The sequence below is a fragment of the Pseudophryne corroboree genome, chromosome 8 (assembly GCF_028390025.1).
Source record: "Pseudophryne corroboree isolate aPseCor3 chromosome 8, aPseCor3.hap2, whole genome shotgun sequence".
NCBI lineage: Eukaryota > Metazoa > Chordata > Amphibia > Anura > Myobatrachidae > Pseudophryne > Pseudophryne corroboree.
Window position 1 is genome coordinate 385,962,440 of NC_086451.1, and position 251,258 is coordinate 386,213,697.

General features: G+C 47.0%; 2 protein-coding genes across 3 annotated transcripts; one reads left to right on the plus strand and one right to left on the minus strand.

The window, feature by feature from the left end:
* Positions 1 to 17,027: 17,027 nt before the first annotated feature.
* MAP3K10 (mitogen-activated protein kinase kinase kinase 10) lies at positions 17,028 to 203,233 on the plus strand. 2 transcript variants are annotated; one of them, XM_063937667.1, is made up of 12 exons: positions 17,028 to 17,284; positions 62,627 to 62,959; positions 68,494 to 69,591; positions 153,471 to 153,651; positions 163,091 to 163,239; positions 165,460 to 165,635; positions 166,054 to 166,294; positions 168,367 to 168,489; positions 181,453 to 181,591; positions 182,686 to 182,798; positions 183,923 to 184,645; positions 202,272 to 203,233. In XM_063937667.1, exons 3-12 carry the CDS (start codon positions 68,850 to 68,852, stop codon positions 202,664 to 202,666), a joined length of 2,982 nt encoding a protein of 993 aa, XP_063793737.1. In that variant the 5' UTR covers positions 17,028 to 17,284; positions 62,627 to 62,959; positions 68,494 to 68,849; the 3' UTR covers positions 202,667 to 203,233. The 2 variants fall into 2 exon arrangements, with proteins under 2 accessions (XP_063793737.1, XP_063793736.1); XM_063937666.1 differs by lacking the exon at positions 17,028 to 17,284 and adding an exon at positions 60,182 to 60,299.
* Positions 203,234 to 207,455: 4,222 nt separating this feature from the next.
* Positions 207,456 to 222,904, minus strand: TTC9B (tetratricopeptide repeat domain 9B). The gene is made up of 3 exons (XM_063937668.1): positions 222,458 to 222,904; positions 217,417 to 217,599; positions 207,456 to 208,412 (listed from the first exon to the last, which is right to left on the minus strand). The coding sequence occupies exons 1-3, from the start codon at positions 222,816 to 222,818 to the stop codon at positions 208,318 to 208,320; spliced, it is 639 nt and encodes a 212-aa protein (XP_063793738.1). The 5' UTR covers positions 222,819 to 222,904; the 3' UTR covers positions 207,456 to 208,317.
* Positions 222,905 to 251,258: the final 28,354 nt, after the last annotated feature.

The following is a 251,258-nucleotide window of genomic DNA, read 5'->3' on the forward strand; positions in this document are numbered from 1 at the left end:
GTCGACGCAGCAAATTCTTTTGGCCATATCCACGTCCGAACACAGAGTCATGGATAAAATCGGCCAAGTACAGGTGGATATCACTTTAATCAGACATGACATGCAAAAGATTTGTGAACTGGTGGGGGAGGCGGAGCACCGTATCTCCGACCTAGAAGACGTCACCAATCTTCTTAAAGATACAGTTTTCAATCTCACAACTCAAATGTCGGCAGTTAAGGCGAAGCTTACTGATATTGAAGGAAGACTACGTCGTAATAACGTCCGCTTTGTGGGCCTCCCGGAGAGAGCGGAGGGCTCCTCCCCAGAATCCTTCCTGGAAACATGGCTTCTCCGATTATTTCAACGCGATGACTTTGGTCCTCAGTTTTCTGTGGAGAGGGCGCACCGATTACCTGCCAGGGCTCCTCCCCCGGGCGCACCTGCACGCACTTTCATAGCCCGTTCCCTACACTACAGGGATGCGGTCCTGCGGCTGGCCCGCACACAGGGTCCTTTGAAATTTGACAACCATGATATTTCTGTTTATCCGGACTTTGCCGTAGATGTCCAGAAGTCGCGTGCGCAGTTCCTTCAGGTCAAAAGGAAGCTTTGTGACCATCAAATTCAATATGCCATGTTGTTTCCGGCACGTTTAAGGGTGGTGTATGATGGCTCCACACACTTCTACAATACCCCTCAAGAGGCGGAGGCCTGGCTGGAGCGTAGACCTCGGGCCCCTAACTGAGGACTGTTTCTCTCTCAGGGGTCGCATTGTTTGCTGGGTTTTGTACTCCTGCTATTCATGTAGTGGGGACGATCTTTAAGTTTAGGAGCTGAATGCTAGGATATAGCCTTTTTGTAGAGGCAATACTTGCCTCTACTCTGTCTAGTTTGGGATGGATATGCAGGGAGGAGGGGGGGTTTGGGCAGTTTTGGTGGGGGGGGGGGGGGGTTTCTTGTATATGTATTGCTCCATGTGTCACTGTGTTATTTTTTTTCTTGAACTGCAATATGTCTATGTTTTTTCTTATATGTGCCTTTTGGTCTCCGGATGCTCTGCCTGCTTGCTGGAGGAGGGCCGCAGTGGTCCCTTTGCTCCTTCCTTCTCTACACTTCGGGTTCCTCTCTGTTACGTGCCCTGCTTGCCTTGGATATTCCTCTTCTTCTGCCTCTCCATATTCGCCCCTTGCTTCTTTTCTCCTTCTGTCCTTTCTTTCTTATACTCATGGCTGCAGGGGTTGATGGATTCCGCATACTCGGCTAGAATGTGAGGGGCCTGAATGACCGCATCAAGCAGGCTCTGGTTTTATCACAGGTGAGGAAGTATAAGGCAGATGTCATATGCCTCTCCGAAACACACTTGGTTGGTACTAGAACCTTGGCTCTCAGGAAGCCCTTGGTTGGTCTCTCCTATCATTCCACCTTTTCTGCTAATTCCAGGGGGGTTTCAGTTTTGGTACGGAAGTCGGTTAATTTCCATTTAGTTCATAGTCAAATTGACCAATATGACAGGTATGTATTCCTTAGGGCCTATGTTAACCGTACACTTTTGCATATACTTGCTGTTTATATCCCCCCCCCCCCCCCCCCCTACAATAATGAAGTACTCCGACAGGCAATGTCGTTTATTGCTACTTCTCCCTCAGCACCGGTCCTTTGCATCGTAGATTTCAATAATGTTTTAGATAAAGTTTTAGATCGGTGGGCTGAGCTTCCCCCTTCTCTACCCTCTACTTCCCCGTCCCCCACACCGTTTGCGAGGCTGGTTGTCGAGCTTGGGCTCCTGGATGTTTGGAGGCTGAGACACCACAAACAACTACAATACTCTTGCCACTCGGCCAGTTTTCACACGTTCTCGAGAATAGATTTGGCCCTCGTTTCCCCTGATCTCACTACAAGAATACTAGATGTCCAGTACCTACAGAGGGGAATCTCGGACCACTCACCCTTGCTGGTGGCCCTAGATTCTGTGCCTGTCTGTGGGGCTAAACTTTGGAAATTGAATCCCTTTTGGTTGACCTTGTTGACTGATCATGAGGCCTTGGTTCGTGAATGGAGTGATTTTGAGGTTCATAATGCGTCGTGTTCTGATCAACTGGTTAAACATGATGCATTTAAGGCTTCGCTACGGGGCTCCTTCATACGACAAATAGCTAGTGTCAAAAAATCTAGTAGGGAGGAGGAGGTGCGCCTGGAGCTTGCCTGTTCCCAATCTGAGTCTATTTACCTTTCTACTAAGACCCTTAGTGACCGAGTGAGGTGGGATTTGGCCAGGAAAGCCTGGTCTCACCACTTACTTGATAAATCAAGGCGCAAATTACTTTTCTCCCAGCATACCCTCTATTCACAATCGGACACGGGGGGTAGTTACTTGGCTTTTCTAGCTCGGGGGGAGAGAACTGGAGGTTCCATTCAGCAGATCTGTGATGCCCAGGGCGAAATGGTCTATGCCACTCCTGAAATAGCCCAGGTTTTCCAGTCCTTTTATTCCTCGTTGTATGCCTCTAAAGTCACTTATACCTCCAGTCAACTACAGCAATATCTTTCATGTATTGTCCTACCGCAGTTGTCCCAACAATCTAAGGATTTTTTAGATGCTAATATCACTCCAGAGTAAGTTGAGGCAGCTATTGCCTCCTTCCCTAATAAAAAGGCCCCGGGTAGCGACGGTATACCGGTTGAAGTCTATAGACAATATCGTGCATACTTTGTCCCCTATCTTTTGACTCTCTTTAATGCCTTGCTAGAGGGTGCTCGTTTGCCTCCCTCTATGTCAGAAGCTATTATTGTGGTGATCCTCAAACCAGGTAAGGACCCTACGGCCCCAGAATCCTACCGCCCAATCTCATTGCTACCTACTGATGTCAAGATTTTGGCCAAAATTCTGGCACTTAGACTCAATAGTGTTATCACTTCAATCATTCATGATGATCAGACAGGATTTATGCCAGGCAAGTCTACTCTCCAAAATTTGAGGCGACTGTTTTGTCACCTGCAGATGGGGGATCAGCCCGAGCCGGGGGCTGTGGTGGTTTCCCTGGATGCTGCCAAGGCCTTCGACTCTGTGGAATGGGAGTATTTGTGGGAAGTCCTTAGACGATTTGCTTTTGGCCCCAAATTCATACGCTGGGTACAATTACTCTATTCCTCCCCCGTGGCTCGAATATCTGTCAATGGCTATGTAACATCCCCATTTGCTTTGTCTCGTGGTACTAGACAGGGCTGCCCACAGTCCCCTGCCCTTTTTGCCCTGGCTGTGGAACCATTGGCGTGTTTCATCAGAGCGTCACCTGATGTTAGGGGCATTACTATTGACGGACATGAGGATGTTATTGCATTATATGCCGATGACATGCTTTTGTTTCTCAGAGACCCTGATGCTTCCCTGACCTACCTTCTAAGTATTATTGATACATTTGGCCTCTATTCCGGCCTGACTATCAACTGGAATAAATCTAATGTCTTTCCCATATCTGGTATTCTTCCTGACCCATTGCCTATTGTGTCCTCCTTGAACTGGACCCTTCGCTTTCAGTATCTTGGTGTCTGGATCACTCCTAATGTTAAGTCTTTTGTACATCAAAACATTGACCAGGTCACGGTGGATCTGAAGCGACGGATCCATGTATGGAAGAAGCTTCCCCTTACTGTCACGGGTCGCATTAACTTGATCAAGATGGTGATACAACCAAAATATCTTTATCTATTGCAGCACTCTCCTACTTATATCCCCAAGAAAATTTTCACTAGCATTGATAGTGTGCTTTCCTCTTTTGTTTGGGGCAACAAAACGCCTAGGGTTGCCCTGAGAGCTCTGGTTAGGGCTAAATTGGATGGAGGTTTGGGTTTTCCCAATCTCCGGGCCTATTATCTAGCTGCTCAACTTGCACATTTGTCTAATTGGATTCTCAGTAGGGATAGTCCCACGTTTGAGAGATTCTTTGCCGCGTATGTGGGGTCTCACTTCTCCCCTGTCCAGTTCCTTCTCTCTGCCTCTTCTACTGCTGGTCTTCCTCCTGATAAAGCTAAATATTTATCTTATTTAAAACCCTTTATGAGGTCTAAGAACACTGTACGCTATTGACGTATGGAGTACCGTAAGGGTACGCACGTTGCGTAGCAATCGCTTAGCCGAGGTCGAGACGCTCAAGCGTCACGTTCGCTCACGGCCAAGAGATCACAGGCAGGCACACTATTGGCTGCCGACTAACGTAATGATTTGCTATAGCGATGCGAACGCTCGAGACCACGAGGAGATCACCAGCGGCGCAGACGCTCACAATGTTAAACCTTTGTAACTATACCATAAAACAGTGTATTATACAGTAAACCTTGGTGCAGAGATTGAGTGTAGATGCAACACCGTGTAACCTTATTAACTTAAAAGCTGTTCGAGCGTCACCGACGCTCTGAGAATACTTAACACTATAAGAAATACACAAATACCGTGCTTAGGGTCTAACGCCTAATATGAATGTTATACTTGAAAAAGAATAATACAATTACAAGTCATACACTACAATATAACATAGACTAACTAACCAGATAACTACACAGTAAATACAATACAATACTATTACGTTTAAGAGAATACTAGGGAAAGAGAAGAGAGAGAGAGAGAGAGATATGGCCCATAATAACAAGAAAGACAATATGATTGCGGAGAAAACTTACGCACAAGGGGAACGATCGCATGCGCCTCTGGACATCCAGCTCCCGATTTTCAGCAATGAGAACCGTTGAAGAGTGAGCTGGATGTGATCGGCTTGTCTATTTATGCCCCACACACAATACAATTCAATGGTCCCTACAATCTCATTGTTCATTGGACACAGGAATTCCTCCTCGCATCATAACAAAAGGTCATAGGTTGATTCATACAGGTGGGCTGTGACGATTTCCAACTGCTCAGGTGGGTGGGAAACTGGGTTTCCCGCCGCATGAATAAGTAAGTGCAAATAATAGTAAATGGACATAAACTTCTTATGTCCATAACTATTCGCACGAGCGATTAATCCGCTTCAAACCAACACCGGGATATTGCTAATTAAATACTCTTCCGATGGATACTAAACACCACAGTATTACTCCTGTCTGACCCTTCATATCAAACAAAGAGGGATTTCTCTGTCCATGAACATGCTACATTAACCAAACTTTCAGAATCTATCAAAGGGACCATGATCTACAAAATACATTATATAGTGGAAATATGTAACGAAAGAGTCGCCCGCTAGACGCATACAATCTCTACCGTAAATGCGCATACCGTGCTCCTGCGGGTGCCCGCAACAGCGAGTATGCGCACGCACGGGAGAGCGCACGCATGCGCAGCAGGGACACATATGAGGTGCAAATATGGCAGTGTGCATCGTGATATTTTTCTGACTTTGACAGTCCACCCTTTGGCAGTCAACAATAACTGCCACTTCCTAAAACATTTCAAAACGAGAAAAATATATGTCAGGGGTTAATACATTTCCATGGTTGGGTAGGGGAGGAGAGGAGAAGGTAGGAAAAGGGTATGACCTAGTGAGATAGCAGAAGCATGTGTGTATGAATCCGTGTTTGGGGGTCATGTATCATCGTGCCGTACGTGTTTTAAATCAAGCTTCGAGGCATTGCGAAGTATACATTTGAATTCCTTCTTATCCCGTGGTACGGGTCTGTGGATGGGCTGTCAAACTTTACCGAGCTCTTTTCTGCTGTGGTTGTAACAAATGGGGAGCACATTTTAGTTGATGATACATGAATGGGGGAATATGTGATTGCTGATATCTGTGCCTGTATTCCCTATCGACTATGTGTGTAATTACCTGAAGGTTGTAGAGATGAAGAAAAGACATAATTACGGTAAATGCAGTGGTATTCTATGTCAGGTAAATGAACATTTGTCGGTTGAAGTCTTGTTCGGTGTCTGTTGAATGCAGTCTTCTTTGTGCTTTTGCCAAAAGGCGTGTGGGCAAAAAGCTTTGTCAATGTCCATAGATTTACAAAAGTGTTGGGCTAGCGTAATTTTAAAATTTCTAGGGAAACTGGGGATCTATGGCAAAGTTCATCAAATATCTGTGTATAAGGTTGTCAAAACTTCTTCTTTAATCCATCAGTTGTCTGTATACAGGATCATCAAATTCCTCGTCCAAGTGGGTCTTTTTACCTTGGAGAAAACGGAAAAACAGGTGAAAGAAACGGACCGTAGAAATCGCATTTTCATCACATCATTGTTTCTACATTTGGGTCATAAATCAAATCCATTGGAATTACAATTTCCTCACTCCTTAAACTCATCACCCTGGTACTTCGTTTACACTTCGTTAAAGCCTGACCGCATCTAAATATCAAGCCAATCGTTATGATAACACCTAAGATACATAGGAGAAACTTCCCAACATCCATTATGACTCCTTGAGCCCATTCTCCTAAACCAGTGAACCAATTTCGCGGGTTCAACCATGACACCCAACCAGTCAGCTCATTACCTACAGCAGCAAGAGTGAGATTGTGTCTCCTGCGAAATTCCCACTTCAGTTGGAGAATATCGTCCATCTTTTGGTCTATGACCTCGACCGGGTCCTCGGTACTATTTGTAATATATGTGCAACATTTCACGCCGTACTGCGTTGCCAGTGTGACACAATATCCACCTGTCACTGCCGTGAGATAATTGAGAATCATTCTATGCTGAACCAGTTCTGTTTTATAAGCTTGAAGTTCTCTTCCAGTATACCTAAACGTGTCATCATACATTTCTGTGATATTGTCTAACAAATTTGCGAGCGCAGATATGTATTTATAATTCAACACTCCTCTGGCGGTGCGAGTGATGTCTAACGCGATTAGAAACTGAATCCCGGTGGATTCATGGATCATGTCAGAGGCCGGATGCTCTGTTCTTTCTATCAGGTGCCGTTTAACTACGTGCTCGTAATGGGTGTGAGTATAAGGAGCTTGGGCAACACGGTGTATATCTTTCATTTTGGCATGTGATACAGTCATTACTTCAGGCAGTACTTTTCCAATATAACACAATCCTTCAGAGTTTGGGGCAAGCCACTTATACGCCTTCCTCCCGCATATGAAATATGCATCATCGGGGAGAACATATGGGACGGAGTAGGACATAACCATATTACACATCTTCCATGTGAAATCTCCTAACCCTAATTCTCCCATCTGTCTAGTACACGTATCAGCTTGTACGATATGTGCACAGTATCCTGGTGATACCTCTCCAACTCTCGTCATCCTATTTCCTAGGGTATACCTATATCGGAAAGATTTTCCTCTACTGGCTATGTGGCGTATAAGCTCTGTATCTGTCGGCATTCTATCTGCTCTATATGAAAAGGTCATGGTTTGGTTACTCCATGACACTTCCCAATTTCCCGGCTTTCGGGGATTGGAAATGTTAAAGCATATGAGGGATCTATCCACATGATATTGGTGGAGCTTCAAACTAGGAGGACTGGAGATATTAAACCTCTTGTCCACCGGCCTCCCACCACTTAGCTCAAGTACCTCCCCTATCGTTAAAGGAAATGGTACTAGTCCTGATTTGCTATGACCTTGAGGTACTTGAGAGCATACCCAACAATCTGTTTGATTTAACACACTACCCACTAAGGAGTGATAGTCACTCAAGGGATGCCGGTCCATGTGGATATTAAAACTGGATTGGCATTTCTTGATGCATCCATCCTCAACTACATTGTCACAGAGCCTACAGATACAGTTTTCTTCAGCTAACAATCCTTCACAATTCCTTCTATGGTCAATGCTATCGGATCATTTTCTGATACTCGCCTTTGCTTGTTGATTATGTTGTTCTCGGAAAACTACGCCTCCATCTCTGTCATCAGAACCCATTCCAGAACCTCTCTCGACCTCCATGGTACTCTCGCCGGAACAGACTGCTCTGGTCAACATCATGGTCAACAGGAAAATCCGGATCACAGTCTCTTGGGGCAAGTCCATCTTATAGGAGGAAACGAAGAAGAATGAGAAGGGGGAAAAATAATTTGAGGGAGGGGGGATGGGAAGTGGAGAAAAACAATAAAATGGAACAGGGAATTGACAACTGCTTTTGATCTTGTGATTCTCAATGCTCAGGTGCCGCCTCAGTCCTCCTGGAACAGACACTCCAGTGATACAACTTCCTCTACCGTCTGTTCCTTATCACGGGACCTCTCTGGATCAGCAACCTTCTAACAATGGGACGAATGAACCCAAGTCTCTCTCTCGGCAACTTTCAATGCTGTAGTGCTAGTCAATAAGACTTGGTATGGTCCTTCCCATCTGTCAATAAGGCAACCTGAGCGTAGAAAATTCCGTATCATTACATAATCCCCAGGTTCAATGTCATGACAATTACTATCTGGTAAATCAGGAATCACCAACTTCAAATTATCATTTTGATTCCTTAGCTGTTTACTCATGTTAATCAAGTACTTTACAGTCACTTCATTGTTACACTTCAAATCATCCTGAGGGTTAATCATAACATGCGGTTGTCGACCAAACAAGATTTCAAAGGGAGATAGATTAAGAGGGGACCTGGGAGTGGTTCTGATGCTGTACAGTACAATGGGTAAAGCTTCTGGCCATGTCAATCCTGTCTCTGCCATAACTTTGCTCAGTTTATTTTTAATAGTGCTGTTCACTCTTTCCACCTTCGCACTCGCCTGTGGACGGTATGGAGTGTGCAGCTTGCTATCAATTCCCATCAACTTACACATTCCTTGAAAGACATCACCTGTAAAATGGGTACCCCTATCACTTTCAATTATTCTAGGGATACCATATCTACATACAAATTCCTGCACAATTTTCTTAGCAGTAAACATGGCGGTATTTGTGGCCGCAGGAAATGCTTCGACCCAATTTGAGAATACATCTATACAAACAAGTACATATTTCAAATTTCGACAAGGGGGTAATTGAATAAAGTCAATCTGTATTACCTGAAAAGGACCGCCTGTAGGTGGGATATGAGATGGTTCTGTTGGTATTGCCTTTCCGATATTCTTTCTCAAGCATGTAAGGCATGACATTGCTCTCTTACTTGCATGAGATGAAAATCCTGGGGCGCACCAATATGCTCTTACCAACTTGCACATCCCTTCCTTGCCCAGATGAGTCAGCCCGTGAGCTGCCTCAGCTAAACATGGGAGATATGCTCTGGGGGCCACCGGTTTACCTTGTCCATCCGTCCAGAGTCCTGAGGACTCCTGGCCATATCCCTTTGCCTTCCAGACTGCCTTTTCCTGTGTGGAACACAAATTTTGCATCTCACACAACTTCTGTGTGTTGATGGTATTAAATACCATCAGTTGTGTGGTGTCTGTCTGTCTGGGGGTCCCAGCTGCTAACTTAGCTGCTTCGTCTGCTCGGCTGTTACCAAGTGATACTGGGTTTTGGCTATATGTGTGTGCTTTACACTTGATAACAGCCACTCTGTCGGGTTCCTGTATCACTGTTAGAAGCCTTTTGATGTGAGCTGCATGCGCTACCGGTGTACCAGCTGCCGTCATGAAATTTCTGAGGCGCCATAGGGCTCCGAAATCATGGACTACCCCGAATGCGTATCTAGAATCGGTGTAGATATTGGCTGATTTGCCCTTAGCCAATTCACATGCTCTGGTTAGGGCGACCAGTTCAGCAACCTGGGCTGAGTGAGGTGGGCCTAGCGGTTCCGCTTCTATGGTGCCTTGGTCATCTACGACTGCGTATCCAGTACACAAGTCTCCCGAGTCTGACTGTCTGTGACAACTACCGTCCGTGTAGAAAGTTAGATCTACATCTTCCAGTGGGTTGTCACTGATGTCAGGCCTTGCGGTAAAATTTTGGGTCAAATATTCCATACAATCATGTGTGTCCTCCTTTGTATTAAATTCTCCTTCCCCACCACTCTCATCCTCCACCCTTTGTGCCTGTCCAGGCACACCTGGGAGATATGTTGCAGAATTTAATGCATTGCATCTACTTATGGTGATGTTTATGGGGGCCATTAGTGCCAATTCCCATCTTGTAAACCGCGCTGATGAGACGTGCCTGGTTTGGGCAGAATTTAGCAAGGCTGACACTGCATGTGGTGTATGAATTGTAAGGTTGTGACCTAGCACTACATCTTCGCTTTTCGTTACTAGCAATGCTATCGCAGCAACGCTTCGCAAGCATGTGGGGAGGGATCGCGCTACCGTGTCTAGCTGAGCGCTGTAGTATGCTACTGGCCTGCTGGCATCACCGTGCTTTTGGGTTAAGACGCCTGCCGCGCAACCAGCACTTTCTGTTCCGTACAGCTCAAAGGGTTTCCCATAGTCTGGCATACCTAATGCTGGTGCCTGCGTTAGGCACTGTTTAAGTCTCTCAAATGCCATCTCGGACTCGTCTGTATGCGAAATCCGGTCAGGTTTGTTTGAGGAAACCATCTCCTGCAAAGGTAACGCTAGAATGGAAAACCCTGGGATCCAGTTACGGCAATACCCACACATTCCTAAAAATGTTCTGATCTGTTGCTGGGTTTGTGGCAGAGTCATGTCTCTAATTGCTTGAATTCTATCAGCGGTCAGGTGTCTCAGTCCTTGTGTTAGACAGTGTCCCAAATATTTTACCTTAGCTTGGCATAATTGCAACTTGTCTTTGGAAACCTTGTGTCCTGTGTCTGAAAGATGAAACAGGAGCTGTTTCGTATCCTTCAGGGATGCTTCCAATGAATCAGAACACAGTAGTAGATCATCCACGTACTGTATTAATACTGATCCACTCTGGTTGGAGAGACTGTAAACAATCGTGCAAAGCCTGGGAAAATATACTTGGACTGTCTATGAAACCTTGTGGTAATCGAGTCCATGTGTATTGGACTCCTCTGTATGTGAATGCAAACAAATATTGGCTGTCAGGGTGCAGAGGTACCAAAAAGAAAGCGGAGCAGAGGTCAATAACAGTGAAAAATTTCGCAGTGGGAGGGATTTGCATAAGGATGACAGCTGGATTTGGCACTACGGGGAACTGACTCTCAACTATTTTGTTAATCCCCCTTAGATCCTGCACTAGCCGGTAACCCCTCCCCCCACTCTTTTTAACAGGGAAGATGGGACTATTGGCAGTGCTGGATGTTCTTACCAGAATGCCCTGTTGTAGCAAGCGCTCTATTACGGGATAAACTCCTAACTCCACCTCTGGCTTCAGAGGGTACTGTGGGATTTTTGGAGCTATCCTACCATCTTTTACTTGTACAATTACTGGAGCAACGTTTGCCATCAATCCAGTGTCTTGTCCGTCTTTAGTCCAAAGTGACTCTGGTATCTGGGATGTCATTTCTTCTACTTGGGATGGAGTCCTATTTGTCATAATGGTATGTGACATTAATTTTGATGGGGAGTCTAACATGTCTTGCACTTCCTGAGCGTGATTCTCAGGTATGTCCAAGAATACACCTTCAGGAGTACAATAGATGACGCACCCCATTTTACACAATAAGTCTCTTCCCAGGAGATTAGTTGGTGCCGATGCAGCCAGCAAAAAGGAATGCTTGGTATGTAAAGGCCCTACTGTAATCTCGGCTGGTTTGCTAACAGGGTAGTGCTGGACTACTCCCGTTACCCCTATGGCTGGAATTGTCTTACCAGTGGTTCTCATGCCCACTTTCGAATTTATCACTGATTTGGCCGCCCCTGTATCTACAAGAAAGTTTAATGATTTACCAGCTACATTGATTGCAATTTCGGGTTCACTTCCAAGATTTGCAATCAATTTTACTGGCTGCAGATTCCAGGTATGGCCACACCCCTATTGGGTATGGTGACCTCCCTGAATCCCGCTGGCAGCAACTACTTGTGAAGGGGTTAAATGGGAACTGCCAGGAGTTTGCCAGTCTCTGTTCGGGGGGTATCTTTTTGTTTCCCCTGCATGTGGCTCATAACTCCGTTTCTGCGGACCCTGCTCCCAATGTCGTGTGTCGTGTCGTTGTCTAGGGGGTTGATATGAGTTTTGTGAATTTTTCACTCTACAGTCTCGTGCCATGTGTCCCTGTCTATGACATGAAAAACAAGTTACCACATTTGACTTACCCACAGGGTTTGGTGATTTATACAAAGGCTGCCTTGTGGTCAGGGCCTGTATACTTACGGCCATTAACTTATCACCTTGTGACTCCCTGTGTCGGGTGATATTCCGGTCGTGATCAATAGCAGCCTCTCTCAAAGTAGCCACCGATAGACCTCGCCAACATGGTTGCGTGGTCTGTACCCTTGTCTTTAATGTCTCTTTTAAACCGTCCATTAGTACAGATACTGCTACTTCTCGATGGTTTATGTTTGTTTTAATGTCTTCTATACCTGTGTATTTTGCCATTTCTAGTAATGCCCTGTGAAAATATTCTGCAGCAGTTTCTGACTCTTTCTGTCTAATGGAGAAAATCTTGTTCCACTTAACTACCGCTGGAAAATACTCCTTTAACTGTAAACTTATTCTTTTTACGTTATCTTTGTTGTACACATCTGTAAGAGGTACATCCTGATCTAATCCACAGTCAGCTAAAAATTGAGCTGCGTCGACATTGGAGGGTAAACATGCCCTCAGCAATACCTGCCAGTCTTTGTTATTGGGCTCTAAAGTGTTCCCTAGGTCTCTGATGTATTTCTGGCTAGCAACTAAGTCTTTTCTAGGATCAGGGAATTCGGACACTATGGTTCTTAATTCCATTCGGGAAAATGGTCTGTACATGGCAATGTTCGTAACAGGTGTGATTCCTGTCGTGTCAGTTTTCCCATTTGGCACTGCTATTACCCTAACAGGATTAAGTCTACTAACATCACTCTGTGTAGGTTCTACAGCCTGTGGTGAAATGGTTTCAGCATAGTGTATGGTGCCGTACTTACCTGTAGATACGACCTCACCTATCCCTCCGCTAGGGGCTTTTGTTACTAATCTCGTGGGTGGAGCCGTGCCTACTGTTGTCTCTGCTATGGTGGCTGCTAGAGAGAGCGCTGATATTGTTGCCGATTCGTCCTCTTGATCACACTCCTGGGGAAAGTTCAAAACAGGATACAACTTGCACGGGTTAATACTTGCATTAGTTAACTTATTAACATTTACACAGTTGCTAAGTGTTTGTTTGTTACACCCTAATGCGTCATTCTCCGCAACCAATTTCTCTCCTGATATGTATGGTGGCGGCGGGGCCGTCGCTATCAATTTCTTGATAGGATTAGATCCCGCCGCCAGAGCCAATCCTCTCTGTATTTCACCCTCCTGTTGCCATAACTGCAAATAATCATAATGTTGGATTCGTCTCTTTGTTGATTTAATGAGACATATCCTCCTCCTTAAATTTTGCAACACTTCTGGGCTAAAGCCACCTACTCTTGGGAATTTCTCCCCGTCATGCACTGTCATTCTCTCCCATTCATCACATAAAACCTCTGTATGTGAACCATATTTTTCACACATTACGTACCTTGCCGACCCGACTGGTCGGTTTACTGAATCAACCCGAACCGAGGTTGATCGCCCCCTTCCTGAACAATTGGCCCCCATAACTTGCAGGCGTTGCTTTCACCACCTCTGACCTTCAATCAGGGTCTTCAGCGAACCCTTACAAAAACCAAAATGTTCACGATAGGCTGACGGTGGCGGTTTACCGAGTACCCTACTCACTCGCCCACGCCGACCAATACGACCCACACACTGCCTTAGCGCTGGCGTACTCGACCCAGGGCCCCTATGAACCTCTATTTACTGGAACATGCGAGGGATATCCGCAGAACACTTACTCTTTCCAGTAACTATTGGTTGTTGGACAATTCCTGAGTGACCAGCGAACTTCCCTTCAGAAAATAAAAAATTACACAAATCACATCAGAGTGTACAAATAGTTTTATGACCGGGTTCGTACACAAATGGTACTGGTCAGATTAACTAATGTACACAATTACGTGCGGTACAATCGTTCAGCACATAAGCAACTAATCTTATGTGCTGAGCGACCAGTGGAATCGAAAATTTCGGCTGCGAATTCCTTCAGCCAGAGCTTTATTGGCCTATATGGGTTTTGCACCAACCCCCTGGGTTGTGCCCTTTTCTCTTATTTATGGCAGACTTCTTAGTCTGCTGTACCTGGACCTCCTGGTCTGTACCTCCTGGTCTGTAGTATGACCTCCTGGTCTACTATACTCTACTGCTCAAATTTTATATTTAACAAGGGATGCCTCCCTCGCCACCATGTACGACACTTACATGCATGTACCTCTGCGAGAACTCGACTTCTTGTGGTTCAACCTGGAAAATTGTATAAACTTATATATACAAAACACTCACTCACCACATGTACACTTTTGTTTCTATTTCTATTTCTGCGCAGAAATTTTCTTTAGACCAGATGTGTTGTGAATTTGGAGAAGGATCTGTTAATCTAAATTTCGGACACTAAAATAGACTTGCGCTACTTACCACGTTGCCACCTTTCCGCCTGTTGCAATAACACTATCGCGTGATTTTGAGTTACGTGGGCGTACCCGGACGCTCCGTTGCGTAATTTACGCTGCGTGCGTCGGCCTTTGAGTTGCGTACGCGAGTCTCACCCTTTGTTAGAGACACGTGTACGCAAAGCAAATATCCACCGTAACACAACTAACACGTTTTATCAATGTAGATGATCCTCGATCGTCTACCGCGCAACACACCAATCTCTCCTTATACCTTAGGTAGAGTTGCGTGTGGGTTTTACACTTTATCCCTTTATATATTACATTTACACTTTAACTATGAAATAGCGACAAATCTCTCTTAGCACGTTTTATCAATTATAAAATGGCAAACAGGAGAGTGATATATGAAAATACACGAATGAAAAGAAATGCAGATATGTGCGTGCGTACGCAAGATAGAAATAAACAGTTTTAAAAGACACTAGCGTTTTGTTCTTACCTCCGGTTCCGGATTCCTTCAGCACCCTTTACTAAGCGAAGCAGACGCTTATCCAAACAGCACTACGAGGAATATGACCTCCCGCCCTTTGCTGCTGGATAATGTCTGCTGAAATTACCTAGCAGAGATATGTGAAGGACAGGACGAGCCGCCAATTGATAAAGCTAAATATTTATCTTATTTAAAACCCTTTATGAGGTCTAAGAACACTGTACGCTATTGACGTATGGAGTACCGTAAGGGTACGCACGTTGCGTAGCAATCGCTTAGCCGAGGTCGAGACGCTCAAGCGTCACGTTCGCTCACGGCCAAGAGATCACAGGCAGGCACACTATTGGCTGCCGACTAACGTAATGAATTGCTATAGCGATGCGAACGCTCGAGACCACGAGGAGATCACCAGCGGCGCAGACGCTCACAATGTTAAACCTTTGTAACTATACCATAAAACAGTGTATTATACAGTAAACCTTGGTGCAGAGATTGAGTGTAGATGCAACACCGTGTAACCTTATTAACTTAAAAGCTGGTCGAGCGTCACCGACGCTCTGAGAATACTTAACACTATAAGAAATACACAAATACCGTGCTTAGGGTCTAACGCCTAATATGAATGTTATACTTGAAAAAGAATAATACAATTACAAGTCATACACTACAATATAACATAGACTAACTAACCAGATAACTACACAGTAAATACAATACAATACTATTACGTTTAAGAGAATACTAGAGAAAGAGAAGAGAGAGAGAGAGAGATATGGCCTATAATAACAAGAAAGACAATATGATTGCGGAGAAAACTTACGCACAAGGGGAACGATCGCATGCGCCTCTGGACATCCAGCTCCCGATTTTCAGCAATGAGAACCGTTGAAGAGTGAGCTGGATGTGATCGGCTTGTCTATTTATGCCCCACACACAATACAATTCAATGGTCCCTACAATCTCATTGTTCATTGGACACAGGAATTCCTCCTCGCATCATAACAAAAGGTCATAGGTTGATTCATACAGGTGGGCTGTGACGATTTCCAACTGCTCAGGTGGGTGGGAAACTGGGTTTCCCGCCGCATGAATAAGTAAGTGCAAATAATAGTAAATGGACATAAACTTCTTATGTCCATAACTATTCGCACGAGCGATTAATCCGCTTCAAACCAACACCGGGATATTGCTAATTAAATACTCTTCCGATGGATACTAAACACCACAGTATTACTCCTGTCTGACCCTTCGTATCAAACAAAGAGGGATTTCTCTGTTCATGAACATGCTACATTAACCAAACTTTCAGAATCTATCAAAGGGACCATGATCTACAAAATACATTATATAGTGGAAATATGTAACGAAAGAGTCGCCCGCTAGACGCATACAATCTCTACCGTAAATGCGCATACCGTGCGCCTGCGGGTGCCCGCAACAGCAAGTATGCGCACGCACGGGAGAGCGCACGCATGCGCAGCAGGGACACATATGAGGTGCAAATATGGCAGTGTGCATCGTGATATTTTTCTGACTTTGACACTCCTTTACTCCGTCAGTCGCTACTTGTATGGCGTCAAACTCACTCCTACTATGCATGGCGAGGTACAGATTCTGACACGCCACTTTGGTTCAACCCAGCGTATAGGGAATTATTGCAGCTCTCACAGGACAATATATGAATTGGGGCGGGCCTTACCACAGTTTCACAACTGTATGATAACGGTGTTTCAAATCTTTCACACAACTGCAGGAGGAGCTTGTGTATGTTTGCGCTAGACTTAGAGGAATCCTACTGCCCGGCATTATACAAATATGTTCTTTGCCTGACTACCTTAGCTAAGGTGATTATAGCGCGTAATTGGTTTGCTACTTCTTCCCCTAATGTGTACAATTGGCGAGCTCTAGTGAACGAGGTGTCAGGACATGAGAGGTTTACACATAAGTCTAGAGTAGGGGTGGGCAACATACGGCCCGCGGGCCGGATGCGGCCCGCAAACCGATCCTGCCCGGCCCGCTACCTCCCACCAGCGCGCAATCACAAGTGGCCCGACAGGCTGAGCTGTTTGTGATTGCGCTGCAGCACCTCCAAACCTGCTGCCGGCTCCGCTGAGGAAATCCTGGGCGCGGGTCTCGCGGTCGAGTCACGTGATGCCTCACGTCAGCCGGTCTGAGGCTGACGGCAGCATCCAGCAGCAATGCCTCCTATTGCAGAGAGGCTGGCTGAACGTACAGTAGGGGGAGCTAGCTGCAGAAGCAGCATGCAGCTCCTCCCAGGCAGATCTCCCAGTGGTGCTTTGCAAGAGAGCTGGCCGGACCATGTGCCGGTGAACAAATGTCCGTGGTGTGTGTCAGGTGCGGGTGGCTTTCTTTTCCTGCTGGCCAGGTGAGGCTCTGTGCTAATGCTGTTTGTTTAACTGTGTGTGTGTGTGTGTGTGTGTGTGTGTGTGTGTGTGTGTGTGTGTGTGTGAAATGTCTAACGCAGGGGAGGATGGTGTGTGTTTGTGTTTCACTGGGGGTCATCTATGTCATGTTTCACTGGGGGAAGGAGTGTGTGTGTTTTACTGGGGGTCTGTCTTGTTTCACAAGTGGGGAGGGAGTGTGTGTGTGTCACTCGTGGGGAGGGGGTCTGTCATGTTTCACTGGGGGTGTGTGTGTTTTACTCGGGGTCTGTCATGTTTCACTGGTGGGGAGGGTGTGTGTGTTTCATGGGGGGGTTACTGAGGGTCTGTCGTGTTTCATTGGTAGAGGGGGGGTGTATGTTTCACTGGGGTCTGTGTCATGTCTCACTGGCGGGGAGTGGGGTGTCATGTTTCACATGGGGGTCTGTGTTTGTCATGTTTTACTGGGTGGGGGGAGAGTGTGTCATGTTTCACTGGGAATCTGCGTGTATCGTTTAACTGTGGGGGGAGGGTGTGCGTCTGTCCTGGTTCACAGGGGGGGGGGGGGGGGGTGTCTATGTTTCCCTGGGGGTCTGCTTCATGTTTCACTTACTTTGGGGGTGGGGTGGTGTGTGTTTGTGTCATGTTCCACTGGGTGTGTGTGTTCGTTTTTTTGACATGTTCCACTGAGAAAGGGAAGCACGGATATCTTTTATTTACCACACTATGGGGTAAATGTATGAAACTACGATATGGCGGAGGTAGTGGTATTCACGCACGTTATGTCCGGGTCACTCGACCCGGACTATTCCAACTCAACCCTTTTACACCAGCCAGCAACACGGGTTATGCGCGCTCATGTGCAATAACCCGTGTTACTAGCTGGTGGTGTAAAAGTGGTATAAGTATTTGGAAACCCCCCTTTCAAAATCCTGCGTTTGCCACTGAGGTTGTGTCTGCCGCGGTTGAGGCAGCTGCGTAGTCCTAACGTGAGAGTGGGAGACTGGCTGCTGGGCTGGCTGCCTGTAGCTTCTGCAGCTCCTGAGGTAATTCTCGCATGGGGTTTTAATGGAGCCGGACGAGGTGCAAGGGTAGCGCCAAAGGAGAATAGGCTGAACCAGTGACTGGCTGTCTCCGGTGCTCTCACTGACTGCAGTAGTAGTCAGTTCTGTGCCTCACAAATCGGGGAGACTCGGTCGACGGGTGGGGGAGAGGGGAGGTAATTTATAATAAATTAAGATGGCTGGGTGTGGCACATACTGCCCCTATCATGCTGCTAATATTATCAATAACAGCATAATACTGGGTGATGTCTTTTTTTTCAGCACTGTTTTGTTTTCTGTTGGGATTTTTTTAAATACTGGCTTATAGTGGTTTTTATACATTGTATGTTTATTTGTGGCTGCGGGGAAAGGGGGGGGGGGGGGAGCGGCCCTCCGATATTCATTAGAAACTGTTCGGTGGCCCCCCAGCTTAAATAATTGCCCACCCCTGGTCTAGAGGGACCCTGCCCCATTACTTTAGCAAGTGGGATAGATGGAATACCTCCTGTCTGGCTGCAGCTGGAGCACTATTCTCTACTGATTGAGGCTTAGTATGTGAATTTACGAGATTGTCGTGACACTTATTATCTTTATCTGTGTGACACTGTGACACAGATTGCATTATTTGCTGTATTTTTCCTGTACCTTTTTCTTTGTTTTGTTTGATGTTTTAGTTTTGTTCTGTATTTAATGTTTTTTTGTTTTTCCCTGAAAAACTTCAATAAAAAAACTACACAAGTAAAAAAAAAAAAAAATCTGAAAAGGGTGATCTGTCCATCCAGGGGCTCCGCCCTAGTGTAAAATTAAAATAATAAAAGCTAAAAAAAAAAAGCTATTGCGGGCCACGCCTCCAATTTTAGTCATAGTGGGAGCATGGACAGCACTCTGTGAGCTGCTGGCCACGCCCCCAGTCCCTCTGCCTCCCAGGAACAGACGCTGTGCACATGCGCACAGCGTCTATTCAGCACTGCTCTGCACTAAGCAGAGCAGAGAGTGACAGGAGCCTCCTAAGTGCCCCCCACACACACACAGTGGGACACTGTGGCCCATGGGAGGGGCAGTGGGACAGTCCCAAAAAAACGGAACTGTCCCACGGAAATCGGGACAGTTGGGAGGTATGATAAAACTGATATCCTGTCTGCCACTGCAGTGCCACTTCTAGATGGGCCAGGTGTTTGTGCCGCCCACTTCTGTTGCTTAGCTTAGTCATCCAGCGTCCTCGGTGCAACCTTTTGGCCTAAACTGGATGAAAACAATATTGTGAGCTGTGAGGTGTTCAAAATAGACTGAAAATTACCGGAAATTAATGTGATTGAGGTTAATAATACTGTAGGAACAAAAACACCCCCAAACTTAGTTATTTTTCAAAAACATCCAGATCCAAAACCAAAAACCTGCAAGGGCGGTTTTGGCAAAACCAATACAGATCTAAAACACGAAAGAGATACAGACCCAAAACCAAAACACAAAACCCGAAAAAACGGCCTGACGCTCACCCCTAACTATTACACACCACAAGTGTCACTAAATGAACAGGTATTTCCACCTTCACCTTGTTCTTTAGATACACTGGGGTATATTTACTAAGCTCCCGATTTTGGCCGAGATGACGTTTTTTCTTCAAAGTGTCATTTCGGGAATTTACTAAGCAAAAATCTCGGCAGTGATGAGGGCATTCGTAATATTTTGGAAGTCCTAGGAAAAAATCACGAATCAATACACCATCGATCAAATACGCCTGCAATTTGGTAGAAATTGGTAATTTACTAAAAAGTGCAAATCACAAACACTGCCGACAATAGCCAAACACTGCCGTGCAGAAATACAATTCGTGAAAAAGTGCTAAAAAAAAACAGACCTGCTTTTTTATCCCGTGTTTGGATAGGCATGCACGGATCCATGAGATCCGTGCATGTTTATCAGTGGGAAGGGGATGGGAAAGTGTTATTTTTATGAAAAAAAAAATGCGTGGGGTTCCCCCTCCTAAGCAAAACCAGCCTCGGGCTCTTTGAGACGGTCCTGGTTGCAAAAATATGGGGGGGGGGGGGAATGATAGGGGTTCCCCCATATTTAAACAACCAGCACCGGGCTCTGCACCTGGTCCTGGTTCCAAAAATACGGGGGACAAAAAGCGTAGGCGTCCCCCGTATTTCTGAAACCAGCACCGGGCTCCACTAGCCAGATACATAATGCCACAGCCGGGGGACACTTTTATATAGGTCCCGTCGGCCCTGGCATTACATAACCAACTAGTCACTTCTGGCCGGGGTACCCTGGAGGAGTGGGGACCCCTACAATCAAGGGGTCCCCCCCCTCCAGCCACCCAAGGACCAGGGGTGAAGCCCGAGGCTGTCCCCCCCATCCAAGGGCTGCGGATGGGAGGTTGATAGCCGTTTTGTAAAAAAATGAATATTGTTTTTAGTAGCAGTACTACAAGTCCCAGCAAGCCTCCCCCGCAAGCTGGTACTTGGAGAACCACAAGTACCAGCATGCGGAGGAAAACCGGGCCCGCTGGTACCTGTAGTACTACTACTAAAAAAATACCCCAATAAAAACATAAGACACACACCTTGAAAGTATAACTTTAATGCATACATCCACACCTCCATATACACATACTTACCTATGTTCACACGAGGGTCGGTCCTCTTCTCCATGTAGAATCCATGGTGTACCTGTGGAAAAAATTATACTCACAAAATTCAGTGTAGATGGCTCCTCTTGTAATCCATTTGTAATCCAGGTACTTTGCAAAATAAAAAAACGGACACCCGACCTCGCACTGAAAGGGGCCCCATGTTTTCACATGGGACCCCTTTCCCCGAATGCCAGAAACCCCCTCTGACTTATGTCTAAGAGGGTTCCATCAGCCAATCAGGGAGCACCACATTGTGGCACCCTCCTGATTGGCTGTGTGCTCCTGTACTGTATGACAGGCAGCACACGGCAGTGTTACAATGTAGCGCCTATGCGCTCCATTGTAACCAATGGTGGGAACTTTGTGGTCAGCGGTTGACCGAAAGTAACCTCACCGCTGACCGCCAACGTCAGGACGCCGTGCGCGCTGAGCCGCCGGGTCCCTGGCAACACTGGGACGCTGTGCGCGCGTAGCCGCCGGACCCTTAGCAACGGGGACGCCACAGACGAACCGCGTTCCCTGTTGCTTCCTATCCATCAATACACCTGTTAGCTCTGGTCGTGCAGCAGGGCAGCTGCACGACATTACTAATTAAGCTTCGCTGCAGCTATTGGAGGGCTCCCTGTTATATTCTCCCTCACTACCTGGCACAGACGCCGGTGATAGCTTCCTGTATGCTGTTCCTGCCTTGTAACGTCTGTTCCTGGTCAGCTGTATCTGGTCGATCCTGCTCCCTGTGCTCCTGAGTCCTGGAGTTCTGAAGCCGGTCCTGGGAATCCTTCCTGTTCAAGTGAACCTGTTGCAGTCATCTGGGGGTTCTCGTTTGTTGGGGTTCTCTCCCGGTTTCGTGAGTAGCGGCTTCTGCCGCGTGTTGCGGCCTAGGCCGCTTAGTCCTTTTGGTACTTTTTGTATTGGTGGTTTTTGCGAAGGTTTCCGCTTTTCACTGTCCTCACCGGAACTCTGCGGTGCCATGTGGGGGAGTGGACAGTGATATATTTTGTTGTTCTTTTCCTTTGGCGGCGTGCCGCACATATATTTAGTTTTAGGGTAGTTAGTAGCCCCTAGCTTCTGTTTGCTTTAGTTAGAGGTCCCCTTGTTATTATCCTGTCTCGGTTCACGCTTTGTCTCACTCTAAGACCTGGGGGCATCGGAGTTGGGCAGACCTAATCCGCCCTTAAAACGCGGCTGCCGTGGGCCCAAGAAACCATAGTCACTCAGGCGTGAACTGACCACACGGGTAAAACAACGGAGGTAGGGTGCTAGGGGCTATTCCCGTTCCCTCCCTATTTCAGCGTCACGTCCTGGTGCTCTGGACTCACTTCGCAACATCTTTCTAGTTCTGAGCATCAGGAACATAACATTATCACCGGCCCAAAAACACACAAAAAAAAAAGTTATTTGTATTTGGTGGGCTTTGAAATTCGGCCTCATGAATCCGGCAGTTTTAGGACCGAATCCCAGCCAGCTTTTGGCCAACCAGATTCAGGAACTAACTCAGATGGTTCAGGATCTTACTCTTCGGGTGAGATCGCAGGAAGATCTTTTGCAAGCCTCCCCGAGTATGATTCCAGAACCAAAGATGCATCTACCTGACCGTTTTTCGGGTAACCGAAAGGTTTTTTTTTTTAATTTCAAGGAAGCTTGTAAGCTTTATTTTCGTTTAAGGCCCCGATCCTCTGGTACTGTGTCTCAACGGGTCGGGATTGTGATGTCATTACTATAAGGCGATCCACAAACCTGGGCTTTTGGGCTAAAAGCTGATGATGTTGCCTTGCTATCTGTAGATGCCTTTTTAAGTCCTTAGGCCTTTTGTATGATGACCCTGATAGAGAAGCGTTGGCTGAGAGCCACCTGCGTGCACTTAAGCAAGGGAAAAATCCAGCAGAGGCGTATTGTACCGAGTTTCGCCGTTGGTCGAACGACTGTGGCTGGAATGACCCGGCCCTGCGCAGTCAGTTTCGCCTCGGTTTGTCTGAAGTTATTAAAGACAGTCTCCTTCAGTACCCCGCTCCAGAGACTCTAGACAAACTTATGGAGCTTGCTATTAAAATTGATTGTCGTCTCTGGGAGCGGAGAGCTGAAAGAGGAGCTAGTTTCAGGCCTAGTCCATGTGGGTACACTTTCCCTGAGGACGTCGAGGAGCCCATGCAAATGGGTCTCTCCCGGCTGTCCCCAGAGGAAAGAACCAGAAGGCTAAATTCTGGTCTTTGCTTGTATTGTGGTGGCAAGGGACATATCGCACGTAATTGCCCGAATAAGCAGGGAAACGCTCTGACCAAGTGAATAGTGAGGGGGTTCACTTGGGTCTGCAGTTAATCTCCTCTAATTCCTTATTAGTTCCTGTAAACATTTCCTTTGGTAGCCTTAGTTCGTTGGTGTCGGCCTTCGTCGACAGTGGAGCTGCGGGAAATTTCATGGATCTTGGTTGGGCTCAGGCTTTGGGCGTTCCACAGATACCTATGGATAAACGTATCACCATGCACGGCTTGGATGGTGGTCCGTTTTCTAACGGGGTAAATCACTCACCGCACACTTCCAGTACAACTGACAGTGGGGGCCCTACATTCAGAGAAAATCGAATTTTACCTTACCCATTGTCCAGCTGTCCCCGTAGTTCTGGGTCACCCCTGGCTTGCCTTTCATAATCCCACCATAGATTGGCAGTCTGGGGAGATTTCCCGATGGGGTCCCTTTTGTGCTAAGGAATGTATTTCCCGTCCAGTCCGGGTTGCGGCAGTCACCCCAGAACTTATTCCTTTGGAATATCAGGACTTTGCCGACGTTTTCTCCAAGGGTAATGCGGATATTCTGCCTCCTCATCGGTCCTATGACTGCGCTATTTACTTAATTCCCGGTGCCTCTTTACCTAAGGGGAGACTATATGCCCTGTCTGGGCCGGAAACTACGGCAATGAATGATTATGTACAGGAGAGCCTAAAAAAAGGCTTCATTAGGCCCTCGAAATCTCCATTGAGTGCAGGGTTCTTTTTTGTTGAGAAGAAAGATGGGTCGCTCAGACCATGTATTGATTTTCGGGCTTTGAATAAAATCTCTGTTAAAAACACCTACCCCTTGCCACTGATTTCAGTACTATTTGATCAGCTCCGGACTGCCGTTATCTTTTTTAAGATCGATCTTAGAGGGGCTTACAATCTCATCCGAATTAAATCTGGGGATGAGTGGAAGACGGCTTTCAGCACACAGTTGGGACATTATGAATACCTGGTGATGCCGTTTGGGCTGTCAAATGCTCCTGCTGTTTTTCAAGATCTCATTCACGACGTCCTTCGCGACTTTCTAGGAAAGTTCGTGGTCGTTTATTTAGACGACATTTTGATTTACTCCGAGTCTTTAGAACAACATATTACCCATGTGCGACTGGTCCTTCAGAAGTCACGGGAAAATCATTTATACGCCAAACTGGAGAAATGTGATTTCCACATCACAGAAGTGTCCTTCCTGGGGTATATTATTTCTCCTAAGGGGTTTTTCATGGAACCAAAAAAACTCCAGGCCATCCTAAATTGGGCACAACCCACGAACTTAAAAGCAATTCAGCGCTTTTTAGGGTTTGCAAATTACTATAGGCGTTTTATTCATACCTTCTCTGATTTGGTTGCTCCTATAGTAGCATTGACTAAAAAAGGAGCGGACCCTTCCAATTGGTCGCCTGAAGCCAAGTCTGCCTTTCTGGCCTTAAAGCAGGCCTTTGTCTCAGCTCCAGTGCTCAGACACCCTAACCCGGAGCTCCCCTTTATTGTCGAGGTAGATGCCTCAGAGGTTGGAGTGGGGGCTTTCCTTTCTCAGGAAGACCCGGAGTCTCAGGAATTACACCCATGTGCCTTCATGTCCAGGAAATTCTCCTCCGCAGAATCCAACTATGATGTTGGTAATCGAGAATTGTTGGCAGTTAAATGGGCTTTCGAGGAGTGGAGGCATTGGCTGGAAGGAGCTAGGCATACCATTACGGTGTTTACTGACCACAAGAACCTGCAGTATATTGAGTCAGCTAACCGGCTTAATGCTCGACAGGCACGTTGGGCGTTGTTTTTTTACTAGTTTCAGGTTTATTATCACCTTCAGGCCCGGTTCCAAGAATACAAAAACCGATGCCCTGTCACGTTGTTTTCTTCCGGTTCACAACAACCACCCGGCTACTACCCCCATAGTTCCATCGTCTGTCATCCGGGCTGGCCTCACACAGGATTTATTTACACAGCTAGTCCAGCTTCAGCAGCAGGCTCCCAAAGTCACTCCTGCAGATCGTCTCTTCGTCCCTGAATTTCTGAGAGGCACTGTTCTAGCTGAGTTTTATGATAATAAGGTTTCTGGTCATCCGGGTATCACTAAGACCTTGGAGTTAATCTCTCGCTCAGTGTGGTGGCCTAATCTTTCTAAAGATGTAAAGGAATTTGTCCATTCCTGTCAGGTTTGTGCTCAGTACAAGGTATCTCGATCGTTGCCGGTCGGGCAACTCATACCTTTAGCCATTCCTCTCAGGCCATGGTCACATATATCCATGGATTTCGTGGTGGACCTTCCTCTTTCAGCTGGATTTCGAGTCATTTGGGTGGTAGTAGACCGTTTTAGTAAGATGGCCCATTTCATTGCTCTCCCCCGATTACCCTCTGCTCAAGGGTTGGCAGTTTTATTTCTCCGCCATGTGTTCAGGCTCCATGGTTTACCCAGGGATATTGTCTCTGAACGGGGATTCATCGCCCGTTTCTGGAAACGTTTTTGTGCCTCATTAAATATGAAACTCTCTTTAACATCTGGGTACCATCCACAGTCTAACGGACAAACTGAACGTGTTAATCAGTCGTTAAAACAGTATTTACGATTAAATTACTCTCACCTAAAATAGTAGACTCTCTAACAGCCTTTTTTAACTCTATTTTTTCCAAACTTGCTATCCCACACTATTTTAACTCGGCCCTGATCCGGGTTATACCCAAACCTGGCAAGGACCCGCTTCTCCCGTCTTCTTACCGCCCTATCTCCTTACTTAATGTGGACTACAAATTATTCACTAAACTGTTAGCAGACCGACTAAAATTTATCCTGCCTGAAATAATCCACAGTGATCAAACCGGTTTTATCTCAGGCAGGCACTCGGTGACCAATATCCGTAAAGTCCTAACAGTCCTACAATCCCTGAGGTGGGTAGAGGGGGGTGGCCCCGCTTTCCTATTATCATTGGATGTGGAAAAGGCATTTGACCTGGTGACGTGGGACCACCTATTTGAGACACTCCGACGTTTCGGATTTTCCGACCAATTTGTGACCATTATACACACCATATACCGTAATGCATCTACACAAGTCTTCACAAATCAACATTTATCTCAACCCTTAACGATTCACAGGGGGACCAGGCAGGGCTGTCCCTTATCCCCTTTACTTTTTGCGGCAGCATTAGAACCCCTGGCGGTAGCACTGAGACAATTATCAGCCTTTTCGGGAATATCAGTAGGTAGAAAAGAAGTTAAACTTGGACTATTTGCAGATGATATGATCTTATTTGTCTCTAACCCCCGCACTTCGATACCTGCTATTTTTGGCACCATACATTGTTTTAGTACCTTTGCTGGTTATCGCATAAATACCCATAAATCTGAATTACTCCCTCTGACTGACATAGCAGACCCTCTTCTCTATTCCGAATTCTCTTCCCAATTCACGCTGACCCCTACTAAACTGAAATACTTAGGTATTTATATTCCCTCGGAACTCTCCCAGCTATATCTCTTTAATTATGCACCTATTATTCAACAAATTAAAACACGATTAGAATCCTGGAAAGATCTTAAACTTTCTCTGTTGGGCAGGATAGTGGTGATAAAGGCTATTATCTTCCCAAAGCTGGCGTATCTGCTTCAAATGCTCCCTATTACGATCACTAAGCAAGACGCCCTACTCTGCTCACAAATATTTTCAAAGTTTATCTGGAAAAATTCAAAACCACGTATGCCCAAAGCCCGAACTTATGTTAATAAACGAAAAGGCGGACTGAGTATGCCCAATGTAACGATGTTTGCTAGATCAGCACTATTTAAGTTCGCCTCAGATTGGCTACTACGGTCAGACATATTCACGAACCTAGAATTGGAAGAAGCACTGTTCTCTCCTTACTCCCCTGCAGCATTACTTCACACGCCGAGACCTGGACTACCCCAAGAAGTTAAGACTAATATCTTATTCTGGGATACCTATAGGGCCTGGACCTCCATCCATAAACTATTTCGTACTGACCAGGGGCGGATTGGGTTGGAAAACCAGCCCGGGAAGAGTCTGCTGAGGGGAGGAGTCTGTTGAGGGGCGGGGCCTGGTGACAAGGCAGGATGATCTCTTCTCAGAAGCAAAAGCTTTGTCAAAAGTGAAACTTCCATTGTTTGTTTTCCTGGAATCTGATGGTATACATGTGTTCCCCCATGTAGGGTGCATCAGTGGTACAAACTGTACACAATAATCTTTATCAATAGCTATTCTGATCTACATCAACACTATATTTCTTATAATTATTGCCCAGACATGGATATCAGATAAAATAATTTATTTGCATGTAGGTTAAACATAACACATAACAATATATAAATAACAGTTGGTAATTACTGAAAACGCGCTGTGCATAGTAATAAAAAACAAACATTTCAAACTTCAAAACAGCAATATTAAAATACCAATAAAGTGCTGAAAAATGTAAACACTGTGCATAGTAACTAAAATCAACAAAAAATTACTGTTTTAAACCTCAAAACAGCAATATTTTTAATAAAAAAAAGTGCAGAAAAATGAAAACCCAACCCATTTTCATCCTTTTAGTAGCAAATTAAAGAAACAAGTCTTACCTAGGGGTATATTTACTATGCGTCGCTTTTGGCTTTAGGCAATTTATTTGTGTGATTGCATGCCATAGATTTAATGAAACCCAAAATGACTGAAAAATGTGGCGTATCCCGGCATTAGAATACAATTGAACATCGGCTAACCAGCAATGTTTCAGAATTGTAACCCTGTATTTACTAAGCAGCAGATTTAGAAACCAATGAAGAACAGCCAACAAAAATATATACCTCCTGGTCTCCATTAGCTCAATCCAAAAACAATTCTTTTCGTAATAATGAACTCTGGGAAGCCAATTTGTCAATGACAGTTTCACTGTCCACATTGTTCATCAAAACATCTCTCTCAACAGCCATCAGCATAAAAGCTTCCAAATTTGTTGCTCCAAGAGTGGACCGTAGCCTGTTTTTAACTACTTTTAATGTTGAAAAAGATCTCTCACAAGCTACCTGTGTTGCCGAGAGTGTTAGCAAGTACTTATAAGCTAGGCCTATATTCTTGTAGGCCAGTGAATATAAACTGTAGCGTTTCAGAGTGTCATATACACATATAGCACAGTTTAGGCATCTCCTGCAATTTACCTGTTGCTGATCAGAAGTCACTTCAGATCTATGTGTGGATGACAGTTCTTCAATTTCATCTACCTCCTCATCAAGCCTGGTAAGACAATACTCTTCTGGTAGCGTAAGTTTTAACCGATCCCAGTTTTTAGCTAAACTAACTAATTCTAACTGCAGATTGGCTTTGGTTGCTTCCTCATCATATTGTGTCAGAATATCTCCCAGTTTCTCCAAGGCATCGGCTGGCAAATGCACTTTCACCTCATCAAACTGTGTAGGAGATAAACAAGCTAGATCTCTGTAAATTGCACTATTCTTCGCAAACCTGCTTTTCAGGCTTTCAATTGCTGCATCTAAGACCCTGTTGTAAATGCAAACCTCAAAATCCTTCAGAGGATCAGTAATGACATCATCTGGAATCTGTTCTCCAGGCATCATTTTTTTCTTTCGGATTCTCTTCTCAGGGAAATCCTCCTGGACTTCTATTATGTTTTCAGGTAATCGTCTAACTAGTTCTTCTTTTACGTGTGTGATAAAGTTGTCAACAACAAGTTTGATATTAGCAAGGTCTCGCTGAATCACTACCAGTTGCTCTAGAGAAGAGGTAACCATTTGTTGAGCCTTCAACAAATCAAGGCCACTTGTTTGCAAATACTTAGATAAGGGTGTTGTAATTTGAAATATTCGTAAATACATAAATGCAGTCATGATGGTTTCATATTTTAATAGGGCTTCTTTTTGTGCTTTGGCTTTGGCACGTAGCTCAGGTGAAAATTTCTCTGACTCCTCAACATTGGTCAAAGCTAGTATGACATCCACAAAGAGTGCTTTTTCTATGTTTTTATAGGAACCAAAAATTTTGGATAAAGCTGCATCTTTAGCCCACCATCGTGTCTGGCCTATGGTCTGTAATCGCATTTGGTTTCCACTTTTATCAGTCATGAAGCTTTCTAGTATGTCCATACGGAGATAGGATTCCCTAAAAAAGGCACCAACTGCATTAAGCAAGGAGAAGAATGATGCAGCAGCTAAGGGGGAACGAGTTGCATCACCAATAACTAGGTTTAAAACATGACTGTAACACCAAATGTGAACTTGATTTGGTGACTCTTTGCCTAGCCAAGCTGAAAACCCCTTGTATGTGCCCTGCATATTTGCTGCACCATCTGTCGCATTTGCCACACACTTCGTAATATCTAATCCATTTTCTCCAAGGACTTTTTTAAACAATTCCAAAAATCCCTTCCCAGAAGAATCTGTGCAGCTGACTAAAGACAGAAGTCGCTCATGTACTTGATCAGTGACGTAACGAATAATCACAGAGCACTGGTCCTTCACAGAAATGTCCTGGGTAGTGTCTAACTGTACAGAATACATTCCAGCTTCTTGAACTTCATTAGAGATAAACTGTTTGATTAAAGTTGAAACAGTAACTATGATCTGGTTCACTGTGGTCTTTGATAGAAATGTCACAAGATTTCCTCTGCCTTTGCTGCCTGCAGCACGTGCCTTTTGACTGCTTTTAATAACCTTATCTAGATGGGTTTTCAGCAGTGGGTCACACTTGCTAAGCAGAATAATTAGCTCTAGAAAGTTACCATGATCTAAAACAGGATCATCTAAGGTATACGCGGCTTCTGCAGTCTTACCACGGTAGCTCAAACCTCGTTTACCTATAAGCTTAATGACATCAATCACTCGTTCCACAACTTGTCTGTTACCTATGACCTCTTCTCTATGTTTCTTTTTCTGTACAGAGAATACCAGCTCTCCAACATCTTTGTGCATTACAGTATACATATGGGCCTCAGCACATTTATTGTGATGCTTAGAGTTTTCATGTTCATCAATTCTTTGATAAACATGTGTCCAAGACTTCATACCTAGAATGAACGCATTGCTTTCTGTATCTTTGCTATATGCTAAACATACAGAACAATACAGAGCATTTGAAGTTTTGTCATAGGTAACCCAAAAACGTTGTGAGCCATCTTTTATTTTAAACACTTTTTTAGCTGCAAATGGCAAATCAGAGCTGTCAAATGGTTGAATAGGATGTTTTTCAAAAAAGAATGGCCTCTCACCTACCCGTGGTCTTGCAAAAAGATTACAGACAGCCTCAACATCTTCCACACTACCTACACATTCTACTGCCATGGCAGAACTTTTAACTTTCTCCCCGCTCCCCATTACAGGCTCAGCAGAGCCTACAGATAACATAATATCACTATGAACTGTTGAGTGGCCAGGTTTATCAGGATGCACATAGATATCTAACAGAGATGCGGAGCTACTTGGTGTTTCAGATTCAGAATGTTCAAGCAATGAAGCAGCAACAGGGCCAGTTGACGGCTGTAGCTCGCCTGGCTGTACACATTCCACTTCTACTGACGGAACAGACTGAGTAGCGCTAGGTTGTTTTACAGTAAAACGATCCAACTTAACACACTGACTAGCAGCTTCTAGCAACTTCCTTCTTTTTTTTTCTCGTTCTTTTTCTGCACCCCCTTTAACTTTCTTTGATTCCTTTGAAGAAATGTTTTAAATATTTTTTTTATACAATGAACATTCAATATACAATAATTTACTATAAGGTGTATACTGTCCTATAAGTGTGTGTAAATAAAACAGCAGATTAATTTTGGCAAAAGGTCAAGGTAGCTACAATAGGCCATCTAAAATGCTGTCATTGTAAAGGGCCCCATACACTACAACGATATGTCTGAGGCTGAAGTCTGATGTCATTTCCTTTGAACTCCCCCGGGACCTTCCCCGGAGTGATTCCATACAATTTGGTACTTTTGCACTATTTTTGCATAAGAATATCGCATGCGATTGATGAAGCCGCTATATACTGCATGCAATATATCATACGGCATACAATTGTAACATGAGATATATCTAATGGGCTGGATAGAGGGCTACGGGGGCTGGGAGTGTCCTGAGAATGCCGGTCACACTTCCCTGTGATACATTGTTTTAAACTAATAGTTTAATAATGGCTGGGTACTTTTTATAGCTCCACCTAATTGAAAGACAACTATTATATAAATATAACAAAGGGGGTCCCAGGGTACAGTATGCCCCGCATCCCTCCTTAATCTGGCTATGTTTGTGCATATGGCTGCCTTCACATATCTTACGGACAGGATGAACATAGATGTTAAAGAGATGTAGTTTTGAGACATCTATGTTCGTGTTACATGTACAGTACAAAACTGTGTGCAGAACCATGTGCACAGCAATTTTTTCTGAAAAAAGTAAATATTCAGCAGACTCACCATTGCCACTGAATCGCTGACACTTCACGGTCAGTTTAGTTGGCAACTGTATAAAGGAAAAAAGGCAACACTGAATTCTAAAACAAGCCCAAGTAATTAATAGCCAATTAATTATTTATATGAAAATACCTTTACTGGCTGAGAAGGAAGGAAATATTATAATAGGCCTTGTTCTCCAGCAAGAGATTTGTTTGTTCTACTCCTGGCCTGCTGACTTTGCTCTGTGCCTGCCGGTAATCGCTTAGCTACTCACTTGGAGTCTACACAATTTGGAGTAGCGTCCTCCTGCACTCCAAAAAACAGTTTAGTATGTTAATTTGAGGTTGACTACATTTTACTTTTGTACATGTGTTACAGTACGTGGGAATTTAGACTTTAAACCAACTTAAAAAGAGCATTTCATAAAACATTTATTCTTCCAGCAAATCTGATATTGCTTTGCAGAAAATAGGATTTTGGTTACCAACCGGTAAATCCTTTTCTCGTAGTCCGTAGAGGATGCTGGGGTCCATATTAGTACCATGGGGTATAGACGGGTCCACCAAAAGCAATTGGCACTTTAATGAGTTTAGTGTGGGCTGGCTCCTCCCTCTATGACCCTCCTACCAGACTCAGTCTAGAAACTGTGCCTGAGGAGTCAACATACTTCGAGAGAAGGAAATACACAGATAGTGGCGAGATTCATACCAGATCACACATACAAGGCAAACCCCGGCTAACAAGCCGTAAAACTCAACAGCTGAAACAGTACTGAAACCCAACCCCTAAACAAATCATAAACCCCCAGAGTCAGACTTCCATTAAGATGTACTATATTACTGTAACATGTCAGCACACAGACATCAGTGGGGTTGCTTAAAAAAAGCTTTCAAACTACAGTCTGAAATAAAGTTTCTCTACATCAGAGCTTCATGGGCCCTTAACAGAGACAGATTTAGATAAAGTTAGGTTCTACTATCTGTTTTTGAAGATATTGGATGATTCATGGTCCATATTAACTAGAATATGTCAATGCATGTATATTATAAAAAAAAGTGTGCTATTAACATTCTTTAGAGTTTAACAGAGGCCTAAACAATGCACCCAAACAATGGACAAAATGAAAATGCAATGTGTCCTTTGGACTGAAAATATTTGTATGCCAATGGACTGACTAAATAGAAGCAACCCCACACAGTCAGGATCATCAGGCTGAAAAAACAGAGTTCCTGCACAACAGGTGAGGTCAGAGACCCACTAGCAAAATGTAGCCTAATACAGTCATTACTACAATGTATATCTGACACAGACTGCACAACAATTTATGATAGTACTTTGTAGCCAAGAAGAGGGTTTGATAACAGTTATTTACTCTATGCCGTCTCATACCAGCTTTCCTTCATGGCAATTCTGTAGCTGAATAACCAGTAAGTATAAAAGCAGTATGAAAACATATCTGTAAATTCATTAAAACTTTAAGCAATCACAGACAGACATCTAAATGTATAGGTCACAGATTAAATGTAAAAATAAATAAATAAGATTTTACTCACCGGTAAATCTATTTCTCGTAGTCCGTAGTGGATGCTGGGGACTCCGTAAGGACCATGGGGAATAGACGGGCTCCGCAGGAGACTGGGCACTCTTAAAGAAAGATTAGGTACTATATCTGGTGTGCACTGGCTCCTCCCTCTATGCCCCTCCTCCACACCTCAGTTAAGGAAACTGTGCCCGGAAGAGCTAACATTACAAGGAAAGGATTTGAACCCCAGGGTAAGACTCAAACCAGCCACACCAATCACACCGTACAACTTGTGATAACCTTACCCAGTTAACAGTATGAATATAATGGAGCCTCACACAACGGATGGCTCATAACAAAAAAACCTGTAATTAGCAATAACTATATACAAGCATTGCAGAAACAGTCCGCACTTGGGACGGGCGCCCAGCATCCACTACGGACTACGAGAAATAGATTTACCGGTGAGTAAAATCTTATTTTCTCTGACGTCCTAGTGGATGCTGGGGACTCCGTAAGGACCATGGGGATTATATCAAAGCTCCCAAACGGGCGGGAGAGTGGGGATGACTCTGCAGCACCGAATGGGCAAACTCAAGGTCCTCCTTAGCCAGGGTATCAAACTTGTAGAATTTTGCAAACGTGTTTGACCCCGACCAAGTAGCTGCTCGGCAAAGTTGCAGTGCCGAGACCCCTCGGGCAGCCGCCCAAGAAGAGCCCACCTTCCTTGTGGAATGGGCCTTTACTGATTTAGGATGCAGCAATCCCGCCGCAGAATGAGCCTGCTGAATTGTGTTACATATCCAGCGAGCAATTGTCTGCTTTGAAGCAGGTGCTCCCAACTTGTTGGGTGCATACAGTATAAACAGCGATTCAGTCTTCCTGACTGCAGCCGTTCTGGAAACATAAATCTTCAAAGCCCGGACTACGTCCAGTAACTTGGAGTCCTCCAAATCACGAGTAGCCGCAGGCACCACAATAGGTTGGTTCAGATGAAAAGATGACACCACCTTTGGCAGAAAATGTGGACGGGTCCGCAACTCTGCCCTGTCCATATGGAAAACCAGTTCCGTCATTCATTATATTATATAAATATTTACCTGCAGTAGTGTTATATTTTTTTTGTTCATCTCTATCATCTCTATATTAGCAGACGCAGTACGGTAGTCCACGGCTGTGGCTACCTCTGTGTCGTCACGTCAGTGCTCGTCCATAATTGTATACCTACCTGTGGTGGGGTTTTTTTTTCTATCTTCTTCATACTAGTAGTTCAGCAGTCTGCTGACAGTGTCCAGCAGGTCCCTCATTATATTATATATATACCTGCAGTAGTGATATATATATCTTTTTTATATCATTGTCATCTCTATACTAGCAGACGCAGTACGGTAGTCCACGGCTGTAGCTACCTCTGTGTCGTCAGTGCTCGTCCATAATTGTATACCTACCAGTGGTGGGGTTTTTTTTTCTATCTTCTTCATACTAGTAGTTCACACGGAGTGGCAAGGAACGGCTGAGGCCCTGGCCTATGTTCATGGCTAGTGGTTCAGCTTCATATGAGGATGGAAGCACTCAGCCTCTCGCTAGAAAAATGAAAATACTTAGGGGTATATGCAATTCACGGCGAATCGCGGCAAATTATCGCCGTTTTTTAATTCGACACAATTCGACAGGTGAATTCCGGCTCAATGAAAAACGGATTCGACATTCCCGCGGGCGAAAAACGGGCGATTTGCCGGATTTTGCCGCGATTTAAAAAAACGGGAAAAAACGGCGTGGTGTCCCCCCTCCAAAGCATAACCAGCCTCGGGCTCTTCGAGCTGGTCCTGGTTCTAAAAATGCGGGGGAAAAATTGACAGGGGATCCCCCGTATTTTTAAAACCAGCACCGGGCTCTGCGCCTGGTGCTGGTGCAAAAAATACGGGGGACAAAACGAGTAGGGGTCCCCCGTATTTTTCACACCAGCATCGGGCTCCACTAGCTGGACAGATAATGCCACAGCCGGGGGTCACTTTTATACAGTGCCCTGCGGCCGTGGCATTAAATATCCAACTAGTCACCCCTGGCCGGGGTACCCTGGGGAAGTGGGGACCCCTTCAATCAAAGGGTCCCCCCCCCCCAGCCACCCAAGGGCCAGGGGTGAAGCCCGAGGCTGTCCCCCCCATCCAATGGGCTGCGGATGGGAGGCTGATAGCCTGGAGTAAAATGTCTGAATATTGTTTTTTACAGTAGTACTACAAGTCCCAGCAAGCCTCCCCCGCAAGCTGGTACTTGGAGAACAACAAGTACCAGCATGCGGGAGAAAAACGGGCCCGCTGGTACCTGTAGTACTACTGGAAAAAAAATACCCAAATAAAAACAGGACACACACACCGTGACAGTAAAACTTTAATTCATACGTCGACACACACATACTTACCTATGTTCACACGCCGACATCGGTCCTCTTCTCCATGTAGAATCCACGGATACCTGAAAAGAAAAGATCAATATACTCACTGTTTGTCGCTGTTTGGGGAGTATTTTTTGGAAGGGCCATCCTGCGTGACACTGCAGTGCCACTCCTAGATGGGCCAGGTGTTTGTGTTGGCCACTAGGGTCGCTTAGCTTACTCACACAGCTACCTCATTGCGCCTCTTTTTTTTCTTCTTTGCGTCATGTGCTGTTTGGGGAGTATTTTTTGGAAGGGCCATCCTGCGTGACACTGCAGTGCCACTCCTAGATGGGCCAGGTGTTTGTGTCGGCCACTTGGGTCGCTGAGCTTAGTCATCCAGCGACCTTGGTGCAAATTATATGACTAAAAATAATATTGTGAGGTGTGAGTGGAAATTATGGTTATTGAGGTTAATAATACTTTGGGATCAAAATGACCCCCAAATTCTATGATTTAAGCTGTTTTTTAGGGTTTTTTGAAAAAAACACCCGAATCCAAAACACACCCGAATCCGACAAAAAAAATTCGGTGAGGTTTTGCCAAAACGCGTTCGAACCCAAAACACGGCCGCGGAACCGAACCCAAAACCAAAACACAAAACCCGAAAAATTTCTGGTGCACATCTCTAGTTTCCTCTGAAATGTGCAAAACATCCTTCATTGCAATTATCATGTAACGTATGGCCTTAACCATTTTAGGCTGTAATCTCGCCTCCTCCTCGTCGACACTGGAGTCAGACTCCGTGTCGGCATCTGTGTCGACTAACTGGGATAGCGGCCGCTTGTGAGCGCCTGAAGGTCCCTGAGCTGTGGGATCAGGCACCGTTTGAGACCCTGACTGTCCCAAGGATTCAGCTTTGTCTAACCTCTTATGCCAGGGCAAACCGGTCCTCGAGATCTACCGACAGTTCATGTTTTCCAGGCCTCCTGGAGATCTGTAGAATTGTCAGTTAGGAATGAATGCAGCACATCTTAATTAGTAATGACTACACCTGTGCACCAGCTAGGTGGTCTGGAAAATGTGAACCGTTGGTAGATCTCGAGGACCGGTTTGGCCAGCCCTGTCTTATGCAAAGAGTTAACATTCTCACTTAACACCTTCCACATATCCATCCAGTCCGGTGTCGACACCGTTGTCAGCGACACCACATCCATCTGCACTTGCTCCGCCTCCACGTATCCCTCCTCATCAAACATGTTGACTGACGTACCGACACACCGCAAACACACAGGGAATGCTCTAATTGAGGACAGGACCCCACAAGGGCTTTTGGGGAGACAGAGAGAGAGAGAGTATGCCAGCACACACCACAGCACTAATTAACCCAGGGATTTACACGATAACTGTGTTTTTCCCCTTAGCTGCTGATACTGTAAATATGCGCCTAAATTTAAGTGCCCCCCCCCTCTCTTTTTTCCCTTGTTGTACCTTGTATACTGCAGGGGAGAGCCTGTGGAGCCTCTTCCAGCAGAGCTGTGAAGAAAAAATGGCGCTGGTTAGTGCTGAGGAAGAAGCTCCGCCCACTCAGCGGCGGGCTTCTGTCCCGCTCTCAGATATTGAAAATGGCGGGGGTTTTACATATATACAGTCTAGGACTGTATATATGTTATATTTTTGCCCAAAGGTAATGTAATTGCTGCCCAGGGCGCTCCCCCCCCCAGCGCCCTGCACCCTACAGTGACCGGAGTGTGTGGTGTGTGGTGGGAGCAATGGCGCACAGCTGCGGTGCTGTGCGCTACCTTAAAATGAAGACAGGGTCTTCTTGCCGTCGATTTTGATCTTCTATCCTGGACTTCAATGCTTCTGGCTCTGCGAGGGGGACGGCGGCGTGGCTCCGGGAACGGACGACCGAGGACAGGTGCCTGTGTTTGATCCCTCTGGAGCTAATGGTGTCCAGTAGCCTAAGAAGCGCAACCTAGCTGCAAGCAGGTACGTTGGCTTCTCTCCCCTCAGTCCCTCGTAGCAGTGAGTCTGTTGCCAGCAGATCTCACTGAAAATAAAAAACCTAACAAATACTTTCTTTTCTAGCAGGCTCAGGAGAGCCCACTAGGTGCCTCCAGCTCTGGCCGGGCACAGATTCTAACTGAGATCTGGAGGAGGGGCATAGAGGGAGGAGCCAGTGCACACCAGATATAGTACCTAATCTTTCTTTAAGAGTGCCCAGTCTCCTGCGGAGCCCGTCTATTCCCCATGGTCCTTACGGAGTCCCCAGCATCCACTAGGACGTCAGAGAAATATATATATATATATATATATATATATATAAAATTGTGTAGTCATGTAAGCAATATGAATTTCCTATAGTGCTGGAGTTTACTGCAATTAGCGGGCAGCTCAAAACCAGGGACGTGCAGTCAGGGGAGGCAGTGCCTCCCCTGTCATAATGTTTAAAATAATAAAAAGAAGATATTTATGACACAGCGTCTGTTATAAATATCTTCTATTATTTTAACCATTGTCCACTGTCACTGTGCTGCATCCTTGGGTTGAGGCAGCGGGAGAGGTGCCTCCCGCTGATACCATTACAGTCCGGGCAGCGGGGGGCGGGCAGGGCGCAGCAATGGGCTGTGAAAGCCCATTGAAGATGTATGGGGAAGCGGCACCTTTACTGGTGCCGCAATGACAGGGGTGTGCATTCAGCCCCGATGAATGCACGCCCCTGTCAGTCCCCCAGATGTGATTGGACCAGCGGATCCAGTGCTGGATCCGCTGTCCAATCACTAGCGATCCCCCTTCCTGGCTGTAGCAGGCGCCGTGGGCTGTGTGGGCGCCCACTGCAGCCAACGCCGCTGACTGACACTAGAGGTCATAATTGACCCCTGGTGTCTGAGCGGCGCTACAGTGGGAGAGACATCATGAGTCATGACGTCTCACCCATAGTAGAGAGGAGCCGGCGGACGGAGATGGAGGACAGCGCTGCAGGAGCGGTAAGTATGTGTGTGTGTTTTTGTTTTTTTTAATGTGTTTGGGCTTTGGGGCACAGCCACAAGGGGTACTGCTACAAGGGGCACAGTGACTTGGGGCACAACTACAGGGGGCACAGCGACTGGGGGATAACTACAGGGGGCACAGCGACTGGGGGATAACTACAAGGGGCACAGTGACTTGGGGCACAACTACAGGGGGCACAGCGACTTGGGGCACAACTACAAGGGGCACAGCGACTGGGGGATAACTACAAGGGGCACAGTGACTTGGGGCACAACTACAGGGGGCACAGTGACTTGGGGCACAACTACAGGGGGCACAGCGACTTGGGGCACAACTACAAGGGGCACAGCGACTGGGGGATAACTACAAGGGGCACAGTGACTGGGGGCAGAGCTACAAGGGGCACAGTGTCTGGGGGCACAACTACAGGGGGCATAGATCTCTCTCACCAGTACCAGCAAGTGCTGCATGCTACACCTGGCAGCAGGATGACCCCATCAGGGTACCCTACATGTGCAAATCCGATACAATATACACACATAGCACCCTCCACCCCAGCTGTAAGGCACACTGGCACATACTACATATACATAATTATAATGAGGAGGATTAATTTACACACAATCCCTAAATGCAGTCAGCGTACACATACAGTCTATGACATTGGGGTCACTCTCTAGGAGCTGACTATATTTCAGTGCTGTCACTGTGTACTGCTCTGCTACTGCCTGTAGCTAATAATAGCTTACTTTGTAATGTAAAGCACCCGCCTGACACCGCCGCGCCGCCCATCCAGTTTTCCCGGCTAAACAGCACAGGAGAGATTAGAGGCAGAGGCGGAGGCGGAGCCGTGAGACGTCACTCACGACGAGCTCCGCAAAGGCCCTTGGGAGGAGCTGCTGCGGGCGCGCATGCGCAGCAGCACTCCCGCGGCCATTTTGACGAAGGGCATAACACCCGTTTGCGCATGCGCACAAGCCGCTGCTGCCGCTGAAGGCGCGTTCGCGGTAGCGGCGGGCGGCGGCCCCAGGAGCACTGTGAGCGGCCTTGTTCTGGCCCAAATGTGCCGGCCGCCCGGGACCTTGCCCGGTCTCCCGCCATACCAATCCGCCCCTGGTACTGACCCATTTGAGTCACCATACATACCTTTATGGGGTAACCCCAATTTCCCATCCTCTCTGGATAATTATCACTTTTACACATGGAAATGTAAGGATGTCTTTGATCCTGGTGGACAGATGCTCTCCTTTATGCAATTACGTGACAAATTCTCTTTACCCCACTCCAACTTTTTCATGTTTCTCCAAGCGCGCCATTATGTCAACTCTCTCCGTGACCCCTTAGGCAAAGGGGCCTCTACTCGAACAATTCTCAACACTCTCACGTTTTGCAGACAAAATCCCTTCAAAATTCGATATCTTTACAATGACCTGATTGAGGTGTCAGCCCCCTCTTGGTCCCCTCTCTCTGATTCCTGGCGGAGGGAACTCCCAGGGGCACCCGAGATGGGCGGGGTCTCTACGAACACTGATCTAGTCCTTAAGGCTCTAAAATCCACCACATTACAAGAAATATATTTAAGGACAGTAAATAGGATGTATATATCCCCCTCCCAAAGACAACACTTCCGCCCGGGTGAGTCGGGCATTTGCCCTAAATGTGGAGCAAGTGGAGCATCCCTTGCACACAATCTCTGGTTATGTGGGAAAATTAAATGATTTTGGTGTAAGATTCTCCAATATTTATCCCGACTACTCAAATTAACTCTTCCTGGAGTAGTGGGCCCGCTGCTGTTCGCTGACTTCTCGCCCTGGCTGGTACGATTTGATCTCACCCCGGTGATCCCTCTGCTGACCGTGATGGTTACGGTGGCAAAGCAGGTGATACTGAGACACTGGATATATAAAACTGCATCGGTAGGAGAATGGGAATCTGCTTTATTAGACGTACTATTTTGTGAGAGACGAATGGCCACTTTCCAAATTGAAAATGGAGTTATACTTTTCCATAAAAAGTGGGGAATTTATATAGAGAGTTTACCTATGGATAGACGTGAATGTATTTGGAGGGTATTCAGGGACACAACGTGGTACTGGACTAGTCGGATAGCGGGCATTATTACCTTATTTTCTGTACTATAAAGGACAGGGTCCATGAGTTGACTCCACTTATAACATCGACTCTCCAAAGTTATGGTACTGCACACTACAGTGTTCTCCCCAAAACCACGATTCCATCTCCTCATCCAGATTATATTTCAGACTAACTCCCCCCCCCCCCCCCCCCCCCCCCCCGGCAAAATATACACCACCTATCTATAGTATCTCTGTAATATTTATTTCTCATTACTTTCTATCTCTGTCCTTTCCTTTCCTGTCTCTCCTTCTCTCTCACAGCTGTGATATTTAGTTTACATATTACGTATGTTGCTTACTGTTGGGGATAGTGGTACACCCCGGTGAATCATACCCCCTACTATTGTTGCCAGACGGCTGCGTTGATATTACTCTATGTGAAATGTTCTTATCTTTCTTTCTCTTCTACTACAAAAAACAAAAAAGCCGTACAGCCTTCAATTTTCTGTATTTTATTCATTATTGAATTTGATTATTTGTCACTGCTGAATACTCCTGCAAATTGATTCCTGGTAACTTATGTTGTGACTCTATAGCTGTCTAATAAAGAAATTTATTAAAAAAAAAAAAAAAACAGTATTTACGGCTATATTCGGCCAAACTTCAGAATGATTGGTCTGAATTTCTTCCTTTGGCCGAGTTTGCCTATAATAACTCTTGTCATTCTTCCACCAAGGAGTCCCCATTCTTTTCGGTCTTGGGCTTTCATCCTAGAGCCAATTCTTTTTACCCTCATTTTCCAGTCTCCTCGTTGACCTTAACTTCCCGTCTCAGAATGATTTGGAAAAAGGTGCACCTTGCCCTTAAGAAGGCTGCCTTCCGAGAAAAAAAAATTTCTGATAGGTTCCGACGCCCATGCACTTTTAAGGTGGGAGATAAGGTGTGGTTGTCAACCCGCAACATCAAGCTCCGACAACCCTCGGCTATATTGGGACCCAAATTTATTGGACCGTTCCTTATCATTAAGAAGATCAACCCAGTTGCTTTTAGGCTACGCTTTCCTAAATCACTCAAAATTGGCAATACTTTTCACTGTTCCCTTCTGAAGCAGTATTTTTCTTCCAGGAGATTCCCTCGGAAGACTTCCCAGGGTAGACCTCCGGTGGATGTTCAGGGGCAACAAGAGTTCTTGGTGGAGAAGGTTTTAGATTCCAAAGTTTCTCGGGGACGGCTTTATTTTTTGGTTCACTGGAAAGGCTATGGCCCGGAAGAAAGGTCTTGGGTCCTGGATAAGGATCTACGTGCCCCTAAATTTAAGAGATTATTCTTTCAGGAATATCCTCAGAAACCCGGCTTTAGGGGTTCTTTAACCCCTCCTCAAGGGGGGGGGGGGGGGTACTGTTAGGTGCCGCGGTCTGCGGCGCCGCTCGGTCTGCTTCCGAGCGATGCTCACGGCCGCCGCACCTCCCTTCCTGCCCGCCCGGCACCTAGCAACGCCAGGACGCCGTGCGCGCTGAGCCGCCGGGTCCCTGGCAACGCCAGGACGCCGTGCGCGCTGAGCCACCGGGTCCCTGGCAACGCTGGGACGCCGTGCGCGCGTAGCCGCCGGACCCTTAGCAACGGGGACGCCACAGACGAACCGCGTTCCCCGTTGCTTCCTATCAATCAATACACCTGTTAGCTCTGGTCGTGCAGCAGGGCAGCTGCACGACTTTACTAATTAAGCTTCGCTGCAGCTATTGGAGGGCTCCCTGTTATTTTCTCCCTCACTACCTGGCACAGACGCCGGTGATAGCTTCCTGTATTCTGTTCCTGCCTTGTAACGTCTGTTCCTGGTCAGCTGTATCTGGTCAATCCTGCTCCCTGTGCTCCTGAGTCCTGGAGTTCTGAAGCCGGTCCTGGGAATCCTTCCTGTTCAAGTGAACCTGTTGCAGTCATCTGGGGGTTCTCGTTTGTTGGGGTTCTCTCCCGGTTTCGTGAGTAGCGGCTTCTGCCGCGTGTTGCGGCCTAGGCCGCTTAGTCCTTTTGGTACTTTTTAGTATTGGTGGTTTTTGCGGAGGTTTCCGCTTTTCACTGTCCTCCCCGGAACTCGGCGGTGCCGTGTGGGGGAGTGGACAGTGATATCTTTTGTTGTTCTTTTCCTTTGGCGGCGTGCCGCACATATATTTAGTTTTAGGGTAGTTAGTAGCCCCTAGCTTCTGTTTGCTTTAGTTAGAGGTCCCCTTGTTATTATCCTGTCTTGGTTCACGCTTTGTCTCACTCTAAGACCTGGGGGCATCGGAGTTGGGCAGACCTAATCTGCCCTTAAAACGCGGCTGCCGTGGGCCCAAGAAACCATAGTCACTCAGGCTTGAACTGACCACACGGGTAAAACAACGGAGGTAGGGTGCTAGGGGCTATTCCCGTTCCCTCCCTATTTCAGCGTCACGTCCTGGTGCTCTGGACTCACTTCGCAACATCTTTCTAGTTCTGAGCATCAGGAACGTAACACCATGGGTGTTTCAGTCGGTGTATGTATTCCCTCCACTTCCTCTCATTCCAAAGATTCTAAAGATCATAAGAAGAACAAAGGTTCAAGCGATCCTCATTGTCCCAGACTGGCCAAGGAGGGCTTGGTATCCAGATCTTCAGGAATTACTCATAGGAGATCCCTGGCCCCTTCCTCTACGCGAGGCCCTGTTGCAGCAGGGGCCGTGCATGTATCAAGACTTACCGCGGCTACGTTTGACGGCATGGCGGTTGAACGCCAAATCCTAGCCCGAAAGGGTATTCCCAGTGAAGTCATTCCCACACTTATTCAGGCCAGGAAGGGAGTAACGTCTAAACATTACCACCGTATTTGGAGAAAATATGTTTCTTGGTGTGAATCCAAGAAGGCTCCTACGGAGGAATTTCAGCTAGTACGTTTTCTCCATTTTCTACAAACAGGTGTGGATGCGGGCCTAAAGTTGGGCTCAATTAAGGTACAGATTTCAGCCTTATCGATTTTCTTTCAGAAACCATTGGCCTCCCTTCCAGAAGTTCAGACTTTCGTGAAAGGCGTGTTGCACATCCAACCTCCATTTGTGCCTCCAGTGGCACCATGGGATCTGAATGTGGTGTTGCAATTCCTCCAATCACATTGGTTTGAACCTTTACAGGAGGTGAAGTTGAAGTTCCTCACTTGGAAAGTGGTCATCCTACTGGCCTTGGCATCTGCAAGACGGGTGTCTGAATTAGCGGCCTTGTCTCACAAGAGCCCTTATTTGATCTTCCATGAAGATAGAGCTGAATTGAGGACATGTCAGCAATTTCTACCGAAAGTGGTTTCCTCTTTTCACATGATCCAACCTATTGTGGTACCTGTGGCTACTGACACCTTCGCTGAGTCAAAGTCTCTAGATGTGGTCAGAGCTTTGAAGATTTATGTTGCCAGAATGACTCAGATTAGGAAAATAGAGGCTTTGTTTGTCCTACATGCTCCCAACAAGATTGGGTGTCCTGCTTCCAAGCAGACCACTGCGCGCTGGATCTGTGGTACGATCCAGCGTGCTCATTCCACGGCAGGATTGCCGTTACCGAAATCGGTGAAAGCCCACTCTACTAGAAAGGTGGGTTCATCTTGGGCGGCTACCCGGGGGGTCTCGGCATTACAGCTTTGCCGAGCAGCTACTTGGTCGGGATCAAACACTTTTGCTAAGTTTTACAAGTTTGATACCTTGGCCGATGATGACCTCAAGTTTAGTCAATCGGTGCTGCAGAGTCATCCGCACTCTCCTGCCCGTTCGACAGCTTTGGTATAATCCCATGGTTCTAATGTGACCCCAGCATCCTCTAGGATGTATGAGAAAATAGGATTTTAATATCTATCGGTAAATCCTTTTCTCTTAGTCCGTAGAGGATGCTGGGCGCCCGTCCCAGTGCGTACTGTATCTGCAGTTATTATTTGTGGTTACACACATGTTGTGTTACGTTTATAGTCAGCCCGTTGCTGAAATTGTTCATGCCATTGGCCTGTGTTCTGTTGAATGCCATGTTGTGCGGCATGCTTGAGGTGTGAGCTGGTATGAATCTCACCTTAGTTTAACATTAAATCCTTTTCTCGAAATGTCCGTCTCCCTGGGCACAGTTCCTATAACTGGAGTCTGGAGGAGGGGCATAGAGGGAGAAGCCAGTTTACACCCTTTCAAAGTCTTAAAGTGCCCATGTCTCCTGCAGATCCCATCTATACCCCATGGTTCTAATGTGACCCCAGCATCCTCTACGGACACAGGGGTACATTTACTAAGCAGTGATAAGAGCGGAGAAGTGAGCCAGTGGAGAAGTTTCCCCATCAACCAATCAGCAGCTGTGTATAATTTTATAGTATGCAAATTATAGATGTTACTTCAGTGCTGATTGGTTGCCATGGGCACTTCTCCACTGGCTCACTTCTCCGCTTTTATCACTGCTTAGTAAATGTACCCCTAAGAGAAAAGGATTTACCGGTAGGTATTAAAATCCTATTTTTACAGTGTGCAAATTTTAAATGTTACGTCAATGCTGATTGGTTGCCATGGGCAACTTCTCCACTGGCTCACTTCTCCACACTTTTCACTGCTTCATGAATAGACCCCTTAGTCAGTAAGGATGTGCGTACCCCACTCACAGTGATATAAACTGCCACTTTCACATCAAGGTTTCTTTGTACCGGAGACAGGAGAAAAAACCAATACAGGATTCCATGTCCACAGAAAAGGGGATTACAATTTATTAGAAGTTCACAAAAGTTAAAAAGCAATCACAAAAAATTAAAACATAGAGGGCATGTACTCAGCTCAAAAATGACCAAAGGGGTATAAAAGGTGGGTGGGAAAAAGGGATGGGGGGGTCGTGTCGGGCGTTCCAGTCTGTCCACTCACCAAACACCTAGATGAATCGGATGTGGGGTCATTAAGAGGTGCTCCTTAGTACAGATGGTCCCCTCTGTATTTTCCAACGCATTTGAATTCTGTTGGATCCTTCCTCAGGGCACAGACACCAGTTGTGGCGGTGGCAGGGGCAGCAGCAAAAGTATCACAATTCCAAAAAGCTGATTCAGCAAAAAGAGCAGCTTTTCAGAAGTGATACTTTACGCCAGGGATGGGGAACCTTCGGCCCTCCAGCTGTTGTTGAACTACACATGCCTTGCTACAGTTTTGCTATTTGGCCATGCTAAAACTGTTGCAGGGCATGCTGGGATGTATAGTTCAACATCAGCTGGAGGGCCGAAGGTTCCCCATCCCTGCTTTACGCCTCAAAAGGCTGTTTCAACTTGCAGCATGTTTAAAACATAATTATCATAATTATGTCATGACGAATGGATCTCTTAATGGCCTGTAAAGGTGGGTACACACGTAACGATTAAAGCCACGATGTGGGCATTCCCGAGCAAACGGAACGACACATCGTATACATTGTTCAGTGTGTATGAACGACACTAATAGCGATGCGCGCACCTGCGGGTCGCTAGCGACAGCCCCAGATCTTTTGAACATGTAAGAAGATCTGGGGCTGTCATTTGCGATACCATGCTGCCGAATGCAGCATGGCCCCCGCTCCCGCCCCCCCCGAGCTCCTGAAAAGGGGGCGTGGCCACCAAAAGGGGGCGTGGCCTTCAGTGTAGTTTACCACACCATACACCCCTTATACGCATTATGCACCACAATAGTAGGACCGCTTATACTATCTAGTACTGGTGCCTCTTTCACATTATACCACACAGTATGAGCCAAAATTCACATTATAGCACCCGGTATGAGCCGAAATTTACATTATATGCCCCCAATAGTGCAGTGCCAGATCCACAATTGCCCCCACAGTGCCAGGTATACAAATGCCCCACAGTGCCAGGTATACAAATGCCCCTACAGTGCCAGGTATACAAATGCCCCACAGTGCCAGGTATACAAATGCCCCCACAGTGCCAGATCCACAAATGCCCCCACAGTGCCAGATCCACAAATGCCCCCACGGTGCCAGATCCACAAATGCCCCCACAGTGCCAGATCCACAAATGCCCCCACAGTGCCAGATCCACAAATGCCCCCACAGTGCCAGATCCACAAATGCCCCCACAGTGCCAGGTATACAAATGCCCCCACAGTGCCAGATCCACAAATGCCCCCACAGTGCCAGGTATACAAATGCCCCCACAGTGCCAGATCCACAAATGCCCCCACAGTGCCAGGTAAACAATTGCCCCCACAGTGCCAGGTATACAAATGCCCCACAGTGCCAGCCAATTGCCCCCACAGTGCCAGCCAGGTATACAATTGCCCCCACAGCAGCCAGTGCTGCAGCTGCTTACTGCTGCTGCACTGCTGCTGCTGCTGCTGCTCCTCCTCCGGGCTCCGGCTGTGAGGGACGGGTGAGTCAGGAGAGGTAGCGCCCGCCAGCGCGGCTGTGTCTGGCGCGGCGGCGTATAGCGGACTTCGTTCAAACCAGCCGCCGGTTCGTGAGCCAATCAGAGCTTGCGGACCGGCGGCTTCTGATTGGCTGCCGGTCCGCAAGCTCTGATTGGCTCGCGAACCGGCGGCTGGTTTGAAGTCCGCTATACGCCGCCGCGCCAGACACAGCCGCGCTGGCGGGCGCTCTCCTCTCCTGACAGCTGAGACATGCTGCCGCCGGACTGAGCGGCAGCGTGTCTCAGTCAGCGCTGGACCGGCCCACGTGGCCATCGGCCCTTCTGGCATTTGCCAGAAGTGCCAGATGGTCAGTCCGGCCCTGATGTGTAATGTAGGAAATCGCAAGATCCAAATGCAAAATGGATTGGCATGCAACTCTGTTCTGCCTGTGTAAATACCTGTTTGGTAACACAATTGTAGGCCAGATTTGTTTCTAAATATAGCAGACAGCACAGAAGCTAATTAAATCTGACAGGTAGGGCGAACGGTGTCTGTCCGCTGTCACATTAATGTGTGACCAGGACTGGGTTAATGGTACACAGACTTGTTTGCGTGTAGCTGTGGTGACCTGAATATTGGAATGCAGCGGAACCTGTTCTCCCAGCTGGCAATAGAGCAACTCGTGTTCCAGTCTGACCGAAACTAGGTCCGTTTAAAATGGAAATAAGCCTAAAGAAAATATTTTTAGTGTGTGTAGAAGATGAAGGTCAGTACTGCTGTCACTTTATGAGAATGTCAGACCAATCCAGTTAATCCAGAAAACTAATTAGTAGCTGCTTACCGATTAATGGGCGTTTCTGTGCCCTGACAGCAGTGGCTCAGGAACAAGGTGTCCAAGGTCATCTTTGAAATTGAGCTCTTGTGTTCCATGCGAAGTTGGTAATGTCCAGTATAAACTGATGTTTGAACTGTTAATAGGCATGGGCCTGATTACTAAACACAATTAAACGGAGATCTGCTAAATGCATAAAACAGTGTGAAAAAATATGTAATGCTTCTACTACGCATTTCACTTGTTTTTTTGTAAACTGAGTAGTACTCCATTCACTGAAATGAGTAGGGTGGTATAAGTGCCCTGCTCTACCATTACAGTCCTTTCAGATTCTTGAATATAGAGATAGGATTGAGACTTCATTATTATAGAGATTGCATATAGAGATAGAGATATATATTGCATATAGAGATTGCATATAGAGATAGGATTGAGACTTCATTATTATAGCTGCCAATTAGCAAAATCAATATTTTACTGTTGTTCTATATATTGTTAATTTATAATTTTTAAAGGTATTGATAGATACAGTAGGCATATTCACCAGTTACTACACTACTGAGGTGTATTTAATCACAAACATCAGACACAACATAAAATGATATACACTTTACAATTTCCTTATTTGATGAGTTTGGGCTAAGCCATACTTGCTTACTCTTCTGGAAGTTGCAAGAGACTCCCAATTTTTGGGCCAGTCCCCCTGCACCTCCCAGAAGAGTAGGCAAAGCTCAAGCATCCCAAGCACTTCCTAGCAAAGTGGGCAGTATGAGGAGATAATATGGGTAAACTCTGCACCATGGGGAGGGGACGGAGATAAAATGGTGCAAATCGTGTCATTTTTAACCCAGACTGCAAACCCACAAATCGCTGCATTTTGCTGCAACAGGACAGGGCCTAATTACGCGAAGAGCCAGCCCTGCCCTCAAATCTGTCAGTAGCATCTCCTCTTCAGGCTTCTCCTGGAGACGAGATGAATGAAGTAGGGAAATAAGGGCTAAGCTATCATCCTTATTAACAAATTCCTGGGACACTTTAGAAGTGGGGTCTATACACATTGTGTGCAAAATCTTCTACACAGACAAAAGATGTGATCATACAGTTCTATTACACTGTATACAGACATAGGACACTACATCCCCCACCATCACCTGACCACTGCATATGATCATAATACAATTCTGTAACACTCTATGCAGATATAGGGCCTAATTCAGACCTGTTCGCACCTCTGCGATCGGATAGTTGCCGCCCGGCCAGAGTGAGTAACCGCCCCGCGCAAGTCTGCGTAAGGCGAGCGAAAAGCTGTGCAAACACCAGTCAGCTGTAAATCCGTTCGCAACACACTCACAATCGAATGATTTTTCCAGTCTGTGCAGTCCGTGCTAGCCCAGGACATACTCATACAGTGCGATAGAAACAGGCTGATCGGGGCCATAGTGACATCACACACCATTCCTGAAAACAATTGGGAACGCCTGCATTTTCCCTGACACTCCCAGAAAACAGCCAGTTACCACCTCCAAATGTCCCGCTTCCTGTCAATCAGCCTGCGTTCGCCTAGCGATCAAAAAAGACACAGGATTTTTTAGCAGTTTGGCCTCGCGTCTGCGCATTATGATCCGTACGCATGCGTAGTCATTCCATAATCTTTGCACAACAGCGATCAGGTCTGAATTAAGCCAATAGGACACTGCGCCCCCAACATGACCTGACCACTGGACATGATCATAATACACTTCTATTATACTCTAGTCTATACAGACATAAAGCACTACACCCCCATCATGACCGAACTACTGGATGTGATCATAATACAACTGTCATGTTTATAGAAGTACATGTATTCATAAATGCATCAAGCATCCAAAAAAAGAAAAAGATACAGTATGAAACAGAAACCCAACAAACCCTAGGGGTATCAGGGAGACTTGTTACATCTTGGTTATAGTATACTGTAGATATATAAATATATTAATTCCGACGTTCAATGGTCCTACACCATAAGCAATTCCATACCTCCCAACATGACCCTCTCCAGGAGGGAAAGAATGCTCTGTTCCTGGACTTTCCTGGTAATGTATGATTGCCATCACTTGTGCTGAGACACCTTTTTCATCAAGTAACTAGTTCAACACAGGTGAGGGCAATCCTACATTAAGAGGGAAGCCCAGGAACAGAGCATTCTGTCCCTCCTGGAGAGGGTCATGTTGGGAGGTATGCAATTCTAGTTCAGTGAATAGACTGAAAGTAAGCCGTAAACCTCTAGAGTCTAAAAATACTCCATGTTTTGCTATTTAAAGCATGCCCTTTTATATTTTGGGCTTAAGTGTGCTAAAAAGCAGCAGCTTTTACAGGCTGATGGTTAGTAAAAAAAGCCCCTGTGGCACAGGCTGACAAAAATGGAGGAGAAAGCGTAATGTCACGGGGCTTCCTTTGCAGCATCCTGAGTCAGCAACATGCAGAGTATGAATGACTCCCTGAACTAAAAGGGCTACCACAGCATTTTGCAGCGCCTCGCAATACCCTATACCAGGCATTCCCAACCACGGTCCTCAAGGCATACTAACAGTGCAGGTTTTAGTGATAACCAGGCTTGAGCACAGGTGACTTAATTAGCACCTCAGTTATTTTGATGTAACCATCTGTGCTGAAGCCTGGATATCACTAAAACCTGCACTGTTAGTATGTCTTGATGACATACTTACAGTTGGTTAGTATGCCTGCCCTATAGTCTAATACTAGTTTGTCAAAGGGTCATCCTACAGCAAGATAATAACCCAAAATATACCTCAATGTAAGGCAAAGCTACCTTTGAGGAAAAGAACAAGTTTGTAGGCTTCAAATCAAGGCATGGCCAGCACAGTCTCAAGACTTTATCAAATAATATTTGCGGCAAACACCCGTTTTCGGGGGTTAGTCGCAAATAATGTATAAAGAAGGGATCACAGCAGATATCACTGATACCTGCTGCGATCCCTCCATTTCCGCCCGCAGCCACATCCCCCATAGGTTTCTATGGGGGATACGATCAAGCAAAGCATTCTCGATGTTGTTCCTCGCAGCTACCAAAATCTTTTGATTGCGGTAGCCCATTGTAGCCTATGGGCTACTGATTGCAGAAAAAAGTTCCAGCTGGGTTCTCCAGAACGCTCTGCCGGAAATGGCCTCAGTGCATCACGGTCATGTGTGACTGCACATGCGCAGGACCACCAGCAGCCCGCAGAGCACATTGCAGATACGGGCTCGTTTCGGACACCCTCTCCCTACGGGTGCCGGGTGATACATTAACTCGAAGGGATCGCATATTGCGATGCTGGGCGGTAAGATCCCACCCAGATCGTATTCAATATGCGATCCGTGATAATGGGCCTCTTAAATCTGATTTGGGAAGAACTGGGAAGAAGAGTAATGCTGGCCATACACTTGTGCGATGCCCCGCTACGCAACATCGCGGGTCATCGCACCTGAACTGCCAAAGTGATTACCATGCGATCATGCGATAGATCGCATGGTAATCACGTGATGGGCACGTCACCGCCGAGTGGGAGCGGCTTCTGGCGGGTGCACATCGCAGTGCAATATATAGCATGTGTTTTTAAAAACACATGCGATCGCACTGCGATTTGATAAATATTAAGTGCAGCACATAATATCTTGAGACGCGAGATTCGACCGGCGTGCCCGCGCTAGAGATGAGCACCTGAAATTTTTCGGGTTTTGTGTTTTGGTTTTGGGTTCGGTTCCGCGGCCGTGTTTTGGGTTCGAACGCGTTTTGGCAAAACCTCACCGAATTTTTTTTGTCGGATTCGGGTGTGTTTTGGATTCGGGTGTTTTTTTAAAAAAACACTAAAAAACAGCTTAAATCATAGAATTTGGGGGTCATTTTGATCCCAAAGTATTATTAACCTCAAAAACCATAATTTACACTCATTTTCAGTCTATTCTGAATACCTCACACCTCACAATATTATTTTTAGTCCTAAAATTTGCACCGAGGTCGCTGTGTGAGTAAGATAAGCGACCCTAGTGGCCGACACAAACACCGGGCCCATCTAGGAGTGGCACTGCAGTGTCACGCAGGATGTCCCTTCCAAAAAACCCTCCCCAAACAGCACATGACGCAAAGAAAAAAAGAGGCGCAATGAGGTAGCTGTGTGAGTAAGATTAGCGACCCTAGTGGCCGACACAAACACCGGGCCCATCTAGGAGTGGCACTGCAGTGTCACGCAGGATGGCCCTTCCAAAAAACCCTCCCCAAACAGCACATGACGCAAAGAAAAAAAGAGGCGCAATGAGGTAGCTGTGTGAGTAAGATTAGCGACCCTAGTGGCCGACACAAACACCGGGCCCATCTAGGAGTGGCACTGCAGTGTCACGCAGGATGTCCCTTCCAAAAAACCCTCCCCAAACAGCACATGACGCAAAGAAAAAAAGAGGCGCAATGAGGTAGCTGTGTGAGTAAGATTAGCGACCCTAGTGGCCGACACAAACACCGGGCCCATCTAGGAGTGGCACTGCAGTGTCACGCAGGATGTCCCTTCCAAAAAACCCTCCCCAAACAGCACATGACGCAAAGAAAAAAAGAGGCGCAATGAGGTAGCTGACTGTGTGAGTAAGATTAGCGACCCTAGTGGCCGACACAAACACCGGGCCCATCTAGGAGTGGCACTGCAGTGTCACGCAGGATGTCCCTTCCAAAAAACCCGCCCCAATCAGCACATGATGCAAAGAAAAAGAAAAGAAAAAAGAGGTGCAAGATGGAATTGTCCTTGGGCCCTCCCACCCACCCTTATGTTGTATAAACAAAACAGGACATGCACACTTTAACCAACCCATCATTTCAGTGACAGGGTCTGCCACACGACTGTGACTGATATGACGGGTTGGTTTGGACCCCCCCCAAAAAAGAAGCAATTAATCTCTCCTTGCACAAACTGGCTCTACAGAGGCAAGATGTCCACCTCATCTTCACCCTCCGATATATCACCGTGTACATCCCCCTCCTCACAGATTATCAATTCGTCCCCACTGGAATCCACCATCTCAGCTCCCTGTGTACTTTGTGGAGGCAATTGCTGCTGGTCAATGTCTCCGCGGAGGAATTGATTATAATTCATTTTAATGAACATCATCTTCTCCACATTTTCTGGATGTAACCTCGTACGCCGATTGCTGACAAGGTGAGCGGCGGCACTAAACACTCTTTCGGAGTACACACTTGTGGGAGGGCAACTTAGGTAGAATAAAGCCAGTTTGTGCAAGGGCCTCCAAATTGCCTCTTTTTCCTGCCAGTATAAGTACGGACTGTGTGACGTGCCTACTTGGATGCGGTCACTCATATAATCCTCCACCATTCTATCAATGTTGAGAGAATCATATGCAGTGACAGTAGACGACATGTCCGTAATCGTTGTCAGGTCCTTCAGTCCGGACCAGATGTCAGCATCAGCAGTCGCTCCAGACTGCCCTGCATCACCGCCAGCGGGTGGGCTCGGAATTCTGAGCCTTTTCCTCGCACCCCCAGTTGCGGGAGAATGTGAAGGAGGAGATGTTGACAGGTCGCGTTCCGCTTGACTTGACAATTTTGTCACCAGCAGGTCTTTCAACCCCAGCAGACTTGTGTCTGCCGGAAAGAGAGATCCAAGGTAGGCTTTAAATCTAGGATCGAGCACGGTGGCCAAAATGTAGTGCTCTGATTTCAACAGATTGACCACCCGTGAATCCTTGTTAAGCGAATTAAGGGCTGCATCCACAAGTCCCACATGCCTAGCGGAATCGCTCCCTTTTAGCTCCTTCTTCAATGCCTCCAGCTTCTTCTGCAAAAGCCTGATGAGGGGAATGACCTGACTCAGGCTGGCAGTGTCTGAACTGACTTCACGTGTGGCAAGTTCAAAGGGCATCAGAACCTTGCACAACGTTGAAATCATTCTCCACTGCACTTGAGACAGGTGCATTCCACCTCCTATATCGTGCTCAATTGTATAGGCTTGAATGGCCTTTTGCTGCTCCTCCAACCTCTGAAGCATATAGAGGGTTGAATTCCACCTCGTTACCACTTCTTGCTTCAGATGATGGCAGGGCAGGTTCAGTAGTTTTTGGTGGTGCTCCAGTCTTCTGTACGTGGTGCCTGTACGCCGAAAGTGTCCCGCAATTCTTCTGGCCACCGACAGCATCTCTTGCACGCCCCTGTCGTTTTTTAAAAAATTCTGCACCACCAAATTCAAGGTATGTGCAAAACATGGGACGTGCTGGAATTTGCCCATATTTAATGCACACACAATATTGCTGGCGTTGTCCGATGCCACAAATCCACAGGAGAGTCCAATTGGGGTAAGCCATTCCGCGATGATCTTCCTCAGTTGCCGTAAGAGGTTTTCAGCTGTGTGCGTATTCTGGAAAGCGGTGATACAAAGCGTAGCCTGCCTAGGAAAGAGTTGGCGTTTGCGAGATGCTGCTACTGGTGCCGCCGCTGCTGTTCTTGCGGCGGGAGTCCATACATCTACCCAGTGGGCTGTCACAGTCATATAGTCCTGACCCTGCCCTGCTCCACTTGTCCACATGTCCGTGGTTAAGTGGACATTGGGTACAACTGCATTTTTTAGGACACTGGTGAGTCTTTTTCTGACGTCCGTGTACATTCTCGGTATCGCCTGCCTAGAGAAGTGGAACCTAGATGGTATTTGGTAACGGGGGCACACTGCCTCAATAAATTGTCTAGTTCCCTGTGAACTAACGGCGGATACCGGACGCACGTCTAACACCAACATAGTTGTCAAGGCCTCAGTTATCCGCTTTGCAGTAGGATGACTGCTGTGATATTTCATCTTCCTCGCAAAGGACTGTTGAACAGTCAATTGCTTACTGGAAGTAGTACAAGTGGGCTTACGACTTCCCCTCTGGGATGACCATCGACTCCCAGCGGCAACAACAGCAGCGCCAGCAGCAGTAGGCGTTACACGCAAGGATGCATCGGAGGAATCCCAGGCAGGAGAGGACTCGTCAGAATTGCCAGTGACATGGCCTGCAGGACTATTGGCATTCCTGGGGAAGGAGGAAATTGACACTGAGGGAGTTGGTGGGGTGGTTTGCGTGAGCTTGGTTACAAGAGGAAGGGATTTACTGGTCAGTGGACTGCTTCCGCTGTCACCCAAAGTTTTTGAACTTGTCACTGACTTATTATGAATGCGCTGCAGGTGACGTATAAGGGAGGATGTTCCGAGGTGGTTAACGTCCTTACCCCTACTTATTACAGCTTGACAAAGGGAACACACGGCTTGACACCTGTTGTCCGCATTTCTGGTGAAATACCTCCACACCGAAGAGCTGATTTTTTTGGTATTTTCACCTGGCATGTCAACGGCCATATTCCTCCCACGGACAACAGGTGTCTCCCCGGGTGCCTGACTTAAACAAACCACCTCACCATCAGAATCCTCCTGGTCAATTTCCTCCCCAGCGCCAGCAACACCCATATCCTCCTCATCCTGGTGTACTTCAACACTGACATCTTCAATCTGACTATCAGGAACTGGACTGCGGGTGCTCCTTCCAGCACTTGCAGGGGGCGTGCAAATGGTGGAAGGCGCATGCTCTTCACGTCCAGTGTTGGGAAGGTCAGGCATCGCAACCGACACAATTGGACTCTCCTTGTGGATTTGGGATTTCGAAGAATGCACAGTTCTTTGCTGTGCTGCTTTTGCCAGCTTGAGTCTTTTCATTTTTCTAGCGAGAGGCTGAGTGCTTCCATCCTCATGTGAAGCTGAACCACTAGCCATGAACATAGGCCAGGGCCTCAGCCGTTCCTTGCCACTCCGTGTGGTAAATGGCATATTGGCAAGTTTACGCTTCTCCTCCGACAATTTTATTTTAGGTTTTGGAGTCCTTTTTTTTCTGATATTTGGTGTTTTGGATTTGACATGCTCTGTACTATGACATTGGGCATCGGCCTTGGCAGACGACGTTGCTGGCATTTCATCGTCTCGGCCATGACTAGTGGCAGCAGCTTCAGCACGAGGTGGAAGTGGATCTTGATCTTTCCCTAATTTTGGAACCTCAACATTTTTGTTCTCCATATTTTAATAGGCACAACTAAAAGGCACCTCAGGTAAACAATGGAGATGGATACTAGTATACAATTATGGACTGCCTGCCGACTGCAGACACAGAGGTAGCCACAGCCGTGAACTACCGTACTGTACTGTGTCTGCAGCTAATATAGACTGGTTGATAAAGAGAAGATGTCTATGTAACTATGTATGTATAAAGAAGACTGAAAAAAATCCACGGTTAGGTGGTATACAATTATGGACGGACTGCCTGCCGAGTGCAGACACAGAGGTAGCCACAGCCGTGAACTACCTTACTGTACTGTGTCTGCAGCTAATATAGACTGGTTGATAAAGAGAAGATGTCTATGTAACTATGTATGTATAAAGAAGAATGAAAAAAAACCACGGTTAGGTGGTATACAATTATGGACGGACTGCCTGCCGAGTGCAGACACAGAGGTAGCCACAGCCGTGAACTACCGTACTGTACTGTGTCTGCAGCTAATATAGACTGGTTGATAAAGAGAAGATGTCTATGTAACTATGTATGTATAAAGAAGAATGAAAAAAATCCACGGTTAGGTGGTATTACAATTATGGACGGACTGCCTGCCGAGTGCAGAGACACAGAGGTAGCCACAGCCGTGAACTACCGTACTGTGTCTGCTGCGACTGGATGATAAATGATATAAAAAATATATATATATCACTACTGCAGCCGGACAGGTATATATTATATATTATATAATGACGGACCTGCTGGACACTGTCTGTCAGCAGAATGAGTTTTATTTTTATAGAATAAAAAAAAAAAAAACACACAAGTGAAGTCACACGACGAGTGTTTAACTTTTTCAGGCAATCACAATATAAGTATACTACTAACTATACTGGTGGTCAGTGTGGTCAGGTCACTGGTCAGTCACACTGGCAGTGGCACTCCTGCAGCAAAAGTGTGCACTGTTTAATTTTAATATAATATGTACTCCTGGCTCCTGCTATAACCTATAACTGGCACTGCAGTAGTGCTCCCCAGTCTCCCCCACAATTATAAGCTGTGTGAGCTGAGCAGTCAGACAGATATATAATATATATAGATGATGCAGCACACTGGCCTGAGCCTGAGCAGTGCACACAGATATGGTATGTGACTGACTGAGTCACTGTGTGTATCGCTTTTTTCAGGCAGAGAACGGATATATTAAATAAACTGCACTGTGTGTCTGGTGGTCACTCACTATATAATATATTATGTACTCCTGGCTCCTGCTATAACCTATAACTGGCACTGCAGTAGTGCTCCCCAGTCTCCCCCACAATTATAAGCTGTGTGAGCTGAGCAGTCAGACAGATATATATAATATTATATATAGATAATAGATGATGCAGCACACTGGCCTGAGCCTGAGCAGTGCACACAGATATGGTATGTGACTGACTGAGTCACTGTGTGTATCGCTTTTTTCAGGCAGAGAACGGATATATTAAATAAACTGCACTGTGTGTCTGGTGGTCACTCACTATATAATATATTATGTACTCCTGGCTCCTGCTATAACCTATAACTGGCACTGCAGTAGTGCTCCCCAGTCTCCCCCACAATTATAAGCTGTGTGAGCTGAGCAGTCAGACAGATATATATAATATTATATATAGATAATAGATGATGCAGCACACTGGCCTGAGCCTGAGCAGTGCACACAGATATGGTATGTGACTGACTGAGTCACTGTGTGTATCGCTTTTTTCAGGCAGAGAACGGATATATTAAATAAACTGCACTGTGTGTCTGGTGGTCACTCACTATATAATATATTATGTACTCCTGGCTCCTGCTATAACCTATAACTGGCACTGCAGTAGTGCTCCCCAGTCTCCCCCACAATTATAAGCTGTGTGAGCTGAGCAGTCAGACAGATATATATATAATATTATATATAGATAATAGATGATGCAGCACACTGGCCTGAGCCTGAGCAGTGCACACAGATATGGTATGTGACTGAGTCACTGTGTGCTGTGTATCGCTTTTTTCAGGCAGAGAACGGATTATAAAGTAAACTGCACTGTCCTCACTAGTAAACTCTCTCCACTCAGTCTCTACACTTCTACAGTAACAGTACTCCTCCTAGTCAGCTCCAGTAAATCTCTCTCAGTCTCTTATAATCTAAATGGAGAGGACGCCAGCCACGTCCTCTCCCTATCAATCTCAATGCACGTGTGAAAATGGCGGCGACGCGCGGCTCCTTATATAGAATCCGAGTCTCGCGATAGAATCCGAGCCTCGCGAGAATCCGACAGCGTCATGATGACGTTCGGGCGCGCTCGGGTTAACCGAGCAAGGCGGGAAGATCCGAGTCGCTCGGACCCGTGAAAAAAAACATGAAGTTCTGGCGGGTTCGGATTCAGAGAAACCGAACCCGCTCATCTCTAGCCCGCGCATCGCGTCGAAAGGTACCTAAAATGTGCATACAATCCCCTGATTTCTCTCACAGATCCAGTCGAAATTGAAGGCTAGTACCAATAATCTCACAAGTGTATGGGCACCATAAAAGATAAACACCCTGCATATATAACACATTTGTGAGAACTGCTGCTACAGTGTTGGGGAGAATGTCTCAAACATTGTTTGATTTCTACTGTAGAACGAATGCCACACGTATGTTATATCTGGAAAAGGTGGCTACTTCGATAAGTCAAAATTTTAGATTAAATCTTTTTAAACAAAATTATTCTATGATCTATTTTCTATCTCCAGTAGTTTACTTGTTATATGCTATCATTTTTAAGTAGATTGAGACACTAAGGGGCCCTACTCATTTGACGATGCGCCGCCGAGGTGCCCGACGGCCGACGGGCGACCCGGCGGCGGGGGGGCAGTGACGGGGGGAGTGAAGTTTCTTCACTCCCCCCGTCACGCGGCTGCATTGAAGTGCAGGCAAATATGGACGAGATCGTCCATATTGGCCTGCATGCACAGCCGACGGGAGACCAGCGGTGAACGAGCGCGGGGCCGCGCATCGTTCATCGCTGGAGTCTCCACACTGAAAGATATGAACGAGTTCTCGTTCATTTATGAACGAGATCGTTCATATCTTTCAGAAAATCGGCCAGTGTGTAGGGCCTATAAGGGGGAAATCCAATTAGCCGCAGGAATTAACCACGACTAATTGGTTCGGCGGGGGCTATCCAATTAGGCCCAATGTGGCGCGCTCCTCCATCGATGCCAACAATTTTTTGGGATTTTGGAGGCGCGCAAAGCATAATCCGCGCTAAGGGCCCCCTAGACCCACGATAAGTGCCGCGAATATACATAGGTCTGCGGCTTTTCGCTGGACCTATGTACTTTTGCTGGACCTAATTGGATAGTGCAGGCATTCCCAACCTCGATCCTCAAGGCACACTAAAGGGCCCTACACACTTGGGGATATCTTTGAGAGATATGAATGACATCGTTCATAAATGAACGATAAATCGTTTATATCTTTCAGTGTGTATGCTACAACGATAAACAATGTGCATGCCCACAATCGTTCATCGTTAAAACATGAATGTCAATTTGGACGATATCGATGTCTGTACTCTCAGATCGTCCAAATTGGCCATCGATATCATCCAATGTGTAGGTTATAAATCGTCTAAAAGAAAATATTGACCATCGATAATATTGATGGTTGATAATATCGCTAACATCGCACAGTGTGTAGTGCCCTTAAACAGTCCAGCTTTTAGTGATATCCATGCTTGAGCACAGGTGACTTAATTAGTACCTCAGTTATTTTGATTTAACCATCTGCGCTGCAGCCTGGATACCACTAAAACGTGCCCTTTTAGTGTGCCTTGAGGACCGAAGTTGGGAAGCAACCGAACACCCGTTTTTCGCTCCGGAGGCACTATCGCGGGTAATTGGATACCCCCTTAAAGTGCATAAACTTCAAGAAAAAAATTAAATGGGGCGTGTTGTAAACAAGTGTGTGTGTACACATACACAAAGTAAACAGGTTGTGCCACCTGTGTGAAAGCAAACAAACCATAATGTGTTTGAGGGTGAAATGTGCAATAACTGGAGGCTAAATACTTAAACGTGGTCATTACTTTTTATAGAATAATCTTTTTTGAATTTCTCTTTTAAATAATCCCCTTCATAATATCGCCTTTCTCTATTAAAATCTTTGCCATCTTCACCTTCCTCTGAGAATCGTTCAGCAGCACTTTGGTTCATTGCACTTTTCCTATGTGTCACTAGAGGGAGCTCCTCCAGCAGCCTGTGTGCTGAGACACCTGTGCAATGCACACCCAACTAAAGCATCACACCATTGTGAGTGAGCATTCACCTGCCATGAATAGACACTGGATGGTGCTGCCTAGAGTTTCAGGCCTGCCCATCACCACCCACTGCACAGCTCAATCAGAGCCAAGACTACGCATCCCAGAACCCCCTGCTCTGTAAGGGGAGTGGTCTGCTCACTGACTGTTCCTGAGCAAAGGTTGTTACACAGGGAAGGGAAACAGGTTTATGTTGTGTATAACCCGAGTTACACATTAAAGCAGTTATAGCATGTACAGATATATGGTTGGGTGTCTTGTTACCCAGATTCTTTACTGTCACAGGTCTTAGTTCAGCTGTTTTTCACTAAGGGTCAGGTTTAATTGCAAATTTCAATGAGAATTTACTAACACTTTATATCTGTGACATGTAGGTTATTGCAGCAGCTTTTATGCAATGTACAGGTGAGCAAGTGTTGCACACTGTCAAATGTAAAAATCTCCAGCAAGGCAATCATCTGTTTGGGTCTTTTAATTGTATCCTCTGAGCATATTGTAGGTTTTTGTTGTTGTGGAACTACAATACTCCGCATGCCCTGCTAGTTTTAAGCCAAACAGTCTAAACCAGGGATTCTGAATCTCAGTCCTCAAGGCATGCAACAGTCCAGGTTTTAAGGATATCTATGCTTGTGCTTAGCTATAATCAAACTGATTAAGGTACCAATAAAGTTACATATTCTTAAAACCAGAACAGATAGATCCTTGAGGGCTGAGTCTGGCCACCATTTGTCTAATCTGTGACCTAACAGAGGACTTCTAGAGGTTGCTCCTTGCATGCAGTATAATTTGAGTGAATGTATGTATATGATTAGTTTGTCGGGAATGGATCAAAGGATCATTAGTTACATATTATTTGCCAATAGTTTCAGTCCCTTGCATCTGTCATACACATTAGGAATTACCTTGTTAGCAAAAATGTGCCAGAAATTCTATTTGATAGTTAATCAACAAGCACTGTATACAAACATAGGCTATAATTCCAGAAATGATCATATCTATCACACAACTATTAAGGTAAATCTGATGAATATGCTAAGGCTCTACGGGTCAATTAAATTCCGCGCGATATGAATAGTGCCAGGCAGGATGTCCGGGAGCTATTGAATTGAGCGCAATGTTATCCCTGACCAGAAGATTTCTTCTTGCACCCTTCCTGGTTTGCGTGTAGTAATCCGGCTAACCTTTTAACGTGACGCAAGCAGCTTAGTGGTCTATTTACTAAGCCATAGGTCGAGATAAAGGGGGTCATTTCGACCCAATCGCTTGCTGCAGTTTGTCACAGAGCAGCGATCGGGTCTGATCTGTGCATGCGCTGGCGCCGCAGTGCGCCGGCGCATGGCAGCCGTCGTTGCCTAGTGATCGCCTCTGAGACAGAGGCGGGAGGGGGCTGGACGGCGGCGTTAAGCCGCCGTTTAGGGAGCGCGGTCCGGCCAACGCAGGCGTGGCCGGACCGTTGGGGGGGGGGCAAACGCGGCGGCTGCGTGACGTCACACGCAGCCGTTGCGGGCCCGGAAGCAACGAGTAGCTCCCGGCCAGCACGCTAAAGCTGCGCTGCTCTGGAGCTACTCTGGAAGTGCAAAGGCATCGCCGCTGTGCGATGCCTTTGCACTTCTGGGGGGGGGACCGGCACTGACATGCGGGGCGGACTAGCCCTGTGCTGGGCGTCCCCCCGTATGTCAGTGTGAATGATCGTAGCTGTGCTAAATTTAGCACAGCTACGATCAACTCGGAATGACCCCCAAAGTACCAACCATCCAGCTCCTGTCATTTTTCAAACACAGCCCGTAACATGACAGGTAGGAGCTGATTGGCTGGTACTCTGTCTCCGTCCACTTTATCTTTCTCCAAGGCTTAGTTAATAGACACCTTAAGTCAGTGAATGCCCATTCTCATGACTAAACATCTGGTTTAAGGAGCGAGAACTGACATTCTCCGACATAACAGTGTGGTCAATAGAATAGCTCCAGGACCTCCTTCCCGGCGCTATTCATATTACGCTTAATTGAATCGGGCCCTATGACTACACAAGAGTAGTAATAATAATAATTTTATTTATATAGCGCTCTTTCTCCAACAGGACTCAAGGCGCAAATAGTAACAATTTATATGTTGTAATGCCAACACAGGTGATATGAGACTTGCGTTAATACTGAATATATATCTGGGTCTAGGTGAAATACGTTTGCCCTTTTCTTATATATAACTCGAGCCTAAAGCCTCAAGAAAACTGGTTATATTCTGTAGGTACATAAATGAAAGAGGTGTAATCGGCAGGAGTATACAGATTGTGATTAAGCAAGAATACGCTATAGGTATTCACAGTTTATAAATATACAGGTGTTTTCTCTAGGCACGCACAATATGAAAATACACAAGAGTGCACAGGACAATGGGACATTGCCTGATTTAGTGGTCACTTCCTGAGTGTACAGGGTTTACATGGCACAACCTGCTGGTGACACTCTGCAATTGTCTCTTTGCACCACAGAGAAAACTACAACTCCCACAATGCAGCAAGACAGAAACAGGGAGGTGAGGGGGGTGGCTGTGTATCTGCTCTGCCTGGAACAGCTGACAGCCTGTGTAAGGTGAATGGAAACCATTACCCAAGAGAGAGGGGCTGAAGCTGAATTCCTGCAGGTGATGGGAGAGAGCTATCCCATCCGCACCTTGTCATGGTGGGAGGCCAGAGGATGATGCTGGAGGGGAGATGATGGGATGACTGTGATGATGTGTGCATTGTCTCCTTACCGGCTGCTTTCAGGTTTCCACGCTTAAGAGATGATCTATCTATGGTACTCTGTGCTGTGGGACCTCATAGGTGAGTAACCCACATTATCAATATGTTTTATATCTATTTTATAGTAAACACTGATCCTGATAATAATTACAACCCATATGGAAACCTGGTCCTGTCTGATCCCATCCTGATAATAATGACTGGTGAGGAGATCTCTCTATATCTGATACAGATACCCAGCGCTGTCTAATCCTGTCCTGATAATAATGACCAGTCAGGAGATCTCTCTATATCTGATACAGAGACTCGGCGCTGTCTGAACCATTCCTGATTATAATGACCAGTCAGGAGATCTCTCTATATTAGATACAGAGTCCCAGGGCTGTCTGATCCCGTCCTGATAATAATGACCAGTCAGGAGATCTCTCTATATCTGATACAGAGACTCGGCGCTGCCTGAACCATTCCTGATTATAATGACCAGTCAGGAGATCTCTCTATATTAGATACAGAGTCCCAGGGCTGTCTGATCCCGTCCTGATAATAATGACTGGTGAGGAGATCTCTCTATATCACAGGTTCTCAAACTCGGTCCTCAGGACCCCGCATGGTTCATGTTTTGCAGGTCACCTGTAGATTTTAAAAATGTGACAGTTGGTGATAGACAGTGCAGCTGCCGGGTGACATGGAAAACGTGAACCGTGTAGGATCCTGAGGACCGAGTATGAGAACCACTGCCCTATGGGGGTCATTCTGAGTTGATCGCTAGCTGCATTTGTTCGCAGCGCAGCAATCAGGCTAAAAAGCGGCAGTTATTCGTATGCGGCACAACGAAGTAGTTTCACACAGGGTCTAGCGAAGCATTTCAGTCGCACTGCTGGCCACAGTGTGATTGACATGAAGTGGGCGTTTCTGGTTGTCAACTGACCGTTTTCAGGGAGTGTTCGGAAAAACGCAGGTGTGCCTGGAAATACGCAGGCGTGGCTGGGCGAACGCTGGGCGGCTTTGTCACGTCAAACCAGGAACTGAACAGTCTGAAGTGATCGCAAGCGCTGAGCTACTCTGAAACTGCACAAAAAAACTTTGTAGCCGATCTGCGATACATTCGTTCACACTTCTGCCAAGATACACTCCCGGTGGGCCGCGGCAGCATAGCGTTTGCACGGCTGCTAAAAACTGCCAGCGAGCGATCAACTCTGATACAGAGTCCCAGGGCTGTCTGATCCCGTCCTGATAATAATGACTGGTGAGGAGATCTCTCTATATTAGATACAGAGACCCAGCGCTGTCTAATCCTGTCCTGATAATAATGACCAGTCAGGAGATCTCTCTATATTAGATACAGAGACCCAGTGCTGTCTAATCCCGTCCTGATAATAATGATCAGTCAGGAGATCTCTCTATATTAGATACAAAGACCAGCACTGTCTGATCCCATCTTGATAATAATGACCAGTCAGGAGATCTCTCTATATTAGATACAGAGACCCAGCACTGTCTGATCCCGTCCTGATAATAATGACCAGTCAGGAGATCTCTTTATATTAGAAACAGAGACCCAGCTCTGTCTGATCAAGTCCTGATAATAATGACCAGTCAGGAGATCTCTTTATATTAGATACAGAGACCAGGGCTGTCTGATCGCGTCCTGATAATAATGACCAGTCAGTAGATCTCTCTATATTAGAAACAGAGACCCAGCTCTGTCTGATCAAGTCCTGATAATAATGACCAGTCAGGAGATCTCTTTATATTAGATACAGAGACCCAGCGCTGTCTGATCCCGTCCTGATAATAATGTGCAGTCAGGAGATCTCTCTATATTAGATATAGAGACCCAGCGCTGTCTGATCCCGTCCTGATAATAATGACCAGTCAGGAGATCTCTCTATATTAGATACAGAGACCAGCACTGTCTGATCCCGTCCTGATAATAATGACCAGTCAGGAGATCTCTCTATATTAGATACAGAGACCCAGCACTGTCTGATCCCGTCCTGATAATAATGACCAGTCAGGAGATTTCTCTATATTAGATACAGAGACCAGCGCTGTCTGATCCAGTCCTGATAATAATGTGCAGTCAGGAGATCTCTCTATATTAGATACAGAGACCAGCGCTGTCTGATCCCGTCCTGATAATGTGCAGTCAGGAGATCTCTCTATATTAGATACAGAGACCCAGCTCTGTCTGATCCCATCCTGATAATAATGACCAGTCAGGAGATCTCTCTATATTAGATACAGAGACCCAGTGCTGTCTGATCCCGTCCTGATAATAATGTGCAGTCAGGAGATCTCTCTATATTAGATACAGATACCCAGCGCTGTCTGATCCCATCCTGATAATAATGACCAGTCAGGAGATCTCTCTATATTAGATACAGAGACACAGCGCTGTCTGATCCCGTCCTGATGATAATGACCAGTCAGGAGATCTCTCTATATTAGATACAGAGACCCAGGGCTGTCTGATCCCATCCTGATAATAATGACCAGTCAGGAGATCTCTTTATATTAGATACAGAGACCAGCACTGTCTGATCCCGTCCTGATAATAATGACTGGTGAGATCTCTCTATATTAGATATAGAGACCCAGCACTGTCTGATCCCGTCCTGATAATAATGACCAGTCAGGAGATCTCTCTATATTAGATACAGAGACCCAGCACTGTCTGACCCCGTCCTGATAATAATGACCAGTCAGGAGATCTCTCTATATTAGATATAGAGACCCAGCACTGTCTGATCCCGTCCTGATAATAATGACTGGTCAGGAGATCTCTCTATATTAGATACAGAGACCCAGCGCTGTCTGATCCTGTCCTGATAATAATGACCAGTTAGGAGATCTCTCTATATTAGATACAGAGACCCAGTGCTGTCTGATCCCGTCCTGATAATAATGACCAGACAGGAGATCTCTCTATATTAGATACAGAGACCCAGCGCTGTATGATCCCGTCCTGATACTAATGACCAGTCAGGAGATCTCTCTATATTAGATACAGAGACACAGTGCTGTCTGATCCCGTCCTGATAATAATGACCAGTCAGGAGATCTCTCTATATTAGATACAGAGACCCAGCGCTGTATGATCCCGTCCTGATACTAATGACTAGTCAGGAGATCTCTCTATATTAGATACAGAGACCCAGCGCTGTCTGATCCCGTCCTGATAATAATGACCAGTCAGTAGATCTCTCTATATTAGATACAGAGAGACAGTGCTGTCTGATCCCGTCCTGATAATAATGACCAGTCAGTAGATCTCTCTATATTAGATACAGAGACCCAGCGCTGTCTGACCCCGTCATGATAATAATGACCTCCAGTCAGGATATCTCTATATTGAGCTGGGTATACAATATACAATTATCTGCCAGATCTGGCTGGTTATAATGAAAATTCTGGTAATGGATAAGAGCAAATGAATAGTGACTATTTGCTCCCAAACACTGGAAGCTGCCATAAACTGTTGTTCATACAAATTGGTTAAATCCGTGATTTAACCAATTTTTTAGACGTCAGGTTTTGTCCATTTTCCAGTGTTTGGGAGCTAATGGTCAATTGTCATTTGCTCTCATCCATTACCAGATTTTCATTCTAACCAGCCAGATCTGGCAGATGATCTGCTAGATAATTGTATAGTAAATGCCGAGCTTTATGGTGCCCATACACTTGTGCGATTATCGGTACTAGCCTTCAATCTCGACCACATCTGTGAGAGAAATCGAAGGATTGTATGCACATTTTAGTACCTTGAGACGCGCTGCGCGGGCACGCCGGTCGAATATTGCGTCTCAAGATATTATGTGCTGCACTTAATATTTCTCGCATCGCAGTGCAATCGCATGTGGTTTTAAGCCCACATGAGATATATCGCACTGCGATGTGCGATGGGCACCCGCCGGCAGCGGCCAGAGGCCGCTCCTACTCGTCGGTGACGTGCCCATCACGTGATTACCATGCGATTTTATCGCACCTGAACTGCCGATGCGATGCCCCGCGATGCCGCGTCGTGGGGCATCGCACAAGTGTATGGCCAGCATTAGATACAGAAACTCAGCAGCGCTGTCTGATCCCATCCTGATAATGACCATTCAGAAGATTTCTCTATGGGGGTAATTCAGACCTGATCGTTGCTGTGCGTTTTCGTACAGCAGGCGATCAGATCTGAACTGCACATGCGTATGCACCGCAATGCGCAGGCGCGACGGATGGCTGCAAAGTGGATCGCCGGTCAGCGACGGGTTTGTGCAAAGGATCCATTCGCACGGGCGTTCGCAAGGAGATTGACAAGAAGAGGGCGTTTGTGGGTGGCAACTGACCGTTTTCAGGGAGTGTCTGGAAAAACGCAGGCGCAAGCATTTGCAGAGCGGGTGTCTGAGGTCAAATCCGGCCCCGATCAGCCTGATGTGATCGCAGCGGCTGAGTAAGTCCTGGGCTGTGCAGAGACTGCACAAAATCAGTTTGTACAGCTCTGCTACACATGCGTTCGCACACTTGCACAGCTGAAATACACTCCCCCTGTAGGCGGCGACTATCTGATCGCAGGGTTGCAAAAATCACTGCCTAGAGATCAGGTCTGAATTACCCCCTATATTAAATACAGAAAACCAGCAGTATCTTAATCTATCCTGATAATAATGACCAATCAGGAGTAGGATCTCTGATTACTACAGAAACCCAGTACTAATATCTAGTTAGGAGATCTCTTGAAAATAAGCTGGCCTACTGTACTAATGTCCAATTAGGCCACAGACCTATGCAAACTGGATGAGATCTGGCCATTCGTTTTTTCAGTCCAAATTGCTGGGTTGCTTCTGACATAGGCCCTCATTCCGAGTTGATCGCTCGCTAGCTGCTTTTAGCAGCAATGCAAACGCTAGGCCGCCTCCCTCTGGGAGTGTATCTTAGCTTAGCAGAAGTGCGAACGAAAGATTAGCAGAACTGCTCGTAAATCTTTTCATGCAGTTTCTGAGTAGGTCCACATCTACTCCTACCTTGCGATCACTGCAGACATTTTGGTTCCTGCCTTGATGTCACAAACACGTCCTGCGTTCGGCCAGCCACTCCCCCGTTTCCCCAGGCACGCCTGCGTTTTTACCTGACACGCCTGCGTTTTTTCGCACACTCCCGGAAAACGGCCAGTTACCTCCCAGAAACGCCCACTTCCTGTCAATCACTCACCGATCAGCAGTGCGACTGAAAAGCGTCGCTCGGCCTTGTGTAAAACTGCATAGTTTTGTGTGAAAGTACTTCGCACGTGCGCACTGCGGCCCATACGCATGCGCAGAAATGCCGCTTTTTAGCCTAATCGCCGCGCTGCCAACTAAAGCAGCTAGCGATCAACTCGGAATGAGGGCCATAGCTGGGTCCTGTTAAGAAGATGACCGCAAGGACAGGTCATGGTCATATTCCAATCACACAAGTGAACAATAATCATCCAATCCATCAGATCATTAAAGCAATACATGACTGAATATACCAGGAAAGATGTAAGTAAACATGTACATACGTGTAGTAAAACACAATGTTCACCTGCCCATTTAAAATGTCTTAATTAGTTTTAATGAGGATTTAACCTAACTTTTCTTAATCCCACACAGTTTTGGTTTGAAGCTAACTGAGGATCCAAGTACAGTACCAAAATGTATAAACTGGAGATGATCTGAATTGTCTTAAATTTAAGTACTTTCCACCCTGAAACAAATGAGATGCTTCGACAAGGAAGGGGCCTGGTGTTTCCTTTTCACTAAAGTAGTTTAAGAGAATGTTCTTATTGGACGATGAACAGGAAAATGAGTAATGGAGGTGAGGTTTGGTTTAGTCAGGGGCTTTTTCAGGTACAGCAGGACCTGGACGTCTTTAAATACCTTCATTATGGAAAAAAACACATTTTACATGTCAGCGCTTGGGATTAACATGGACTAAAATGATTACTCAACCACCTTGAGCTGCAGGTATGGATGGTTTTGCAAAACCTGAGCCCATCTTGTGGCAAAACTCTACAGACACAAAGGAAAATGGAATGTGGCATGATACGCAGGATTATGGGGTCTCCAACCCTCTGTGGACTGCTGTTTTTGATTATGAAGCTACAGCAGAGGAGGAGCTGACATTACGGAGAGGGGACTTGGTGGAGATCCTATCCAAGGACTCTACAGTCTCTGGTGATGAAGGTTGGTGGACTGGAAAAGTGAGAGACAAAGTAGGCATCTTTCCCAGCAACTATGTGGTCAGTGATCTTAAGTACACCACCTTAAGGGCTGCCCCAAAGGATTTCCCCCATCCGTTGCAGATCAAGTTTGAGGAGCTAGATTTGGAGGAAATCATTGGGGTGGGCGGTTTCGGGAAGGTCTACAGGGGAATATGGAGAGAAGAAGAGGTAGCAGTAAAGGCAGTACGGCATGACCCAGATGAAGATATCAACGTAACGGCAGAAAATGTCAGACAAGAAGCCAAGTTGTTTTGCATGTTACATCACCCTAATATTATAGCCCTGAAAGGAGTATGCGCGACACCTCCGCATCTTTGTCTGGTCATGGAGTATGCCAGAGGTGGACCTTTACACCGTGCCCTGGCTGGCAAAAAGGTCCCAGCTCATGTACTAGTTAACTGGGCTGTGCAGATTGCACGAGGCATGAAGTATCTTCATGATGAAGCTATTGTTCCCATTATCCACAGGGACCTGAAATCCAGCAATGGTAAGTGATTACAAGGAGAGCTACTGTACTAGCTGTTTCTGTACATATCATGGATGGTGATGTTGGGTGGGGTAAGCAAGCTGCCTCTCCCTAAACTGTTAAACGTTTTTATCTGTAGGTTAAAATGTCAGGAATTAAAAGGTAGAATATAGCCCGTGGCTCAAAATGTAATACATAATATAATTCTCAGTATTGAGCTTAGGCAAGACCATGCTTACAGGACAGGTCTATTTGTGCACAGCTTCCTTATGCAATATGGCCGAATTTTGGTATGGATAAATTACTTAGTGTAAAGTCCCCATAAAATTGAATGTATTGGCCGTTCTCCTAGAAATGTTCTTTATTCTAAATTGTGTCTCATACCCCTTTTCCACTATCTAGCACGGGTCGCAGCCAGGAGCCTGACACGGCTGCGACCCGTTCTAGAGCCCCCTTCTACACTGCGCTCACCAACCCGGCATATTGCCGGGTTGGTGACGCTGCTGGTGATGCGTGATAATGTCAAATATTACCTTAAAACATAAAGCTATATACTATTACCGGGGAGCCGCTATGGCCGCTAGACTTATTACACACACTACGGACTAAGTACGCTATTGGCGTACTGAGTACCGTACTACTACGCTATTAGCGTAGCAGACGCTGCGCCGTGGACGTGAGACACGAGCGGCACGGACGCTCACAGAATGATATACAGTAAACCTTGTTAACAAAACAATGTATGGATGTGCTTATACTCTAAACCTTAGTAGTCAAATATTGTAACGATGTAACGCCTAAAAACCTTAACAATGTGTATGCTGTTAGAGCGATTAAGACGCTAAGAAAGCCCTTTGCAGGAAAGTGAAAACACAACACCGGTTTTGCTAAAACCACAGGGCTCTAACACCGCAGTCAATTATTCAGAGAAAAAGGGGAAAACAGATACAAGTTATACACTACAAGCTAACAAGGAAATCTTACAGAATAACAGAGAATAATGATGGCTACAGAGAATATATATACGTGTGTGTTCGCAAGTGCAACCTGGATCTCAGTCCTCCGCTCGTCAAGTAGATAGCGTTCAGAGTCTTGTGTCCAACAGTGGTCTTTATATACACAACATACATTCGCAATACAATGGTCCCTGTAATCTCATTGTTCATTGGACACAGGGATGTGGCTCTACATTACAGCAAAGGTCATAGGTGGATTTGAACAGGTGGGCTGTGTCTTTCCCCAACTGCTCTGGTGGGAGGTATCCTCAGGATTCCCGCCGCATGTGTAATTTACAGCAAATACAGTTAATGTTCATAATCTACTTCTGTACATAACTATACGCAGGAGCGAGCGATCCTTTCCTAACTAACACCGGAATGTTACCCTTAAAATACCCTACAGCTGGATACTAGACACCACCTTTCATCCTTTATCTGACCCTTCCTATCATGCAAAGAGGAATCTCTCTGTCCAGGAACTGTTTAAACTAATCATACTCGCTGACATGGTCTAGGGCAGGCATTCCCAACCACGGTCCTCAAGGCACACTAACAGTGCAGGTTTTAGTGATATCCAGGCTTCAGCACAGGTGACTTAATTAGTAGCTCAGTTATTTTGATTTAACCATCTGTGCTGCAGCCTGGATATCACTAAAACCTGCACTGTTGGTGTGCCTTGAGGACCGTGGTTGGGAATGCCTGGTCTAGGGGAATAATATCTACAAAATGCACTATTTGGGTTAAATATGCTACGTTCGAGTCACACGCTACACGCTCACAAACTCCGCCGTAAATACACATCTCATGCGCAAGAGTCGCTGGAGCGTCTCTTACGCAACTTGCGGGTATGTGTACGCACGGGGGACCAGGTGCACGAGCAGCGTGCATGTGCATGAGGGGTTAGTACAAGGGATATGCATCATGATATGTTTCGACTTTGACAGTCCACCCTTTGGCAGTCAACAATAACTGCCACTATCCAAACAATTAAGCAGAAAAATATACAATACAATGAAATACCTATAAATGATTGGGTGGAGGGAGGAGAGGAGAAGGTGGGAAATGTATGGCCTAGTGGGATAGCAAAAGCATGTATGTATGAAATTCATGTCTGAGGGGTCATGTATCATCGTGCTGTACATGTTCTAGATAAGCTTCGAGGTATTGCGAAGTATACATTAAATCCTTCTTATCCCGTATTAAGGGTCTGTAAGTGGGCTAACAAACACTACCGAGCTCTCTTCGGCTTCTTGTTCCAACAAATGGGGTGCACATTAGTTGATGATACATGGAGGGGGGAAAAACATGTGAGTGCTAATATATGTACCTATATCACCTGTCGACTATGTGTGTCACTACCTGAAGATTGTAGAGATGAAGATAAGAAACATATGTTACAAATACATTCATATGATAATGTGTGTGATTGTCCTTGGGTGTCTGTTGAATTCTTGTCCGGATAGGTGTATCTTTGCTGTGGGTGATAAGCAGTCTTTCAAGTGTCCATACGAAGTCTTTAAAGTCTCTAAAGTGTCTCACAAAGTCTGTGGAAATGTCCATCAAAGGTCTGTAGAAATGTTCATCAAAGGTCTGTAGAAATGTTCATCAAAAATCTTCTTCCGAGTTGATGTCTTTTTACCTTGGAGAAAAACAAAGGAGAAACGGGTGAAAGAAACGGACCGTGGAATCACGTCTTATCACAGCATTGTCTCAATTGATGGGTCATAAATTAAACCAGTTGTTGTAACAATGCCCTCGCTCCTCAAACTCATCACTTTGGTACTGCGCTTGCACTGCATTAAAATCCGAACACATCTAAATATCAAACCAATCATTATGACAACTCCCAGGATACAAAAGAGAAATTTTCCTACATTCACGATAACATTTTGAGCCCATTCTTGTGTGGGTTCAACCATGAAACCCAGCCGGTCAGTTCATTACTCACAGCAGTAAGGGTAAGTTTGTGTCTCCTTCGGAACACCCACTTCAGTTGCAAGATATCGTCCATCTTTTGATCTATGACCTCGGTTGGGTCATCGGTGCTGTTTGTGATATATGTACAGCACTTTACACCATACTGAGTTGCTAGGGTGACACAATACCCGCCTGTCACCGCTGTGATGTAATTGAGAACCATCCTGTGCTGAATCAGTTCCGTTTTGTAAGCTTGCAATTCCCTCCCAGTATACCTGAAGGTGTCATCATACATTTCGGTGATATTGTCTATCAGGTTCGCTAGCGCATTAATATACCTAAAATTTATAATTCCTCTGGCGGTACGGGTGATATCTAACGCGAGTAGGAATTGAATCCCGGTGGATTCATGGATCAAATCAGAGGCTGCGTGCTCTGTCCTATCTATAAGGTGTCTCTTAACAATGTGTTCGTAGTGAGTGTGAGTGTAAGGAGCTTGAGCATTGCGGTGAACGTTTTTTATCTTATCATGGGTAATGGTCATTACTTCTGGCAACACTCTTCCAATGTAACACAATCCCTCTGAGTTTGGGGCAAGCCACTTATAAGCCTTCCTCCCACATATGAAATATGCATCATCGGGGAGGACATATGGGACAGAATATGACATCACCATATTGCAAACCTTCCAGGTGAAAAATCCTATCCCTAACTCTCTCATCTGTTCAGTACACGTATCAGGCTGTATGATATGCGCACATTATCCTGGTGATACTTCTCCAACCCGCATGGTCCTACTTCCTAGAGTATACCTGTACCGAAAATATCTCCCACCGTCGGCTATTTGGCATATAAGTTCTGAGTCTACGGGCATTCTATCGGCTCTGTGTGAAAATGCCATGGTTTGGTTATTCCATGTCACTTCCCAATTTCCCGGCTTTCAGGGATTGGAAATGTTAAAACATACTAAGGACCTATCCACATGATATTGGTGGAGCTTCAAACTAGGAGGCCTAGAAATATTAAATTTCTTGTCCACCGGTCTCCCACCCCTTAATTCAAGTACCTCATCTATTGTTAAAGGGTATGGTACTAGTCTTGACTTGCTCTGACCTTGAGGTACTTGTGAGCACACACAGCATTCCGTTTGGTTTAAAACCTTACCCACTAATGAGTGATAGTCACTCAATGGATGACGGTCCATGTTGATATTAAGGCTGGACTGACATCTCTGGATGCACCCGTCCTCAACTATGTTTTCACAATTCCTACAGATACAATTCTCCTCAGCTAACAATCCTTCACAATGTCTCCTAGTGTCATGACTACCAGATCGTTTTCTGATACTCGCCTTTGCTCGGTGACTGTGTTGCTCTTGGAATTCTACTAATCCGTCCTTGTCATCAGAACCCATTCCAGATCCTTTCTCGACCTCTCTGGTACTCTCACCGAAATAGACTGTTCTGGTCAACAACAGGGTCAACAGGAAAACCCGGAACGCAGTCTCTTGGGGTAAGTCCATCTTGCAGGAGGAGAAAGAAAGAGTGGTAATGGGAGGTAAAGAAAATAATAAAAGGGAAAGAAAACTGGTACGATAACCACCTCTAGTCTTGTTGTTCTTCTTGCTCAGATGCCGTCTCAACAGTGCTGCCTCTCAGTCTTCCCGGAACGGATACTCCAGTGATACGATATTCTTTCCGAATCAGCGACTTTTCTGTAGGGAGCATAAATCTTGCATTACCATTTGTTTAACTGTTGTGTGACATACCATCCGTAGAACATGAAAAAAACAAAAAGAGAGAGAGAGAATAATAGAAAAGAGAAAAATTGTCAGATTTCCGTTCACCATCAGGCTGTCACACCAACATGTCTATCGGTATCTCTGCACAGTCTCCCCCACCAGTATTTCCACTCTCCACCCTCTGTGCATGGCCAGGCACAATGATGTTGGTAAGATATACTGGGGTTGGGCAGACCTCTGAAAAGACCAAATAGACATGTGACGTTTGAGCTGTAGTTCTGCTGGTGAACGTCAGAGATGAAGAGGAAACATTTAAAGATAAATCACAGAGTTTACCTGGCCACCCCTGTATCCACAAGGAAGGACCTACCAATTACATCAACTTGGGACCCCAGGTTTACTTCCAAGGTTCGCAATTAATTTAACTGGCTGTAGACTACAGGTGTGGCCCAAAATTTTCCCTATGTGATCCCTGATTCCAATTACGTGCGTCATAACTTTGGTTGTTTTCTTGTCTAGGGGGTCGATATACCTTATGTGGGTCTTTAAAATTACAATTTCGTGCATAATGTCCTTCTCTCTGACATTTAAAACATGTTATCACATACGACTTACCAACAGGGGTCTGGGGTTTAGGCTGATGTGGCCTTGTTGTAAGGGCCTGTATACTTACTGTCATCAGCTTATCCCCCTGTGACTCCCTGTGCCTAATGATGTTCCGATCATGCTCAATAGCGGACGCTCTCAAAGCAGCCACCGAGATACCTCTCCAGCTAGGTTGAGTGGTTTGTACCCTGGTTCTCAACACTTCCTTTAACCCGTCCATTAATACAGACACCGCTACCTCCCTATGGTGCACATTATTCTTAATGTCTTCGATCCCAGTATATCTAGCCATTTCCTGCAGTGCTCGATGGAAATAGTCAGAGGCAGTTTCACCTTCTTTTTGTCTAATGGAGAAGATTTTGTTCCATTTGACAACAGTTGGGAAATATACTCCTAACTGCAGATTGATCTGTTTTACGTTCTCCTGATTGTACTCATCAGTGAGAGGTACTACTTCATCTAATCCACAGTCAGCGATGAATTTCACGGGGTCAATATTGGAAGGCAAACATGCCCTTAGCACTGTCCGCCAATCTTTGTTATTGGGTTCGGCGGCGTTACCTAGTTCTTTAATAAACTTTTGACATGCGGCTAGATCTTTCCTGGGATCGGGAAATTCAGACATAATTGTTCTCAATTCTGTCCGGGACCAGGGGCAATGCATAGCAATGTTCCTGACGGGAGTGATTCCCAGAGCGTCAGTCTTTCCATTGGGGACTGCGATCACCCTGACAGGATTCAGTTCAATTACATCACTTTGTGTTGACTCTACAATGTGAGGTGCAATTGTTTCTGCATAATGTACAGTACCGTACTTACCTGTGGACACAACCTCACCTGTCCCTCCACTAGGGGCCTTTGCTACTGCTCTTACTGGTTGGGCCGTGCCCACTTGAGTTTCTTGTATGGTGGCTGCTAGAGAGAGTGCCGATATCGTGCTGGGCTCATCTTCTGGGTCGCAGTCCTGAGAGAAGTTTAAGATGGGATACAACTTGCACGGGTTAGCATTAGCATTAACACATTTATCTACTTTACTCTTATCATTAATACATTTATTAAGTGCACTTTTATCGTATACCAGTATGCCATTCTCTGTAGCCATTTTCTCCCCTGCAATGTACGGTGGTGGTGGTGCAGTTGCTATCAGTTTCCTGCTAGGGTTGGAACCAGCTGCTTGAGCTAATCCCTGTTGTATCTCACCCTCCTGTTGCCATAACTGTAAATAATCATAATGTCTAATCCTTTGTTTCCTGGATTTTATCAGACATATCCTTCTCCTTACATTTTGCAACACCTCAAGATTAAAACTGCCTACCCTAGGGAACGGTTCCCTATCATCCACAGTCATTTGTTCCCATTCATTGCACATAATCTCTGCGTGTGATCCATATTTCTCACACATTATGTACCTTGCCGACCCTTTGGGTCGCGGAATATCAACCTGAACCCTGGTTGATCGTCCCTTACTTGAGCAACTGGCCCCCATTCTTTGCAGGTATTGCCTTCTCTGCGAATTCTTACAAAACCAAATTACTCAATATAAGGCAACGGTGAATGTCCAACGAGTGCTCTCACTCACTCTCGCCCACGTCGGCCAATACACCTACACACTGTCCGCAGTGCTGGTCGTACCCAACCTAGGGCCCCTGTGTAACCTCTATTTACTGAGAGCGTGTGGGAGTATGCTACCCCTCCCAGTAAATATTAGTTGCTGGAGATTTCCTGAGTGAACAGCAAAACTCCCTTAAAATAAAAAAAACCTGTTACACAAATCACGTTGCTTGTACAATTAGCGTCTATGACCCCGCGATTGTACGCAAATTGCGTAATGGGTATCAAGTTTAACTAACTAATGCACACAGTAACGTGCGGTACAGTCGCACTGCGTATAAGTAACTATTACTTATCCGCTGCACGACCAACGGAATCGATTGTTTAGGCTGCGAAACCTCAGCCGGAGCGTATTCTCTAAACGGGCCTATATGGGTACTACGCAAACCCCCGGGGCTGCGCTCTCACCGCTGACCTTTCTCAGGCCACGGTTTTCAGAGCTTCGCTTGACCTAGTCAGCGGATTTCTGACTTCGCCGACCTCTTGGTCTGCTGTTAAACTTGCTACCTTGCTCCTTTATACCTTATCAACGTTAACGTGAGCAAGCCAATCTCACGCCACCAAGTGTTCACTCCACTGGTGTCCTATGGGATCCCTGATCCCGAGTTCACAAAACTTTATTTGCATACACACGCTCGTTCACTCATATACACTTTGATTTTTCTGTACAGAAAATTAACTTTCATTCAGGTGAAACAGCCTAATCCCAGAGGTGATGCAATAAGAGAAGGATCTTTTAAATTAAATTTTGGACACTGATCAATTTGTGCTATTATCGCGTGGCTACCGTGTCGCCTAAACTAAAACAATGCTATCATGTGATTTGTATTAAGTGGGCGTACCTGTACGCACGTTGCGTAAAATACGCCACGTGTGTAGGCCTTTGCGTTGCGTACGCAGTCTCACACACTGTCCGAGACACGTGTACAAAGGCCGGATACGTCCGCAGTAACACAAATAACACGCTTTTATAAATGTAGGCGATATTTAACTATAATCGCTTACCAAACACCACACAGTATCTCCTGTATGAACCTTTATAACTGGGCCAGGCTGCGTGTGTGTTTTACAATTACTCCCTTAAATATTACTCTGTACTTTTAACTAAATAGCAACAAATTTTCTCAGCACATGATCAATGCTAATGGCAAACAAGAGGGTAGATATGCAAAATACACAAATAAAATACAGGTGTGTGCGTGTGTTACGTGTGTTGCGTGCGCAGTTGGCACCAAACAGAAATTAAACAGATTAAAAAAACAATAGCTTTACGTTCTTACCTTTCGGATCCCACCAGCATCCCTACAAACCATGCGGAGCAGACGCTTATCTAATCAGCACTAGTGTATCCCCGACCACAAAACTGCTAACGGGATACTACCTTCCCGCCCTTTGCTGATAGATAAAAGTCTGCCTTGTCCTGCTAGGCTGCGGATATGAGGAGAACCGGACGATACCCCAATTGATAATGTCAAATATTACCTTAAAACAAAAGCTATATACTATTACCGTGGAGCCGTTATGGCCGCTAGACTTATTACACACACTACGGACTAAGTACGCTATTGGCGTACTGAGTACCGTACTACTACGCTATTAGCGTAGCAGACGCTGCGCCGTGGACGTGAGACACGAGCGGCACGGACGCTCACAGAATGATATACAGTAAACCTTGTTAACAAAATAATGTATGGATGTGCTTATACTCTAAACCTTAGTAGTCAAATATTGTAAAGATGTACCGCCTAAAAACCTTAACAATGTGTATGCTGTTAGAGCGATTAAGACGCTAAGAAAGCCCTTTGCAGGAAAGTGAAAACACAACACCGGTTTTGCTAAAACCACAGGGCTCTAACACCGCAGTGGATTATTCAGAGAAAAAGGGGAAAACAGATACAAGTTATACACTACAAGCTAACAAGGAAATCTAACAGAATAACAGAGAATAATGATGGCTACAGAGAATATACATACGTGTGTGTTCGCAAGTGCAACCTGGATCTCAGTCCTCCGCTCATCAAGTAGATAGCGTTCAGAGTCTTGTGTCCAGCCAGGCAACAGTGGTCTTTATATACACAACATACATTCGCAATACAATGGTCCCTGTAATCTCATTGTTCATTGGACACAGGGATGTGTCTCTACATTACAGCAAAGGTCATAGGTGGATTTGAACAGGTGGGCTGTGTCTTTCCCCAACTGCTCTGGTGGGAGGTATCCTCAGGATTCCCGCCGCATGTGTAATTTACAGCAAATACAGTTAATGTTCATAATCTACTTCTGTACATAACTATACGCAGGAGCGAGCGATCCTTTCCTAACTAACACCGGAATGTTACCCTTAAAATACCCTACAGCTGGATACTAGACACCACCTTTCATCCTTTATCTGACCCTTCCTATCATGCAAAGAGGAATCTCTCTGTCCAGGGACTGTTTAAACTAATCATACTCGCTGACATGGTCTAGGGGAATAATATCTACAAAATGCACTATTTGGGTTAAATATGCTACGTTCGAGTCGCACGCTACACGCTCACAAACTCCGCCGTAAATACACATCTCATGCGCAAGAGTCGCTGGAGCGTCTCTTACGCAACTTGCGGGTATGTGTACGCACGGGGGACCAGGTGCGTAAGCAGCGTGCATGTGCATGAGGGGTTAGTACAAGGGATATGCATCATGATATTTTTCGACTTTGACACGCGGCAGGGGCAGCGCTGGGAGATCACATGATCTCCCAGCATCGCCCTTCCATAGACTGTGAACGAGAGCCATGTCGCATTGAAATGGCTTCCGTTTACACTACACAGCTTACCGGGTTGAACACGTGTTAAACCCGGCAATCTACCCAGGTAAGATTCCCGGATCACTTGATCCGGAAATTTGCAGGGGGGGCCATTTCCACTAGAAAAAACAAACAAACTAGAGCTAGTGGAAAAGGGGTATCAGTTATGAGTGATTCTGTGTAATGTAGCATTGGTGTTCTGTATATTTCTTCAAGTGGACAGATATGGCCTGATCCTCTCCTGCTGCTCGACCCGAGAATCGAGTGACGTAGTCGTTGTTCACTTTGCAACACTTCTCATATTGGAGTCCATGGCTGAGCACCTGGCTCACAAGTGGCCTGCTAATGCGGTTGGAACACAGTAGCCAATAACAAATGTTTTCTGATCAGATATTCCCCCATGCCTGTTGGTGATTATCTTGGATTTGCGTGCACCCCTTTCCTGCGCACAGACTTACTTACAGACAGAACAAACAATGATGAGAATGCAGTACACACTGGCACCAGTGGCAAACGCAGGATTTCTAGAGGGGGGGTTTCCAAATTCAATCCACAATCTCCCACTCTGCGGAACATTGGAGCAGGTGTGGTCTTTTTAAACATTGGATACTGTATGGAATACAGTATTAATAGTTAACACTATAGATGGCCTATAGTATAGGCTGTATCAAACATTTAAATACAATAAATAAGATAAGTGGTCAGGAAAAGGTTAAACATACCATAATAAATACACAAACCTAATAGAACCAGTACTTCACTTTCTAAGCACAGATTCTCCCACCTCATAGTAAAGCTACTGTCTCTTCTTCCTGTTAGAAACTCTCATGTCCAGTGTGCTGATTGATGACTCAGATCCATATACACAGCAAACTTGGTCAAAGAAACGGCTACCACTGGGCATGTGCAGCATCTCTGCTCTGTCCCTTTAAACTGCATGATGTGGTGGCAGCTCTAGTGATCATATTACACACCACTGCTATTGTTATAATTTGAGACACTTTGCAAGATGAGGGGGGTTTCCGGGCAACCAGAAACCCCCTCTGCGTTTGCCTATGACTGCCTATCGAGCAAAATCGCAGACTTTCCAGGAGACCTAGCATGTATGTATTTATGTAATAATGTAGTGTGTGTAGCACCTGCTTCACTCTTTAGAGAGCAGCCCGTGGAACATGGGAGGCTAGAGCAACGAGAGGCTTAATGCTGGATCACCGGGTACCTTCTTAAAATTTCCACTGGGGCCTGATAATGCACTGGTCAGCCATTGTTCTCCCACTTAGTGTTTATATGGGATGCGTTCAGCATCCCGATGGACTGGGTACCGATGGTCATGTGACTGACGCCGGAATCCTGACACCACTCGGGAGACCTGCGCCGGAAGTCTGACTATCGACATCCCAAAGGTAAGTGGGGTGGAGACTGTTAGAGTTAGGCATTAGGGGGAGGGGGATTAGCTGTAGCCACCGCCCCCTGGAGGGTTAGAGTAGGGGGTGTCTAAAATACTTACCCCCTCCGACTTGGGAATCTTCAATGTTGGGATGCCAGTGTCGGTCATGTGACCGCCAGCATCCGGAGGACCGGGATAACATACCGAACCCATTTATATAGTGTTTCATTGTTATCACTGATTTATTTTGAAAAATACTGGTTTATCCTATAAAAATGGGCGCCTCCGCAGTGTGTATTTGTAAAGTACTCCTGACGGTAGGTAATGTTCCTAAATCCAGGGGGGGGGGGGGAGACAAATAGTTGTTGTGTTTGGATAATAATTACATAAACTCTATTTTTAAATGGGTAGGTCATTACATAATTGTGTTCTAAAAGATCGGTAATTAGCACTAAGCATGTACAGTACATAGCTAATTTGCATAGGAAGTATGCATCCTATGGTGCAGCGGTTGTCCAGTATAACCTGCCATCAGCATGTTTCTTCACATTCATGCTCAGTATCAATTACACTTCTGTTTCATTTTAATATTCATGTGAATCACTTGATTATTAAGGAAGTTAGGTCATAAGTTCTCATGTTGACGTGTTAGGTCGACATGAGAATGTCAGCATGGACTGAGGGGTTGATGCGAACAGGCTGATTGGGGCTGGAGCTGCCGTCAGACACCCTTGATGAAAACGCTTGGGAACTCCTGCGTTTTTCCGGACACTCCCAGTAAATAGTCAGTTGCCATCCACAAACGGCCTCTTCCTGTCGATCACCTTGCATACACCCGTGCAAATGAAATTTTTGCACCATCCTGTCGTTGACCGGCGATGCCCGTTGTTGTTGACCGACGCGCATGCGCAGTTTATTGCTGATCGCCCGCTGTGCGAAAAACGCACAGCAGCGATCAGGTCTGCATCACCCTGAGTCTGTGTCTCCAGCACATCACTGTACAAGTACTGTGTCGATGATGGAACTTTACAACCCCCATATATGTTATGTTTACTCTTTTTTTAATAAATATTCACTTATAAAGCCTATGACATACATTATAACAGCTATACAAATTGTAACCCTCAATAGGATTGCCATTTATGGCTTTCGATAGGGTTGTGCCTATGTTCCCTTCATGATCAGGACCAGGAAGTGATATAACGAGAGGGCAGTAGATAACTTCTGCCCTTACAGCACCTAAAAGTTTTGTCCTGTCTCCGTTCGTTTGAGGTTATTTTGTTTTATCTCTGCACCATTGTGCGCTTGCCACGCTTCGAGCTCGGTGTCTCGCTCCGCTCCGCTTTGCTCGCCACAGGTTACTATTCCAAATAGTTTGTGACATGGACCCAGAGGCTTATGGGAAAGGTCCTCTCCACGAAGGGTAACTAGACGCTACCCTTTCGATAGTGGATGGCTTTAAACCATCGACTAGAAACCATTGGTTTGCTGAGCCATCAACAGTTTAATTTTGTCAGTTTAATCTGTCACTGATATTCACCATTGATGGTGAAACTAGGCACTGTTGCTAGCCACTGGTTGTTAACCATTGATGTCTGATGGACAACGCTACCCCTGTCACTGTGTAGTTGGTATGAAGGTCATATGTAGACAGCTCACATCTTCACCCATGCATTGGTAACTTATTATTATTATTATTATTATTATTACTAGCTATTTATACAGTGCACACATATTCTACAGTACTTTACAGAGAATATTTGGGCATTCATGTCAGTCCCTCCCCTAGTGGAGCTTACAGTCTATTATTCCCTATCACATGTACATGTACACATTCACACTAGCAGAGCCGGCCATAGGCATAGGCAAACTAGGCAATTGCCTAGGGCATTTGATATGCCTAGGGGCATCAGCAGCTTCTGCTGATTAAAATGATATGCGGCATGCCTATATTCTGTATGTAGCATTTCATATGCAGATACAGCCACAGTCTCACAAAGTATATAGGCATGCTGCATATAATTTTAATCAGCAGAAGCTGCTTGTGCATCCTAGCCACATAGCAATGCAAATAAGATGCATTTTCATTAAAAAAAAGGTGCCCGACGTTAGCATTGATGCAAGATTTATGAGGACACATCTGTATCCAAGCAGAGGTCACAGGTCACAGTGTTAGTGGCAGTGTGAGTGCTGTGTGCATGTGAGTAGGTTGGTTGTGTAGTATGTAAAAATGCTTTGATAATGTGCAACATATGTGTAAAGGGCCACTATGTCATTATGTGTATAAGGGCATTAATAATGTGCGGCATATGTGTAACAGGGTACTACTGTATGTGTGTCATTATGTGTATAGGGGCACTAATAATGTGCAGCAAATGTGTAGGGGGCACTATGTGTGTCATTGTGTATAAGGGCATTAATAATGTGCGGCATAAGTGTAAGGGACATTATGTGTAAAAGGGCATTAATAAATGTTGTCATAATGTGTAAGGTGCATTATGTTTATAAGGACATTAATGTGTCTCATATGTGTAAGGGGCATTACTGTGTGGAATTGTGTATAAATACATTACTAATGTGTGGCATTATGTGTATAAGGTGCTCTACTATGTGGCGTAGCGTATAGAAAGGGCACTACTGTGTCGTCTAGTGTGAATAAAGAGCAATAAGGTGTGGTGTAATGTGAATAAGGAGCAATTCAGTGTGATGTAATGTGAATAAGGGGCTCTACTGTGAGGAGTAACGTTTATAAGGTAAAGTGATACTACTGTGGGATGTAATATGAATTATGGACACTATCGCAAGATAAAATGTGAATAAAGTTGCAGTACTGTGTGGCGTAATTGGAATTAGGGTTACTATTGTGTGGCCATGCCCCTTCCCAGCAAGAAGATGCCCCTTTTTGGGCTGTGCGTCAAACGTGCGAACTGTTCCTATTTAAAATATAGGGGGTACAAGGACTGCTATGGGTGAGGGGTGATGGTGCTGGGAAAGAGGTGCAAGGTCAGAGGCAGAACCAGCGGTGGTGCTAGGGGGCACCAGCAAAAATCTTGCCTAGGGCATCATATTGGTTAGGGCCAGCTCTGCACACTAGGGTTAATTTTTGTTGGGATCCAATTAACCTACCAGTATATTTTTGGATTGTGGAAGGAAACCTACCAAAGCACAGGGAGAATATACAAACTCCATACTGTTAGGGCCATGGGGGAAATCAAACCCATAACCTCAGTGCTGTGAGGCAGTAATGCTAACCAATTTACACCATCCGGACTTAGGGGTCCTTGCACATGACAGTTTTTGTCATTCTAAACATACTGTACTCCCCTTCATTATCACTCTCACTGAGTTACAGTGCATCCGGAAAGTATTCACAGTGCTTCACTTTTTCCACATTTTGTTAAGTTACAGCCTTATTCCAAAATGGAATAAATTTATTTCTCTGACGTCCTAGTGGATGCTGGGAACTCCGTAAGGACCATGGGGAATAGCGGGCTCCGAAGGAGGCTGGGCACTCTAGAAAGATTTATGACTACCTGGTGTGCACTGGCTCCTCCCACTATGACCCTCCTCCAAGCCTCAGTTAGATTTTGTGCCCGGCCGAGGTTGGATGCACACTAGGGGCTCTCCTGAGCCTTTAGAAAGAAAGTATAGAAATTAGGTTTTTTATTTTCAGTGAGACCTGCTGGCAACAGGCTCACTGCAGCGAGGGACTAAGGGGAGAAGAAGCAAACCTGCCTGCTTGCAGCCAGCTTGGGCTTCTTAGGCTACTGGACACCATTAGCTCCAGAGGGATCGACCGCAGGCCCAGCCTTGGTGTTCGGTCCCGGAGCCGCGCCGCCGTCCCCCTTACAGAGCCAGAAGCAAGAAGAGGTCCGGAAAATCGGTGGCAGAAGACATCAGTCTTCACCAAGGTAGCGCACAGCACTGCAGCTGTGCGCCATTGCTCCTCACACACACTTCACACTCCGGTCACTGAGGGTGCAGGGCGCTGGGGGGGGGGGCGCCCTGAGAAGCAATAATAACACCTTGGCTGGCAAAAATACCACAATATATAGCCCCAGAGGCTATATATGTGGAAAATACCCCTGCCAGAATATAAGAAAAAGCGGGAGAATAGTCCGCGGAAAAGGGGCGGAGCTATCTCCTTCAGCACACTGGCGCCATTTTTCCCTCACAGCTCCGCTGGAAGGAAGCTCCCTGGCTCTCCCCTGCAGTCTACACTACAGAAAAGGGTAAAAAAGAGAGGGGGGGCACTAAATTTAGGCGCAGTATACATTTATATAGAAAAAGCAGCTATAGGTGACATAACTCAGTTAGTCCCTGCATTATATAGCGCTCTGGTGTGTGCTGGCATACTCTCACTCTGTCCCCCCAAAGGGCTTTTGTGGGTCCTGTCCTCTGTTGGAGCATTCCCTGTGTGTGTGCGGTGTGTCGATACGGCTGTGTCGACATGTTTGATGAGGATAATGATGTGGAGACGGAGCAGATGCCTTTAGAAGGGATGTCACCCCCTGCGGGGCAGACACCTGAGTGGATGAGCTTATGGAAAGAAATGAGTGCACGTATAGACTCCTTACATAAGAAATTTGACGACATGCCAAATGTGGGACAGCCGACTTCTCAGCTCGTGCCTGTCCAGGCGTCTCAAAGGTCATCAGGGGCTCTGAAACGCCCGCTACCTCAGACCGCAGACCCAGATGTCGACACTGATACTGACACCAGTGTCGACGACGATGAGTCTAACCTGATGCCCACTAAGGCCATTCACTGCATGATTGAGGCAATGAAAGAGGTGTTACACATTTCTGATATAACTACAGGTACCACTAAAAAGGGTATTATGTTTGGGGAAAAAAAACTACCCGTAGTTTTTCCCCCATCAGATGAATTAAATGAAGTGTGTGAAGAAGCGTGGGCCTTCCCTGATAAAAAATTGGTAATTCCTAAGAAGGTACTAATGGCGTTCCCTTTCCCGCCAGAGGATAGGTCACGTTGGGAAATACCTCCTAGGGTGGATAAAGCGCTCACACGTTTGTCTAAAAAGGTGGCACTACCGTCTCCGGATACGGCCGCCCTCAAGGAACCTGCTGATAGAAAGCAGGAGGCGATCCTGAAGTCTGTATATACACACTCAGGCATTATACTTAGACCAGCTATTGCGTCAGCATGGATGTGCAGTGCTGCCGCCGCGTGGTCAGATAAACTGTCAGAAAATATTGACACACTAGACAGAGACACGATCCTGCTAACCATAGACCATATCAAAGACTCAGTCTTATATATGAGAGATGCACAGAGGGAAATCTGCCGGCTGGCATCTAAAGTAAGTGCATTGTCCATTTCTGCTAGGAGAGGCTTATGGACTCGCCAGTGGACAGGAGATGCAGATTCTAAAAGGCACACGGAAACAGCAGGTTCCCAGGAGCAAAAGTCCTCCCCCTCTTCTTCTTCCAAGTCCGCCGCATGACGGTGGGGCTCCACAGGCGGAGCCAGGTACGGTGGGGGGCCGCCTCAAGAATTTCAGCGATCAGTGGGCTCGCTCACAGGTGGATCCCTGGATCCTTCAAATAGTATCTCGGGGGTACAAACTGGAATTCGAGGCGTCTCCACCCCACCGGTTCCTAAAATCTGCCTTGCCGATTGCTCCCTCAGACAGGGAGGCGGTGCTAGCGGCAATTCACAAGCTGTATTCCCAGCAGGTGATAATCAAGGTACCCCTACTTCAACAAGGCCGGGGTTACTATTCCACACTATTTGTGGTGCCGAAACCGGACGGTTCGGTGAGACTAGAGATGTGCACTTGAAATTTTTCGGGTTTTGTGTTTTGGTTTTGGGTTCGGTTCCGCGGCCGTGTTTTGGGTTCGACCGCGTTTTGGCAAAACCTCACCGAATTTTTTTTGTCAGATTCGGGTGTGTTTTGGATTCGGGTGTTTTTTTCAAAAAACACTAAAAAGATAGAATTTGGGGGTCATTTTGATCCCAAAGTATTATTAACCTCAAAAACCATAATTTCCACTCATTTTCAGTCTATTCTGAACACCTCACACCTCACAATATTATTTTTAGTCCTAAAATTTGCACCGAGGTCGCTGGATGACTAAGCTAAGCGACCCTAGTGGCCGACACAAACACCTGGCCCATCTAGGAGTGGCACTGCAGTGTCACGCAGGATGGCCCTTCCAAAAAACACTCCCCAAACAGCACATGACGCAAAGAAAAAAAGAGGCGCAATGAGGTAGCTGTGTGAGTAAGATAAGCGACCCTAGTGGCCGACACAAACACCTGGCCCATCTAGGAGTGGCACTGCAGTGTCACGCAGGATGGCCCTTCAAAAAAATACTCCCCAAACAGCACATGACGCAAAGAAAAATGAATGTCTGCTGCTAATATAATGCTAAAATGATAAAATATGATGCTAAAATGTCTGCTGCTAATATAGACTGGATGATAATGAGATAAAATTAAAATATATATATATATCACACTAGTACTGCAGCCGGACAGGTATATATTATGTAATGACGGACCTGCTGGACACTGTCTGTCAGACTCAGCACTGCAGACTCCTAAAGTAAGCTACTAGTATCAAGAAGATAGAAAGAAAAAAAAACCACGGGTAGGTGGTATACAATTATGGATGGACGAGCGACTGCCGACACAGAGGTAGCTACAGCCGTGGACTACCGTACTGTGTCTGCTGCTAATATAGACTGGATGATAATGAGATAAAATTAAAATATATATACCGTATTTTTCGGACCATAAGACGCACCTGACCATAAGACGCACCTAGTTTTTAGAGGAGGAAAACAGGAAAAAAAATATTCTGAACCAAATAGTGTAATATAATATTTAATAAACTGAGGGGGGGGGGGGAGTCACTTTATTATGGCAAATATTTAAGCGTAAACCTTGGCATTTGCTGAAATTGTGGTAGATCTTTACACACACACACACACACACACACACACACACACACACACACACACACACACACACACACACACTGTAAACACAGGTTCCCCGCGTCCAGCCTGCGTTAACCACTCTGAGAAAGGAAGAGGTGAGGGGGGGAGAGCGGGGGGACTCACTTTATTGCCTGTCACAGCCTGTCAGTTTACGCTGCCCAAAGCACTCTACTCTGAGGAAGGAATCGGAGGAGGTGAGGGGAGGGAGCGGGGGAGTCAAGTGATGCCGGCGCTCTGCTGCCGCGCTCTCAGATGCCGGGCTCTGAGATGACGGCAAAGCAGCAGCAGCAGACAGGACCCGCCGCTACCCGCACCCGATAACTGCTGCCTCTCCCACCCAGTGCGCTCCCACCCAGCGCATTGAGAGCGCTCCATAAGGTTTTTATTGCTCTGCATATGTATTATTCGGACCATAAGACGCATGTACTTTTCCCCCCACATTTTTGGGGAGAAAAAGTGCGTCTTATGGTCCGAAAAATACAGTATATATCACACTAGTACTGCAGCCGGACAGGTATATATTATGTAATGACGGACCTGCTGGACACTGTCTGTCAGCACTGCAGACTCCTAAAGTAAGCTACTAGTATCAAGAAGATAGAAAAAAAAAAAAAACACGGGTAGGTGGTATACAATTATGGATGGATGAGCGACTGCCGACACAGAGGTAGCTACAGCCGTGGACTACCGTACTGTGTCTGCTGCTAATATAGACTGGATGATAATGAGATAAAATTAAAATATATATATATATCACACTAGTACTGCAGCCGGACAGGTATATATTATGTAATGACGGACCTGCTGGACACTGTCTGTCAGACTCAGCACTGCAGACTCCTAAAGTAAGCTACTAGTATCAAGAAGATAGAAAAAAAAAAAAGCACGGGTAGGTGGTATACAATTATGGATGGACGAGCGACTGCCGACACAGAGGTAGCTACAGCCGTGGACTACCGTACTGTGTCTGCTGCTAATATAGACTGGATGATAATGAGATAAAATTAAAATATATATATATCACACTAGTACTGCAGCCGGACAGGTATATATATTATGTAATGACGGACCTGCTGGACACTGTCTGCAGAATGCGTTTATAAAAACACCACACGACGAGTGTTTAACTTTTTCAGGCAGACAATCACAATATACTGGTGGTCAGCAGACAATCACAATACTGGTGGTCAGTGGTCACTGGTCAGTCACACTGGCAGTGGCACTCTGGCAGCAAAAGTGTGCACTGTACCTAAAATATGTACTCCTGCTATAACTGCTCCCCAGTCTCCCCCACAATTAAGCTGTGTGAGCAGTGAGCACTCAGCACAGTCAGATAATGATATACAGTATTACATATGATGCAGCACACTGGGCTGAGCACAGATATGGTATGTGACTGTGTCACACTGTGTATCGTTTTTTTTCAGGCAGAGAACGGATTAATTAAACTGGTGGTCACTGGTCACACTATCAGCAGCAAGTAGTACTCCTCCTAATAATATGCTCCCCAAAATTTGTGTCTCTCTCTAGTACTCTAGTCTAAACGGAGAGGACGCCAGCCACGTCCTCTCCCTATCAATCTCAATGCACGTGTGAAAATGGCTGCGACGCGCGGCTCCTTATATAGAATCCGAGTCTCGCGATAGAATACGAGCCTCGCGAGAATCCGACAGCGGGATGATGACGTTCGGGCGCGCTCGGGTTAACCGAGCAAGGCGGGAAGATCCGAGACCCATTTTAAATTTGAAATCCTTGAACACATACATAAAAAAATTCAAGTTCAAGATGGAATCGCTCAGGGCGGTTATTGCAAGCCTGGACGAGGGGGATTACATGGTATCCCTGGACATCAAGGATGCTTACTTGCATGTCCCCATTTACCATCCTCACCAGGAGTACCTCAGATTTGTGGTACAGGATTGCCATTACCAATTCCAGACGCTGCCGTTTGGACTGTCCATGGCACCGAGGGTATTTACCAAGGTTATGGCGGAAATGATGATACTCCTTCGAAAAAAGGGAGTTTTAATTATCCCGTACTTGGACGATCTCCTAATAAAGGCGAGATCCAAGGAACAGTTGTTGGTGGGAGTAGCACTATCTCAGGAAGTGCTGCACCAGCACGGCTGGATTCTGAATATCCCAAAGTCACAGCTGGTTCCGACGACACGGCTACTGTTCCTGGGTATGATTCTGGATACAGTCCAGAAAAAAGTGTTTCTCCCGGAGGAGAAAGCCAGGGAGTTGTCATCTCTAGTCAGAGACCTCCTGAAACCAAAACAGGTATCGGTGCATCACTGCACGCGGGTCCTGGGAAAGATGGTAGCTTCTTACGAAGCAATTCCCTTCGGCAGGTTCCATGCCAGAATCTTTCAGTGGGACCTATTGGACAAATGGTCCGGATCGCATCTTCAGATGCATCGCTTAATAACCCTGTCTCCAAGAACCAGGGTGTCTCTACTGTGGTGGCTGCAGAGTGCCCATCTTCTAGAGGGCCGCAGGTTCGGCATACAGGACTGGGTCCTGGTGACCACGGATGCCAGCCTTCGAGGCTGGGGGGCAGTCACACGGGGAAGAAACTTCCAAGGACTATGGTCGAGTCAGGAGACTTCCCTTCACATAAATATTCTGGAACTAAGGGCCATTTACAATGCCCTAAGTCAAGCAAAATCCCTGCTCCTACACCAGCCGGTGCTGATCCAGTCAGACAACATCACGGCAGTCGCCCATGTAAATCGACAGGGAGGCACAAGAAGCAGGATGGCAATGGCAGAAGCCACAAGAATTCTCCGATGGGCAGAGAATCATGTACTAGCACTGTCAGCAGTGTTCATTCCGGGAGTGGACAACTGGGAAGCAGACTTCCTCAGCAGACACGACCTCCACCCGGGAGAGTGGGGACTTCATCCAGAAGTCTTCCAGATGCTGATAAACCGTTGGGAAAAACCACAGGTGGACATGATGGCGTCCCGCCTCAACAAAAAGTTAAAAAGATATTGCGCCAGGTCAAGGGACCCTCAGGAGATAGCTGTGGACGCTCTAGTGACACCGTGGGTGTACCAGTCGGTTTATGTGTTCCCTCCTCTGCCTCTCATACCAAAGGTATTGAGAATAATAAGAAAGCGAGGAGTAAACACAATTCTCGTGGTTCCGGATTGGCCAAGACGAGCGTGGTACCCGGAACTTCAAGAGATGATCTCAGAGGACCCGTGGCCTCTGCCGCTCAGACAGGACCTGCTACAGCAGGGGCCCTGTCTGTTCCAAGACTTACCGCGGCTGCGTTTGACGGCATGGCGGTTGAACGCCGGATCCTGAAGGAAAAGGGTATTCCGGAAGAAGTCATTCCTACGCTTATTAAAGCCAGGAAAGATGTTACGGCAAATCATTATCACCGCATATGGCGGAAATATGTTGCATGGTGCGAGGCCAAAAAGGCCCCAACAGAGGAATTTCAACTAGGTCGATTTCTGCATTTCCTGCAAGCAGGAGTGGATATGGGCCTAAAACTAGGCTCCATTAAAGTACAGATCTCGGCTCTGTCGATTTTCTTTCAAAAAGAACTAGCTTCAGTACCTGAAGTTCAGACATTTGTGAAAGGAGTGCTGCATATTCAGCCCCCGTTTGTGCCTCCTGTGGCACCTTGGGATCTCAACGTGGTGTTGAGTTTCTTAAAATCACATTGGTTTGAGCCACTAAAAACCGTGGATCTAAAATATCTCACGTGGAAAGTGGTCATGTTATTGGCCTTGGCTTCAGCCAGGCGAGTGTCAGAATTGGCGGCTTTATCATGTAAAAGCCCTTATCTGATTTTCCATATGGATAGGGCAGAATTGAGGACTCGTCCCCAGTTTCTCCCTAAGGTGGTGTCAGCGTTTCACCTGAACCAGCCTATTGTGGTGCCTGCGGCTACTAGGGATTTGGAGGACTCCAAGTTGCTAGACGTTGTCAGGGCCCTGAAAATATATGTTTCCAGGACGGCTGGAGTCAGAAAATCTGACTCGCTGTTTATCCTGTATGCACCCAATGAGCTGGGTGCTCCTGCTTCTAAGCAGACTATTGCTCGCTGGATTTGTAGTACAATTCAGCTTGCACATTCTGTGGCAGGCCTGCCACAGCCAAAATCTGTAAATGCCCATTCCACAAGGAAGGTGGGCTCATCTTGGGCGGCTGCCCGAGGGGTCTCGGCTTTACAACTTTGCCGAGCAGCTACTTGGTCAGGGGCAAACACGTTTGCAAAATTCTACAAATTTGATACCCTGGCTGAGGAGGACCTGGAGTTCTCTCATTCGGTGCTGCAGAGTCATCCGCACTCTCCCGCCCGTTTGGGAGCTTTGGTATAATCCCCATGGTCCTTACGGAGTTCCCAGCATCCACTAGGACGTCAGAGAAAATAAGAATTTACTCACCGGTAATTCTATTTCTCGTAGTCCGTAGTGGATGCTGGGCGCCCATCCCAAGTGTGGATTGTCTGCAATACTTGTAAATAGTTATTGCTAACTAAAGGGTTATTGTTGAGCCATCTGTTGAGAGGCTCAGTTGTTTTCATACTGTCAAACTGGATATAGTATCACGAGTTGTACGGTGTGATTGGTGTGGCTGGTATGAGTCTTACCCGGGATTCAAAATCCTTCCTTATTATGTCAGCTCGTCCGGGCACAGTGTCCTAACTGAGGCTTGGAGGAGGGTCATAGTGGGAGGAGCCAGTGCACACCAGGTAGTCATAAATCTTTCTAGAGTGCCCAGCCTCCTTCGGAGCCCGCTATTCCCCATGGTCCTTACGGAGTTCCCAGCATCCACTACGGACTACGAGAAATAGAATTACCGGTGAGTAAATTCTTATTTTTTCCCCTCAAAATTCTCACACACAATACCCCATAATGACAACGTGAAAAACGTTTTTGTTTTGTTTTTTTAGATTTTTGCAAATTTATTAAAAATAAAAAACTAAGAAATCACATGTACATAAGTATTCACAGCCTTTGCCATGAAGCTCAAAATTGAGCTCAGGTGCATCCTGTTTCAACTGATCATCCTTGAGATGTTCCTACAGCTTAATTGGAGTCCACCTGTGAGGGGAAAAAATGAATTTATTCAGTTTTCGCCCCGTTTTTAAGGCATTTTCACCAGTGCCTTTTCAGGTTTTGTTTTTTTTTAGCAAGAAGGCATTGGCGAAAAATTCCTCAAAATCGGCAAAAATGGCCCGCGGGCGCAGGTGCAAAAAAAACTGCCCCTGCTACTAAATTGGGCGAATCCCTATTCGCCCTAAAAAAAAAATAGCGAGAAGTGCCTTTCTTGTTGTCTAGGCGAAAAACGGGCCTAATTAAGTACCCCCCCCCCATTGGCTTTTATATTAGCATCTCTTTTTTTTTCCCCCTTGTTTTAATCACAACTCTTTAGAACAGCTCTGAGTCATTTGATCACTCCTCTAAAGCACTCTGTGGCTCTTCTGCGACCTCAGTTCTCCCCTCACTTAGAGCTTCATTCCCCCTATACTTCTATTATACTGTAGAGCTTCCAACTTCCTATTGATTTTAGCCGTACTGCCTCCCTTACTGGATTCTACATGTGAGCAATCTCCTCCTCTTTAGTTACAAATTGGGGCTCTTACACCTTTTCACCATAACTGGGCTTATGTCACTTGTTCAGAGGCCACTCTCTCCTCTTCTTATGTGGTCTCTTGGTCCCTGCTGTGTGTAGTATTTCCCCCTCACAACATAATTTGGGTTCACTCCCCATCTCTTCATCAATTTAAGCCTTAAATTGATGAAGAGATGGTGAGTGAACCCAAATTAGTGAGAACAGTGGGGACATCTCAAGCGGGCTCTAGGGAGGAGGTGAGGAGCTTCTGGGGTGCACCAGAATACAACGGATACATGTGGTGCACACTGGAATAACGGATACATTTCTGAACATAAAATTACATATAACTTAAATGTGCATAATTCACCCAGATCAAACTGAACCCAGGGCCGGAGCTTCCACTAGGCAGCTTTAGGCAGCTGCCTAGGGGCGCTGGGACCTGAGGGGGCGGCCTGCTACAGCTGCCTGAAAAAGGTAGCGTGGTCCTATCTTACACAGCCACTGCAATCCTCCCAGGACTCGTATCTTACAGTAGCCGTGACTGCTAAGCTCCTGTATTGCTGCCTCCAGCTCCACCTCCACCCGGCACAGGCAGTAACTTTGACAGCTCCTGGAGTCCTGGCTGGGGGTGACATGCAGCACTGCTCTTCATTCCAGGCTTTTTCACAGACTACTCAGTCCCAACTCTGCATCACAGCCTGCAGGTAGTGGCTGCACAGTGTACTCTCTGCATTTGAGTCCACTGAGGGAGGGGAGGGGGGGGGGGGGGGGAGGAGATGAGCAGCAGGCATGCACACAGTTTGGGGGGGATGAGCAGCAGCATGCATACAGATGGTGGGGGGGATAGGACCATACTTGCCGACTTCTAGGCTGCTCTCTCCGGGAGAGAGCAGCCAGGTCGGCTCAGCAGGGGGGCGGGCAGTGAGGTTACGTCCAGAGGGGGGCGGGCCAGAGGCGAGACGGGGCGTGGCGGAGGCGGGATGGGGGCGTGGCGGCGGAAATCACGTTGTGTAAGCCACGCCCCCCGCTGTGTAATGCCGCTATTACCGGCATTATACAGCAGGGGCCGTTGCTATGATGACGCGATTCAACAAGAATCGCGTCATCTCCTGCCCGGACCGCCCACTTTACTCGCTAAGTGGGCGGCTGGGCAGAGAGGACCCCTTAGATCGGGAGACCTGGCCGCTCTTCCGGGGGGCCGGGAGGGTCACCCGATTTTCGGGAGCCTCCCGGCCATTCCGGGAGAGTAGGCAAGTATGGATAGGACAGCAGACTTTTAACAGAGTGGGGGGGGGGGGGGGGGGGGAGAGTAGCAGGCACCCACACAGACTGGGGAGATGGGGAGAAGAGAGCAGCCATGCAACAAACTGGGGGTGGGGGAGAGCCGCAGCATGCCTTTCATCTGAAGGGTGGGCAGGGGGAAGGGGCAGTAGGCAGAAGTTTTGCCTAGGATGCCGAGAAACCTTGCACCGGCCCTGACTGAACCAAATATAAAGCACAATCGCTTCTGATAATCTGACTATATAAACGGTGCAGATATGTTCAATTATAACTGGGTAGACACTGGAGCAGTCTTGGCCATATATGTTATTTCCAGCCGAATCGGAATGACATATCGGCCAGATTGTTCAAGGTGCACGGCCAATCTGCGCGCGCCGACGGTCGGATGTGATATTGTCTGATCGGCCGTGCTGCACGGCCAACCGGACGATATTGCATGCGACGCCGTGCAGTGTAATGGAGTATGGAACGAGATGCCATTCCATCCTTCATTACATCATTCTGATGTGTACCGCGGATACGATATGTTGGCCCGTCGGCTGCCATATCGCCCTGGTAGACATCACTCCAGCGTGTACCCAACTTATGGGTGTGCAGGAGGTGTACAATCTAGGGGAAAGTGTGGTGATTCTGCAGGCTAAAGTCAATTGTGCATTATGGGTATATTTATAACAATCCACATCTCGGATGTGGATGGGATGTGATAAATTTGCCCAAATCTGTGTTTCAATAATTGAATACATCGCAGGGATGTATCAGATATCGCATGAAGGTACAAAACCTGTGAGAAAGCTGCGTCCCTGCGAATCCTCGTACCGCACTTCTCAGGGTACTTTTTGTGAATATACCTTGAGCATGTGATTGCACATGTGCTTCCGTCAATAGCTCATTAGTACATTCAGGTGACACTAAAATTGTGAGAAATGGATATGAGAATACCCTTTTGTCACATTATTTTTGTAAAGATAATTTTTATAAATATGCCCAGTAAAACACAGAACAGTCATGGTGTGATACAAATATTAAATGCCATCTTAGTAACCAATGGTAGAATAAACAGTGGTGCAGGTCATGCCCAGTAAATATAAAAATCTGTGTTGGTCGGGACAGATAAGTGAACGTATGTGGTGGGAATAGACTGTAATGAAAACCCTAAGATGGGGTGACGATCCATTCAATTTGCCGGCTGTCGGGATCCCAGCGGTCAAGATGCTGATGCCGGAATCCTGCCAGTGGACAATGCCGCCAGCCGGAATACCGGCGCACAGAGGCTATTTCCATTCGTGGGTGTTCACAACAAGGGGACTCGTACCGCTCACTGCGCTGCCGGCATTCTACCGGGCAGGATGCCGCTGTCGGGATATGTAATCCGTGGGGTGTACGGTGCATTGAATTATGTGTACTGCAGGGGAATGTCCTCTGGTCCATACAGGCAAAACAAGACATTTACGGGCATATTTACCAAATTATTTTAGTTTTTACACCCTTTTCGCATTATTTTAGTATTACCTGAACGTACTAATGGGCAATTGGAGGAGAATTCATAAAATTCTCCTCCAAAGCCTTAAATTCGCATTTTGTTTTAGTAACCAGATTCCATTTCCCATACTTTTAATGTAAAATGCAATCTGCCCAAATTTACAAAAATCAAAATATAAAAAAATACTGAGGGAGCCCTGTGATAATAACGCTATCTTCAGATAGCATTTATAGGGCTTCCCTCTGGTTCCCCCACTCCTGTCTGCTGGCAGTGAAGGCAGAGCTTGGATCTAGCCCCTGTGATCAGCCATGTGTGTCTGATAAACATGTAGACTGATCACTGTGTAAAGAAATTTATCTGACGTCCTAGTGGGTGCTGGGAACTCCGTAAGGACCATGGGGAATAGACGGGCTCCGCAGGAGACTGGGCACTCTAAAAGAAAGATTAGGTACTATCTGGTGTGCACTGGCTCCTCCCTCTATGCCCCTCCACCAGACCTCAGTTAGAATCTGTGCCCGGCCAGAGCTGGGTGCTCCTAGTGGGCTCTCCTGAGCTTGCTAGAAAGAAAGTATTTGTTAGGTTTTTTATTTTCAGTGAGATCTGCTGGCAACAGACTCACTGCTACGTGGGACTGAGGGGAGAGAAGCAAACCTACCTGCGTGCAGCTAGCTTGTGCTTCTTAGGCTACTGGACACCATTAGCTCCAGAGGGTTCGAACACAGGGCCTGACCTCGATCGTCCGTTCCCGGAGCCGCGCCGCCGTCCCCCTTGCAGAGCCAGAAGACAGAAGAAGGAGATGGAGTCGGCGGCAGAAGACTCCGGTCTTCATTAAGGTAGCGCACAGCACTGCAGCTGTGCGCCATTGCTTCCACTGCACACCACACACTCCGGTCACTGTAGGGTGCAGGGCGCTGGGGGGGGGCGCCCTGGGCAGCAGTAAGAATACCTTTTGGCACTAAATACACATAATACAGTCTGGGAAACTGTATATGTGTAAAAAAACCCGCCATTAAGCTATACAAAACGCGGAAGAAGCCCGCCGCTGAAGGGGCGGGGCCTTCTTCCTCAACACACCAGCGCCATTTTCTCTTCACAGCTCCGCTGGAAGGACGCTCCCCAGGCTCTCCCCTGCAGTATCCTGTACGAGAAGGGTAAAAAAGAGAGGGGGGGCACATAAATTTAGGCGCAAATAATAAGATTTTACTCACCGGTAAATCTATTTCTTGTAGTCCGTAGTGGATGCTGGGACTCCGTAAGGACCATGGGGAATAGCGGCTCCGCAGGAGACTGGGCACAACTAAAGAAAGCTTTAGGACTACCTGGTGTGCACTGGCTTCTCCCACTATGACCCTCCTCCAGACCTCAGTTAGGATACTGTGCCCGGAAGAGCTGACACAATAAGGAAGGATTTTGAATCCCGGGTAAGACTCATACCAGCCACACCAATCACACCGTATAACTCGTGATACTATACCCAGTTAACAGTATGAAATATAACTGAGCCTCTCAACAGATGGCTCAACAATAACCCTTTAGTTAGGCAATAACTATATACAAGTATTGCAGACAATCCGCACTTGGGATGGGCGCCCAGCATCCACTACGGACTACGAGAAATAGATTTACCGGTGAGTAAAATCTTATTTTCTCTGATGTCCTAAGTGGATGCTGGGACTCCGTAAGGACCATGGGGATTATACCAAAGCTCCCAAACGGGCGGGAGAGTGCGGATGACTCTGCAGCACCGAATGAGCAAACTCTAGGTCCTCCTCAGCCAGGGTATCAAACTTGTAGATTCTTGCAAAAGTGTTTGAACCCGACCAAGTAACAGCTCGGCAAATTTGTAAAGCCGAGACCCCTCGGGCAGCCGCCCAAGAAGAGCCCCTTTCCTCGTGGAATGGGCTTTTACAGATTTAGGGTGCGGCAGTCCAGCCGCAGAATGCGCCTGCTGAATTGTGCTACAAATCCAGCGAGCAATAGTCTGCTTAGAAGCAGGAGCATCCAGCTTGTTGGGTGCATACAGGATAAATAGCGAGTCAGTTTTCCTGACTCCAGCCGTCCTGGAAACATATACTTTTCAGGGCCCTGACAACGTCCAGTAACTTGGAATCCTCCAAGTCCCAAGTAGCCGCAGGCACCACAATAGGTTGGTTCACATGAAAAACTGATACCACCTTAGGAAGGAATTGGGAACGAGTCCTCAATTCCGCCTTATCCATATAAAATACAGATAAGGGCTTTTGCATGACAAAGCCGCCAATTCTGATACACGCCTGGCCGACGCCAAGGCCCACAGCATGACCACTTTCCACGTGAGGTATTGTAGCTCCACGGATTTAAGTGGCTCAACCCAATGCGACTTCAGGAAATCCAACACCATGTTGAGATCCCACGGTGCCACTGGAGGCACAAACGGGGGCTGACTATGCAGCACTCCCTTAACAAAAGTCTGAACTTCAGGCAGTGAAGCCAGTTCTATTTTGGAAGAAAATCGATAGAGCCGAAATCTGGACCTTAATGGAACCCAATTTTAGGCCCATAGTCACCTCTGACAGTAGGAAGTGCAGAAATCGACCTAGCTGAAATTCCTCCGTTGGGGCCTTCCTGGCCTCACACCAAGCAACATATTTTCGCCATATGCGGTGATAATGTCTTACGGTCACATCTTTCCTAGCTTTAATCAGCGTAGGAATGACTTCCTCCGGAATGCCCTTTTCTTTTAGGATCCGGTGTTCAACCACCATGCCGTCAAACGCAGCCGCGGTAAGTCTTGGAACAGACAGGGCACCTGCTGCAGCAGGTCCTGTCTGAGCGGCAGAGGCCATGGGTCCTCTGAGATCATTTCTTGGAGTTCTGGGTACCAAGCTCTTCTTGGCCAATCCGGAACAATGAGTATAGTTCTTACTCCTCTCCTTCTTATTATTCTCATTACCCTGGGTAAGAGAGGCAGAGATGGGAACACATACACCGACTGGTACACCCACGGTGTTACCAGAGCGTCCACAGCTATCGCCTGAGGGTCCCTTGACCTGGCGCTATATCTTTGTAGCTTTTTGTTGAGGCGGGACGCCATCATGTCCACCTGTGGCCTTTCCCAACGGTGTACAATCATTTGGAAGACTTCTGGATGAAGTCCCCACTCTCCCGGGTGGAGGTCGTGTCTGCTGAGAATGTCTGCTTCTCAATTGTCCACTCCGGGAATGAACACTGCTAACAGTGCTAACACATGATTTTCCGCCCATCGGAGAATCCTTGTGGCTTCTGCCATCGCCATCCTGCTTCTTGTGCCGCCCTGTCGGTTTACATGAGCGACCGCCGTGATGTTGTCTGACTGGATCAGCACCGGCCGGTGTTGAAGCAGGGGTCTAGCCTGACTTAAGGCATTGTAAATGGCCCTTAGTTCCAGAACATTTTTGGTGTAGGGAAGTCTCCTGACTTTTCCATAGGCCTTGGAAGTTTCTTCCCTGTGTGACTGCCCCCCAGCCTCGAAGGCTGGCTTCCGTGGTCACCAGGACCCCGTCCTGTATGCTGAATCTGCGGCCCCCTAGAAGATGAGCACTCTGCAGCCACCACAACAGCGACACCCTGGCCCTTGGAGACAGGGTTATCCGCCGATGCATCTGAAGATGCGACCCGGACCACTTGTCCCACAGATCCCACTGAAAGATCCTTGCATGGGACCTGGCGAATGGAATTTCTTCGTAAGAAGCTACCATCTTTCCCAAGGCTCGCGTGCATTGATGCACCGACACCTGTATTTGTATTAGGAGGTCTCTGTCTAGAGACGACAACTCCTTGGACTTCTCCTCCGGGAGAAACCCTTTTTATCCTGTTCTGTGTCCAGAACCATACCCAGGAACAGTAGACGCGTCGTAGGAACCAGCTGCGACGTTGGAATATTCAGAATCCAGCCGTGCTGTTGTAGCACTTCCCGAGATAGTGCTACTCCGACGAACAACTGCTCCCTGGACCTCGCCTTTATAAGGAGATCGTCCAAGTACGGGATAATTATTTCGGCCATTACCTTGGTAAATACCCTCGGTGCCGGGGACAGACCAACGGCAACGTCTGGCATTGGTAATGACAATCCTGTACCACAATTTTGAGGTACTCCTGGTGAAGAGGGTAAATAGGGACATGCAGGTAAGCATCCTTGATGTCCAGTGATACCCTGAAATTCTCCAGGCTTGCAATAATCGCCCTGAGCGATTCCATTTTGAACTTGAACCTTCGTATATAAGTGTTCAAGGATTTCAATTTTAGAATGGGTCTCACCGAACCGTCTGGTTTCGGTACCACAACATTTTGGAATAGTAACCCCGGCCTTGTTGAAGGAGGGTCACCTTGATTTCACCTGCTGGAAGTACAGCTTGTGAATTGCCGCCAGTACTACCTCCCTTTCCCTGGGAGCAGCTGGCAAGGCTGATTTGAGGTAACGGCGAGGGGGAGTCGCCTCTAACTCCAGCTTGTATCCCTGAGATACAGTGTGTACAGCCCAGAGATCCACCTGTGAGCGAACCCACTGGTTGCTGAAGTTTCGGAGACGCGCCCCCACCGCACCTGGCTCCGCCTGTGGAGCCCCAGCGTCATGCGGTGGACTTAGAGGAAGCGGGGGAGGACAGAAGAAGGTGTTTCTCCCGGTGGAGAAGGCCCAGGAATTGTCATCTCTGGTCAGGGACCTCCTGAAACCAAAACAGGTGTCGGTGCATCACTGCACGCGAGTCCTGGGAAAGATGGTGGCTTCTTACGAAGCAATTCCCTTCGGCAGGTTCCATGCGAGGATCTTTCAGTGGGATCTGTTGGACAAATGGTCCGGATCGCATCTTCAGATGCATCGGTTGATCACCCTGTCCCCAAGGGCCAGGGTGTCTCTGCTGTGGTGGCTGCAGAGTGCTCATCTTCTCGAGGGCTGCAGATTCGGCATACAGGACTGGGTCCTGGTGACCACGGATGCAAGCCTCCGAGGATGGGGAGCAGTCACTCAGGGAAGGAACTTCCAAGGACAGTGGTCAAGTCAGGAGACTTCACTACACATAAATATACTGGAACTAAGGGCCGCCAGGGTGGCACAAGAAGCAGGGTGGCGATGGCAGAAGCCACAAGGATTCTTCGATGGGCGGAGAATCACGTGCTAGCACTGTCAGCAGTGTTCATTCCGGGAGTGGACAACTGGGAAGCAGATTTCCTCAGCAGGCACGACCTCCACCCGGGAGAGTGGGGACTTCATCCAGAAGTCTTCACGCAGATTGTAAACCGTTGGGAACGGCCACAGGTGGACATGATGGCGTCCCGCCTCAACAAAAAGCTAAAAAAATATTGCGCCAGGTCAAGGGACCCTCAGGCGATAGCTGTGGACGCACTAGTGACACCGTGGGTGTACCAGTTGGTTTATGTGTTCCCTCCTCTTCCTCTCATACCCAAGGTACTGAGGATAGTAAGAAAGAGAGGAGTAAGAACTATACTCATCGTTCCGGATTGGCCAAGAAGAACTTGGTACCCAGAACTACAAGAAATGATCTCAGAGGACCCATGGCCTCTGCCTCTCAGACAGGACCTGTTACAGCAGGGGCCCTGTCTGTTCCAAGACTTACCGCGGCTGCGTTTGACGGCATGGCGGTTGAACGCCGGATCCTAACGGAAAAGGGCATTCCGGATGAAGTGATTCCTACGCTGATAAAAGCTAGGAAGGATGTGACAGCAAATCATTATCACCGCATATGGCGAAAATATGTTGCTTGGTGTGAGGCCAGGAAGGCCCCAACAGAGGAATTCCAGCTGGGGCGATTTCTGCACTTCCTACAGTCAGGAGTGACTATGGGCCTAAAATTGGGGTCCATAAAGGTCCAGATTTCGGCCCTATCTATTTTCTTTCAAAAAGAACTGGCTTCACTGCCTGAAGTTCAGACGTTTGTTAAGGGAGTGCTGCATATTCAGCCCCCTTTTGTGCCTCCAGTGGCACCTTGGGATCTTAACGTTGTGTTGGATTTCCTGAAATCCCACTGGTTTGAGCCACTTAAGACCGTGGAGCTGAAATATCTCACGTGGAAAGTGGTCATGCTATTGGCCTTAGCTTCGGCTAGGCGTGTGTCAGAATTGGCGGCTTTGTCATGTAAAAGCCCTTATCTGATCTTCCATATGGACAGGGCAGAATTGAGGACTCGTCCCTAATTTCTCTCTAAGGTGGTATCAGCGTTTCATTTGAACCAACCTATTGTGGTGCCTGCGGCTACTCGGGCCTTGGAGGACTCCAAGTTACTGGATGTAGTCAGGGCTTTGAAAATCTATGTAGCCAGGACGGCTGGAGTCAGGAAAACTGACTCGCTGTTTATCCTGCATGCACCCAACAAGCTGGGTGCTCCTGCTTCAAAGCAAACTATTGCGCGCTGGATCTGTAACACGATTCAGCAAGCTCATTCTGTGGCAGGGTTACCGCATCCTAAATCAGTAAAAGCCCATTCCACAAGGAAGGTGGGCTCTTCTTGGGCGGCTGCCCGAGGGGTCTCGGCTTTACAGCTTTGCCGAGCTGCTACTCGGTCGGGTTCAAACACATTTGCTAAGTTCTACAAGTTTGATACCCTGGCTGAGGAGGACCTTGCCTTTGCTCATTCTGTGCTGCAGAGTCATCCGCACTCTCCCGCCCGTTTGGGAGCTTTGGTATAATCCCCATGGTCCTTACGGAGTTCCCAGCATCCACTAGGACGTCAGAGAAAATAAGAATTTACTCACCGGTAATTCTATTTCTCGTAGTCCGTAGTGGATGTTGGGCGCCCGTCCCAAGTGCGGACTCTCTGCAATACATGTATATAGTTATTGCTTAACTAAAGGGTTATTGTTATGAGCCATCTGTTACTGAGGCTCAGTTGTTGTTCATACTGTTAACTGGGTATGGTTATCACAAGTTGTACGGTGTGATTGGTGTGGCTGGTATGAGTCTTACCCTGGATTCCAAATCCTTTCCTTGTTGTGTCAGCTCTTCCGGGCACAGTTTCCTTAACTGAGGTCTGGAGGAGGGGCATAGAGGGAGGAGCCAGTGCACACCAGATAGTACCTAATCTTTATTTTAGAGTGCCCAGTCTCCTGCGGAGCCCGTCTATTCCCCATGGTCCTTACGGAGTTCCCAGCATCCACTACGGACTACGAGAAATAGAATTACCGGTGAGTAAATTCTTATTTATTTATTTTTTAGAAAAACATAAATAAAAGTAATACTTACCTGCACCCACGGTGCATCCAGTGAGGGCAGCCGGTCATCTGATTGCTGTGCTCCTGCTGTGACCCCCTTCGCAGTAAAGTTAACTCAGATGCTGTAAAGCCAGCGCCTCACTATATATCACCGGGGGTAAGAGTGGAGCACGGGGTCAGATGACCGGCTTTCCTCACGGATCACCGGTCCTGCTGCAGGTAAGTGTGCTTTGGGGGATGGATACTCACAAAAAATACCCTGAGAAGTGAGGTAAGAGAGGATTCATAGGGTCAGAGCTTTCTCAGAAGTTCTGTCCCTGCATGCGATATTTGATACATCCTTGTGATGTATTCAAATATCGCATTGCAGATTTGGGCATATTTATCACATCCCACATGCGGATTGTGACAAGTATGCTCAATAGAATGGTTGTTTTTGTTTCATGTTAGAAATGTATTAAGGTCTCTTCTTCTTCAGGTACGGTTGACCTTGCTCATGTGTAGGTCATTCTAAAGCTGGGTACACAACAGAGCTGCCAATTCAAGTAAACATATACACATACCGATTGGCCGCTCGATATGTTGGCTCTCACATCCAGCTGTGACGTGAGTTCTTGCAGCAACTGTATGGGAGGTCAGCAGACCGCTTGTACACACCCCCCAATGCACCTATATATCTGCAGATATATTGGGTAACAGCGGTACAGCAGAGCCGAAGCGATGTGTTTGTGTATGACGTTGTTTGCAGGCATATTTTGTATACACCTTAAGGAGTTGGGTATGCGCGACCGGAAGTCAGGAGACTGCCGGTCAGCATTCCTCCACCGGGATCCCGGCCGCAGAATTCCCACTCTGTGGGTGTAGTGGACACCCACGAGTGGGAATAGTCCCTGCTTGTCGGCATGCCGACTGTCGGGTTTCTCAGGGGGCGGGATGTAGGGGAGGTGTTGTGACCGCCAGTCACATAACTACATCCCACCTGAAGACCCGCTCTCGATATATATCGCCCGCTGTGTACCCAGCATAAGAGAAATAACACAGTGATTGTGCATTTCTTTATAAAGCTCAGCGATTGAGTGGCTGGACAATTTTTTTTATTTATATTCCTTACATGTTGTCCCAGGATCTGTTTAGGATCCCAATGGTCAGGATCACGGCAGTCGAAATACCAATGTTGGAATCCCAACACTACTCGGAATGCTGGCGACGGGATCCCAACATTGATCACTATCCTGGCACCGGGATCCAGAGGGCTTGCTGGGCCAGCGGAGAGGTAAGCCGGGGAGGGGGGCTGTTAGGTTTAGGCTGCAGGGAGGGTTAGGGTCTGGCTGCGGAAAAGTAGACTTAGGGTTGGGGGGGTTTGGGGATTAGGGATAGAATACTTACCTACTAGGTGTCAGGATCCTGAGCAGGATCGGGATGCCGCTGTCGGTATTTTGACTGCCGGCATCCCAAGTGCCAGGATCCCGATACCATTCCGTTGTCCCAGATGTGTTTTTAGAGGATGTGTGATACAAACTACATAATAAATGGCCACACGTTCCAGGTGACACATCGCATTGCTTGAGTGGCACATTATGAAATGTTTAATATTATAGTTTTTATGATGCTCAGTAAATATGGAGCATTTATTGTTTTATGCTTTGAGTATGTAGCTTTACAGGCTGCACGTGTTCCACGCCTGTAGAGTTCCTCAGAGCTTCCTTCCTCAAGCAGAACGCTTCTAGCTAATTTGTTCTTCAAGTGTGGATCGCTTCTACAAGTTTTGGTTCTGATGGTAAGACTAATTTGAGGATTCGGTTTTTATTTAGGATACTCCAATGTGAGGACTTTTTCTATGATGGTTGTATTCCATAATAAATGCCCACTCATAGGGATTAAAGTGGTTAGTAGACTCGCCCTTCTGTGAGGATCAAAAAGTTTCCCGGTCTGTTGAAAGGACCAGATTTTTGTCTCTCTGTGTACTATTTGTGTGCAGGGTACTAATTTCATCAATTTCAGTGTTGCAGCCAATGGCTTCAGTACACTTCCACTTTTCCCTATTGAACTGACCTAACTTTATGGGGTAAATGTAATAGGGTGCGAGAAGCCGGTAGAGCGGGACTTCGTTCGAGAATGACCATATTTGTAAAGCGGCAATCCTTTTCAAGGCAAAACCAGGTTGGTTTTACCTTGTAAAGGATTACCGCTTTGAAAATACGGGCATTCTCGCACGGGGTTATCCCACACCCTATTACATTTACCCCTAAAGGGTATATTCAATAAGTGTCGGAAGCTGCCGTCTTTCCGACAAGATCTAGGTCAGAAGGGGTTTCCGACCTATTCAATGCCGGGCCTTTTTTTCCCAAAATGTCGGGAATTCCTGACTTGTCAGAAACCACGTGGATTGTCGGATTAGCCACAGATCCACATGTTCTATGGCCAAATCCGACAGGTTTTGGCCCCGGTTCCGACAATGTCAATCCGACTTTTTTTAAAGTCGGATTGACATTGTCGGAATCGGGGAGATGAGACGGGGGAGCGGGGACATGTCATCACTGCTTACCCGCTACTGATGCCATGCTCTCCTGCTGCCGGCTTCCTTGCTCTGATCCTTCCTGCTGATGAATGACCGCTGCCTCCTTGGCCTTCTCCTCCGCCCCCTTGCTGCTGTTCGTGGCTGCGTGACTGCTGTCTCTGATGTTGCCACCGGAGCTGAACACTCTCGGCGGGTTTCTGCCGCTGGTCCTGGCTGCCTGGGCCAGAGGTGGCCCGCTGGATGCTGCTGCTTGTCCTTGCTGGGGAAGTGAGGTAAGAGAGCTTCCTCCCTCCAGCCAGCTGCTATATACCCCGCTTGTCATAGTTGTCGGGAGTGGCCAAATCTGACAGTCTGATTTGGCTGCTCAAGCACCCGACAGGTATTGAATGTATGTGTGAGTTTGAAAGAATCTGTTAGTTTAGTGCAATTTCACCGATTAGGTAATCCCTATGTTCATCAAAAGGTATCTTTCAATGTACCATTCCCTTCCAGGTGGATTCATGAAGACACTTCCTCCAAACAGTATAGACCAGTATTATAAAGAGTTCTAGGCTCAATACATCTGCCCCATAATTAGGATTGTTTTGTTACTTATTCTACGGCACTACGGACACCTTTGGGCACCATATAAATTAAATGTAATACTAATAATAATGGTAGAAATACTCAAGATCATGAGGGTAATTCAGACCTAATCGTTGCTGTGCGTTTTTGCACAGCGGGCGATCAGATCTGAACTGCGCATGCTTTTGCACCACAATGCGCAGGCGCAACGGACGGCTGCAAAGTGGATCGCCAGTCAGCGACGGGTTTGTGCGAAGGATCGATTCGCACGGGCGTTCGCAAGGAGATTGACAGGATGAGGGCGTTTGTGGGTGGCAACTGACCGTTTTCAGGGAGTGTGTGGAAAAATGCAGGCGGGACCAAGGCGGGACTAAGCGTTTGAAGGGAGGGTGTTTGATGTCAAATCCGGCCCCGATCAGCCTGATGTGATCGCAGCGGCTGAGTAAGTCCTGGGCTGTGCAGATACTGCACAAAATCAGTTTGTACAGCTCTGCTACACATAGCATTGCACACTTGCACAGCTAAAATACACTCCCCCTGTAGGCGGCGACTATCTGTTTGCAGGGCTGTAAAAATTGCTGCTTGGCGATCAGGTCTGAATTACCCCCTTGTTTGATAAATCTCCATATAAACAAAATGCTGTCACTAGAACTACATTAAAAAACAAACAAAAAAACCCCACTCCATATACACAACCCCTTCCAGTCTGCCATCAACAAATTTGCATGACAAGTACATTTCTCCCCATGGTGGTACCCAATTTTTCTACATAAACTACCCATTAAAAAAAAAGTAATTCTGCAAAATCAATTTATATACCTTCAATAATGAGTTCTTTCAAATCATGTATGAAATCCAGTGTGTCCATATTATCAGTAATTGAACTGTTTTTTTGTTTTTTTTTACTTATAGATTCTATTATTGCTTTATTTATTTATTTATTCCCCGACGACAGGGAGCAATGCGCGGCCCCGCGGGTCGTTAATGACCCTCGCTGTCGGCCATGCATGCAGCTCAATTTGGACTGTCATCCAAAAAACTGCATACACGGCCCGGCTGCCATGTGACGTCACTGAGTGATATCGCTTAGTGTCTACACACTGCCGCCGACCGCCCCAGAGGGGAAACACTAGGCGACATCGGTCATAGAGCACATCGCCTAGTGTGTACCCACCTTAAGTCTAGTAGTGTTTGTATGGGGTATACATAGTGCAGTATTCTTTACATTGGATATACACAGGCTCGGACCTGCGCATATGCCGACTACGCGGCTGCGTAGAGCGCTAAATTGATGAGGGCGCCCTGCAGTCCGTGATAGTGAGTCATAGTCATTCACGCTATATCATGCCACCAGCCCTGGATACTTGGAGGTAAATTTACTAAGATGGGATTGGTTGCTATGGGCAACATCCCATCTTAAATAGAACTCCCATCTTGGTAAATTTACCCCTAAGAGGTTCCTCAAGTGCACAGAGGAGACTTGGACCTGCCTGCTCCGCCTCTGGCAGCCCTGAGCTCACAGCCTTCCCCAGATGCCTGGAAACAGGGGGCGGGAGACCGTGCAGCATCTGGTGAGCTGCCCTACGACAGACAGATGGGAAGGTATGTGCCTCTGCATGGCAGTCAGCTCCCCCTGTACAATGTGTGTGTGTGTGTGTGTGTGTGTGTGTGTGTGTGTGTGTGTGTGTGTGTGTGTGTGTGTGTGTCAGTGTGTCTCTCATACCTGTACAATGTGTGTGTCAGTATGCCCCTGGTCCATGTACAATGGGTGTGCGTGTCAGTGGGCCCCTGGTTCATGTACAATGTGTGTGTTGGTGTGCCCATATACAATCTGTTTGTGTGTCAGTGTGCATCTGGTCCCTATACAATGTGTGTGTGTCAGTGTGCTCATATACAATCTGTTTTTGTGTCCGTGTTATCCTGGTCATCCGTGTGTATGTGTCAGTGTGCCCCCTATACAATCTATGTAATATGTATAAGCGGCTCTTCTGTGGTGTAACATGTATAAGGGGCTCTACTGTGCAGTGTAATGTGAATTGATACTATTCTGTGGCCACACCCCATCCCCATGAAGCCATGCCCTTATATATTCCACTAAGGGACGCAAAAATATATTTCTCTTACGTCCTAGAGGATGCTGGGGACTCCGTAAGGACCATGGGGTATAGACGGGCTCCGCAGGAGACATGGGCACTATAAAGAACTTTAGAATGGATGTGCACTGGCTCCTCCCTCTATGCCCCTCCTCCAGACCTCAGTTAGATCCTGTGCCCAGAGGAGACTGGGTGCACTACAGGGGAGTTCTCCTGAGTTTCTCTGAAAAAGAATTTTGTTAGGTTTTTTATTTTCAGGGAGCACTGCTGGCAACAGGCTCCCTGCATCGTGGGACTGAGGAGAGAGAAGCAGACCTACTTAAATGATAGGCTCTGCTTCTTAGGCTACTGGACACCATTAGCTCCAGAGGGTCGGAACGCAGGTCTCACCATCGCCGTTCGTCCCGGAGCCGCGCCGCCGCCCTCCTCACAGAGCCGGAAGATAGAAGCCGGGTGAGTATAAGAAGAAAGAAGACTTCAAAGGCGGCTGAAGACTTCAGATCTTCTCTGAGGTAACGCGCAGCGGTAACGCTGCGCGCCATTGCTCCCACACACAACACACACAGCGGGCACTGAAGGGTGCAGGGCGCAGGGGGGGCGCCCTGGGCAGCAATTATAAACCTCTTGGGACTGGCTAATAATATATATAGAGGCTGCGGAGGCACTATATTATAGAATCCCCCGCCAGTATAGAAAATTTGAGTGGGACCGAAGCCTGCCGCTGAGGGGGCGGAGCTTGATGCTTCAGCACTAACCAGCGCCATTTTCTCCACAGCACACTGCAGAGAAGCTGGCTCCCGGACTCTCCCCTGCTGAACACGGTGACAGAGGGCAAAAAAGAGGGGGGGGGGGGGCACTTTTTATTGGCGTAGTGAGTTTATCTATATATTTATATAAAAGCGCTGTTTTTGTCTGGGAATTTGGTTTCCAGTGTCAGTTGGCGCTGGGTGTGTGCTGGCATACTCTCTCTCTGTCTCTCCAAAGGGCCTTATTGGGGAACTTTCTCCATATAGATATATCCCTGAGTGTGTGGGGGTGTCGGTATGCGTGTGTCGGCATGTCTGAAGCGGAAGGCTCATCTAAGGAGGAGGTGGAGCAGATGATTGTGGTGTCTCCGTCGGCAACGCCGACACATGATTGGATGGATATGCTGAATGTTTTAAATGCAAATGTGTCTTTATTACATCAGAGGTTGGACAAAGCAGAGTCCAGGGATTGAACAGGGAGTCAATCCATGGCTTTGGCTGTGTCACAGGGCCCTTCAGGGTCTCAGAAACGTCCCCTGTCCCAAGTAGCAGACACCGATACCGACACGGATTCTGATTCCAGTGTCGACTACGATGATGCGAGGTTACACCCAAGGGCGGCCAAAAGTATTCATTATATGATTATTGCAATAAAGGATGTTTTACATATCACTGATGACCCCTCTGTCCCTGACAAGAGGGTACACGTGTTTAAGGAAAAGAAACCTGAGGTAACCTTTCCCCCATCTCATGAGCTGAACGCGTTATTTGAAAAGGCTTGGGAAACTCCAGACAAGAAACTGCAGATTCCCAAAAGAATTCTTATGGCGTATCCTTTCCCTGCGCAGGACAGGTTACGGTGGGAATCCTCACCCAGGGTGGACAAGGCATTAACGCGCTTGTCCAAAAAGGTGGCGCTGCCGTCTCCAGACACGGCCGCCCTCCAGGATCCTGCTGATCGCAGACAGGAAACTACCTTAAAATCTATTTATACACATACGGGGGCCTTGCTCAGACCGGCAATAGCTTCGGCTTGGGTTTGTAGCGCTGTTGCGGCTTGGACGGATACCTTGTCAGCTGACATTGATGCTCTGGATAGGGATACCATTTTATTGACCTTAGGTCACATTAAAGACGCAGTCTTATATATGAGAGATGCTCAGAGAGACGTTGGTCTGCTAGGTTCGAGAGCCAACGCCATGGCGATTTCTGCTAGGCGAGCCCTGTGGACCCGCCAATGGACGGGTGATGCCGACTCAAAGAAGCATATGGAAGTTTTGCCTTACAAAGGTGAGGATTTATTTGGGGAAGGTCTCGTGGTCCTGGTTTCCACAGCTACCGTGGGCAAATCTACTTTTTTACCTTATGTTTCCCCATAGCAAAAGAAAACGCGGCAATATCAGATGCAGTCCTTTTGGTCGCATAAGTCCAGAAGAGGTCGGGGCTCTTCCTTCCTCGCCAGAGGTAAGGGAAGAGGGAAAAAGCAGCCTGCTACGGCTAGTTCCCAGGAGCAGAAGTCCTCCCCGGCTTCTACTAAATCCACCGCATGACGCTGGGGCTCCACTGAGGGAGTCTGCGCCGGTGAGGGCACGTCTTCGACTCTTCAGCCACGTCTGGGTTCAGTCAGACGTGGATCCTTGGGCAATGGAAATTGTATCCCAAGGCTAAAAGCTAGACTTCGAAGACATGCCTCCTCGCCGGTTTTTCAAATCGGCTCTACCGGCTTCTCCCCCAGAGAGGGAGATAGTTTTAGCTGCAATTCAAAAACTGTGTCAACAACAACTGGTTGTCGAGGTTCCCCTAGGTCAACAGGGGAAGGGGTACTATTCAACCCTACTTGTGGTCCCGAAACCGGATGGCTCGGTCAGACCCATTCTAAATTTGAAATCCCTAAACCTGTACTTGAAAAAGTTAAAATTCAAGATGGAATTGCTCCGGGCAGTTATCTCCAGCCTGGAGGGGGGGGGGAATTTATGGTGTAACTGGACATAAAGGACGCATACCTTCATGTCCCCATATATCCCCCTCATCAGGTGTACCTGAGATTCGCTGTACAGGACTGTCATTACCAGTTTCAGACGTTGCCGTTTGGGCTTTCCACGGCCCCGAGGATTTTCACCAAGGTAATGGCAGAAATGATGGTGCTCCTGCGCAGGCAGGGAGTCACAATTATCCTGTACTTGGACGATCTCCTGATAAAGGCGAGATCGAGAGATCAGTTGCTGAAAAGCGTGGCGCTCTCCCTGAGAGTGCTGCAGCAACATGGCTGGATTCTGAATCTACCAAAGTCACAGTTGGTTCCAACAACTCAGCTTTCGTTCTTAGGCATGATTCTGGACACGGAACAAAAGAGGGTTTTTCTCCCAATGGAAAAAGCCCAGGAACTCCAGAACATGGTCAGAGACCTGTTAAAACCGAAAAGAGTGTCAGTCCATCAATGCACTCGAGTACTGGGAAAGATGGTGGCGACCTACGAGGCCATCCCCTTCGGCAGGTTTCATGCGAGGACGTTACAGTGGGACCTTCTGGACAAGTGGTCCGGGTCCCATCTTCAAATTCATCAGAAAATAAGCCTGTCCCCCAGGGCCAGGGTGTCTCTCCTATGGTGGCTGCAGAGTGCTCACCTTGTAGAGGGTCGCAGGTTCGGCATTCAAGACTGGGTTCTGGTAACCACGGACGCGAGCCTCCGAGGATGGGGAGCAGTCACACAAGGAAGAACTTTTCAGGGGATATGGTCAAGCCAGGAGGCTTGTCTACACATCAACGTACTGGAATTGAGGGCCATATACAACGGCCTACGTCAAGCGGAGAATCTTCTTCGCGACCTACCGGTTCTGATTCAATCAGACGACGTCACAGCTGTGGCTCATGTAAACCGCCAAGGCGGAACAAGGAGCAGAGTGGCAATGGCGGAAGCCACCAGGATTCTGCGCTGGGCGGAAACTCACATAAGCGCTTTGGCAGCAGTCTTCATTCCGGGAGTGGACAACTGGGAAGCAGACTTCCTCAGCAGACACGATCTCCATCCAGGAGAGTGGGGACTTCATCAAGAAGTTTTTGCAGAGATAACAAGTCAGTGGGGACTTCCTCAAATAGACATGATGGCGTCACGTCTCAACAAGAAGCTTCCGAGGTATTGTGCCAGGTCAAGGGACCCTCAGGCAGTAGCTGTGGACGCCCTGGGGACACCGTGGGTGTTTCAGTCGGTCTATGTGTTCCCTCCTCTTCCACTCATCTCAAAGATATTGAAAATCATAAGACGGAAAAGAGTGCAGACAATACTCATTGTTCCAGATTGGCCTCGAAGGGCCTGGTATTCCGATCTTCAGGAAATGCTCACAGAAGATCTGTGGCCTCTTCCTCTCAGGGAGGACCTGTTGCAACAGGGGCCCTGCGCGTTCCAAGACTTACCGCGGTTACGTTTGACGGCATGGCGGTTGAACACCGAATCCTAACGGGGAAAGGCATTCCGGAAGAAGTTATCCCTACTCTGATGAGGGCTAGGAAGGAGGTGACGGCGAAACATTATCACCGTATCTGGAGAAAGTATGTATCTTGGTGTGAAGCCAAGAATGCTCCTACGGAAGTTTTCCATCTGGGCCGTTTTCTCCACTTTCTACAGACAGAAGTGGATATGGGCCTAAAATTAGGCTCCATTAAGGTACAAATTTCGGCCCTATCAATTTTATTTCAGAAGGAATTGGCTTCTCTCCCAGAAGTCCAGACTTTTGTAAAGGGAGTGCTGCACATACAGCCTCCTTTTGTGCCTCCAGTGGCACCATGGGACCTTAACATGGTGTTACAGTTCCTAAAATCTCACTGGTTTGAACCTCTTCAAATGGTTGAATTGAAATTTCTCACTTGGAAGGTGGTCGTGTTGTTGGCCTTGGCATCTGCAAGGCGGGTGTCTGAATTGGCGGCTTTGTCTCACAAAAGCCCCTATCTGATTTTCCATGTGGATAGAGCAGAATTAAGGACTCGTCCTAAATTTTTGCCTAAGGTGGTTTTGTCGTTTCATATGAACCAACCTATTGTGGTACCTGTGGCTATGAAGGACTTGGAGGATTCCAAGTCCCTTGATGTATTCAGGGCCTTAAAAATATATGTAGCCAGGACGGCTCGGGTTAGGAAAACAGAGGCACTGTTTGTCCTGTATGCAGCCAACAAGGTTGGAGCTCCTGCTTCTAAGCAGACTATTGCTCACTGGATCTGTAACACGATTCAGCAGGCTCATTCTACGGCTGGATTGCCGTTACCAAATTCGGTAAAGGCCCATTCCACTAGGAAGGTGGGCTCTTCTTGGGCGGCTGCCCGAGGCGTCTCGGCATTACAGCTTTGCCGAGTGGCGACTTGGTCGGGTTCAAACACTTTTGCTACATTCTACAATTTTGATACCTTGGCTGAGGAGTACCTCATGTTTGCTCAACGGTGCTGCAGAGTCATCCGCACTCTCCCGCCCAGTCTGGAGCTTTGGTATAATCCCCATGGTCCTTACGGAGTCCCCAGCATCCTCTAGGACGTAAGAGAAAATAAGATTTTAAACCTACTGGTAAATCTTTTTCTCCTAGTCCGTAGAGGATGCTGGGCGCCCATCCCAGTGCGGACTAAATTCTGCAAGACTTGTATATAGTCTTTGCTTACATAAGGGTTATGTTACAGTTTTGGTCAGTCTTGGGCTGATGCTGTTTTGTTTCATACTGTTAACTGGTTCGTATATTCCATGTTATACGGTGTGGATGGTGTGGGCTGGTATGAATCTTGCCCTTAGATTAACAAAATCCTTTCCTCGTACTGTCCGTCTCCTCTGGACACAGTTTCTCTAACTGAGGTCTGGAGGAGGGTCATATAGGGAGGAGCCAGTGCACACCCATTCTAAAGTTCTTTATAGTGCCCATGTCTCCTGCGGAGACCGTCTATACCCCATGGTACTTACGGAGTCCCCAGCATCCTCTACGGACTAGGAGAAAAAGACTTACCGGCAGGTTTAAAATCTTATTATTTGCTTACCAAAAATATTAGGCTCTTGCCGGCCCTGGGTATACATTACAGTGTAGTAGTGGTTGAATGAGGTATACAGATCAGTGTAGTAGTGTTCGGTTGTGTATACATATCAGGGTAGTAGTGTTAGGGTGGAGTATACATATCGGGGTAGTAGTGTAAGGGTGGAGTATACATATCGGGGTAGTAGTGTAAGGGTGGAGTATACATATCGGGGTAGTAGTGTAAGGGTGGAGTATAAATATTGGGGTAGTAGTGTTAGGGTAGTGTATACATATCAGGGTTGTAGTTTTAGGGCGAAGTATACATATCGGGGTAGTAGTGTTAGGGTAGTGTATACATACTGTATCGTGGTAGTAGTGTTAGGGTGGTGTAGAATACATATCCGGGTAGTAGTGTAAGGGTGGAGTATACATATCGGGGTAGTAGTATTAGGGTACTGTATACATATTGGGGTAGTAGTGTTACGGTGGTGTAGTATACATATTGGGGTGGTGGTGTAGTATATATATCGGTATAGTAGTTTTAGGGTAGTGTATACATATCGGGGTGGTAGTATTAGGGTGATGTATACATATCTGGGTAGTAGTTTAAGGGTGGTGTACATATCAGGGTAGTAGTTCTAGGGTGGTGTACATATCAGGGTAGTAGTTCTAGGGTGGTGTACATATCAGGGTAGTAGTTCTAGGGTGGTGTACATATCAGGGTAGTAGTTCTAGGGTGATGTGTATATATATATATATCAGTGTAGTACGGTTTCGAGTAGTGTTAAGCTGGGCACACACAGGACTGAGATGTCGGTGGACCTGCCATCAGGGCCGATAGAGCAGCCAATCCAAGTAAGCATATACACTACTAATCGACCACACAATATATTGACCCTGTCATCCAGCTGTGTGGGTATTTAGATTTGCCCACCCAGCTCTGGTGTCAGCCCCTGCAGCAAATGTACGGACGCATGACACCACAATCTTTCTTCATGCACCTGCCACTCACTATATATTGGCACAATTACCGTCAATGTAAAGCGGGATTGGGGCCATGATGGTGCGATTCATTCGGGAAGTGGACGGTTGCTGCGGGCCTTCTGGAGGCATACCCACGTTTCCGGGAGAACCACCAGAGATTCTGTAGTTTCCCAGACGTCGGGAGATCTAGATATGACGAGTTCCAGCAGATAGCCAACCTCTGATCAGATAAATCATGTGAGGCTGATGGTCTCCAGGGGTCAGAGGAGCATGTGCTGAGCTCCTCCAATCAGAGTTAAGACTTCTAGGAGTCATTCTGCTACCCATGGACCTGCTAGCGACAAGATGATGCAGCGCCCAATTGTTCAGCACACATGCAACCCACCGGCATGTATGCCCTGTCTGCTGGGGACTAGAATAGTAACTGGAAAAAAAATGGATCTCTGCACATGCCAGTAGCGGGTGGTGTCCTAGGCTCACTTGATCTAGACGGTCATCTGTACCGCCTTCTAGGTAATCTGGCCTTGACCTCAGGTGTGTGTCGCAGTCTTCATCTCTGCTCTGTCTAAATGCTCAATTCATGATTAGAACACTCTAGTAGAGTCTTTATAATAGATGCTACCATGTAGTACCGGTGCCTTTATGGTGTATACATGTCTCAGTGTAGCAGTGTCTTTACGTTACATTGCAGGTACAGTATGTCTATATGATGTATGCACTATAGTAATGCCTGCGTGCTGTATGTATGTGCTGGTGTATGCACTGTAGTAATGCCTGCGTGCTGTATGTATGTGCTGGTGTATGCACTGTAGTAATGCCTGCGTGCTGTATGTATGTGCTGGTGTATGCACTGTAGTAATATCTGCGTGCTGTATGTATGTGCTAGTATATGCACTGTAGTAATGCCTGCGTGTTGTATGTATGTGATAGGGTGTATGCACTGTAGTGTAGTATATGCTGATCATCTTCCCTCCCTCCCGCACAACCTCACCTCCCACAATTTCACTATCTATTGATGGCACTACTATCTCCTCTAGCCCCCAAGTGCGCTGTCTTGGCGTAATCCTTCAAACCACACATTCAGCACCTCTCACAAACCTGTCATTTTCATCTCAAAAATATTTCCAGGATCAGACCCTTTCTCATCCAGGATGCCACTAAGACCCTTATCCACTCACTGGTCATCTCCAGACTGGACTACTGTAATCTCCTCCTGACTGGTATCACTAACACATACATCTCCCCACTCCAATCTGTCCTCAATGCTGCTGCCCGGATCATCTTCCTCACCAAACGCACTACATCCACCTCCCCTCTCCTACAAGACCTTCACTGGCTTCCCTTCCCCTTCAGAATCCATTTCAAGCTTCTCACACTCGCTTACAAAGCCCTCACCCACTCCTCTCCCAGTTACATCTATGACCTTATCTCCCTTTACACTCCCGCTCATCCTCTTTGCTCTGCTAATGCCAACCGCCTCTCCTGCCTTCTGATTACCTCCTCCCACTCCTACCTCCAAGATTTTGCACGTGCTGCTCCCTTTTTCTGGAATTCTCTGCCTCTCCCCCTCAGACTCTCCACCTCTCTACAAAACCTCAAGTGGGCTCTCAAGACACACTTCTTCACCAAACCCAGCCATCTCTCATCCTAAGCCTTCTGTGGCCCACGCTCACTTTCTACCCCATCTGTGTCACCCCTGTCTGTGTGCCCCTCCCCTTTAGAATGTAAGCTCTCACGAGCAGGGTCCTCTTCCCTCGTGTGCTTTCACGTCTCTTAAGGGCCCCATACACTAGGACGATAATGCCCGATTTCATCCGATTTCGGGCGTTCGGCCCGATATATCAGGTGAAATCGGGCATTTTGGGGGTGTTTTCGATCCGATCCGATGCGTGTTCCCGTGAGCATCGGATCCTCCAGATTGACCACGCTGCACATTCAATCATGTCGCAGGCTTGCCTGGATCGCCCAAGATCCATCGTATGCAAATGGACAGCATCCGATGTATCTTGGGCGATCCAACCCCCCCAGGAGGCTGCCAGGGGTAATCGCCTGCGACATGTCAGATGGACATGTTGTGTAAGTGTATGGGGCCCTTTACTTGACTTACAGGTATCTTCTTTTCAATACTCCCTTTGATTGCACCAAATCCTTCGGTTTTCTGCCACGCTGATACTTATTTCAGTGCTGTTTACTGACGCAGCTATGTTTATATACCCTGTACTTGTCCTATATTGTATTGAGCTGTAAGTCACTGTCTTCATGTCATGTATGTCATGGTGTATGCACTGTAGTAATGCCTGCCTGCTGTAGGTATGTGCTGGTGTATGCACTGTAGTAATGCCTGCTTGCTGTATGTATGTGCTGGTGTATGCACTGTAGTAATGGTTGGTTCTATATCGGAGTGGGAGAAGGGACCTTGTGACGTACCTAGGGGAGGAGACACGTCACCAGGGGGAGGAGCTACGGCCGAACAGGGTACCCAAAAAGTACCCCCGCGGGCTCGCTTCGCTCGCCACGCTTCGGGCTCGGTGGCTCACTCCGCTCCGCTTCGCTTCGCTCGCCACCTAATTACTAAAGGTAATAGTTGGTGGCGGGGATAGTAAAGCAACTGTCACCGCTGGACTAGCTCCTCCCCCTTGTGTCGTGGCTCCTCCCCCTGACGGAAAAGGTCCCTTAGGCCACTTGGATCTAGCCTCAACCCTGTAGTAATGCCTGCCTGCTGTATGTATGTCCTGGTATATGCACTGTAGTAATGCCTGCCTGCTGTATGTATGTCCTGGTATATGCACTGTAGTAATGCCTGCCTGCTGTATGTATGTCCTGGTGTATGCACTGTAGTAATGCCTGCCTGCTGTATGTATGTCCTGGTGTATGCACTGTAGTAATGCCTGCCTGCTGTATGTATGTCCTGGTGTATGCACTGTAGTAATGCCTGCCTGCTGTATGTATGTCCTGGTGTATGCACTGTAGTAATGCCTGCCTGTTGTATGTATGTCCTGGTGTATGCACTGTAGTAATGCCTGCCTGCTGTATGTATGTCCTGGTATATGCACTGTAGTAATGCCTGCCTGCTGTATGTATGTGCTGGTGTATGCACTGTAGTAATGCCTGCCTGCTGTATGTATGTGCTGGTGTATGCACTGTAGTAATGCCTGCCTGCTGTATGTATGTCCTGGTGTATGCACTGTAGTAATGCCTGCCTGCTGTATGTATGTGCTGGTGTGTGCACTGTAGTAATGCCTGCCTGCTGTATGTATGTCCTGGTGTATGCACTGTAGTAATGCCTGCCTGCTGTATGTATGTGCTGGTGTGTGCACTGTAGTAATGCCTGCCTGCTGTATGTATGTGCTGGTGTGTGCACTGTAGTAATGCCTGCCTGCTGTATGTATGTCCTGGTGTGTGCACTGTAGTAATGCCTGCCTGCTGTATGTATGTCCTGGTGTATGCACTGTAGTAATGCCTGCCTGCTGTATGTATGTCCTGGTGTGTGCACTGTAGTAATGCCTGCCTGCCTGCCTGCCTGCTGTATGTATGTCCTGGTGTATGCACTGTAGTAATGCCTGCGTGATATAGATATGTCCCGGTGTAGTGGTGTATGTGCTGTGAATACCTGCTCAGGTGTAGTAGTATGTGAGGGGGAGGTGTGTCCTGCAGGCTGGTTTAGTATCAGTACACACTGACCTTTCACACACTCCTCTCTCCCGAAACCAGTTTGACTTTCTCCTTCTGTAGTCTGTGTCTGGATTAACCTCTGCACTGCCATGATTTTGTTAAATTGGTGCTGAACCTGGCAGCCCCACTCACCATTGCCAGCGTGCTCAAACATATTGTTAAATATTGTGCTTATTGTGTGATCAGTGTCTCAGCAGATGGGGAAAGGACAGTCACCGGCTAAGCATAGAAATAGAATTGCTGATTTGAACAGACTGTCACAAGGGGGTTAATACCTCAGTCGTCCCATCATTTGTATGTACACATCCATTATTTTGCATAAATGATCTACACTGGTCACCGGGAACACATCCATCCTTTTATTGACCTGCCACATTACAGACACAGAGCAGTGAGTGTCTGATGTGGGTGTGTATTTGTGTCTGTGTGCCTAATGCACCAGGGACAGGGGGTACAGCAAAGCTGAAAGAGGTTATTTGGGGTCCTTCGGAAGAGTCACTGATGGCCCCTGATTTTCAGGGATAGGTGTCCTGTGTGTCAGAACCTGACAATGACTTCCGAAGCATAACATTGCAAAAATATATATCCATCCTCTTACACAATGACCTGCACTGGGACCACATGCTCTATTAATTTCTTATTGAAAGGGCTACAAAACTGACATTTTTAGAGTGAAAACCAGGCCTGAGAATTTTAAATTGCTGATCAACTAAAGGTTGTTCATTTCCAATATTAGAGAAGATTTTTTTCCACACATATCCATTAAACACCCCTGAGGAAGTCACGAGAGACGAAACACGTTGAGTGATACAGTCTTGACTTAAGTGGTGCAAACGCGCTGTCTGTGAGCTCTTCCCGGCTGGAGTTGAGGCAGGTTCAGTTTTGTACTATCAGGCCCACAAGATCAAGAGGGATATGTTTATGTGTATTGTAAGATGATTTTCAGTTCAAGATGGAGGACAGGCAGTATTGTCTGCTGACTGATGGTCCCATTACAGGAAACCTAGGCTAAGTAGTAGGCTAATGCATGATAGGCAGGCAGTATAGACTGCTAAATTATATCTCAGTATGGTGCCATTGCAAGACAACGTAAACTAAGCAGTAGGCTAATGCATGATGGGCAGGCAGCAGACTTGGACTGGCCCACAGGGTTACAGGGGAAACCACCGGTGGGCCCTACTGCCTGGGGGCCCACCTCCTGCTCTAAGGATCAGGTTCCAGACTGTGCACTTGAATTATACATTATACATATGTTACCTTATACTGGACTATGGTGTATTTTCTACAGTGCATTGCTGTTATTAATCTGGTACATTATCATGCATGCAGCAGCTGAAGGGGCCCAGACGTTGCACTCTCTAATGGTTAGTCAAACCAATGAGGTGGCAGGCCACACCCCCTCTGCAGACTGGACACACCCCTAACATCGGCCCCTACCACTGCATTCCCCCGGTGGGCCCTACATGTCCCAGTCCGACACTGGCAGGCATTATTGGCTGCTGACTTCTATCCCAGTATGGTCCTATTGCAGGAGAATGTAAGCTATGTAGTAGGCTAATGCACGGCAGGCAGTATTGGCTGCTGATTGATTTCCCAGTATGGTCCCATTGCAGGACTCAATTAATTATGAAAATGACAAAATAGTTTTGTGTGGGGCTCCCCTGTGGACCAGTTTTTCCTTTTTTACTTTTGAAGCAAACCATAAGTTCTCAGTTTTTATTTTTAGAATTTTAAACTACTAATTCACCCAAGAAATACGGGCAAGTGCTGTCACTGTTTTAGTGACCTAAAATGAAGTACAGAGTGGGTTTTATGGCCCAAGAAACCTTCCAGTCATTTGTATTTCACCTCTGCCATTGAATGTAAAAGATCAGATGCTCAGTAAAGGTGCATACACACTTGCTGAGAAAGTAAACGACGTCGCTCATTTTCGCCCTTCCTGAGCGACGTTGATTACTTTCTCGGCAAGTGTGTATGATGCCGCCACCGAGCGATGCGCTCCCCTGCGGGTCGTTAACGACCCTTGCTGTCGACCGTGCATGCAGCTTAATTTGGACTGTCGTCCAAGAGCTGCCTGCACGGCCCGGCCGCGGTCTGTCGTCATATAGCTCAGGCTCGGGAGGGGAAAACACTAGGCGACGTCGCTCATAGAGCACATAGCCTATTTTGTCCCCACCTTTAAACATATAGTGTAAAATAAAATAAATAGTTTTACTGGCCCATAGTGCTAAGGGTTAATTTATCACTATACCTGCACAAACAGTATGTCATATAGCTGCTATTTTGAGCTTTCGGCTCCAAGAATGTTGCAGAAAAAAAAAGGTCAAAACAATATGACACTGAACGTTTTAAAGAAAAATCTTAAAAAACATTAATTTAAATTTAAAAAAGGCAACATCAGGATACCTTGCAGCGTAGACTGTGCATGAGTGCATGTCTCTCTTGATACTGTCACAGTGCACTATGCGGTATGGCCAGGGTCGGACTGGCCCACAGGGGAAACCACCGGTGGGCCCCACTGCCTGTGGGCCCACCTCCTCTAGGGATTAGGTTCCAGGCTGTATCCTAGTGCACTTTAATTATACATTATACATATGTTACTGTACCTTATACTGCACAGGACTATGGGACCAGCCCATGCACTCTCTTACAGTTAGGTGGGCCGCTGTGGTGGTTGGCCACACCTCCACTATTGCCTGGCCACATCCTTAAGCATGGGCCCCTACCACTGCATTTCCCCGGTGGGGCCTTCTTGCCCCAGTCCGACACTGGGTATGGCCTACATCCATTATGCCATGGCCACTGAATCTAATTGCATTTCTCTGACGTCCTAGTGGATGCTGGGGACTCCGTAAGGACCATGGGGAATAGCGGCTCCGCAGGAGACTGGGCACAAAAGTAAAGCTTTAGAACTACCTGGTGTGCACTGGCTCCTCCCCCTATGACCCTCCTCCAAGCCTCAGTTAGATTTTTGTGCCCGAACGGGAAGGGTGCACACTAGGTGGCTCTCCTGAGCTGCTTAGTGAAAAGTTTAGTTTTAGGTTTTTTATGTTCAGTGAGTCCTGCTGGCAACAGGCTCACTGCATCGAGGGACTAAGGGGAGAAGAAGCGAACTCACCTGCGTGCAGAGTGGATTGGGCTTCTTAGGCTACTGGACATTAGCTCCAGAGGGACCGATCACAGGCCCAGCCATGGATAGGTCCCAGAGCCGCGCCGCCGGCCCCCTTACAGAGCCAGAAGACAGAAGAGGTCCGGAAAATCGGCGGCAGAAGACGTCCTGTCTTCAACAAGGTAGCGCACAGCACTGCAGCTGTGCGCCATTGCTCTCAGCACACTTCACACTCCGGTCACTGAGGGTGCAGGGCGCTGGGGGGGGGCGCCCTGAGACGCAATAAAAACACCTTGGATGGCAAAAAATGCATCACATATAGCTCCTGGGCTATATGGATGAATTTAACCCCTGCCAGAATACACAGAAAAACGGGAGATAAGGCCGCCGAGAAGGGGGCGGAGCCTATCTCCTCAGCACACTGGCGCCATTTTCCCTCACAGCTCCGTTGGAGGGAAGCTCCCTGGCTCTCCCCTGCAGTCACTACACTACAGAAAGGGTTAAAAAAGAGAGGGGGGCACTAATTACGCGCAGTATTAAAAATACAGCAGCTATAAGGGGAAAAACACTTATATAAGGTTATCCCTGTATATATATAGCGCTCTGGTGTGTGCTGGCAAACTCTCCCTCTGTCTCCCCAAAGGGCTAGTGGGGTCCTGTCCTCTATCAGAGCATTCCCTGTGTGTGTGCTGTGTGTCGGTACGTTGGTGTCGACATGTATGAGGAGAAAAATGATGTGGAGACGGAGCAGATTGCCTGTAATAGTGATGTCACCCCCTTGGGCAGGCTTTTTCAACCAGTGTGCCGTGGCACACTAGTGTGCCGCGACCAGTTGCAAGGTGTGCCGCGGAGCCAGAGCAGCTTCCTGCACCTTCAGAGTGAACTGTTGGCCTGGGCTCTTCTTAGAGGATCAGTCGTGCTCCGGCCGTGACATATGCCTTGAAGACGTGGTGGTGTGATATCATAGGTCACGGCCGCCGCTTCTCACCACCCAGCCAGCCCACACACCTGCACACACATCTTCCAGTTCCTGCCTGCATCACAGCTTTCCTTGCCCACCCACATCCACACCTGCCCGACCGCCCGCTGCTCAGTATTCGCAGCACTCCACTATGAACAATCTCCGCCACTGAGGGACAGGTGACCGGTAGGGGCTAATATTTGTTATTATTATTTTTTTCTCCTGTGGGGAACAATATGATTTATGTGGGGAGAATAAGGATTTATGGATTTATGGGGGAAACAATGTGAATAATTCATGTTGGGAGCAATAGGATTTATGTAGGGAGCAATATGATTTATGTAGGGAGCAATATGATTGTTTTTTCTGTGTAGGCCAATGTTTGTGTAGATTTTTTTTTACTATGAGGGCTAATGTGTGTTTTTTGTTTTTTTCTGTGGGGAACTGATGGTGTGCCTTGGCAGTTTTAAAATATTGTTCGGTGTGCCGCGAGTAAAAAAAGGTTGAAAATCACTGCCCTAGGGGGTCGACACCTGAGTGGATGAACTGTTGGAAGGAATTACGTGACAGTGTCAGCTCTGTATAAAAGACAGTGGTTGACATGAGACAGCCGGCTACTCAGCTTGTGCCTGTCCAGACGTCTCATAGGCCGTCAGGGGCTCTAAAGCGCCCGTTACCTCAGATGGCAGATATAGACGCCGACACGCATACTGACTCCAGTGTCGACGGTGAAGAGACAAATGTGACTTCCAGTAGGGCCACACGTTACATGATTGAGGCAATGAAAAATGTTTTACACATTTCTGATAATACGAGTACCACCAAAAAGGGGTATTATGTTCGGTGAGGAAAAACTACCTGTAGTTTTCCAGAATCTGAGAAATTAAATGAGGTGTGTGATGATGCGTGGGTTTCCCCCAATAACAACTGATAATTTCTAAAATGTTATTGGCATTATATCCTTTCCCGCCAGAGGTTAGGGTGTGTTGGGAAACACCCCCTAGGGTGGATAAAGCGCTCACACGCTTGTAAGAACAAGGGCTCTACCCTCTCCTGAGATGGCCGCCCTTAAGGATCCTGCTGATAGAAAGCAGGAGGGTATCCTAAAATGTATTTACACACATACTGGTGTTATACTGCGACCAGCAATCGCCTCAGCCTGGATGTGCAGTGCTGGGTTGGCGTGGTCGGATTCCCTGACTGAAAATATTGATACCCTAGATAGGGACAGTATATTATTGCCTATAGAGCATTTAAAAGATGCATTTCTATATATGCGTGATGCACAGCGGAATATTTGCCGACTGGCATCAAGTCTAAGTGCGTTGTCCATTTCTGCCAGTAGAGGGTTATGGACACGACAGTGGTCAGGTGATGCGGATTCCAAACGGCATTTGGAAGATAAGAAGACGCCGTATTATCAGGCGCAGTCCTTTCGTGGGCAAGCGGGCAAAAGGTTCCTCATTTCTGCCCCGTGACAGAGGGAGAGGAAAAAGGCTGCAGAAATCAGCCAGTTCCCAGGAACAGAAGCCCTCTCCCGCCTCTGCCAAGCCCTCAGTATGACGCTGGGGCTTTACAAGCAGAATCAGGCACGATGGGGGCCCGTCTCAATGAATTTCAGCGCGCAGTGGGCTCACTCGCAATTAGACCCCTGGATCCTTCAGGTGATATCTCAGGGGTACAAATTGGAATTCGAGACGTCTCCCCCTCGCCGTTTCCTAAAGTCGGCTTTACCGATGTCTCCCTCTGACAGGGAGGCAGTTTTGGAAGCCATTCACAAGCTGTATTCCCAGCAGGTGATAATCAAGGTACCCCTCCTGCAACAGGGAACGGGGTATTATTCCACACTGTTGTGGTACCGAAGCCGGACGGCTCGGTGAGACCGATTCTAAATCTAAAATCTTGAACACTTACATACGGAGGTTCAAATTCAAGATTGAGTCACTCAGAGCAGTGATTGCGAACCTGGAAGAAGGGGACTACATGATGTCTCGGGACATCAAGGATGCTTACCTTCATGTCCCAATTTACCCTTCTCACCAAGGGTACCTCAGGTTTGTGGTACAGAACTGTCACTGTCAGTTTCAGACGCTGCCGTATGGATGGTCCACGGCACCCCGGGTCTTTACCAAGGTAATGGCCGAAATGATGATACTCTTTCGAAGGAAGGGAATTTTAGTTATCCCTTACTTGGACGATTCCCTGATAAGGGTAAGATCCAGGGAACAGTTGGAGGTCGGTGTAGCACTATCTCAGGTAGTGTTGCGGCAGCACGATTGGATTCTCAATATTCCAAAATCGCAGCTGATTCCGACGACTCGTCTTCTGTTCCTAGGGATGATCCTGGACACAGTCCAGAAAAAGGTGTTTCTCCCGGAGGAGAAAGTCAGGGAGTTATCCGAGCTAGTCGGGAACCTCCTATAACCGAGCCAAGTCTCACTACATCAATGAAAGGGTTCTGGGAAAAATGGTGGCTTCCTACGAAGCAATCCCATTCGGCAGATTCCACGCAAGAACTTTCCAGTGGGACCTGCTGGACAAATGGTCCGGGTCGCATCTTCAGATGCATCAGCGGATAACCCTGTCACCAAGCACAAGGGTGTCTCTCCTGTGGTGGTTGCAGAGTGCTCATCTTCTAGAGGGCCGCAGATTCGACATTCAGGACTGGGTCCTGGTGACCACGGATGCCAGCCTGCGAGGCTGGGGAGCAGTCACACAGGGAAGGAATTTCCAGAGCTTATGGTCAAGCCTGGAGACATCACTTCACATAAATATCCTGAAGCTAAGGGCCATTTACAATGCTCTAAGCTCAGCAAGACCTCTGCTTCAAGGTCACCCGGAGTTGATCCATTCGGACAACATCACGGCAGTCACCCACGTAAACAGACAGGGTGACACAAGAAGCAGGAGGGCAAGGCAGAAGCTGCAAGGATTCTTAGCTGGGCGGAAAATCATGTGATAGCACTGTCAGCAGTATTCATTCCGGGAGTGGACAACTGGGAAGCAGACTTCCTCAGCAGACACGACCCCCACCCGGGAGAGTGGGGACTTCACCCAGAAGTCTTCCACATGTTTATAAAACTCGACAAGTATTGCGCCAGGTCAAGGGACCCTCAGGCAATAGCTGTAGACGCTCTGGTAACACAGTGGGTGTACCAGTCAGTGTATGTGTTCCCTCCTCTGCCTCTCATACCCAAGGTACTGAGAATTATAAGATGGAGAGGAGTAAGCACTATATTCGTGGCTCCGGATTGGCCAAGAAGGACTTGGTAACCGGAACTTCAAGAGATGCTCACGGAGGATCCGTGGCCTCTACCTCTAAGAAGGGACCTGCTCCAGCAAGGACCCTGTCTGTTCCAAGACTTACCGCGGCTGCGTTTGACGGCATGGCGGTTGAACGCCGGATCCTGTAGGAGAAAGGCATTCCGGATGAAGTCATTCCTATCCTGATCAAAGCCAGGAAAGATATAACCGCAAAACATTATCACCGCATTTGGCGAAAATATGTTGCGTGGTGCGAGGCCAGTAAGGCCCCGACGGAGGAATTTTCAACTAGGTCGATTCCTACATTTCCTGCAAACAGGAGTGTCTATGGGCCTGAAATGAGGGTCCATTAAGGTTCAAATTTCGGCCCTGTCAATTTTCTTCCAAAAAGAACTAGCTTCAGTCCCTGAAGTTCAGACGTTGTGAAAGGGGTACTGTATATACAGCCTCCTTTTGTGCCTCCAGTGGCACCTTGGGATCTAAATGTAGTTTTTGGGTTCCAAAAGTCACATTGGTTTGAACCACTTAAATATGTGGAGTTAAAATATCTCACATGGAAAGTGGTCATGCTGTTGGCCCTGGCCTGGGCCAGGTGCGTGTCAGAATTGGCGGCTTTATCCTGTAAAAGTCCTCATCTGATTTTCCATTCGGACAGGGCAGAATTGAGGACTTGTCCTCAGTTTCTCCCTAAGGTGGTTTTCAGCGTTTTCACCTGAATCAACCTATTGTGGTGCCTGCGGCTACTAGGGACTTGGAGGACTCCAAGTTGCTAGACGTTGTCAGGGCCCTGGAAATATAGGTTTCCAGGACGGCTGGAGTCAGAAAATCTGACTCGTTGTTTATTCTGTATGCACCCAACAAGCTGGGTGCTCCTGCTTCTAAGCAGACTATTGCTCGTTGGATTTGTAGTACAATTCAGCTTGCACATTCTGTGGCAGGCCTGCCACAGCCAAAATCTGTAAAAGCCCATTCCACAAGGAAGGTGGGCTCATCTTGGGCGGCTGCCCGAGGGGTCTCGGCTTTACAACTTTGCCGAGCAGCTACTTGGTCAGGAGCAAATACGTTTGTAAAATTCTACAAATTTGATACCCTGGCTGAGGAGGACCTGGAGTTCTCTCATTTGGTGCTGCAGAGTCATCCGCACTCTCCCGCCCGTTTGGGAGCTTTGGTATAATCCCCATGGTCCTTACGGAGTCCCCAGCATCCACTAGGACGTCAGAGAAAATAAGAATTTACTTACCGATAATTCTATTTCTCGTAGTCCGTAGTGGATGCTGGGCGCCCATCCCAAGTGCGGATTGTCTGCAATACTGGTACATAGTTATTGTTACCAAAAAATCGGGTTATTGCTGTAGTGAGCCATCTTTTCTAGAGGCTCCTCTGTTATCATGCTGTTAACTGGGTTTAGATCACAAGTTATATGGTGTGATTGGTGTGGCTGGTATGAGTCTTACCCGGGATTCAAAATCCTTCCTTATTGTGTACGCTCGTCCGGGCACAGTATCCTAACTGAGGCTTGGAGGAGGGTCATAGGGGGAGGAGCCAGTGCACACCAGGTAGTTCTAAAGCTTTACTTTTGTGCCCAGTCTCCTGCGGAGCCGCTATTCCCCATGGTCCTTACGGAGTCCCCAGCATCCACTACGGACTACGAGAAATAGAATTATCGGTAAGTAAATTCTTATTTTTTGCATTTTAAGTATGATCTTCGATATCCCGCCTTACAGACTAAAAAGAATGAAATATGGTAAGATGCCGTCTAGGGGTTATATTCAATTAGTGCCGAATTTTCCGACATTTGGAAAATCTGCACGAATTGGACCTGTGAGTATTCAATAGCGTGAGTTTTCGCCCGTTTTTTAATCCATTTTCGCCCATGCCTTTTTTTTTTTTTTTTTTTTTGTCGGCAGTGGCAAAACGGACCCAAAAACTGTCAAACGCTAGCAAATTCGTCAAAACACTTGGATCGGTGACGAATTCGCCGATCCACGTGGTTTTCGCCCGTGAGGATTTTTTGACCAGTCGCAAAAACAGCACAGGCATTGAATAGGTCGTATGTCAATTTGACCTAAAAACGGGTGAAAAGTGCAAAAACGGCACTTATTGAATACCCCTCTAAAAGAAAAGAAAGGTAAAAGAAAGTCTAAAGCTAGGTACACACTGGCAGATTTTTTTTGGTCTGCCCGACAATCATACGATTTTTCAGGAAATTGTAGGCAAAAATATCTGAACTACACACTTAAAGATTATTTTTTTTCAGTTACCACGTCACACTGCATTTTCATATGTCCGCCCACAAGGAGGATGATGTAGTGAGAGGAAAACAGGAAATGTGGGCAGATTATTGAGAACGCACACACACTGCTCAATATCTGGAGATTGTGGCAGATATTTTTGGTCTGGGCCGATTGATCGGTAAATCGATCGTTTGGGTGTGTGTGTGTGCAAGATTTTCCCGAATTATGGTTCAAACGCCAACACGATCGTTCGTACACACTATACAATAAATCAGGCCGATGTCCCAATTATTGGCAAACTGGCCCAATAATTGTATAGCGTGTAACTAGCTTTAAACCTGGGACTTTCTCTAGGATGTAAGAACAGTTAGCAACTCTATGACTGATCTGCTCCTGCCAGTGCGCGTCTAGGGGCTTATGTAATAGCCTGTGAGCTGCACATATTTTTAAAGCACCAATCATTTAAAAGGCAAAAGTGTATGACAGGTCCTGAAAATAGGTAATTTATCTAAAAAGGACAGAGAATTGACAGCATAGGAAAGGAATGAGTTAAACATCTTGTGAGGGGTGGACCTAGCTGGAAAGAAAGTACAGCCCTTGGGAAAAGGGGAGGGTTAGTATATATAGGGAAGGATAGGCCATTTTGTCTCTCTCTGGTTGGTGAATTTACCTTCCCGCCTTCCCGCCCTGTTGGTAGAGGTTCTGGCACGGAGTGCCTTGGCATTGAATTGTTGGCTGGTTTTATCGTTGGCTATTTATTGGCGGAAAAGAACGGCAGTTTGTAGTTGTATGGTAAGCTGTAGTGATTTACAGTTTGATTTGGTTTAGGTGCACTCACCTCCATCGACTTATTGGCCGCTCGACCACCCGACCGGGAGGCAGCGGAATGGGCACCCATCAGGGTGGGAAGTCACTGTGGGGGTTGAGCTAGCACCTATTACCGTTTTGATAAGTTTGTAGTTAAATTAGGATGTTTTTTATTTTAGCATTTTAAGGTTAGCGTCAGTTTAATAGAACCGTTCTTTTTTCTGCCACCATATGCCGGCTGAATCGGCATCTTAACAAAGTTTTCATTTACAGGTTTGCTATGGTTAGGGTCAAATAAATAGCTAGCAATTTTTCTGCCAAATTCAAGTCTCCGTGTCTTTATTTCTTGGTATTAGAGGTAACGAATGCTTTACTTCGAATGAAGGGGTCCACCAAATGTCACTAGGATGTTTAGAACTAATATGCCAAATAATTGATTTAATATTTACTGCAGATGCCCATTGTCTTTCATCTGTTATGGTCACTATTCGCAGCGATGACCGATAAAGGGGGTAATTCAGAGTTGATCGCAGCAGCAAATTTGTTAGCAGTTGGGCAAAACCATGTGCACTGCAGGGGGGACAGATATAACATGTGCCCAGAGAGTTAGATTTGGGTGGGGTGTGTTCAAGCTGAAATCTAAATTGCAGTGTAAAAATAAAGCAGCCAGTAATTACCCTGCACAGAAACAAAATAACCCACCCAAATCTAACTCTGCAAATGTTATATCTGCACCCCCCCCCCCCCCGCAGTGCACATGGTTTTGCCCAACTGCTAACAAATTTGCTGCTGCAATCAACTCTGAATTACCCCCTATGTGCACTGCAGGAGGGGCAGATATAACATGTGCAGAGAGAGTTAGATTTGGGTGGGTTATATTGTTTCTGTGCAGGGTAAATACTGGCTGCTTTATTTTTACACTGCAATTTAGATTTCAGTTTGAACACACCCCACCCAAATCTAAAGGTGCATACCATACTTGCCTACTCTCCTGGAATGGCTGGGAGGCTCCCGAAAATCGGGTGAACCTCCCCCTACCCCTACCCCGGAAGAGCAGGCAAGTCTTCCGATTTTTGCGGTCCGCCCTGCTTGGCAGCCCACTTAGTGAGTAAAGTGGGCAGTCCGGGCAGTCGATGACGCGATTATTGTTGAATCGCGTCATCATAGCCACGCCCCCTGCAGTATAATGCCTGTAAGCGGGGTGTGTGGCTTAAATGACGCGCCTCGCCAACCATGCCCCCATACCGCCTCCATGCCACCCCGTTCTGCTTCCGCCCCCACTGCCCATCATTGCCCTGCCCCGCCCCCTGCCGAGCCGACATGGCTGCTCTCTCCCGGAGAGAGCAGCTACAAACTCGGTAAGTATGGTGCATACACACTGAGCTATTTTACCCCTGCCTAGCGATGTCAGCGGGGGTGAACGGCATTCCATAGCAGGACACTATGGAAAGCCGCTCACCCCGCCGTTCATCTACTGGTAATACCAAGAGATGAACGGCGGCCGCTGGCGATAAAGCGGGAGCGCGCATCAGTGCTCATCGCTCATCACCGGGGCATACACACTGGGTGGCTTTGAGCTGAAAGCAGCTCAATACACCAAAAGTGACCTGCTCTTAGCCCAAAATCGCCCAGTGTGTATGGGCCTTACCTCTATCTGTACATGTTATATCTGCCCCTCCCCCGCAGTGCACATGGTTTTGCCCAACTGCTAACAAATTTGCTGCTGCGATCAACTCTGAATTACCCCCAAAGACTATAAGCTCTCGCTAGCAGAGCTGTGCCGATAAGAGCCAATAAGTAAAGTGATTGCTAACGTCATCACCATACTCAGAAAACAGTCTCTGCCAGAATGGAAGGGTGAAGCGAGCAGCCTGCTGGGCAGGCACCAGCAAATACCCCTCCAGCGCTGCATCACACATAGGTATGACAGGCTAAGGCCATCTTCTGGTGCTGTTATCTTCTGGAGGAAAGCTCTGAAAAGATGAGCTTTTTGGAGTTTGTTAAATAGCCCTATATAGTATATTTCGTTCTGAAGGCAGGATACGTTAAAGATATTTCCTGCATTGCAGTATACATAAATAGCTCAGTTATATTGCTGTAATCCTGCAAAAACATCAGGAGGCACTACGTCGTATGGGAGATTAGGGGAGAGGACCACTCATACCTGCAATGCTCATCTAGACATGGAAAATGATTCAGAGACAAATGTATGAAAGGTTATGTGGGACGGAAGCGGTAACATACGTTATGCGCGCTCGTAGTCAGAGGCGGGCTGGCCCGGGGGGCAGGGTGCCATGTGCCGAAAGGTGTGCGCATAAAAATGGGGTGTGGCTTTGTGAAAACTATGCCACGCCCCCATTTTTGCTTGCGCACATAATATGGCAATTACCCTTGACTACAGATCCTTTCTGGCTCTTTGCTACTGACTGGTTGGCCAACCCTGCACTACACAGTTCTGCTGAAGCCGCGGCCTCACTGACAGATTTATAATAAAGTATCTTTGGGATAATTTACACCAGGCCTAATTTTTTTTTATGAATAAATATTTTTTTAACAAAAAACCTCCATTTAAGATGGCGCCATTACTTATGGGCCAGTGCTCTGGACTTGTCCCACAGGCTAAAAGTTGCCAGCCAGCCCCTGCTCATAGCGCTCCCGCCATGTATGACATCGGCAGTGCGTAACTAGTGACAGGTGCGCTATACACGCCTATTATTACCGGCGCTGCTAACTAAAAGACGGCACACCGATATGTGGGTGGCAATGTAAGAGTGGTCAGCAGCAATGACCGTTCCGACACCTGTAGCTATAGATTTCGACAGCTGCAGATGGTGATGCCCTATCTCCACAAAAGGGACAGAGCTGTCCCTGGCTGTGGCCGGTGCTGGCTTTGGACCATAGTTGCCGACTTCTGGGCTGCTCTCTCTGGGAGAGAGCAGCCCGACGGCTCAGCAGGGGGGGCGGGCAGTGAGGTGACGTGAAAGGGGGGCGGGCCAGAGGCGGAACGGAGGCGGGCCAGAGGTGGAATGGGGCGTGGCTTCTGAACCGCGTCATTTAAGCCATACCCCCCCCCCCCCCCCCGTGGTGTAATGCCGCGATTACCGGCATTATACAGCGGGGGGCGTGGTTACGATGACGCGATTCAACAAGAATCGCGTCATCGCCTGCCCGGACCATCCACTTTACTCGTTAAGTGGGCGGCGGGCAGGGGGTGTCCCGCGGATATCGGGAGACTTGCCTGCTCTTCCGGGGGGCCGGGAGGGTCACCCGTTTTTCGGGAGCCTCCCGGCCATTCCGGGAGGGTAGGCAAGTATGCTTTGGACTGCATGTGAGATCTCGCGTGAGTAGCGAGATCTCGCACATGTGCAGTGGAGCCGCCTCAAGGCTGATACACAGGCTTTGCCAGAGGGGGGAGTTTTAACTCCCCCGCTCTGGCTGACGAGATGATCATACATCTTGTTGGAGTGGCTTCCTGCTTCGCCTCGGTAATAAGACGATGCAGGAAGTATTATAGGGGAATGATCTGTGCTGCTATAATACATTTCCCACTCAATGTCCATGACTTTGGATTGTCCTATAAAAGGTGGTACATTGGGGAGGAATGCAGTAAGAGAAGTCAGCAATGCATGGGACAGATGTATTGTATTTTTATATCTTTATTTAAAAAAAAAGTTCTAAACAAACACACACTACAAATAGAGCAGACTAGATGAACCAGTCTCTCCCTTTCTGCCATCAGACTGCATGTTTTGTTTCTGTAACAGTAACACAGGCTGCGCTGGATCTTCCACAGTACCAGTGCTAACAAAGCAGTCCTAAGCCCCACGTATTGGGGATGTGGTGGGCCCCCAGTGCGGTTCCTACCACTGCTACCTCAATAGCTACACTACCGATCCTTTGTTATGTGGGATTATCTTGTGTTTTGTTACGACAAAAGAAGAAAAGGTTTTATATGATGTGCTGTGTCTCCGGCCTCTGTGTTCTCTGATTTGCACAGAATATATTTTTTTCGCACAAATAATGCTCGCAGGGAGCCGCCTGCCTTCACACACTGCTGTCTCTTCCCCAGGATCCGTGGTTATTGCACAGGACTGTGTGTAAATAGAAATACTTAGGGCCTAATTCAGATCTGATCGCAGCAGCCAATTTGTTAGCTAATGGGCAAAACCATGTGCACTGCAGCTGGGGCAGATATAACATGTGCAGAGAGAGTTCGATTTGGGTGGGGTGTGTTCAAACTGAAATCTAAATTGCAGTGTAAAAATAAAGCAGCCAGTATTTACCCTGCACAGAAACAAAATAACCCACCCAAATCTAACTCTCTCTGCACATGTTATATCTGCCCCACCTGCAGTGCACATTCTTTTGCCCCTTAGCTAATACATTTTCTGCTGCTATCATATCTGAATTAGGCCCTTAATACGCTAAAAATAATATACTGCAAAACCAAGGGGATTATGTTCATATTTTGATCATAACATTTCAGCTTGAGCCAGTCAAGGGACCTAATTTCTCTGCAAGTCCCTACGCAAGCATGTACTGTACGTCCAGCACACCATTATGTTGCAGCTAAATACACATCCCTCCCAAATACAGAGGGGACATCTATAGACGGCTGGCTTGTAGGGCCGTCTTAACGCCCCTGGGCAAAGCATGGTAATCACTGGGACCCCTACCCATCCTCCAGCGGTAGTGTGGGGGCAGGGGAGAGGGGGCTTTCAGCGACAGCTTTGATGTCACGCGGGCGGTAGAGGGCATTCTATCTTCCGCTCAGCATGTAAGACCTGGAGCAGTAATGTCTGCTAATTACTCCTTTACTGCACAGATGGTGGGAGATGGGGCGGGAGGGAGAACACTAAACTGTAAAACGAGGCATTGGGCTGAATGAAGGGGCCTCGGCACATGACTTCCAGGATGGTAGGGGGTGTTTAATATGCAGGGGAGGGGTGGATAGTGCAGTGGGCTTAATATTCATCTTTTCCAGTGGTGGGGCAGCTTGGTTGACTGCAGATATCTCCGGTTCCTGGAAATAGATTTATTAGCTTTATACAAAAGGGAAACAAAACTAGAGAGTCCCACCTGTCAGGAGGCATTGGGGACTTGGGGATCAGAGTTCAGGAGCCAGAGCAACCCAGTAACAAAAATATAAAACTGCATACCAGGCGTGTGGAGCTGGAGCAGGGACCAGCTGCTGGAAGGCTGATATCTCTGGTTCTGGGAATAGTAGAGAGAGGCTGCCAGTGTTCACCGAAAGTGGAAAGTCCCAGCTTTTGTAGTATACACTCAGAAAAACTCTAATGGTGCCAATACACTTCATCACGGGCAGGGCCGGATTAACAATGGGGCGGATGGAGCTGCAGCTCCAGGCCACCCCATTAAAATAGGCCCACAGTTTCTGCCCATCAGCTGCTGCTGTACACAGGAAAACATTGTCTCCTGTTACAGCAGCCTGCCACAAGCTGTCCCAGTCCCCGCCTCCTCCAGGCCGTGCCCCCCCCTCCCCCTCCATCCTTCCGCGGCCCCCTCTTCCCCTCCCGCGGCACTGGCGGATCGAATGGGGGCAATAGCTGTATACTTATAGCGGGCGCTCTGACAGCGTGCGCTATCCCTGGCCTCCCTGCTGCGCGCATTGCCCCGCCACTGCCGCGCTGTGAAGGAAGCAGGGGGCACAATGACGGCTTGCAAACTGCTCCCTGAAGGCGGCCTGAGACCTCAGTATACTATAGGTAATGTGCCCAGAAGTGGGTTAAAGATATACAAAAATGAAGTGCAAAAGAGCGCCTACTGGTGTTTAAATTTAAACTAAAAAATGTGATAATTCACCCTGTGAGTCGTGAGAGAGTGTAAAATTTCAGAGTATGACTTATCTCTTTACACGTCTTCAATTCTGATGACACTTTGGTGCATGTAAAAACAGAAAGAGAAACATAGTGTGTACTGTATAAACCAATTACTCTTAATTAGGAACCTAGCTGGTCCCAATAACCGAATGAGAGTATGGTAACATAAAGAGATATAACAATTTAATAAACAGTCCTGAAGAAAATGTAGGTAACAAACGTACAGGATAAACAAATAAAATCAGCTTATCTGTCCACTCTGGGACAATTCATGGTTTAAGCAGCAAATCCCAGTTTCATAAAATTATGGCGAATAAGTAAATATTCGTGAAGCAAATGCAGGTAGCAAACGTACAGGATAATTGAATAAAAACAGCTTATCTGTCCACTCTGGGAAGTACAGGGTTAAGCAGCAAGTCCCAGTCCCAACGCGTTTCGTCCTATGGCGAAGGACTTCATCAAGGGGATGCATACTGAGAGCAGAGCAGGAGTTAAATAGCAAACATACAGGGGTCACATGGGACAGGAAGTGTGACATCACTTCCTGTCAGGAAATTGAGAACCGAGTTTATATAAAGATAAAGGGGACCAACAAAAGCAATCTAAAATAAAGGTCCAGATGGTGTAAGGCCCAGTATTATAATGGGGATAAAGTGGTGTAAAAACGAGTACTAAAAATGTCCTAAAACGCGGTATTAAGCCGCGATAACGTCACTTCCGCCGGAAACATGTAAACCAGGAAGCCGGGAGTCCTCTCTCGTGGCTTTGAGGCGCAGGGTGAATCGCGCCACGTCACTTCCGCCGGATGCTGATGTCGGGAACGGGGGCGGTAGTCATGGGAGACAGTGCTGGAACGCACTGTGAGCCGCAATTCGTCACTTCCGCTATAACCTGCGGCGACGGAGCGTCACTTCCGCTCCGGCTTTAATGTAAAGGCTTGAGCAGTCTTATGGTTTTAAAGTCACTTCCGGGATATTGTGAAACGCACGGCCATTTTTCTAAGGTTTTCCTCAGGCCACTTCATACTTTAAAATGTACTGAAACGCACAGCCATTTTTATACAAAGAAATAATAATGAAATATATTATTCAGAGATTTATTGTTAATGCACATATGATATATTAATATTCATAGTGTTGTGAGTCGCACAGTGTAGTGGTAATTTATACAGAGATAATAAGATAAGTGTGTATAGAGGTGGATGCATGAATCTAAAATGAATAGCAAGTGAAAAATTAAGTGTACAAGAGGTGGTTGTGAAATAATATTATGAAATCCAATATTATTGGAGAAATAGTGTTCATAGAAAAGGGGCAATTTCAAAACCTTCATTAAAGCCAAGGGGTGCAAGTGTCTGTAGTTCAAAGATCCAAAACATTTCTCTCTTGGATAACTTGTTCAGAATGTCACCACCTCTTTCTCCCAGTTCGACAATTTCGATACCTTTGAAAGACATTTCCTCAGGATTTGACCTATGTGCTTCATGAAAATGCCTGTAGATTGCATGTGTGGTTATCTTGTTCTTGATGTTTCTTGCATGCTCCTGAATACGCAATTTAAGTACCCTTTTGGTTTTCCCAATGTACTTCAAGCCACACGGGCATTCCAGGAGATAGATAACCATTGTGGAATTACAGTTTATGAAATGCTTGATTGTATACTCCCGAGAGTTTTTACTGTTTGAGAACTTTTTCCGATCCCGATGGACAAGTTTACAGATATTGCAGCTACCGCATTTATAACAGCCCTGGCATTTTTTTGTCTGGTGGGTTATGACAGGTTTAAGTAGGCTTGGTGCAAGGATCTTCTTTAGGTTCCTTGTTTTCCTGTATACTATTTGGGGTTGAGAAGGCAGTATATCTCTTAAAACCGGATCCATCATTAAGATATTCCAATGTTTATTGAGAGACTGGCGGATGATTTTTTCATGGCAGTTGTAAGTTGTGATAAACGGGGCTGTGAACTTTTTCTCCGTCAGATTAGTATCTGTCAAGTTGTTAAGTTCTGGATTGGTACGTGTTTTTGTTAAGGCTTTTTCAATAACATCCACTGGGTACTCTCTTTCTTTAAATCTATCGGCGTAGATTCTAAGTTGTTTGTCTTGGTCCTCAATGGAGCTGCAGTTTCTCTGTATCCGGTGAAATTGGGAGTATGGTATATTAGTTTTCCAACTCTGTTGGTGACAGCTTTTGAAGTGAAGATAGCTGTTAGTGTCCACTCTTTTGATGTGATTGCAAGTTGTGATCTTTAGGTCTTTTGAGGAAAGTGTCAGATCCAGAAATTCTATTAAATCCTGGTTATGTTTCTCGGTGAACTTTAGGTTGAACTGGTTAGAAGAGATGTTTTGAAAAAATTCCAGAAAAGATGATTCTGTTCCATCCCAAATGATGATGATGTCGTCAATGTACCTTTTGTACAGTATCAATTGACTGGTATATGGATTGTTCGAATGGATGTGTTCCTCTTCCCAGCTCCCCATCAGTAAATTCGCGAAGCTTTGCGCGAAGATTGTCCCCATCGCGGTGCCGCACGTCTGTAGGAAGAAGAAGTCTTTGAATTTGAAATAATTGTGACTTAAGATAAACCGGATGAAGTCACAAATAGCTTCTCTATGTGTTGGCGTCAGTTCCATATCTCTGTCTAGGAATTTTTTGCATGCTGTGATTCCGGTCTCATGGATGATGCAGGTGTACAGACTTTCTACGTCAATTGTGACCCACCAGTAGGTTTCTTTCCAACAGCCATTTTTAAGGATGTCTAGCACACTTTTGGTGTCTTTGAGATATGAGGGTAATTTTACCACATATTTACTTAAAAAGACGTCAATATATTCCGACAGATGTGATGTGAGGGAATCAATCCCTGCGATGATGGGTCTTCCTGGGGGCTTTTGCAAATTTTTATGTATTTTCGGCAGAAAATAAAATATAGGAATAACCGGGGAGGATGTCATGAGGAATTGATATTCATCCTTATCCAGTATCTGACAGCGTAAGTAATGTACCAATAGGATTCTTAGTTCATCAATGTAGTGTGTGGTAGGATCTTGTTGGAGTTTTTTATAAGAGTTGGTGTCATTTAGAAGACGTAGTGCTTCTTTTTCATAGGCTGGTCTATCCATAATTACCACCCCCCCATCTTTGTCGGCTTGTTTGATGACGATTCCTGTATTGCTTTGCAGTTCTTTGAGTGCTTGTTTTTCCTTATTTCCAAGGTTATTTTGTTTTATGGGTGGTAAGTCCTGATCGCAGAGATCTTTTTTTACTAGATCGTGGAAGACCGTTATATGGTGTCCTTTTGATTCAAGCGGATAGTACCGTAATTAGATTTCTTTTTTAGTCCTGATTTGGATTCTATGCAGACTGTGGTCTCTGTATTTCTTTTTGCGAAGTGTCTTTTCAATGTGAGTGTTCTTGTGAATTTGCTGAGATCAATAAAGGTATTGAATTTATTCATCTGATTCGTAGGTGCGAACTTTAGGCCTTTGCTCAAGAGAGTCATCTCCGACTGGGTGAGTTGATGTTGTGAAAGATTGAATATTCCATTTGATCTTGCATCTATAATGGTTGGTACCTTCTTTTCGCGTTGTTTCCGCCCGCTGCCCCGTGTTCCTCTTCTTCTTGGAATGTTCTTTTTGCGGGTGATGTCTTGAACCGTTCCCTGAAGAATGTTTTTCTCTGTGATTGCAGCTGTTCTTTGTAGGGGTCCGGAGATAAAAAATCCGAATCACTGTTGGATTCTAATCTCTGTAGAGCGGAAAATCTATTATTTGTGACGATTTTCCCTGCACGCGGTGTGTAGGTATTGGGCTGTGATGTCATGCGATTTTTCTTATAATGTGGTTGACGTGGTGTATTTTTCCACCCTCTGCTCCTAGGGTCTTGATACACCGGAATGTTGGTGGTTTGGCGAGTTTGGAATCTACTCCAGTTTTTTATTTTGTTGGTGAGGTAGTCCTGCTTGTCTCTTTGGAACTTCTTTTCTTTCCCTTTAATAACTTCCTCTTCGATCCGTTCAATCTTCCTGGTCAGTGTTAGGTCATTTGCTTTAAAAACCTCTTTGTCCTGGTGGGGTAACAGTAAAGTTTCCTTAATTTTCAGATCTTCTTCTAATTTCTGGAGCGTTTTAGTTTTCTCGGTGATTATCAATTTCATTAGATTTACTGAACACTCGTGCAAGATCTTGTCCCAGCTGGCAATGAATTCCTGGTCATCTATTCCAAACGTGGTTTTTTTTAGGATACGTAGCCCTCTGGGAATTCTGTTGGCGGTCAGGTAGTGTTCCAATCCTTTAATTTCCCACCAGGCTTTTATCTCTTTTGTTAGGAGTCTTTCTGTTTCCCAAAAAAGTGTATCTAGGTCATCAGTCTGTGGAATGGTCTGTGATGTGGATGGGTTGTCCTCATTAAAGACCTTTTGACAAAGGTCATTCCTTTTGTCCAGACCTCTATATCTGAACATTATTTATGTTTATGGGAAAGCCGGCAGCTATACAGTGGTTAGGTAAATGTGAAGAAAATGGAGAATAGCGCCTAGGACGATCCTGATATAAACAACGACATATATTAGATATATAACTCTAATTATAAAACACCCCCCAGCTGTTAGTGGGTGGCAGCTCCTGCCCAGAAGTGGGTTAAAGATATACAAAAATGAAGTGCAAAAGAGCGCCTAGTGGTGTTTAAATTTAAACTAAAAAATGTGATAATTCACCCTGTGAGACGTGAGAGAGTGTAAAATTTCAGAGTAACGTTATCGCGGCTTAATACCGCGTTTTAGGACATTTTTAGTACTCGTTTTTACACCACTTTATCCCCATTATAATACTGGGCCTTACACCATCTGGACCTTTATTTTAGATTGCTTTTGTTGGTCCCCTTTATCTTTATATAAACTCGGTTCTCAATGTGACCCCTGTATGTTTGCTATTTAACTCCTGCTCTGCTCTCAGTATGCATCCCCTTGATGAAGTCCTTCGCCATAGGACGAAACGCGTTGGGACTGGGACTTGCTGCTTAACCCTGAACTTCCCAGAGTGGACAGATAAGCTGTTTTTATTCAATTATCCTGTACGTTTGCTACCTGCATTTGCTTCAGGAATATTTACTTATTCGCCATAATTTTATGAAACTGGGATTTGCTGCTTAAACCATGAATTGTCCCAGAGTGGACAGATAAGCTGATTTTATTTGTTTATCCTGTACGTTTGTTACCTACATTTGCTTCAGGACTGTTTATTAAATTGTTATATCTCTTTATGTTACCATACTCTCATTCGGTTATTGGGACCAGCTAGGTTCCTAATTAAGAGTAATTGGTTTATACAGTACACACTATGTTTCTCTTTCTGTTTTTACATGCACCAAAGTGTCATCAGAATTGAAGACGTGTAAAGAGATAAGTCATACTCTGAAATTTTACACTCTCTCACGTCTCACAGGGTGAATTATCACATTTTTTAGTTTAAATTTAAACACCAGTAGGCGCTCTTTTGCACTTCATTTTTGTGTATATATATATATATATATATATATATATATATATATATAGGTTTGGTATGGGTAACCACCGGTCGGGATGCCTGCGGTCAGAATACCAACACCGGCATACCGAAGTTTGAAATCCCAACTGAGATAAGTTTACTAACCTAACCCCTGTCCCCTACCTGTTAACCCTCCCTTCCAGCAGCCTAACCCTAACCTCCCCCATTGGTGCCTAAACCTAACACCCGTGCCAATGTCAGTGTTTTCATGGGTGTCAGGATTCTGTTCTGGTGTTGGTATTTCGACAGGTGGGATTCCGACAGCCGGGAACTTAATTGCATTATATATATATTCTTTATTTTGACATGTTTCGGCTGGGTAGCCGTCGACTGGATATTATATATAGGTCAAACATGTCTAACAAGGGACCTAAACGTCCGAATAGGATATACACTTTGGTTGTTTTGTTGAAGACCGTGTGAGTGCCACTTCACTATGGGGGTAATTCAGACCTGATCGATAGGGTGCGTTTTTTGTATCCCTGCGATCAAGTAGTTGCCGCCTAAAGGGGGAGGTTTTTGTGTGTGTGTGCAGGGGTGTGATCGCTTGTGCACAGCCCAGGACTTATTCTGCCGCTGCGATGATCGGGGCCGGAGCTGACATCAGAAATCTTCCCACAAAACGCCGGGTTCCTCCTGCATTTTTCCGGACACTCCATAGAAACGGTCAGTTGCCACCCACAAACGCCGTCTTCTTGCCAATCTCCTTGCGATCGCCGCTGCGTTTGGAATTTTCGCACCATCACTGACCTGCGATCCCCGTTACTGTGGTCCATCGCGCATGCGCATTGCGGTGCATACGCATGCGCAGTTCAGACCTGATCACAGCATGTGAGAAAACGCACAGCAGCGATCAGGTCTGAATCGGCCCCTATGTTCCTATACGCTATCCTCCTGGCGTCTGATTCTCAAGATTGGAGTTGGATTCTGTATAGGGCGCCGCGGCCAGGACTCAGAACCATTTCACAGTATACTGTGCTGACTCTGCTGTGTTGGCTGTAGTGTTTCCAGACTCACAAGTTTCTCTGCTTAAAGTGACTGTGTATAGGGTACACGCTGAATGCTGCACTGTACTCTGCTGTAAATGTTACTGTTTGGTGCACTTTACCCTAGTGTGCTTTGTTCGGGTTGGGGCTATGTGACCGGCGCTCGGGATCCCGGCGGTCAGCATACCGACCCTGGGATCCCGTCTGCAGAGTGCCGGCAGAGGTGAGCGCACCAAAGCCCCTTGCGAGCTCGCTGCGCTTGCCAAGCAGCAGGCTCGGTGGCTTGCTTCACTCGCTACAGGTTCTATTCCCACTCTATGGGTGTCGTGGACACCCACGAGTGGGAATAGTCCCTGTTAGTCGCATGCCGTCTATAGGGCGTTTTATCGCTCGGGATCCCAGCGTCGGCATGGTGACCACCGGGATCCTGAGCACCAGTCACATGAGCGGATCGTCTTTGTTCACTTGCATCTATAAGCCCTGTGATCTACGCAGTTGAGCTGCAAGATAAAAAACAGAAAAATTATATTTCTCTAACGTCCTAGTGGATGCTGGGGACTCCGTAAGGACCATGGGGAATAGACGGGCTCCGCAGGAGACAGGGCACTCTAAGAAAGAATTAGGTCTACTGGTGTGCACTGGCTCCTCCCTCTATGTCCCTCCTCCAGACCTCAGTTAGAATCTGTGCCCGGACAGAGCTGGGTGCACTTTAGTGAGCTCTCCTGAGCTTGCTAATAAGAAAGTATTTTGTTAGGTTTTTTTATTTTCAGAGAGATCTGCTGGCAACAGACTCTCTGCTACGTGGGACTGAGGGGAGAGAAGCAAACCTACTAACTGTGGATAGGTCGTGCTTCTTAGGCTACTGGACACCATTAGCTCCAGAGGGATCGAACACAGGAACTCACCCTTGGTCGTCCGATCCCGGAGCCGCGCCGCCGTCCCCCTCGAAGAGCCAGAAGCAAGAAGCCCGCGAGAGAAGTAAGAAGACGTCAAAAGCGGCGGCAGAAGACTCCAGTCTTCATATGAGGTAGCGCACAGCACTGCAGCTGTGCGCCATTGCTCCCACATTAACCCGCACACTCCGGTCACTGTAGGGTGCAGGGCGCAGGGGGGGCGCCCTGGGCAGCAATTAAGTACCTCTGGCATAAAAAGAGCATATATACAGTTGGGCACTGTATATATGCATGAGCCCCCGCCATTATTTTGCACAAAATCGCGGGACAGAAGCCCGCCGCTGAGGGGGCGGGGCTTCTTCCTCAGCACTCACCAACGCCATTTTCTCTCCACAGTTCCGCTGAGAGGAAGCTCCCCAGGCTCTCCCCTGCAGAATCACGGTAGAAAGAGGGTAAAAAGAGAGGGGGGCACCTAAATTTAGCGCAAAATCACTAATACAGCAGCTACTGGGTAAACACTAAGTTATTGTGTAATTCCTGGGTTATATAGCGCTGGGGTGTGTGCTGGCATACTCTCTCTCTGTCTCTCCAAAAGGCCTTGTGGGGGGTCTGTCCTCAAATAGAGCATCCCCTGTGTGTGTGGTGTGTCGGTACGATTGTGTCGACATGTTTGACGAGGAAGGCTATGTGGAAGCAGAGCAGGTGCAGATGAATGTGGGGTCGCCGCCGACGCCTGATTGGATGGATATGTGGAAGGTGTTAAATGATAATGTAAACTCCTTGCATAAAAGGTTGGATAAAGCTGAAGCCTTGGGACAGTCAGGGTCTCAACCCATGCCTGATCCTACAGCGCAGAGGCCGTCAGGGTCTCAGAAGCGCCCACTATCCCAGATTGTTGACACAGATATCGACACGGATTCTGACTCCAGTGTCGATGGCGATGATGCAAAGTTGCAGCCTAAAATGGCTAAAGCCATCCGCTACATGATTATAGCAATGAAGGATGTATTGCACATTTCAGAGGTAAACCCTGTCCCTGACAAAAGGGTTTATATGTTTGGGGAAAAAAGGCAAGAAGTGACTTTTCCCCCTTCACATGAGTTAAATGAGTTATGTGAAAAAAGCTTGGGATTCTCCTGATAGGAAAGTGCAGATTTCCAAACAGTTACTTATGGCGTATCCTTTCCCGCCAACGGACAGGTTACGCTGGGAATCCTCCCCTAGGGTAGACAAAGCTTTGACACGCTTATCTAAGAAGGTGGCCCTGCCGTCACAGGATACGGCCTCCCTAAAGGATCCTGCGGATAGGAAGCAGGAAGGTATCCTGAAGTCCGTTTATACACATTCAGGTACCCTACTGAGGCCGGCAATTGCGTCGGCCTGGATGTGTAGTGCTGTAGCAGCATGGACAGATACCCTGTCTGAGGAACTTGATACCTTGGACAAGGATACTATATTACTGACCCTGGGGCATATAAGAGACGCTGTCCTATATATGAGGGATGCCCAGAGAGACATTTGCCTACTGGGCTCTAGAATAAATGCAATGTCAATTTCTGCCAGAAGGGTCCTGTGGACTCGGCAATGGACAGGTGATGCCGACTCAAAAAAGCACATGGAGGTTTTACCTTATAAGGGTGAGGAATTATTTGGGGACGGTCTCTCGGACCTAGTTTCCACAGCTACGGCTGGGAAGTCAAATTTTTTGCCATATATTCCCTCACAACCTAAGAAGGCACCGTATTACCAAATGCAGTCCTTTCGATCGCAAAGAGGCAAGAAAGTCCGAGGTGCGTCTTTTCTTGCCAGAGGCAGGGGTAGAGGAAAGAAGCTGCACAATACAGCTAGTTCCCAGGAACAGAAGTCCTCCCCGGCTTCCACTAAATCCACCGCATGATGCTGGGGCTCCACAGGTGGAGCCAGGAGCGGTGGGGGCGCGTCTCCGAAATTTCAGCCACCAGTGGGTTCACTCACAGGTGGATCCCTGGGCTATACAGATTGTGTCTCAGGGATACAAGCTGGAATTCGAAACGATGCCCCCTCACCGTTACCTCAAATCGGCCCTGCCAGCTTCCCCCATAGAAAGGGAAGTAGTGTTAGCGGCAATTCACAAGTTATATCTCCAGCAGGTGGTGGTACAGGTTCCCCTCCCTCAACAGGGAAGGGGTTACTATTCCACAATGTTTGTGGTTCCGAAACCGGACGGTTCGGTCAGACCCATATTGAATTTAAAATCCCTGAACATTTACCTGAAAAGGTTCAAGTTCAAGATGGAATCGCTCAGGGCGGTTATTGCGAGCCTGGAAGAGGGGGATTTTATGGTGTCTCTGGACATAAAGGATGCTTACCTGCATGTCCCCATTTATCCACCTCATCAGGAGTACCTCAGATTTGTGGTACAGGACTGTCATTACCAATTCCAGACGTTGCCGTTTGGTCTGTCCACGGCACCGAGAATATTTACCAAGGTAATGGCGGAAATGATGGTGCTCCTGCGGAAGCAAGGAGTCACAATTATCCCATATTTGGACGATCTCCTCATAAAGGCGAGGTCCAGAGAGCAGTTGATGATCAGCGTAGCACACTCTCGGGAGGTGTTACTACAGCACGGCTGGATTCTGAATATTCCAAAGTTGCAGCGGTTTCCTACGACGAGACTGCCCTTCCTGGGCATGATTCTGGACACAGACCAGAAGAAGGTGTTTCTCCCGGAGGAGAAGGCCCAGGAGCTCGTGACTCTGGTCAGAGACCTCTTAAAACCAAAACGGGTGTCGGTGCATCAATGCACGCGAGTCCTGGGAAAGATGGTGGCGTCATACGAAGCCATTCCCTTCGGCGGGTTCCATGCGAGGACCTTTCAGTGGGATCTGTTGGACAAGTGGTCCGGATCGCATCTTCAGATGCATCGGCTGATCACCCTATCCCCCAGGGCCAGGGTGTCTCTTCTGTGGTGGCTGCAGAGTGCTCACCTTCTCGAGGGCCGCAGGTTCGGCATACAGGACTGGATCCTGGTGACCACGGATGCAAGCCTCCGAGGGTGGGGGGCAGTCACTCAGGGAAGAAACTTCCAGGGGCTGTGGTCCAGTCAGGAGACTTGTCTGCACATCAATATCCTGGAACTAAGGGCCATATACAACGCCCTGAGTCAAGCAGTGCCTCTGCTTCGCAACCAACCGGTGCTGATTCAGTCAGACAACATCACCGCAGTGGCTCATGTAAACCGCCAGGGTGGCACAAGAAGCAGGGTGGCGATGGCAGAAGCCACCAGAATTCTTCGCTGGGCGGAGAATCATGTGCAAGCACTGTCAGCAGTGTTCATTCCGGGAGTGGACAACTGGGAAGCGGACTTCCTCAGCAGGCACGACTTCCACCCGGGAGAGTGGGGACTTCATCAAGAAGTCTTCACACAGATTACAAATCGATGGGAACTGCCACAGGTGGACATGCTGGCATCCCGCCTAAACAAAAAGCTACAAAGGTATTGCACCAGGTCAAGAGACCCTCAGGCGATAGCTGTGGACGCTCTAGTGACACCGTGGGTGTTCCAGTCGGTTTATGTGTTTCCTCCTCTTCCTCTCATACCCAAGGTGCTGAGAATCGTAAGGAAAAGAGGAGTGAGAACAATACTCATTGTTCCAGATTGGCCAAGAAGGACTTGGTATCCGGAACTGCAAGAAATGCTCACAGAGGACCCATGGCCTCTGCCTCTCAGACAGGATCTGTTGCAACAGGGGCCCTGTCTGTTCCAAGATTTACCGCGGCTGCGTTTGACGGCATTGCGGTTGAACGCCGGATCCTAGCGGAGAAAGGCATTCCGGATGAAGTTATTCCTACGCTGATAAAGGCTAGGAAAGACGTGACAGCAAAACATTATCACCGTATATGGCGAAAATATGTTGCTTGGTGTGAGGCCAGGAAGGCCCCTACAGAGGAATTCCAGCTGGGCCGTTTCCTTCACTTCCTACAGTCGGGAGTGACTATGGGCTTAAAATTAGGGTCCATCAAGGTCCAGATTTCGGCCCTATCCATTTTCTTTCAAAAGGAACTGGCTTCTCTTCCTGAAGTTCAGACGTTTGTAAAGGGAGTGCTGCATATTCAGCCCCCTTTTGTGCCACCAGTGGCACCTTGGGATCTTAACGTGGTGTTGAGTTTCCTGAAATCTCACTGGTTTGAGCCACTTAAGACCATGGAGTTAAAATATCTCACGTGGAAAGTGGTCATGCTATTGGCCTTAGCTTCGGCTAGGCGTGTGTCAGAATTGGCGGCTTTGTCATGTAAAAGCCCCTATCTGGTTTTCCATATGGACAGGGCAGAATTACGGACTCGTCCGCAATTTCTGCCGAAGGTGGTGTCATCTTTTCATTTGAACCAACCTATTGTGGTGCCTGCGGCTACTCGTGACTTGGAGGATTCCAAGTTACTAGATGTAGTCAGGGCTTTGAAGATTTATGTAGCCAGAACGGCTGGAGTCAGGAAAACTGACTCGCTGTTTATCCTGTATGCATCCAACAAGCTGGGTGCTCCTGCTTCAAAGCAAACTATTGCTTGCTGGATCTGTAACACGATTCAGCAGGCTCATTCTGCGGCTGGATTGCCGCCTCCAAAATCAGTAAAGGCCCATTCCACAAGGAAGGTGGGCTCTTCTTGGGCGGCTGCCCGAGGGGTCTCGGCATTACAGCTTTGCCGAGCAGCTACTTGGTCGGGTTCAAACACTTTTACAAAATTCTACAAGTTTGATACCCTGGCTGAGGAGGACCTTGTGTTTGCTCATTCGGTGCTGCAGAGTCATCCGCACTCTCCCGCCCGTTTGGGAGCTTTGCTATAATCCCCATGGTCCTTACGGAGTCCCCAGCATCCACTAGGACGTTAGAGAAAATAAGATTTTACTCCCCGGTAAATCTATTTCTCGTAGTCCGTAGTGGATGCTGGGCGCCCGTCCCAAGTGCGGACTTCTTCTGCAATACTTGTGTATAGTTATTGCTTAAATAAGGGTTGTGTTATGTTTGCATCAGGTTGTCTGATGCTCTGTTATTGTTCATACTGTTAACTGGGTAAGTGTATCACGAGTTATACGGTGTGATTGGTGTGGCTGGTATGAGTCTTACCCTGGATTCCAAAATCCTTTCCTTGTACTGTCAGCTCTTCCGGGCACAGTTTCCTTTACTGAGGTCTGGAGGAGGGACATAGAGGGAGAAGCCAGTGCACACCAGTAGACCTAATTATTTCTTAGAGTGCCCTGTCTCCTGCGGAGCCCGTCTATTCCCCATGGTCCTTACGGAGTCCCCAGCATCCACTACGGACTACGAGAAATAGATTTACCGGTGAGTAAAATCTTATTTTTTTTTATTGTTTGTGCTCTTTGGTGCTCTTTGTACACCATAGTGCGCTTTGTTCAAGGACAATTCCATCTTGCTCCACTTTTCATTTCTGCCACTGCTATGTGGCAATGTTTCAAAGAGCTATAAACTGCTGTGTGTTTGTGACATCAAAGCTGCTACTGATAGCACCCTCCACCCCTACTGCTTGAGGATGGTTAAGGGCCCCAGTGCATTTCTTTTCCCAGGAGCCTACGCTGCTATCAAGATGGCCCTGCCTACACACATATATAAATATATATACAGCACTGGTTACACCCCCATATCAGTAGCTACACACCTGCAGTGTTGGTTACACCCCGTGTGGTGGCACGCAATAAGCCCTTTGGAAATTTCAGCTCCAGGCCCATGACCCCCTTAATCTGGCACTGATCACGGGGCATCGCACTGGCAGTTTAGGTGCGATGAAATCGCGTCTGAACTGCCAAAGTGATTACCATGCGATCATGCGATAGATCGCATGGTTATTACGTGATGGGCACGTCACCGCCGAGTGGGAGCGACCTCTGGCGGGTGCCTATCGCGCATTGCAGTGCGATATATCGCATGTGTTTTTAAAAATACATGCGATCGCACTGCGATAAATATTAAGTGCAGCACATACTATCATGAGACGCGATATTCGAGCAGTGTGCCCGCGCATCGCGTCTCATGGTACCTAAAATGTGCATACAATCCTTCGATTTCTGTAACAGATGTGGTCGAAATTGAAGGATTGTATGCCATCTCTCACAAGTGTATGGGCTACATGTGTCAGACAGAACCTGAGATATCTGACTGGGAAGAGCAATTATCAGGCTCGGATGGGGTCCACTGCTCTGAAATCAGATATCTCCGGTTCCGTAGGGCCCGATTTTTGAAAAATCTGGAACCCCGTGAATTAGGGGACCCTCAGCTATCAGCCTCGGGCCCTTATACTCTTGGGCAACTGCCCATTGAGCCCATACGAAAAGACTTCCCTGCTTGCTTGTGAGCCACACCCAACTAGGCCTTTTATAGCCTTGATTGAAAGGTGCCATGACAGCAGTAGGCCAGGGATTTCCAAACTTAGCCATTACAGTCCAGGTTTTAAAGATATCCATGATTGAGCACAGGTGACTTAATTAGTACCTCAGTCAAACTGATTTATCCATCTGGGCTCAAACATGGACTTCCTTAAAACGTGGACTGGAATTGAGGGGTTTGGGAGCACTAGGCAACATTTTGAAGCAAAACAGAAAAGAAGTATACCCGCGCTCCGTTTCACCCATGTTGTACATGGTACCATATACAATATGGGTAAAACTGAGCGCAGGCACATTGGGGTAGATGTATGATTTGTCAGTATGGAGGAGAAGCACTATGCGCTGATACTGCTTCTTCCACCATGTATGACTGTGGCAGTGTGTGCTCAATGTCCCCTGTCTTTGCTATCTACAAGATAGCCGGGCAATGCATGAGTGGTCAGTTGCACGGACCATTCTGACACCTACAGCTATTGATTTTGACAGCTGCAGATGTCGTTGCCCATTTGCCCAGCAGGGACAGCTCTGTCCCTGACTGTGGTGGCTGCTGGCTTTGGTCTGCATGGGAGATCTTGCGATAGTGAGATTTCACGCATGTCCAGTGAGCCGGCCGGGGTGGAGAGACACAGCGCATCAGCACTACTCCCCCATTCCGGCAAATGATGTGGTAAGGCTTGGGCCACACACAGCGGTTTAGGGGGTCCCGTTACTTGGTAGGAAGGAGCCTGCACATGGTCTCCTATGCGGCCGTCCACACATATGTGGCGGTGCCACTTCCACCGGACCCAACCACAGCATGCTGCGGTTGAGCAGGATGACAGGACGAACGGATTCCAACTTAGAACATATTTATTTATTTGCAGTTTCTTATATAGCGCAGCATATTCCGTTGCGCTTTACGATTAGAACAACAGTTATAGAACAAACTCTGCAAAAACAGATAGACATAGAGGTAGGAAGGCCCTGCTCGCAAGCTTACAATCTATACATTTGAATGTATGTGTTCACACAGTGCGGCTGTGTTCTACTTGAAATCTGGTTGTGGCACTGACCGTATTTTGTGCAGCGCCATCCTGCGGAAAGGCTAGTGTGTGAACCCAAAACGCTCCTTCCTGACAAGCGGGACCCACTAAACCTCTATGTGTGGCCCAAACTTAATACATCTCGTCACTGCTGCTTCCTGCTTTGCTTCGGTAAAGAGGTGAAGCAAGAAGAGAAAGACCAGAACCATCAGTGCCTGGATAATACATCTACTCCACTCAGTGGCGTCACAAGGGGGGTGCGGGGGGTGCGGCCCGCTCCCGGGTGTCACCCGCCGAGGGGTGACACCAAAATGCCGGCTCTTGCAGAGTGACAGAAGCCGAGTGCTGCACTGTTATATTATGTGCAGCACTCGGCTCCTGTCACTTTGTAGGAGCCAGCACTGCAGGGACAGCACCTCCCGAGAGTCAGCCCTCACCTCCCACACCCCCCAGTGAAAAAAAAAAGGGTGTCGGGACGCGAAGCCCCGCCCCTCCGCGAAGCCCCGCCCCTTTTGCGTACCTGCAATGGTTTAAAAACGGGTTCCGCCCGCGAAGCCCCGCCCCTCTATTTAAGCCCCACCCATTCCCACGAAGCCCCACCTCTTTTTTCCTCGCTGCCGCACCGGGTGTCACAGAGGTGAGTGACGCCTCTGACTCCACTAATCCTTATCCGTCAGCTGCTGTGCTAAACAACAATATGTACAGTAAATGATCCATGCAAAGTGGGCAAAGCAAAAGGGAACACTGCAGGAACTGATTTGCATACTATTACACAGAGTCCTCCTCGTTAGTAGGAGTATTTTATTGATACGAGTCATGTAGTAAGGGCCGGTGACATGCAGGGCACACTCATAGGAGAGGTTTGTAGCGTAATAATACATATTCGTATGACTAGTCTGGGCCTCTAACAGATCACCGCTTACATCTACGAATTATACGTCATGTAGAGTAAGAGACATTTGCACTGAAGAGGGATTATTCATGCCTCCCAACCTCTCCGACTTCAGAAGGACAGTCCTGAAAATTCATTATGTAGGAATAAAAAAATAAAAAAAGTCTCTGTGTGTTTGCTGCTTTAAATATATAAACAAAAAAACTTTTGATCTAAGTAAGTAAAAATTGTTAGAATATCAGAAATGTAAAACATGTTTGTTTTCTAGCACAGGCATGCATATACTGATATCAATATAACAGCCATTTCTCTGGTGCATTTTAAGGCTTGAGGGGGCCCCGTGTGCTGCTGTCTATAGGCCTTTTCCCTTCAGGGAAAGACACTGTTGCTCTCGCATTTTTCCGACATTTGTGTTCGGAAATATGACAATTGTCTTGCCAAGATAATGCAAGAAAAAATCCGCGGACAGGCAGCAGGAGGGGCAGAAGCTAAGTCAATCGCTGGGGTGTAGGTTGTGCAATGTGGGCCATGTGCACTGCACACCCTGCATCCATTATAGATACGCCATTGACATATCTATACACCTGTACGTTTTCAGCATAAATCGTACTTCGTATCTTTTGTTCATGAATCTGATCATTTTTCAGCCCTCCAAATTATTAGCTCCTGTTCAACAGGTATATCTGACAGTCACACATACAGATTTGCAGCAGGTAAGGCAGAGAGAGGTAGCTCGGAGTAATGTACCAAAGTTTCACTGTCCACTTCCTCATTGTGCATGGGACCAGGCTCTGAATGGGCCCACTGCCTATGAGCACTGCCCTCTATTGCAGGATAGTACCCTGCACTTCTGAAAGAGTGGGCACTGCTCCCATGGGGATTCCTCCTACTTCCCGGTAGGCTCAATGTCTAAGAGCTCTGCCCATGGGTAGCAGTTGATTTACCGACGGTCATAATCCCGACAGCCATTGACCGACAGTCAAAATCCCGACATTCATAGTGCCTACATGTTCAAAATGCCGACATAGTCAGAATACAGACATTTGAAATGCCGACGTGTCAAAATGCAGACATGCATTTTTTAAGGAATTTTTGGCCAAAAACAGACTTGTTCATACTTTATCATCCCAAAGGACCTGAAGGGGGAATAAAATAGTGTGCCCGAAGCATGGCGAGGAGACGCGGTACACTTACACGGTGTCCATGTCAACATTGATTTAAAAAAAACCTGAATATATATTGATATGTCGGCATTTCAAATGACTGTATTCTATGTCGACATTTTGATCATGTTGGCATAATGAATGTCAGTATTTTTACCGTGTCGGTATTTTGACTAGGTAAATGGCTGTCGGGATTATGACCGTCGGTATTGTGTCCATCGGGAAATCATACTGAACCCCTGCCCACTATTACAGGGTAGTTTGTAACCGGCACCCCTCCCAAATCCTGTCCACTTCCTAGTGAAGTGGCAGAATGGGGGGAATAAAAACGTGACTCCGCGGTCACCGAGGAAGGGGCTGGGCCTAATGATGTATTCCGTCCACCTGCATCTCCTCTCCGGGATTCTTCTGGAGAAGAAAGTGCCAAAGTAGGCAAGTATGATAAAGAGTGACAGTTGTTGCATTTCAGTGCTACAGTGCCGGGCACTAGGTGGCCTCTCTGCTGCCACCATCAGCAGGCAGCAGCGGGGGAACCTTAGTTAGGTTGCAGTTGCTAAAGGAAAGACCAGGAGACTGAAGGTCCATACACGCTGGGCGTTTTTGCCCAGTGTGTATGTTGGCGATGATGTGAACATCGCTGGTAGGAAAATAGCTTAGTGCATACACACTGAGCGATTTTCACTGTGCCCAGCGATGTTCAAGGGGGCTGAACCACTTTCCACAGTAGGAGACTGTGGAAAGTGGTTCACTCAACTGGTAAAACAGCCCAACGGACGGCGGCGGCCAGCGATGATGCATGAGCGCGCATCAGCGCTCATCGCCCGGCCATACACACAAGCCACATTTGAGCTCAAAGTAGATCAAAACATCGAAAATGAGCTACTTTGAGCTCAAAATTGGCATGTCTGTATGGGCCTTTACAGTTATTATTGTGTATCCAGGACTACAACAAAATGGCTGCCACATATAGAATGAGACAATTAGTATTATACAGATAGTACATCCCAGCTAACTCCGTCAGTTGTATGTTTGTATAGAAAGCGCAAGGGCCAGCAAAGGGAAAGTGTTTTCTATACATCACTGACGCCTTCTATGAAAGGGATTGTTTCGGGACATGTGACAGTGCTGTCAGGTACTTAAGGGTCAGATCGCAGTCCCACAAGATGACAACGAGGACTGCTATCTGCCACAAAATCAAAATTGCGAGGGGGGATGACATATGTATATAATGAGGGCTGTTAATTAAGCAGATATTGTGCTATGGCACTAATGTCATGCGTGGGCACAAACACAAACTTTGTGAGGGCTGGCCACTTCCCTCAGGTGGATGGCACAGCCCCTTTCAGGTAAAGGACCATGACCTGGTGATTGCATTCCCTGGTTCCTGGTCATGCCTCAGTCTGACACTGCATGTGACTGTGGTTGCCATGACTCTGTAAACTCTGCAGAATTATAAATCATAAATTGCAAACAAAACAAGGTTAACATGGCAATTACCAAACTTCTTCTTATAGTCTGCCACAATTAATTTTATTTATGCTAAAACATCACACCTCATTTGTTTTCATGGATTGGCTGCTTTAAAATGGTTTCATGTGTTCTCTGGTTGTACCTTCATTTAAAAAGTATAGCTGATGAGTTACAATTGTGCAGTTATATGTGTTATATTTGAATAATGTTGACAATCCTGTGTCCTCTGTTGCACCCACAGTCCTGATACTTGAGAAGATTGAGAACAATGACTTGTATAACAAGACATTGAAGATCACAGACTTCGGTTTGGCCAGGGAGTGGCAGAAGACAACAAAGATGAGTGCAGCAGGCACCTATGCTTGGATGGCTCCAGAAGTCATCCGACTCTCTCTCTTTTCCAAGAGCAGTGACGTGTGGAGGTAATGGGCTAGGCCGCAGTGAGAAAGTTCTGCTGGTGATGTATGGGCAGTAGCCGATCATCTGACTGTGGCTTCTCTTTTCTTTCCTATCACACTTTCTCTGTATTCTCTCATGTTATCTCCTCATCATTTTATTATGTTACACCAAACTAATACTAACAAGTAACACTCATTTAGCAAGGGAACTCTATTAGAGTAGTGCTTGTCTACTCTGGGCAGCTAGAATAAGCAATTATCCAAACAGTAATGTCATATCCCTAAGAACCAGGAAAATTCTGGCAGGCGATTGTGATCCTTGAGTGACAGAGCCAAGAAAATATTCTTAACCATCATGGAATTCTCTCTGTCAAGGAGTTAGCGAAAGTTGTTACTAGGTCGATATAGGGGATTTTTGTGTTACCTGTAAAATCCTTTTTTCGGAAGCCGTGGTGGACACTGGGACTGTGGGGTATGGTGTAGGAGCACAGCGGGCACCAAGGAGTTAAACTTCTGCAGCGGCTGCTCCTGCTCTATACCCCACCTGCCCATGGGAAGCCAGTTGTATCTTAACAAGCCTCAAGAACAGGTACCGGAGAGAAGAAACCGAAAAGAAAAGGGACCGGCGCACACATACACACTGTACTGCCCCGGTCAAGAGAGACATGGCACGGAGTGCCAGTAGAAGGACACCTCAGCAACGGAGCGTGAGGGCGGGCGCCCAGTGTCCACCACGGCTTCCGAAAAAAAGGATTTTACAGGTAAGACAAAAATCCCCTTTTTTCTGTCAGCCTAGGACATCCCAAAGCTGTCCCGTTATGGGCGGGAACACTCCCGAGCTGCACTGAGGACACGACACTCAAAGGCCGCATCAGCCGAGGCGAAGGTGTCAAACTGATAGAATTTGATGAAAGTGTTTGCGGAAGACCATTCTAGTACGTAGGACTGCCAGATCTGAGTGGAAAACTAGGAAAGGAGATCTGTGAGACGGCACTATAGTCGGAAACCCGGCGTGCCGAAGCAATGGCCAACAGGAAGACAGTCTTCCAAGTAAGCCAAGAAAGGTCTACGGAATCCAAGGGTTCAAATGGAGCCTGCTGAAGCATCCGGAGGACTAAAGACAAGTACCATGGATGAACAGGAGGGACAAAAGGAGGTTGCAAATGTAGCACCCCCTGCAGAAAAGTGTGAATAGCTGAAGAATTGGCCACCTTTTGTTGAAAGAGAACCGAAAGAGCAGACATCTGCACTTTCCGGGAGGCAAGCCGAAGTCCCGAGTCCAAACCGGCTTGAAGACAAGCCAAAACCCTGGACGCCTGATATCTCAAGGGATTGAAGTGACGATCCGAGCACCACTGAAAGTACCGTCACCACACTCCATGATATATGCGGGCCGAAGACGGTTTTCTGGCTGAGAGCATAGTATCAATGACTGGGTCCGAGAACCCCTGAGCTCTTAAGACCGACCTCTCAACAGCCACCCCGTTAAAACCAGGCAGGGTAGGTTGGGGTGAAGGCAAGGGCCCTGGGATAGGAGGTCCGGACGAAGAGGTAGGCAAAATGGAGGCAAAATGGAGGCTGAATAGAGAGGCTGCAAAGATCCGTGTACCAAGTCCGTCTTGGCCAATCTAGGGCGATGAGGATGGCCGTGACCCGCTCCTGCTTTAGACGTCTGAGTACATGTGGTAGGAGAGCAATCGTCGGAAACACATAAACCTTCGGAAAGGACCAAGGAGCTACCTGAGCGTCTACCAGAAACGCGCCTGGATCTCGAGTTCGAGATCCGTACCGTGGAAGTTTGTGATTGTGACGGGAGGCCATCAGATCTATGTGCGGCCGACCCCAGCGGGTCACTAGATGGTGGAACACCTCTGGGTGAAGTGACCATTCTCCGGAATGGACGCCTTGTCGACTTAGGAAGTCCGCTTCCCAGTTCTGTATTCCTGGGATGTAAATTGCCAACAGAGCCGGTAGGGAGCGTTCTGCCCAACGGAGGATGTGATCCTTTCTCCGGCCACCGGACGGGTGCTGCACCCAGCAGCAGCATCGCTGACACCAGTTCCCCTCCGGCTGCGGCTCCTCCGTGTGCAGGAGAGGTGGCTGGTGAGAGCGGCCGTGGAGGTCCGTTCACCGGCCGCCGGAGGGGAGCAGCATCCAGCAGCTAACACCAGCGCTGCTACTGAAGTAGAAAAAATACATTAATTAATAAATAAATAAATAAAAAGAAGTTTAAATAGGGCTGTAAACAGCCCACTCCTTAAAAACGTGCCTGTGCTGAAGGCACCAAGGAAAAATCTGGCTTTCCATGGGCAGGCGGGGTATAGGGGAGGAGGAGCCTCTGCTGCACTCTGCAGAAGTTTAACTCCTTGGTGCCCGCAGTGCTCCTACACCATACCCCACAGTCCCAGTGTCCACCTAGGCTGACAGAAAAATTGACATATTGTCCTAGTTGAAAAAAGCTATAACAGTGAAATGTGAGGAGGTGGCTCTGTGTCTGCTCTGCGCCCACTACATTTTCAGTCCACTGCATGCGCTTGAAATGCTAACGTGACTCTGCGCGTAGACAGTCAGGACGCATACGCAGCAGCAAATAATCGCTCCACTGCGTCAGACTTCGCCATATATTAATCAGGCCCACAGTCTCTGCCTCGCAGGCCTACCGGGGTTATAGATAGATGAAAAGACCATACAGGAGAGTCTCGCATCAGATCTCAAACTCAGCAGGAAGAATTCTATAAAAGGGTAAAAAAAAAAGTTATAAATATACTGTATATAGCTATAACTTTTTTTGCCCTTTTTTATTCTTTTTTTTTTTTTAATGTTTTTATTGGATTTTTCTTATACAAGAAAAGAAAGGAGAGAACAGTACAAAATATAATACACAGAGTACAAAATAATTGCATACAGAAGGCAAAAGACAGGGATATAGGTTATGCTACACAGTGATACGAAATAGGCATTGCAGCAAAATGTGTAAGAGCCACGCCATCAAAGCTCCAAAACAGGACATTTCAAAGAATCAGTATAGAGCAGTTTGCTACAGCCTGTAGCATCTTAGTTGCAATCCCCAGAAAACATACCATAAAAAAAAACAGACACACAAGCCTGTGATATGCAATTAAAATACAGGATAGAAAAGAGAGAGAGAGAGAGAGAGAGAGAGAGAGAGAGAGAGAGAGAGAAAGATAGGACAACACAAACAAGGGTATGATATAAAGGTCATGGGGGTTGGGGGGGGGGGGGTTTGCAAACGTCCAACAAGGATCCTCTTCAAACCAATCAGGGGCGTTAGCAGCCATTCCAAAAATTTGGAAGGATCAGACTATACGGTCAGGGTCACCTGAGATTACGGATATACATTATCACTAAATAGGGATGCACAGTTTGCGGTAGGAATCCCAGCTGAGTGAGTCAAACAGTTTCAGTATATGTTGCCGTTGGGGGGGGGGGGGGGATTCTATATAAGGGCCCCATTTATTGTAAAAACGAAGGGCGTTACGATCAAGGTCAGGGAGAGTGGACTGACGCTCGAGATATAATGTAACAGTAAGAATAGATTTAAGGTTTTCTAAGGAGGGCGAGGTCCGAAATATCCAGTGGTTCAGAATCAGTTTCTTCCCTAGAGTTAACAAAACATACAGAAAGGGTGTATAGTGGATCTGAGACGGTGGAAGACACCAGGCTGTAGTGTTAAGGCCAAGGATTGCTGCTGGGTCCATAGGGAGGGAGATTCGAAAGGTAGATTTCAAGTACCACAGTACTTTATGCCAAAACAGTCGAATTTTCGGGCACTGCCAGAAGTTATGTATAAAAAGAGCATTGGGTGCTTTACATTTAGGACAATGTCCTGTTTCTGCAGAAACCATATATTTGCGTTGCCCAGGGGCTATATATGCTCTATGGAGAAACCTAAAGTGGATCTCCTGGAGCTGGGCAGAGTGTAGAGCCTTCAAAATAGAAGGCAGGGGGGAGAGGAAGCAATCCACAGACGGAGCCCAGGACCAATCACTCGACCATTTAGAGATCATAGGGGACCACAGGGTGTCAGGTTTACTTAGGAGCAGGTCCTGATACAACCAGCAGACCTTATAAGAGAAATGTCTTAGCTTCACCAGTAGAGGGGACAGAGGGTCACTCCTCCGCTCGTGCACAGGAGGGACAGGCAAGGACTGCACATAGTGCCGAACTTGAAGGTACATATAGAAATCCGATGCCAATACACCATACCTCTCGGCTAAGTCTCTGAATGACATAAGAATCCCACCGGGATCAAATACATCCCGAATGAGATCAATGCCCTTAGACTTCCACAGGAGAAATCTACCATTGTCGAAGGGTGGGGTAAAACAGGGGTTCCCAATCAAGGGAATAAAAGTGGAGTACTCCGGGCTACTATCTAATGCTTTATTAATAGACCACCATGAACGGTAGGCGTCCCAAAAAAGGATGTTCGTACGTGATACAGACGGGAGCAGAGATTTGGGGGTGTGGAGAAGGGCCCTGAGATCATAAGGAGACATAAGGGCTTGCTCGACCTCTCCATTAACGTAAGAGGATGTACCCAAAAGCCAATCGGAAATATATCTAAAGTTAACTGCTTGGAAGAATGCCAAGAGGTCAGGGACAGCCAGGCCACCATCCTTGCGAGGAAGCTTAAGTTTAGCAATGGAGATCCTCGACCTCTTGCCATTCCACAAAAATTTTGAAAACAGCTGATCACATAGAAGGAGATCTTTACGAGGGGGTTGGATAGGTATCATCTGAAGCAGGTATGATAACTTAGGAAATATAATATTTTTCAAAATGGCAACCCGCCCCAATAGAGAAAAAGGAAGGGAGGACCAGGTGGTTAGCAATTGAGACACCGTTTTAATGACAGGTGTGTAGTTAAATGAGTATAAGTCAGACAAGTTTACTGGGATAAAGATTCCTAAGTATTTAAGCTTAGTAGTATTCAGCTGGAATTGAGTAAGGACGGGCGAGGAGGAGCATGCGCAAGCAGACAGAGTGAGTGGGAAGAGCTCAGATTTGGTAGCATTTATTCGGTACCCTGCGAAGGAGCCAAACTGAGCAATTATCTGCATGGCTAAGGGGATAGAGATGTCTGGGTTTGAGATGAAAAGAAGCATGTCATTCGCAAACAGGCTGACACGCAATTCATGATTACGCACCAGTACTCCCGAAAAACCCACCAGGTGGCGAATTTTAATAGCAAGGGGTTCTATGGCGATGGCAAAAAGTAGCGGGAAGAGGAGACAACCTTGCCTAGTGCCCCTGTGAAGGGGTATAGGATCTGAAAGGTAGCCATTGCACATAATTCGGGAAGCTGAGGGGGAGTATAGAGTACGTAGCATACTGATCAGCTCCAGCGGGAACCCAAACCTGTCTAGGGTAGTGTATAAATGGTCCCAGCTGACCAGGTCAAAGGCCTTCTCAGCGTCCAAAGAAAGGACATATTGGGGGTCTAAAGTCCCGCTGGAACGTAACCAGATGGCTGCCGCTAAAATTTTACGAATATTATTCGTCGAGTGCCGGCCTGAGATGAAGCCAGTTTGGTCTGGATGGATAATAGAAAGAAGTAAACCCTTCATTCTGTCAGCAATAATCTTTGTGAAGAGCTTGTAGTCAGTATTTAGGAGAGATATAGGGCGGTAGGAACCCGGGAGATGGGGGTCTCTACCTGGTTTGGGAAGGAGACGGATCAGAGCGTCATTAAAGTATAAAGGGATAGAATTTGAGGTTAAAATTTTGTTAAACACCAGGGTTAGGGGGTCTACCACATTAGGGAGGAGCATTTTATAAAATTCTCCAGAGAAGCCATCAGGCCCCAGAGCCTTCAAAGGCTTAAGGCCTTTGATAGCTTTCTCTACCTCTTGTGACGTGATTGGGGAACAAAGGTTGTCAGTCAGAGCAGGTTCTAATCGGGGGAGGGGGGTCGCTTCCCAAAAAGAGCTTTTAGCTTGCTTGTCAATAATGGGACAAGAATAGATATCAGTATAAAAATCTGAAAGGAGTTTGGCCATATCAGCAGACTTAGTAGCCAATGATCCATCAGTTCGTTGCAGTGATTGAATTACTGAAGAAGGTGTCGACCCCTTCAACAGGCTGGAGAGGAGGCGACCTGTCTTGTTCCCAAACCTATAGAAACGGTGGTTCTTGTGAAAAGTATGTCGGTCACCCATCGCAGCTAATACAGCATTAAACCGGGATTTACATTCTAAATAAGTCTTCTTCGAAAGAGGGGTGGGATGTTGTTTGAAACTCTGGAAGGCCTCAGTTAAGCTGCGTTGAGAGTTTTTAAAGTCAGACAGAAATTGCTTCTTTCGTGAGGAAACGTATTCTATAAGCCTGCCGCGTATGACTGCTTTTGAGGTCTGCCAGAACATCAAAGGATCCACATTAAGGGCCCCCTCGTTATCCATTTTGAACTCTTCCCAAAACTCAGCCAGCCTGCGCTTGAAATGTAAGGAGGAAGCAAAAGCAGTGGGGAAGCGCCAACACTTAAAGGAGCCCCGGTCAAGGGACGTGGTAAGCGACGTCCAAACTAGGGCGTGGTCAGAGATAGAGATAGCCTCCATCTGGGAGTCAGAGATTTGAGGAATGAGGGAGTCAGACAATAGTAAAAAGTCAATCCTGGACATGGTGCCATGAGCAGCCGAGAGGCATGAGTATTCCCTGTCTGTAGGGTGGAAAAATCTCCACACATCAGTGAGGTGCAGTTGGTGCGTGAAAAAGGGGATACCAAAGGTATGGGAGGGGCGTGCACGAGCGGAGGAGTTTGTGTCCATATAGGTAGAGGCGACGATATTAAAATCGACGCCCACTATCATGGGGAGGGAGGCAAACGGATATAACTTGGTCAGGAGTCGTTTAAAAAATACTTTAGAGTAAGAATTAGGTGCATACATTGTACAAAGAACATATTTAGTGTTATATAACATAATCTCTAAAATAAGAAACCTGCCTGTAGGATCACATACAGAGGTAAGAACTTCAATATGCTAAGATCGTTTAGCCGTGATCAGGACCCCTCTAGCTTTAGAAGAATATGGAGCATCTGCGAGCACCTGCCAACCCAGGACACACAGTTTTTGGGCCTCCGGGGAAAGAAGGTGGGTCTCTTGTATAAACATCAAATCCATATGCAGTCTATTTAAGTAAAGTAGGATCTTCTTCCTCTTAATAGGAGAATGTATTCCCCCTACATTCCATGTACCAACCCTAACGGAAGACATATATAACTACGCTATAAGGAGTCTCATGAGAGGACACAATGCATACCCAGAAAAGAGAGCGGACAGGAGAAGACACAAAAGGAGGGACGGGAAGGGAGAGAGAGAGAGAGAAACAACAGAGTCATAGAGACACAAATGAAAACAGAGATCCATATAGGAGTCTCACAATAACAATCTAAGAGCGACTTCACGGGTGGAGAAGACGAGAATTAACAATAAGCGGCGAGGAGCGCACCGCTCCTAGTCACCCACCACAATATAGCGCTAAATAGGGAGGGGGGAGGGGAGGGGGACAGGGAAGGGAAATATAAGTGTGAGCGGTCAAAATGGTGAGGCGCGCTATCTAAACTCACATAAAAAATAAGGAGAAGAAATATGTAAATATTTGATAGCAGTTGCTAGCAAGGCATTTGTCAATAATAATTTGAAACAGGTAAAAAGTATAAGCATTTACAACAATATACATCACCCAGAGGACTGGAGGAATCAGGGTGAGAAATATCATCGAGAACATTGTATGAGGTGCATTGTCCAGGAGGTAGAAGGGGCATGAACGCAAGGGGAATATGTATAGCACCCGGGGGGAGGGAAGGGGGTAACCATGGACGTAGAAGGCATTTGGACGTGGGCCATATAATCCGATCAGTTCGAGCCAGCGTTGGGTGCCAGGAGTTCCGAGACAAACGCAGCAGCATCGTCTGGGTTGGTAAAGTCCTTGAAAGAGGAACCCTCGAAGACTCTAAACCGCGCGGGGTAGAGTAGGGCAAACTTGCGGCCTTCACGGGCTAGTTTGGAGCAGACGGGAGAAAATGCCTTTCTGAGTCTGGTAAGTTCAGGGGAAAAGTCTTGGAAGAGGAGCAGCTTAGAATCTTCCCACAGAATCTGTAGTTTAGCAGAGATTTCAGACAGTTCAGCAATCTGTTGAAAATTTTCACCAGCGGTGTGTTCCACCAGCAGGACACGCTTCGCTAGCTGCTTGTATTGACTTTTGATGTCGAGTACGGCTTGCTGTAAAGCAGCAGCATGAGATTTTGCTTGTTCCTGAAACATGGGTTGTACAGTTTCTTGTACAGCCCGCACAATGTCCCCATAGGAGAGTGGCTGGGCAGGAGGGGGAGCAGACAGCAGGTCTTCTGCAATGTGAGCCCTGGCAGGGGCAACGGGAGCCGGGGGCGGAGGAGCCGGGCCGCCAGTTTGTGTCTCTGCGGCCGGAGCTCTGGAGCTCAGAGATGCTGCGGCGGCCATTTTGGCTGCAGGGCCGCGGGCAGCGTCTTGTTTGGTGCGGGAAGTTTTGCCCGGCATGGAGGGGGCCAGATATTTGTCCATAAAGGCCAGCCCCGTGTGCAGGGGGAAAGCGGGGGGGAGACGGACCGCTCAAAGGACGCCCAGGACGGGCGATTTGCAGGGTTTTGTGGCGGGAGGCACCGGAGCTTCAGGAGAGAGGTGCTGCTCCATTCAGCCCGGAACCGGAAGTCCTTTTTTATTCTTTAAGTTGTTTTTTGTTTTGCTCTGCTGATAATAGACTGATTTATTCACTAGCTGGTCTCTTTAGACAGGCCACATTCAGTTCTTATTAGTAAATAATTAATAGATATATTATGGGGGAGATGTATCAAGCCTTGGAGCTAGAGATACAGTAACAACCAATCAGCTCCTGTCATTTTCAAGCACAGCCAGTAAAACGGCAGTTACAAGCGGATTGGTTGATACTTTGGGGTCTATGTACTAAGCCTTGGAGGGAGATAAAGTACCAACAAACCAGCTCCTTACTGTCATGTTTCAAACACAGCGTGTAACATGGCAGTTAGGAGCTGATTGGCTGGTACTTTATCTCTCTCTCTCTCTCTACACTTTTTCTCTCCAAGGCATAGTACATAGACCCCTTTATCTCTCTCAATTTACTCAATTTATATGTCTCCAAGCTTTGATACATCTCCCCACCCCCATGTGTGTTACATAAATGTGTTGTGGTGTCGCTTTATGAGAATATGCAGAAACTGAATAATTGGTGCAAAGCATATGAAAGTATGGAGAACAAAAGCAATGTAAGACAAACTTTTATTCTTCTTCCATAGAATATCAGAGAGACGATTTCCATGAATTATCATCCACCATTTAAGTCTCCGTTTATTTAATTTTTCCCACTTTCCCTCTCACTTTCTTCCTCTCTCTGTTATGGTAAATGTGAATGGACACAGCCAGTATCAACGTTACTGTATGTCTTTCAGTTTCGGGGTTCTTCTGTGGGAGTTGCTTACTGGAGAGGTGCCGTATCGGGAAATTGATGCTCTGGCTGTTGCCTATGGGGTTGCAATGAACAAACTCACTCTTCCGATCCCATCAACGTGTCCAGACCCATTTGTTAGGATCCTGGAAGGTAAATGCATTATATCACCGATGACATTATGGATAGGCTACTTACCTAAACTTCTGCTAGGTTAAAAGAGCACCCTTGCTGTCTACATGTTGTGATATGACAGAGGCTGGCAGTGTGGCATGGGATCAGTATGAGATCCCGGCGGTCGGGATCCCGGCGGCGAGTGCAGCGTGTCCCCTCGTGGGCTCGCCATGCTTCGGGCCCGGTGGCGACCCTCGGGTGGTGGCTTGGACCACCACCCAACTGGGGGAACCAGCCGGCAGTCGGGACTCCGACCGCCGGTATTTCCGCTGGTGTCAGGTGTATCCTGACTGCAGGGATCCCTACCGGCGGTCTATTGACTGCCTTTCTGTAGCACGTGTATTCCCCAAATCATGGAGTATAGTGTACTATCATAAGATTAATATAATAGGGTTTCCAACTGGCTCAACTCCTTATTTATGCCTAAAGGTGATCACCTGTGTTAATATCTGTTTAGCCAGATTAGTTTGATGGTCGAGCTGAATTGTCATATCCCGTAGGGCTCCAATAATGTGGATAGTCCAGATATTCCCAAAAGCGGTCCTCAAGGCACCCCAACGGTCCAGGTTTTAAGTTTATCCATGCATGGTCACAGGTAACTTAATTAGCACCTCAGTAAATTTGATTTAAGCATCTGTGCTGAGCCATGTATACACCTAAAACCTGGACCGTTGGGGTGCCTTGAGGACTGAGTTTGAGAACCTCTGGGATAGGCCAATAACCAAGCACATGCCTGGATGGGTATCACAGGCCATCTGGTTGCTACTACTCCACACAATCAGAATGATGAGGCCGTACCAATGACCTATACAGTGGCATTATTACTTCTTTCTTTCTGCTGCTGATTCCTCTCCCAATGCAGCCAAGCATCTGACTAGCCTTCCTCATTGCTTTGTTACATTGCTTACTGGCCTTTAGGTCACCTGAAATATTGACTCCTAGATCCCTTTCCTCCTCAGTAGTTTCCAGTATAGTGCCATTAATACTATATTTAGCCTTTGGATTTTTGAGACCCAAGTGCATGATTTGACTTTTTTTTTGGCATTAAACTGTAATTGCCACACTCTTTACCATTCCTCTAGTCTACCTAGATCCACAATCATTTGTTTAACCCCACCTGGTGTGTCTACCCTGTTGCATACCTTTGTGTCATTTTCAAAAAGGCATACTTCCCCTTTAATGCCATTTGCAATGTCACCAATAAAGATATTAAAAAGCACAGGTCCAAGTACGGATCCCAGGGGTACTACACTGGTACCATTTCACTCCTGTGAATGCACTCCATTTACCCCAACTCTCTGTTTTCTATCCTGCAACCAAGATCTTATTCATCCAATAATCGTAGTATCCAATCCCAAGCTTTCAAGTTTATTTAGCAGTCTGCAACGTGGAACAGTGTCAAAAGCCTTATTGAAGTCTAAATAAGCTATATCCACGGCTCCACCTTTATCCATCACTTTAGTCACACAGTCAAAAAATTCAATAAGATTTGTTTGACATGATCCCCCCCAAGTGAATCCATGCTGTTTGGGATCCTGTAAATTGCTGGATTTGAGATGGTCTACAACTCTTTCTTTCAAGAGTGTTTCCATCAATTTCCCTACTACTGTAAGACTCACTGGTCTGTAGTTGTTTGCCTCTTCCTTGCTTCCACTTTTGTGCAGTGGGACTATGTTCGCTCTTTTCCAGTCCTCTGGAATTACTCCTGTAGCTAATGACTGGTTAAATAATTCTGTCAATGGTGCGACCAGCACCTCTTTAAGTTCTTTTGGTATCCTTGGATGTATCCCATCTGGCTCCATAGATTTGTCAACTTTCAGCTTTGAGAGTTCTGTTAGGACCTTGTCCTCTGTTAATGTACTTGTTTAATTTTCCTGAATATCCCTGCAACTTAACTGTGGCCCTTTCCCCTCTCTTTCAGTAGTGAACACTGAGCAAAAATAATTAAGATGATCTCCCTCAACAAAACTCCCAGTTTCTGTCTTTAGTTTTATTATTCCGCCTTTTGTTTTTCTCCTTTCGCTTATATACGTAAAAAAAAAAAAAAAAAGTTGCAGTTGTCCTAAAACATGACTTTGGAACTTGTTTTGCTCTGGATCTTCAGTCTGCTGTGTTATAGAATCATCTATACTAATACTGTAAATGCTGACACATAATTTGCACCTATAACAATTCTAACATCTGTTGTTCTGGCTTCAGCATGTTGGAACCCGGATCCTCACAGCCGTCCCTCTTTTTCTGTAATTTTGGAGCAACTGATAACTATAGAGCAGTCAGCTATGTTCCAGATGCCCCTAGAATCGTTCCACTCCCTGCAGGAAGACTGGAGATTAGAGATTCAGCAGATGTTTGATGAGCTCAGGACTAAAGAGAAGGTGAGACTCTGTGCACTGTTGGCTGTCAGCGACTAATCATAATAACCCACTTCTGCTGTGACACCGTCTGCACTAGCAGTGACATCATGTACGTGGGCTGGCAGATAACACGTGTATTTTATGATTCCCTGCTGTCACAGAAATACTGCATGGCATCCTTAATTCATATGCATGAAATTATTTAGAAAGGACCTAATCATACACCCCAGTAGAGGGAACAATTGTCTGCATATGAATGACCTCCTACATCCACTATTAGAACCCTGCAATGTTTGTTACTTGAATTTGATACATACTTTGCCACTTAGATAGTGCAGACTGGATGTTAGGAATGAATGCAACACATGGATTCTCTCCAGTCATTTTGCTCTGATTAGTGTTCCAGTAAATTAACGTGCAGCACATTACCCCCTGTTAGGAGCTGCGCAGTCGGGAAGAGGAACTGGTGCGTGCAGCAGAGGAACAGAAGAACCTGGAGGAGATGCTCCGGAGAAGGGAGCAGGAACTGGCAGAGCGAGAGATTGACATTGTTGAGCGGGAGCTGAACATCATAATGTACCAGATGTACCAAGAAAAACCCAAGGTCAAGAAACGGAAGGGGAACTTTAAGAAAAGTCGTCTGAAGCACAAGGATGGGAATCGGATCAGTTTACCGTCAGGTAATACACTTGCCACTTTTCTCTTTATAACTTTATAAAGAAAAATATATTATTATGAGACGTTTTCCTTTTCACACATGGCACAAATATGATACACACATAGGGCTGTAACACGCGCTGGCTCCCGCCGCCCGGCAAAATCCCGGACGGCTTATTGACGCGGCCGTGCTGCTGAGACACATTCAGAGCAATGTGTCCTTTCACACGGGTGGTATTCATGTGACCGCCGGTCAGCTGACCGACAGTCACATGACCTCCTCCACCAGCCCGACGGGTCACTATCCCGACGGTCGGCATGCCGACCAACAGGGACTATTTCCACTCGTGGGTGTCCACGACACCCATAGAGTGGGAATAGAACCCGTGGCGACCGCAGGTCGCCACCGAGCCCGCAGCGTGGCGAGCGCAGCGTGGCGAGCGCAGCGAGCCCACAAGGGGCTTGCTGCACTCGCCCCTCCCCGCCGGGATCCCGGCGTCGGTATGCTGCCGGGATCCCGGCGTCGGTAATCTGACCGGCGGTCAGCAGTACTACACCCCTTTCACACGGCACGGCCCCGGCACGGCTGCCGGGTTGCAGCCGGAAATATCCACTGGAAGGTCTGGCTGCTGGGCCGGGGCCATGCCGTCTTTGTAGGCAGGGAACCGTGTGTGTGAAGGAGAGCTTTCATACCGGTTTTTTTAGCCGCCGCCGCTGCTGCTGCGCATGAGCACAGCATTACACACAGCTCAAAGCCATTGTGTGTGAAAGACCCTCCCGGATGGCAAAAAGCCGGACAAAGTTTGTCGGGCTTTTTGCCATCCGGGGAAAACCGGAGCGTGTGTTACATAGGGTAATACATGATGGAGATAACTGAGTTTATGTGGCTACTCCCTTAACATTCTCGTGCTCTTAACTCCATTGTAAACTCATTTCCACTTGTGTTCTACAGTATTTCCACCCCTATAACAGCCCCCTCCTGTGTACTCCCCACTGTGTATTTATTCCCTCCTGTCTACTCTCATCTGTATACCCATTCCCTCCTGTGTACTCCATCCTAATGTACAAACAACTCTGTCTGTGCACTTCTGTGGCTGTGTTACAGTGTCTGTCTATTGGTCAGTATGACTGTGTGTGTTACTTTGTGGCTGTTGCTCAGTATGAAGTTACAATGTGTGGCTGTTGGTCTGTATGACTGTGTGTTACAGTGTGTGGCTGTTGGTCCGTATTACTGTGTGTTACAGTGTGTGGCTGTTGGTCAATATGACTGTGTGTTACAGTGTATTGGTCAATATGACTGTGTGTGGCCGTTGGTCCGTATTACTGTGTGTTACAGTGTGTGGCTTTTGGTCAATATGACTGTGTGTTACAGTGTTGGTCAATATGACTGTGTGTTACAGTGTGTGGCTGTTGGTCAGTTTGACTGTGTGTTACAGTGTGTGGCTGTGGGTCCGTATGACTGTGTGTTACAGTGTGTGGCCTTTGGTACATTGCACCCGGAAAGTATTCACAGCACTTAGCTTTTTCCACATTTTGTTATGTTACAGCCTTATTCCAAAATGGAATAAATTAATTTTCCCCCTCAAAATTCTACACAAAATACCCCATAAAGACAACGTGAAAAAGGTTTTTAGATTTTTGCAAATGTATTAAAAAAACAACAACTAAGAAATCACATGTACATAAGTATTCACAGCCTTTGCTCAATACTTTATTGATGCACCTTTGGCAGAAATTACAGCCTCAAGTCTTTTTGAATATGATTCTTGGTATCTGCATGGCGGCAGTAGTAAGTGGAAGGAGGGGGGCCATTGCGGTTTTCTGAGATCATTTTTTTGGGATTGACAATCCCCTGACACCACCAAATTTTGTAAGCACGTAGTCCTCATTCCTCTACACATTTCTATGGTTTTCTTTCATAATAGAACCTGGGTACTGGAATGGGTGGCTGAACCCATATCGTGTTTGTTTAGGTTGGTCCAGATATATATTATGCAATAATTCTAGGATTTCTTTTTTTACCTCATTGAAGAATTGCAGGTGTGAGTTTAAAACCTTTAGATATAATTTACATGCTGTGGTTATCTCTCTACAGGGTTTGAACACAAAATCACAGTACAAGCATCTCCTACGCTGGACAAGTGTAAGGGACAGGGTTCCAGCAGCTATAGTCCCCCCGGAAGTCCCCTGATCATCCCCAGACTCCGAGCCATCCGACGTGAGTGCTATCCATACATACTGAGGCACTTACATACAGAGAACCCAGACACTCTGATACTATAAACTGCTTTACATGTGTGTACCCAAATAAAGCACCAGCATATGTACAAATGTGATGTAGTGATGTAGCGCTAGTGCATTAGTGGCTGTTGTCATGGGATGTACTTATGTGACAAACAGTCAAGAGACCGACGCTCACATAACCTGCCCCTGCATCCCGAACAATTAAAATACAGATAGTCAGCATGCCAGCTAGAAGGGACTATTCCAATTTGTGGGTGTCCACGATACCCATAGAGTGGGCTCGACACCGAGTCTGCAAGGGGCTTCGTTGCGCTCACCCCCTGCCGGCATTCTGCAGCCGGGATCCCAGCGTCGGGATGCTAAACGCCGGGATCTTGGCCAACGCAGCCCCAACCCGTTTTCATGAATTCAGTCTGTATTTTGGGTATAATTGTACGTGTATGGGTCATTAGGTCGACCACTATTGGTCGACATGGTTGATATGTACTAGGTCGACATGGAAAAAGGTTGAAATTAGTTTTTGGACTGTTTTTGGTGTCGTTTTTCTCGTAAAGTGACGGGGAACCCCAATTAGTGCACTGTGTCCCCTCGCATGGCTTGCGAGCTTCGGGCAAGCTGCCTCGCTCCGCTACCGCTGCGTTCGGCACAGGATACGGTTCCCAGTTGTAGTCCACATGGATCGGAAAGTATGAAAAAGGGAAAAAAAAGGAGAAAAAAAAGGTGAAAAACTCACGTCGACCCCTTTTCCATGTTGACCTAGTACATGTCGGCCAATTGACAGTGTCGACATGCATGTCGACCAATAGTGGTCGACCTAATGACCATATCCCAATTGTACTTTGAATCTACATGCAGACACCACAAATATACTGTATTATTCAAAGATCACTATACAAAATGACTTCATATAAAAGAGCTACCACTGACGTTGACGTGTATTTTGGGGAAATATTTTTTGCAGTACCCACCAGACATCCTTATGTGTACAGACTATTAAAATAATTTTATGGGTTGGATGTAGTGACGGCCGAGTTCGGAGGCCATGCGGGATGCCGCCAAACTTGGACGTGTTTTTAAAGGGGCAGTCACTTACAATGCATGGTTTTTCCTTGTAAGTGATTGCCTTTAAAAAAAAAACCTCTGAATTCGGCCAGCATCCCGCAAGACCTCCGACCTCGGGCATCTTTATATTCGAACCTATATTTTAGAAATTGTATTGGAACTTTTATCTACCAGTTCCTAAGTGGTTACAAGATACTTTTCCTATTGTATTAGATTACATTTATTAGATGAAATATATAAGATGATTGCTTTTCCATTGTATTGCTCTCAGATACCAGTGGATTTAAGATTAGGGAATTTTCAGAACTGGGCAATGTTATTTACGATGAGGTGTAATTCAAGGGTGTGGATCATTAGGTCGACCATAATTAGGTAGACAGTCAATAGGTCACCAGGCTCATTAGGTCGACATGTGAATAGGTAGACACCTGAAAAGGTTGATAGGTACAGAAGGTCGACACAGTCAAAAGGTCAACATGAAAATGGCCGACCCAAAAAAGGTTGACACAAATATATATATTTCTCTAACGTCCTAGTGGATGCTGGGGACTCCGTAAGGACCATGGGGAATAGACGGGCTCCGCAGGAGACATAGGCACTTTAAGAAAGAATTTAGATTCTGGTGTGCTCTGGCTCCTCCCTCTATGTCCCTCCTCCAGACCTTAGTTTGAATCTGTGCCCAGACGAGCTGGGTGCTGTTCAGTGAGCTCTCTGAGCTTGCTGTAAGAAAGTATTTTGTTAGGTTTTTTATTTTCAGGGAGCTCTGCTGGCAACAGACTCCCTGCATCGAGGGACAGAGGGGAGAGAAGCAGCCCTACTCTCTGAAGCTAGGTCCTGCTTCTTAGGCTACTGGACACCATTAGCTCCAGAGGGATCGTACACAGGATCTCACCCTCGTCGTCCGATCCCAGAGCCGCGCCGCCGTCCCCCTCGCAGAGCCGGAAGACAGAAGCCGGGTGAGTATGAGAAGCAAGAAGACTTCGAAATCGGCGGCAGAAGACTCCGTTCTTCACATGAGGTAACGCACAGCACTGCAGCTGTGCGCCATTGCTCCAAACACACCTCACATACTCCGGTCACTGTAAGGGTGCAGGGCGCAGGGGGGGGGGGGGGCGCCCTGGGCAGCATATGGACCTCTGTTGGCAAAAGTACTCATATATACAGTTGGGCACTGTATATATGTATGAGCCCCCGCCAAGAAAATTTATATTTAAGCGGGACAGAAGCCCGCCGTCGAGGGGGCGGGGCTTCTTCCTCAGCACTCACCTGCGCCATTTTTTCTCCACAGCTCCGCTGAGAGGAAGCTCCCCATGCTCTCCCCTGCAGATACACGGTAGAAGAGGGTAAAAAGAGAGGGGGGGCACATAATTAGGCGCAAAAATCAATATAAACAGCAGCTACTGGGTTAACATTAAGTTACTGTGTTTTCTCTGACGTCCTAAGTGGATGCTGGGACTCCGTAAGGACCATGGGGAATAGCGGCTCCGCAGGAGACTGGGCACAACTAAAGAAAGCTTTAGGACTACCTGGTGTGCACTGGCTCCTCCCACTATGACCCTCCTCCAGACCTCAGTTAGAATCTTGTGCCCGGCTGAGCTGGATGCACACTAGGGGCTCTCCTGAGCTCCTAGAAAGAAAGAATATTAATACCCTAGACAGAGATAATATTTTGCTAACATAGAGCATATTAAAGACGTCGTCTTATATATGAGGGATGCACAGAGGGATATTTGCCGGCTGGCATCCAGAATTAAGGCAATGTCCATGCTGCCAGGAGGGTATTAGAGACCCGGCAGTGGACAGGTGATGCTGACTTTAAAAGGCACATGGAGATTCTGCCTTATAAGGGTGAGGAATTGTTTGGGGATGGTCTCTGGGACCTCGTATCCACAGCAACAGCTGGGAAGAAAAAATTTTACCTCAGGTTTCCTCACAGCCTAAGAAAGCACCGTATTTTCAGGTACAGTCCTTTCGGCTTCAGAAAAGCAAGCGGGTCAAAGGCGCTTCCTTTCTGCACAGAGACAAGGGAAGAAGGAAAAAGCTGCACCGGACAGCCAGTTCCCAGGATCAAAAATCTTCCCCCGCTTCCTCTGAGTCCACCGCATGACGCTGGGGCTCCACAGGTGGAGCCAGGTGCGGTGGGGGTGCGTCTCGGGAACTTCAGCGACCAGTGGGCTCGCTCACAGGTGGATCCCTGGGTTCTGTAAGTAGTATCACAGGGATACAAGCTGGAGTTTCGGGGCGACTCCCCCTCGCCGTTACCTCAAATCAGCCTTGCTTGCTGCCCTCGTGGAGAGGTAGTACTGGCGGCAATTCACAAGCTGTACTTCCAGCAGGTGATAATCACGGTACCCCTCCTTCAACAAGGCCGGGGTTACTATTCCACAATGTTGTGGTACCGAAACCAGACGGTTCGGTGAGACCCATTCTAAAATTGGAATCCTTGAACACTTATATACGAAGGTTCAAGTTCAAAATGGAATCGCTCAGGGCGGTTATTGCAAGCCTGGACGAAGGGGATTACATGGTGTCACTGGACATCAAGGATGCTTACCTGCATGTCCCCATTTACCCTCCTCACCAGGAGTACCTCAAAATTGTGGTACAGGACTGTCATTACCAATTCCAGACGTTGCCGTTGGTCTGTCCCCGGCACCGAGGGTATTTACCAAGGTAATGGCCGAAATGATGTTACTCCTTCAAAAAAAGGGAGTTATACTTATCCCGTACTTGGACGATCTCCTTATAAAGGCAAGGTCCAGGGAGCAGTTGTTCGTCGGAGTAGCACTATCTCGGGAAGTGTTACAACAGCACGGCTGGATTCTGAATAGTCCAAAGTCGCAGCTGGTTCCTACGACGCGTCTACTGTTCCTGGGTATGGTTCTGGACACAGAACAGGAAAAAGGGTTTCTCCCGGAGGAGAAGGCCTAGGAGTTGTCATCTCTAGTCAGAGACCTCCTAATACAAATACAGGTGTCGGTGCATCAATGCACCCGAGTCCTGGGAAAGATGGTAACTTCTTACGAAGAAATTCCATTGGGTAGGTTCCATGCAAGGATCTTCCAGTGGGATCTGTTGGACAAGTGGTCCGGGTCACATCTTCAGATGCATCGGCGGATAACCCTGTCTCCAAGGGCCAGGGTGTCGCTGTTGTGGTGACTGCAGAGTGCTCATCTTCGAGAGGGCCGCAGATTCGGCATACAGGACTGGGTCCTGGTGACCACGGATGCCAGCCTTCGAGGCTGGGGGGCAGTCACACAGGGAAGAAACTTCCAAGGAAAGTCAGGAGACTTCCCTACACATAAATATTCTGGAACTAAGGGCCATTTACAATGCCCTAAGTCAGGCTAGACCCCTGCTTCAACATCGGCCGGTGCTGATCCAGTCAGACAACATCACGGCGGTCGCTCATGTAAACCGACAGGGCGGCACAAGAAGCAGGATGGCGATGGCAGAAGCCACAAGGATTCTCCGATGGGCGGAAAATCATGTGTTAGCACTGTCAGCAGTGTTCATTCCCGGAGTGGACAACTGGGAAGCAGACTTTCTCAGCAGACAACCTCCACCCGGGAGAGTGGGGACTTCATCCAGAAGTCTTCCAAATGATTGTACACCGTTGGGAAAGGCCACAGGTGGACATGATGGCGTCCAGCCTCAACAAAAAGCTAAAAAGATATTGCGCCAGGTCAAGGGACCCTCAGGCGATAGCTGTGGACGCTCTGGTAACACCGTGGGTGTACCAGTTGGTGTATGTGTTCCCTTCTCTGCCTCTCATACCCAGGGTAATGAGAATAATAAGAAGGAGAGGAGTAAGAACTATACTCATTGTTCCGGATTGGCCAAGAAGAGCTTGGTACCCAGAACTCCAAGAAATGATCTCAGAGGACCCATGGCCTCTGCCGCTCAGATAGGACCTGCTGCAGCAGGGGGCCTGTCTGTTCCAAGACGTACCGCGGCTGCGTTTGACGGCATGGCGGTTGAACGCCGGATCCTGAAGGAAAAGGGCATTCCGGAGGACGTTATCCCTACGCTAATTAAAGCTATGAAATAAGTGAACGCAAACCATTTTCACCGCATATGGCGGAAACATGTTGCGTGCTGTGAGGCCAGGAAGGCCCCAACGGCGGAATTTCAGCTAGGTCGATTTCTGCACTTCCTACAGTCAGGGGTGACTATGGGCCTAAAATTGGGTTCCATTAAGGTCCAGATTTCGGCTCTATCGATTTTCTTCCAAAAATAGAACTGGCTTCACTGCCTGAAGTTCAGACTTTTGTTAAGGGTGTGCTGCATAGTCAGCCCCCGTTTGTGCCTCCAGTGGCACCGTGGGATCTCAACGTGGTGTTGGATTTCCTGAAGTCGCATTGGGTTGAGCCACTTAAATCCGTGGAGCTAAAATACCTCACGTGAAAAGTGGTCATGCTGTTGGCCTTGGCGTCGGCCAGGCGTGTATCAGAATTGGCGGCTTTGTCATGCAAAAGCCCTTATCTGAATTTTTTATATGGATAGGGCGGAATTGAGGACTCGTTCCCAATTCCTTCCTAAGGTGGTATCAGTTTTTCATGTGAACCAACCTATTGTGGTGCCTGTGGCTACTTGGGACTTGGAGGATTCCAAGTTACTGGACGTAGTCAGGGCCCTGAAAAATATATATTTCCAGGACGGCTGGAGTCAGGAAAACTGACTCGCTATTTATCCTGTATGCACCCAACAAGCTGGGTGCTCCTGCTTCTAAGCAGACTATTGCTCGCTGGATATGTAGCACGATTCAACTTGCACATTCTGCGGCTGGACTGCCGCACCCTAAATCTGTAAAAGCCCATTCCACGTGGAAAGTGGGCTCTTCTTGGGCAGCTGCCCGAGAGGTCTCGGCTTTACAAATTTGCCGAGCTGTTACTTGGTCGGGTTCAAACACTTTTGCAAGAGTCTACAAGTTTGATACCCTGGCTGAGGAGGACCTAGAGTTTGCTCATTCGGTGCTGCAGAGTCATCCGCACTCTCCCGCCCCTTTGGGAGCTTTGGTATAATGCCCATGGTCCTTACGGAGTCCCAGCATCCACTTAGGACGTCAGAGAAAATAAGATTTTACTCACCGGTAAATCTATTTCTCGTAGTCCGTAGTGGATGCTGGGCGCCCATCCCAAGTGCGGATTGTCTGCAATACTTGTATATAGTTATTGCCTAACTAAAGGGTAATTGTTGAGCCATCTGTTGAGAGGCTCAGTTATATTTCATACTGTTAACTGGGTATAGTATCACGAGTTATACGGTGTTATTGGTGTGGCTGGTATGAGTCTTACCCGGGATTCAAAATCCTTCCTTATTGTGTCAGCTCTTCCGGGCACAGTATCCTAACTGAGGTCTGGAAGAGGGTCATAGTGGGAGGAGCCAGTGCACACCAGGTAGTCCTAAAGCTTTCTTTAGTTGTGCCCAGTCTCCTGCGGAGCCGCTATTCCCCATGGTCCTTACGGAGTCCCAGCATCCACTACGGACTACGAGAAATAGATTTACCGGTGAGTAAAATCTTATTATTCCTGGGTTTATAGCGCTGGGGTGTGTGCTGGCATACGCTCTCTCTGTCTCTCCAAAGAGCCTTGTGGGGGAATTGTCTTCAGATGAGCATTCCCTGACTGTGTGGTGTGTCGGTACGTGTGTGTCGACATGTCTGTGGTAAAAGGCTCCCCTAAGGAGGAGATGGAGCAAATGTGTGTGTGAGTGGTGTCTCCGTCGACAACGCCGACACCTGTTTGGATATGTGAAATTCAGTGCTAAGGTAAATTTATTGCACAAAAGATTAGAGAACAGACAGGGAATCTACCCATGTCTGTCCCTGTGTCGCAGAGACCTTCAGAGTCTCTCAATGCTCACTATCCAAAATAATAGACACTGATATCGACACGGAGTCTGACTCCAGTGTCGACTACGATAATGCAAAGTTACAGCCAAAATGGCAGGAAAGTATTCAATATATGATTATTGTAATAAAAAATGTTTTGCATATCACTGATGACTCATCTGTCCCTGACACAAGGGTACACATGTTTAAGGGAAAGAAAGCTGAGGTAAATTTCCCTCCTCTCAGGAAGAAAAAGACCGGGAATCTCCAGACAAGAGACTGCAGTTTCCCACAAAGAATTCTCAGGGAGTATCCTTTACCTACTAGGGCCAGGATACGATGGGAATCTTCCCCTAGGGTGTCACGTTTGCCCAAAAGGTAGCGCTGACTTAACAGCTATCCTCAGGGATCCTGCAGATAGCATGCAGTAAAAGTTCTTTGAAGTCCATTTACACACATTCTGGTACACTACTCAGACCGGCGATTGTGTCGGCATGGGTTTATAGCGCTTTAGCAGCGTGGACAGATACCTTATCAGCAGAGATTGAGACCCTAGTATGTATATATATAAATGTATATAATATATATAAAAGATGCTGTCTTAGATATATATATATATATATAAAACATGCCCAAAGAGACATTAGTCTACTGGGTTCTAGAGTCAACGCTATGTCGATTTCTGCTTGACGTGTCCTGTGGAACATGCTATGGACAGGTGATGCCAACTTAAGAGGCATATGGAAGGTTTACCTTACAAGGCTGAGGATTATGTGGAGAAGGGATCTCGGACCTGGTCTCCACAGCTAGGGCTGGTAATTCTGATCTTTTGCCTTATATTCCCGCACAGCCTAGGAAAGCATGACATTATCAAATGCAGTCCTTTCGATCACAAAGAAACAAGAAAGTCCGCGGTGCGTCCTTTCCTGCCAGAGGCAGGGGCAGAGGAAAGAAGCTGCACAACACAGCTAGTTCCCAGGAACATAAGTCCTCCCCGGCCTCTACAAAATCCACCGCATGTTGCTGGGGCTCCACAGGCAGAGCTAGGCCCGGTGGGGGCACGTCTTCGAAATTTCAGCCACAAGTGGGTTCACTCCCTGTTGGATCCCTGGGCAATAGATATTGTGTCTCAGGGATACAAGCTGGACTTCGAGGAGATGCCCCCTCACCATCGGCCCTGCCGGCTTCCCCCCACGAGAGGGAAATAGTGTTTCACAAATTGTATCTTCAACAGGTGGTGGTCAAGGTTCCCCTCCTTCAGCAAGGAGGGGGGTTATTATTCGACCATGTTGTAGTCCCGAAACAGGACGGTTCGGTCAGACCCATATTGAATTTAAAATCCCTGAACATATATCTGAAAAGGTTCAAGTTCAAGATGGAATCGCTGAGAGCGGTCGTCGCAAGCCTGGAAGGGGGGGATTTTATGGTGCCTCTGGACATAAAGGATGCATACCTTCATGTCCCCATTTATCCACCTCATCAGGCGTACCTCAGATTGGGGGTACAGGATTGTCATTACCAATTTAAGACGTTGTCGTTGGTCTCTCCACGGCACCGAGAATATTTACCAAGGTAATGGCGGAAATGATGGTACTCCTGCGGAAGCAAGGGGTCGCAATTATCCCATACTTGGACGATCTCCTCATAAAAGCGGGATCAAGAGAGCAGTTGCTGATCAGCGTAGCACTTTCTCCGGAAGTGTAACGGCAACACGGCTGGATTCTAAATATTCCAAAGTCGCAGTTGGTTCCTAGGGCTAGTCTGCCTTTCCTAGGCATGATTCTAGACACAGACCAGAAAAGGGTTTATCTCCCGATAGAAGGAGCTCTTGACACTGGTCAGGAACCTATTAAAACCAAAACAGGTGTCAGTGCATCACTGCACTCGAGTCCTGGGAAGGATGGTGGCATCATACGAGGCCATTCCCTTAGGCAGGTTCCATGCGAGGACCTTTCAATGGGACTTACTGGACAAGTGGTCCGGATCACATCTTCAGATGCATCGGTTAATCACCCTATCCCCCAGGGCCAGGGTGTCTCTCCTGTGGTGTCTGCAGAGTGCTCACCTTCTCGAGGGCCGCAGATTCGGCATTCAGGACTGGGTCCTGGTGACCACGGATGCAAGCCTCCGAGGGTGGGGAGCAGTCACACAGGGAAGAAATTTCCAAGGTCTGTGGTCAAGTCAGGAGACTTGCCTTCACATTAACATCCTGGAACTAAGGGCTGTATACAACGCCCTACGTCAAGCGGAGACCCTGCTTCGCGACCAACCGGTTCTGATTCAGTCAGATACCATCACCGCAGTGACTCATGTAAAACGACAAGGCGGCACAAGGAGCAAGGTAGCGATGGCGGAAGCCACCAGAATTCTTCGCTGGGCGGAAAATCACGTAAGCGCACTGTCAGCAGTGTTCATCCCGGGAGTGGACAACTGGGAAGCAGACTTCCTCAGCAGACACGACCTCCACCCGGGAGAGTGGGGACTTCATCAGGAAGTCTTCGCACAGACTGCAAGTCGGTGGGTACTGCCACAGGTGGACATGATGGCATCCCGCCTCAACAAAAAAGCTACAGAGGTATTGCGCCAGGTCAAGAGACCCTCAGGGGATAGCTGTAGACGCCCTGGTGACACCGTGGGTGTTCCAGTCGGTCTATGTATTTCCTCCTCTTCCTCTCATACCCAAGGTGCTGAGAATAATAAGAAAAAGAGGAGTGAGAACGATACTCATTGTTCCAGATTGGCCACGAAGGACTTGGTATCCAGATCTGCAAGAAATGCTCACAGAGGACCCGTGGCCTCTTCCTCTAAGACAGGACTTGTTGCAACAAGGGCCCTGTCTGTTCCAAGACTTACCGCGGCTGCGTTTGACGGCATGGCGGTTGAATGCCGGATCCTAGCGGAGAAAGGCATTCCGGATGAGGTCATTCCAACGCTGATAAGGCTAGGAAGGATGTGACAGCTCAACATTATCACCGTATATGGCGAAAATATGTTGCTTGGTGTGAGGCCAGGAATGCCCCTACGGAGGAATTCCAGCTGGGCCGTTTCCTTCACTTCCTACAGTCAGGAGTGACTTTGGGCCTAAAATTGGGTTCCATTAAGGTCCAGATTTCGGCCCTATCCATTTTCTTTCAAAAGGAGTTGACTTCTCTACCTGAAGTTCAGACGTTTGTGAAGGGAGTGCTGCATATTCAGCCCCCTTTTGTGCCTCCAGTGGCACCTTGGGATCTTAACGTGGTGTCGAGTTTCCTGAAATCCCACTGGTTTGAACCATGCGGATAGAGCAGAGTTGCGGACCCATCCACAATTCCTGCCAAAAGTGGTTTCATCTTTTCATATAAACCAACCTATTGTGGTGCCAGTGCCTACTACTGACTTGGAGGATTCCAAGTTGCTTGATGTGGTCAGGGCTTTGAAGGTTTATGTAGCCAGAACGGCTAGAGTCAGGAAAACAGACTCTTTGTTTATCCTGTATGCTTCCAACAAGCTTGGTGCGCCTGCTTCAAAGCAAACTATTGCTCGCTGGATCTGTAACACGATTCAGCAGGCTCATTCTGCGGCTGAATTGCCGCTGCCAAAATCAGTTAAGGCCCATTCCACAAGGAAGGTGGGCTCTTCTTGGGCGGCTGCCCGAGGGGTCTTGGCACTACAGCTGTGCCGAGCGGCTACTTGGTCAGGTTCAAACACTTTTGCAAAGTTCTACAAGTTTGATACCCTGGCTGAGGAGGACCTTGTGTTTGCTCATTCGGTGCTGCAGAGTCATCCGCACTCTCCCGCCCGTTTGGGAGCTTTGGTATAATCCCCATGGTCCTTACGGAGTCCCCAGCATCCACTAGGACGTTAGAGAAAATAAGATTTTACTTACCGGTAAATCTATTTCTCGTAGTCCGTAGTGGATGCTGGGCGCCCGTCCCAAGTGCGGACTTCTTCTGCAATACTTGTATATAGTTATTGCTTAAATAAGGGCTATGTTATTGTTGCATCAGGATTGAACTGATGCTCTGTTGTTGTTCATACTGTTGACTGGGTAAGTTTATCACAAGTTATACGGTGTGATTGGTGTGGCTGGTATGAATCTTGCCCTGGATTTCCAAAATCCTTTCCTTGTACTGTCAGCTCTTCCGGGCACAGTTTCTCTAACTGAGGTCTGGAGGAGGGACATAGAGGGAGGAGCCAGAGCACACCAGAATCTAAATTCTTTCTTAAAGTGCCCATGTCTCCTGCGGAGCCCGTCTATTCCCCATGGTCCTTACGGAGTCCCCAGTATCCACTACGGACTACGAGAAATAGATTTACTGGTAAGTAAAATCTTATTTTTTAAAAGTTTTCTGGGTGCCAATTACCATTTTAAACCACAAGTGACCCCAATTAGTGTACCGCTGCTTCATGCTCAGCACAGGTTACTATTCCCAATTGAAGTCCAAGTGGATGGTAAAAGATTAAAAAGTTTAAGAAAAACAAACAAAACGCGTATCAGCTGTGTGTGTCGACCAATGTCATGTTGACCATTTGAACTTGTTGACCTTTTATACCTGTAAACCAGAGATTTTCAACCTTGTACAACTCGCGGCACACTGAACAAGATTTAAATATTGCCAAGGCACATTCAAATATAATGGTGATGCATGGTGCAGTTGCGTGTCCTAGAATGTCATGTCGCATCTTCTCCATAAGTAATGCCTGAGCCACATCTCAGAAGGCCAGAAGAGCCCAACACTGCCTGGGCCCAAAATTAGAACTGGCTCTGCAACCACTAAACCCACCAGTATTGATTGTTCCAGGGCCTCAGTAGCGGCAAAACACTGATGGGCCTGGTTGTGCTTCTATGGCGGCACACCTGGAAACTGCTCAGGGCACACTAGTGTGCCAAGGGTGCAGTGGTTGAAAAACACTGCTGTAAACCTTAAGCACTGTCAATCGTTTACATGTCGACCTTTTATACCTGTTCACCTAATGCATGTTGACCATATTTGGCTGACCTATTGACTGTTGGCCTATTTAATGTAGACCTATCATCCGGAACCCGTAATTCAACATATGACACTGAATGCTTCACCTGGGGGTTCTGCATTTTAGTACCAGCCTGCGTCCCCAGCCAATAAGGGTGTGACCACACGGGCCAGCATTGAGCCAGACAGCATACGCTCCCATCTGCTGATCTGACACTTACAGCAAGCAGGATAAACCAGGACCAGGGTTACAGAAGAGCATGGAGCAGCTCATTAAACTTGAAAATGTAACTATAGTATAAGTACCACCAGAGCAATAAATGTGTTTGTATTGTAAAATGAGGACCATCTGTCAGCTAGGTAACTACAAATGCTATGAATGGACGTAGCTCATAGGGTTGTACTACAATTCACCGGCGCTCGGGATTCCGGCGCCGGGATCCCAACCGCCGGAATGCCAGCAGTGGGGCGAGCGCAAAAGAGCCCCTTTCGGGCTCACTGCGCTTGCCACGCTGCGGGCACGGTTTATTCTCCCTCCAGGGGTGTCATGGACACCACAAGAGGGAAAATAGTTGTCAGGATCCCGGCGGTCGGAAACCCGGCGTCAGTGTGCTGAACTCCAGGATCCCGACAGCTGGGAGATCGAGTGCCACCCAGCTCATAGTTCTTCAAGACACTGTATGTATGTTTAGGTTTATATGGGTGATTGGTGCAGGATTTGTCTGTAGTCGCCATAGGAGGATGAAGATCCAGCTTTGTGTGAAGGTCAGCGCTGGTTTTAACATTTAGAACCGGTAAACAGCATCCAATCGGAAGACCTGCCCTACAAGGCTGCATTCAGTTGTACAGTACATAGTAATGAATAGGTATCCCAACTAAATGTTGTTACATACTGTATGAGATATTCTTTTTACTGTTGGTAACAAGTAGCGCAGGAATCTCAGTCTGTGACGGGTGTTTATTGAGGGTACATGATTGATAAATGACCAGTTCTACACATAAATAACACCATATGTAAGGCAAGATGATGCATGCTACATACAATGAGACAGCAGGTCCTATAAATGTAACATATACCTTTATTACACGCCAGTGACCCCTGTGGATGGAAGTAAGACCTGGGGCCGCAGCTCCGTGCTGAAGAAAGAAGAGGTGGCCTCAACAAAAAAGAAAGGAAGAACATGGGGCCCTAGTTCAACACAGCCAAAAGAGAGAGTTGGAGGAGAGGAGAGGTGACTGGTCATTTCACCCTATACTGGCAGCTGACACATTACCATAGTCCCATATGGACCGTGCACAGTGTGTATATATAAGGCTAAAAAGGACCTGACTACCTGTAAGCTGCATCTTCTGTCACTGGACAGACAGTGACCTGCTGTATCCAGAGATAAACCTTACTCGTTTCATTGGGGACCAAGTTTAACTGTTATCAGTTTGCACTCTGATTGGATTTTGCGCCACATGGTCATAATTCTTCCTTTCAGATCCAATCTCCTGTTTCATGGTCTGAAAAATACTTAAATTCTCACACTTTGGTGTTTTTATTGCCCCTCTTTTTAACATATGGAGTAGTAACCATTTATAGTCTGCGGGAGTCACGTTGCTATAGCCGTTTACAGAGTAGGGTCGTTTTATATAACCCACACACCTAATAAGTCTCCCAATTTAAAAATCTACATTTTTAAACTTAATGGACAGGATGTAATGAAGTCCAAGTTCAGCGGCCGTGCAGGATGCTGGCCGAACTCTGACGTTTTTTAAAGGGGCATTCATGTACAAGCCATGGTTTAGCCTTGTACATGATTGCCCCTTTAAAAGAACGTCCGAGTTCAGCCGGCATCCCTCACGGCCGCTGAACTCGGACTTCATTACATCCCGGCAAATGTTTTCATTTAATGATTGGTTTGAATGTAAGACATGTGATAAAGAGCAAACAAGTACAGATATATCTTAATGGTTAGTTCCACTTTGTAACACATGACATCATTAGATATATTGGGGCAGATGTATTAAGCCTGGAGAAGTGATAAAGCAGTGAAGTGTGCAAGGTGATAACGCACCAGCCAATCAGCTCCAATATTTAAATTTACAGTTAGGAGCTGATTGGCTGGTGCATTATCACCTTGCCCTTATCACTGCTTTATCACTTCTCCAGGCTTAATACATTTGCCCCATAGTGAGATACCTGAGATAAGAACAATTCTATTCTTAGAATAAGCCGTTAACAAGAGCAAGATTTTTACTTGCTGCCAATGTTTTACCTTCCTATGATGTGAGTAATAATCTCTGTGGTCAGTGCACATAAACCTTCCATGTCTTCCGGCAGGCTGAAATCACTTGGAGAAGGCAGCAAGCAATGGTCAAGCAGCGCCCCCAATCTCGGCAAGTCTCCCAAGCACACACCTATCAGCGTAGGCTTCGCCAGTTTGACCGAAATGGGTAAGATTTAAATACCTCATCCTAACCCACCATTCCTGGCTCACTGTCTCACCCATCTGTGTCACTCTGTCTGCCCCTCCTGTAAGCTCTCTTCTTATTTCTCCCTCGCATATACCATAATCTCCTCCCCACTGCTAACAAGGCACCGAACCTTTGGGTGCGTCCGGCCGTCGTTTTTTGGGTATTATGACTACATGTTCTGCATTGGTTATAGAGCTTGTGTTCCAGGATCAGAAATGTGTATATATTTTGTATCCCATGTTCTGCAATGTTTTGTATTGTAAGACTTTTGCACTTTTTTACTTGTTTTATTGGCTCTGTTTCTGCTCTTGAACTTTGTAAGGTGCTGCAAACCCGTGTGAGACCATTTAGATAAAGGATGATAATATTTTTTGAGAACTTCTGGTGGGTCTAGTGGGGAGATCTATAGGGCAGATTCTTGCAACCCCAAGAGTGTCCATCAGTCCTGCAGGGTAAATCCGGGCTTAGTTATCAAAAACTAACATGACTTGACATCCCCTAATGGAAAATATTTGGTAAAAACTGAGCTTTTCCTGAGAACACTAGAGCACGTTGGAATCAAGTAATGGATATGGAGTTTCCAGGGTTCATAGCTGTGCAGGTAGAAGGAGGAAGTAGGGCATTGCTCTGGTAATATTACATTGTACATAACAGGATAGATAGAGCTCAGTAGAGAAGTATTTTTCAGAGGTAGAGCAGGAGGACATAGCCCTGGAGCTGGAGGGAGGATGACTGACCTGTAACAATACAAATACTTGTATGAAACAGGTTTGAAAATGCATTAACTAAAGCAGGGATGGTGAACCTTCGGCCCTCCTGCTGTTGTTGAACTACACATCCCAGCATGCCCTGCAACAGTTTTAGCATGGCCATATAGCAAAATTGTAGCAAGGCATGCTTTTTTGTGTAGTTCAACAACAGCTGGAGGGCCGAAGGCTCCCCCTCCCTGAACTAAAGGCTCCAACACATTTGGCTATTTGGACCACCAATCTGATTATTAAGCCTAATTCTGACTTCATGTTTAGCGCGTTGTCCCCCAAACTGAGTGTCATTTATAATAGTATCTCTAGAAAACCTCATCACTGTCCTTTCTATCATTGCAGAGGAATATGTGGATAATGAAGGCTCCGTTCCCCAGTCCCCATATTCCACACAGTCCTACCTCACACTTCCCCTCCAGTCCGATGCCAGGAGTTACACGGAGGATTCGAGCCTCTCTGCAGCATCGTCTTCGGACAGCCCCAAGCGCAGCTCTCTGTCTCGAAGGAAAAGTGAACTTGTACTACTGGGATGTGCCTCCCTTTTGGCAGCTGTAGCGCTGGGCAGTGACCTGGCGGAACTGGTGCCCCAGGAAGATAAGAGAAAGGGAATATTTCAGTGGGCAGCTAGGGGTCCAAGGCGTAGCGCCAGTTCTCCCAGCCGATCCATGTCTAAAGAGGAACCGGTCATCCCACCTAGTTCCGTTACCCTCATCTCCTTGTCTTCCATCTCAGACTGCAATTCCACAAGGTCTCTCATCCACTCAGATAGTGACGAAGCCAGGCTGGCCAATAATAATGTGCCCTGTGGGCAACAAGTTGTTGAGGAGCCCAGTAGGGAGCAGGGTGTCTCTGGTCGTAACCCACTTGTGGACTACAAAGTGGAAAGCTTCAAGCGGGACCCACGGCAATCACTGACTCCTACCCATGTCACAGCAACCAGGTCTGATGCCTCAGCAACTAGAGGCCACCGGAGGACTCCTTCTGATGGAGCAATAAGACAGGTGACACAGGGTCACCGGCGCTCCCCCTCAGATGGCAGCGCCCCACCACAGCTCTGTGACGCAGGTCAGTATTGTTTTCTAGAGTTCCTCTGTATTACTCTGCTATTTTCATTACAGCAATTATTGGTAGTTACCCAGATATCCAAGTCAGATCAGGCACAAAGCACGCATCCTGATGAGTATAGAACATATAAGTGTAAATACACATGTAGTATATGCAACAGCTAAATAGCTAAACTGTTTTCCTTACCTTTCATTTTCTTTTTATGGAGCTCTGTTCTGCAGCAGACGAGGGTTGTAGCTAGATGTTTACCAGGACGGCAATCACTAGTGGCACTGGTTAGGAGAGGCACAACCTGGCTCAGCCTGCCAACCCCAGGGGGAAAGGCATGACCAGGTCATTTAGCAATAATGTTCTAGACTTCTTTGTGCAGCACTTCCTGTTGCTTGGAGCTGACGGACTCCACAAGAAAAAGCCCCCCTTTTCATTTTGTTTCAGGTCATGCCCTCCTATCTACACTTTAACTCTTTGCCCTATCCTACTACACTTGTCCACCCACTCGCAAATGCTTTCTCCCCAACACCCTTACCCTCCTGCGACCATTACTGCACAGTCTCATAGTCTCATCCTCCTCAGTTTCACCAAATGACCACGAAGTCCATTGTCCCATCTCACCCTAATGTATATTGTCCCTCCTTCTACTTGTACAGTTTCTAAGGACAGGGTCATCAATAATATTAATATGCTCTGGGCAGCACGGATAGCCAAGTTATAAGCAAAAATAATTATGTGGATGATGGGGGGCATCAAGTTCTTTACTTTGCCAGGGGTCTAGGACCCCTAGGTACGGCCCTGCAGCAGACACACACTGTCCATTATATGTAGTCTTACAGGGTGTAGTTACACAGATAAATGCAGGCCCACCTTGTGGTCTTCTGGGTGCTATTTGCTGTAGGTGATTAGTTGGACAGGTTGTCCATTCTGAACAAGGTGTCATAGGGCAGGATGTACTCATCAGGTACATACCGGCATTAAGGACGGGGGTGCTGCGAGAAATCCGATTGGAACCCTCTCAGAAGCAATGCTGAAAGAAGCCCATAGGCTCCTATTGGGTAAACGCCATCTAAACATTGCAAGACCCATCTGCAAAACGGACATGCATGTATCAGTCCCATGTGAGCTTCCATTCACTTGGCAAAAAAGAGCATTGCAGTATTTACACAAACCCTTATGCATATCATGAGCAACCAACAGCAATATAATCATAGCACAGTGTGGGACAGATGGTACAATATGCACTCTGATGTGAACTACATAGCCAGGCATGCCGTCCCTATGTGTGTGGAGATCCTGTCGTAAGCTTTCTCCTAGAGGCCACGCTGAGAGAGAGGAGCATATATCACCATTAAGGGCCTGACATAAAGTAGCGGCTGCATTATTATGCTAATGCATCTAGTGCTTATTTGTGCATCCGAATGTGCAACGACTGAGATGCCTATGATTATTATTATTATTATTATTATTATTATCATCAGTTTCTTATATAGCACAGCAAATCCCGTTTCACCTTACAATTGAAAACTACAGTGATAAAATAAAACTGAGTAATGACAGACAGACATAGAGGTAGGAAGGCCCTGCTCACAAGCTTACAATCTATAGGGAAATAGGCATTGATACACAAAGATATGTGTTATCTACTGTGGTCCACCTGATTGCAAAGGTTCTTGGTGGGCTGCATGATATGGTCACACAGCATTATTGGCTTGGGGTCAGGAGGATGGGAAAGTGAAGAGTGAGAAAATATGTGAAGATATGTGTGAACTCTACAGTGGGGATGCAGTTGGATAGGAAAGTTTATGAAGGTTATGTGGGTGGTTTCAAAATTTGATAAGCTGCCTGAAGAAGTGAGTTTTCAGGGAACACTTTAAGGTTTGGAGACTAGAGGAGAGTCTTATTGTGCGTGGTAGGGCATTCCACAGAGTGGGTGCAGTTCAGCATCTATAGATAATGCATTACCATCTGGTGAATCTTTAGACGGATTGGATATGAAATGCCAGCTGTCGGGATGCCGGCGCTCTAAGAGACAGACAGCGGCATCCCAACAGTCGCAATCCCGACAAGAGCCGGAAAGTAGTCTATCCCTACCCTACCCTAACCCTCCCTTTTAGGTGCCTAACCCCCAGTAGCTCTTCCGCAGCTTAGGGCTGGGCTCCTTGTTCCTATATCAAGAGATCACAGTAAGGTTGGTTTCCCCTAGATTTGTGCCTGCAGGAAATTATCCTTACGCTCAGAATCAGCAGCACTTTCATAATATATGATGAGAGATGTAGTGGACCATTGATGATGAGGAAGCTAAATACATTTAGGAGGTGCATTTAGATGTCTGCAGCAAGATACAGTGCGCAACATGATAAGGGAGGAGTGGTTCCTAATCCTGCCTTATGTCTCACGTATTCCCGTGCCTCTTGGGTGTAAGCTAGTTTTGACAGTGCGACCTCTTATTGTTACACAATGCACTCTCTAACGTGATGTCCCAAGAAAACATGCCGACCGGCACATATGTTGGGGTTTATGAATGAAGCATAATAATCAAAAACAGGGAATGCCAAGGCGGATCCTCTACTTCTAGCAATATTTCTGTGAAAGGTGATGATTCTGCCACTGATACCACTGAATGATGTGGCAACAGATAATACAGGTGATGGACAACCAGGGCCGGTGCTAGGGTGTTCGGCGCCCCCCTGCAAACTATAAATTTGTGCCCTCCCATACTTTACAAAAGGACAGCGCGTGTCAAAAAAAGGTATGTCGTCTCACAAGGAAGGGGCGTGGCAACACAATAGTACCCCCTTTTAAAATCCCCATTTAAAATTACACCACACAATAGCACAATCTTATTTACATTACACCGCAAGTAGTAGTGCCGCTTATTCATAATGCCCCAAGTAGTAGCGCCGCTTGCACATAACGACCCCAATAATAGCACAGCTTACATATAACACCGCTTATACATAACGCCTCCAGTAGCAGCGCAGCTTACACAACGCCCCTGGGAGTAGCGCAGCTTACACATAACGCCCCCGGGAGAAGCGCAGCTTACACATAACGCCCCCAGTAGTAGCGCAGCTTACACATAACGCCCCCAGTAGTAGCGCAGCTTACACATAACGCCCCCCAGGAGCAGCAGAACTTACACATAATGCCCCCAGGAGTAGCGCAGCTTACACATAATGCCCCCAGGAGTAGCGCAGTTTACACATAATGCCCCCAGGAGTAGCGCAGTTTACACATAACGCCTCCAGGAGTAGCACAGTTTACACATAACGCCCCCATGAGTAGCGCAGATTATATATAACGCCCCCAGTAGTAGCACAGATTACACATAACGCCCCAGTAGTAGCGCAGCTTAAACATAATGCCACAGTAGTAGCGCAGCTTACACACAACGCCCCCAGTAGTAGTGCCGCTTACACACACCGCTCCAGTAGTAGCGCAGCTTACACATAACGCCCATAGAAGTACAGCTTATTCACATTCCCCCCACTGGCCCCCCCCCCCACACACACACATAAACACACACACACACACACACACACACACACACACACACATATACATACACAGAGCCGGTCCCAGGCATAGGCTAAGTAGGCAAATGCCTAGGGCATTTGGGATGCCTAGGGGCACAAGCAGCTTTTGCTGATTAAAATGACATGTGGCATGCCTATATTCAGTGAGTGACTGCGGCTATATCTGCATATGAAATGCTACGTTACAGTGTATTCAAATCACTGTAATGTAGCATTTCGTATGCAGATATAGCCACATTCGCATACAGAATATAGGCATGCCACCTACCATTTTAACCAGCAGAAGCTGCTTGTGCATCCTAGCCACATAGTAATGCAAATATGACACTGTGTGGCGTAACGTATAGAAAGGGCACTACTGTGTGGTCTAATGTGAATAAAGAGCAATATGGTGTGGTGTAATGTGAATAAGGAGCAATTCAGTGTGATGTAATGTGAATAAGTGGCACTACTGTGAGGAGTAACGTATATAAGGTAAAGTGGTACTACTATGTGATGTAACGTGAATTAGGGACACTATCGCATGATAAAATGTGAATAAAGATGCACTACTGTGCGGCGTCATTTGAATTGGGGGTACTATTGTGTGGCCATGCCCCTTCCCAGCAAGAATACGCCCCTTTTTGGGTTGTGCGTGAATGTGCGCACTGTTCCCATTTAAAATATAGGGGTAGGAACACCAAAATGAGGACTGCTATCGGTGAGGGGTGATGGTGCTGGGAAAGGGGTGCAGGGGGGCACCAGTCAGAATCTTGCCTAGGGCATCACACACACACACACACACACACATATACACACTTTCTCACTCACTCTCCCGCCACTTATTACAGTCTTGCAGGCTGGAACTGGAGCAGCATGTCCTCCACCGAGGCAGTCTGCTGGTCAGTATAGCTCCATCACCTTAGTCCGTGTAGCCCCACCCCCTCAGTCTGTGTAGCTCCACACACTTTTAAATCCCCAACAATGACGCTGTCACCTGGGGGAGGAGGAGGCTTCTTCATGCTGCTGGCACTGCTGCCTGTCAGTATGACAAAGGGATGGCCATCAGTGTGTTCGCCATCGATGGTTGACATTGATGGCGAAACTGAGAGTGGCCATCGATAGTCACTAACTATGCCATGGGAGACCATTGATGGCCATCCCTGTTATTTCTGTGAAAGACCCACGGGCCAATCACAGCCTGGGGGTGGGGCTTCGCAGGTGTCAGGGGTGGAGCTATGCTCCGTGTCTCGGCATCTATGGAGGGAAACCATCTGGTTCTCCCCCATCGATGGTGAAAGTATGCAATATCGATCATAGACCATCAATGGTTTTGAATCATCGATGGTTGATGGCCATCCCTCGTGTGACAGGCACAGCAGCCGGCAGCAGCAGGGGGGACAGGGCAGCACAGCACAGGGATGCAGAGCAGGGAGAGCGCCTCTCCAGCCATGCGCCTACCTGCTTTGCATCCCTTTGCTGAGCGGGCAGCGCCGGGCCTGTGGACAGCGGAATTGCACTGAAGCATAACGCTGAGTTATACAGATACCATTACGTCCTATGCCAGGGCCACTCAGTGCTTTGCTGGTAACTTCTTAGGGCAGGCATGTCCAAACTGTGGCCCTCCAGCTGTTGAAAAACTACACTGACAGCAAAACTGTGTCAGGGCATGCTGGGATATGTAGTTTCACAACAGCTGGAGGGCCGCAGTTTGGACATGACTGTCTTAGGGCACTTGTTAACCAGGTCTACAGCTCATCTTGCTGTAAGGAGGTGCTGGTGGCTCAGGCATTGCTAGGTGGACACCACATCTAAGTTAGGGTAAATGTACTAAGGTGGGAGTTTTTTTAGAACTGGTGATCTTGCCCATAGCAACCAATCATATTTTATCTATTATCTTATAGAGCAGCTAGATAAATGTTGTAGAATGTGATTGGTTACTATGGGCAACATCACCAGTTCTAAAAACTCCCACCTTAGTACATTTACCCTTTAGTCTCTGGTTACTGGGTTTTCTTTTGTATTATTATCAAAAGCTTAACGATTAACAGACAGAAAACATACCTCCCAACTTTGAAGGGGGTGGAAGGGGGACCCCTGCGTGGCCCGAAAAGGGTGTGTGGCTTGCTGTAGAAGGGGTGTGGCATCTGCCAAGTGGGCGTGGCTGAGAGCCACGGACCCGTTTTCGGCATTTTGGGAGCGTGTCCAGCGCTCCCCTGCTCTCCTCCCAGCATTGAATAGATGTCGTACGCGTGCGCACGCCATCTATTCAGTGATCACCGCAGACTCAGAGCAAAGCAGCGGGTGATCAAAGCCTCCCCCAACTGCCCCCCCGCCCGCGGGACACTGCAACCTGCGGGAGAGACAGCGTGACAGTGTCCGAATAGTGGGATTGTCCCGCTGAAATCGGGACAGTTGGGAGGTATGAGAAAGGGTTGCTTATAGTTCAATCCAGCTGCATCTTGTACACACTAGTGTCGCAAATCAGGATCCATTTATAGGTCTTTTGTGGCTGATGCACTCTGTGATCTAAAATATATAGGGGCGTGGCTTCACGGGAAGAGGAGTGGCCACAGAATAGTTCCAATTAACATTACACTGCACAGTACTGTCCATCAGTCACATGACACCACACATATTGCGCCAGGTAGAGCCCCTTTTATACACATTACTCCAGGTAGAGCATACACATTGCGCCAGGCACAGCACCTTATACATATTACGTCAGGTAGAGTTGCTTATACACGTTGTGCCAGGCAAAGCCTCTTATACAAGTTGCACCAGATAGAGCCCCTTATACACATTGTGCCAGGTAGAGCAGTGTGGGGTGTGGGAGGCGGGAGGCAGAAGCAGGCGGGGGGGGGGGGGGGGGGTGCCGCCCAGCGCAGTGTGGGATGCAGGTAGCGGGCGGTGGCAGGGTAACTGCAGCAGTGCCCTTGGCACCCGCCCTGCTAGCCCGCACCTAAAACCTCCACTGACTGTCAGGGTATCTATCTAGCCCATTGCTTAGCCATTACAGTCTGGTTACATCCCATCCCAGTAATTGTTTAGAGTTTCTGATCTTAGTCCTCAGTTCTAATAGAGAGCATTTCTGTTTGTACTAGCAACCTTTCCCAAGACCTTCTCAACAATTGATATTTCACAATATTCTGATCAAAGTCTCAGTACATAAAGTCTATACTATTGTACATATATTGTACAGACTCGTGTGCTAATAAATAGGTCAACCCAGAAAGTCATACCACATCTAGCTGTGATTTTCATGTCCACGTCATTGTGATTATTCTAGGTTACAAACAGGAAGATGCCTTCAAGATGATACGTCAAAAAGAATTTGAGACACAATATTTCCCTTATGCCTTATTGGTATCAATTCATTGCAGTACAGATGGTGTAATGGCTAGCATTACTGCCTCACAGCACCGAGGTCATGGGTTCCATTCCCACCATTGCACTAACTTTGTGGAGTTTGTATATTCTCCCCGTACTTGCATGGGTTTCCTCCCACAACCCCCCCCCCCCCCCCCCCAAATAATAATATACTGGTAGGTTAATAGGTTAATTGGCTCCCAACAAAATTAACCCTAGTGTGAATGTGTGTGTACATGTGGTAGGGAATATAGATTGTAAACTCCACTGGGGCAGGGACTGATGTGAATGGCCAAATATTCTCTATAAAGCGTTGCGGAATATGCGTGCGCTATATAAATTAATAATAATTGCAATACCTGTTTATTTGGCTTGGGCCCATATGCAAGTTACAGTAACCCAACCGAGATTACTGCTTGTAGTCCTGAAATAGCTATCAGTGGTGTGAATATTTCCAGGGCAGAATCGGAGAGAGCAGTCCACTTGTTTTCTGACAAAATCAAGTGGTTTAAAATGTCTCAACACAAAGAACTTGTCTGCAAGATATAGTGCACTTGTCAATTGTCAAAGTCGAATAGCCTTCGTAAAGCAGAACATCCATAGAATTCTACTGGCCGGGTAGAGTTTCTTTTATTTTGGATGCAACAGATAAGTCCAGGTCTGGACATCAGATTAGATTTGTATCTATACAGCAGTTATGGTTGTCTAAGACAGTGAAAATAAACCTTCTTATACACTATAATTTAATTTAAATGTGGCATTTCCTGTTACTGCCCCAGATTCCTGAACACAGTAGAATGCATCTATCCATCCAGGACAGTGGTGATTGGTTGAAGGTATTTTCAAGGGCATTGAGCACTTATGGGGGAGTGCTTTCTTTTTCTGATTTTCTCTGAAGAAGTAAAGGACAGTCTTGGAAAACCAGACAGATATTGATGTCATCAGACCTTGGTAAACAGGACAGCAAGGTTCTCACATATACAGTATGTCATGTGTCTATTTGACCTTCAATCAAGCTTTCTGTTTTGGAGAACCTTATTTGCGAAGCTCATGCCCTGACTTGTAGACTATTCCAGACAGTGTGAAGATTCAGAGGGCTAGAGTGCCGATCAAGGGTTCCACTCCTCACCACTAATCCTCTAATGGTCTTATTCAGTTTTATCACCTAGATACCTACCTCAGGTTCCATCACTCGCATTCACAACATTTGAAGTTCACTCTATCAGGATTTTCACCCTCTTCTCTCTGCGTGTTGCAGCTATCTATCGCCCTCCTGGGCAACCCAAACAACAATTTCTAGAAGGTTTTTCTGCCTGTCTCCCACACTTCTTATCCTCTGATATCTCCACCATCATTATGGGCGATCTCAATATAGCTCTTGACAGTCCACAATCTGTTCATGCCTCCAAACTCCTCTCTCTAACCTCTCTTGTCCTCACCCAATGGTCTGACTCCTCACCAGGAGGGCCACTGCCTTGATCTTGTGTTCACCAGGCTCTGCTCAGTTTCTGAATTCATTAACACTCCTTTCCCTCTCTCTGATCACAACCTGATCATCTTCTCAGTCTCTTCTATTACTCTAAATTCTATGACACTAAAACCAAGCAAGCCTCCTCTAACCCGCAGAAATACTAATAAAATTAATTTTCAACAATTTTCCAATCTCTCTATTTACTGCACCAGACCCTAGAGCAGGGGTGGGCAATTATTTCAGCTGGGGGGCCGCTTAACACTTCCAGCGAATATTCGAGGGCCACACACAAAATACTCAAAAAGAGATCCCTTTTTACACATTACGGCAGACAGCGTGCCCTTTTTACACATTACGGCAGACAGCGTCCCCCTTTTTTACACATTACGGCAGACAGCGTCCCCCTTTTTACACATTACGGCAGACAGCGCCCCCTTTTTACACACTACGGCAGACAGCGCCCCCGTTATTACACATTACGGCAGACAGCGCCCCCGTTTTTACACATTACGGCAGACAGCGTCCCCTTTTTACACATTACGGCAGACAGCGCCCCCTTTTTACACATTACGGCAGACAGTCCCTACCCCCTGTCCCCCCCCCCCCCTCCCCTAAACCTATATTGCAGTTTTTAACTCCCTTCCCTCCCCACCCCTAAACCTACATGGCAGCTTAAGCAGTGATCCAGGGGCTGGCTGGACAGGGGGTTTACCTGTTTGTCACAGTGGCAGACGATCCCCGCTGTCCGATGATCTGCGCTGCTGCCGGCCGGAGTCACTGCTGATGTGGCCTCTCCTGCTCCCGCTCGCTGCCCGCCGCTTCCTCTCCTCACTGGCGCTCCTGCTCACTGCAGTGCCCGCCCCCCGTGCCTCCCAGCGCATGATAACAGAGGAAATCCCGGTCAGCTGACCCTGTGACGTGACCGGGATTTCCTCAGCGGCGCCGCGTCTGAGAGCAGTGCAATGACAAGCGGCATGTCGGGCCGCTTGTCATTGCACTCTGGTGGGGCACAGCGGGCCAGGCAGGATCGGCCCACGGGCCGCCTGTTGCCCACCCCTACCCTAGAGAGTGCCCTTGATGAAGTGGCTCCAGCTACCCATCACACTCCACGTAGGCTTAGATGCCAACCGTGGCACTTTAAATCAACAAGACATCTACAAAAACGGTCACGTAAAGTAGAAAGTCAGTGGCGTAAATCTCAGAATCCAAGTAACTTTCTCACATATAAGACCACCTACCACTCCTATCGTCAGGCCCTGGACATTGCCAAACAAACATATTTCCAATCTCTCATATCTTTTCATGCCACCAACCCCCAGCGACTTTTTAATACATTTAAATCAATTCTTTACCCTCCCTCACCTCCCCCACTAGCTACTATCCGTGCACAAGAACTTGCTTCCTACTTCAAGGATAAGATTGATAAAATCGGAGATGAAATGGTATGCTCTAACTCAGCCAGTGACCTGCTCAATTCCCTACCTGAACCCTGTGGCACTTTCTCTTCATTTGATCCCACAAGTGAGGATGAAGTATCAACACTCTTTTCATCCTCCTACTCCACTCCTCTTGATCCTGTACCCTCACAAGTCAGTGAAACTTTGTCTCCTGTGCTTATCCCAACTTTAACTAAAATCTGTAATCTCTCTCTCTCTCTACTGGCATCTTTCCTTCTCTGTTTAGGCATGTAGTGATTACTCACATTCTAAAAAAACACAACTCTGACCCAAACACACTCTCTAACTACCATCCCATTTCTCAGCTACCATGTCCCTCCAAGCTACTTGAGAGACTTGCCTACACTTTCTTAACTCCCACAACTTATTGGACCCACTTTAGTCAGGCTTTTGTGCCCAATACTCCACAGAGACGGCACTGACCAAATTAGTGAATGTTCTAGTCACTGCTAGATCAAAAGGCCATTACACACTTCTTTTTTTTTTTTTCAATATATGTTTTATTGAGGTTATGAAAATACAACATTACATTGAGTATCAGAGGTATACATGTCATCCAGCCTGGTATAGAAATAGACAGTACAATGGCCATCGTCTAAGTATACGGTATCAGGGGCTAGATTAGAACCTCACTTTTTCCATTTTCTAGTGTATAGAGATAGAGTTATAGACGACATAGTTGCCAGAGTTGTAAGAGAAAAGAAGTCATTCTATAAAAATACTGTTCGTCTATCACAAGTAGAGATTGGAATATAAGCAATAGAAACAAAACAACATACTACTACGCTCTCCCCAGTGGAGAACGAATTCCTAAAATCTACCGAACCCAACAAAAAATATAGCAAATACATAAAGATAAGAAAAATAAAAATAATCGTACCTGCTGGAGCATAGGGACCGCCGACCCATCCATGGAGACATCATCAGAGCAAGAAGAGGCATGTAGGCAGCGGAGATGGAGAGAGGAAGTATGTAAGGGGAGAGGCGGAAGAGACAGAGAGAAGAGGTAGCCGTAGTTTGGGGTGTAGTAGTCAAGGAAGGGAAGTAGATAAGGGAGATGGTGGAGAAGGATCGTGTAGTCACAAGATAGAGATGGGAGGATCATCAGCCAGGAGTTGACGGCCGTACCACATGGTATGTTGAAAGCTCTGCTTGATGGCCAGTTTAGTCGAGGTGGGCAATTGGTTGATAAAACGACCCCAACATCGAAATAAGGCAGGGGTCAGAGTCTCCTTATTTAGGGTCGTTTCCAGCCAGTCCATTGTGAACAGGAAGAGTAGTCTAGAGGTAGCTAGTGACAGCGTAGGAGGGGTGTCCAGAATCCACTGTTGAAGTATGGCCTTCCTGCCTACTGCAGAAAGAATCGCAATCAGTTTTGTGTCTTGAGAGGGAAGGTCAGGCTGGTCACGAGTGTGGCCGAAGAGAGCCCAAGAGGCAGTACATTGGAAGGACAGGCCCAGCTCAGAGGTGCTATAAGATTGCAGCTCCTTCCAAAACCCCTGAATAAGGGGACAGTGCCAGAAGCAGTGCATAAGGTCGGCCACTGGCGCAGAACATTTTAAGCATTTTGCTGAGTCGGACAAGCCCATCAAGAGACTCCTCTTTGGAGAGATATAGGCTCTGTGTAGAATTTTGTATGACATTTCTTGATATAAGCTAGCCGGTATGAGTTTAAGGGAAGTTGTAAAGCATTACACACTTCTTATTCTTCTAGATCTCTCTGCTGCTTTTGACACTGTTGACCACTCTCTTCTCATACAAACACTACAATCCATAGGTCTTCAGGACACAGCCCTTACTTGGTTCTCAATCTACCTATCTAATTGCTCTTTCAGTGTTCACTTCTCTGATTCTACCTCTTCTTCTCTACTTCTATCAGTTGGAGTACCACAAGGCTCAGTCTTGGGTCCTCTACTGTTCTCAATCTATACCTCATCTCTTGGTAAACTAATCAGTTCCTTCGGATTTCAGTATCATTTGTACACTGATGATACTCAAATCTACCTATCCTCCCCAGATTTATCACCATCTGTATTGGCTCGTGTCACTGAATGCCTGTCTGCCATTTCATTTAGGATGTCATCTCGCCACCTCAAACTCAAAATTTCCAAAACAGAATTCATTATTTTCCCACCAGCCAAGAGTAGTTACCAACCTGATATCTCCATAACTGTTGACAATGCGACTATCCACCCTACCCCACAAGCTCGCTGCCTAGGTGTCACCCTTGACTCTGAACTGTCCTTTGTTCCACACATTCAATCTGTCTCTAAATCATGTTACATGCACCTAAAAACATATCCAAAATACGCCCTTATCTTAAACAAGACACTGCTAAAACTCTAAACCATGCACTCATCATCTCCCGCATTGATTATTGTAATAGTCTCCTTACTGGTCATCCCAAACATAGGCTCTCACCACTACAATCAATTTTAAATGCAGCTGCGAGGCTAATCTTCCTCGCTAAATGTTCTTCGTCTGCTGATCCGCTCTGTTAGTCCCTCCATTGGTTACCGGTATTCTACCGTGTTAAATATAAAATACTTTTACTTGCATACAAGGCTATTAACCAAAGTACACCATCATACATCTCCTCGCTCATCTCAAAATATCTCCCTACCAGACCTCTCCGCTCTGCACAAGATCTGCGTCTCTCATCCACATGTATTACTTGTTCCCACTCAAAATTACAGGACTTTATCCAGGCTTCACCCACTCTTTGGAATGCCCTCCCACGCACAATAAGACTCGCCTCTAGTCTCCAAACCTTTAAACGTTTCCTGAAAACTCACCTCTTCAGACAAGCCTACCAAATTCCAGACCCACCCACATGACCTCACATATTTTGTCTTCCAACATTGCTAGGTGATCATATCATACTACCCATTAAGAACCTAGCAATCTGGTGGACCATTATGCAATAGGTAGCACCTATCCTTGTGTATCAATGCCTATTTCCCTATAGATTGTAAGCTTGCGAGCAGGTCCTTCCTACCTCTATGTCTGTCTGTCTTTACCCAGTTTTGTTCTATAATTGTTGTTCTAATTGTAAAGCGCAACGGAATATGCTGCGCTATATAAGAAACTGCTAATAAATAAATAATAGATACCAGGGTCGGGCGGTGAGCTCAGAAGGCACTGGCTAGCACCAGAGCCAGATTTACACGCAATATATGAGCCAAAGGGTACATCTGGTCATTATACACAGTGGCAGCATAGGCGTGCGCAGCACATTTTATTAGGGGGTGCACTGTTGAAGTGGTGTGTCTAGCACCGCCTTTTGGGCGTGTCTAGCACCATCTATTGACGGCCAACGCAATATAAAATATCCACCTTTGTACCAGTCCTAATAATGCAGATGCATTTTTAGATGTTGGGGTGTGCACAGCGGCGTTTCTAGAGAAGAGGGGACCTGTGTGCAGACTCTGTGTGTGGAACCCCCTCCTCTCCTGTAGCCGTCACTGCCACTGCTTTCGCTCGCACAGTGCCAGAGTCTGCAGCGCATGCGCAGGACTCCGAACAATGGCCGCCACGCCATTTTTACGGAGTCCTGCGCATGCACTGTAAACTCTGGCACTGTGCCAGAGTCTCAGCGCTGAGAGCGCCAGCAGCGGCGGTGACGGCTACAGGAGAGGAGGGGGCCCACACACAGTCGCCGATGGATGCCGGAAAGGTGAGTATAGCAGAAATGGGTGCAGTGTGGGCCCCCTCTGGTCCCAGAAGCCCATATGCACCACACACACTGCACCCATTATAGATACGCCAGTGGGTGTGCACCAAACAAACACCCCTGATGGCACTCACTGTAATTACACTGCTCCTCCTCAGCCTGGTCTGGCTCCCCTCTCTTTCACCTGCAAGCTGCAGTAACTCACTGACACTGACAGTCGCAGACTAGTACTGCTGCTGCTGGAAAAACGAGTGACGTGTCAATGCTGCTGTCGACCGCCTACCAGTATTGAATGCTGGCTGCATGCTGCTCATCATCAGTGGCTAGCGTTGGCATAGCATAGAAGGAGAGAGGTGGGCATGTGACGGGTGGGCGTGCGAGCAGCATGACGTCATCACGTCACATCACGCTGTTTTTGTACATGAAGGTGGAGCCGGGAGTTTGAAAGCCGGTGGCAGTGGCACCCTTGATTAACCCAGGCGTCCGGTCAGGAATGCAGTCCTGAGAGGGTGCAGCGCTGAGGGGACAGTAATCAGCCTGCTTGGCGATCGCTGCATAAGGCACGTGAGATCGGGGTGCCGGACATTAGGGGGTGCCTGTGCACACCGGGCCACCCCCCGTGCGCACGCCTATGAGTGGCAGCAATATAAACACTTGGAAATTTGGTGAGTTTTGATCAGAGATGAGCAGAAAAGTTATGCACTGCCTCACCTGCCATAGACTTTTAAGTTTTTACTCCAGAGTTTTGGCTCTAAAAATGATTAGAATAATGCAAAGGAGATATTTCTAACATAGTCTTTGTATTTTTTATATACTTTGCACAGTCAAAACTCTGGCACAAACGTTAGTATGACAGGAAAGGCTCTGCCTCACCTGTCTCACCCCACTGCACGTCACTGCTAGATACTATAGAATGGGGTGGACTTTCCACAGATAGTGCTGGGCCATGCTCCTTAGAGGGAATATTGGCCCTCAAACACTGTTACTACTATCCGTGGTTACACATATTGGCCACTGTGGTGGCAGTCACATTTGTCTTAGTTAGTTGCTTTCACATCATACTTGCTCTGCATGCAGAGCCGGATTAAGGGGGGGTCACAGGGGGTCAGTACCCCAGGCCCTCTAATCTTAGGGGGCCCCCGGCTAGAGCTGTTCTGCCTCTGACACAACCGCCCCCTGCTGTCTTGCACACTGAAGTCACGCTGCATCGCTGAGTGGCAGCACGAAGGATTACGCAGCTACTGTACAGTGTACAGCAGTAGCAGCCAGTAGCAGACCACACCTCCTCCCAGCGTCTCTCTGAACTTGAAGAGAGACTGACCAAGCGGATTGAAGCAGAGACTGAACAGACCTCTGACTGCAGCTGATTAAAAGTGGCAGAGGTCAAAGTAAAGAAATCTGGACTTTGAAAAGGCGAGTGCCAATCCCACACAGTGATATCAGTAGCATGTGTTTCAGAGTGCACTGTGCAGCAGGGGGCTGGGGGGAATATATCATGAAGGCTATGTCATCTTCTGTGTGAATGTATGCCATGAAGTGTGTATGTCAGTTACTGTGTTTGTGTCAGTGTGTGTATTTGTGTCAGTAAGTGTGTTTGTGTTAGTGTGTGCATGTCAGTAGGTTTGTGTGTCAGTAAGAGGTATCAATCAATAAGTGGTGTCTATGTCAGTCAGTCAGTCAGTCAGTCAGTCAGTCGTATCTGTGAATAAGTGTGTTGTGTGTGTCAGTAAAGGGTATCTGTGTTAGTAAGTTTTCTCTGTCAGTAAGGTGTGTCTGTAAATATGTATGATAATGTGCCAGTAAATAGTGTCACTAAGGGATATCTGTCAGTAAGTGGAATCTGTGTCAATAAGTGTGTATGTCAGTAAGTGTGTTTGTGACAGTGTGAGTATTTGTGTCAGTAAGTGTGTTTGTGTTAGTGTGTGCATGTCAGTAGGTTTGTGTGTCAGTAAGAGGTATCAGTCAATAAGTGGTGTCTATGTCAGACTGTCAGAGTCAGTCAGTCAGTCGTATCTGTGAATAAGTGTGTTGTGTGTGTCAGTAAGGGGTATCTGTGTTAGTAAGTTTTCTCTGTCAGTAAGGTGTGTCTGTAAATATGTATGATAATGTGCCAGTAAATAGTGTCCGTAAGGGATATCTGTCAGTAAGTGGAATCTGTGTCAGTAAGTGTGTATTTCAGTAAGTGTTTGTGTCAGTAAGGGGTGTCAGTAAATGTTTGTATCAGTAACTTGTATCTGTATCACTAAGGGGTGGCTCTCAGTATGCATATGCCAATAAGTGGTGTGTAAGTAAGGTGTGTTTGTCTGTGTCAGTAAGGGTGTCTGTCAGTAAGTGTGTTTGTGTCAGTAAGCGGTGTCTGTGTCATTAAGTGTGTGTGTGTCAGTGTTTGTATCAGTAAGATGTGTCTGTTACATGTCAGTAAGTGGCATCTGTCAGTAAGGCTGTGTGTGTGTGTGTGTGTGTGTGTGTGTGTGTGTGTGTGTGTGTGTGTGTGTGTGTGTGTGTGTGTGTGTGAAATTGCATGCAGTTGAGGGAGGGGGGACCTACACTGATGGTCTAAATCTGGCTCTGGATGTGGGTACAGCAAATTGCTGTAGCGGGAGGAGCAGGCACACACACAATGGACATAACCAGGAGGGTTAGTTTTGATAAGAGGGCCCCCCTATCTAAAGTACCCCAGGCCCCCTGAAGGCTTTATCCGGCCCTGTCTGCCTGGCATACTCTGGGACAGGTAAAGGGGCATCTCTACAATGCAGTATATGGCAGTATCTGCAATGCCAAAGTGGTGCAGTATAGAGTATTTAATATGAATGTAAGTCAGTGGTTCCCAAACTTTTTTGAATCACGGCGCCCTAGAGTATCAGAATTTATTTCACGACACCCCTAGGCCAAAAGTTTCTTACTGAAAATTTTAGAGAGAAATATTACATTTCGTAAATTGTGTTTATATGTCATCCTTAGGTTCAGCTATGTGGTAAGGGCCAAGATTTGCTTCTTTTTGTCCACATATTTTATGACTGGCAGCCACCAGCACTAGTTTTGCCTATTACATTGACCATAAATAATTTGAATTTGGACCTAGACCAGTAACCCAGGGCACACCTGCTAGTGACCCGAGGCACCCCAGGGAGCCACGGCACACAGTTGAGAACCACTGATGTAAGCACTCTAGAGTAATGTGCAAGTGATCCTTTACATAATCTACCTCATTTTAGTCAAATCATTGTTAATTTGAAGGTTCAGTTCAATTTAAATGCCAGATTGTTGGTGTTTTTTTTTTTTTAATAAAAATAAACATTTAGGGACAGATGTACTAAGCCTTGGAGAGAGAGAGAGAGAAAGAGAGAGAGAGAAAGTACCAACCAATCATCTCCTAGGAGCTGATTGGTTGGTAGTTTATCTCCATACACTTTATTTCTCTCCAAGGCTTAGTACATATGCCCCATGGACATTGAGGGAGAGTGTGTGTTATAGCTTTGGGTGTCATCTGTGTACAATGATTGGTTGGCCAAGGGGCATCTCTTTGTAACGTTTGGGTTTGAGTGGGAGGTCCCCTGTACAATACATGGGTGATAACTTTGGTTGCATTGTGACAATACATCTGCCTATCGCAAGCCTAGACACCAATGTAACAGTGCCACCTAGTGAACATATCATAACATAATTATTTATTTCTATATCTATTGCATAAGTCAGAGTTTCTCAAACTCGGTCCTAAAGGCACCCCAACAGTCCAGGTTTTAGGTATATCCATGCTTGGCTACAGGTGACTTAATTGGTACCTCAGTCAGTTTGATTTAACCATCTTTGCTGAGCCATGGATATCCCTAAAACCTGGTCCGTTGTGGTGCCTTGAGGACCGTTTTTGAGAAATTATTTTTACTTGGCTTCATTCATAACACCTATTTTACATGCTATTTGACTGTGTGTTCCACACTGGCCATATCTGCTGGGACCACACACTCTGCTCTTGTTGACATCTATAATTTCTTGTAGAATCTTTGACCTAACCTACCATGTCCTGCCAGCTTGGATATAGTTGGACAACAGCTTGGAGCGCTGGAGATTTTTGAACATGATCTATGAGCTGAATCCATCGTTGATATATCCTGTTTCCTAATGATAAATATTTGTTTTGATCCCACAGGTTCTAAAGAGCACACTCCATTCCCTCGCCTTCCAGACCCCCACTTCGTGTTCCCCCCACCAGCCCGGCGTAAACTCCAGGACAAGGATTTGGCAGTAGAGAGGCCGACCACCCTGGAATTTGCTCCCCGCCCTCGTCCATCCTCCAGCCGGCCCCGACTGGACCCATGGAAATTTGTGTCCCTGTCTCAGACTCACAGTTCATCTCCGCCTAGCAGTGGGGCAGATGCCAGCTCCAGCGGATCCACAGAGGGTATTCAGATGGGGGGAGTTGAGGAGACTCTGCTTGACATGGAGGTGGAGGGGCAGAGACTGGACAACACTGTCCCCTTGTGTGGGGAAGGGGTACGGCTGAAGACTGACCCTTATTTTAATTTGGGTACGGACGTGTCTTAATGTGAGAGGCTGCGGGATTAGAGTATTATCCAGCCGCTGCCTCATAAAGGAAATGAGCGGCCCTTATGAATGTATTTTGTGGTTGTAACCCAACGGGTATAAGAAAAAAACAAACAGAAAAAAAAGACTTCTGTAAGTGATTAAAAAAAGGGGACACCCCACTTTATTCCTATTGTTAGGATCAGCGTAAGCAGAGCGAGCAGATTCCGGTGTATGAATGCTTTACTGCAGGCCTCCGGCCCTGACTTATTGCAGTGTTCTCCAAGGTCACACTCTCAGTCCCTTTGTAGATCAGGATTTAATGATCTGTTATTGATTTCTGTGAAAATGACTGAGCCTTTGCCTAACCCACCTGTGTTTACAGATATCCTTTACCACCTGTCCTGTTCTGGCAGGCAGTATTGGCAAAAACCCTGCTGAAACCCTGCTGGAACCCTGGAGATTGCTGGCTTAGTTTCATTGTAGCATGGCAATAGGCAGGGTGTAGTGACTCCCAGCAGCTCACGTGCTCCATCCATCGTTGTCTTAATGGTGACCGAAGTATTAATAAAGAATGTTACCACTCTCCTCCACAGTGTATATGCTTGTGTCACATAGATGTAAAAGACATATCTAACCATGTGTTCACTATTCAGTGTGTTACACATGGCATCACCAAAGAACTGCTCTACAGAACAACCATTGTCACGGTATCCGGACTATAGATCTACACTAAAAAGTCACCAGGTCTACCACTAATGGTAGACATGCATTAGGTCAACATGTAAAAGGTAGACAGTTCAACAGGTTGACAGGGTCAAAAGGTCGACATTACAACGGTTGACACACATATGGTAGACACAAGTTTTTATATATATATTTTTTCCATCCACGTGGACTACGATTGTAACCTGTGGTAACCTGCGAGGCACCTTGCCCGAAACATGGCGAGCGAAGCAAGCGATGCGAGAAAATGCAGTACACTAATGGGGCTTGTTTGTGGCAGAAAAGTGACAAAACACCCCAAAAAACAATAAAAAATTTGTATACCTTTTTGTGTGTCGACCTTTTGACCCTGTCGGCCATTCCTACTGTCTACCTATTCTATGTTGACCTTTTGATCCTGTTGACCGTTTGACCTTGTCGACCTAATGCTTGTCTACCATTAGTGATTGACCTATTGATTATAGACCTTTTCAGTGTAGATCTAATAATCCACACCCCATTGTCACACTGCTTCAGCCGCAATACAGTGTGTGACGTTTGTTTTTTCTACTTCAAAGAAGACGCAACACTTCTGCCCACAACTGCAGGCCAGCAAAAACAGATTTTAGGATAGCTCAGATTAACAATGTGTACAAGATTGAAATGCAGCCTCTTCAATTAAATGAAGATATAAAAAGAAAAGTTGTGTTAATAGAATTTAAGATCTAGATATGATTTGTCCCCACCGCACGGTTAGCAACAAAAACATTGTACCCGCATTCATTAATAGTTTGCCATTTATTTACTGAAAGCTTATAAACTGATGGGGCTATTATTTCAACGGTTATGAACACATAAGTGGCAACAATGCCTGTGGAAATTTCCGTACTCTGTGGTGTATATTATCTCAGGACCCATGAATTTTTGAATATTTTGGGTTTGCAATAAGTTTCCGGATGCACAAAAAGTATTATATTTACAAACAAAGTGAACATTAATTTTTTTTCTAAGTATTTGCCAGAGGAAAGTTGCATGAGCTCAAACCACTTGGTGAAGCAGTTGGACCAGTTTTAAGCAGGTATGTCTTCTACATGCTGGATGAAGGTCTCCACTGTAGCTTACGGTGACTTAAAACGAATCCCATGCATCTTGCGCTTGATTTGTGGGAACACGAAGAAGTAGCAGGAGGCAGGTCTGGACTGTACAGCGGATGCCCATGCGTTCATGGGCCAGAAAATCCACAACTTTTCTGGACTTGTGGGCAGGTGCATTGCCGAGATGGAGAAGGTCACCAGAAGTGCGAGTTCTTGGACGGTATCTGGAAATAGCTTCCAGCACTTGCAGCAGGCATTGGTTGGCATACCAGTCCCCATGAACGGGGTACGGTAGCTACATGACCAGTCTTGGCCACAAAAATAGCCACCATCTGCTTGACCACTCTGCGCTCACATAGGAACTTCTGTAGCTGCGCACCTACAACTGGGGGTCCACTGGGCCGACTGTAGATCTGAGATTCATCGCCACTGATGATCTCCCAGACATAGTTTGAGCGACCACCATCAAACCTGGCCAGCATGTTGTGGCACCAAGTCACCCAAGCATCCTTCTGCTCTCAAGTCAGCTGATGAGGCACCCAGCGAGCAGAAATCTTGCTCAGGCCAAGTTTTTTGTGGAGTATCAAGCAGATGGATCCTGATGAGATACCTACTTCCACTAACTGTGCCAAAGTCACCATGGCATCCACCTCAACTATGGCCCACATGGCAGTACTCAGTGATGGTGGACAAAGGTCGGCCGCAGCACTCCTCGTCTTCCAGAGACCGTCTCCTGTGTCAAATTTCTGCAAACCACTCAAACACAGTTGGTTCGGGGATGGTGCTTCCTTCCCAAAAGCAGCTCCTAGTCTGTCAAAACTCTTGTAGTCGAAGAAGATCATGGCTCTCCAGTGGCCTCTTGAGCTCCATAATGAGTTTGTGCAGGACATAAACATGCTGACTCCTTCTGTGTGCACAACTGCTTAGATATGGTTCTGTGCCTTGACATTTCCCCAGATCTTTAATCGGAGATTACAGTTCACAACCAGATAGTCAGATTGTGTCTACTCTACCTATGCACTGTACATCCGGAAACCTATTGCACAACCCACGTACATAGACCTGTCCAATACAATACGCATATAGAGACCTAACAACTAAGCCACCTTTGCTTCTAGAAATGACACTTTTTTTTAGCACATTAAGGGGCATATTCCATAACATTATCCAAAGGTGACAGATGTACGGTAACCCAGAGCAACCATAGCTTTTACAGTCTAGTGCAGTCTGAGCAGTGAAAGCGGATATCTGGCTGCTCGGTATGTGTTACAGCGCACCTTTGTTTCATTCTTCTCATCCTTTAATAATTTGTTTAGTCTATATTATGGCTTTAAGGTAGCACTTTTGCAATTGCTGTCAGAGACTTATTGTTTCTTAAAGGCTAAATGTGACCTGATAAGATCTGGTCACAGCGAATAATAATATATTGATAATAGATTCCTTTCTTTAGCGCTGGTAAGGGTTCTTTTGAGGCTTAAGCATATTCTATGAAGTGGTGGAATCTAAAGAAATTCCTAGAAATATCTGATGGCATGAATCTACATTTTTAATTTTTTATACCTAATTCGATTACGAAGTCTATATAGGATGTAAACGTCTTTTTTTTCTTACTTTTTTTTACTTTTTTGCTTAAAGTCACTTTTTTTGCTTCTTTCTTAGTAAATAGATTTTTTTACTGCTTGTCCTGTCTTATCGTGAGATTATATATTTTAAAACTTCTTTATTATGGTACATTTACTTAAAAAATACAAGTACAATAGAAAACTTCCTTACATATTTTATAAAGAATAAGAAATCCTTTGTGGCGATAAGTAGCCCTTTATAGCTGCAATCTGCACTATACTCCGTTGACCCAGAGGAACCGATCTGGAGGGGTAAGAGAGTTAACTTACTGTCTCTGTTCAGTCGAAATTCAGAAGGTCAACAGTCAGTATGTGGACACCAGAATGTCAACAGGTTCTGAATTTCAACAGTCATAATGTAGATCGACAGCCAGTATGTCTACATTGATAAACTGTTGACACTTTCTGAATGTCAACATGTAACAACTCTCATTAACTTCTGCCTTGGCTACTGCAGCCTCCTGCTATCTGCCATTCCTGTCATCTGTCTTATATTGCCGTAGCATGACTGATCATCCTCTCTCACCGTTCCAAGGGCCTAATTCAGTATGGATCGCTATTCAGAGAAATCACAAATTGAGCGATTATCGAATGACTGCGCATACTTAGCGTTCCCATTACTCATGCGTGAGGAGTAACAGCGACAGAAATAGCGTACAAATCATAATCGCAATGCAGCCGCTGTTTGACTGACAGGATGCCGGTGTTTATGGGCGGAAAACTGCTGTTTTCTGTGTGTATCAGAAAAAACGTGGGTGTGCCCAGGCGTTTTTGGGGAGGGTGTTTGACATCAGCGCAGACCACTTCCAGGACATCTCAGTTGCAGATAAGTGGCAGCCTCACCCTACTCACATTTGCTCAGATACCAAACATTCTTCGATGTTCTGGGAATTGCGTATGCATCTGCGAGTGGATAGCGAACTAAGATACATTCACAATTTTGCACGGAGCATTTTTTCTACCTGTCGGGGCGGTGCCTTTCTGCTCACAGACAACTGCAATTTCTCAGAATAGCGATCCATTCTGAATTAGACCCCATATATGCCCTTAAGAACACTGGCGCAATTGTGAGCAACAGCCTGAGCCCACACACATGATTAGCCAAGTAAGATATGATCTGAGTTCAGCTATTGTGGCCTGTGGATGGATCCGTTCATCTACGGCATGTTGGTGCGGCCAGAACATTATGCAGATCTAGGCCGGGGGGGGCTGAAAATTCTAGATTTACCACACAATACAACTGTCACCTAATTGATTTCTTTGATTGTTTCTTATTATTTATTCTCCATCCACAGATCTGTATTTTGGCTACCCAAAACCTGTCTGATTTACCACATGAAACCCCTGCCATTTTTTGTTTTCTTCAGTGTTGAAAATGAAATGCAGACACACAGTTAGTTGCTTTTATTTACAAAAAGAAAGTCCTACACAACATCCTTATAAGACCAAAGAAGGAGCCACGCTGGCCCTTCGCACGGCATGAGGGGGCACACCTTCTTCGGAGAGAGTCCAGCTTGTGCTGAACGTGCGGAGCATTAGATGCGGCAGTCGTAAGGTGCAGAGCCGGCTTTAACTCAATGTATCATCAGGCATCACAATTACATCCAATTTTCTGCAAGGATCTTGGTCATTCCTATGAGAGACCTTAAGATTTGATGGCAATGCAATAAATCTAGTCCAGTAGTGGTCTTGTGCGGAGGGGGTGGTGGTGGAATGTGGAATCCTCAGTTATGTCCTTTAGAGATCTATGCAGCTGGAAGTATATTCCCCACTGACTGAATGAGTCTGCTCTTTCTATTGTTACAGGATTTGTAATTAACTAGTGCCCATAATGCTATGCATCCAATTATATTGGGAACGAACTGGGAAAAGTCATTTTCGGGCAAATCTTCTTGATCAGAGGAAGATGGGAGGTTGGGAACTGGAACTGCGGGATCCTTGAGTGCTGTCACCACTGCTACTGAGCATGACCTGTCATCCCTAAATATGAGTGTGTACATATATTATATCATGTAATATACATACACACGCACACAATTCATGCATTGACACATAGGTAGTTGAGGGGGAGATAGATTTCTAACATTATGCATGTAATCATATCATTTATATAAAGTGCCAGAGCTGCGTTATTCTGTATTGTGGCCTCCTGACGAGGGGGAGACTGTTGAGGTTTGTACAGGGGAATGCTCAGAACCAGCTCATAGTATCCTCACATACAGGTCTGGGCAGGAGCAGGTCTCATAGTGGGCTATCCAATCACTTCCTTAAATGCTTTCCTCTCCCGTTGGCTTGATCTCTGCACTTTCATCTCTGTCAGCTGGATATAGCGAAGAACGTTGGTGTCTGGAGGGAAACAGGAGAACAGTCACATTTCAGTCCTAAATATCTATGCACAGCCGGGCAAATTCACATACAACATTTCTGAACTTAATGTTCCCACATAAAGTGGTTTATGGATCATTATTGGGGCCTACTCGCTAAACCAGCCAGCATACTTTATCTCCCATATGGGAGAGTCTATGACGTGAGCCAGAAATTAAAACAGGTTCAGTCTCCCATATCCAAAATTCCGACATACGGAAAATTCTGAAATCTGGAAACTTTTGAGCTCGACTGAGGTAGTGGCACGGGTTTGGTATGTGTGACTGGCGGTCTAACAATACCGGTGCTGGTATCCCGGCTGTGAGATGTCTGGCGGGGGGGTTGGGCAGCGAGCTCGTTACAGGTTCTATTCCCACTCTATGGGTGTCGTTGGCACCCAGGAGTGGGAATATTCCCTGTTGGTCGGCATGCCGTATGGCAGGATTTTGAGCAGGTGGGATGTAGTGGTCGGTATTGTGATAATACTACCATAGGAGCGTATAACCTAAGAGGATGGGATAGTGTATAGGGGCAATATTGCTGACTGAGGGGGAGTGTATAAATCCAGTGACAGCTGAGGGAATACACTGCGATGTGTGTGTCATGTCTTTTGTAATCTATTCTTTTTACAGGTGCACCTGTAAAAAATATGCCCTGACAGCCACTTAAATTGGGCAGGACAGGGCTAGCTTGGACCTATAGTGCTCCAGTAAAAAATAATATTAAGTATTTCAATATGTGTATTAACCCCTCACTCACCACCCAAGGGATGTGAAGAATAGCAACTTTATGTATTTTAAAGCAGCCTGTAAAAATCCATTGGTCAAAATGGAGGCTGAGAGGTCATGGTAAAGAGCACTGGCTCCACAGAGGAAGCTGGTCACCAAAGCCTAAGCGGAGGAAGAACCATCAGACCTGGCTTCTCAGCATCTAACTCTAAGCATGATCAGCATGTATTTCCTTCTCAGCATTTAAACCCATCACAGGATGGGGAGAATGCTACAATTAGCTGCCTAGTTTAGAACAATCTCTATACTGATATTATCTAATGCTAGGTACACACAGTGCAATAATAGGGCCAATCAGCTGATACACATCTGCTTTGTCCGGTCACTGCACAGTGTATACACAGCACCCAGAGCCACTTATCATTGAAAAACCAGTCAGATCTGTGCATCTGATCAGCCTCCTGCACCTTTGTTTAGAAATGATGAGCCAAGATGATGCACATTGTGTAATGTGTATATGATCTGCCCAACATTCTGCCTAATCGTCCTTTGGTGATCTTTAGGACAGACAGTCATTCAGATTGGAATGATAATTCAGCAGTGTATTAGCCTCAGGGCTAAGGGCAAATGCCACACTCCCATTTTGGTCACTGTGGGGATATGCCCGGTGTTCCGGGAGCTGGTGGACATGCCCCCAGTCCCTCTTTCTCATGAATAGATGCTACGCATAGCATCTATTCACCTATACTATAGGCCATCTATAGCGTTAATAATTAATACTGTATATTCTATACACTATCCAGTGTATATAAAGTACCAAAAACAATACAATGTATATAGGTACCAATGTGTACCTATATATCCAGGGTATGTACGGTATCCGTGTGGCTGGTCGACCCTACTTAGGTTGACAGTCACTAGGTCGACCACTATTGGTCGACATTGACAAATGGTGGACACGTGACAGGTCAAGGTCAACATGGTTTCAAAAAAAAAAATGTTACAACTTTTTCATACTTTACCATCCACGTGGACTACGATTGGGAATAGTGACCAGTGCCGAACGCAGCGATAGCAGAGCGAGGCACCTTGCCCGCAGCATAGCGAGTGAAGCGAGCCATGCAAGGGGACGTGGTACACTAATTGGGTTTCCTGGTCATGTTACGGAAAAAATTACACCAAAAACAGTTTAAAAATACAGGTCGACCTTTTCATGTGTTGACCTGTCCCATGTCGACCATGTTCATGTGTTGACTATTTGTTCATGTCGACCATGTCAGTGTCGACGTTATGACTGTTGACCCTAACATGGTCGACCATTCATACCAGAACCGGTATGTCCTAGGTTTATCCACTGCTCCCCAGACTCTCACACTTGTTCCAGAGTGGAAGATTGTGGCTTGCAATGGAAACCCTTCTAGAAATCCTGCATTTGTCCCTGATATACAGACGGAGCCACGCTAATCGTGGCTCCATCTGTGCCAGGGCGCGCCTATCGCAGCATCTGGGACGCGCTTGCGTGTGAGATGATCATGCGCCACATTCACTGCAATGGGAGCGTCTCTGTGCACTCCTGTAGCGTGGCTAGGCGCTGGATTGCCTAGCAGCGCCAGGAGTGCACGTTTGCGCTGGAGCCGCATTAGATGAGCGCGGATTCATCTGTAGATACTGTAGCTAATCAGCATAAAATGTAAATTAAAGCTAGAAAAGAACCATCACAAAAAAAATAAGAATTTACTTACCGATAATTCTATTTCTCGGAGTCCGTAGTGGATGCTGGGGTTCCTGAAAGGACCATGGGGAATAGCGGCTCCGCAGGAGACAGGTCACAAAAAGTAAAGCTTTTCCAGATCAGGTGGTGTGCACTGGCTCCTCCCCCTATGACCCTCCTCCAGACTCCAGTTAGGTACTGTGCCCGGACGAGCGTACACAATAAGGGAGGATTTTGAATCCCGGGTAAGACTCATACCAGCCACACCAATCACACCGTACAACTTGTGATCTAAACCCAGTTAACAGTATGATAACAGAGGAGCCTCTGAAAGATGGCTCCCTAAACAATAACCCGAATTAGTTAACAATAACTATGTACAAGTATTGCAGATAATCCGCACTTGGGATGGGCGCCCAGCATCCACTACGGACTCCGAGAAATAGAATTATCGGTAAGTAAATTCTTATTTTCTCTATCGTCCTAGTGGATGCTGGGGTTCCTGAAAGGACCATGGGGATTATACCAAAGCTCCCAAACGGGCGGGAGAGTGCGGATGACTCTGCAGCACCAAATGAGAGAACTCCAGGTCCTCCTTTGCCAGGGTATCAAATTTGTAGAATTTTACAAACGTGTTCTCCCCTGACCACGTAGCTGCTCGGCAGAGTTGTAATGCCGAGACCCCTCGGGCAGCCGCCCAAGATGAGCCCACCTTCCTTGTGGAATGGGCCTTAACAGATTTAGGCTGTGGCAGGCCTGCCACAGAATGTGCAAGTTGAATTGTGTTACAAATCCAACGAGCAATCGACTGCTTAGAAGCAGGCGCACCCAACTTGTTGGGTGCATACAGTATAAACAGCGAGTCAGATTTTCTGACTCCAGCCGTCCTTGAAATGTATACTTTTAAAGCTCTGACAACGTCCAACAACTTGGAGTCCTCCAAGTCGCTTGTAGCCGCAGGCACTACAATAGGCTGGTTCAGGTGAAACGCTGATACCACCTTAGGGAGAAAATGCGGACGCGTCCGCAGCTCTGCCCTATCCGAATGGAAAATTAAATAAGGGCTTTTATAAGATAAAGCCGCCAGTTCAGATACTCTCCTGGCGGACGCCAGGGCCAGTAACATAGTCACTTTCCATGTGAGATATTTCAAATCCACATCTTTTAGTGGTTCAAACCAATGGGATTTGAGGAAATCTAAAACTACATTTAGATCCCACGGTGCCACCGGAGGCACCACAGGAGGCTGTATATGCAGTACTCCCTTGACAAAAGTCTGGACCTCAGGAACTGAGGCCAATTCTTTTTGGAAGAATATTGACAGGGCCGAAATTTGAACCTTAATAGATCCCAATTTGAGACCCATAGACAATCCTGATTGCAGGAAATGTAGGAAACGACCCAGTTGAAATTCCTCCGTCGGAGCACTCCGATCCTCGCACCACGCAACATATTTCCGCCAAATGCGGTGATAATGCTTCGCGGTGACTTCCTTTCTTGCCTTAATCAAGGTAGGAATGACTTCTTCTGGAATGCCTTTTCCTTTTAGGATCTGGCGTTCAACCGCCATGCCGTCAAACGCAGCCGCGGTAAGTCTTGCCTTATGATTCTCAATACCTTTGGTATGAGAGGCAGAGGAGGAAACACATACACCGACTGGTACACCCAAGGTGTTACCAGCGCGTCCACAGCTATTGCCTGCGGATCTCTTGACCTGGCGCAATACCTGTCCAGTTTTTTGTTGAGGCGAGACGCCATCATGTCCACCATTGGTCTTTCCCAACGGTTTATTAGCATGTGGAAAACTTCTGGATGAAGTCCCCACTCTCCCGGGTGAAGATCGTGTCTGCTGAGGAAGTCTGCTTCCCAGTTGTCCACTCCCGGGATGAACACTGCTGACAGTGCTATCACGTGATTCTCCGCCCAGCGAAGGATCCTGGCAGCTTCTGCCATTGCACTCCTGCTTCTTGTGCCGCCCTGTCTGTTTACATGGGCGACTGCCGTGATGTTGTCCGACTGGATCAACACCGGTCTTCCTTGAAGCAGAGTGTCCGCCTGGCTTAGAGCATTGTAGATTGCTCTTAGTTCCAGAATGTTTATGTGAAGAGACTTTTCCAGGCTCGACCACACTCCCTGGAAGTTTCTTCCTTGTGTGACTGCTCCCCAGCCTCTCAGGCTGGCGTCCGTGGTCACCAGGATCCAATCCTGTATGCCGAATCTGCGGCCCTCCAATAGATGAGCCCTCTGCAACCACCACAGAAGAGATACCCTTGTCCTTGGAGACAGGGTTATCCGCAGGTGCATCTGAAGATGCGACCCTGACCATTTGTCCAACAGATCCCTTTGGAAAATTCTTGCATGGAATCTGCCGAATGGAATTGCTTCGTAAGAAGCCACCATTTTTCCCAGGACTCTTGTGCATTGATGTACAGACACCTTTCCTGGTTTTAGGAGATTCCTGACCAGGTCGGATAACTCCTTGGCTTTTTCCTCGGGAAGAAAAACCTTTTTCTGAACCGTGTCCAGAATCATCCCTAGGAACAGCAGACGAGTTGTCGGCATTAATTGGGATTTTGGAATATTCAGAATCCATCCGTGCTGCTTTAGCACCTCTTGAGATATTGCTAATCCCATCTCTAGCTGTTCTCTGGACCTTGCCCTTATTAGGAGATCGTCCAAGTATGGGATAATTAATACGCCTTTTCTTCGAAGAAGAATCATCATCTCGGCCATTACCTTTGTAAAGATCCGAGGTGCCGTGGACAAACCAAACGGCAGCGTCTGAAACTGATAGTGACAGTTTTGTACAACGAACCTGAGGTACCCCTGGTGTGAGGGGTAAATTGGAACGTGGAGATACGCATCCTTGATGTCCAAGGATACCATAAAGTCCCCTTCTTCCAGGTTCGCTATCACTGCTCTGAGTGACTCCATCTTGAACTTGAACTTCTTTATGTACAGGTTCAAGGACTTCAGATTTAGAATAGGCCTTACCGAGCCATCCGGCTTCGGTACCACAAATAGAGTGGAATAATACCCCTTCCCTTGTTGTAGAAGAGGTACCTTGACTATCACCTGCTGAGAGTACAGCTTGTGAATGGCTTCCAAAACCGTCTCCCTTTCGGAAGGGGACGTTGGTAAAGCAGACTTCAGGAAACGGCGAGGTGGATCTGTCTCTAATTCCAACCTGTACCCCTGAGATATTATCTGCAGGATCCAGGGATCTACCTGCGAGTGAGCCCACTGCGCGCTGTAATTTTTGAGACGACCTCCCACCGTCCCCGAGTCCGCTTGAGAAGCCCCAGCGTCATGCTGAGGCTTTTGTAGAAGCCGGGGAGGGCTTCTGTTCCTGGGAAGGAGCTGCCTGTTGCTGTTTCTTCCCTCGACCTCTGCCTCGTGGCAGATATGAATAGCCCTTTGCTCTCTTATTTTTAAAGGAACGAAAGGGCTGCGGTTGAAAAGTCGGTGCCTTTTTCTGTTGGGGAGTGACTTGAGGTAGAAAGGTGGATTTCCCGGCTGTAGCCGTGGCCACCAAATCTGATAGACCGACTCCAAATAACTCCTCCCCTTTATACGGCAAAACTTCCATATGCCGTTTTGAATCCGCATCGCCTGTCCACTGTCGCGTCCATAAAGCTCTTCTGGCCGAAATGGACATAGCACTTACCCGTGATGCCAGTGTGCAGATATCCCTCTGTGCATCACGCATATAAAGAAATGCATCCTTTATTTGTTCTAACGACAGTAAAATATTGTCCCTGTCCAGGGTATCAATATTTTCAATCAGGGACTCTGACCAAACTACCCCAGCACTGCACATCCAGGCAGACGCTATAGCTGGTCGTAGTATAACACCTGCATGTGTGTATATACTTTTTTGGATATTTTCCATCCTCCTATCTGATGGATCTTTAAGTGCGGCCGTCTCAGGAGAAGGTAACGCCACTTGTTTTGATAAGCGTGTTAGCGCCTTGTCCACCCTAGGAGGTGTTTCCCAGCGCTCCCTAACCTCTGGCGGGAAAGGGTATAATGCCAATAATTTCTTTGAAATTATCAGCTTTTTATCAGGGGCAACCCACGCTTCATCACACACGTCATTTAATTCTTCTGATTCAGGAAAAACTATAGGTAGTTTTTTCACACCCCACATAATACCCTGTTTAGTGGTACCTGTAGTATCAGCTAAATGTAACGCCTCCTTCATTGCCAAAATCATATAACGTGTGGCCCTACTGGAAAATACGGTTGATTGGTCACCGTCACCACTGGAATCAGTGCCTGTGTCTGGGTCTGTGTCGACCGACTGAGGCAAAGGGCGTTTTACAGCCCCTGACGGTGTTTGAGGCGCCTGGACAGGCACTAATTGATTGTCCGGCCGCCTCATGTCGTCAAACGACTGCTTAAGCGAGTTGACGCTATCCCGTAATTCCACAAATAAAGGCATCCATTCTGGTGTCGACCCCCTAGGAGGTGACATCCCCATATTTGGCAATTGCTCCGCCTCCACACCAATATCGTCCTCATACATGTCGACACACACGTACCGACACACAGCAGACACACAGGGAATGCTCTAAACGAAGACAGGACCCACTAGCCCTTTGGGGAGACAGAGGGAGAGTCTGCCAGCACACACCAAAAAGCGCTATATATGACAGGGATAGCCTTATAATAAGTGCTCCCTTATAGCTGCTTTATATATATCAAGATATTGCCATTAAATTTGCCCCCCCTCTCTGTTTTACCCTGTTTCTGTAGTGCAGTGCAGGGGAGAGACCTGGGAGCCGTCCTGACCAGCGGAACTGTGAGAGGAAATGGCGCCGTGTGCTGAGGAGATAGGCCCCGCCCCTTTTTCGGCGGGCTCGTCTCCCGCTATTTTGTGAATACAGGCAGGGGTTAAATATCTCCATATAGCCTCTGGGGGCTATATGTGAGGTATTTTTAGCCTTTTAATAGGTTTTCATTTGCCTCCCAGGGCGCCCCCCCCCAGCGCCCTGCACCCTCAGTGACTGCGTGTGAAGTGTGCTGAGAGGAAAATGGCGCACAGCTGCAGTGCTGTGCGCTACCTTTAGAAGACTGCAGGAGTCTTCAGCCGCCGATTCTGGACCTCTTCTTACTTCAGCATCTGCAAGGGGGCCGGCGGCGCGGCTCCGGTGACCATCCAGGCTGTACCTGTGATCGTCCCTCTGGAGCTGATGTCCAGTAGCCAAGAAGCCAATCCATCCTGCACGCAGGTGAGTTCACTTCTTCTCCCCTCTGTCCCTCGTTGCAGTGATCCTGTTGCCAGCAGGAATCACTGTAAAATAAAAAACCTAAGCTAAACTTTCTCTAAGCAGCTCTTTATGAGGGCCACCTAGAATTGCACCCTTCTCGGCCGGGCACAAAAATCTAACTGGAGTCTGGAGGAGGGTCATAGGGGGAGGAGCCAGTGCACACCACCTGATCTGGAAAAGCTTTACTTTTTGTGCCCTGTCTCCTGCGGAGCCGCTATTCCCCATGGTCCTTTCAGGAACCCCAGCATCCACTAGGACGATAGAGAAATAAGCATTTCAGTTGCTAATGCTGTATTGTAAAGATTCTGGATCTGGAGAGTCGTGTTTAGGAGACGGCAAGATTGCACAGTTTCTTCATCTCAATAATGACCATTGTAAATGCCAGCCTGCTGTGTGGCATCAGCAGATGTGACCTAAACATCACGTGTGATGTCCCGATACATCATGCTGCTTTACCATCAAGGGTGTAGCTACTATAGGTGCAGGGAGTGCAGCTGCTATGGGGCCCAGAGCTGAGAGGGCCCACCTTCCCTATCACAGTTACATATGTTATATAAATTTTTTACCATTGGGTGGTACATAGGGGCCCTTTCAAACTTGTACCTTGGGGTCTACAATATATCTAGGTATGCCTCTGGATCTGCTCATTGTTATATGGTATAAAATGAATTGAAGGGCATATAATGTTACATAATATGAACTGGGGACACTATGTCATAACATGTTCTGGCAGCCCCACAATGTGACATAACGTGAACTAGGGCACTATTATGGTGTCTCTCTAGAAGCATTGGGACAATGTTGCTATGGGGCCCACACATTTCTGGCTACGTCCCTGTTTACCATGTAACAGTTTCATTGGCCTCTTAGGTCATTTGATGCTGAATTGGGCACCAAGCCATCACTGATCCTGAGTGGAGCTTTTCATGTACCAACCCAAACTCGTAACTGGGATCCTTAGTCTGTTTGGACCAGGGGCTGAATTCTGGTATAGCCTACACAAGGTCTCTTTACAGGACTGCTACACAACACATCATCTTAGGAGGAGAATAGTTTTAACACTGTAGTCTCTAATGAACGTCAACACCCATCACCATTACCCAGACTCTGCCGATCACACAGTGAGTCCACTAATCAGACTATCACCCAGAGCTGACAAAACAACAAGACATTCTGATTACGTCACTCCTATAGAAATGAGAGTGTGATATGTCTCTGCCTCTCCGGGGAGTGATGGGCAGACAGCATGGCACCAGTGCCACCCATGAGCATACCTGTAGGCTCCCGGCTTCGGGCTTCCTTGAGATAAAGCAGAGCGTTTCCATAATCCCCTAGGTGGTAGAATGCGATGCCAGCTCTGTACGTGGCTTTGAAGTTGCTGGTCTGCTTCTCAAGCACCTTCAGGCAATATTCCTTCACCCGCTCATAATTCACCAGCTCTGACTGGAGCAAACAGGCTGCAGAGAGCAATTGTCAGGGGAGACAGAGAGAGAAACACATCATTATGTCACTAACCCTCCAGAGCACAGTCCCTCCCACTGCAGAGTGACACAGACAGAAGGTAATTACCAGACGTGGTTGTCTGCCCTCTCTACTACAGGGATGGAGCAAAGCTGTTCTAAGTGGGGTCTGCCCCTCCTACTGCAGGGTAATCTAAGGACAGAAGACACCATGGAGTCTATTCATATGCACCATTTCTATGTTGACATGTTCACCTCATTTTGTTGAAATGAAGTATCTTGGCCATTTATTAGAAAGGTAAAGAGGAGATACAGTGTCACTGATATCTCCTGCTTACCATTCAGTCTCAATCTGGGGCTCTGTCCCCATACTATGGGATGGAGATCAAATTCATCAGGTTCCGAAATAAACTACATTTTCAGAGCATGATCGTGGGAACCATCACCATCTTCAGATGACGCTGATTCACAGACCCCCGCTCCTATAGTAAGGAAGTCCAGATTGCAAAATCCCTCCTCCCCTGTTTAGATCCTGCTGCTGTATGACAATTTATATGTCCATATTGCCTACTACAGGGTCACATACAATATACACTGCTCAAAAAAATAAAGGGAACACTAAAATAATACATCCTAGATCTGAATGAATGAAATATTCTTATTAAATACTTTGTTCTTTACATAGTTGAATGTGCTGATAACAAAATCACACAAAAATTATCAATGGAAATCAAATTTATTAACCCATGGAGGTCTGGATTTGGAGTCACCCTCAAAATTAAAGTGGAAAAACACACTACAGGCTGATCCAACTTTGATGTAATGTCCTTAAAACAAGTCAAAATGAGGCTCAGTAGTGTGTGTGGCCTCCACGTGCCTGAATGACCTCCCTACAATGCCTGGGCATGCTCCTGATGAGGTGGCGGATGGTCTCCTGAGGGATCTCCTCCCAGACCTGGACTAAAGCATCCGCCAACTCCTGGACAGTCTGTGGTGCAACGTAGCGTTAGTGGATGGAGCGAGACATGATGTCCCAGATGTGCTCAATTGGATTCAGGTCTGGGGAACGGGCGGGCCAGTCCATAGCATCAATGCCTTCGTCTTGCAGGAACTGCTGACACACTCCAGCCACATGAGGTCTAGCATTGTCTTGCATTAGGAGGAACCCAGGGCCAACCGCACCAGCATATGGTCTCACAAGGGGTCTGAGGATCTCCTCTCAGTACCTAATGGCAGTCAGGCTACCTCTGGCGAGCACATGGAGGGCTGTGCGGCCCCCCAATGAATTGCCACCCCACACCATTACTGACCCACTGCCAAACCGGTCATGCTGGAGGATGTTGCAGGCAGCAGAACATTCTCCTTGGCGTCTTCAGACTCTGTCACATCTGTCACATGTGCTCAGTGAGAACCTGCTTTCATCTGTGAAGAGTACAGGGCACCAGTTGCGAATTTTCCAATATTGGTGTTCTCTGGCAAATGCCAAACGTCCTGCACGGTGTTGGGCTGTAAGCACAACCCCCACCTGTGGACGTCGGGCCCTCATACCACCCTCATGGAGTCTGTTTCTGATCGTTTGAGTAGACACATGCACATTTTTGGCTTGCTGGAGGTCATTTTGCAGGGCTCTGGCAGTGCTCCTCCTGTTCCTCCTTGCACAAAGGCGGAGGTAGCGGTCCTGCTGCTGGGTTGTTGCCCTCCTACGGCCTCCTCCACATCTCCTGATGTACTGGCCTGTCTCCTGGTAGCGCCTCTATGCTCTGGACACTACGCTGACAGACACAGCAAACCTTCTTGCCACAGCTCGCATTGATGTGCCATCCTGGATGAGTTGCACTACCTGAGCCACTTGTGTGGGTTGTAGGGAGGTCATATAGGCACGTGGAGGACACACACACTACTGAGCCTCATTTTGACTTGTTTTAAGGACATTACATCAAAGTTGGATCAGCATGTAGTGTGTTTTTCCACTTTAATTTTGAGGGTGACTCCAAATCCAGACCTCCATGTGTTAATTAATTTGATTTCCATTGATAATTTTTGTGTGATTTTGTTGTCAGCACATTCAACTATGTAAAGAACAAAGTATTTAATAAGAATATTTAATTCATTCAGATCTAGGATGTGTTATTTTAGTGTTCCCTTTATGTTTTTGAGCAGTGTATAAAACCTATCCCTCCCACTGCAGGGTAACACAGTGACACAGACAGACTGGATCTATGAGATTTGGTTTTGCCCTACCACTGCAGGGCAGAGTTGCCTACTCTCCCTCATTCTGCAGGAGACTCCCTGAAATAGTAGCTATCTCCCTCACTCCCTGAATAGACCAGCAATCTCCCTGATTTTGCTTTACATTCTTGGGGTAAAAAAATAAATCAGAGATACATGCATTCAAAGGAGTTCATCAGTGCCATTTCCCTGCATTGTTATAAGGCACAATGATCCCTGTGGCTACATGCATTTTAAATAAGGGTTCTCTTGGCCACTTACAGTATATGGAACCTATTGTAAAACACAATACACGAACAATTCCTGAAAAATATCAGTGTCTTTTCTTCAACAAGTAGATTTTACTAACTTTGCGGCTAATTTACATTTGGATGTAAATAATTTTTATGACACTCTCTCAGATGTAGCAGTACACGTCCGCGCTCATAGGTGTTACTTTCACATCTCCCTGAAATGCTTTTTCAAAAGTAGACAAGTATGCTGCAGGGTGACACAGTGACACAATCAAAAGGATACTATGAGACATGTTTTATCCCTCCCACTGTGGGGTGACACAGGTAGATGGAAACTGGGATATATTTATTCCTCCCATTTATGGGTGATACAGACAGACAGGAGCTATGAGACGTGTTATTACTCTCACTGCAGGGTGACATAGGGACACAGAAAGAGGGAGAGAGGTGTTATCCTTCCCACTGCAGGGTGACACAGTCAGAGGGAGAGAGGTGTTACCCTCCCATTGCAGGGTGATACAGTGACACACAGGGAGAGAAGTGTTATCCCTCCCGCTGCAGGGTGACACAGTGACACAGACAGAGGGAGAGAGGTGTTACCCTCCCATTGCAGGGTGATACAGTGACACACAGGGAGAGAAGTGTTATCCCTCCCATTGCAGGGTGACACAGGGACACAGACAGAGGGAGAGAGGTGTTATCCCTCCCACTGCAGGGTGATACAGTGACACACAGGGAGAGAAGTGTTATCCCTCCCGCTGCAGGGTGACACAGTGACACAGACAGAGGGAGAGAGGTGTTATCCCTCCCATTGCAGGGTGACACAGTGACACACAGGGAGAGAAGTGTTATTCCTCCCGCTGCAGGGTGACACAGTGACACAGACAGAGGGAGAGAGGTGTTATCCCTCCCACTGCAGGGTGACACAGTGACACACAGGGAGAGAGGTGTTATCCCTCCCATTGCAGGGTGACACAGGGACACAGACAGAGGGAGAGAGGTGTTATCCCTCCCACTGCAGGGTGACATAGGGACACAGACAGAGGGAGAGAGGTGTTATCCCTCCCACTGCAGGGTGACACAGGGACACAGACAGAGGCAGAGAGGTGTTATCCCTCCCACTGCAGGGTGACACTGGGACACAGACAGAGGCAGAGAGGTGTTATCCCTCCCACTGCAGGGTGACATAGGGACACAGACAGAGGGAGAGAGGTGTTATCCCTCCCACTGCAGGGTGACACAGGGAGAGAGGTGTTATCCCTCCCACTGCAGGGTGACACAGCGACACAAACAAAAGGATACTATGAGACATGTTTTATCCCTCCCACTGTGGGGTGACACAGGCAGATGGAAACTGAGATATATTTATTCCTCCCATTTATGGGTGATACAGACAGACAGGAGCTATGAGACGTGTTATTACTCCCACTGCAGCGTGACATAGGGACACAGACAGGAGCTATGAGACGTGTTATCCCTCCCATTGCAGGGTGACATAGTGACACACAGGGAGAGAGATGTTATCCCTCCCTCTGCAGGGTAACACAGTGACACAAACAGAGGGAGAGAGGTGTTATCCCTCCCATTGCAGGGTGACACAGACAGAGGGAGAGAGGTGTTATCCCTCCCACTGCAGGGTGACACAGGGTGGGACACAGAGAGAGAGAGAGAGGTGTTATCCCTCCCACTGCAGGGTGACACAGTCAGAGGGAGAGAGGTGTTATCCCTCCCACTGCAGGGTGACACAGGGACACAGAGAGAGAGAGAGAGAGAGAGAGAGAGAGGCAGAGAGGTGTTATCACTCCCATTGCAGGGTGACACAGTGACACAGACAGAGGGAGAGAGGTGTTATCCTTCCCATTGCTGGGTGACACACAGGGAGAGAGGTGTTATCCCTCCCATTGCAGGGTGACATAGTGACACAGACAGAGGGAGAGAGGTGTTATCCCTCCCATTGCAGGGTGACATAGTGACACAGACAGAGGGAGAGAGGTGTTATCCCTCCCACTGCAGGGTGACACAGACAGCAGGAGAGACGTGTTATCTCTCTCATTGCAGGGCGACATGGTGACACAGACATATGGTGGTTATGAGAGGTGTTATCTATCCCGCTGTAGGGTGATATAGTGGCATAGACAGCAACTATGAGACGTGTTATCCCTCCCATTGCCAGGTGACACATATAGGGAAGTGCACATGTCTGAGATGATGGACAGCAGTACAAGTAGTGACATGGGCCTTCTCTGGCACACCAGAGGTTAACGAACATGAAGAACCCCTGTTCCTCCCCTAACTCATAATACACAGGGTAATCTCTGGCACTTCCACATCAGTGAGCCCTCCTCCCCTGCCCCTCCACAACTGCATCCTGCAGCCGTGCCTCCACCACCTACCAGTCAGGCTGTCATAACACTCGATCTCTGTGGCCTCCACCCGCACCTTCTGAGCCTCCGTCAACCTTGTTCCAGCTCCGCCGTGGGCCTTCCTCTCCTCCCCGTCTTCATGGACACCCTTGAGCATCAGCAGGGCCCGGTGGTACTTGCCTATTGCATCCCTGAATTTTTTGTCCTTGTAGCAGCAGTATCCTTCCGTCTTAAACTCCACTGCTTTCTGGATCCTGGCCTCCATCTCAGGCTCGGGGGAGGCTGGCAGTCTCCCCCCACCTACACTGGTCTGGTCTCCCATAGCCCTTACAGCTGGCCCATGCTGGGGGTATCCCAGCGCCTGTTCTCTCTGAATGTACGTTCTATGCATAAGGGATGAGCGGCAGAGATGCTGATGATGCTGCTGGAGGAGGAGAGGGAAAGAGATCCAGCATCAGTCCATCCCCCACTGCATTCTGGGTACCACACAGCTGAGCTATCTCTCCTTAACCCCTTGCGTGTTCCTCTAATTCAGTGATTCCCAATATATGGGTCAGTATGTGTCACGTGAATAGGAGGGTAACCTCACCTGAACCTATGTATATTTTCAGAATGCTGAATTGTTATAGCTATGTCATTGAGAATTATACACTGTTACATGAAAGGCCCCCAGTATTATCTCCCACCTCTCCACTGTACTGAATAATTCTTACTTTGTCCTCATTATTTAGACACCCCTCCAGCATGATTAGTTTTTAGAGGATCATAAAATACTCTGCTGTCAATATTATGTCAAGGTATGCTGAGACTTATAGTTCCTTCAAGAGAACAGCTGTATAGGTTACATTTTTGTTAATTTGTACCTCGCTAAATTATTCTCCTCTGCAGCTCTGTACAACCCGGGTGTTCAGATCAGTCATACGACAGTCAAAATACAGGGACATACAAAGGAACAGAAAGCAAATTAAGGGTCACTGATCCCCAGAGCTTGCAATCTAATTGGGAGACAGGAAATTAAACATGAGATGCCAGGGTCTATTTTTGAACAAGGCCACAGCTACTAATATACTGTATCTATAAGTAAGATATTCCATTAGTAACTTAAACATGTAAATATCTTAGCAAGATGGGAAAAATTACAGCTGCATCCTGATGCTCAGGATCCCGAGACCTACTAAGTAACTATGCTACATTAAGGGGACATTTACTAAGCAGTGATAAGAGTGGAGAAGTGAGCCAGTGGAGAAGTTGCTCCATCAACCAATCAGCAGCTCTGTATAATTTTATAGTATGCAAATTATAGATGTTACTTCAGTGCTGATTGGTTGCCATGGGCAACTTCTCCACTGGCTCAGATCTCCGCTCTTATCACTGCTTAGTAAATGTCTCCCTTAATCCATAACCTCCCTGACCCTAACCCCCCCTTCCCAGCCTAACTGTAAAGGTGGGTACACACTGATAGATATATCTGCAGGTCAGTTTATCTGCAGATATATCTATGGGCGGATTGGGCAGTGTACTGTGCATACACGCTGCCCGATCCGTTGGGGACTGACGTCATCAACTGACCAGTTCAGCTGTCAATCACCACCGGCTGCTGCAGCATGTGTACGGGCGATCGTCTGGTCGCCCGTACACACACAAAGATGCTCCAATATATCGGTAGATATATTGGCCATCGGCTGTGCTGCAGGGCCAACGCGATATGTCTGTGAACGATGGAGTTCACAGACATATCGCCCGTACACTTTGGCCGACGGACCCGCGATACATCGGCCATTCAATAGAATGGCCGATATATTAGCCAGTGTGTACGGGCCATCACCCTACCTCCCTGCAGCCTAACCCTAACCTCCCGCAGCCCAAAGCAAATACACACCCCCTACCCCCCCCTTCCCCGTACACACACACACACACACCCCGCTGCTTACTTCTCAGCAGTCCCAGCATACTTACGTTTGGGATCCTGGCACTGGCAGTGCTTTGGGATCCTGTTGTCAGTATTCCAAGCAGTGTCGGGATGCTGGCGTCGGAATTATGACTGCTGGTATCCTGTCGGATTCTTAGCAAGACATCTCAACAAATCTACAATGACGATAAGAATACTAAGGAACACAATAAATATTTATGGGGAAAAAATAAGAATTTACTCACCGGTAATTCTATTTCTCGTAGTCCGTAGTGGATGCTGGGAACTCCGAAAGGACCATGGGGAATAGCGGGCTCCGAAGGAGGCTGGGCACTCTAGAAAGATCTATGACTACCTGGTGTGCACTGGCTCCTCCCACTATGACCCTCCTCCAAGCCTCAGTTAGGACACTGTGCCCGGACGAGCGTACACAATAAGGAAGGATTTTGAATCCCGGGTAAGACTCATACCAGCCACACCAATCACACCGTATAACTCGTGATATTATACCCAGTTAACAGTATGAAACAATTGAGCCTCTCAACAGATGGCTCAACAATAACCCGATTTAGTTAACAATAACTATGTACAAGTATTGCAGATAAACCGCACTTGGGATGGGCGCCCAGCATCCACTACGGACTACGAGAAATAGAATTACCGGTGAGTAAATTCTTATTTTCTCTGACGTCCTAGTGGATGCTGGGAACTCCGAAAGGACCATGGGGATTATACCAAAGCTCCCAAACGGGCGGGAGAGTGCGGATGACTCTGCAGCACCGAATGAGAGAACTCCAGGTCCTCCTTAGCCAGGGTATCAAATTTGTAGAATTTTGCAAACGTGTTTGCCCCTGACCAAGTAGCAGCTCGGCAAAGTTGTAAAGCCGAGACCCCTCGGGCAGCCGCCCAAGATGAGCCCACCTTCCTTGTGGAATGGGCATTGACAGATTTTGACTGTGGCAGGCCTGCCACAGAATGTGCAAGCTGAATTGTACTACAAATCCAACGAGCAATAGTCTGCTTAGAAGCAGGAGCACCCAGCTTGTTGGGTGCATATAAACCAAACAGCGAGTCAGATTTTCTGACTCCAGCTGTCCTGGAAACATATATTTTCAGGGCCCTGACAACGTCTAGCAACTTGGAGTCCTCCAAGTCCTTAGTAGCCGTAGGCACCACAATAGGCTGGTTCAGGTGAAACGCTGACACCACCTTAGGGAGAAACTGGGGACGAGTCCTCAATTCTGCCCTATCCGTATGGAAAATTAGATAAGGGCTTTTACATGATAAAGCCGCCAATTCCGATACTCGCCTGGCCGAAGCCAAGGCCAATAACATGACCACTTTCCACGTGAGATATTTCAGATTCACGGTCTTTAGTGGCTCAAACCAATGCGATTTTAAGAAACTCAACACCACGTTGAGATCCCAAGGTGCCACAGGAGGCACAAATGGGGGCTGAATATGCAGCACTCCTTTTTGAAAGAAAATCGACAGAGCCGAGATCTGTACCTTAATGGAACCTAATTTTAGGCCCATATTCACTCCTGCTTGCAGGAAATGCAGAAATCGACCTAGTTGAAATTCCTCTGTTGGGGCCCTTTCGGCCTCACACCATGCAACATATTTCCGCCATATGCGGTGATAATGATTTGCTGTAACCTCTTTCCTGGCTTTAATAAGCGTAGGAATGACTTCTTCCGGAATGTCCTTTTCCTTTAGGATCCGGCGTTCAACCGCCATGCCGTCAAACGCAGCCGCGGTAAGTCTTCGAAAAGACAGGGCCCTTGCTGTAGCAGGTCTTGTCTGAGCGGCAGAGGCCACGGGTCCTCTGAGATCATCTCTTGAAGTTCCGGGTACCACGCTCGTCTTGGCCAATCCGGAACCACGAGAATTGTGTGTACTCCTCGCCTTCTTATTATTCTCAATACCTTTGGTATGAGAGGCAGAGGAGGAAACACATAAACTGACTGATACACCTCCGGTGTCACTAGAGCGTCCCCAACTATTGCCTGAGGGTCTCTTGACCTGGCGCAATACCTCTCTAGTTTTTTGTTTAGGCGGGACGCCATCATGTCCACCTGTGGACAATCCCACTGATTTACAATCATTGACTTAAGGCATTGTACATGGCCCTTAGTTCCAGAATATTTATGTGAAGGGAAGTCTCCTGACTTGACCATAGTCCTTGGAAGTTTCTTCCCCTTGTGACTGTCCCCCAGCCTCGAAGGCTGGCATCCGTGGTCACCAGTCCTGTATGCCGAATCTGCGGCCCTCCAGAAGATGAGCACTGTGCAGCCACCACAGTAGAGACACCCTGGTTCTTGGAGACAGGGTTATTAAACGATGCATCTGAATATGCGATCCGGACCACTTGTCCAACAGGTCCCACTGAAAAGTTCTGGCATGGAACCTGCCGAATGGAATTGCCTCGTAAGAAGCTACCATCTTTCCCCGGACCCGCGTGCAGTGATGCACCGATACCTGTTTTGGTTTCAGGAGGTCTCTGACTCGAGAAGACAACTCCCTGGCTTTCTCCTCCGGGAGAAACACTTTTTTCTGGACTGTGTCCAGAATCATACCCAGGAACAGTAGATGTGTAGTCGGAACCAGCTGTGACTTTGGGATATTCAGAATCCAGCCGTGCTGGCGCAGCACTTCCTGAGATAGTGCTACTCCCACCAACAACTGTTCCTTGGACCGTGCCTTTATTAGGAGATCGTCCAAGTACGGGATAGTTAAAAACTCCCTTTTTTCGAAGGAGTATCATTATTTCGGCCATTACCTTGGTAAACACCCTCGGTGCCATGTACAGTCCAAACGGCCGTGTCTGGACTTGGTAATGGCAAACCTGTACCACAAATCTGAGGTACTCCTGGCGAGGATGGTAAATGTGGACAAGCAGGTAAGCATCCTTGATGTCCCGGGATACCATGTAATCCCCCTCGTCCAGGCTTGCAATAACCGCCCTGAGCGATTCCATCTTGAACTTGAATTTTTTTATGTATGTGTTCAAGGATTTTAAATATAAAATGGGTCACACCGAACCATGCGGTTTCGGTATCCCAAACCGTGTGGAATAGTAACCCCGTCCTTGTCGAAGTAGGGGCACCTTGAGTATTACCTGCTGGGAATACCGCTTATTAATTGCCTCTAGCACAGCCTCCCTGCCTGAGGGAGTTGTCGGCAAGGCATATTTGAGGAAACGGCGGGGGGGAGACATCTCGAATTCCAGCTTGTACCCCTGAAATACTATTTGAAAGAAACAGGGATCCACCTGTGAGCGAGCCCACTAATTGCTGAAATTTTTGAGACGGCCCCCCACCGTACCTGGCTACACCTGTGGAGCCCCCGCGTCATGCTGTGGACTCACAGGAAGCGGGGAAAGAATTTTGATTCTGGGAACAGGCTGACTGGTGCAGCTTTTTCCCTCTTCCCTTGTCTCTGTACAGAAAGGAAGCGCCATTTGACCCGCTTGCTTTTCTGAAGCCGAAAGGACTGTACCTGATAATACAGTGCTTTCTTAGTCTGTGAGAAAACCTGAGGTAAAAATATTTCTTCCCAGCAGTTGCTGTGGATACGAGGTCCCAGAGACCATCCCCAAATCATTCCTCACCCTTATAAGGCAGAATCTCTATGCGCCTTTTAAGTCAGCATCACCTGTCCAGTGACAGGTCTCTAATACCCTCCTGACAGAATGGACATTACATTCATTTTGGATGCCAGCCGGCAAAATATCCCTCTGTACATCCCTCATATATAAGACAACGTCTTTAATATGTTCTCATATTAGCAAACTAGTATGCCTGACAGGGTCACCGACCACGCTGCAGCAGCACGATCTGCAGGTCTCAGTCTAGCACCTGAGTGTGTAAATACAGACTTCAGGATAGCCTCCTGCTTTTTATCAACAGGTACCTTCAAAGTGGCCGTTCCTAAAACGGCAGTGCCACCTTTTTTGACAACTGTGTGAGCGCCTTATCCACCCTAGGGGATATCTCCCAGCGTAACTTATCCTCCTGGCGGGAAAGGGTACGCCATCAGTAACTTTTTAAAAATTACCAGTTTCTTAACGGGGGAACCCACGCTTTTCACACACTTCATTTATTCATCTGATGGGGGAACAAAACACTGCCTGTTTTTTCTCCCCAACCTAAAACCCATTTTTAGAGGTGCTTGGGTTAATGTCAGAAATGTATAACACATTTATTATTTGCCGGGATCAAGTCACGGATGTTCCTAGTGGATTGTGTATATGTCTCAACCTTGTCGACACTGGAGTCAGACTCTGTGTCGACATCTGTGTCTGCCATCTGAGAGAGCGGGCGTTTTTGAGCCCCTGATGGCCTTTGAGACGCCTGGGCAGGCGCGGGCTGAGAAGCCGGCTGTCCCACAGTTGTTACGTCATCCACCCTTTTATGTAAGGAGTTGACACTGTCGGTTAATACCTTTCACCTATCCATCCACTCTGGTGTCGGCCCCACAGGGGGCGGCATCACATATATCAGCCTCTGCTCCGTCACCATATAAGCCTCCTCATTCAACATGTCGACACAGCCGTACCGACACACCGCAAACACACAGGGAATGCTCTAAACGAGGACAGGACCCACAAAAGCCCTTTGGGGGGACAGAGTGAGAGTATGCCAGCACACACCAGAGCGCTATATAATGCAGGGACTAACTGAGTTATGTCCCCTATAGCTGCTGTTTCTATATAATGTATACTGCGCCTAAATTTAGTGACCCCCCTCTCTTTTTTTAACCCATTTCTGTAGTGTAGACTGCAGGGGAGAGCTAGGGAGCTTCCTTCCAGCGGAGCTGTGAGGGAAAAATGGCGCCAGTGTGCTGAGGGAGATAGCTCCGCCCCTTTTCCGCGGCCTATTCTCCCGCTTTTTTATGGAATCTGGCAGGGGTATTTACCTCATATATAGCCCCTGGGGCTATATATTGAGGTATTTTTGCCAGCCAAGGTGTTTTTATTGCTGCCTCAGGGCGCCCCCCCCAGCGCCCTGCACCCTCAGTGACCGGAGTGTGAAGTGTGTGAGAGGAGCAATGGCGCACAGCTGCAGTTCTGTGCGCTACCTTGGTGAAGACTGATGTCTTCATGCCGCCGATTTTCCGGACCATCTTCTTGCTTCTGGCTCTGTAAGGGGGACGGCGGCGCGGCTCCGGGACCGAACATCAAGGCTGGGCCTGCGGTCGATCCCTCTGGAGCTAATGGTGTCCAGTAGCCTAAGAAGCCCAATCCGGCTGCAAGCAGGCGAGTTCGCTTCTTCTCCCCTTAGTCCCTCGCTGCAGTGAGCCTGTTGCCAGCAGGTCTCACTGAAAATAAAAAACCTAAGTCTATCTTTCTTTCTAAGAGCTCAGGAGAGCCCCTAGTGTGCATCCAACCTCGGCCGGGCACAAAATCTAACTGAGGCTTGGAGGAGGGTCATAGTGGGAGGAGCCAGTGCACACCAGGTAGTCATAGATCTTTCTAGAGTGCCCAGCCTCCTTCGGAGCCCGCTATTCCCAATGGTCCTTTCGGAGTTCCCAGCATCCACTAGGACGTCAGAGAAATATGTAGCATTTAAAACATTGTGTTTGAGGGAATAACATAACAAACCTAGCAAAATGTCCGTGGGCCATGTCACTATGGGCCTCATTCAGTCACAATGCCGACACAGCAGCAATATTTTTTAGTGACGGAACTGCGAGCAGCCGCTCACAAGTTACGCCCATCAAAGTCATCGAAACATGCTCAGCCACTGCATACTCCATCACAACTGCAACACAAATGCGAGAAACATCGTATAAACTCCCTGAGTGCCAACATGGAACAGAATATCCGTGGGAGCTGCCATGCTGGCGCAATGTTTTATGCATACAAGATCATAATGGCATGCTGAGACACACCTAAAAATGGTCACGACAAGCTGGGTTTTTGCAGACATTCCCCGCTACTGTACCTCTCCAGACGGCCTCTTCCTGTCAATCACTCTGCGACTGATTGCAAAGGTACCTTGGAGAGGGCGCACTGTGGCCGTGATGCACGTGCAGTATAACAATAATCACTCAGTTGCGGCACCATCGAAGTTGCGACTTCATCTGAATCAAGCCCTATGTGATCAGTTGCCTAATATATTGTTCTGATGGGGGATCGTATCAATATATTGTACCGATTGCACAGTGGTAGTTATTCAGATGTGTTTGGAGGTGCGCTGTGCAATTATCGGTACTTTGTGTACGCGCAGGACCCGTTCTGCAGGTGCGTGAACAGGTCCTGCGACGTAGCACGTAGTCCAGCATCAGACTCTCAGTGACTGACAGTCGGGTGCCATTTGAGGGTGGTGAGAGCCTCCGTTTCTCCACATGTTGCTGCTGTTTAGGGGGAGGGAAGAGGCCAGGGATCTTTGTGGTTGCACAGGTATCTTCTGGCTCCTATTACGGGCGAGCCGCTTGATGGTGTGTGATCCGATGTCTGCGTTCTAGGACGCAGGTGAGATCACTACTGCAGCAGGAGGCGTCTGCTTGTAATAGAGCCTCCTGCTGCATCACCATACAGCGCCATCACTGCTGCTCCAACCAGATCGGAATCAGGCCTGGTGTGTACCCCCACACTGTCTGTCGTTTATTACATCGTCCCAGTTGACCTTTTGTACCTGTCAATTTTAAGCACTGTCGGCCATTCATCTGTTGACTTTTTGAACCTGTCAACCTAAAGCATGTTGACCTATTGATTGTCTTTTAGAGATTGTGGATTATTAATCCACACCCTAAGGGCGGAAATCAATTGTTTCCGCCAGCAGCTATTCAATTGTTTCTGCCGACGGGCGCGATATCAGCATTTCAGCTCACTACTTCTGGGGGTAGCAAGCTGAAATGTGCAAAAAAAAAAAGTGACCCGCTTGGGCGCCCAAAGGTGACTTGACTTTAGTCAGATGACCCGTTTGGGCACACATGACTTTAGTCGGGATTAGCTGTTTTACACAGCTAAACCCGACTGCTATGGGTGCGATAGGGGTGATAACGGGGGACAATTGAATCTCGCCCCGCGATCTCGCCTCTAAATTGACGGGAGATTGGGCGCAATATATCAATTGAATATTGCCAAAAGAAATGTTGTGTATTAAAATAAAAGGTTTACGTACCTCTTCAATGGTTATCGTTCAGCGCATGCGACGGCTGTCATTGCCTAGCGATCGCCTCTGTCTGATTGACAGGCAGAGGCACTCGCTGGGCGGGAGGGGGGTGGCTCAGCCGTTTTGTGGGTGCAGTCTGGCCAAGGCAGGCGTGGCCAGACCGTGCTGGGGGCGGGCCGCAGCGGCTGCTTGACGTCACACGCAGCCGCTGCGACCCAGGCAGCAACGAGTAGCTCCCGGCCAGCACGCAAAAGCTGCTCTGGCCAGGAGCTACTCCTGAAGTGCAAAAGCATCGCCGCTGTTCGATGCTTTTGTACTTCTGCGGGGGGAGGGGGGCGAGCCTGACATGCGGGACGAACTAGCCCTGTGTGGACGTCCCCCCGCATGTCAGTATGCCTGATCGTAGCCCTGCAAAATTTTGCAAGGCTACGATCAGGCCTGAATTAGGCCCTACCTTCGTTGTATTATTCTACTCTTTTTTTGTAGTAAAAAACCTGACCACAATTGGATGGGAGGCAAGTGAGAGCTAACCTCCCCTTCTAAGTGCCTAAACTTAACCCTCCTCCCAGGTACCTAACACTAACCTTCCTGTCCCTACACCCTAATCCCCCTTCTAATTCCTGAACCTAAACTCCCACCCACCGTGGCAGGACGCAAGTGTGTCCCACTGAGAGGACATTTTTGATTCTAGGCGTGGGCATTTTGGCGCCAGGAATCCCACCTTTGTCGGCATTTTAACTGTGTCCTCTGAAGAATGCTGGTAAAAGGCACTCCCAGGGGATAGACACACCAATGGGTACCTGCTGGAACAACAACCTCCATAGGCAGACTCCAAAGGCAGAAGAGCCTCCCTCAGGCAAGCAGCAGACAGGTGGTCAGACGGGCCCAGCAGTCAGCAGTTTCGATGTAGTTGCAGCAGATGATGATCCAGGGGTCTGATAATTCAGTCAGTAGCTTCAAGCCTATCCAGACGCCAAAGCTTGGTGGGCCTCCTTCACCTTGTGGGCCCCTGGACATTCGCCAGTCTAGCGCCACCCTGTAGTTATGCCACTGGTGCTAGGAGCACCAAACTTGGCACACATAACGTAGTTTGGGGGAATAAGGTGACGCAACTTTGACCTGTTAGGTTGGTCCATCAGAAGTTTACAGGGAAACACAGTACTGTTCCACCAGCTCATTCTCATTTATCGCTGGCAGAAGGAGGTCATTCAGAAAAGGTGAAACAATGTTAAGTAGCATTCTGTTTTCAGATGCAATATTTTGTAGCAATGAACAATAACAATCCAAAGGTGCATCTCCTTGGATTGGTATAGGGGGCAGTTTAGGGGTTGCAAAGATGCTAAGGAGGCTGTACAGGGGGTGTGGCTGTACAATCACATCATTGTGGCCATGGTCCCCTACAATAACACAATTCAGCATGAATCGCCTCATCACCCGCCGAGTCCGCACACTTCACTCAGAAAGTAGTCGGCTGGGCGGAGGGAAGCTATGGAGGGTATGGGTCATAGGGTCGACCACACTTAGGTTAACAGTCATTAGGTCAACCACCAGAGGTGGCCCTAACCAATATGATGCCCTAGGCAAGATTTTGGCTGGTGCCCCCTAGCACCACCACTGGTTCCGCCTCTGACCTTGCGCCTCTTTCCCAGCACCATCTCCCCTCACCCATAGCAGTCCTTATTTTGTTGTTTGTACCCCCTATATTTTAAATAGGAACAGTTTGCACATTTGGCGCACAGCCCATAAAGGGGTGTGTTTTAGCTGGCAAGGGGCATGGCCACACAATAGTAATTCCAATTCCAATTCCGCCACACAGTACTGCAACTTCATTCACATTTGATCATGCGATAGTGTTCATAATTCATATTACATCCCGCAGTAGTATCTCTTTACCTTATAAACTTTACTACTCACAGTAGAGTCCCTTATTCACATTACATCACACTGAATTGCTCTTTATTCACATTACACCACACCCTATTGCTCTTTATTCACATTAGATGACACAGTAGTGCCCTTTCTATATGCAACGCCACACAGTAGAGCACCTTATACACATAATACCACACATTAGTAATGCATTTATACACATAATTCCACACAGTAATGCCCCTTACACATATGAGACACATTATTAATGCCCTTATAAACATAATGCACTTTACACATTATGACAACCTATATTAATGCCCTTTTACACACAGGGGTATATGCAATTGCGGTCGAATTCCCGAAAATGTAAAAAAACAGGACATTTTCGCCCCAAAAAAAATTTCGACAATGCAATTCAGTACTTTTCGCCAAAAAAACGGACTTTCCAAATTTGACTTTTTGAAATTCGGCAAATTCGACATTTCTGCAATGGTACAAATGCGGCAATTCGACAAAAGTATATTCAATTGAAGATTGTAAATTCGACAACAGTGCTTTTAGACAGTAAATTCGTCATTTTCAATCCGCCACACTTTGCTGGCGGAATCTAATAAAAAATATTAAAACATGTTTTTTTGTGTGTTTTTTTAATTGGTAATAGCATATCTATTTGTATTAGAAGGGATTAGGTACTTGGTTTGGCACAAGTATTACTTATATATTTTTAAATATATATATATATATATATATATATATATATTTTTTTTTTTTATGGAATGGTAAAAATCTGGGAAAAAAAATGCGTGGGGTCCCCCCTCCTAAGCATAACCAGCCTCGGGCTCTTCGAGCCGGTCCTGGTTCTAAAAATCCGGGGGGAAAACTGACAGGGGATCCCCCGTATTTTTAAAACCAGCACCGGGCTCTGCCCAAGGGCCAGGGGTGAAGCCCGAGGCTGTCCCCCCCATCCAAGGGCTGCGGATGGGGGGCTGATAGCCTTTGGAAAAATGAAAGAATATTGTTTTTTCCAGTAGTACTACAAGTCCCAGCAAGCCTCCCCGCAAGCTGGTACTTGGAAAACCACAAGTACCAGCATGCGGGAGAAAAAATGGGCCCGCTGGTACCTGTAGTTCTACTGGAAAAAAATACCCAAATAAAAACAGGACACGCACACCGCGAGAGTACAACTTTATTTCACACATGTCGACACACACATACTTACCGATGTTCACACGCCGACCTCTGTCCACTTGTCCAAGTAGAATCCACGGTGTACCTGAAAATAAAATTATACTCACCTGATCCAGTGTCCTGTGGTCTTTTATTATAATCCACGTACTTGGCAAAAAAAAAAAAAAACGAACACCCGGACCAGGCGGACTGGGACCCCTTTCCCCGAATGCAGAGACCCCCTGTGAGTACTGTCACAGAGGGTCCCTTCAGCCAATCAGGAAGCGCCACTTCGTGGCACTCTCCTGATTGGCTGTATGCGCGTCTGAGCTGGCAGACAGCGCATCGCACAGCTCCCTCCATTAGTTTCAATGGTGGGAACTTTGCGGTCAGCGGTGGGGTTACCCGCGGTCAGCCAGGAGACGTGGCAGTCCGCGTGTCAACATAGGTAAGTATGTATGTGTCGGCATGTATGAAATATACTTTTACTTTCACGGTGTGTGTCTCCTGTTTTTATTTGGGTATGTTTTTCCCAGTAGAACTACAGGTACCAGCGGGCCCGTTTTTCCACCCGCATGCTGGTACTTGTGGTTCTCCAAGTACCAGCTTGTGGGGGAGGCTTGCTGGGACTTGTAGTTCTTCTGATTGAAGGGGTCCCCACTCCTCCAGGGTACCCCGGCCAGGGGTGACTAGTTGGATATTTAATGCCACGGCTGCAGGGCGCTGTATAAAAGTGACCCCCGGCTGTGGCATTATCTGTCCAGCTAGTGGAGCCCGATGCTGGTGTAAAAAATACGGGGGACCCCTACGCTTTTTGTTCCCCGTATTTTTTGCACCAGCACCAGGCGCAGAGCCCGGTGCTGGTTTTAAAAATACGGGGGATCCCATGTCAGTTTTTACCCCGGATTTTTAGAACCAGGACCGGCTCGAAGAGCCCGAGGCTAATTATGCTTAGGAGGGGGGACCCCACGCAATTTTTTTTCGGGTTTTTTAACGTTTTTTCCCGTTTTTTTTTAACATTTTTACAAATCTAATCAAAATCCGTCAAATCGGCCGTTTTTCGACAGCGGGACTGTCGAATCCGTTTTTTATTGAATATGTTGAATTCCGGTACCCACCTGCCGGAATTCGACGGTCGAATTGTGTCGAATTAAAAAACGGGCGAAAAATTGCCGCGATTCTCATATACCCCATAATGTCCCTTACACATAAGCCGCACATTATGAATGCTCTTATACACATAATGACACACACATGCCCCCTACACATTTGCTGCACATTATTAGTGCCCCTATACACATAATGACACATATACAGTAGTACCCTTTTACACATATGCCGCACATTATTAATGCCCTTATACACATAATGACATGCATAGTGCCCCTTACACATGTTGCACATTATTAATGCATTTTTACATGACACACATAAAGCTCCTTACACATATTCCGAACACTACTGCACAACCAACCCACTCACATGCACACAGCAATCACACTTCCACTAACACTGTGACCTCTGCCTCTACTTGGATACAGATGTGCAGTGGCAAACGCAGGATTTCCATGGGGGGGTTTCCGTACATGTATCTATGTATGTATATATATATATATATATATATATATATATATATATATATATATATATATATATATATATATATATATATAAATAAATAAAACACATAGAAAAAAAAAATTCACCAGGTAAAGATGCCTTGGTGCCCCGAATGGAGTTACAGTATGTCACAGTCATCTAGAGGCAGCGGCACTCACAGGTCTTGGTAGGCGGTAGAATTACTCACATAACAGTCCGCAGCATCTTAGCCGGACAGTTCAGTACACAAGTGTACAGGTCAATATTTCATTTTAATAAATAAAATTAAAATGTAATCTTGATGATGCCTCTAGATTGACTATTTTATATATATATATATATATATATATATATATATATATATATATATATACATACACACACACACACACACACACACACACACACACACACACACACACGTGTGTCTGTGTGTATATAAGCCTTGAAATATTGTTTTGTAATTGAACTCTTGAGATGATGTAAACTTGAATACATGTTTGATATGGAAGTCTGCGGAGTGCTGCCTCAAATTTTTCCATAATGAACCTAGCGATAGGTTCCAGGAGAATTGCAAGTGTATAATCACAAGGAGGGCACCACGGCATCGATTAATGTGTCCAGAGTGCCAGACGACAAGCTACATACATTATATATATGATGCACGGTCACAGCATACCAATGTGTTGAGGGTATTGGCCCCTGCCTTTTTTTTACTTAGATTACAATTAAATACAGAGGGCACCTGAGTGCCGGACCACCGTACACACATACATTAGCATACTTACAAACACACACACACACACACACACACACACAACTCATGAACAAAGGGTATACATGCACACACAGTATACATACATACATACATAGTATACATACATACATACATACACAGCATAAATGCACACAACATACATACACACCCAGTATACATGCACACAGCATACATACACACATGCATACTATACATGTACACATCATACATACATACAGCATACATACATACATAGTATACATGTACGCAGCACTAATACAGTATACATGCACACAGCATACATACACACATGCATACTATACATGTACACATCATACATACATACATACAGCATACATACACAGTATACATGTATGCAGCACTTATACAGTATACATGCACACAGCATACATACACATGCATACTATACATATTATACATGCACACAACATACATACAAACAAACAAACACACAATATACATGCATGCATAGTATACATGCACACAGCACACATACATATAATACATGCACAGAGCATAAATACACACATGCATACTATACATACACACAGCATACATACATACATATTATACATGCACACAACATACATACACACACATGCATGCTATACATGCAGAGCATGCATACCAAACATATACATATACACAGTATACATACATAGTATACAATTACACACACACACACACACACACACACACACACACACACACTATACATGTACACAGCATACATACATACATACACAGTATACATGTACGCAGCACTTATACAGTATACATGCACACAGCATACATACACATGCATACTATACATATTATACATGCACACAACATACATACAAACACACAATATACATGCATGCATAGTATACATGCACACAGCATACATACATACATACATATAATACTTGCACAGAGCATAAATACACACATGCATACTATACATACACACAGCATGCATGCATACATACATACATACATACATGCACACAACATACACACACACACACACACACACACACACACATGCATGCATACTATACATGCAGAGCATACATACCAAACATATACACACAGTATACATACATAGTATACAATTACACACACACACAGTATACATGTACACAGCATACATACATACATACATACACAGATAGTATATATACTACATATGATACATATATACTATACATGCACACATACCATACACACAGTACACATGCACACAGTATACACACACATCATTAAGAGGAAGCATACCACCCATCCACCCACAGGACAACATGCCACGTGCTTCACCCGGCCAGCATAATTTATTATAGCCTACTGGCCCCTCCTTCACCTGCAGTCACTGAGAGTTCTTCTGGAGTGTGAGCCAGCCACTGCCTGCCCTCACCGATCTCTTGTCTAAAACACCCAGGCTGCCAGGTACCCTCACGTACTGCCTGAGAGGAGCTGCGTGCTGTCGCTGCAGCTCCCCCTACAGGCAGCCAGCAGTCAGTGTAAGGAGGAAGCTGCAGCTGCCATGATACCAGGGCAGCTCCTCCGTATACACACAATAAAAAAACAATCGTTCGGCAGCGCTGATGGCTCGGCGGTCAGGGGGGGTTTCTAGGTACTCAGAAACCCCCCCTGCGTGCGCGTGTGAGGTGTCCTCATAAATATTGCCACAATGCTAACATCTGGCACCTTTTTTTAATGAAAATACATCTTATTTGCATTGCAATGTGGCTAGGATGCACAAGCAGCTTCTGCTGATTAAAATTATATGCAGCATGCCTATATACTGTGCGAGACTGTGGCTGTATCTGCATATGAAATGCTACATACAGAATACATACCTCCCAACATAACCCTCTCCAGGAGGGACAGAATGCTCTGCTCCTGGACTTCCCACTTAATGTATGATTGCCATCACCTGTGCTGAAACACCTTTCTTATCCATTAACCTGTTCAACACAGGTGCCAGCAATCATACATTAAGAGAAAAGTCCAGAAGCAGAGCATTGTGTCACTCCTGGAGAGGGTCATGTTGGGAGGTATGCAGAATATAGGCATGCCACATATCATTTTAATCAGCAGAAGCTGCCGATGCCCTAGGCAATTGCCTAGTTTGCCTATGCCTATGGCTGGCTCTGTCAACCACTATTGGTCGACAGTGACTAGGTTGAAACCTGAAATAGGTCAACACAGTCATTATGTTGACATGAACAAGGTCGACGTGGAAAAAGATCGCCATTAGTTTTTTGACTTTTTTTGGTGTTGTTTTCTTTGGTAAGTGAAGGGGAACCCCAATTAGTGCACCGTGTCCCCTTGCATGGCTCGCTTGGCTTGCCATGCTTCGGGCAAGGTGCCTCGCTGCACTCAGCAGAGGTTACTGTTCCCAATCGTAGTCCACGTGGATCGTAAAGTATGAAAAAGTAAAAAAAAACTAAAAACAATATGAAAAAAACGCATGTCAACCTTTTTCCATGTCGACCTAATGCATGTCGAAAATAGTGGTCGACCTAAGTGTGGTCGACCTAACAACTGTAACCCGCTACAGGAGAATTGCCCAGTCTTTCAGGAGGGCCACCTGATTTTCTGGAGACTCCCAACCGCTCTGGGGGAGTAGGCAACTATGGTTAAATCACTTAAGAGTGTTATTGTTCAGCAGTTTACAAGCTGGTATAAATTAGGCAAAATTGTGGATCGTGGGAGAAAGGTTTAAGACACAAGGCCAAGGGAACACACATAAATTCTCTGGCATGTTATTGGTCAAAAGAAGCAAAAGTCATCAATGTATCATTAATCACAAAAATAATGAGTGTTGTTTGAGGAAAGAAAAAAAAAACATTTTAAAATACAGTTTAATGAATCTGTCTTGATCCTGTATTGCCCCCTCTGTATTCAACACATGGAAAGACTGTAAAGCAGGGATGGGCAAACGTGGCCCACCCCTGGCTAGACTCTGGGCCCCGCCCTCATCTCTGGATCTAATTTAGTGGGTGGTATTCATGTGACCGGCGGTCGGGAGACAGGCGGTCACATGACCTCCACCAACATCCCGCACCCTCACTATCCCGACGGTCGGCATGCCGACCAACAGGGACTATTTTGACTCGTGGGTGTCTACGACACCCATATAGTGGAAATAGAAACTGTGCTAACCGCAGGTCGCCACTGAGCCCGCAGTGTGGCGAGCGCAGTGAGCCCACAAGGGGCTTGCTGCATTTGCCCCTCCCTGTTGGGATCCCGGCGTCTGTATGCTGCCGGGATCCCGGCCTTGGTATGCTGACCAGCGTTGTCCTGACCGCCGGTCAGCCATACCACACCCAATTTAGCAGCTGCTCGTGGTAACTCGGCCCAGCAACATAACTGCCATGCCAGCCCCTTTGCAGCCGTAGCCAGACACATATGGGCACAAGGTGCCAGTGGGCTGTGGGATCATCACCACTGGAACTCAGCCATCGATGGTGGTCAAACATTAGACCACCTCTACCATCAATGTCAAACCATCAATGTTTATTAGAAACCGATGGAGGATGTACATCGGTGGGTTCTCTCTCGATGGTACCATTGAGGGATGACCTCAATGGTGTGAAACCATCTGCAAAGTAACCATCAATGTTTTCACCTTCCGATGGTCACCCCTGCTTTAGTGTGCGATGAGCTGCGGGCCAATCAGAGCCCACGGGCGGGAATTCACAGGTGTCAGAGGGCTGAGCTAGGCTGTGTCTCAACACCTTGGAGGAAGAAAAAGATAATAATTCAGTAGCTCTGTATCATTGATGGCAAACGTAGTTACCAATGGTCATAAACCATTGACGATTTCAAATCATCGATGGCCATACCTACTTAGTTTACAATAAAATAAAACTTTTTCAAGAGCACAGGGAACCACCACACCAAAATTGTGAAGTCACTGAACTTGCCAATGGTAAGTCCAGTTGTGCATTTTACAGTATCTCACCCAAAGTGAATAGGTGCGCTTCACTACATTTGTGAACAGACAGAGTGTATGGGTTCAACAGAGAGGCATCATAAGCTACGGATTACACCCGAATCCTGATTTGGCAGAAATATCAGTGTTTAAATATGTTGACATAATTTGGCTTTGTACATGTGAAACTTTTAAATGGTATTTGGGTGGCTTTTTATAGACTTTTCTTGAGTTGAAATAGTCCACAGATATCTCGCTGGCCAGAAAAACAGCTTTTGTTAGCCGATTTTCCTGGTGCATTTCTGGCAACTTTACAATGCACAGGCTATTGCATCTGGCGACTAGCAGCTTCAACACACACAAATCAGGATGGCAATTTGCAGTATGTCATGTTATAGTGCGATTCCTCAAACTTTCTGACGAGTATCACAACTGACAATTTGTCTCTCGCTGGAAAATGACCAGTATCACACCTGCTAAAAAAAGAACTTTGAAAAAAATGGCACTTTATTACATTCCCCCCATGATTTCTATATAATTAGTGTAGGAAATGATGTGGGTACTAATTAAAGACATTCCTCCAGTTTTTAGGGTAACAAAGATATTTTGCTCTGTGAAGTTAAAATTAACCACAGACACCGCATGTTACATTTTGCTCTCTTCTGGACAAATACAAGTTTGGGAAGACAGAAACAGTTGACAGACCTGTGGGGTTATTCAGGGACGGACGCAGATCTTTCTTTACACAGCAAGATATGCTTCCATCTCCTCACATGTTGGGGGCCGCCCCAGCACAGGGCAAGGACGCTAAGCATGTGTGGCGCCGCCTCATGATGCGTCCGCAATTCAATTGCGGATGCATGGAATAGAGGTTGATCCCTGCCGACGCAGCTTTTTTTTTTTTTTAATCGGCTGCATGTGACGTTTCGCAACCGCCCTGAAAAGGCTCTTGACACGCCCCGGTTTCAGCCGCCATGCCTACGCAATGCCACCCACAAAATGTCTGCCGCCTTCAGTCACCTTGTGGCCTCATCCCTCCAGGATGCACGTGCGCAGATCAGATGTACGCAGCATACAGACACGCGGCTGCATCCATCTATGAATTGCTCACTGTGGGGTATATTCAATTGAAGTCGAATTCCGGCGTGAATTCAACAGTTTTTGGACACTATTCGACAGGCGAAACCCTCCACCCGGGACCAGAATTCGACATATTCAATTAATAATGGATTCGACACTCCCCCTGTCAAAAAACGGACCAATTGTCGAATAGTGGGCGGCCTGAATTCGACTTCATGAACATCACAATCTGGTCAGAAAAAGGCTCCATTATTGTAGTCCGTAAAAAAATAGGATATATACGTTGTAAAACGCAGGGATTGTCCTAAAAAACGATTCCACAAGAGAGCGGACTGTAATGGCTCCTCTCACTGAAGTCTCAAAAAACGGGAGTCAGGAGAGAGGAGTGGCTTTGGAGGAGTGTATCCTGGGAAAAACTGTGGAATCATGGGTACATTTCCCTTAGGCGAATTAAGGAAAAAATATTCTTTTAAAAAATCGATTAAATAATACTTGTGGGTCATAAATAGACAAACCAAGTAGAGAATCCCTTCAAATATAAATAGATATGCTATTAGCAATCACAAAAGCACCAAAAAATACATGTTATTAAAAAATTTTGTCAGCTCACGACAGAAAAATGAGGCGGAATGAAATTGACGAAATGACTGTCGAAAAGCACTGTTGTCGAATCGACATTCTTCAATTGAATATACTTTTGTCGAAAAGCCGCATTTTTAACATTACAGACATTAAATTGTCGAATACCAAAAAGTAAAAAATGAAACGACAGTTTTTTTTGTCGATAAGTACTGTATTGAATTGTCTAATCCAGTGGTTCCCAAACTTTTTGGAATCATGGCATCCTAGAGTATCAGAATTGTATTCACGGCACCCCTAGGCCAAAAATTTCTTAGCGAGTAACTTTTAAATAAATATTAAATAAAAAATTGTGTTTATATGTCATCTTTAGGTTCCATTATGTGGTGAGGGACAAGATTTGCTTCTGTTTGTCCTCATATTTTATGATTGGAAGTCACCAGCACTGGTTTTGCCTACTACATTGACCAGAAACAATTTTGATTGGGACCTGGACCACCAACCCAAGGCACCCCTGCAAGTGTTCTGAGGCACCCCAGGGTGCCTAGGCACACAGTTTGGGAATCACTGGTCTAATCCAATTCGACAGGTTTTTTTGGTCGAAAATGCCCCGTTTTTCGACAATTTCAGTAATTCGACATCAATTGAATATACCCCTTCTATCTTTTCACATCACTAACATGGTAAAGTTTAAGGTCAATTTTAGACACTTTCATTTTCGGAGTGCCAGTTCTCTCTCACACACTCACTGCTCATAGCGAGAACGAAGCAGCCATAGCATCCACAGATCAGGGCAAAACATTGGAATTCATATATACATAATCATTCTGACCTGTGGTTTGGCTGCCTCCCGTGTGACTAGTAATATCATTAGAGCTGTTAGCTGGAGCAGCATTAAGAGCAAGCTCTGCCTAACCGCAGGAGCTAATTCTTCCTATTAGCACGGTGCACTATAAGAAATACTGCAGATTATAAATTTATTAGCAGCACACTGGAATTCGGCGTCACGTGTTAATGGTCTTGGTCTACAGCCATTGATCCAGAAGGCCGCTGCTGTTTTTTTACCTATTTTTCTTTTCCCTTTACATTGTTTTTTAAATACATAGGACAACAACTTGTTCTGCAATTATGAGCATCAACAATGAGACGGAATATACCATGACAGAGGGATAGGCTTTGAGTATGCCTATAATAATAGCTAAATCCTCTGGTCAATGGCTATGGGAGGGGATGACCCTAAAACTAACTGTGATATAATTTGAAGGGAGGCCGTATGGAACTAAGCAAAGTTCCAACAATTGCTCAGCAGAAGGTAAGGTCATATGAAGATAGGGGGTAATTCAAACCTGATCGCTAGGGTGCGTTTTTTGCATCCCTGCGATCAAGTAGTCGCCGCCTACAGGGGGAGGCAGTGGTATAACTAGGGGGCCGCAGCCACTGTGGTCGCTTGGAGGCGTGCAGGGCTGCGGGGGCGCCGGCGCCGCCACTGATTGAGGCTGTTTTGGGAAAGAGGATATGGAGGGTACAATGCGCTCCTCTCCCGTGTGTCCCTCCTGGGTCTCCGGCGGCAGCGGCGTGTCTGTTAAATGAAGTGCCCGTTCGTGAGCTCTGATTGGCTCACGAACCGGCACTTCATTTGACAGACACGCCGCTGCCACCGGAGATGCAGGAGGGACACACAGGAGAGGCGCGCGCTGTGCCCTCCGTGTCCCTTCCCAAAATGCACAGCAGCGGGGAAGCCCGGGAGGGGGGGGTACCTGGCACTGGGGAGAGCATATTTGGCACTTGGGGGTATGTGTGTACCTGGCACTGAGGAAGTGCATATTTGGCATTGGGTGTATATGTGTACCTGGCACTGGGGGAGGGGGCATATTTGGCACTGGGGATATATGTGTACCTGGCACTGGGAGGGGGATCATATTTGGCACTGGGGATATATGTGTACCTGGCACTGGGGGGGGGGATCATACTTGGCACTGGGGGTATATATGTACTTGGCACTGGGGGGGGGCATATTTGGCACTGGGGGTATATGTGTACCTGGCACTGGGGGGGGCATATTTGGCACTGGGGTTATGTGTGTAGCTGGCACAGGGGAGAGCATATGGGGCACTGGGGGGGGGGAATATCTGGCACTGGGGGCACAGCCCAAGCAACAAGCATTACCCCCTGGTTACAAGCACAAAACCCAGCTCATGAAATCCCTGGCAACAAACATTACCCCCTAGCAATGAGCATGACAGCCAGTGCATGAAACCCCTGGCAACAAGCTTGAAACCCAGCACATGATACCTCTGGCAACAAGCATAACACCTACCACATGAAACCCCTGGCAACGAGCATGACACCCTGAGCATGAAACCCCTGGCAACGAGCAGGTAATTTAAAAGTAATTAGAATCCTTACTGTAGGACTTAATGTGTAAAGGGCATTGCGGTGTCTGGTATAATGTATCACGGACATTGCGGTGTGTGTCATAATGTGTCACAGGCATTACGGTGTGTGGCATACCATATCACGGGCATTGTGGTATGTGGTATAATGTCTCAGGGGCATTGCAGTGTGTGGCATAATGTATAACAGGCATTGTGGTGCGTGGCATAGGGTATAATGGGCATTGCGGTATGTGTCACAAGCATTACGGTGTGTGGTATACTATATCACTGGCATTGTGGTATGTGGTATAATGTCTCAGGGTCATTGCAGTGTGTAGCATAATGTATGACGGTCATTGCGATGCGTATCATAATGTGTCACAGGCATTATGGAGTGTGGCATAATGTGTCATGTGCATTATTGTGTGTGGCATAATGTCTAAGGGCCATTGCAGTATGTGGCATAATGTATACTGGGCATTACTATAAGGAGGAAAAATGACAAATAATGTAAGGGGCATGAATCAGGATTATTTTTTTTCCTGTGGTGGCCAACGTCTGGGCATGCAGGTTGCAAAACTGGAGTATAAGGTAGTCTTTTCCTGCAATGCCACGCCCTTTTATGCAAAGCCACGCCCATTTCAGCAAGGTCACGCCAAATTTGCAAGGACTGCAAGTTGCAACACCCACCTCTAGCGTCTGTGCATGCTATAGTACCATTTGGTGCGGCACTGCGTGCATCTCACAACCAGGCCCAGCAAATTTTGGGGCTTAGTTCCGCTTTAAATCTTTGAAGGATTTAGCGCACCATTGGCAGGTGCTGTGTGTCACCAGACAGGTGTATCACGGGAGAAGTCCCTGAACGTAGGATTTGGGCAGATTTGACAGCATGACTGGGTAGCTCTGTAGAGACTACGACTAGAAAATATGGTGGTAGAGGAACAGAAAGCTACATCTGGCCTTCTAGTTCCACTGCGCACGCTTACTAAGCAATAAGTAACTCCTATGACTAATTACACATAAAACTATACAATGTTAAATTGTGGTGATGAATAATGAAAATAAGTGGCAATTGCGCTTACCACTGAGATAAGTATAAATTTAATAAATAGCCCCCTTAGAGACTACGCTAACCTGGCAGTTGCATTTATAATGGAAGGAAGCAGTAACAGCCACACATACATAGGAGCTCATAATAGTGGCCGACGTAGGTTATTCTTTTTGTGCAAGACAAACGTTTTTGTACTGCGCATCCGCAAATAGGTATACACACAGATGCGTCACTTAGGAGGTCTATCTTGTGCATGTTGAAGAGAAGGCGCAGCAATACACAGAGGACCATCAGCAGCGGTATCTAGCTCTGATTGGTGGGTTTTGTATTGAGCCCTTCAGCGGATAGTACTTAAATTGTTACCTTGGTAGGCATAGCTATATTATAATCAAATAGATGGCCTTACACAAAGTACTAAGGAGGGACTAAAAAAAATAACAAGACAGGAGTAGCAATAACTACTTACCACTCTGTATAGTGACAGATTATTAGTTACCTGTACTACATTTCTTAAAAAAATAAAAATAAAAAATAAAAAAAGGTTCACTGCCGCTGTTTTCTCCTTACAGGCTGGCTTAGTAGGTTGGAGAGAAATACGATGACTGCAGAGCATACTTGCCTACCCTCCCGGAATGGCCGGGAGGCTCCCGAAAATCGTGTGGCCCTCCCGGCCCCCCGGAAAGGTGGGCAAGCCTCCCGCTTTCCGTGCTGCCCCTCCACGACCCTCCTCGGCCGCCCGCAGCAGAGAACAAGTGGGCGTTCCGAGGGGGTCCGATGACGCGATTCGCGCTGAATCGCGCCATCGTATCTCCGCCCCCGCTATACTGCGCCTCTTTTCTCGGCACTGCATAGCGGGAGACGGAGCCACGATGACGCGGTCATGATGCCATGCCCCCGGACTGTCCAGTACCCTGTTGGCCACACCCCCAGAACACCCAACCTGCTGCCGGCCACGCCTTCATGCACCTACAACGCTGCCTCCTCCCGGAGGAAGGTGCAGCAAAGTAGGTAAGTATGCTGCAGCGTGACTAAAGCTTGTGCTTCAATTGTGTCAGTGCCGGTCTTGCCTGAATGTATTTTCCTCTAGAAGCATCCTTTGGAGAGAGGACTCTAGTATATTATCTAATAGGAAAGACACACATTTTAGAGATAGAGACATACTAGGTGCTTCATCGCGCCCTACGGGCGCTCTTCACACCGTCGCAAGGGGCTATGCCCCCTTAACTCTTGCATGCCTTCCTGGGGTTCAATATTTGTATTATATGGAGTATTACCTGCATTCCTTTGTTAGTGGTTAAATATTGCACAATGAAAGGGCGTGCAATGGTGAAGGAGGCGCAGCCCCTTGCGACAGCGTGAACAGCACCTGCAGGGCACGATGTACAGAATGTAGCGGGTGCGGGGGGGACTGCGGATGGGGGAGGGTGTCTGTAGATGCTGAGGGTGGAGGGGCGCGGATGGGGAAGGGTCGGGAGGTGCTGCGGGTGGGGGAGGGGCAGAGGAGTGGGGGCTGCAGATGGGGGAGGGGTCCAGTGGCACTGCAGGTGGGGGAGGGGCAGGGGTGCTACGGGTGGGGGAGGGGCAGGTGCAGGGATGTTGCAGATGGGTGAAGGGTTCTGGAGGTGCTGTGGGATGGGAAGGGGCGGGGGTGCCGGGGGTGGGGGTCCGGAGGCGCCGCATGAGGGGGAGGGGCAGGTGCGGCGGATGGTGAAGGTGGTCCGGATGCGCTGCAGGTGCTGGAGGGACGGGTGCGGGGGTGCCGTGGGTGGGGGAGGGGTGGGTGAGGGGGGAGACAGCGGATGGAGGAGGGTGTCTGCAGATGCTGTGGGTGGAGAGGGGGGCAGTTGTGGGGGTAGACATATATGGGGGGTGGATGGTGGAGGGGGTCTGGAGGTGCTGTGGGTGGTGGAGGGGCGGGGGAGTATGAGCCGCGGGTGGTGGAGGGTGTCTGGAGGCACAGCGTGTGGGGGAGGGGTGGGTGGGGTGCTGCATGTGGTGGAGGAGAAGGTGCAGAGGTGTGGTGCATTGGGGAGGGGTCTGGATGCGCTGCGGGTACTGTACCTGCGAAAAAGGTAGTTGGAGGGTATGCAGTAACAGGTCCAGGACAGGGGTGACAGGGTCAGAACAGGGGTGACGGGTCCAGGACAGGGGTGACGGGGAAAGACTGGGAGTGACTGGTTAGCCCTCAGGAGATGCTGCGGCTGGAGGGAGGAGGGGGTCATAGCATGCACGCAGCGCGGACCTCGCGGCTGCTGGGCACTGTGGTAAGGGGAGACTGGGAGTGACTGGTTAGCCCCCAGGAGACGCTGCGGCTGGAGGGAGGTCGGAGCCTGCAAGCAGCGCAGACATCTGCAGCGCTGCCCGCCTGCTAAAGTGTGAGAAGGAGCTGGGCGCACCTCACTGTGGGCGGCAGCGCTGCAGCTAGCGGTGGGGCTGCCGGGGCTGGAGATAACAGAGGCAGTACGGAACCTGCACAGCGGCAGGTGCCCCACAAAACTGCAGCTAAGAAGCGTGGAGTGTGCCAGAAAGTGACGCTCCTCCGTGCCAGAGAGCCCCTGCTGAGGATGCTGATGTGGGGGGTTAAGCACACAGTGAGCCGGTGCCCGTCTGTCTGTATGACATACCCCTCACACACCCCCATACCTCACAACTGTCCCGATTTTCGCGAGACAGTCCCATGTTTTTGGGTCTGTCCCGACTCCCGCTGTCCCACTCGCGGGCTGCAGTGTCCCGCGGTGGGGGGGGGCAGTTGGGAAGCTCCTGTACTCGCTGTTCTGTTTAGTGGAGACAGGAGGAGAGGGGGCATCAGGGGGTACGGATTAAGGGGGGGGGCAGCAGAGCCAGATTAAGGGGGGGCCCAGGGCGTACGTACCCCGGGCCTCACAGTTTTAGGGGGGCCCCCAGCTGGACTAGCTCTGTCCCAGCTCTGAAGCTCCCCCGTCCTGCCAGTAACAGCAGCAGCATTGTGCTACAGTCAGCACACGCTGCTGCGTGTAGGCAGGTCTGTGGTGTTGCAGGGAGGCAGAAGCCTCCCTGCTTTCTTCTGCCTGTGCGGGTGTGTAGGGGGGAGCGACCACCCCCTCTGGATTTACCCCTAGCTGAGGGGCCAAAATCCCATAAAAAAAAATAAAAAAAATCCCAGAAATTTACATAAGGGGGCATGGCCACACATCCCGCAATTAGGCCATGCCCCCAAACCCGCAGCAGGCACAGCAATGAGATCGGGCAGCCCTGGTCCCCCTGGGCTCATAACCCGCCCCTGGGGGCATGCCAGCAGCTCACAGAGCGCTGGGCATGCCCCCTCACTGCCGAAAACGGAGGCGTGGCTCGCGATCGAGGGTCCTCCCGCGAAGCCACATCCCTTTTCACTGACCACGCCCCTTTTCGCCGAGTGTGTGTACCTCCTTCTGCCTGAAGAAAGCTGGGAGGTATGCACCCCTGTCTGCCTGAAGAAAGTTGGGAGGTATGCACCCCTGCCTGTGCCATGACTATACCATTTGCTTCTGCTCCTAGTCTCCTATAGATTTGCCCAGATCTGTGACTCATTTGACTAACTCCGCCCAGTGTTGTGACTCCGCCCAGCGTTAGCAAATGAGGCACAAAGTCACAGATCTGGGCTAATATATAGGAGATTTTAATATATATTATTTTTTTTATCCAGTCAAGGGGTTGACAAGGATTTAGGTCGACAGTGTAGAAAAGTTGACAGGGTCAAAAGATCAACATGCAAATGGTCGACACAGAAAAGGTTGAGACATAGGTTTTTTGTTATTTTAAACCTAATCTATTCTTAACACTAACTGTCCCCTTCCACAGCCTAACCTTAACCCTTCCCCAAGTGCTTAACCCTAACCATAACCTTCCCAAGTGCCAAACCTCAATTCTCACTGTCAACAGTCTGTTGTCGACTTATTGACTATGCATTTGCTGTCTATCTTCCATCCGGATACTGTGGAAATAATGGGTGGGGAGATTTATCAAACCTTCTGAATAGGGCAAGTGGTGGTCTTCTCATAGCAACAAATCAGCTATTGGCTATCATTTCCTAGAATGTACTAGATAAACAATAGCTAGAACTAATTGGTTGCTATGGGCGATGCCTCCACTTATTCTCTTTAGGTGTTTTGATAAATCTCCCCCTCGTGTATTGCTGTGAACTATGAAAATCAATTAAAAACCTATATTTTAAAATGAAATATCGGAAACCCATGTAATTATTCAAAATGTTCAGATAAGTTATGGAAAGGTCCCGTTATAATAAAAGTACATACCAGATGTCAGAGTAAATATATATTTGTTATAACCATAGCCCCTCTTCATCTCTGCTTTGCTCCCTGACCCCGATTTATTTATTTTGTATTGACACACTTCTAGATAATCATGGTGACCTAGTATAACATTGGGCACTGCTAAGAGAGGCCATGCTGTCCCCTCAGTGAGCTTTGGGAAAATATCACTGGTACAGGATGAGACAGACACAGCAATCACCAAGGTCAATAGACATATCGGCTTTATTCCTGCAGGAGAGATGCGCTATAGGTGATAGGGATGGACATCAAAGATCAATCTTCATATCCGATACATCATGTCCCCAGCATCAATCCAAAAATGATGCATCAATAGGATCGATCAAGAATTAATGATGCAGGTATGCATTTACCTGCTCCCCGACATCTCTTGCTCCCCAAACATGTGTGACCTTTTCTTTATTTTTTTATTTTTAACTGCGCATATGTGACCTTTGCCTAACTCCCCAGCTGCGCGTGTGTGACCTAACTCCCCAGCTGCGCATATGTGACCTTTGCCTAACTCCCCAGCTGCGCGTGTGTGACCTAACTCCCCAGCTGCGCTTGTGTGACCTAACTCCCCAGCTGCGCTTGTGTGACCTAACTCCCCAGCTGCGCTTGTGTGACCTAACTCCCCAGCTGCGCTTGTGTGACCTAACTCCCCAGCTGCGCTTGTGTGACCTAACTCCCCAGCTGCGCTTGTGTGACCTAACTCCCCAGCTGCGCTTTTGTGACCTAACTCCCCAGCTGCGCTTGTGTGACCTAACTCCCCAGCTGCGCTTGTGTGACCTAACTCCCCAACTGCGCTTGTGTGACCTAACTCCCCAACTGCGCTTGTGTGACCTAACTGTGTATGTATGACCTTTATCTAACTCCCCAACTGCGCATGTATGAAAATAATTCAAATCCTGATGAAAATGAATATTACTTTCCAGCTTATTCTATGTAATAAATACAAAAATGCCCACCCCATATCAATCCAACAGATCAATACGGGACCGCTGATTCACCATCCCTAATGAGTCATATGAGATACAAAATAAAACCAAATATAACCGTTCTGTCTCCCTTTGATGTCAGAACATATGTTCA

What these genes read in the sequence shown, in the direction of transcription:
- MAP3K10 (XM_063937667.1), top strand. Translation starts at nt 68,850, where the DNA reads ATGGATGGTTTTGCAAAACCTGAGCCCATCTTGTGGCAAAACTCTACA. An exon ending in ATTTGTTAGGATCCTGGAAG is followed by an intron (nt 163,240 to 165,459) that starts GTAAATGCATTA and finishes TTCTGGCTTCAG; the next exon opens with CATGTTGGAACCCGGATCCT. An exon ending in ACCACAGCTCTGTGACGCAG is followed by an intron (nt 184,646 to 202,271) that starts GTCAGTATTGTT and finishes TTGATCCCACAG; the next exon opens with GTTCTAAAGAGCACACTCCA.
- TTC9B (XM_063937668.1), bottom strand. Translation starts at nt 222,818, where the DNA reads ATGCATAGAACGTACATTCAGAGAGAACAGGCGCTGGGATACCCCCAG. An exon ending in GTGTTATGACAGCCTGACTG is followed by an intron (nt 217,600 to 222,457) that starts GTAGGTGGTGGA and finishes TGCTCTCTGCAG; the next exon opens with CCTGTTTGCTCCAGTCAGAG. An exon ending in CCGAAGCCGGGAGCCTACAG is followed by an intron (nt 208,413 to 217,416) that starts GTATGCTCATGG and finishes GTTTCCCTCCAG; the next exon opens with ACACCAACGTTCTTCGCTAT.